General features: G+C 35.9%; 1 protein-coding gene and 1 pseudogene across 5 annotated transcripts; both read right to left on the reverse strand.

The window, feature by feature from the left end:
* Window positions 1-10,497: 10,497 nt before the first annotated feature.
* Window positions 10,498-202,160, reverse strand: NIPBL (NIPBL cohesin loading factor). Of its 5 annotated transcripts, none has more exons than XM_060009584.1 (47): window positions 201,840-202,160; window positions 127,238-127,380; window positions 125,100-125,265; window positions 123,221-123,321; window positions 117,449-117,548; window positions 116,781-116,932; window positions 111,555-111,742; window positions 110,581-110,677; window positions 107,229-107,855; window positions 99,699-101,324; window positions 84,203-84,385; window positions 79,635-79,829; window positions 79,327-79,398; window positions 79,141-79,230; window positions 77,468-77,571; window positions 73,806-73,892; window positions 71,314-71,545; window positions 70,356-70,507; window positions 69,715-69,795; window positions 69,153-69,253; window positions 67,578-67,716; window positions 65,932-66,014; window positions 65,208-65,340; window positions 64,013-64,156; window positions 61,775-61,864; window positions 60,464-60,678; window positions 60,250-60,352; window positions 59,533-59,631; window positions 59,285-59,431; window positions 56,892-57,026; window positions 56,036-56,134; window positions 55,157-55,210; window positions 41,852-41,960; window positions 40,213-40,349; window positions 35,660-35,800; window positions 35,444-35,537; window positions 34,849-35,003; window positions 34,297-34,387; window positions 32,161-32,334; window positions 31,591-31,781; window positions 29,567-29,674; window positions 28,882-29,082; window positions 25,723-25,869; window positions 23,215-23,489; window positions 20,876-21,050; window positions 12,880-13,068; window positions 10,498-12,317 (listed from the first exon to the last, which is right to left on the reverse strand). In XM_060009584.1, exons 2-47 carry the CDS (start codon window positions 127,299-127,301, stop codon window positions 11,952-11,954), a joined length of 8,412 nt encoding a protein of 2,803 aa, XP_059865567.1. In that variant the 5' UTR covers window positions 127,302-127,380; window positions 201,840-202,160; the 3' UTR covers window positions 10,498-11,951. The 5 variants fall into 5 exon arrangements, with proteins under 5 accessions (XP_059865567.1, XP_059865566.1, XP_059865564.1 ...); XM_060009583.1 differs by having other exon boundaries at window positions 111,582-111,742; window positions 123,194-123,321; XM_060009581.1 differs by having other exon boundaries at window positions 123,194-123,321.
* Window positions 202,161-273,731: 71,571 nt separating this feature from the next.
* LOC132422478 (zinc finger protein 410-like) lies at window positions 273,732-274,832 on the reverse strand (annotated as a pseudogene).
* Between the last annotated feature and the right edge of the window lie 13,526 nt (window positions 274,833-288,358).

A 288,358-nucleotide genomic window follows, 5' to 3' on the forward strand; every position in this document is an offset into this window, starting at 1 on the left:
ACAAATCAACACAAACGAAGAGAACTGGAGAGGAGATATCACTGGAGGAGAGAAGTCACAGGAGGTGTAAGAGGGTGAGGAGGCCATAATAGAATTTGTGCAGAGGAGGATAGTGACGAACAGTGAATTTAAGACTCAGAGCTGACAAGCACAGAAAGGGACCCAGGGAGACAATCACGGTGTAAGTCTTAGAACAGTTGCAACTCCTCATCTCTGTATCCCTTGTGCAAAGAGCTCCCAGTAGCTATGCCCGAGGCAGGAGTCCAACTTCCCACCTGATTACTTTAGAGCAGAGACCAGCAAATCTGGCCTGCTTTCTGTTCTTGTAAATAAAGTTTTACTGAAAGACAACCTGCCCATCCATTCACATGATATCTACGCTGCTTTTGCTTGTCAGTGGCAGAGTTGCATAGTTGCTACACAGACCATGTGACTTGCAAAGCCTGAAATATTTATTTTCTGACTCTTTAGAGAAAGTTTGCCAACCACTGCTCTAGAGTGGAGCTCACCAGATGAAATCCACCTCTAACCCTTCAGAGCTTCAATAAAGAGCTTCAATAAGCTTTCTAGTACCTTGCTCAAAAACCTGAATGGACAGTTAGGCATCACTTGACACAAAGAGAAAGCCCTTTTCATGAAAGGGAGAGTCAAAATTAAATGAGCAAAACAACAACAAAAAGATCATGCAAGAAATAGAACAAGTGGTTTTTTAAAGCTAACAAATTGGAAGGCTCAGGCAACGACAGAGGAAGCCCTATTCTCACATTTCCGTTAATAAAGAAGACATATTTCTTATTGGTGAGTGGCAAGAGTTCAACATCAATTGATTCCCATTTTAAAAACGAGTATACATGCATTCACCAAGTCCCTACTTCTGGCGTTTGACGAGTAAGGGGCAGCTACTTCAGGAAGCTAAGTAGATTAAATGTTTGCTTTGCAGAGCACTCCCCCAGCAGATGGATGGGTGTCTAGATTTGGGGCAAATGGCAGCCAGCTGGACTGCAAGTCCAGGCTACAATATGTTCTCTCCCCTGGCTCTACTGACAATAAAGCTGTTAGTTTTATCTGTATCTGACTGCAGTTTATAATTCTAATCAGAATTCCAAGGACTGAGGAATGTGATATATCAGCCTCCTTAACTCTGAACACGTGAAGCACTAAGGCTGTGGCTTGAGCTCAGGCCTCCAAATGGTGAGGATGCTACTTTTTAATCTGACAGATAGATAAATATGAGATGTTGCATTCATAAAATAAAACAAGTTACTGTATGAAAGGAGCAATCAGAGAACAAGAAGGAACTCTTTGAAATTTAAAATATAGCTGAAATAAAAATTTTAATAGCAGAGTTAGAAGATAAAGTCGAAAAACTCTCAAAGATAGACTCAAAAGAAAAAAAAAAAAAAAAAAAGCAAAAAACGTAACTGAGATCAGTCCAGGAAGAATAATATCTGACTAACAGAAATTATAGAGAGGGGCTTCCCTGGTGGTGCAGTGGTTAAGAATCCGCCTGCCAATTCAGGGGACACGGGTTCGATCCCTGGTCCGGGAAGATCCCACATGCCGCGGAGCAGCTAAGCACATGCACCACAACTACTGAGTCTATGCTCTAGAGCCTGCGAGCCACAACTACTGAGTCCATGTGCCACAACTACTGAAGCCCATCCACCTAGAGCCCATGCTCCACAACAAGAGAAACCACCGCAATGAGAAGCCCACGCACCACAATGAAGAGTAGCTCCTGCCCGCTGCAACTAGAGAAAGCCTGCACACAGCAACGAAGACCCAACACAGCCAATAAATTAAATAAATTAATTAATTTTAAAAAAAATTATAGAAGAAACTAAGGGGAAGAAATTATCAAAGAAAATTCTCCATAGCTAAGAACACAGATCAAAAGTCTATAACATGCTCTGTAGAATGAATTTCACAAAGAGATCCACTAAGAAACCCCATAGTGAAATTTTACAATATGAGAAATAGAGAAAATATTCTAAGTTTCTAGAGCGGGAAAGCACAAGTCATAAACAAAGGAATAATCATCAATGTGGTAGCAGCCCTCTTAACAGCAACAACACAGGCTAGATTATGGTGAAAATACTTTCAAAGGGAAAAATTTCCATTTAGAATTTTAGACCCAGCTATCAACCATGAGGTGAGAATAATGACATTTTCAGACATCTAATGATTCGAAAATTTTGTCCTTATGTGTCCATTCTTAGGAAACTACTACAGGATATGCTCAAGCAAACTGAACATTTTTAAGCAAAAAGGAGGAAGTTTTGGGTTCCAGACATGGGTTCTGGATCCTACCAGAAGAGGGATAGAAAAAGTCTGGTAGAACACCTTTGCAGCAGTCCTGAAAAATCGGTCCAGATGGGTGCAAAAGTAAGAACAGCTCCAGGAAGGAGTTTCTTGATGGAGGAATGCAAGAGGGGCAGGGAGGGAGAAGACTCAAACAAATGAATGATATGAAAGAAATCTGTAATTCTTTTGGAGCTCTATGTGGAAATTATGTAAGTGAAAAAGCAAAGCAATTTCACTAAAAGGAAAACAAGAATATACGATAAAGGAAATGTATTCATAGTAAACTTAGCTCTAACTGAACAATATTTACATAGTTTTATATTACATAAATTCCTATTAAATATACTGATATCCATACTGGGAGGAGAGGGAAAGACTATAAGATCCAAGTCTTTATCATAAAAAAGTCAATAGGGGACTTCCCTGGTGGTCCAGTGGTAAAGAATCCACCTTCCAATTCAGGGGACACGGGTTTGATCCCTGGTCGGGGAACTAAGATCCCACATGCCGCGGGGCAACTAAGCCCGCGTGCTCTAGAGCCTGCATGCCACAACTAGAGAGAAGCCTGCACGCTGCAACAAAAGATCCCACGTGCCTCAACAAAGATCCCGTGTGCCGCAAAAATAAACTAAGTCAATAGATGATAATATAATTCAATATCTAAGTTCCAGAGTTAATAAATTGCAACAGTACATTCTTTAGAAATATGCATGTTAGCTACCCAAGGAAATCAGAGTGGTTGCCTGTAATTATATTAAAAGCCTGTCTCATTAAAATCTATCTTGGAATTACTCTGAACTGTATAAAAAGGATTTTAAAGATTCAGTTGACAGTTTTAAGCTATCCAAGACTATTTTTCTCTTTTTTGGTTCCTTTCCTCACTTCAAATCATGATTATTCCTCATGGGCTGTCCTCCAGATGAATCAGGGGTAAGTCATGTTGTCTTTTGTGTGGATATCTACCCAGGAATACTTGTCTCACTCATCAAAACTTACTAAGGAAATTCACACCTGTTCTCTCCTCGTTACAATTTAATTTTTAATTGTTGGCCATTATTTTAGCCTACCAAAGCTATGTGACCAACTTAAACATCCTAACCACTTCTACAAATAAGGCTACTTCTCTCCTTCTACCACCACCACCCCAGCCAGAGTTATCATCATCACCTTCCACAGGGCGTTATTGGTCCCCCCATATCATTGTCAGTGCTCTTTAAAAAATGCAAATCTGGACTTCCCTGGTGGTGCAGTGGTTAAGAATCCGCCTGCCAGTGCAGGGGACACAGGTTCAATCCCTGGTCTGGGAAGATCCCACAGGCCACAGAGCGACTGAGCCCGTGCGCCACAACTACAGAGCCTGCGCTCTAGAGCCTGCGAGCCACACAACTGCTGAGCCCATGCACCACAACTACTGAAGCCCATGCACCCTAGAGCCTGCGCACCACAACTACTGAGTCTGCCTGCTGCAACCACTGAAGCCTGCGTGCCTAGAGCCTGGGTTCCGCAACAAGAGAAGCCACCGCAATGAGAAGCCCTCGTACAGCACCAAAGAGTAGCCCCCACTCTGCACAACTAGAGAAAGCCCCTGCACAGCAATGAAGACCCAATAAAGCCAAAATAAAATAAAATAAATTTAAAAATAAATAATTAAAAATGCAAATCTGACTTCACAAAAGCAAATCCCTGTTCTACTTCCCACCTATCTTAACTTCTTAATGGCTCCCCATTGCTCATAGGACATCCTTAACATGGCCTACAAAAGCGTGATTTGGCCCATCTATTTCATCAGCTTCATCATTACTTTTTTTTTCTCTGCCATTCACAGGAACTGCAAAGCTTTAAGCGATATGCGCTTTTCTTCAGGCCCTTTGCATATGCCTTGTCATCAATTTGGGATTGTTCTTGCATCCCCTTCTTTCATCTAATTTTTTTCCCTCAGACTTTATAGAGTTCAACTATCATGTCCCTAAGGAATGAACTGCTGGGAACCAAAAAAAAAAAAAAAAAAAGAGAAGTTCTCCCTTTTATCAGTGGTTCAACCAACATTATTTGGTATCTATTATATATATTACATGTCAGGCTTTATCCGAGGATTAGTTTCACTTGGAGAAGGAAGCCTTTCTTGTCTCCCCCAACCCTCCAGACTATTTTAGTGCTACATACTCTCATGATTTCTGTTACTTTTCCTTTTAAGCACTCATTTCAACTGTAACTTAATAACTATAATTGTGTACTTTGTGGTTCATTTCCTATCTCTTCCACTAGAAACACAAGCTTGTTGCCAATGGGTCCAGCACAGTTTGTTGCTGATAGTATGCACTCAGCAAATACTTGTAAAATAACTGAATTTGCAAAAACTAAAAGTAATGAACCAGTGTCAATACCAAGTGATCTCCAAGACAAACAGTATGACAGGAAAAAAAAGAGGTAGAATCCAATGCTTTAAGCTCAGGAAAGGAGTGCAGAATGTAGCCTGTGATTCCTTCATCTCTGCAGTACCAAACTCCACCTGTTCACTTGATTCATTCATTCTTACGGTCACATTCTCTACCCGGTTTCCAGAACCACTCTACCTCAGAAATCCCACACAGTCCTCTGACTTTATCACTCCACTACTCCACTTCCGCCACTCTCATTCTACTTGCTCTCCCACTTCATGGAGACCTCTGAACTTTGATCCTTCCATTTTCTCTCAGTCCAGCTCTTCAACTATACCCCCAACAAACTCCCGCCCCTGGCTCACTGATGAGTCACTCCTGCTGTGCAGCTGAGTGCTGCTGGGAAAAATAATGCCGTTTGGCATCTTCACAATCCTCCACATTGTAGCCAGTGAGTGCTTTTTCTGAACCACAACCCTGAGGATATTTACTGTTTAAAGCCCTTCCAAACTCTTAAATATGCTTTTTAGGCCCTTTATTATCTGCTTTTCTCTCTAGCTTCACTACTCAGCATTTCAGTACTCTGTTGTCTCTCTTCCCGCCCTTGCCACTCTCCCTGATTCTCATTTATTTCTCAACTCAACCACAATCTGGCTTTGCTCTCATCCTCCCTGAAACAACTCTCCCTAAAATTTACCATTTACATCCTGAATGGCGGGATCAAGCATTTTTCAGTCTCAGTCTTACTGTGGCATTTCACGTGCTGCTCTCTACCTTCCTGAAACTCTCTAATCCCTTAGTTCTGGATTCTTCCCAGGCTCTTCTAATCATTTCACCTGCCTCCATCACAAATGCATATTTTCTTGCTGCACCTTAAATGTTAGTAGCCTCCAAGGTTGTTCTTTGGCTCTGCACTGCTCGCTGTAACTACAACTTACGTGGCTGATGAGTCCCAAATGCAGCCCTTGACCAAACGTCCCCCCGAAAGTGTCATGTTCCCACCTTCTGCACATCACCTGAACATCCCATAGGCACTCACTTTCAACAGATTTAAAATTGAAACTAGTCATCTAAAGTAGAGAAACCCGATAGCTATTCTAGACAACGGCCTTCTTTTACCTTATCAGTCAACTGTCAAGTCTTGCTGTTTTTAGTTCCTAAATACATCTGCAATCTCTCCAATCTTCTTTATCCCTACTATTATCATTATCCTAGTTCAGGCTCTAACCATCCCTGAGACTATATTGCACTAATATCCTCTTCCTGACACCCTTAAATCTATCCTCTAGTAGCAGCCGGAGTGAGCTTTCAGTAATCCCTTGCTTAAGGTCCTTCCACTCCCTACACATTTAAATTCTCGTAATTCTATACTTACCTCTCCTTAGTTCTGTAACTTCATTTTTCGATACTTTACTACCCACACCCTGTGCTGCTCACACTTCAAGTTCCCACTTAGCATGGCTAAATGATTTTATTTACCAAACTTCATGTAACACTTATTTCTGAAACAATGGCTTCAGACTATGTCTTCTGACTTCTCATCAATCCAAGTTTTAGTCTTCTATATTAAGCCAGATAATGTAAAAGATAATTAAAAAGAGAACACATAAAATATTAAATTTTGGGCTTCCCTGGTGGCGCAGTGGTTAAGAATCCGCCTGCCAATGCAGGGGACACGGGTTTGAGCCCTGGTCCAGGAAGATCCCACATGCCGCGGAGCAACTAAGCCCATGCGCCACAACTACTGAGCCTGCGCTCTAGAGCCCACAAGCCACAACTACTGAAGCCTGTGCACCTAGAGCCCGTGCTCTGCAACAAGAGAAGCCACTGCAATGAGAAGCCTGTGCATAGCAACAAAGACTAGCCCCCACTCACCGCAACTAGAGAAAGCCCGGGCGCAGCAACGAAGACCCAACGCAGCCAAAAAATAAATTAAATATATATATATACATACTACATTTTACCATATCCATTTATCTAACAGGATGGTGGGCATCTCAAAAGTTACATTTAGCCATCAAGTAGCCTTCATTCAGATTTCAACGTGTGCCTGAAGAATGACCTGACGAAATCTTCCTTATTAAGCACATCTGGAGGGTTGCTCTTGGCTCACTCTTGGCTCTAAGTAAGTATGTAGCTTATAGGTAACAAGTCACCTCTTTGAGCTTCAACTTCACCTTAAAAAGAAGGGTTTGGATTAGAAAGGATCTCTTAACTTGTAATCCGTAGGTTTTCAAGTCAGGTCATTCATACATAGACCTGGGTGGGGTAACCATAAATCCCTTGAAATTGTATGCACAATTCTGGATATAAATTTGTTCAGTTTTCTAAGGAGAGAGAGTTCATGGTTTTCATTAGGTTCTCAAAGAAGTTCATGAATTACAAAGTGGTTAAGAACATCTGGATTAAAGGATTTCTCAGATTCCTCAGATTGTGTAATTCTGTATTTTTAAAACTATGGAATGTGCAGATCCACTGTTGGTTTAGCTTTTATGACAAACCTAGATTATAATTACTTTTCCCTTTCATTTCAGAATCTAAATCTAATAAGGGTAAGCCTAAATTATAATTCTAGGCAAGTTATGATCAAGCCAAACTTACAGGCATGTCTTAGCAGAAGAAAGGCTAATGTCAAAGGTGAAGACCCTAGAACTACTTGACAAAGTAACACAAAATAACTTTTCATTTCTAAGTGTCTAAGTGACTGAGATTAAACAATGACTGAAAAAAATAACAAATACAAACACAGAGGCAAAATTCCATTCAGCAAAAACTGTAATGCCTATGAACTATAGAGTAAAAAATAATCAGTTTGTAGTCCACTTATTTCAAACAATAATTAACACAAAAGTTTCTAACAGAGGGACTATAATCCTAGGGTATCCCCTGTTATCTATTTAAACCTCTGTTTCCTTACTTCAGTTCTTTATCTCCAATTGCTTGCTTGGCATTTGCCAAGTAGAATTCAAAGGATGTTTATCACCATCTGTCTGAAAACTAGACCTATCTCCTTACTTCATTATCTCTGTAATGGTACCTCTGTTCTAATTATCCACGCTCAAGAATACATGAGTTTGGATGAGAGACAACGACTCTTAAATGTACAATAAATTCAGGTAAGAAAAATGATTACAAACCAGAAAATAACTGTTATCCCTCTATTTAGAATTAACTATTTTCTTAAGAATCCAAAGACTTTATTCATGAAAAATTTGCAAATAAAAGGCAGATGAAGATCCATATAAAAACTAAAAAAGGACGTATTTTGAGGAAAGTGAAAATATGAACACTTACTGGATACTTGAGGTCAAGGAGTATTTAACATTTAAAGATATTTTTATAGATGAAATAATATGATGCCTCAGATTTGTTTCAGAAAAATGAGGGAGAGGAGTGTATAGGGTATAATGCAAACAAGCTTGATCAGAAATTCAGAATTGATTGAAACTGAGTGGTAACTACATGGTGGTTCCATAACAAAAAGTTAAAAGTTAAATTCTGATGAGAAAAAAAAATTGTGTGCATATGGCATCACTATGAGCAACGAAGCCATACACAACGGGAGTCTTAAAAAGGAAGGGTGGGTTGGTGGTTTTCTCTTGGTTGTCATGCAAAACGTATGAGGATTTTATGACCACTTGGTCAATATACTATACAAACTGCAATTTGGTCAGTGACCTTTCTATCATACCAAATTTACACACAAATGTTTCTCAGATGGGACCAATAGGACAAGTGAATTAAAAAAACCTTCACATAAATAAAAATAAAATCAATTTGTGTAATAAGTATCTCCTATGACAAAAATTAGCGAAGGGTTAAACTTCATAAATAGTTTTAAAATGAGCAAGGCAAAAGGTTCACACAAGCAGAACTTTTGTAGAGCAAACATTACTATCGAATGTTTCAAATTATTATTTTTAATGGGTAAACTGATGCATTTTATATTTGCAAAAGTAATCTTATTCCAGTTGATATCAATATTTCTAAAGATGCAGACTACATGGACATTAAGATAGGGACCAGGATGAGTGCTTTATGCAACTAAAAATGGTGTGTGGGAGAGGGAGAACCATACACCTTCTTGGTTAAATTCACTTTCTAAATGAAGGTATGATAAATTTGCTTGCTGGTCATGAAATCTATTGGGTTGGCCAAAAAGACTTACCTGTCTTCATGAAACAGACTACAGTTGTTACACATTGCCGTGTCCTTCAGTTTACCTGCTAACAATTCAAATACTCAACATATTAACAGAATAAGCCATATACTACTTTCCCCTAAAAGTTCAGAATTTCTTCTCCTAGAGATTACTAAATTCTATTTCCTGAATTTGTATCTTGGTACGGATTTTTTAAAAAATGACCCATTCGTCAAAACAACAAATAATTTAAATAAGAAAATATTAAATTTCATATTAATATAAAAAGTGAAGGCATACTTAGAAATGTTCATTTCAAATATAACCTCTTTTCAATACAAATCAATAAAACATGGTACAGCTTACTACTTATCAACAAACTATAGATTGAAATTTGTATATTCCCAATACACTTCAAAATTTTGATTTTGTACAATTGACTGCCAAGGCCTTAACTTATTTTAGTGTTAAGACCTAAAATCACATTTGAGAAATCTACTTTTTGAAAACCTTGGTTTGTATATTTAAGGGTTTCATCAATTATATCAATATTAATATATTAATAGCTAAAATATTGGAGCTTAGCATAGATGGAAAATTCCTGAAGACAGCAATTCATCTATGACCAACCAAGCTAACAGAAGCATTACTCTAAATAGGATCCCCAAGTATATATACTCCAAGGATCCTTTAAGAACTGTTTACTTTCAAGAGGGATCCTCTCCTTTAATGCTTGATGTTCAATTAACTTAAGAGTAGTGAGATGCAATTACTCCAACTCCAAATTTAAATCCCTATTATAACACTTAAAAGCAGATTACTAAATCCTGCTGAGCCTCAGTTTTCCTTATCTACAAAATGGGGAAAAAAGATTTAACTAGCAGAGTTTTTGTAAAAATTAAAAGACACCATGGGGACTTGCCCGGTGGTGAAGTGGTTAAGAATCCACCTGCCAATGCAGGAGACACAGGTTCGAGTCCTGGTCCAGGAAGATCCCACATGCCGCGGAGCAACTAAGCCCGTGTGCCACAACTACTGAGCCTCTGTTTCTAGACCCCGCGTGCCACAACTGAAGAGCACGTGCCTAGGGCCCATGCTCCGCAACGAGAAGCCACCTCGATGAGAAGTCCACGCACTGCAGAGTAGCCCCCACTCGCCGCAACTAGAGAAAGCCCGCATGCAGCAACGAAGACCCAACGCAGCCAAAAACAAACAAACAAATAAATAAATGTTCCTTTAAAAAAAAACAAACACCATGCATCACTGAATGTCAGCATTCAAAACTGGCTGTTTTTTTTTTACCCACATCTCTATTCTTTAAAATTCTAGAGGCTGGGTTTTACATTCTACTTTTCCTAACTGGTATTTTACTCTTATTGATATATCATTGTTGTTTTCAAAAGCCACCTCAAATCTTTTGCTGATAAAACTCCAGAGGCGAAAAAACCCAATCTATAATAGTTTTGTCCCACGTAGTTCATGGTAAAAAGGAAGAGGAAACATGCAATTAAGTGGAAGAAAAAGAAGAATGAGAAAACATTTCCTTCAAGAAAATGTTCTGAAATAATTCCACATAGGAAATGGATCCTGTAAAGGTATTTTCATAGTGGTTTAATAGGTGTTCACAAAAAGGTATTTTATGGCAATGTCACTCTTCCTCACAAATTGAGTATCTTCATTTATTGGCCAATTTCATAAAACTTAACATTCTAGAGGTCAGATTTAAAAAGCTGACTTAAAAATAGTACATATTTTTAAAAAGACTTAACTTTGAAACAGACCTCATCCCCTGTAAATTTTAGGCATTACTATTTCTGAGCATCAACTATGCAAATCAACTAATTAAATACCCACCTCCCCATCTGTAGTAACAGATAAATGACAACTGCTCCCAAAAGATGTATAAAACATTTAGAATAGAAAATGAGTAAACATCTCAACTAGTAAAATTATTCCTTTTTCAGCATTAAAAAATAACTTGTGAAAAATGTAATGTTATTATGAAGTGTCATAGTCATCTCAATTCTATTTTGAAAATAACACATGGCATAATTTTAACTAAGAGAAATGCTAGTTTTCCAAAATAGCATGACTGTTACCTTTCCCCAAGACTGTTATCTTTTCCCAAGGTTTAAAAAATAAATATTACCATCATGACATTACTAGAAAGAAATTGAAGCATACAAGGAATAAACTATAGTTTCTTTTTATATCAAAATGTACTCTTGAAAATGTGTTTGGCACAGTGCTAAATCATATATAGTTAATACTAAATATTGCAGGATACAATAAAACCCTGGAATTAACTGTTTACACCCTCTTATGGGAATGAAAATAATAGATACCAATTATTCAGAAGTCAGCCTATACAAACTGTATAAACAATATTTCATGTTTTGTTTTGAAAACCAGTGATATAATAAATTTTACATAAAAGACTGCAAAATAATATAAATGGATTTAAACAGATCTTTACAATAAGAAATTCAAATGGAAACAGACAAGTAACAAAGAGAAGTAAAAAAATTTATTGCAGTATTCGCTCCACCAGATTGCCTGGGGATCCCTTTTCTTGTATTGTTTTCAGGGTGACCTAATACATCAAAATCTACATTTACAAAAACTCCTTCTGCAGATAGGTCATAGATACTGCATGCTTTTTTTTTTTTTTTTTTTTCCAACAGAATAAATTATATATCCAGGAGATTCTGCCATTTTACAGCCTGGAAAAAACAATGCTTCCCTGGAAACTGGGCTAAGCTAAAGAAAGCCATCCGCTGCTAGGTTAAACTCCAAGAACACTTTATTAAGAACATTAACAGACTAATTTCCAACATTCACTTGTTTATTTTTTAAACAGAAAGTTTTTTTTCCAAGATATAAACAATTTTTGTTAAACTATAATACAGTGGGAGTAAAAATGAACTGAGAATCTGTTTCTGCTGCACAACAGCGAAGGGAGCTCCCACAAAAATGTTTTGCCCAACATTTCCTTCTTTTGTTCCTGCATCCCAGGTTCCATTCTTACTCTTCATAAAACTGATTTTTTTTTGCCAGAATGTTGATATTTCAAGTTTTTCTGCCTTTAAAAAAAAACTCCTGTAAATTTGGCTGCATGTACAAATTCATTAGCTGGAAGTCCCGTCCTTGGCGGCATACAGGGATCGTAAAGTCTGAACAACTTTATTAGTCAGCTTATTAGCACTCGTTAGAGCAATTTTTTTGTAAATAATGTCTGACTCTTTAATAGTGTCTACCCAAGGCACCAGTTTGCGGCCATCACGGCGCTTAGCCTCAGTCCAGGAGCCACTGTAGGAGCCTGCCATCCACTGAACACTGAAGCCATTGCTGGTTTTCTGTACTACTCTTGCAATTTGTGGTCGATCTTTGTACTTTGGACAGCAAATAGCGATGACATCCATGACGTCAACACTTTCATTCATCTGTGCTGCCAACTCCGTAGAGTCTGAATTTCGTTTTGACCTTCTCAATGACTAAAACATTGGGAGGGGGGAAAAAAGACCAAGTGTTACACAAAATAATTTTAGTGAAATTATTGTTTTTATTGCTTTTAATCCCTTGACGCCGGGAGTTGGGATTTCCCAGCACACTTCCATTGCCGGCAATGAGACGCACCGTGACCGCCAGCGCCAAGGGGTTAACATATACTTGTAAAACCATGTAACTCTTAATTTGTACCCGTGTCTTTACTCTTATTGATATATAAAATTATATATACATATGAACCATAAAGCTACATAAAACTTATCAACAATAAAAAAGGATAACACACATTAATACAATCCAAAGAAAAATTAATAACCCTTTATGCTGGATAAATCTCATTTCTGTTTTTTTCTTTTTTATTGTCTTTTATGTTAAACTTTCTACAAAAGGATGTATAAATGGATAAGTAGAGAATTTCTATCTACAAAATGTTTTCTCTCATAAGTATTACATTACTTGGTGTACATTTAATAGACTGACATATATAAGCACATAAAAATCATTTTACGTAATACGCTGCGAAATACGTTGACTCCTCCTCCGCCTCACCCCTGAAGTGCCTCCTCCTCTATCCTCCCCATCACTTTCATCATCTTCTGTCTCTGCTGCTGCATTATTTTTAGGGCTGCCTCCTCCAAGCAGCGAGGTAATTGCTTTGTTCCGAGCATTTGTGCTAGCTGACACCTCCCCTTCTTCTTCCTCTTCATCAGGGTCCAGATGTTCCATGAGAAGTTTGAACTACAAAAATTAGATATTAATTTAGAATTTTAAGTAAATTTTTTCAAACAAGACTGCCAAATTCCTAAATGTTTTCCTTTATTTAAAATTTTTTCCTAAATGTTTTCCATGGTAGTGGTTTGGTGTGGGTGAAACAGACTTTAGCTATTGTCCAAGTTGGGGGCTGGCAAACATTTTCTGTAAAGAGCCAGATAGTAAGTATTTTTGGCTTTGCAGGCCAAAATGCAATACAAAAATGAATGGGCATGGCTGTTTCAATAAAACTTTATTTTACACAAACAGGCAGTTGGTCAGATTTGGCCCATAAGCCAGATGTTGCGGACCCTGATCCAAGTTATCAAGCAGCCAAGTGATTACTAATTATTGACAGACTTTTAAACATTTCTGCCCCCATTTTCTGCTCTCCACCAAGACAAGAGGATACAACAGGAAACAAAAAATGTTGAAGAATTTTAAAGAACTAAAATAAATGTCAAATTTAGAGTACAAGGTTTGCAGTCTATGAATAATATGAAAACCACTGTGTACATTACATTCTTGGTCAAAAAAAGTCATTATTAGTTGTGTTCAACTACCAGCTTTAAGTAGATTAAAATTAAAGACTTTATTTTTACTTTTTAGGACAATCTCAAAAATTTTTTGAAAACATTAAAAAACTTTTATTCTGGTAAAATATACATAACATAAAATTTACCATTTAAAAGTGTTTAATTCATTGACAGTAAGTATATTCACACTGTTGTACAATCATCACCACAGTCACTTCAAAAACTTTTTCATCATCCCCCAAAGAAACTCAATCTGTACCCATTCAATACTCCCCCCCATTCCTGAGACAGTGGATGTAAGAAGAACTACAATCCTGCAGCCTGTGAAATGAAAACCACAACCACAGAGAGACAAAATGAAAAGGCAGAGAATTATGTCCCAGATGAAGGAACGAGATAAAACCGAGAAAAACAACTAAATAAAGTGGAGATAGGCAACCTTCCAGAAAAAGAATTCAGAATAATGACAGTGAAGATGATCCAGGACCTTGGAAAAAGAATGGAGGCAAGGATTGAGAAGATGAAAGCAATGTTTAACAAAGACCTAGAAGAATTAATGAACAAATTGAGATGAATACAATAACTGAAATGAAAAATATGCTAGACGTAATCAATAGCTGAATAAGAGGCAGAAGAACGGATAAGTGACCTGGAAGACAGAATGGTGGAAATCACTGCCACGGAACAGAATAAAGAAAAAAGAATGTAAAGAAATGAAGACAGCCTAAGAGATCTATGGGACAACATTAAATGCACCAACATTTGCATTATAGGGGTGCCAGAAGGAGAAGAGACAGAGAAAGGACCAGAGAAAATATTTGAAGAGATTATAGTTGAAAACTTCCCTAACATGGCAAAGGAAATAGCCACCCAAGTCCAGGAAGTGCAGAGTCGCAGGCAGGATAAACCCAAGGACAAATATTCCAAGATACACAGTAATCAAATTTACAAAAATTAAAGACAAAGAAAAATTATTAAAAGCAACAAGGGAAGAATGACAAATAACATACAAGGGAACTCCCATAAGGTTAACAGCTGATTTCTCAGCAGAAACGCTGCAAGCCAGAAGGCAGTGGCACGATATATTTAAAGTGATGAAAGGGAATAACCTACAACCAAGAATACTCTACCCAGCAAGGCTCTCATTCAGATTCCACAGAGAAATCAAAAGCTTTACAGACAAGCAAAAGCTAAGAGAATTCAGCAACACCAGACCAGCTTTGCAACAAATGCTAAAGGAACTCCTCTAGGTGGGAAAGAGACTAGCAACTTAAAACAATCTTGTACATATTCAGACTGCTATATCAAAACCTCATGGGAACAGCAAACCCCAAAGCTACAATAGATACAGAAAAAAGAAAAAGCAACCCAAACATAACACTAAAGATGGTCATCAAACCACAAAAGAAGAGAACAAAAGAGGAAAGAAAGAAGACCTACAGAAACAAACCGAAAACAATTAAGAAAATGGCAAAAGGAACACACATACCGATAATTACTTTAAATGTAAATGGATTAAATGTGCCAACCAAAAGACACAGGCTCACTGAATGGATACAAAAACAAGACCCATATATATGCTGTCTACAAGAGACCCACTTCAGACCTAGGGACACATACAGATTGAAAGTGAGGGGATGGAAGAAGGTATTCCATGCAAATGGAAATCAAAAGAAAGCTGCAGTAGCAATACACATATAGGACAAAATAGACTTTAAAATAAAGACTGTTACAAGAGACAAAGAAGGACACTACATAACAATCAAGGAATCAATCCAAGAAGAAGGTATAACAATTGTAAACATATATGCACCCAACTTAGGAGCACCACAATATATAAGGCAAATACTAACAGCCATAAAGGGAGAAATTTACAGTAACACAATAATAGTGGGGGACTTTTAACACTCCACTTTCATCAATGGACAGATCAGCCACACATAAAATCAGTAAGGAAACACAGTCCTTAAATGACACATTAGATCAGATGGACTTAACTGATATTTATAGAGCACTCCATCCAAAAGCAGAATACACATTTTTCTGAAGTGCACATGGAATATTCTCCAGGACTGACCACATCCTGGGCCATAAAGTGAGCCTTGGTAAATTTAAGAAAACTGAAATCATATCAAGCATCTTTTCTGACCACAACACTGTGAGATTAAAAATAAACTCCAATAAAAAGACTATAAAAACACAAATACGTGGAGGCTAAACAATATGCTACTAAACAACCAATGGATCACTGAAGAAATCAAAGAGGAAATAAAAAAAATATCTAGAGACAAATGAAAATGAGAGCATAACAATCCAAAACCTATGGGATACAGTAAAAGCAGTTCAAAGAGGAAAGTTTATAGCAATACAACCTTACTTTTGGGAAACAAGAAAAATCTCAAATAAACAACCTAACCATACACATAAAGCAACTAGAGAAAGAACAACAAACAAAACTGAAAGTTAGTAGAAGGAAAGAAATCATAAAGATCAGAGCAGAGACAAATGAAATAGAGACAAAGAAGACAAGAGCAAAGATCAATGAAACTAAAAGCTGGTTCTTTGAAAAGATAAACAAAACTGATAAACCTTTAGCCAGACTCATCAAGAAAAAAAGGGAGAGGACTCAAATCAATAAAATGAAAAAGGAGAAGTTACAGCTGACACCACAGAAATACAAAGGATCATAAGAGACTACTATATGCAACTGTATGCCAATAAAATAGACAACCTGGAAGAAATGGACAAATTCTTACAAAGGTACAGTCTCCCCAGACTGAACCAGGAATAATTAGAAAATATGAACCAATTACAAGCACTGAAATTGAAACTGTAATTTAAAAACTCCCGGGCTTCCCTGGTGGCTCAGTGGTTGAGAATCCGCCTGCCAATGCAGGTGACATGGGTTCCAGCCCTGGTCTGGGAAGATCCCACATGCCATGGAGTGGCTGGGCCCGTGAGCCACAACTGCTGAGCCTGCACTCTAGAGCCTGCGAGCTACAACTACTGAGCCCACGTGCCACAACTACTGAAGCCCGCATGCCTAGAGCCCATCCGTGCTCTGCAACAAGAGAGGCCACTGCAGTGAGAGGCCTGTGCACTGCAGCGAAGAGTAGCCCCCCTTGCTACTAAAAGCCCGCGTGCAGCAACAAAGACCCAACGCAGCCAAAAAACAAACAAACAAACAAAAACTCCCCAAAAACGGAAGTTCCGGCCCTGATGGCTTCACAGGCAAATTCTATCAAACATTTAGAGAAGAGCTAACACCTATCCTTCTGAAACTGTTCCCAAAAAGTGCAGAGGAAGGAAAACTCCCAAACTCATTCTGTGAGGTCACCATTACCCTGATACCAAAACCAGACAAAGATACCACTAAAAAAGAAAATTACAGGCCACTATCACTGATGAACGTACATGCAAAAATCCTCAACAAAATACTAGCAATTCGAATTCAACAATACATTAAAAGGATCATACATCATGATCAAGTGGGATTTATCCTAGGGATGCAAGGAGTTTTCAATATCCACATATCAATCAGTGTGATACACCACATCAACAAACTGACAAAAACCATATGATCAGGACTTCCCTGGTGGCGCAGTGGTTAAAAATCTGCCTGCCAATGCAGGGGACACAGGTTTGAGCCCTGGTCTGGGAAGATCCCACATGCCGTGGAGCAACTAAGCCCACGTGCCACAACTACTGGAGCCCCCGCGCCTAGAGCCCATGCTTCGCCACAAGAGAAGCCACAGCAATGAGAAGCCTGTGCACTGCAATGAAGAGCAGTTCCTGCTTGCTGCAACTAGAGAAAGCCCACACTCAGCAACAAAGACCCAATGCAGCCAAAAATAAATAAATCTATATATTAAGAAACCCCCAAATGATCATCTCAGTAGATGCAGAAAAAGCTTTTGACAAAATTCAACACCTATTTATGATAAAACTCTCCAGGAAGTGGGCACAGAGGGAACCTATCTCAACATAATAAAGGCCATATAAGACAAACCTACAGCTAGCATCATACTCAATGGTGAAAAGCTGAAAGCATTTTCTCTAAGATCAGGAACAAGACAAGGATGCCCACTCTCACCACTTTTATTCAACATAGTTTTGGAAATCCTAGCTACGGAAATCAGAGAAGAAAAAGAAATAAAAGGAATCCAAATTGGAAAAGAAGACGTTAAACTGTCACTGTTTGCAGATGACATGATACTATACATATAAAATCCTAAAGATGCTATCAGAAAATTACTAGAGCTCATCAATGAATTTGGTAAAGTTGCAGGATACAAAATTAATACACAGAAATGTGTTGCATTTCTACACACTAACAATGAAAGATCAGAAAGAGAAATTCAAGAAACAATCCCATTTACCACTGCATGAAAGAGAATAAAATACCTAGGAATAAACCTACCTAAGGAGGCAAAAGACCTGTACTCCGAAAACTATAACATGCTGATGAAAGAAACCAAAGAAGACACAGATGGAAAGATATATCATGTTCTTTGATTGAAAGAATAAATATTGTCAAAATGACTGTACTACCCAAGGCAATCTACAGATTCAAAGCAATCCCTATCAAATTACCAATGGCATTTTTCATAGAACTAGAACAAAATATCTTAAACTTTGTATGGAGACACAAAAGACCCCCAAATAGCCAAAGTAATCTTGAGAAAGAAAAATGGAGCTGGAGGAATCGGGGTCCCTGACTTCAGGCTATACTACAAAGCTTTAGTCATCAAAACAGTATGGTACTGGCACAAAAACAGAACTACAGATCAATGGAACAGGACAGAAAGCCCAGAAATAAACCTACCCACCTATGGTCTATTAATCTATGACAAAGAAGGTAAGACTATACAATGGTGGAAAGACAGTCTCTTCAACAAATGGTGCTGGGAAAACTGGACAGCTACATGTAAAAAAATGAAATTACATCATTCTTTAACACCATACACAAAAATACGCTCAAAATGGATTAAAGATCTACATGTGAGACTGGACATTATAAATCCTCCTAGAGGAAAACACAGGCAGAAACGGACACTCTCTGACATAAATCGCAACAATATCTTTTCTGATCCATCTCCCAGAGTAATAGAAAAAAAAACAAAAATAAACAAATGGGACCTAATTAAACTCAAAAGCTCTTGCACAGCAAAGGAGACCATAAACAAAATGAAAAGACAACCCACATATTGGGAGAAAATATTTGCAAATGATGTGATTGACAAGGGATAGTCTCCAAAATTTACAAACAGCTCATGTGGCTTAATATCATCAAAACAAATAACCCAATCAAAAAATGGGCAGAAGACCTAGACATTTTTCCAAGGAAGACATACGGATGGCCAAGAGGCACATGAAAGGGTGTTCAACACTGCTAATGATTAGAGAAATGCAAATCAAAACTACAATGAGGTATCACCTCACACCAGTCAAAACGGTTATCATCAAAAAATCTACAAACAATAAATGCTGGAGATGGTGTGGAGAGAAGGGAACCCTCCTACACTGTTGGTGGGAATGTAAATTGGTACAACCACTATGTAGAACAGTATGGAAGTTCCTTAAAAAACTAAAAATAGGGCTTCCTTGGTGGCGCAGTGGTTGAGAGTCCGCCTGCCGATGCAGAGGACACGGGTTCGTGCCCCGGTCCGGGAAGATCCCACATGCCGCGGAGCGGCTGGGCCCGTGAGCCATGGCCGCTGAGCCTGCGCGTCCGGAGCCTGTGCTCCGCAACAGCAGGGGCCACAACAGTGAGAGGCCCGCGTACCGCAAAAAAAAAAAAAAAAAAAAAAACTAAAAATAGAGCTACCATGTGACCCTGCAATCCCACTCCTGGGCATATACCCAGAAAAAAACATGGTCCGAAAGGATACATGCACCCCAATGTTCACTGCAGCACTGTTTACAATAGCCAAGACATGGAAGCAACCTAAATGTCCATCAACAGAGGAATGGATAAACAAGATGTGGTACATATATACAATGGAATATTACTCAGCCATAAGAAAGAATGAAATAATGCCATTTGCAGCAACATGGATGGACCTAGAGATTGTCATACTGAGTGAAGTCAGACAGAGAAAGAGAAATATCATATGATGTTGCTTTATGCGGAATCAAAAAAAATGGTACAAATGAGCTTTATTTACAAAACAGAAATGGACTCACAGACTTAGAGAATGAACTTATGGCTACTGTGGGGGAAGGGTAGAGGGAATGGATAGTTAGGGAGTTTGGCACTGACATGTACACACTGCTATATTTAAAAAGGATAACCAACGAGGACCTACTGTATAGCACAGGGAACTCTGCTCAATGGTATGTGGCAGCCTGGATGGGAGGGGAATCTGGGGGAGAATGGATACATGTATATGTATGGTTGAGTTGCTTGGCTGTGCACCTGAAACTATCACAACATTGTTAATTGGCTATACTCCAATACAAAATAAAAAGTTAAAAAAAAATCTAAAAAAACCCCACCCAACTCCCCATTCCTCCCCATTCCTGCCCCCCCACCCCGTAACTTCTGTTCTATTTTCTGACTCTCTGAATTTGCCTTTTTCTTTTTTTGGGCTACACTGCAGCTTGAGGGATCTTAGTTCCCTGACCTGGGATTGAACCTGGGCCCTCGGCAGTGAAAGCACGGAGTCCTAACCACTGGACTGCCAGGGAATTCCCTGAATTTGCCTATTCTTAAAGACACTTTAAAAGCACAATTTATACACTCACATACTCACATACTTCTTAGATGGGTCTATATGTAACAGATATACAAATACACACACACACACACACACACACTTGTACTGCTTCTGTAAGAATACATGAAAAAGTAGTAATACTGGTTGCCAGAAGGAAGAGGAATAGAATGGCTGAAGAGGGCAGGAGGATGACTTTTCATGGTTTTTCCTTTGATGAAATATAAACCATGTAATCCACTGAATTAAAAAAATACATATATAGTCACAGCTTTTCTCTAAAACTTGCCTAAAAACTTTGCTTTTCACTAAAATAAAGTTAGTGGTCAGCTGGTATTTCCTAGGAAAAAACAATTGTAGTGCAGTGGGTGAAGCGGGAAAGACAAGCTTAAACTAACTCATTAAAACTACATAGACAAAAATAAGGAGTGATGGGTCGCGAAGCATACCTTCAATGAAAGGAGGTAGCTATCTGTCTCAAAAGAATTTACTTTTTAAAAAAGTCATTATCAAAATTAAATATATTTTGGTTTCACTACTCACATCTAGATACTGTTTTACTATACTCCTCTTCACATCTTCAGTGATTCTGGAATTAGCCATATCACTCCGCAGGAAGTCCAGTGTTTGTTTGGGATGAAAATGAACTCCTGTTTTTCGGTTTATCGCTTTATCATACACTTTTGCAGATTCAGATGGAGAGTATTTCTGAATTTTACTGTTTTGGGAAAGCAAAACCATTAACTTAAAACAAATTTTTTAGGCATTTACATTTAAATTGATTCTAGTTAAATTTTATTTAGTTATAATTAAACTTTTTGTTATATAGATTTTAACCAGTGAAACTGTATACAAAATAAATATAATTTTAAAAAGGGAAGTAAAGACACAAAATCAAAGATTAAAAAGAATACTCTCTTGTTTCTGTCAGTATTTGTCTTGAATAGAGGTATCATTTAAATGAAAGTAGTTTCTCATGTCTATTTCTTAGCACCATGATTGTGACTGTAGGACACTTTTAATGTAACTACTCAATACTACCTAACTGGTTTACCTCCTTCTACTGTTTTGTGCCCCAACTATTCATTCTCTACACAGTGACCAGAATTATTGCTTACAAACCTGTTTCACATTATTAACAACTCTGTTTCAAAATTTTTCCAACACCTTAGCACTGCCCCAAGACTTTACAACGTTTTAAATTATTCTGAATTACAGGCGTATCTTGGAGACGTTGCGGGTTTGGTTCCAGACCATCGTGATAAAGCAAATATTGCAATAAAGCAAACCACATGAATTTTTTTGTTTCCCAATGTGTACAAAAGTTACGTTTACACTATATTATAGTCTATTAAGTGTGCGACAGCATTATGTCTAAAAACAACATACATATCTTAATTTAAAAATATTTTATTGCTAAAAAAATGCTAACTATCATCTGAGCCTTCAGTGAATCGTAATCTTTTTGTAATAGCAACATCAAAGGTCACTACAAAACATAATAATAAAAAAATTTAAATACTGTAAGAATTACCAAAATGTGACACAGAGACACAAAGTGAACAAATGCTGTTGGAAAAATGGAGCCGACAGACTTGCTTGATGCAGGGTTGCCACAAACCTTCAATTTGAAAAAAATGCAGTATCTGCGAAGTGCAATAAAATAAGGTATGCCTGTGGCTGCCAATATTTAACATCGAGATAGTTCTCATTAAAATCTGGATTATCTAGCTTCTCTTGAAAAGATGGAAGCTCTGGCCACATTGTTCGCACTCTCTTCCATGGCAACAAGCTGATGAACATCTGAGTAATATCTAAACCCTTTAGAAGAAACATGTTCTTTTCATTTTGCCACTGACCTACCAGGTCTACTTTACTCATTTCATTATCTGTCCCTACGAACATGTGACTTCATAGGGTTTCAATGAATGTGAAAAATGTCCAGAATTCCACGGGTACAGGCAGAAAAGAGATACCTATAGTGATTGACAATGGGTAAAATTATAGGGCACTCTAAGTTATTAGTACTTTTCTATCTCTTATTTGATAGTGTACATTAAAGGCTGCTAGACTGTTAGAACTTAGCCTAGTTGGTCTGCATCTATTCTTCATTCATAGCTCTTCTTTTTTAAATAAAATTTATTTATTTTTGGCTGTGTTAGGTATTCATTGCTGCGCACAGGCTTTCTCTAGCTGCGAGTGAGCGGGGGCTACTCTTCGTTGCAGTGCGCGTGCTTATCGTTGTGGTGGCTTCTTTTGTTGCAGAGCACAGGCTCCAGGCACGCCGGCTTCAGTAGTTGTGGCATGTGGGCTCAGCAGTGGTGGCTCGCGGGCTCTAGAGCGCAGGCTCAGTAGTTGTACTGCACGGACTTACTTGCTACGCGGCATGTGGGATCTTCCTAGACCAGGGCTCGAACCCATGTCCCCTGCATTGGCAGGCAGACTCTTAACCACTGCACCACCAGGGAAGTCCCCACAGCTCTTTAAAAACTTGAATTTGTTATCTATTTTTAAGGTTAGTCTAATTCTCTTTTAAGTATATTAATACTTATATATAAGAATATATTATATATATATAATATATATATATATAATAAAAGAATATATAATTCTCTTTTAAGTATATTAAGGATTTAAGTCCTCTAATTTATAATTTATAATGCATTATCTCCAATTAGAGGAATAGTTTTCCTCTCTTCAGTAACAGAATGGACAAATTATGGTAGATTATACAACAAAATAGTATACACCAGTTAAAAGGAACAAATTCCTTTTTTAAAAAGAGCATTTTAAATATTCAGCATGCAATCAAAACTGGGTTTCATATTTGTTCATTATTTGAACACAGCAAGTTTTTTCTCTCACTGCTTATGCAACCTTACCTATCAGAAAATCCACAGAGATTCTTCAAATGTTGTTTTAACATCAGAAGCAATAAAATACCCTGGGAGACATTTGCAAACTCAATTAAAGGAGCTGAATTTTCTGGCAAACATTTCATCACTGAATTTATATCATCTTCTGAATCTGAATCTGAATCTGAATCTACACGTTTCCGTGACTTCCGAGGCCTGGAGACTTCTTCTTCACTCTCGCTTGATTCATTTTCCTTAGCAGGAGATGATTTTCTCTCTTTCCTTTTGTCTTTTACCATAGACTGAAAAAAAAGAGGAAATTATTCTGTCTGAAAAATAATAAAACAAAAATACGACTACAACTATACATATGCGCCATTTAACAGCTTCAGAAGTATCCTTATATTAATATTTTATATACTGAAACCCTCTGATTTTCCATAAACAACTGGGGATGCAATCCTTGGGGGAAAAAATTATGTTCCAAGACTAAATAAAATCCACTCCTTCAACCACTGTTCCACCCTCCCTAAACCATTCTGAAATATCATTCAAAGGGAGAGAATTTTCTTATAGTAATGAAAGATAAATTAGTTATAGAAGTAACAATTTGATATACAGGTAAGCCATTATAGAGGAAAAGAAGTAATTATAATTTTTTTTTGTGTGTGTGTGGTACGCGGGCCTTTTACTGTTGTGGCCTCTCCCGTTGCGGAGCAGAGGCTCCGGACACGCAGGCTCAGCGGCCATGGCTCACGGGCCGAGCCGCTCTGCGGCATGTGGGATCTTCCCGGACCGGGGCACGAACCCGTGTTCCCTGCATTGGCAGGTGGACTTCTCAGCCACTACGCCACCAGGGAAGCCAGTAATTATAATTTAACTGGGGAAAATATAATAGGCTTGATTTCCCCAGCTTCTATCAAACTCTCCCTTTTAAGAACTTTTCAGCAAGATAATGTGCAACTTTCTTTAAATACTTAAATTCTGGTTTTTTGTACTTTACGAAACTGTTAGCTTTTAAAAAGAAACAAAGTCAGCTGGTTTCAAGGTGGAAAAGACCAGATTACAAAGCAATATTCAAAATGTAACTGCTAAAAAATAAAACAGGAGAATACAAGTATATGTACAACAGTAAGTGAAGTAAAATAAGATAACATGATGGATCAAGTTCCTGGGAAATTATTAACCTCTCAAACTTTAATGTGCATATTAAACAACTAGAGATTTTGTTAAAAATGCAAACTCTGTTTCAACAGGTCTAGGGTGGAGTCTGAGGTTCTGCAGGTCTAACAAGCTCTCAGGTGAGGCCAGTGCTACTGGTCTCGGTCCGCACTTCAAGTAGCAAGGGTTTAGATACTTCTGTAATTCCAACCCTTAGGTATTAAAAAGATCTCCCTGAGCTTCCCTGGTGGCGCAGTGGTTGAGAGTCCGCCTGCTGATGCAGGGGACACGGGTTCGTGCCCCGGTCTGGGAAGATCCCACATGCCGTGCAGCGGCTGGGCCCGTGAGCCATGGCCGCTAAGCCTGCGCGTCTGGAGCCCGTGCTCCACAATGGGAGAGGCCATAACAGTGAGAGGCCCGCATACAGCAAAAAACCCCCAAAAGAACAAAAAACCAAAACCAAAACCAAAAAAGGATCTCCCTGATTTACGAGTTTGACCAGGCTGAGTTTTGAGCACTACGATATTGTAAAATGAGATATATACTTATATCATCAGGTACATGAAAATACTCCAATTAATTTACAAAGAATGGAAATTACTGAGTGCACCTACTATGTACCCAGGGCTATACCAGGTGCTTTTACAATGAAACCAATTATATTTCCTTCTTAAAAACCATGAAAGAAAAGATACAAAGTTTACAACAAAAAAGTTAGTAAAGATTTTGGGCATACAATATGCCAACTCCATTATGATGCTGGTGTTCAGGGATAATAAGCAAATCAATAGTATAAATTTTCTGTGTTTACTTGTAAGTAAGCTACTTATATTTATTCTGTATTTCTTCAAGTATACTACTATTATCTACAGCATTACCAGATTTATAAAATAGCAAAGTGTTTTAAAATGGGGTTTAAACAAATATATGAATGAACACCAAACACTTAAGGTCAATGCTTGAAGTGAGATAAAGCGGGATGGCTTATCAAGAGAACAATCCACGTGTGTGTGTGTGTGTGTGTGTGTGTGTGTGTGTGTGTGTGTGTGTGTGTGTGTGTGTGTGTGTGTGTGTGTGTGTGTGTGTGTGTGTGCGCGCGCGCGCGCGTGCGCGCGCATGCACACGTGCACGTGTGTGTGTATAAATTCCACCTAAATGATCTGGAATGAAATGGTTTTAAGATCTTTCTTAACGGAAATGAAATGGCAACCCACTTCCTCTCCCCAATTCAAGCACTACCCAGATTTCAGTTAAGTTTATTTAGAAAGATTTTATATACCTATGAAAAGAATAAAAAGAACAATGAGAAACAAAACAGTGAAAATAGCATGCCTGTACTTTGAAAGATTAAGAATAGTAATGTGTGTAACTTACCTCCTTGAACGACTGCAGTAGGTTACTACCAGAAACTGAGAGTGTAATGTCTATATGATGCATTATAAACAACGGCTCTTCCTGTGTCTGGTATGGAAAACAGGCTAGATTGTCTGCTATATACAAGAGCATATTCACTTCTGTTTTCTGTAAATTTTAGAAAAAAAGGTACACATGTTTAGTGGATAATCTAGAAATCCATCACAAAAGCCTTTTTAGAGAAAATATTACAGGGCACTTTCACCTCAGTTAATGTTTCAGAACGAGAGAGAGAGTTGGGGAGCGGAAGAGGGAAGGAAGAAGGGAGGAGGTGGAACAGAAACGGATTTTACAGAATAATCTTAAACCCATTTTAAGAGATTGCATAATGACTTAAACCATGGTACCTTAAGAAGGGAAGGGGTGAACTTTTTTAGTGCACCCAAGTGGGAGTCCCTGAAGTTTTCTTACAGAGTATATAGAATCTTTAAGATAAATCCATACCACATCAGAAAGTATACATATGAATTCATAATTATTTGTCATTGTGCCTCTAAAAGTTTAACCCATATGGAGATCAGTTACACACAGTTACTATTCTGCCTTCAAAAGTAAGTGGTAATTATAGTACTAATATGTGGGTTAAAAAAAAAATCAAAGTTCATGTACTCATAAAACAATTGTCAGTTTCCTATGTGTACATAATTTAGAATATCAGAGTCATTCTGATGGTGTTACCAGTTTCACACCAAAAAACGAATGCTGGCAAATTATGGTTACTACTAGTTGTTTGCTTAAAAAGAAGTAACAAACTGAGATTTTCAGCATTTACATGATGATACAGAATATAAACAGAAAGACATGTTAATACTTAAATTCCTTTAAAACATTTATAGCTTAAAAAAAAAGAAAAAATAGGCAATTAAAAAACACTCCTTCCTACCATCTCCCTTATCCTGCTGTCCAAACAACATAAAATACAGTATCAGCAGTAGTAATAACAAAAATCCCATAGGACAGACGGAATGAACTTGCTGTTAGTACTCATGAAACCCCCACGTTTTTATTTTTAAATATGTAACAATACCTACATGTTAAAGTTGGAAAAATACAGACAAGCCTTTTCCTTCCTGAAACCTTCTTCCTTAGTTTTCTCTTCCTAGCTCTTTGACTATTCCTCTTCTATCTCCTCAAACCAACTCCTTTTCAAACTGCTTTTAGCAACATTCTGTTCTTTTAGGTGCTTAGGACAAAAATATTTCAGTTATCCTTTGACTATTCTCACAGACTCTCATTTAATTTATTCCTTCCTCACAACGTTTCTTCTTTTCTTTCCTACTGTCATTGTTTTCTTTCCAGCTTTCATCGTAACAGGTCAATCCCGTAATACCTTCAATGTGAACACAATGCTAAAAAATCTGTGTTCCTAAAATGCTCTCTGGCACCTGTCCTCATCACTGAATTTAACACTTTCAACAGTTTTCCACTGTCTACAAGATCCTCCATTAACCATGCCTCATTATGATCTTGCTGCTCCAGTTAAATAACATCTATTCATTATTTCCCACACATTCTTTTTTTAAAAAAAATATTTATTTATTTATTATTTATTTATTTTGGCTGCACCAGTCTTAGTTGTGGCATGCGGGATCTTCGCTGCGGCATGAGGGATCCTTAGTTGCAGCATGTGGGATCCTTAGTTGTGGCATGCATGCAGGATCCAGTTCCCCCACCAGGGATTGAACCCAGGCCCCCCACGTAGGGAGCATGGAGTCCCACCCACTGGACCACCAGGGAAGTCCCTCCCACACATTCTTATCTTTGTACCTTTATTCATGTTTTTACACCTGCCCTGCCTTAAGAGTAGATCCATCTTATCCCCTAGGCCTTCAGAGATTTGTTCCTCCTCTGACATCCACTGTATTATGACAGCTGGATTTCCAGTTTAGCATTTCACATGCTGAGGTGACAGAGCATCCAGCTAATGATATACAGCAGGCAATGAAACCACGTAGGAATTAAGCTCAGAAAGGAGATAAAGACTAGGGCAGTATCGATACAAACCACCGGGACTCAGATTATGCTAATCTTAACCGTTAGTTCCTTTACTTAGTGTCCTATCCCTCCGACTGGAGGTAAGATCCAATGAGGAAAAGAGCACTATATCATAGCATTTTGTACTCCTATCTAAATATCTTACACACAATGAAAGCTTAATACTGATGACAGCCCTGATGATGACTAAAATTACAGTCCAAGTAGTTCTAAAATAGAAGTTTGTTATATTTATTTGTTAGATAATATATCCAAAAATTTCATGTTGTACTTAAAAAGAAGAGGTCTAATAAGACATCTACATTCTGGTAATTTTAATTTTACTTTATTGAAAAAATCTGGTGTTGGAACAGCAACAAAGTTAAGCTATCAAGTGATTAAAATAGGAAAAAAATATTTTTTTTCTTTTTAAAGCTTTACACAATACACTAATTGGTAAGCTCTACATGGAAAGATACCACATCTGTCCCATTTACTATTTTATCTTCATCTCCTAGCACAATGCTACCATAACGCAAATAGATGCTGAATAAATATTGATATAAGATGAATGAAAAAATTGAGATAAGCTTAAAGAACAGGATGTTTTATTTTCTTGCCTTATGGTCGTGGCCAATACAACTTGTGCAATAGCCCCCTAAAGGGTCAAAATTGTAATTACACAAAAGTGGGCTCTTCATTAAAGGAGGTCAGGCTGAACAACCAGGGATCTCAGCAGCCAAAACCGTATTAGAATAGTTACTCTAACAGCATTCAAGTCTGACAGAAACAAGCGAAATTTCACTTCATCTATCCATCTATCTATCTATGTAATCTATCCCTGGAAGTGACAGTTTAGTAACGTAGCTTATTTAAAGGTATGCTTAAAGGAACTGCTATCAAAGTTTATAAGACACTCAGTATGGAAACACAATTATACTTTATCCCTCATTGTGTTTATTCTCATGCAAAATTTCCCCTTCAATTTTGACTGTATACCTTGCAATTAACATAGACCTAAATAAACACATTTAAGATAGCCTCTATTATTTACTAAAATGGTAATATTTTTAAAATGTTGGCTACTTTAGGCATAAAATTTATAGAACACTTATTTTCTTAAAATAATAAGTTTTTAATACTTACTGCTGTGTCGTCAAACAGGTTGAGTAAAGAAATTAGAAAGGCTCGTCTGTGTTGGCGGTTTCCACGGATCATGGAGTAAAGGTGTGAACACAAAGCACTAGAGGACTCATCTTGTCTGAAACCTCTTACAGGATCTTTTAGGCATGTATTGATTGCCTGTTGTACCTGGTAAGACATCTTCATACCAGCCACCGCTTTCATCTGAAATCAATAAAAGCCTTATTTTTGTCACAGAAATTAGAAGAGTCAAATTAAAAATATAATTTTGAGTATTATAGTTCAAGGCAAACTTCATTATTTGGTTTTCTTTAAAATAATAAAAATCATAGAATGCAAGTGCTGGAAGGAATACTGCAGATCATCTACTGCAATCTGCTCATTTTATAGAAGAAACAAATGGAGACTCAGAAGAGCCATCACTGCCAAGATACAAAGTAGGGACCAGAACCCATGCATCCTGATTTTTATCCTGTGTGCGTGCTGTACTGTTACCTCTAGCTCAATTTTAAGAGTTAATTTTAAACTAGAGTAAACACCCTGGGGGACAAACTTAGTTGCATGTTTAAAAGTAACTACTAAGCAAAATATTTTATTCTAATATGAATCTGAGCACAACATTTGCTAAAGAAATGGTTTACCAAAGAACGATGTTTAAATTTAGATTGCACAATTTAAAAATACATACATGAATAAATCCAGCATATTTTTTGTCTATTTCCACAAGCTGCTGATCAGCCTTGTTCCGCATAGCTGGTTCTGGGTCTGTGCCCATAGCAATTAAATATGGTACACACTGGAAATAAAAATAAAGAATTCATAAGACATCACCATAGTAAAAGCTCTATATGTATCTTGATATATGTTAAAACTTGCTACATATCTGGGACATATGAATTTAGCTTTATAGGCCTTCCTATAAATGCCATGGTTTAGTGTTTTTTTTTAAAAACTATTAACCTTCCCTTAAATCTTTCCCTTAAAGCAAAAAAGCACTGGAGTATCAGCAAGAAAATAATGTGGTGAAATTTAAGCAATTTCAGTGTGATTTTAAGGTTCTTTAAAACTAAAGGGCTCCCAGACTAAGAATATCCATTTAAGATTATGATATATACTACAAATGTATAATTCAATAATTTTTCAAGCCTGACTGAATTTTCTATGTAAAGATAATAGAGGGGAAAAAGTAATTTGTCTTCCATACTCAAAACTAGAAAAATATAAATTTTTTCTCACAAAGTTGATTTTAAATATGGCTTCAATGGTCAGACAGTTGGATAGCTAGCAATTTGGTAACAGCCATACTCACTGTACACTTCTAAAAGTCAGGAAACACCACTACTATGTTAAGTGAATCTGAATTAGATAGAGGTGAGGAGGTGAGAAAAACAACAACAAACAAACAAAAAACAACTTAAAAAAAGTAGACACAGCACTAACTGAAATGGGTCATCATGAATTAAATCCTGAATTGGGGTGGGGTGGGGGGGAGAAATCCACAAAGAATATTATTAGCTTAACTTACAAAATATGAAAATGAACTATATATTAGATAATATTGTATCAATCTTAAATTTCCTGAATTTGATGACTGCATTATGATTTTGTAAGAGAATGTCCTTGTTCTTAAAAAAATATACGCTGAAGTGTTTGGAGGTAAAGAATCATGATATCTGAAACTTACTATCAAATGATTTGGAAAAAAGTGTACGTATTAAGAGAGAGAGAGAAAGCAAATGTGGCAGAATGTTAACAAATGGTGAAATATAGGTGAAGAGTATAAAGAAGTTTATTGTACCACTCTTGCAATTTTTTTTATAATTGTAAAATTTAAAAGAAAAGCTTAAAAAGAGAAGATATAATAAAAGCACAACCACCTGAGACCATTTAGAATACCAGCAAAGAGCCCTAAGTATCTAAAAAATTCAGGAGTATCAACATAGTACTGTATACTTAATTAAGTAATCTTGCCCTGAATCATGAAGAACAGGCTAAATACGCATTACTGTGTTTTGTTTCAGGACACAGGGAAGAACACAGCATAACAACATAGAGCATATTTTAGAAAAGTTCCACAAAACATAGCCAAAATAAAAATCTTGAGGGTACAGGCTTTGGTTATCTAACAAATTTACTTCTGCCCCTCCTGAACATGTCAGATGGTGAATACTACAACATCAGAATTAGCTGCCAATTCCTTGTAGTACTAATATGTCTTGAGTACATCATCTAGTCTACACATCGGTGTTTTGAGGTGTTGGGTACTTGATATTACTTCCAATTAAAGATGAAGGAACTGAGTTCAGATTATATAGGTTATTTTTCTGTGGACTAAAATCCACCCTGTTTAAGACAGATTATACTCTTAACCCCAGTTACATTACATATTTGACATTACATACGGTTGGTTCTTAGAGATAAGAGTCAATATCAATTAAAACATATCTATCATTTCAGAAGAAATAATTCGGAGTACGTATTCTGCAAATATAAATTGGAAGTTTGTTTAATAGAGATGTTATGAATATATGGGTATTTTGCAGTAAAGACAACCTAAAAGATGGACTAAAACTTGGATTCTTAAGAGTTTGGGACAAAAAAAAATCAACAACTAAGAGGAATAACGAACTACTTATTTTCTAATCACCAAGTCGTCAAATGGCAACAAATCTGGCTCTTTTGCTAAGTGCCGCTGCTATAAAACATACTTACCTGAACTGGATGAATAAGACCTTGGTTTAGAGTCAATGCAATGACATTTAGGGCAAAGTGGCGTACACTTGATTGGGTGTGAAAAAACGCCTCGAGCACCTGTTTGAGGTAAAGCTGCATGATGGAACTACTCATCCCTGAGGAAACATCACCCATTTCTTTTAAATCTTCCTGTTTTGCAACCTTCTTCCCTACAAAAGGAAGTAAACATACTAAGAACATGTACATTAACTTTACTAAGTACTCTAAATTAGGCCACAACCAAAAGCACAAAATGTTATAGCTGTCCCAATGGTTCTCAATTTTTTTTTTTTTGGGGGGAGGAGGGTCTGTTAGAGACTCTTTGAGAACCTGATGAGAACTATAATCTCTCTCCCTCCATCAAAATGTTTTCGTCTGCACATATATTAAATTTTATAAACTACTTCAGGGAGTTTATGAAGGATTCTTCTTTAACGGAACTCCTTTACCTACAATTCCTTATCTATTAGATATCTGGATTAAAAAAGAGTCATAGGGTATGCTAACTGCAGCTACACTCTGCATTTTTGAAAGTATGTTTTTACTTACAGTCTCTATCTGCCTGCTGCATACGTGTATCTTCTTCTTGTAGGTAGGTCTGGAGGTTTTTTAACACCTGTATTTTTAAATTTACTGAGGAGTTTTTATCAGATAAAATATTATTGTATAGATTTTTCACCTCTTGCTCAAACATTAGACTTGGATGTTGAATAAAGGCAAATCCTAAAGAAGAGAGAAAACAAAAATTCTCTTGATATATTCACATTAAAATTAAATATAACATTTAATGTTGATAAAATTATATAAACAGCTCCTTATTTCAAAAATTAAAACTTAAAATGACTGGAAGAATATGCTGGTGGCCTTACCTAGAGAAGTATTACAGCAGGTACTTCTTTCCCCATGAATTAAAAACAAGAAATTGCATTTCAAAGGAGAATTTCACACAAGAGGAAACCTTGAGGAGGGAGCAGGGCCTAGTGGCTAGGGGAGTGGATTAGGAGTCAGGAGTCTTGGGTTCTATTCCTGGCTCCACCACTGACTTGTAGTGTGACCTTAGGTGAGTCACATAATATCTCTGTGCCTCAATTCTCCATCTGTAAAATGGGGACAATAATATTTACCACCCACCTACCTCAATGGGATATTTTCAGGATTTAAGAGGTAATGTCTGCAAACATTTTTTAGATTCCTAGCAGAAGGTACTACTACCTTGGAGCTATTAAAAATATATATATTGAAATATATTCATTTGATGAAATGGAATAATTCTAAAATAAAGCTTAAAATCTTCTATTTGTTTCTCATATGTCATTATAATTGAAGCCACAATGCTGAATTCTACAACCACAAGCTAATAAGCAGCAAAATAATATTGTCCATGTTTATTTGTACAAAATGCTTATTTATGTGAGATAAAATGAAGATCCTTGATGAAAGCAAGTATTATGGATGCCAAATAACAAACTAAATTCAAAGCATAGAGTGATCAGATAACTAGCCCAAGGTGACACAGGATAACTATGGCCCAGGCAAGATGTCTTTTATCAACTAGTCTAAAGGCACTATTTTCTGGATAGTGCTGCAAGTTAAAATTTACACTCTTTGTTCTCTGAATTAGATGTAACACTATTAGTTTTTGCCACTTTATAGAATGTATGTCCAGATTGAATATTCAAATGTATACATGTGACTTAAAAGATAATACTCTATCAATATAACTCTCTAGTAAGTGACATCTGAATTTTTACTATATTTGCTATATGTAATTTTCTGAAAGAGATGAAGAAGTAATAAGATATTAAGATTTAAATTTATTTAAAGAAATCAGTAAACATTTAATGAAGTTTGGGTGACTTAGAAATATTAGCAACTGTCCATGCATATTAAATTATAAACCTTGCTAATGCTGCCAAAATAAAATTTCTAAATAAGTTGTTAACCTTACTGAGTAGCTTTACACGTATTTGTAAAAAACAGAACAAACAACAACAACACAAAAACCTGGAGAGAGTGCTCTTCTAATTTTTTTTACAGTGCATTCATTTCAGGTACTTTAATTCTACCCTTCTCATATTTCTCCCATATACCAATATCTTTCCAGATAAGCCACAAAAACCTAATTTTCTGCAAAGACATGTATTTATTACATCAATGATCCCTGAACAATAATACAGGAAAAGTATACATCCAAATTGTTCCTGTGGGGTTGTTTACCCTGTGCTTCTATATAAATAAATGTTTGGGTAGACTGCCCATTGTTTTCACCTTAGAAGAGGCAGACACATATAATGACAAAACTTTGCAAAGAAAAAGAACAATTTAAAAAATATGCAACAGCACAAATTCTTCTATATCACCTTTCTTTATTAAAGTATTTTAATGAATGTTTTTATGAAACCCTATGAATTAGGGGTAGAAGAATGTATTGTCATCTCTATTTTACTACTGAGGAAACTGACAAATAGAAGTTACACGACTTGCTCAAAGTTACCCAGGAAGTCACTGGATGAACCAATAATGGAACCCAGTTGTTTTAATCCCCAGACTTATATTTGAGATACCAGATCCTACTTTAAACAAAAACATACTTAAATAACTCAACAATTTAAATTCACAACACTTTAAAATTTGCTCAACCTCTCAAACAACTAAAGAATATGCAGAAATTTAGACTTATCTTACCTAGACCAATGATAGCTTTTGTTTGTACTTCTTCATCTGAATGCTTTGTAAAATACATCAATAGTTCAAGTACCTTATCCTTTATGTTAACCTAAGGGGGAAAAAAACCATGTTGAAGTGTATAAGGAAGAGTTAACTTAGATCGGTTTTCAACTATAAAGGAAAAAAATACCTAAAAGCAAACAATGAGAACTTCCACATGTGAACTTTACTAAGGAATAATTCACCAATACATTTATAAATCCATGAATTTTAGAACAGTGACATTCATTGAGAATGTTAAAAAAATGAACTGCTGCTGACATAAGCAGTGTGCCTACTAACACAAAGCTGATATAACTTGCGTAAACTTATCTTATTATGGACCTGTAACAAACAGTTCATGGATCAGAAGCCAGTCTGAGGACCATGCTTTGAGTAGCACTGTTTCAGAACTAAACCAGACTACCCTCATGCCGCCTTCATCCTGAGTCATTATAGTCATTTTCAATGCCCAGGGTCACACAGTTCTGTTTTTAAAGCATACTAAATAATTAATATTAGGATCTTTACCTTACTGTTGCCTTTAAAATCTTCCAGATCAAAATCAAAATGCCGACATAGTGCTCCAACAGTGAAAAGGGATCTAAGAAGTGCCGGTTTGTTTGTTAGCAGTGAAGTGTTATTTGGGTCCTCTTGGTGCTGACTTTTTAATTTTGAAATGGCACCTAATAAAGTAAGTAATATTTATTTATAACAAACCCTCTATCCTTAAATTGTTATGTTCAAATAATTACTGCTAATAAATTAAAATTAAATTTTACTAACGGTTCTAAGTATTAAACGTCTAGAAATATAAGGGCATTCCATTGAGATTAAAAGAATTAATGTAAGAAAAAAATGATATTTAAATTTTATTTTACATGGTAGACAAAAAACTTACCAACATTTACTTATGAGGAGATAAATTTCTGAAGTAATCATACTGGGTTATTAAGGGAATATAAAAGACACCAGAAAATATTGCTTCTGAGAGTGGACCAGAGAGGACAATCATCACACCTCTTATAATTCCCTTGACACTACCTCTTATCAGATGTGTTAAAAAGGAACTGTATGCACTGCAGGATCTAGCAGAATGATTTTAAAGCCCAGGCACTGAACTTACCATAGTATCTATTGAAACAGGCCCACACAAATTTAAAATTTTGTGTCACTTTATTTACAACTGCCCCAAGACAGCTTACACAATGTTGCACTACCTAAAAGAGAGAAAATGTTACTGTTTAGACAAAAGTTAAAGACAAAGGTAAAAACACATGATTAAGTTATCATTTGTGAATTATATACTGATCAACACAGAGATGGTAAAGTGAATGCTTACAGTCATGCCATATTTGATGATAAGCTTCATTAGGTCTTCTTCAATAGTGGCAAGGAAAGTTTCACTTGGATGCTCCATCAGTGGTACAACCAGCTCTAGGATTTTTGCAACATTGCAGATAACCATGAAATCATTTTGTGTCTATAAGGATAAAATTAGTGCTTTATGAAAAACAAAATCTGAAAACAAACTATATACAGCTTTACGTAGTTGGGAGGTTTGGTATTTTATATATATATATATATATATATATATATATATATATATGTATATTTATATAAAGCTTTTTTTCAAAACAAAAACATTAGTAGAAAAGAACTTCTTTAAAGAATGAAGGGAAGAGCAGCAGATAGTGACAGGAACCTGGATTCTAGCTCTGTCACTAACTTACCATGTGATCTTTGGGTCACTTAATCACAATGCTACAATTACTCTTTTTCTTCCTAAAATGCACTAACAGTCAATTCTGAACAATGGGGTTTAACTAACAGAGTATTTTACCAAGACTGGTATCGTTTTCAAGATTAGTATTTTTCAAACTAGGGTATGTTAACTCAGTAGTTCTCAACTGAGGGTGACTTTGCCCCCCAATGGATATTTGGCAATATATGGAGACACTTTTGGTTGTCACAACAGGGGCACAGGGGTGCTACTGGCATCTGGTGGATACAGGCTAAGTATACTGCCAAAAATCCTACAATGCTCAGAATAGCTCTTGACAACAAAAAATAATCCGGCCCTAAATGTTAACAGTGCTGAGGTTGAAAAGCCCTGTGTTAACCCTTCTTATGATAGATGAAAATGTGGAATCCCAGAACTAGGTATAAGTCTCTTTTATTTTAAAATTTAATATATTCTATTAAAATGATTTTTTAATTTTAAAAGTTTTAAAGCTGATTAAAAACTAAGCGGTTTAAAAAATAGGTAGAACATTAAGAAACGAAAAAACCAAGAAACAAAGGGGACTTCCCTAGCGGTCCAGTGGTTAAGACTCTGCACTTCACTGCAGGGGGCGCGGGTTTGATCCCTAGTCGGGGAACTAAGATCCCACATGCCAGGCGGCAGGGCCAAATAAAACATCTTAAAAATAAATAAAGTAAAAGCTAGTGATTAAAAAAAAAAAGATATTAAAGGATTTACAGTAAAAAGTCTCTTTCCTACCCCTGTCCTCCAGTCAACCAGGGGTGTCCCTGCCCATAGGCAAATAAAGTTACTAGTTCTTTCTTTCCTTTCCTCTTCTCTCCCTTCCTTCCTTTCTCTTTCTTCCTTGACTAAGGTTTTAACATACGTTTTTTTATCTAGCCAAGTTATCATTCCTTATTCTTTTTTCTTTTTTAAAGATTTATTATTTATTTGTTTTATTTATTTATTTTTGGCTGTGTCAGGTCTTAGTTGTGACATGCGGGGTCTTCGTTGAGGCAGGCGGGATTTTTCATTGTGGTGCACAGGCTTCTCTCTAGTTGTAGTGTGCGGGTTTTCTCTTCTCTAGTTGTGGTGTGCAGATTCCAGGGTGCGTGGGCTCTGTAGTTGTGGCGTGTGGGCTCTATAGTTTGCAGCACGCAGGCTCAGTAGTTGTGACACATGGGCTTAGTTGCCCTGTGGCAACGTGGGATATTAGTTCCCTGACCAGGGATTGAACCCGCATCCCCTGCATTGTAAGGCAGATTCTTTACCACTGGACCACCAGGGAAGTCCCTCATTCCTTATTCTTAGCAACAGGTTTTTGACACTCATTTTGAACTCTTTGAGCTTATTATTACCGCACTGGTTAAAAACTTTCTGACCTTACATTCATCCTTCCTTTCAGGATACACAGAGGATTAAATAAAAAAACAGGCTAAGATGAATGTTTTTTTTCCAAGTAACATAGATATCCTATTGTTCCCTGCCATCTCCCACTCCCACCTCCTTTAAGCAACAGGGGATGAGTTAAAGTGGGTGTAGGGATAAATTAGTTTTTGTCAAGTAAGATAAATTCATTTGAGAATCACTGCCGAAATTTTACTTAAAAATATGTAGTAAAAAATTTTTGAAACATAACTGGCTTGAAAAATCAAGTAAATGAAGTATCTTAAATTCTAGAAGGAAAATTTAAATGAAGATGTAAATCATGAAGGAAAAGAGCTGTAGAACATAAGAAATATTTGAAATGAATATACATAAGATAGTTCAGTATCTCAAACATTTAAAGAGTTTTCAAAAAAAGGTCCACAATTCAAAGGTAAAATGGGCAAATGATAACAACAGTCAAATCACAGAAAATCAAGTCCAATTGGTTAATATAAAAAAGATGCTCAACCTTCTTAGAAATCAGGGAAAGGAAACTGAAGCAACAATGAACTATACTCTTTTACACCTGTTAGACTGGCAAAGAGTACAAAAATGACACAGATTGTCATTTACTGGTTTCCAAAGAGGCTATGAAACATGTCCACCAGCAATCTGGAAAGATCTATTCAAAACCAAAACCAAAACTAAAAAAAAAATTCCCTCAATCTGGGAAGTTAATTCTTCAGAATCTACCCCAAAAGAAAAAAAGCACCAGTATTTAGAAGTATATGAATAGGAATGATTATTAAGGAATCGTTTGTAGTGGCTATCAATAGGAAACAATGTAAATAAGTACCTGCCAAGATGGGAAATGGTTAAATAAATCACAGGACGTCCATAAAATGAATATTATGTAGCCATTCAAAAGGATGAATTAAACATACATCAGTTGTTTTGAGATTAGTAAAAATGCCTAACAGATATGTATATAACATGACCTGATATTTAAAAAATCTGGTCAACCATTTGTTTACATGTCTATGTGTGCCTACAATTATAGAAACATGGATAAAGTGGCAAGGATATTCCAGATTGCTTATCTTGAGAAGAGGAGGAATAAAGATGGGGGTAGGATATAAAAAACAAAAACAATTTTAAAATGTGTCTATTGTATTTATGAGATGGCCTTATTTATATAAAACTCTATATTGGTGTATATATAAAAATATGTATATATGCGTAACAAATTATACAAAATGTTTTCAAAGTAACCTTGTTTTAAAAAAATATTGACTGAAAAGAGGACAATTTATAAAGGTTCCATTATAGTTCAGATTCTAGAGGCAAGCCATGGTGTTGAATTCTAGTTTTGGGACTTGTTAGCTGTGTGACACTAGGCAAGTTAGTTATATTCTCTAAGCTTTCGTTCCTTATCTGTAAAACTGAGATAATAACGGTACCGACCTCACAATGTAAATGAGATAATGTATGTAAAATTCTTCACAGTGTTTGGCACTGTGCTCAATAAATATTATCTATTATTATTAGCCACAGATTACATATTAATCAATTTATTTCTGGATCTAACACCAAGATCTAAGTCCTAAAGATAGAATTAAATGTTGTCTTAAATGTTGTTTTCAGAAGTACTATATATTGTTTTTGTTTTTTTAAAATAAATTTATTTTATTTTTGACTGCATTGGATCTTCGCTGCTGCGCACGAGCTTTCTTTAGTTGTGGCTAGCAGGGGCTACTCTTCGTTGCGATGTGTGGGCTTCTCATTGTGGTGGCTTCTCTTGTTGCGAAGCACGGGCTCTAGGCACGCAGGGTCAGTAGTTGTGGCACACGGGCTTAGTTGCTCCGCGGCATGTGGGATCTTCCCGGACCAGGGCTCGAACCCATGTCCCCTGCACTGGCAGGTGGATTCTTAACCACTGCGCCACCAGGGAAGCCCTATATATTGTTTTATATATTGTTTTTAATGCATTTATCTTCTGGTACTTTCCTCTGTCTTTAAAATTTCTCAGGACATCCTGAAGATTTTCACCTAGAATTTGTTAATTTAGATCGCCAAAAAAACCTGACTGTGGCAACAAAACAAATTTAGTAAACAGTTCAAGTTAGCTCCTTAGGAACACTGGGAACATAGTAAGTAAAAAACTATTTACATTTATAGGTTTTTAGAGTATTTTAAAATTTAGTGTTATAATAAGCCACTTAACTCACCAAGCTGTCATGTTAAGTTGCTAGATTATCTTACTCAAGTAATATTTAATCTTCACATTTGATTTTAGGAAAATATAGTATGTGTAATATTAACTTAAAATAACAGCCTAGCATCTCTGATGATCCTAGGTCTTCCATATTCAATATACTGATACGTTATAAAAATAAATAAAATATATCAAAAATGACAAATGAAAAGCAAAATCAGAATCCGAAAGACAGTAAATTTCTCAGTGACAGGAACTCTGTCTCATTCACCTTTTAAGTCCTAACGATAATTACAACGTTTATTAAGCATTACTGAGGATTTATCTTGAGGAGTTCACAAAGAAATGGGACTTGAACTTTATTTATAATACATCAGAAAAAGGATGTTTGTAGATAACTTGCCACAAATATTAGAACAAACATTTGAGTACATAACCCAGTTGATCTGTCAGTGAAAATGACTGTCATCTGTCAGTGAAAATGTGGATGACACAATGTGAATTTTAAATTTAAAATATTTACTACATGGTTTATATAAGAGAAAAATAGGACAGCTCTAATACTTACACTACATTTAGTGGTAAGATATGGTTGCATAGTCATGGCATGTTTAACCATGAGCTGGGGTCTTATTTTGCTGAATAAGAACAAAGTGGTTATGCAAGCTACCAATCGTCCAGAATTCACACCTTTATTGTCAGAGTCTGGAAAAACAAACAGAGAAATAAGACACTAAAATATGACAAGGCAATGGAAATTATACAGAATATTATTTAAATTACTCAATACTATCCCCTGAATAGATTCAGTGCATGCCTGAATACAACAGATTAGCATTTCTTATGATGCTAGACTTCCTGCATTTCATTTTTTCTTTGTTATATTACATATGTAAAGGATAAAGGACAAGGAGGCTGCACTAGGGAAGGCAAGTTTTACACTGAGGGGAGTAGGACTGAAGTTAAAAAGTAGAATGAAAGTTGGGAAGTTTAGAGATGGAATTTTCAGAATAAACATGGTATTGATTATATCTAAAACTGGATGGAAATGAGTATGGGAAAGAAAATTAGCAAAGGAGGACAAAGACAATTTAGCTGAGGTGATACTGTGTTTAAGGGTACTGGGGAGAAAAAGAGATGCTGCTGTGGCAGAAGAATGTTAGAAGACAGGAATGATAAGAAGGTGGACCAGTGCTATATTAGAAAAGTAAACAAAATGCTGTTCAGGTGAGAGGAAAATGTTGCTAGTTAGGAGATAAAATGTTTCTTGGTTCTCAGGAGTTTTTAGAGGAGATTAGAAACTTTTTAACATTAAGTGACAACAGTATCACCCTTAAAATCTAGGATAGGGAAAAGTAGGGGAAACAACAAAATATACAAAGAAAAAGAGGTAAACATGGAAAATGAAAAAAAAATTAAAGAAAAAAAACTGCAATAAAAATATAAAGAATATCAACAATTTTACCATAAATGATACCTCTGTATAGAGGCAACTGGCCCCCAATTCTGAAAACTGACTGAGGCTGACTATTGTTCCTCATTAATGTACATTAGAGGATGGGAAATAATGTTAGTCTTGTGTGCTTTTAAGCAATAGATATCCATTATGACTTTTATAAGTTTTATATAATTATTTATATTTTCATTAACTTCAATTTTGTGACTGACAGTGTGATAAATAATATAAAATATTAAATATTTAAGGAATTTCTCAATTAAAAATATTAAGAGCTTTCTAGGTCAAGATTAAGCACATGTTATATAATAATTATAAATGATATTAGGTATATACTACAAATCTTTTAAAAACATTTTTATAATAATTAAAACAATTTCATTTTGATAGAAAATTTTATATAATTTAAAAGATATTGAACAGTTTTTGGATGAGTGCATTTAGCTAAATACATATTAGCCCCTGGACTTACTTTAATTCCTGTTCATTATGACATCTAAAATTATGTGCTATTGAAAGGTATGTGGAAGAGACAAGTCCTATGCTTTTATTGTACTGCTCTAGATAATATTACTCAACCATAACAATATAACCTAGGATTCAACACCAAACAAAAAACAGATTTCATTTAAAAGTGAAGTAGTTAATTATTAGGCTAAGCAGAGCTAAAGGCAAAAATGAGAAATGTGCCCAAAGTATTTTAAAATATCTTATAAAATCAACTTAACGACCAATATATAAAATGTCTTACCAGCTAGAGATTCCTCATATTTAAGAATGTGCTCAACTAGGTTATCAACAAGTTGAGTACAAGCTTTCTTCACAGGTTTATATGAGGAATCCTCTTCGGACTTCAACAACTATATATGTATATATATAAAAAAAAAAAAATCCCAGTATAATTATTCATTAGACAATAATAATATAAACGCATTAAATGTGTCCATAAGTAATAAGCTTTTCAATTGGTTATTAACAATTTAATACTGAAAATGCAAATTAATAAACAAAAATATGTAACAAATATTTAAAAATATCTTATAAACCAGTAATTTATAGATACTTTCAAACAATTTTAGTATGAAGTTATTTAAATTGCTATGTGTAGGACCTAAGGTAGAATATGAGAGAAATGAGAACGGTGACCTTCTTTTAAGAGTACCACTCAATGTTAGTTGAATGATTTTAAAGAATGAGAATTCCATTCCTTATTATTTCAAGTTCTTTGATGTCTCAAAAAAGTATATTATGGGTTAAGTACATTTTTAAAATAATTGTAACTACATCTGAATTGCACCTTATAATTCGCAATTATAAAACACAAGGCTGGATTTCTTCCCTGTGTTATCTTTTACCAAGTTATTAATAAACAATGTTAGAAAAGTGTTACGAATAATGATATGAGGAAAAGAGATCAGTTTAACTATAGCCAAAAAATAAAACCAATCCAATCTTTCATAATAATCAGAGGTCAATGGTAAAGTCATCTAAGGTATATCTGTTTTGTTAATAAAGAATAGCTAATACAATTCTGGAGCTATTAAAGAAACTGAAATGTTTAATTTCTGAAAAGAGTTTCAGTGCTGTCCAATGTAACTTTCTACAATGATGGATATGTTCTACATCTGTGCTGCCCATTATTGCTGCTACAAGCCACATGCAGCTACAAAACACTTCAAATGTGGATAGTATAACTGAGGAATTAAAAGTAAATAAAAATTCAAGTTAATTTAAATGAAAAAACATGTGTGGCTAGTATGGGACAGCACAAGTTTAAACTTTCACTACAATATGCGTGGATGATTAAAACTGATAGCAATCAGAATAACATATCACACACATTTCCCCTGCTCCCTCCAATTTAAAGAAATAAATGTAAGCAAGAGAACTTCAATTTACCCAGTTACAACTCTGAACAGCAAATTCTCCTTGTCCTGCTCTATAACTCAACCTTAAGCAGCTATTAAAATTATATGCTAGTCTGGTCTTTTTCAGGCAGGAGTAGAAAACAATCTCCTCGCCTGTTTTTTCTTTCTGCTCTCCAAGACATCAAGTTTACATAAAAGTATTAGTCATAAATTTTAGTTCATGACATTGCCAATACTGGTTATGTGCCCTTTTAATTTATTTACTTATAAATATAATGATGCACTATGAACCTAACTCAAGAATATTTCCAATAACTTATATTTCCCAATGTGCTCCTTCCTTTATCCCATCTTCCTCTTTAACTTTCAAGGTACCACTTATCAGGAATTTTACCATTTCTTTGCTTAAAAAAAATTGTCTAAGCTAAATACTGTTTATAGTTTTGCTGGATTTTCAACTTTCTGAAAGGTATCATACTGGATGTAGTCTTCTGAGATGTGCCTTTTTCACTTAACATGTCACTAACTGTAATCCAGGTTGTTGCATGAAACAACTTTATTCATTTTCACTGCTATACGACAGGCCGTTTTATGTCCATACTGCAATTCATTTATCCATTCTTCTGAAGATAGGTTAATTAAAATTTTAGTGGCATAATGAACATTCTTGTCTCCTGGTGCACATATGCAAGATTCTCTTGGGTATATACCTTGGCGTGGAACTACTGGGTCATAGGATATATGAAAGTTCAACTTTATGAAATAATACTAAATTTAAAAACTTTTGTTGTAATATTTTCTCAGCGCCAGTGTTTAAGAGATGCTATTTAATCCATCTTTTCTCCATCATTTGTTATCACCGAACTTCAACTTTCGCCAATCAAATGGGTGTAAAATGGGGTCTTGATTTGTATTTCCTATATTACTTATGAGGCTGAATACCTTATAGGCCATGTGTGCTATCTCCTCTATGAACTGCCTATTCATGACTTTCTCCTGTTTTCCTGCCAGGACTCCTGCCTTATACTGGTTTGCAGGACAGGAGTTCTTTACATACTTTTAACAATGATCCTTTGTTAGCTATATGTGTATCAAATATCTTTCCCAGTTTGTGACCTGTGTTTTCTTGATTCATAAATGTTCCTCATTTTAAGGCAGTGAAATTTATCAATCTTTCCAGGTTAATGGCTTTTGTGACTTAAGAAATTCTTCCCTAAGAAAGGTCAAAAATATATTCACACATATACTTTCTTCTGTAAGTTTTAAAGATTTCCTTTAATCTATATGGAATTGACTGCTGAGTTGAAGAATTAAAAAAAAAAAAAATCTTTATGGATAGCCACTTGACCCAGTCTCATTTACTGAAAAATCCATGCTACCTTAATTACTGTATCTCTAAAAATAAGTCCTGATATGTGTGTTAAGGCACATCAGTGTCCCTGCATTTTCAGAAGTGACAATTATTTTCAGCTCTTTACTCTTCCATATACATTTTTTAATCACTTTGACAGGTTGATGAATACTTTTTGTTCTTGATTTTGATGAGATCTTTTAATATCTTTCCATTTTGCACGATTTTCATTTTAGGTTTTATAGTTTATTCTCTGTCAGATTTTATTCCTAGTTTACTAGAAGTTATCATTCAAGGGTATTAAATTTTATCAACGATTTCTCCTGTATCCTGACATGATTATTTTTTGTTTAATGTTAAATCATACACACATGTGATGTTAAACCAGCCCCATGATATGCATGCATAGCTATATGTGTGCATATGTATATGTAAACATATACACATCTCTAACCATCTTTTTGATGCATTTCAAAGTAAGCTGCAGACATCAGTGTATTTCCTCTTTTTTCCTTTTTTTTTTTTTTTTTTTTTTGCGGTACGCGGGCCTCTCACTGTTGTGGCCTCTCCCGTTGCGGAGCACAGGCTCCGGACGCACAGGCTCAGTGGCCATGGCTCACAGGCCTAGTCGCTCTGCGGCATGTGGGATCTTCCCGGACCGGGGCACGAACCCGTGTCCCCTGCATCGGCAGGCGGACTCTCAACCACTGCGCCACCAGGGAAGCCCTCTTTTTTCCTTTTGAGATAAAATTTACATGAAATATGTACAAATCTTCAGTGTGTACTCGCCCGGTTTTGTTAAGTGTATTCACCTATATAAGTCAAACTCCCTATCAAGATAAAGGACAGTCTTTCTCCATCTTTAACTTATATCAGAATCATCTGGAGACTTTGTTTAGGTGGGCTCCTACTTCAGAGTTATGGATTAAGTCTGGGGTAAAGCCTTAGAACTTCACTTCTAACAAGTCACAGGTAATCTTGATAACTTTTAGAACCACTGATATAGATTATTACCATCACCCCTGAAAGTCCCCTCATGTTCCTCTCCAGTCAATCCCTGGCCCCCTGCAACCACTCTTCTGATTTTTTTCCAATATAGATTAGTTTAGCCTCTCCTAGAGCTTCATATAAGTGGAATCATAATATGTACTCTTCTGTGTAAGGTTTCTTTCATTCTGCATGTTTTTATTATTTACCTATGTTGCTGTATGTATCAATAGTTTGTTCCTTTATGATATGGTGTACTATTAAGTTGTATGGATACATCAGGTTTTTTTTAACCCATCACTGGTTGATGGAGACAGACACTATTTGATTGTAAACTCAGGCAGGAGAAATCAAGCTGCACCTTCAACACTTTGCTTAGAAATCTCCTCAGCTAAACATTCAGTTTCATTACTTGAAGGTCTACCTTTCACAAAACACTAGAACAGAAACACAATTTAGCCAAGTTCTTTGTCACATTATAACAAAGACTCACTTTTCTCTGTTGACTGAGAATGTCAACATGTTCCTCATTTGCATCTGAGACCTCATCAGAATGGCTTTTAACCATCCATATTTCTACCAACATTCTGTACATGATTATATATATGCTTTAAAGAGAAGGAAGCTTTCCCTATAGTTCTTCTCTTTTCTTTCTGAGCCCTCATCAGAATTGCCTTTAAATGTCTTCACAGCAATATCAGTTTTTCTCTAGTATGCACCTCAAAAATCTTCTGGTGTCTACCAACTACCCAATTCCAAAGTCACTTCCACATTTTTAGGTATTTATTTCAGCAGCACCTCACTTGTTGATACCAATTTCTTAGTATGGGCTGCTTTAACAAATACCATAGACTATGTGGATTAAACAATAGAATTTATTTCTCATAGTTCTGAAGGTTGGGAAGTGCAAGATCAACGTATGGTTGGTTTCTGGTGAAGATCCTCTTCCTAGCCTGAAGATGGCTGTCTTCTTGTTGTATCCTCACACAGCAGAGAGCAGACAGGTAATTTCTCTCATGTCTCTTCTTAGAAGGACACTAATCTGATTCATGAGGGCCCCACCCTCATGACCTAATTATCCTCCAAAGGCCCCATCTCCTAATACCATCACACCGGGTATTAAGCTTCAACATTATGTTGAAGATTCAACAAAGATTCAATCCACAGCATTCTTTGAAGAATCCTCTTGAGGAAGGAGTTCCATGCACTACTGAAAATTTATACTGTTAATCCTGTCTCCAACCTTCCCCAAAGGAACCTATAGTCTTTTACCAGGTTAACTGTGCATTGGGGGAAAAAAATTATTAGACCTTTTAGGGATTACCAGACACTGGCTCTGAACTGACACGAATTCTAGGAGACCCAAAACATCACTGTGGCCCACCAATCAGAGTAGGAGCTTATGGAGGTCAGATGATCAATGAAGGTATAGCTCAGGTCTGTTTCACAGTGAGTCCAGTGGGTCCCTAAACCCACCCTCTGGTTATTTCACCAGTTCCAGAATGCAAAATTAGAATAGATTTATTCACAGGCTGACAGAATCCCCACGTTGGTTCTTTGATCAATGGAGTGAGGGCTATTGTGGTGGGAAAGGCCAACTAGAAGCCACTAGGACTGCTTCTACCTAGGAAAATAGTAAATCAAAAACAATACTGTATCACTGGAGGGACTGCTGAGATTAGTGCTACCACCAAAGACTTGAAGGATGCAGGGGTTGTGATTCCGACCACATCCTTATTCAACTTGCCTATTTGGCCTGAGAAGACAGATGGATCCTGGAGAATGACAGTGAATCAGCATAAGCTTAACCAGGTCGGGACTCCATTGTAGCTGCTGCACCAGATGACGTATCAGTGCTTGAGCAAATTAACACATCCTCTGGGATCTGGTGTGCAGCTACTGATCTGGCAGATGCCTTTTTCTCATCCCTGTCAAAGGCCCACCAGAAGCAGTTTGCTTTTAGCTGGCAAGGCCGGCAATACACTGCACTGCCCTGTCTCAGAGGTATATTAACTCTCCAGCCATACATTATAATTTAGTTTGCATGTTCTTGATTATCTTTCCCTTCAACAAGATATCACACTGGCCCATTACATTGATGACATTATGTTGACTGTATGTAGTAAGCAAAAAGTAGCAACTACACTAGACTTACTGGTAAGATGCGCGTGTCAAAGTGTGGGAAATAAATCCAACAAAAATTTAGAGGTCTTTTACTTCAAAGAAATTCCTGGGGGCTTAGTGGTGTGGGGTATGTTGAGATATTCACTGTAAAGTAAAGAATAAGATGTTGCATCTGGTCCCTCCTATAACCAAAAAGGAGACTCAAAATCTAGTGGGTTTCTTTGAATTTTGGAGGCAACAAATTCCTCATTTGGGTATATTATTCTGGCCCATTTACTGAGTGACCTAAGAAGCTGCCAGTGTTGAGTGGGGCCCAGAACAGAAGAAAAGGCTCTGGAATAGGTCCAGGCTGCTGTGCAAGTTGCTTTGCCACTTGGGCCATATGATCTAGCAGATCCAGTGGTGCTTGAAGTGTTAATGGAAGACAGGGATGCTGTTTGGAGTCTTTGGCAAGCCCCCATAGGTGAACTGCAGTATAGGCCCTTAGGATTTCGGAGCAAAGGCTTGCCATCCTCCATAGAAATAGCTCTTGGCATGCTACTGGGCCTCAGTAGATACTGAATGCCTAGCCATGGGCCATCAAATTATCATGCATTCCGATCTGTCATGAACTGGGTGTTTTCTGACTCACCAAGCCATAAAGTTGGGTGTGAAAAGCAGTACTCTATTATCAAATGTACGTGGTATATACATGATTAGGTCAGAGCAGGCTAAGGGGCACTTGAAAAAATGGCCTAAATGCCTGTGGTTCCCACTTCTGCTACACTACCTTCTCTCTCCCAGCTTGCACCTATGGCCTCAGCTGACCATGGGGAAGACCCTAGGGTCAGATGACAGAGGAAGAGAAGACTTGGGCCTGGTTTATAGATGGGTCTGCACAATATGCAGGTACCACCCAAAAGTGGACAGTTGTAGCAATACAACTCCTTTCTGGGACATCCCTGAAGGACAGTGGTGAAGAGACATTTTCCCACTGGGCAGAACTTGAAGCTGTGCATCTGGTTGTTCACTTTGCTTGGAAGGAGAAATGACCAGATGTGTGATTATATACTGATCCATGGGTCATGGCCAATGGTTTGGCTGGATGGTCAGGGACTTGGAAGGAACATGATTGAAAAGTTGTTGATAAGGAAATCTGGGGAAGAGGCATGTGGAGACATCTCTGAATGGGCAAAATCCATGAAAATATTTATATCCCACATGAATGTTCACCAAAGGGTAACCTTAGCAGAAGAGGATTTTAAAAATCAAGTGGATAGGATGACCTGTTCTGCAGATACCTTCTCTGAGGATATCAGCCTCTTTCCCCAGCCACTCCTGTCATCACCCAATGGGCTCATGAACAAACTATCCATGGTGGCAGAGATAGAGGCCATGTATAGGCTCAGCAACATGGACTTCTACTCACCAAGGCCACACTGGCTATGGCTACCACTGAGTGCCCAACCTGCCAGCAGTAGAGACCAACACTGAGTCCCTCACATGGAATGATTTCCTGTGGTGATCAGCCAGCTACCTGGTGGCAGGTTGATTACACTGGACTGCCTCCATCATGGAAGAGGCAGCATTTTGTTCTTACTGGAATAGACACTCTGGATACAGATTTGCCTTTCCTGCAGGCAATGCTTCTACCAAAACTATCTCCTGCGGACTTACAGAATACCTTATCTACCATAATGGTACTCCCAACAGCATTGCTTTTGATTAAGAAACTCACTTCACAGCAAAAGAAGTGTAGCAACGAGCCCATGCTCATGTTCCCGACTATTCTGAAACAGCTGACTTGATAGAATGTGGAATGTCCCTTTAAAGATGCAGTTACAGCACCAGATAGGTGGCAATATCCTGCAATGGCTCAGGCAAGATTCTCCAGCAGGCTCTTATGCTCTGAGTCAGCACTGATACATGGTGCTGTTTAATCCATAGCCAGGATTAGTCCAGGAATCAAGAGGTGGAAATTTGAGGGGCATCACTCATTAGCAAAATTGACCCATTAGCAAAATTTTTGCTTCTCTTCCATCTACTTTATGCTCTGCTGGCTTAGAGAGAGGTTCTAGAGAGGGAATGTTTCTACCAGGAAACACAACCATAATCCCACTGAACTGAAAGTTAGTACTGTCACCCAACTACTGTGTGCTCCTCATGCTTCTGAATCAACAACAAAGAAGGGAGTTAGGGTTCTGGATGGAGTGATTGATCCTGACTACCAAGAAGAAACTGGAGTACTACTCTATAATGGAGGTACGGAAGAGTATGTCTGGAATACAAGAGATCCCTTAGGCCATCTCTTAGTATTATACCAGCTGTGATCACATTACCAGTTATAGAAATAAGGACTTCAATTGCCATGAGTATTTCCTACTTATTTTGTCATGAATACATTTGTGTGTGTGTGCGTGTGTGTGTGTGTTGTGTGTACAGAGGTGGGGGAGAGGGAAAGTGAGAAAATATCTTTCTTCCCCACCCCCCGCTTATTCCTTTATCACATAACATAAAGTGTACTGACTTCATATCACAGTATTTAAATGTTGTTAATCTGACATCACAGTACTTAAATTATGGGATATCAAGAAGAGTAAACATCACTCAAGGACTTCTTCTGGGGAAGGGGTTGGTGCATTTTTGGTTACATGCATGATAGTTGTATCATGTTAGGTAGAACCATGACCTTGTTATTGTCTTTATTTGGAGATTTAGTATGGTTTAAGTAGATGTATATGGGTACCAAGTTAACAAAGGGTAGAACTGTGATGGTTAATTCTAAGTGTTAACTTGACTGGGCCAAGGGATGCCCAGTTATCTGGTTACACATTATTACTGGATGTGTTGGTGAGTAAAGGTGGTTCTAAATGAGATTAGCATTTGAATTCGTGAACTCAGCAAAGGAGACTGCCCTCTCCAATGTGGGTGGGGCTGAATAGAACAGAAGGTAGAGGAAGGGAGAATCCAACCACTTTCTGAGTACTCGAGCTGGGACATTGGTCTCCTCCCACATTTGGACTGGGATTTACGCTATCAGCTTCCGTGGTTCGGGCCTTAGGACACAGACTAAACTACATACTAGGGGCTTTTCTGGGTCTCCAGTTTACAGACAGCAGACTGTGGGATTTAAGAACCTCCATAATCACATAAGCCAATTCCTTATAATAAATCTGTCTCCCTTTCTCAGTATCTTGTTGGTTCTGTTTCTCTGGAGAAACATGACTAATACATGTCCCTTCTGAGTCAATCCCTGACCCCTGCAATCACTCCTCTGATTTTTTCCAATACAGATTAGTTTTGCTTCTCCTCGAACTTCATATAAATGGAATCAGAGTATGTACTCCTCTGTGTAAGGCTTCCTTCATTCTGCAGTGTTTTCATTAACCGTCTATGTTGCTGTATGTATCAGCAGTCTGTTCCTTTATGATGTGGAGCACTATCAAATTGTATGGATATATCGGTTTCTCTATTCATTCACTGATTGATGGCAATAAGAGTATTTGATTGTAAACTTCAAGAAGGAGATCTTGTTTTGGACTACAAAGGCCAGGAACAGATGAAATATAGTTTATTCAAGTTTTTTCATTGCCTGCATTTTCTTGTAAACTAAAAAAAGGCTGTAGTCTTAGATCATAAACGATGACAATGAGTGGCTCTGTAAAATTAATTCTGTGTACCCACCATAGGCTATGACAGTGGTTTAAATTAATTGAACCACTTTTTAGAAATAAAAAAAATGTAAGGACTTTCATGATAGAACTTTTTCTTTCACATACTACTGGAAAAAAAATCACAAAAAAGCTATGAATTCATTAAGTTATAAGGGAATTGAATTTCCATACATTTACAAAATGTGTATATGTACTTAGTGGACAGAGTTTGATGCCTGTGTAAATATGAAGCTATTTCATGTAGTACTTCAAGTTTGCCTAGGAAATCATATTCCATGAATTGGGAATCACTGATCTATACGAACCCGACCCAACATAAAAATAATAATGAGAAATATCTGAAATTGGACAGAATGGAATGTGTGTGCATGAATCCATGTGGAAACAGTAAGAGTGCTAATTATTTTTGATTCAAGAATTTCAAACAATTCCAGTAGTCCCTTCTATGTATCCTTCCCAGCTTCTCTTAAAATTTATGCACAGTGCTGTTACAACTGCTAAGAGTGGTTATATCTCCATCAGATGTATTTATATAAATATTTTTTAGTTTTCTTTATTTCATTAAACTAAACTCTGCTAGTCTAATGACTGTATCAGAAAGTCACAATGTCATTTTGGTAAACTAAATTGTTGGCAGAAACTAAAGGAGGAAAGCAATGAATAGGGAGCAACAGAAAGCAATGAACTAAAAGAGGACTAGAGAGTAAAGATATAAAGAATATAAAACTACTAAGAGATTATAAATCTAGTGTTCTCTTTTCTACTTTCAACTTGCTAATAACACATAGGGATATTATCTTAGATTCTTTTTATTAATACTAACTAATGACATTTCTGATAGCTATACTTAATTCTTACTTTAACTTTTATTACAATTATCACATGAAACGTTGTTGTAGAGTTTTCTAGGAATTATGCCCCTTTGGAATGGCTGACATAAATATAACTAAGACAGTCATAAGGCTCTATAATATAGAGCTAATTATTTGACTTAGGAGGGAAAGGATGTCAAATATATCATGTAAAATTATAAAATGGAAGATGACTGATGAAGAGAGTCGAAGATATTACAGACTGGATAACAGAGGCAAACACCATGAGGATGCTTAAAAAAGGCATCTTAAAATTTTTTTAAAAGCAACATATTACTACATACTACCAGAGGGCTAAAGTTAAAAAGAATGACAATACCAAGTACTGGTGAGGATGTGGAGCAACTGGAACATTGCTGGTGGAAATGCAAAATGGTTCAGCCATTTTGGAAAAACAGCTTGGCAGTTTCTCACTCACCACATGACCCAACAACTACGATCACAGGAATTTACCCAAGAGAAATGAAATCACCTATCCCCACAAAAACTTGCACACCAATATTCATAGCAGGATTATTCATAATAGTCCAAACTGAAAACAACCCAAAAGTCCATAAATTTGTGAATAAAGAAATTATGATACATCCATACTATTGACACTACTCAGCAATAAAAAGGAATAAAACATTAATACACCAGCAACATTCTGCTAGTTAAAAGAAGTCAAACACAAAAGACTACATGTTGTATGATTCTACTGATATGAAATTCTACAAGAGGGACAACTGTAGTGACAAAAAGTGAATCAGTGTCTTCCAAGGACCAAGGGGAGAGGATCAACTACAAAGAGGCACAAGGAAGCTTTTAAGAGTGATATTCTTTACATCACTGTAAATAATTACTAAAGTTAATCAAAATGTACACCTAAAACTGGTGAATATTTTTGCATGTAAATTATGCCTCAATAAAATAATTTTGATTGATTGTTAAAAATATTGCTAAATACAGTTTTATTACTAAAAGTATTATTAAAAATAAAAAAGTAAACAGACTTAACAGATAGTAAATTGTTGACATAATTGAACAGAAAAAATTACTTCATGATAGATTTTTAATGGTATATGTTTAGTGAGCTACAGATAAAAAGAAATGCAAAAAAAAAAATCTTAAACTGTATCCAGTAATCTTACTGTCAATATAGTAGGGCAAAGCAAATAGGAAATTATGTCCATTTCCTTGGAAATAAGATTTTTAGTCTAAAGGAAATAATAAAATCAAAGAAGCAGAATCTCATAATCTTAAATTTGAATTAAAAATATCAATACAGGGCTTCCCTGGTGGCACAGTGGTCGTGAGTCCGCCTGCCGATGCAGGGGACACGGGTTCGTGCCCCGGTCCGGGAAGATCCCACATGCCGTGGAGCGGCTGGGCCCATGAGCCGTGGCCGCTGAGCCTGCGCGTCCGGAGCCTGTGCTCCGCAACGGGAGAGGCCACAACAGTGAGAGGCCTGCGTACCGCAAAAAAAAAAAACAAAAAAAAAAACAACAATATAAATTCTTGATTTATGTTTTTCTTTCTAAGAAATATATATCTTTTAGCTCTATCCTCTGAAAAGGCCCAAAGCTATGATAACCTGTTAGCAATGAACATCCACAGCACCCAGATTATTCCCACCAAAGGGATTCATGGCTCTTTGGAAAAATGGTTGATTTCAGGTTTGGGACAGAAAATGTATAAGTTGAGTCTGGGGCATCTTTTAGAGGCAGAAAGTAATCAGGCTACAAAAGAATAATGAGTTTATACCAAAAAGATACAAGATCCATTTGAAGGGACTACCACTGGGCAAACACGGGACAATTTGAGCTTCAAAAAGAATTATGATTGCAATAAATTAAAATACAGAGATACAAAAATCTTTTAGTTCACACTGATATTGACCGGAAAACTCATTATTCTGAAACTTGATTAAGTAATGGAAAAGAATAAAGTATTTCTCCTGCCCTTCCTGTACAAACTATATTTTACAGTAGCCAAATATTAGGACAAAATTCCTCTTTAAAGAAGAATCCTTGCTAATTAATATGGAATAAATAAAATAACTAGAAAAAAAATCGGTGTTTTGCAACTTCTACTGAAAATAATGAATCTAGGTAATGATCATTTAAAACCAGTCCTGAAAGACTGTATAACAGATGTACCAGGCAATCAAAATCACTGAAAATGTAACAACCAAACATTATGTGCCTCTTGATGTGAGGCAATAATATTTAGCATTGCCTGTGAAGTATTTCTGTCTATACTCCTAAAACTGAACTTCAGTATTAGTAAACCTCTAGATCTAACTTAAGAGTTTACAGAAAAAAACGGTGGACAGAGGAACAACTTAAATGACACCAGAAAGAAGAGGTCTATGAAATCCAGAATGTGGGACACTCTACAGGAAAACATGTAAGTGGCATGAAAAAAGGAGTGAAGGGTTGACTATTATAGACTAAGACTTAACAGCCATGTCAACCAAAGCAACTGCAAACCAACTATAAAAATACATTTTTGAGACAATCAGGGAAATGTGAACATCGACAAGGTATTAAATATTAGGAAATAATTTTATTAATATTTATTTTGATATAGATGATAAAGATATTCTGGTTATTTTTTAAAAAGTCATTTCTGTTAGAGATCAATACTAAAGTATTTATGGGTGAAATGATACAAAGTATGGGATTTTCTTTAAAGGTATTACAGCCAAAAAAAAAAAAATTAAAAAAAAAAGATGGGGGAGGGATAGAGATAAATAAGATATTAGGAAAGTGCTAACAATTTTTGAAGCTGGGTGATGGGTACTTCTATCTATTTGAAAATTCTTAAATAAAAAAAATTCATATTTCAATTTACAAAATTTTTAAAGAACACTAATTGTGGTTTAATCCTGCACTACTATAGGAAATTCTACATATTTTATAACATGTCAAATAATGTAAATATATATTTAATGTAATCTATATACCTATTTATAGATCTCATGTCTATCATCTAGATTAAAGGGATAAAAAAATTATCTAGAAGGATGGGAAGACAGAATATCAATATTAGTGATTTAGAAAACTTACTTGTAGCAAGCAATTGAACAATTCATTAAACAGGGATATTAACCAAAACATTCAGCTTAATATATTGAAATAAATTTTCCCTACCACAAAGTATATACTTAAAAAATAACTGAAAAACTTCTTTTAAATCATAAAGTCTACAAAAACTCACGTTTTGAAGAAGTTGCTCAAACCAGTCATAGCCAGTATCTCTGCATGCTGCAACCTAAGGGGAGAAATGGTGAAGCTATCAAAGTTAGAAATTTACTTTAAAATATACTTTTGCTATGCTGTAGCCTCAAGTATATAAATATCCAAAGTTCTAAATTAAAAAAATTATTTTTAGAGTAAACTATTTTTTCAGTGAGCCAATAATTCACCATGTTAAAGAACTTTATTCTAAAAATATCTTAGAAGACATTCAAGAAATTAATGTATTGAAATTTTAAAAATGGTATACATTCTGAACAGTATTATTGAATCACATACTATCAGAAAAATCTGTAAGGTCTAAAAACAATAAAAATGGAAATGTTTGCTTCTTATTTTCCTTCTAGATAGAAGATTTAAAGACATTAGTGAAACAGAGTTGATCATGTAATCCATAATATAAAATTTCTTATGTTCAAAACATGAACAGTATTCTGGGTCAAGAAAAATTGAGGCTTATGTGTATAATTAAACATAATGAAACTAATCTTAATTCATGTTTTCTGAAAAAGGTAGAAATTACTATGTCATTTCAGGTTGCCATCCATGGGTTATTGTTATCTTTTTACCCACTTCTCCTTTCCCTTTCAGTTTTCAATCATTGGAAGAATCTGGAGAATTTTAATATCAGCGCTTAACTCAGTGGATGCCAACAAGTGGGGCTAGGTGAAAACAACACTCTCATCTTATTTGCATCCCTTGAGTACATCCAGAAATATAAAGGAAGGGATGCAGTAGAGAATAACCAAATATCTTGTCATTGTCTCTCCCTTTGTAAGACAAGGCAGACCTCAATGAGGTTTGCATCCACAGGGACCACCCTTGTTCCAGTCCTTCTTACCACATCAGTGATATTTAAAATTTTCCTTGTCATTGCTTCTTTGTCATTGTGTGGAGTTGGAGTAAACCAGAGTTTTTGGAATGTTTCATTTACTAATTTCTAGAAGAAAGAAAAATTTCAAACTAAGTAACTACAATGAATGTGGCAAAATTCTTAACCCCCAATTCTCATTAAAGCCCAAAACAGAACTATTAAAAAAAAAAAAAACCTATAAATAACTAAACAAAACACAAATTACCAGAAACTACTGGTATGACATCCTCATTTTTTTTTTTAAATCAGCAATTAACTTACAAAAATTATAATATTTTTCAACTTGGCAATGATTTTAAATGGGTAATACGATGCCTAGTATAGAACTTCTGGAGAGTACACATTCAAATGCTTTTAATCAAACTAAAAACACATTTTTTCTACTTTTGGGGGAGAAGTTGTTAAAAAACAAAAGAAAAACCCCCAAAAGAAATATAGGGACAATCATATATACGTAAATTCACTAATGAACTCAGGATTAAACTTTCAACAAAGTATTCACTAATTTAGAAAACCAAGCATATACCATTTGAAAATCAAAATAAATTTAACTTGATAATAAACTACCTATATACAATGCAATCTCTACAATGATATTAAATATTATAATTGCTAAATTGGTTAAGATCAGATCTTATTAATTAATGCAAGATCTAGAAATAAAAATATATAAGTATGTCTTTTTCTTGAATTTATAATCTAAAATGATTCACTTTAAAGTATATATATGTAAACTAACAAAATTTATATAAAATAAACATTTAAATTATTTAAAACATTAATTAAAAAATGAAATTTAAAGTAGTCAACATTTTTATCTCACCTTAATACCCTCTTCATCATTCACTCTGCGAATCATTTTTACACACATTTCTGTAATTTTTGGAAATGTTGGTTGTTCAATACAGATGTCTCTTAGAATCTTTATTACCCTTTTTCTGACACTGATACCAGTATCCTAGGAATAGAAAGGTATTTTAAACATCAGAAAAATTGAGATGCTTAGGTGTGGGAAATTTGGTAAAATGAAATCAGAAAATACCAACAAGCAGTATATACACTATTTATTAACATGATAAACATGGTCTATATATTTCCTTTTTATATGCTCTTTTATTAATGTTACTATAAATTTAAGTTATTTTATTATGTTGTCTTTGCTTTTAAAATATATCTAATACATGGAAAAATACGAAATGGCACTGAACACAAGACTAGAGTATAAGCTTGCCAAAATTAAATGGGATAACAAACATGGAACTTTTAGGACAGTGTCTGGCGCTTAAACAGCATATGAAGTATATTTAACAAAAATGTTTAACCTAACTCTTTCAAACCATTGTCACTATATTATGATTTATAGTAAATATAAGAAACAAAGGAACAGATTAAATGAAAAAAACCATGAGGAAATAACAATACTGGCTTGGCCATTTTATTTTATTTTTATTTATTTATTTTTTAATGATATTTTCCTTTTTTTAAAAGATTTTTTGATGTGGAACATTTTTAAATTCCTTATTGAATTTGTTACAATATTGTTTCTGTTTTATCTTTTGGTTTTTTGGCCCCAAGGCATGTGGGATCTTAGCTCCCTGAACAGGGATGGAACTTGCACCCCTGCATCGGAAGGCAAAGTCATAACCACTGGACTGCCAGCGAAGTCTCTGGCTTGGCCTTTTTAAATTAGTCAATGTCATGGTGGATATGTGTAAAAAAGAGCTAGAGAATACTCTACATAAAATAGAGATGAGGGACTTCCCTTGTGGTGCACTGGTTAAGAATCCGCTTGCCAAAGCAAGGGACACAGGTTCAAGCCCTGGTCCAGTAAGATCCCACATGCTGTGGAGCAACTAAGCCCATGTGCCACAACTACTGAACCTGTGCTCTAGAGCCCGCGAGCCACAACTACCGAGCCTGCGTGCCGCAGCTACTAAAGCCCGTGTGCCTAGAGCCCATGCTCTGCAACAAGAGAAGCCACTGCAATGAGAAGCCCACGCACCGCAATGAAAAGTAGCCCACGCTTGCCACAACTAGAAAAAGCCTGTGTGTAGCAACGAAGACCCAACTCAGCCAAAAATAAATAAATAAATTTATATATTAAAAAAAATAGAGGTGAAATATTGTGGTGGATACTTGGCTGTTCATTGTAATATTTTTCTTTAACTTTACAAGTTTTCATAATTAAAGCATTTTTAAAATAAATAAAAAGCATTGAACAGTTATTCTGTAAAATTATTTCCATTATGCAATTTAGCAATTGTGAAAATATTTTAGGATACATTACTAAGGTAGACACTGTCAGAGTTCATTATATCTGAAAATCCTGAGGAGTTTGTCTTTCACTCTTGAAAAGAGTGAGGCACTAAAATGGAAAAAATTCTTCCACTCTTTCCTTAAAATTCTTTGTTTCCATCAAGATTTTATGCTAGTTGAAGATGAAATTATCTGTAACTCTCAGTCCCACTGTATTCTAATGCTGGGCTAAAGGTGATAAAATAAACTCTTATCATTTCAGAAATACCTAATCCTGTACCTAATGCATCTCTGTTGAGTTACAGAAGAAATCAATATGTCCGCAGTGGGTGGTATGAAAATTCTACAGATATTTTGTAATGCCAGTGTTTCATTTTTTCATTCTTTCATTTTCCAGGGAAATACTTCAGGGCCAGAGAATTCAATGACATAGAAGAAAAGAATATCTTAGAATAGTGTTTCTTAAGTTTGGTCTTAAGACTCAAATGACTTTCTTGTTTAACTTGCAGGTATCTGAGCTTGTCATAATTCAGCTTTCAGGAAACATGCGAATATACATAATGGCCAAAAATACTGTCAGACACCAAAGTTCTATACCTAGTTCTCACTGAAACAATTCTTCCTGTTTATATATGTACATATATAATTACTCTAGATTCCTGTCCAAAATATTTAACTATGCCATGTAGCTCCTATCATTTACTCATTGTAAACTGGCATAATCAAAGGCAAGAGTAACTGTAAAAAGGAATCCAATTTTTGCCAATGATTTGTTTTACAATATTGAGCAGCCCTCCTCTTGAAATATGTCCTTCTTTAGAAAGCTGCTATAGTTTACAGATTAGGTAATATAAATACATAATTGATATCTACATTTCTAGCTTAACATTTTTAAAAAGTGACATTAGGAAGGCAAAATTATACTCATAAATTACAATAAAAATGACATAACAAACATACCAATATTCTTTCAATCAGCATATCATAATACTGCTCAGCAAGCTGAGGTCGACAAAGGACAAATCGACCTAGTAATTCTACTGCTGCTTCTCTGACACTAGTGGAGTTATCCATCAATCGTCCATGAACTCCTCGCTGCATATCCAGCTAAAGAAAAATAAAGAAAACGTAATTTATACTAAGTAGAACGAATATTTTAATTTGAATAGAAAACTCAAATAAAAAGAATCATCTGTGCTCCTCTTTACCCTTGCTAGAATACTGGGGTCTACAGCAACAACCTCAGATAAACACTTCATGGCTTTTGTTCGAACGGCAATTGCATTTTCACCAAGAACTCGAAGGATCTGCCAAGCAAATATTGACATTTTCATCAATTTTAGAACACATAACATTTAACAAAATATAGAAAGAAAACATGCAAAAAAATTAAAATAAATATCATACTCACTTTCCTTTAATTTTTATATAAGTGAGTAAAAGATCTGTTATCTTACTGATCCAAAGCTTTAACTTAAAACATGGTATGGCATTCTATGCTTTAGGGACTTTCCTTTATCCTGGCATTCTCAATTAAACCTGTTTTTTATTGCTATGCTTCATCTGCAAGAACCTGTAGCCCCACTGAAACCTTCCTATCTGTAACTTTAATCAAGGATATTTAGTATCATTTAAATAATAACTTGGAATTGAATATTTTTATAACATCAATCACTCTACCTATATACCATCACTCTACCTGTACCATACAGATACATATCCATTTATCTGTAAAACAAGAATCAATAGGTAAAAGGCATGCAGAACAAAGATATTTTAACAAATATGGAACACAGAAACAAATGTTACTTTCATGATTTTTTAAAATATCTGTTCTCAACAATGAATAGACATCATACTCAAACGCAAGTAACCAGAATTAGAAAAATCAATTTCATTGTATAAGGAATTCTGGTCCAGTTTACCTGTGTCAAATAAATATCAAAGCTCTGGGCAAACGGCCTCATAGAGGCCAAGTATCGAACAATCAAACAAGCATCATCATAGTCCACAGTATCAGAGTTCATCCTGCAACAAAAAGTCATTAAATTTTAATTTATTTAATTTTTTTGTAAAGTAGGTAAATAGATATCAAAGAGATAACTGAAAAAGTAAAGATGTTTTCTCTTTGGATCTTACTTTAATGTGCTGAACTGAGAAGGTGTGGTTTTGATAATGCTCCTAAGAAACTTTTTCCGATTTTCAGCTCGATGCATAATTTGACCAGTTGTCTCAACTTCCTTTGCGTGATGTGTTCCTTCAGATGATTCTTCATCTTTTTGTGATTTCATCGCCTTTTCTGTTTCCAGAGTTGTATCACGGAACCACTGGGCTATATAGAATTTACGAGAAAACTGGAAAGAAATTTGGTGAGATTTGAGTTTGATGAAATTAGTAACAAAATTTCCAACCTACTGATAAAGTGTTCACAATCAGGAATACAAATATCAAGGTTTACTTTAAAAAAACTTCCATCAGATAAAGACAGATTTTAAGAAAGCTAGAACTTTTAGAATATCTAAATGATATAAAACTTATTATTTTACTTTGTCCTAACTGTTATATCAATGACATCAAAAGATAATTTTATAAACACAACTGTATTAAGTCTACAATACTACTATAACTACTTAACTAAGGACGGTATCACACAACGAGTTAGTAAAATTAGAGATGATGGGTCAACTAGAAAAGTTTAGAACACATGGATAAAATGCTGAAGGTAGAAGACTCTATAGTTATTTTCAAAATTTCACCTTACTTCTTCAAGAAATACATAGCCAATTATTATTGAAATATATTAACACTAAGGTACACCTATAATCTGTTCCTTTTAATCTGTTCCTGTTTATTTTTTCACTTTTATTGAGAAATAATGGACGTACATCACTGTATAATCTGTTCCTTTCCACGAAGACTGAAAACCTGCAGTAGTTGGCTGAACAGCTTAGTTATCTCCAACCACTTTAGATGCATATCCCATCAATTAAAAAAAAAATTAAAAAGTGCCCCAATATAGTATATAAATTTTACATATAAACTTCTTTTACTAATATTCTGGATACCTAATATATAAAAAAACAGAATTAAGGATTATAGTTAAAAATAAATATAGATATAAAATTCTAATATTCTTTTTATATGCTAACAGATCATCTCATGCACCACCTGGACAAATGATCTCACTTGGTCTCAAAGATAACCTATGGAAAGATTTCTAAATATTTCCCATGTCACACAATTTTAGTACACTACAATATCTGTACCAGAATTCCATTTAAGACAAATCATTCCATAATCACTCTTTTTCGTTTAGACTATCATGTACCCGTTTTATAAATCAAGATTCCAATACAACTTTCCTCTTTACAACACTTCTCAATTTTCTTACAGACCAAGTTTGAAACAAACATGTAAACTCTCCAATAAAAAGGGAGAATAGAATCCTACCACTAGTGAAGGATCAGTCTCAGTGTTTTCATCCAAGTAATCAAGCAATGCTTTTTGCAACTGTTGGATTTCATCTTCTCCTCCTGAAACCTACAAAATAAACCAAGTAGTAACGAAAAAGATATTACTAATGTTTTTTAACAAATCATCCAGTTGCACATACAAATCTGAGGGAAAAATCTGATAAATGATAAAAATATAAGTATAGGAAGAAACAGAAGAATACTATTTTTGAAAAACGTTATATATCGATAGCTGAAGTGTACTAAGAGCTGAGGTTAACCTTTATTTTTATGAACTACATGTTAACTTTCTTTAAAGAAGCTCGTAAGTAGCTGACATAATAATTATTAGAACAACATGTATGTAAATCTTCAGAGGTAGGAAGGTCTAGCACTGGTTTTCTGTTTGGTAAGAGAGAATTCCAAACTTTTAATCTAGTAAATGGAAACTAATTATTGCCTGAATTATTATGTGTTACAGGTGTCTTTGGGATATTATTTTAAAAAAACATTCTGAAAGGGAAATATTTTTATTTGCAATTAACATAAAATAGTACTTTATTTCATGTAGGATATTAAATATACAGTAGGTATATTTGAGCTGTGCATTTGATCTAGAATCAGAAAGGGACTGAGTCTTTGGTTCTGTCAAGAACAATACAGAAGGAGAAATTAACTCTGAGTTGACATTAATGTCTATAGCTTATTTTCTGGTTTACCATGTGAAATGCCAAATATATGGTTAAGAATATATCTAAGTAGAAAACAAAGATTAGAATAACCTATGTTCTTGGAGTATAGTGAAATGGATACATTCAGAAATTAGTCATAGAACTGTAAACTAGTACACTGTAAAGTTCCAAAAGCTTTTCGGAAGTCTGTCAAGAGTCATAAAAATATTTACCAAGGATCACTCCCCTCAAGTTTTACAGTGTACAGTACATGGTCGTATGTGGCAAATAAGAGGTCCTAGGTCTACTCTCAGAAATACTGAAAATCACCTAGTTACCATTCTTCAATGAAAGGAATCAGCAATACTTGGAGAAATGGCTGATTCCAGGGCTGGCACAAGGAAAGTAAAAGATGAGTCTGAAACATCTTGGGCCACAAAGTCCTCAAGGAAAGATGGGAAGATATCAAAAAGATACAAAAGGCAGTTTAAAGGGGCTCCCACTGGTCAAATCTAGTTCAATTTGAGTGCTACAATAATGACAGCAACAAATGATAATCTATCAAATACAACAGGAATGGTAATATTCCATTAAATGGTAGTATTATATTAATGGTAATTTCTTGCTTTTCATAGCTGTACTGTGGATATTTAAGTGAGAGTTCTTGTTCGTAGAAAACATACACAAAGCAGTGGTTCTCAAACTTCAGCATTCAACAGAATCACCTGGAGGGTCTGTTAAACCAGACTGCTTGTCCCCACCACCAGAGCTTCTGATTCAGTAGTTCCAGAGAGAGTCCTGAGAATTTGCATTTCTAACAAGTTCCTAGGTGATGTAAAAGTTGGTGCTGCTTGTCCAGGGAATCACACTTTGAAATTCAGGGGTCATGGGGGCATCCTGTCTGCTCAAAATGGTTCAGAAGAAAATAAAAATGCATATACAGATACATATGCGTGTGTATTTTGAAAAAGAATGATAAAGCAAATGTCAACCAGTAAGGGATCTGGGTGAAAGATTAATGGGAACTTTTTGTACTAGTCTTAAAACTTTTCTGTAAGTTTAAAATTATTTCAAAATACAAACTATAGTAACAAGAAAAAAAAATTAGAGGCGTTTGTCATGGCCAGCAATGGATATGGTTATGGACATTAAAAAAAGAAAAAAGAGTAGAAAGAAAATGAAAACATTGTGCATGGTATGATTAGAGATTATTTACCTATCAATTTTCTTAAGTAACTTTTAGTATTACTACCATCTCGTCCATAGTTTAAAAAAAAAAAAAAAGGTATTGTTAAACCAAATAGAAAAATAGCATCATACATTCATAACAGTAGTTCACAAAAAGAAAGTAAATTAAGGATTATATAAATCATCTGAAAGTTCCTATTACACATAATTCACCCTACGGTATAAATTTTCTCAGTGGAGCTTTTGAAAAAGCCCATTTTTAGGAGTAACATTTTATTCTGAATCTACAAAATAAAATGCAACACTAACAGAAGAATATCTAAAAAAAGTACTTAACTATTACTTATCCCCCAAATTCAAATTCTTTATCTCAATACCTGTTTTAAAATTCGTTCTATAGACCCTTGATCCATTTTGCTTGTAACAGCATCTTTCCTCAGTCGTGCAGCAACAGTTCCAAGGTAATCAAGAGATGCCACTCTTAAAGCCATCTCTGTTGACTTGTTACTGAATTGATGAACCTACACATGAAAAATAATTTTCTTTTAATTTAACCGATTTATACTATTTTTAATAGCAACTTATAAGTACCAAATCTATGTTGTATTATTTGAAAGTTAAACACTTTTTTCCCCTGTGATATTGTTCCACAAAGTAATTTTTTTTAAAAATATTATTCTATTTTATTTTTTTGGTTTCACCCCAGAGCGTATGGGATCTTAGTTCCCAGACCAGGGACTGAACCCAGGCCACGGCAGTGAAAGCCCAGGATCCTAACCACTAGGCCACCAGGAAACTCCCAGTAATTGCCTTTTGAGTTTCTGGAATTTTTAACATTTTCATTAAAAAAAAAAAAAAATATATATATATATATATATATATATATAAAATTAAACCTTCCTAAGAACACAGTCACTTTCTTTAAATGTAGGCTAAACTCTATAAAATGGGATTATTACTGAGTAAGAATTTGTTAGGCTGGAATTCTGATGCCTATGAAAAATTATCTTGGTTTCAGAATAGTATTAAGTTTTCCAGCTGACAAAAAGTAAGGTCCCAAAAACTTTGTAACAATTGCACAAGTCCAAATGTAGTCTAAAGATAAAAAGAAAAATCACAATAGTATTTCTTTGCATTTCCCTAATACAATATTCCATTAGGACTAAAACGTGTCATGTTTTTAGAAATACTCTTAAAGATGACAGAGTTCACATTAATCAGTTTCATGCTTTGAAATGAATTAACTACAATAACTTATGACTCAGTGTTGAGATGCTTTTAACTAACAATACCTCCAAACAAAACAAAACAAAACAAAAAACAACAACAAAAAAAAGTTTTTTAAAGCACTGTTATCTTATGTAATGAAATGAAAGCACCGAAAGTCACAACATTTCAAAGTTTCTACGAGGTACTGACAGTATTGTGTACAGTTATGCACATGCAAAAATAGAGATGCAATGGTCATATTTCCTTACACATTTTTAAAGAATTCATCATCTGTGAATCAGAGTACATCCTCATTATGTTGTCTTCTAGTAATCTAATAATCTTTAAATGCTATACTCTTACCAACAGTCTCCCTAACAAACTAAGGAGTAGTTCAGCAGCTGGCCATTCAGGCTTATTGACTGTTGAAAGAAGGTCTTGAACAAAATTTTCAAATAGTGGTCTGTAATCTTCTTCACCTTGCTTACTACCACATCTGTTCAAAGATAAATAATGGAAAGGCTGTGAATTTAGGTGACATGTTCACCAATATGACTAAAACTTTGTTAACTAAGTTTTCCTCTTCTCTCACATCTAAACATGGTATAAGAGAGTACATTAAATAAAATATGGTTTAAAATGAATCTGTTTCTCAATCTTCATTTTTTCCCCCTACTACAGGGAATTCATTTATTGACATTAACATAATTTTCTGGTAAGTGTAACACATTTTAAATAATGACCACTGTTTTTCTATGAGATTACTATAAATTCTTATGAAAGCTAAGGAAACCTCTCTCCCCAAACTTTCCTATTCAATTAGAAACTTCCAAAATTCACAGAAAAAAAATTATAGAATTTCAATCTAGAACTTTAACTTTGGAAGTTCAACATATGAGCGAGTTTATAAAATTTTAGATTTTTAATATTCTAATTTCCTCATTTTAAAGATAAGGAAATCAGGGGTCAGGGAGATATAGTCAAGGTTCAGATTATGGCAGGAAGTTGGATTAATCTTTTACATAAAATAAATGAACTATTCTCTATATGGCGAAAATAAAAATCAGATTATGTTAATTTTACTCACTTTTTAAGGAAGATGGAAAGGAAGTTTTGGGCTGTTCGCATGGCTGTTTCATAAGAATTGGTAATGACAACATCTTGGTCAACCTAGATTGAGAAAAATGAATTTATACAGATATAAGAAATAACCTACAAGTTATTTCAGTTGCTATTGCCATGTTATTACTGAATATAGGGGCAATACATTTAAATACTAAAAATCTTAACTATTAGATATAAAAAGAGAAGCTACAATTAGCATACTAAATATATTTCAATACTTCATAAAAACTAAATTAAAATATTGATAAGAGTTCATTTTTATTTATTAAAATATGTTAAGAGTGACAAATGTGTTTAACAAATGAAATATCAACAGTTGTTTATCATGATCAGAACAGTTCTGATTGAAAATATCAACACAAAAAGAATTTCAAAAAAAATTCCAAGCTCAAAGTTTATGGAATGCTAGAATACTAAAAAAATTCAACTCCTTCATTATAAATTTAAAGACCAGGATATAAATAGTTAATTCAAAGTTGTGGAAACCCGAAAAGTGAATAAATATATGAAAAAGTTCACTAGTAACCAGAAAAATGCAAAATAAAACATGGTATCATTTCATACTAACCAGACTAGGCAAAATCAAAATGTAAGAATGTAAACTAGAACACCACTTTAGTGAGAAAACTGACAAGTTCCAGTGAAGTTAAAAGTGCATGTACACTATGATTTAATATTCTATTTCTAAGTATATCTAGAGAAACTTTTGCTTCAAGTTGTTGTATGTCATATATGATGTGTTTAACCTAAATCAAAAAGAATCTAGCATTAGTTACATGTATTAAAAACAATGGTGAGTGAAAAAATTAGCTGTAAATATGTCACTATATCATTTATGTAAATTAAAAAATTCTGCATCAAATTTATACAGATAAATAAATAAATAAATGGACGAAGATAAACATTCACCAATGGTAAGGAAAAAACTAAAAAGAGAACAGTGAGATTAGGAGAAGGGGAGAACAACAGGGACCTCAACATTTTTGATATTCATTTTATACCTTATTAACCAGTCACTTTATTATTTATTACTATACACACAGCCACGACTATAACAGAATTAGGAAATAAAATTATCCCTCTTTCTTTTGAACTTCTTTGAGGTAAAACTATAAAACTTGGAAAAATTTTAAGTGTTGATGGGTAAGAGCTACAAAACCAAAAGCAAATCTTAGCTATGAGTTATTCAATAGTGAGGGCATAAACTCATTTTCTGCATAAATTTAACATTAATTATATTAACGATTATTTACTGTATGTGATTATAGATACTACATATTATAATTATAATATTATTCACTTTCACATTCAATATCTCACTTGAGTCTTACAACTTGTAATAGTAGGCTTGTTAGGTATTATCATCCCCATTTTATAGCTGAAGAAACAAACTCAGAGTAAAATGATTTGTATGTTTCATGACTGGTGGATATAATAGTCAGGACAAGAACGCAAGTCTCCTAAAACTTAGTTTAATGCTCTACAAGGATCTGCAAGCCCAGTCATGAAGCCCTAATTAAGAACTTCAGTTTTATAAGAATGGCAGAGAATATAGTTGCTTCCTCCTACAAAAATACACAGTTATAAAACTTACAAATGACTCCTTACTTTTTTATTTGAGTCCTCTTCTGAATTAGAGTCCTTCTCTGATGATGGTAAGTGTACCACACACTGAATTAGTTGTAAAACCAGTGCTGTAACCATCTGAATATACATAGGCTCTCCATCCATATCACTACTGTTTAACCTTTAATGGAGAAGAAAATATTTAAATCTTACAGAGTATGAAGAGAATTTCATTTTACATGTCATCTATGATCTGAAAGTTTCAGGATGCTTTCTTTACCAATATTTCTAGGCATTGTCTTTACTGCTTATAATAGTATCCTTAAGTCTAATTATTTCTAACTTCTCAAAAAACCAACTAAATGCGTATGCATAGATAATTAAAATAGTCAAAGGAAAAATGCAGTATTTAATATAAAATTCTATACTTTATATACGTACTGCAGATTGAACAATTATAACAAAAAATATCAATATTTTTCAAAATGATTTTTAAAATGAGAAGTCTTCAGGATTTCCCAATGCCCAGGCATTCTGGTATTCATTTTCTTATTAAAATCTGCTACATAGTCAGCTCCTGATCATATGTTAGAGTATGAGTGACATAGAATATAAAATAATCTATGTTATAGAATATTTTATGACATAGAATATAAAAAATCAAATTTTAAATCTTTTTGTTTAAAAAATAGTTAAAAACGTAAGAATTCCTTTAGATGTTGATAGCTTTTCTTCAGGTTTTAATGGACAATAGATGTTTATCAATACACAGTCTAAAAAATTAATATAAAAACAATTATTTTACAGAAGACAGCCTTCAAAGCAATCTAAATATAACCCTATATGCTAGGTCAACACATTTAATCAGCCAGGAATATTATAATGATAGTTATGAAAATCATGATGATTACCTATGCCAACAAAGGCAATAATGCTGACCACAGCAGTGGATAACATTCCTTAGTTACTCTGTGCTTAGTGATTAAGAGCGTTTAATTGTCATGTCTATTTTCTATACTTCTGTTAGAGTAATTTTTCAGCTCTCTTTTAAAAATATTATGTAATGACTTACTACTGTATAAAGGATTAAGTTCAAGTTCCTTCGTAAGGCTTATAAAATCCTTGAACTGCCTCTGACTCTGGAGCCGTATTTCCTATTGCTCTTCTCACAGGCCAATAGTTCTTAACCAGGGATGATTTTGCCCTTCAGAGAACATTTGCCAGTGTCTAGTGAAAATTCTGGTAATTGTAATTTGAAAAGGTGCATTTCTTTTGGTATCTATTAGGTAGAGGTCAAGGATGCTGCTAAGCATCTTACTATGTACAGGACAGCACTGCAAAAAAGTATTATCTGGCCCCAAATGTCAATAACGCCAAGACTGAAAATCCTTGCCACAGATCTTTACACTTGAGAATCACTGAACTTTTAAGTCTCTAAAATGTGCATTGTTATTTCTCACACCTACGGTATTCTTCACGCTGTTCTGAGACTGAATTGCCTCTCTTTTATTTGATCATCAAAATAAAAATCAGACAGAAATGATAAAGAATTAAAATATGATGGCTACAGTACAATGGAGTTCTTCATTATACTCAGACTTTGCTATAGTTAGTTACCTGAAGTTCCTTAAGCTCCTCTTGCTGGTAGGTAATCTTGCAAGTGAAGTAAAAATTTCTTCCAAAATTAACTGCCTATGTTTTTCATATCTTGAGAATACCTATTTAGTAATTATAAGATTCCAAATTTAGTTTGTTATAATTATTTGAAAATAAACAAAAATGATACTATACCATGTGATAAAAAATATTATCTGCCATTCAGAATGAAAATGTTTTCATCATCTTCGATGGCAATGACTTAATTTGCTCAACTTTTCTATCATTAATTATGACATTCTTGTAGAAGTCATAGTATGCTAGTTTCATCTAGAGGAATATGATATCTTGGGTTTGAAACGTAAGCCAAGATTTAAATGATTTAAAATAATTGATTTTATAGTAAATATTAAGGAATTAACTGAAATATTTTTAAATATTTAGAAGTGTTTGAAATCTAAGGCATACTAAAATAGTCCTCACAGAAAACTCAAATCTGCATTAGTTTTTGCACATTTGGATTGAAGGATACCACTGTTATTTTTCTGAGAGATAACTAAAAATGTGAAGTGATTATACTTACTGCAGTGACTAACTTAATGGCACACAATTGTAATTCACTGACATTTTCCACAAAAAATGGTGTTATTCCCATTGATGATACCTGCACAGACACAGACAGTAATCAGTACACATCTGTAAGAGATTTCAGTAACATTCTGCCTTACTAAATCCCAAAGCATTCATAAACTTCTGGAAAACAACGAGAGCATTTTCTTTTCCCTCATCAATCAGCACCTAGTTTTTCCTTTTGTTCCCTTTCACCCTCAAGCAAATTAGCACAGACCTTCCTTCATAGCTGCCATTCCTCTGATTTCTAACTTCTGGATTGATAAATGTCACAGGAATGTAAAAAACAAAAAAAGTTCACTGTTCTGGAAGAAGTATCCTCACACATTTTAAAGGAAATGATCATTTATCTTTCAAATAATTTACAGTTTAGAATTTATACTACATTCACCTGTCTTCTGCCCCAAACGTTTCTTTTTAAAACTTCCCTAGGCTCTTATTTCTTCCATTTAGATATAAAATACTCTGAATGGAAAAAATTAACATAGTGCTGGTATTATTGAGTGAGCGAGGTTATACTGAACTCAATTAGGTCCCTTATTCTCCTTTATTTTTTTGGTCTAGAAATATGGAAAATGCTTGAAAAAAACTTACCTGAAGAATTGTTGTGTCTGTAAGAAGCTGTATTTCTAGTAGTTCTGATAAGCTGCTAACAATGTCACAAACTTTATTATAAAGCATTACTATTACTCTTTGCTTATGGGTAGAACATTTAGCCCGTTTTGCCTTTGAACTTAACAAGCCTCCTAAAATGAAAAAAAAATCAAAACAAGGAATATATCAACTTTTAATAATGTTTATTAAAAAATAATAAAACCGCTTTCTGAATTAAAAGAACACACCTTTTTTCCCCCCCTATATAAAAATACAACCTGGCAAATAAAGCTGTCTATTTATTAAAAGAGAAAATTATTCTTTAGGGAATATTCAGTTAGAAAGTCAACATTCTTATAACAGATAATTCATGGTACATTTCAGTGGCTATTAAATTCTTGTATCTTAAGGATTACTTTATTTCTATTTTTTTCCACTGACTGGAGCAGGATATTAAGATTATATTTCCCTTGAAATCAACTTGCAATAATTAAACAACAGGTAATTAATGGTAGGTATTCGTGATCCAAGTTTGCCCTCCTCTTAAAATGTATACATGTTAACATACATGACTCATTTATAAAGATTATAAATAAGAGAAAGAATTATATATCTTTAATCAATCCATTTTGTAGATAGTATTTTGGGTAAAATTTGGGGGAAGTGATAAATGGAACCAGAAGCTACTATTACCTAGGAAAATCTCAGACCAGTAGAAATTACTTCTTATTATATGTAAATAGTTGCTAAAGAAATTATTACTGAACAAGTACTGGATTAAAACAAGTTCTATATTCTAGTCAAATGTAAGCCAGTGTTTATTACAATTTATATAATCAAACAATTTCGGTGCCATTTTAAGTCACTGCATTCTGACCCATCCGACGTGGTAAAATTATATAACAGGTAATTTTGATATTATACTAAAAAAACTATCAGTATAAAAGGGCAAACTAACCTCCATGAGGATCTAATCTGTAAACAGGATCATACTGAGGATAAAGTGTATTCTGCAAATGAAATTTAGTGTACTGTATAACTCTTTCGATTACATCCTCAATATATACAGCTTTTGGCATGTTAGGGGATGTCATAATGTTGATAGTTGTAAGACAGGCATCTGCTGATTTTGTCACTCTCTCCATAATAAGGTCTCTCCATAACCTTTCTTCTTCTTCAGTATCATTATTCTATAAAACAGTACATTGTTAATGAAATGGAAATAAACACATTTATAGGTTAAATATTTTTAAAAAATTATAATATATTTGATTTTCACGGTTGAAAACTTGGTGAGAGTTATGGTGTGTGTATGTATATTTAAAGAAATCAGGAATGAAGTACAAATACTTATATTACATTAAGTATGATTTGTTTCAATGTTTTCAAACATAATGTACTCTTATCTCCTAATTTCACCACTAAATGACATTCCAATCACAAACTTATAGTTATGTTTATCTTTTGTGTAATTTATTCAAATCTACGATTTTAGTTAAAGATCATAATTATACATAAATCATTTTGTGTTTGGGGTTAAAAACATTATGATAATATTAAAGCTTTTTAGTTCTGCTTGCTCTTGTGAGAGCAAATAAAAATTAACAACAAAGGATAGACCCTTATTTAAAAGTAGTAAAATGTTATCGACTCAAATCACTCCTAATAACTGTTTTTCAACAATACTGTATTTTTGAAACTGAGACTAAAAAGTGGTGATTATGTAGACTACTGAAAACATAATTTATTTTCTAAAATAGATTATTCAACAACTGACAGACTATATTTTAATTTACACATCAGCAACCTGCATTACAATTGGGAAAAAGTGCTTTAAATCTTACTTTTAAAGTGAAAATTCTTCTATCACATCCTTAGTTATGAAATATCAACTTTATGTTCTAGGAATACTTGTGTATGCATGCTATTCAAAGCTTATAACATTGGGAAAAGGAATAAATAAAATATAATATTTGTAAAACACAGAAGGGCTTTCTAAATCACTCATGCCTAAAAACTCTCTTTCATTTTACTACTTACATACCTACTTAAAAAAATAAAGTAACTTTTCTTTGATATTGAAATTGCTGTTTCGAAGAGTCAGTTTAGGAGGCTCATCACTCATATCAAACATTAAGGCTTAAATGCAACACACTAAATAGTGCTAAGGTTTTCAGGAATGAAAATAATTTCATTAAAACTGACTCAGCCAGTTCTCCAGAACTGTAGATTCTTGATATTTACCACAATTTCTTGCCAAAGTGTTTTAAATAAAACGTGTAGACTAAAAATGTAGTATATTGCCACTATAGGTCCTCTAATCCCTTAGTTTCTATGATTCAAAAACTAATTTAATAAGGGCATTGGAAAAATATGGATATATTTAATAAAGCATAGAAATACCACCTGACATTATTTCTCTACATTTTTAAATTCCATGTAGATCACTTAGCACTCCTGTGGCTTCTGCAAACATATCAAGAACATTTCCCTCACGAGATATAATCCAATGCACGTGCTAAATACATATAGTATATATGTACATATGAGAATGGAAGTATTATCTACCAAAACTGTTAACAGTGGTTGCTCCTGGATGAAAATGGAACCTTTCTGTTTTTTGTGTTTTGAAAATTTTCTATAATACACTACTTTTGTAATCAGTCATTTAAAAATAAAGAAATTTCATTAACTCAAAACATTCCCAGATCCTTATCTCTTACATTAAATTCCAATAAGAATTAGTGTTTGAATTCATTAATGTTAGACACCAAGATCAATTCAAATGCACATATGATTTTGAAAGTCTGCTATAATGCTAGGAAGGTAGATCCCAGTTCATAAATCATTATACCACATTGCCACTGCTTTTGATAAAACACACTAAAATGTAACGACAGTTGCAGTTAACATTTATTGAGAACTTATAATGTGCCAGACATTGTTAAGCAGGTTACATGAATTAATTTATTTAATATCCTTTCAACAACCATTTGAGCTACATATAAAAACAATACATAAGGATTAACATTTTAGGATACATTAGGAAATCACCATAAGGTTTCCAACTATTTATTTCTCCAGGGAAGTTCAAGGAAAAGAATTACTACCTACTAACATTTTATAAATGAAAAGACATTTTAAACACTCATCCACTTACAAAAGGAAGAGCATAATGTAAGATTAAAGAATGGTCTTTTGAATTGAATGAATTTACATCTGTTACTATTCTTATTTATATCAAATCTGTGAATTGATAATGTGTAACATTAATTTTAAACAGCTAAAAATCCAATTCTAACTGCAAGGCTAAATGTGAACTAGTAAATGTGGTAACAAGCTCAAATTAATGAAATTTGGAATTTTCTCTATAAATCAAAGTTCCATATGAAAAATGTTACATCTTAACAATAGAAAGGGTAAAATTAACAACATGGATCTTAAACTTACATGATTTAACAAAGTGGAGAGCTTTGACCCATCTTGAATATTCTTCTCCAAGATATTTAGGACTTTCACAGTTTTGTCAGTGGAAAGCTAAAATTGAAGCATACATTCTTTCATCAATCATTGGTAAATGTAATAAATTATTCAAGAACTATTCTGTACAATTATTCCCTTTGGCCAATGGAATATACAGCATTAACACCCTCTTAAAGAGTGGAAACATAAAACTTTCCTACTTAGATCCTCTACTAAAATCTGATTATGTAGAGAACTTAATTACTTGTTTTTGAAAGACAGATAGCAAACACAGAATGGGCACATATGTATGTTACTAACTCAAATCTTACCACATAGCTACTTAAGACTGAATTTGTTCTGATGTCTGGCCCCTTGCTCTCAAGAAACTGACACTGAACATGCATATGAACACACAGGCACAAACACACACTCTCTAAACATTTCATCTGTTGAATTAATTATAACATGGTTTCCCCACTACAATGTTATTTAGCGGGTGTCTTAAAATCCCAGGTAATATTTTGAATAACAGAAGCCTGAATCTGAGAATGATAAAAGTTACAAATGTGATAACACTGCTTTATTTGGTAGAAATTTTTCTTATTTTTAAAATATGTTTCATTTCTTACAAATAATGTTTCCTATATTTAAAAACTTAATAGTTGATTTAGAGGTTCTGCGAGGAAGCAACTGTTACTCATTCCCTTGACTGAATAGGTCTCCTTTTAGACTCTTATCATGCAGCTAGGACACTTACTGGAATCAGCCAGAAGAGTCAAATGGGAGCATCAACAAAATAACCTGACATTAAGTACATTTTGATTATTCGTATGCTGGCTTACAGAAAAAATTTCCTCCAAATATTGCTTTAGATAATTTCACAACAGATTAAACTACTGAGACTTTTGGTAAACTGTCCATGCTTTGAAAATATTCAGCAAATTCACCTTTTGAAATAGAAATATTAGCTACATGTAACTATAGAACTTATGAAATAAAACCTAAGATTGGCATTGGCACTTCAGAAAACTGAAGCCATATTCCTGTATACAAAAGAAATCAACATATTCCTCATTGCACACAGTAATAGCAATGTGAACTAATAGTACATTAATTCTTGGTTAATTATGTGATATGTCTGTATAGCTTTAAAAACCAAACTCAAGGAACCTTTGTGCACTGTTGGTAGGAATGTAAATTGGTGCTGCCACTATGGAAAACCGGTATGGAGGCTCCGCAAAAAAATAAAAATAGAACTACCATATAATCAAACAATTCCACTTCTGGGTACATATCTGAAGAAAACAAAAACACTAATTCATAAGCTATATGCACCCCCATGTTCAGTAGAGCATTATTTACAATAGCTAAGACATGGAAGCAACCAAAGTGTCCACTCCACTGGTAGATGAATGGATAAAGAAAATGTGGTGTGTGTGTGTCTGTGTGTGTGTGTGTGTCTGTGTGTGTGTGTATTCAGCCATGAAAAAGAAGGAAATCTTGCCATTTGCAACAACATGGATGGAACTTGATGGCATTATGCTAAGAGAAGTCAGACAGAGAAAGATAAATGCCATTATGATCTCACCTATATGTGGAATCTAAAAAAAAAGAATTCATAGATATAAAGAACACATTGGTGGTTGCTAAAGGTGGGAAGTGGGGGTGGGTGAAGTTGGTGAAGGTGGTCAAAAGGTACAAATTTCCAGTTATGAGATAAGTACGTCCTGGGAATATGATGTACAGCACAGTGACTATAGGTAATAATACTGCAGTTTATATTTGCAAGTTGCTAAGAGAATACAACTTAAAGGTCTCATCATAAGAAAAAATCTGTAACTATGTGTGGTGACGATGTTAACTAGATTTACCGTTGTATCATTTTGCAATACATACAAATATTGAATTGTTACCTTGTACACCTGAAACTAATATAAATGAATACAAAATGAGTAAGTGATTATATCTTAACTTTGGAAAAAAACATTAAAATATTTCCCAGTCTACTTTAAAACTCAATAAATAAGTTTAATTTGTTGAGAGGATAAATTCTTCAGGTAAATATAGTCTTCTATTAATTCTTTTACTATTCCTGGAGAACAAATCATTATCTCTACATTATAGACTAAGAAACTTAAGACTTAAGAGTAGATAATTGTGTATAAGAGGAGACTGATTAGAAGATGAGGAGAGAGGATTTGTCTTGAAATTATATTTGCATAGCAATCATGCAGTGGTTTAGGGGGTGACTGGTAGCTCATAAAGATTATGGGAAGCTAGCCCTTGATGCTGTCACTATTGTTTAAAGTTATTATTAATGAAAAAATATTCTGCTATTCCATTAGTGTAATGAGACTACTCAGCAACAGAGAGCTCAGAGGAAAGACAACTCACGAAAGTCATTATAAAGCCTACAGCAATGAGGTTCTGTACTTATTAACAATTAATGTGTTAACAGACATAGAGAACAGACTTGTGGTTGCCAAGGGGGTGGGGGAGTGGGGAAGGGAAGGACTGGGAGTTTGGGATTAGCAGATGCAAACTATTATATATAGGATGGATAAACAACAAGGTATATAGCACACGGAACTATATTCAATATCCTGTGATAAACTATAATGGAAAAGAATCTGAAAAAGAATATATATAGATGTATAACTGAATCACTTTGCTGTACAGCAGAAATTAACACATTGTAAATCAACTATACTTCAATAAATAAACTAAAAAAAATCCCAACAATTAATGTGTTAAAACCGTGGCTTTACTCTTTCACCAATGTAAATGGCTAAAGGAAATGTCAAAGAAAAATTTAGTGTATTTCTGCATTTAAATAATCTAAATATGTGAGACAATGAAAAAACAAACAGTGACAAAAATCCAGGACTGTGCCTCTTTCAATGCAAAAATGATTTTCTTTAGAATGATTGCAGAATATTTCTTGGATTCAAGCTTTGTTGTTTTTTTTTTTTTTTTTTTTTTTTGTGGTACGCGGGCCTCTCACTGTTGTGGCCTCTCCTGTTGCGGAGCACAGGCTCCGGACACACAGGCTCAGCAGCCATGGGTCACGGACCCAGCTGCTCCACGGCATGTGGGATCTTCCCGGACCCGGGGCATGAACCCGTGTCCCCTGCATCGGCAGGCGGATTCTCAACCACTGCGCCACCAGGGAAGCCCTGTTTTTTTTTTTTTTTTTTCTTTTTTCTATGAAATAATTCTGGGAACTTCCCTGGTGGCACAGTGGTTAAGAATCTGCCTGCCAATGCAGGGGACACAGGTTTGATCTCTGGTCTGGGAAGATCCCACATGCTGTGGAGCAACTAAGCTGTGTGCCACAACTACTGAGCCTGCGCTCTAGAGCTCGAGAGCCACAACTACTGAAGCCCACGCGCCTAGAGCCCGCGCTCCTCAACAAGAGAAGCCAGTGCAATGAGAAGCCTGTGCACCACAAGGAAGACCCAATGCAGCCAAAAATAAATAAATACAATAAATAAATATATTTTAAAAAAATAAATAATAATTCTGTTACACTCTCAGAAGGCAACCGTGAATTTTCTTTTCATCATTACTTTATGTAAACTTTGCAATTTACCTTTAAAACTTTAATTTCAATTAAGTAAAGTTATAAATTTTACTTTAGTAGATACCTTATCCATTATACCCATTGCTTTAATTTTAGCAGATTCACTGCCAAGTTCGTTAAGTTGATGTTTTCCTAACAGCAGTTCCTGAGGAATTTCATCATCATCACCTGAAAAACCAATCCAAACATACACAGTTTAGGTAAAAGAAACAGCTCAAAATAGTAAGCTTTATTTCTTAATAATTTCTGGATATACAAACAGATATAAACAAACTAAAATAACATCCTAGGACGCCTCTGTAAACCTCAAGCAAACCCTGAATGAAAGGGGACAGAGGTTAAAATTAGAGCTCTGACTAAGATGGGAAGATGAGATATCTTATCTTTACTACTTTATGACCCTTCTCAACCAAACTCTCTGCCCCAGGAGGCTGACCTGTATGGACTACATCAACAGTCTCCCATGCCCTCTGGCTTCTGTTTGGGTTCAGCCAGTGGGTTGCCCTGTCAGAAGATCAAAGAGGAGGAGAGTGAGGTCAGGGTATTTATATCCCTGACTCCTTCCTTGCAAGGTCTGCTCAAGCTGCTTATGTCCTCTGACCAAAAGATTACTTCTTTTTTCACGGCAACCTATTCTACAACTTTTTTTCCTTTTCCTATTGACTGAGTTCTGTTGATTTCACTTTACCCTTGTTCCTTTGGGTGTAAGGATGGTAAAAGTTCGAAGTCTGGGTTTTGGCTGTATTCTGCCCCAATCTTTGTAATCAGTCTCTTTGTAAATAACTCCTTCTCAAATTATCCTAATTTGAGAGTGCCATATGACTTCCTGTTGGGATCTTAAATGACATGGAAGACAGTTTCCCAGCACAGAATTGTAAAGTTTTAGAAATGATGAGATAGATACTTCAAATAATGGGGAAATGCATTAATGATACTTAGGCAAGTAACTGTCACAAAAACAAATACTTTTAAAATAAAGGGTAATATACCTTTTAATGCATTTTCAAATAGATGTACTAATATCAGAATTATTGTACGCCATCTAGCTGTTGTATAAATTAGTGTTTGTATCTACTGAAAGTGGCATAAAATTGTTGAGAGTAGCTCTAAACACTGTAAGCAGTGTTTTTTTATAAGCCTAACACCTTTAGATCTATAGATATGACCTTTACATATTACCGTAAATGTAATATTACATTAATCCTACTGTATTGATTGCTTTTCTATTTTGTTTTCCATATTAGATTCTGTATTACTTAAAGCCAGAGGTTGGGGTATTTATCTCTGCACCTCTTGCACTTAACATACTACTGACAAACAGCAATTATTTAATAAATACTGGCTTTTAGAATAAATTAAATATGTTCCTATTTCTACATCTTTACTCATATTAGTACCCGTCTTATCTAGGGCCCATTCAAGTTTCATCTGCATAAAGGCTTTACTAATTACTCTAACCTACTGCGGTAGCTGCACTCTCAGGACTCTTAAAAAAACACTATCAACACTTAACTAATTTAATACTTGATTTTTATACCAAAGTTTTCAGTTACTTGATAACACAGACTAGACTTGACTCCACAGCTAGGTTTCAAGTTTCTTAAGAGCACAGACCATGCCTCTGTACTCTGTATCCACTAGAGTAACTGGCAGAAAGCTTAACACATAGGTAAATAAATATATCTTAAATTCAGTTTATATTTAGAGGTAAACAAATATATTTTAAAATGATTTTACCAAATGCAGTAAAATCCATATCTTCTAAATTATCCAAAATATTCTCTATTGAGGCTGTGAATCTCTTAAAAGTTGAAGAATCCATCATTTCTGGAACAGAGGGAAAAAAATCCAAAACTTATTATCCACATTCCAAGTAGAAAACTGAAGTCGAAGACTATGAATAAAGACAAACTAAAATGTTACCTTCAGGTGTTAATTTTGGTTCATAAGCTTTCCGCTTCTTCTGTTTTTCTTTTTTCTTCATTTTTCTAGCAACTGAAATGAACAAAAAGAAATACTGAAATGCAGTAATTACAACTTAAAATATATGTATTTGTTTCACTTTCTTCCTGAACATTAAATACTTTAACAATAATCATTGCCAATCCAAACTTTTGTCTTGATTAAAAATTAGTTATTAGTCCATAAAAAAGGTATAAAAATTCTTCAAAGTTAAAGCCCTAAATTTAAAATCAGCTTATGTAAGAAATCCGTTGACACTGATGAATTACCCTCACTAAGGCTGGGAGGAGGAGAATAATCTTCCATGTCAGAATCTGACGGGCTTCGGTTTCGATAACGACCACCTGAACTCCTTCTTCCTTCATGAGAATGGCCACTTCTCCTATGATCCCCAGAGCTTCTTCTGTCACGCTCTTCATATTCCCAAGCTTTATCATCATCTTTTTTATGTCGTTTCCTAGAGGCTAGAAGCAAATCCCCATGACAAATAATTTACCTCATTTAAAAGACTATTAAAACTTGTACTTTAAAATGAATTACATGGAAGAAAAAATCTTCATTGTGGGGGTCTAGGAAATTCTGAATCATTCTGTTTAAGCAGAAATATAAATTGTGGTACAGAAATGGTATCACTTATTTTAGCATTTATCTAGATTTAGAAAATTTTACATGAAATGGGTTTGCTAATAAATGTAGATAGGAATGTTCTGGGAATTAAACCACAGTGCTCATTTCAAAGAGGTATTCAGTGAGTCAGTAAAGATAATATCTAAACTTCAGGGTTAATTAAGACATATAAAACAAACTTTATCTAGAGTTTGGATAAAAACCAGAAACACCTTTAAGCATTTGGATTGTTAATGGGGAGTGGGGTTTGGAGGAAAAGTAAACTTTTGAGAAAGTGTTACAGAATGTGGGTAACCACGCATACTGTCAATTAACAGCCAAGTTAAGCCCACAACTCAGCTATAAATTCAACAAACTCTGATAACCTAACATTGCAAACTACAAAGACAGAATAAACCTGTATAGTTGTAAATACTCACATACTGAATTCAGTTCTCCAACAATATACTTGCTTAAACCCAAGGAGACAACTTGTGAGCTTATGCATGCTAGGTAAGCATATTTATGTATGTTACCTTCAATCCCTTCCCCATTCTTCCAGAGGTATAAGCATTCTGCTAAAATCATCAGTACTGACAGGAGCCTCTAGGCAGAACTGGCAAACAGATCTCATCTGACACATCAACTCTGATCAACTGGTAGTAGCTGCCTAAAGCATAATGTTGAGAATAATTCTGAGCCCTGAGACAAAGCACTCTATTTCAGCAAGAAAGACTGATTAGAAATGCCTGTCCAGTGAGAACTGGAGGGAATACAAGTGAAAAATATTTACTATACCTGCTCTAGAGTATAAGCACTACCACGTTAAAACCAGGATAGAGAACTGATATGTTCTACATCTTGGGATCATACACTGGTTGTTGGAGTGACCACTTGTTGCTGACAGTGAATTACTTTCTAGTCTGTTAATCTGAATCTGACTCCCTTGCTTTCTTGTGACTCGCTTCTATTCTGAATCCTTAACTATGACAAATACCCAAGTATTTAAGACAAAACTCTTGTTTGAGTCCCTAGTCCCCTACTTGGCTTAAGATTTAAGGATGCCAACCTTTGGCCCATGCACTCTATGCTTATGCCGATGTCCTTCTGTGTGGGTAATCAATGTCTATACCTTGGCTAATCTTACCTTTATATGCTGCCCTAGTTATTCCTATTCAAGAATCTACTGACAGCATGGCAAAGATAATTTTGTTTCCTCTTCTTTGTGGTCATAGGTTTGGCATAGCAAGAGGACGAATGTAAACGGATGTATTTAAATCTTCAGTGATTTTCTTCATAATTAGGCAAAAATTTGACTATGAAATATATGAAGGAGAGGGAGGATTTCCCCCCTTTTATGATTAGTGCGCCCTGGAACATTCTCTTAGTGAGGGGTTGTCTCATATACTAATAAAAGTAGGTGTGTATGCATATGTCAGAGAAACAGGTCGTTTATGTATAGCATTCACTAAACGTTTTTTCAACAAGTACCGAAATACCTACTTTGAGGAATAACAACTAACAAGCAAACTTGTTCAGAAAGTAGTATTCTATGACCTCAAATATGACCTAGTTAGTCTTTTTGAATTTTAATTAATTTCATAAGAAATTTATTTCAATCCTTTAATTCTATGAGTAGAAAATGCTTGAAAAACCTTATGGTTAGCAAGTACATACAATATGCTGTATCGGTGGTAATTTTTATAGGTCTTGGAGATTTTTTTTTCACATTCATTAAACTAAGCAATTTGAAAAAAAAGGAATGGCAAATTAAGGAAAAAAAGAAACACAACTTCTATGATACACTGTATGCTGCAATAAGGTTCTATCAGGATCCCAATTCATTATGACTCGTCTGTTCATTCTCTATATGTCTTGTTACCCTGGAAGAAGCAGGGGAAGAATTCAACAGAGAGGTATGTAAAATATGACTTAGGTGTTTTCCACCCTAACCCTTTCCAAATTTCACCTGTATGTCTCTTTAGCTTCTTCTATCTCCCCTCCTCCTTCCCCAGCAACCCAGAGACTTTGTAATTGTGCTATGACTATCCAAATCTTTGTGGCCGAACTTTCAAAGTTAACCCTCAATAGTTCCCCCTATCTTTCAACAAAACTATTTCCGTAGTTTTAGATTTTTAGGAAACCAGTTTGATTAAATTGCAATAAAATTTTGTTTCAAAAAGGTCTCTCTCTCTCAAATCAGGATAATGCTTGCTACTATGTTCTCATAATATTTTTACATTTTGTATTGTACTCTATTTTTATTACATTATTTTTGGTGTGGTATAATGGTTATTTGGTTGTTTATGTCAGCTTCTTTCATCACTCATTTCAGTGGCCTCAGAGTCAACTTTTCTATAGTTACTTGTACAGAAATAAACCCCCCCAAACCAGGGAACTATATTCTAAGGTCTCTTGAAAAACCCAGAGAAACTTCCCTTTTTCCTAGCAGGGGCTGAAGCTAAGGTTCCTTAACTAATATTAGCTTTCAATATTTTGGGGCATAGATCCATGGCTTTTAAGATGTAATTATGTGCTCCCGTAAGATGAGACAATATCTCTCATCATAGAAAGCAAAGAACAGAGGTTGCAATGAGGACAAACATGAGGCATGTGTGGCTCTCTCCTCTATTTTACATTTGGTGGGCTTTTCTGATTATGCTACCCTTTTTACTTAACTGTGAGGTAGCTACAAAATTCTCATCAGCTTAGCAATGCAGGCAGCCACTCTCAATTAACTGGAGTTGAAGTGTGATTTGAAATCAGTCTGCAATTAAGGAACTCCTTTTTAGTTATTCCTTTTAGAAATGGGTGAGGTATCAGGGGAAAGGAAGGAAAGTGAAGCAGAGGCATGTATACAAAGGGGAGTGAGTTTCTAGGACACCAGATCTCCTTACTCTTCTCTCTTTCCAGATCATATGTTCCCGTATGAACAAAATGTTTGATTATAATAAAAATATTAGCTTTAGCCATTGAAATATACTGCATGTAAATACATCTCATGATAATACAAATTATAACACTTATACATATAATTAAATGTCAGATTAATTTTGCCATATTTTATTTCAATTTTAAAACTTTGTTCAGACTTGTTCAGTATTCATAATCTACTGCTCATAGCTCAAGAGCTCACAATTTTGAGAAGATCAGAGTAAACGAACATAGATTAAAAACTCTGGAGGTGAAGGGCTTCCATCAGCGATATACATTTTAAAATGGCAGCATGCATCTGTCCTTCCTGCCCTTGCTTGTCACACCTCAATCTACGGACACTAGGTGGAAAAGGTAGAACACACTGGTAGTCTTCCCACTTCTTTTGGTCATAATGACTAAGTCAGTTGGCACACAAGTGAAGATCTCCCATAGTCTGTTTCCACTGAATGCCGTTTAAGTCAAACAAGGTTGCTGACCCCTCTTGGCTAGGCTCAATTCTCTTGCTCCAGTAGAAGGAAGATAGGGATAAAAGAGAAGAACTTTTTCAGTGGACCAGTAGGAAGACAGGCGAGGTATAGCAAGTCTAGTGCAAAGACAGGTGATCACAGTGTTGTAGAGAGGTAGCTGTGTAGTGAAGAAGCCAGCTCTGGAAAACAGTGAAACAAGGGAGGAATTCCAGGACACAGCTGGGCAAAAAGGAGAAGCCAGGTCCAAACCACACAGATAATTGGCAATGTGGCTAATCCATTCATAATTTAGTGATAGTATGGTTTAAAATATTTCTTCATCTGGCTATCTCCTACGTGTCCTTCAAGACTCAACTCAAGTGTCACCTCTTCCAGTAAGCGTTCTCTGAACCCCAGTATAATTTTGATGCCAATCCAATGTGCTCCCACAGCACCCTGGATTTACTATTATCATTGCACTCTTCTCACTGTACTACAATTGTTTACATATTTCCCCCATTAGACTGAAGGCTCTTCAAAGATAGGGGCCACATCCTATTTGTTATATTTTTATTCTCACTGCCTAGCAGATAGTAGGAGCTCAATAAATGTTTGCTAAATGCATATAGAGGCATACTTGTGTTATCTGACACTAATTATAACTCATTAAAAATTTTTTTCTTGGTGCCAACTGATCTCATCTTTCACACATTTTTAAGTACAAAGAAAAAAACTTGCTATACTATATTATGATCACGGTACTCTTGCTAACCCCCCAAAATTATAAATGAAACAAACATATCAATCTGCTTTTTAATTCTAAAGTAATAATAAAGTTATATACTTACATTCAAAAGCTTCTTCACTATCATTATCTTCATCTGAACTGATTTCAGCATATTTTGGTTTTTCATTAACTGTGCTACGCTTGCGTTTATTCATTTTCACACGTTCACAAAGTGGCATGGTGGATTCAATTTCTGCCAGGAGTTCGGGGGGTAATTCTTTTAACACTGATTGATCTATACTACCTATTAATAAAAGGTAAGAAAAAATATAAATCTGAAGATAAAAGGGAAATTTTAACTAAATTAAGCACAATGAAATATTAATATTTATGTAAGTTTTCTAAGTCACTTTTGTATTTTAATAAGACACGTTCATATTTACAACTGTAACAGTCTTAATCCTAAACTGATAATGCAGCTTTTAATACATATATCATCATATAGCAACTTTTAAAATACATACTTATTATCATAGCAACGGAGGGTAGTTATATCATCAATTTTTACTACAATTAGTGCCTTCATTTGTCTGCATTGACTAAAAACTTTCTGAAACTAGAGATCCACTTGCATTATCAGGTGTATTTGTAGTCGGGGGTACATCTCACATTCTTGGTAGCACCCAAATTTGTTTTATAGAGGTCTGGAGCAGTTAGTTTGAAAGCAATGCTATCCATCAGTACAGATGAGAAGAGTTGGAAGACACTTATCACCTCATTCTCTTCTACTTAACACTTGCTTCTCATCCGCTATCATCCTGGTGGCCCTGTGCCGTGGCTGTGACAAGAGCTTTATATGCTTTTACCCATCACTGTCTATTTGAGAGGCACGGTAATGCCTTTACTGTTACGGAAAATTTCCTCAAACAGATAAACCAAAATATGCATTTAACTGAACATAACAGGAACATGAAAGGCAAGATAAATGGAAAACAATACTTTAATATATAAATGTCAATAACTGAAAAGAGTAAATTCAAGCCTGTTATGAAATAAATTCATATTTTTCCATGAAAGAGTAAAGACAGGATAAACATATATCAACAAAATATAATTAGAACTACTAACATAATATTAACTATTTAATCCTACACACATATACACAAACACACAAACAGCTGCTATGAAGAAATAAATCCATAACATCCTGTTGAGAGCTTAAAAATAAAGCAGAACTAGAAAAAGTTATTTATTCAGGATAATTTGTCCTTGATGCCTAAAGATGACGATTTAAACTTAACCATGCAAATCTTTGAGTGGAAGTATAAAAATGATGTCTTACCTGCTAAATTTTAAGAACTGGGAGCAAAGAGTACCTTAGTGGTTTACAGCAGGAAGTATTAGTAACTATAATCAACATTAAGACTATAACATTCAAATGATAATAAAGAATAAAAATAAATAATTCCAAAAATAAATGGGTACTGATTAAGACAATTTAAAAGCCTCAAGAATATACAATACTAATAATATAAGAATATGAAACATAAATTATTAATCTCAAATGAAGAATAATCCTTTTTTTATTCATCATGAAACTTTTATTCAACATCATGGAGTTATTTCAGTAACTGTTAACCTCTATTCTTCTAAGGACACCCACAGCAACAATTTTACCCAACAAAGACGTAACATTCGTGACTAGTAATATTCCAAAGACTTCATTGCTTGGAATTGTGACATATTCATGTTGAGTTTAACTTATCTGTGTCATTTTCAAATCATGTTACATTTCTTTGTTCTGTCTTTCTTAATTTAACTGTATCTTATCAGTGAGCTCCACTTTTTAGAATATTATTAGAGGTAAAAAATCAACTTTAGCTTTGGATCTTCAACCCCCCAAGGTAAACACACTCTTCATCTCATTTAGAAGTCCTTAATGCTCTGAGCACCTCTAACTAACTAAATATGTGGTTTTTTGATGGAAGGATCATATCTTCTAGTATGTATCTTCCCCTTTCCACATGACCTACAATATTAAGTATGTATATATAGATGGTCAATAAATGATTTCTGACTCTTTGGTTCACAATTACTTATGTTCACTTACAGATGTACTTCCTGTATAATTTCAGAATTGCTATATTTTATACAAATGAAGACAGTTCCAAATTTTTTTTAATGGAAATTCTTTTTTGTACTACATGAAACATAACCTTTTGGAGTCTATAAATATGGATAACCCAAAGTATTTGGCTTTTAGTTCACCATGAGATTTTTTTTTTAAGAAGCAGATTTACCTAATTGTTATGTTCTGCTTAAATTTCCATTCACAAAGATATGCTGACTTGATAAAATATCAAGACCTGAAGAGGAGGTCTTAATTTAAGGAAAGAGGGGATCAGGTAGACTACACCCTCTAGAAGAAAAGGATCAAGAAATAACTGAAAGGTATGTTTTTTTGTGATGGTTCAGGATAAAAAGAAATGATGTATAATGAGATAATCATGTTTAAAGTTGTCATAATTTTGGTAAAGAGGCAGAAATCCTAAGCATTAGCTAGAAGCTTGTTCAGGATTATTTTTTTTTTTTTAATTTAAAAAGAAAGACTAGTTATTCATTTGTGGCTATGGAGCAGTCATCAGGGTCAAATTTGAAGCTATTCTCTTCCTGACGGTCTTTGAGAAATACTCCTGAAACTAATGTAAATCATCATTATATAATCACTATATAAAGAATGCTGTAACCTAAGAACTGGCAAGTCTCCCTTTAAGTTTTAGCCAGCAATTTTTCAAGTTGCAGATTGTGACCCATAAGCAAGTTGTGGAATCAGTTTTGTAGGTGTTGACTAGCAATATGTTTAAAATGAAAGAGAAGATGTTAGTGTTATGCCTGTAGTAAAGGTAGGTGTTGTTATTATGTGTTTGTATGTGCATATTAGGTCACAACATGCATCTTATTTGTCTTAGGTCACAATCAAACTTTATGGTTGCCATGTTTCTCAAAACAGGAATCAATTCAAATTGAAAAGGTCCTTCTAACTTAATCTACCCAATGTTTCTTTTTTTCTTTTTTTTTTGGCCATGCCAGGCAGCTTGGGGGATTTTAGTTCCCTGACCAGGGATTGAACCCATGCCCCCTGCAACGGAAGCGTGGAGCCCTAACCACAGGACCGCCAGGGAATTCCCAGCCCATTGTTTCTTAAACTACAGGTTCAGTGAAAAATAAACTATAATTTAAATAATATACTCAAATCAAAGTGATTCTACTCATTATAAGCTGACAGAATATTCACTACCTTAAGTTGATAGAATATTCACTACCTTATGTTGATAGAATATTCACTACCTTGTATCAGAGAACTTAATTATCTACATTTTTAAGTCTGATATAAAAGTTGCCAATACTACACTTTTGAAGCCCTGTTACAATAAAACCTTGGATACTCAGAAATTACTCTTTTAATTATTTTTTATGTAAACCTTTCTAAAAAAGCACTTTATGCATCTTTTTTTAACAAGACAGGTTTCTTGACTCATGATCATCATTGAAAAGATCAAGTTTTCCACTTTGCTTTACATGGCAATGCCTTTAGGAGTTAACTGCTATGCATAAGACTGTGTGAAATGATATAAAATGATCTATGCTTTCCTTCTGAGTTCTGTAGGTCTGCTTGCAATTTGCTGAAATGTGTACACTCAGATTCTGCTAACAGTGTAGATAGAATATATAACACACAGCAAATGGTGTTCAAATCCTTCAACCCATTTATACCATCCTTGGAAATTTATTCCAAGGAAATTGTATAACAAAAGGTTCTATGAAGAAAGATGTTTAGATCAGTTTCATCTATTGTAATATCAAAATGTCCAACAACAGGGGAACACAGTGGAAGAGTAAATCATATTAAGTATAATTATGAACAATGTTAGTACAGAGATAGTAAATGTAAAGAAAACAGAATGCAAAATGATAGGTATACTACATTGCACCTTTGTAAAAGATATTTGTAACAGGAGTTGAAGGAAATGAATGCTAATATTATACCAACTTGAGATGAATTTTCCTAAAGAAATAAAAGTTATATTTTATGGAAACAAGAAAAAGGTCAATGATTATTTGTGAGGGATTAGGAGGTATTTCATGAACACAGTGGGTTTTCAACAGAGATGAGGTGGACTGAGGTAGAGGATGGAGAACAGGGGACAAGCACTAGGAACTGGTAGCCCTTTTACAGCATTCCAGCTCTGTCTGCTCTGGACAGAGCATGATATTCAATAGGGAGAAAAAGTAGGTAAGCCCATGAAAGTAGGTAGGGTTTAGATGTTACAGTCTTTTTGAGGAGGGACAGAATCAGAATGTACTTTAGAAATGTTACTCTAGCAGTAATTTGTGGGATGGACTGGAAGGGGAAAGACATTAGAAAGGAAATCTTCTAAAAGATATTCAATATGTCTCGGGAAAAAAGTAAGTAGATGCCATGAATTTAACCATTTTTGAAAAGTGGTAATGTTACTATTATATACTTATCATGCCAAACTTTAGAAAGGAATATTTAGCTCAAAATAATATTAACTATTTAACATGTTTAAGATCACGAAGAAACCAGAAAATATGAAATCAAGGACAACAAAATTCACTGTTGACATCTGTTATTTAAATATTTTAATCAATTTGATCAAGTATTAAACTATGTTTATTAGCTATTCAATTAACTACTATTAAATTAGGTTGAATACGTAGGGAATTTTAGCAACATTTATTTTATAATATGCTAGAAAAACATTTTCTAACAACACTAGGAATGGCATATTTCCTGATTATGTTTTTACTACTAATGGCTGTAAAACAATGTTTAATTTTAACTAATCTACTCTTACCTTACTTCTGCCACATTGTACTCTAAATTAGCCAAATGTTTAACTTCTCTAAACTTGTAGTGCTTTTTCCTTCTGCCCTTGTGCTAAAAACACATGTGATTCCTTATTCCTCTGGATTCATATACACCTTTTTCTTAAGAATATTACACTGTCACTGTATCTTTAGTTACCCATATTCTCCATGAGATCATAAGCTTGATAAAGTCACAGACTTGTGTTCCAGTTTGCATCATCTAGCAGAACGCATGGGATGTTGAAGATGGCCATAAATATTTATTGAATGATTAGTGTAATCATTAGAATAAATTTATGAGATTTTTCAAGAAATTTTTCCAATTGAAAATTCTTTTTTAAACCCTGAAAGCAGTTCTTAGTTGTTCTACATTGACAATTACAGAGAAGTTATCCACAAAATGAAAAGATGGGAGAGAAGATTTCATAATTGACATGCAACAAGTATAAAATATTTAAAGGTAATTTCAGCCTGTATACACTTGTTATATGTTTATATTTAATATATCAATTATATATTAATATACGAATAACATATATAATTCTACTACATAAAACTAAGTGCTCACAAATATTAAATATCCTGGCAAAAATATTATATTTGGCTAATTTCATACTACATTTATAAATATTGGATAAAAAATAGGAAAATAATTCAAAACTCTATCTAGATCAGTCTTTTTAATACTCAAATGATAGTGTGAAATACAAATTTTGAGTCTCATTTGCTACAGAATAAGGAATCTAGTTATCAGATGCACCTATATAAAATTTCAATTTTATATTTATATTATGTTCAGCAAACTAAAGCCTGTGAGTCAAATTTGCCCCATCACCTGTTTTTGTATATAAAGTTTCATTAGAATACACTGACACACAATCATTTACATATTGTCTATCCCTGCTTTCGTACTACAATGTTAGAGATAAGTGGCCTACAAAGCCTAACATATTTTACTATCTGGGCCTTTACACAAGAAGTTTGCCTACCCCCAATTTATATCCTGTTATACTTTATTCAATATGAAACAAAGTGCCACCCAGCCTGCAAGTGCAGTCACTATATAGGTATATTCTGCACAGTTTAGGCCACTGCAAATTGGTTTATTTAATGAAGACAAAATACCAAGGAGTTGGTTTAAAGCAACTGAAAGAACACTGTTACAAATGAAGAATGCACAAGAAAAGATTTTAAGAAAACTCTTGTTTTAAGCATCATGGTTTTGATATTGTGCAGTTGTCAAATTACCATGAGGAAGAACTACAAAAGGAAACATTTTATTTTAGAAGTTTTTTATGTAAATGACAATTTACTACTACCTAATATAGAAACTAGGAGCAGGGATCATAAGATCCTTTCCTTAATATATATACACAGTGAGAAAAAGAAATGACAGAAGCACAACCTAACTTGCTTCAAGGAACTAGAAAAAGAAGAATAAAGTAGAAGAAGAAGAATAAAGTAGAAAAAGAAGAATAAACTAAGCCCAAAGTTAGTAGAAGAAGGAAGGAAATAACAAACACCATGGCAGAAATAAACAAAAATGAGACTAAAAAGAGAATAGCAAAGATCAATGAAAGTAAGACTTGGATTTTTGAAAAGATAAACAAAGTAGACAAGCTTTTAGCTATGCTTACCAAGAAAAAAAAAAAAGACTCAAATAAAATTAAAAATGAAAGGGGAGACATTACAACTGATACCACACAAATACAAAGGACTGTAAGAGACTACTACGAACAATTATACACCAACAAATTGGACAACCTAGAAGAATGAATAAATTCCTACAAACATATAATCTACCAAGATTAAATCATGAAGATATAGAAAATCTGAACAGACCAATTACTAGGTGACTGGTCCCAAAAACCTCCCAACAAAGAAAACCCCAGGACATATGACTTCCCTGGTGAATTCTACCACACATTTAAAGAAGAATTAATAACCAATTCTTCTCAAACTCTTCTAAAAATAGAAGAGGAGGAAACAGCTCCAAGCTCATTTTACAAAGCCAGCATTCCCCTATACCAAAATCAGACAAGGGCACTACAAGAAAAGAAAAATTACAGGGCAATATCCCTGATGAACAGAGATCCAGAAGTCCTCAACAAAATATTAGCAATAAAAAGATCACATACCATGATCAAATGTGATTTATTGCAGGGATGCAAGGAAGGTTCAACAACCACAAATCAATCAATGATACACCACGTTAACAAAGTGAGGATAAAAATCATGATTATCTCAATAGATGCATAAAAAAAAACATTTGACAAAATTCAACATCCATTCACAATAAAAACTCTCAACAAAATGGGTACAGAGGGAATGTACATCAACATTATAAAGGCCACATATGACAAGCCCACAGCTAACATTACACTCAATGGTGAAAAGATGAAAGTTTTCATTCTAAGATCAGGAACAAGATAAGGATGGCCACTCTTGCCACTTTTATTCAACATAGTACTGAAAGTCCTAGACAGAGCAACTAGGCAAGAAAAAGAAATAAAAGGCATCCAAATCAGAAAGGAAGAAGTAAAACTGTCACTATTTGCAGATGACATGTTATTATACACAGAAAACCCTAAAGACTATACCACAACTGATAGAACTAATAAACAAATTCAGTAAATTTGCAGGATACAAATTCAATATACAAAATTCAGTTCTTTTTTGATACACTAACAAACTTCCAGAAAGAGAAATTAAGATAATTTCATTTATAACTTCATCAAAAAGAATAAAACATCTAGGAATAAACTTAACCAAGGAGGTGAAAGATCTGTATACTGAAAACTGTAAGGCATAGTTGATGAAAGAAACTGAAGAAGATACAAATAAATGGAAAAATATTCCATCCTCATGGACTGGAAGAATTAATATTGTTAAAAAGTCCATACCACCCAAAGCAATCTACAGATTCAATGCAATGCAATCCCTATCAAAATTCCAATGGCATTTTTCAGAGAAATAGAACAAACAATCCTAAAATTTGTGTAGAACCACAAAACAGACAAAGAGTAAAGCAATCTTGAGAAAGAAGAACAAAGCTGGGGGCACCACACTTACTGATTTCAAACTATATTACAAAGATACAGCAATTTCAGTGGTATGGTGTTGGCATAAAAACAGAGACATAGATCAATGGAAGAGAACAGAGAGTCCAGAAATAAACTCATGCACATATGGTCAATTAATTTACCAAAAAGGCACCAAGAATATTCAATGGGAAAATGATAGTCACTTCATTAAATCGTGTTGGAAAAACTGGACAGCCACATGCAAAAAAATGAAACTGGACAGCTATCTTACACCATACACAAAAATCAACTCAAAATTGATTAAAGACTTGAATGTAAGACCCAAAACAATGAAATTCCTAGAAGAAAACAGGCGGTAAGCTCCTTGACATTGGTCCTGGCAATGATTTTTACCAAAAGCAAGACAACAAAAGCAAAAATAAACAAATGGGACTACATCAAACTAAAAAGCTTTTGCATAGCAAAGGAAACCATCAACAAAACAAGGCAACCTACTGAATAGGAGAAAACATTTGCAAATCCAATGTCTGATAAGGGGCTAATATCTAAAACATATGAAGAACTCATACAACTCAATACGTAAAGTAACCAAACAATCCAATTAAAAAATGGGCAGAGGATCTGAACAGACATTTTTCCAAAGAAGACATACAGATGGCCAACAAGTATATGAAAAGGTGCTCAATATCACTAATCATGAGGGAAATGAAAATCAAAACCATGAGATATCACCTCACACCTGTTAGAATGGTTATTATGAAAATGACAACAGATAAGTGTTGATGAGAATGTGGACAAAAGGGAACCCTTATGTACTGCTGGTGGGAATGTAAATGGGTACAGCTATTATGGAAAACAGTATGGAGGTTCCTTAAAAAATTAAAAATAGAACTACCATATGATTGGGCAATTCTACTTTTGGTTATATATCTGAAGGAAATGGAACCATTATCTCAAAGATATCTGCACTTCCATTTTCACTGTAGCAGTATTTGTAATAGCCAAGACATGGGAAAAAAACCTAAGTTGTTTAGCTCATTGATGGGTGAATAAAGAAAATGTGGCATATAGACACAATGGGATATTACTCAACCAAAAAAAGAAGTTAATCCTGCCATTTGCAACAACATGGGTGGACTCTGATGGCATTATGCTAAGACAGATAAATAAGTTAGAGAGAGAAAGACAAATACTGTATGATCTCACTTATACGTAGAATCTAACAAAAACAGAATTCACAGAAGCAAAGAACAGATTGATCTTTGCAATCTGTAGGAGGTGGATGAAATGGGTAAAGGCAGTCAAAAGGTAAAAACTTCCAGTTATAAGATAAATAAGTTCTGGGAATACAATGTACAGCATGAGATGATGGATGTTAACTAAACTTACTGTGGTAATCATTTCACAATAAATACGTATAGTCAGCCCTTCATATCTGCGGATGGGGAACCTGCGGATACAAAGAGTTGACTGTATGATACCATTTTATATAGGGACCTGAAAGCATCTGTGAGGGGTCCTGGAACCAACTCCCTGTGGATACCGAGAGATGACTGTATATCAAATCATTATTTTATATACCTTAAACTAAAACAACGTTTTTATATATTTTATATACCTTCAACTAAAACAACGTTTATTATATATTTTATATACCTTAAACTAAAACAATGTTATATATAACGTTGTTAAAATTAACAACGTTAATTTTATCTCAATAAAACTGGAATGAAATAAATGATGGCAGCAATGTTTTCAGATATACACTGAATATAAAGTATGTATACACAAGTGAGACTTATCTTAAAAAATTACTTCATTAGATAAATTCAATTAAAAATGGGATAACTGGGGCTTCCCTGGTGGTGCAGTGTTTGAGAGTCCGCCTGCCGATGCAGGGGACATGGGTTCGTGCCCCGGTCCAGGAAGATCCCACATGCCGCGGAGCGGCTGGGCCCGTGAGCCATGGCCGCTGAGCCTGTGCGTCCAGAGCCTGTGCTCCGCAACGAGAGAGGCCACAACAGTGAGAGCACCGTGTAATGCAAAAAAAAAAAAAAGGGATGACTACATTTCTTTATATAAAAAAACTAGACAAATTTTAGCTCTGACTATAAGATTCACTTTGGTCTTCATAACTGCACAAAGTAGGAAAAAAACTGGTTCCTCTATTTTAAAAGTGAATGAACTCTGAATCAGAGCTTTGAAAGGCTATGATTTGTTGAAGGCTCTGATTCCAGTGCTCTTTGAACTACAATGTATAATGGGCTTAACGGAATTGTCAAAAGTTAGCATGTCAGTAGTCAAAGAATGCTATTTTTTTGTAGGTGCAGAAGAGGATCCATATTTAAAAATTCATATTATATTGTATCATATTATATCATAGTATAGTACAGCATATACTGTTAACTCTAATATATATTACTCTAACATACTGAATTTTTAAAAAAACTACTGAAAACCTCCCCATACGAGAACTTGATACAGATATTAAGATAATGAATACCTACTTGATATACTATAATACATTATAATATGTATTATAACATACTGTATTATACTATATACAATAATATTAAAATATATTAACTATTTAATATAATACTATGATATACATACAATGTTACAGTTATCAAGTAGCTATTCATTATCTTAATATCTGTACCACGCTCTTGTAGGGGTGGGTTTCAAAAACATTTTTTAGAATGAGAGAATTCAGTATGTTGGAGTAATGTGTATTTCTTCATAAACAGTAGAGGGTTCTCTTAGAATTAATCATTTGTTTTCTCTCACCCTTCAACCATATATCTATTTCTACAGATAAGAAAACCTTATAGAAGCTATGACCTTAGCTGGCCTGAGATAATGAATGGGAAGGAAAGAGAACACTGCTAGCAAACTTCAATACATTTAATTTTTATGAAAAAATTCTACTTAATGAATCTCTTTAAATCAATAGTTATATCAATTATCTACTGAGTAATATCTGAACCAGAGAAATTCTATAAATAGAAATCATGGACAAAATTTTTCAAAGTATTGCTCTAAAATCACAAGTCAAGTGTGTATTATGCCAACTTCTGTAATAAATACTCTCCAAAAACTTCCTAAAGATATAACTAATGATAAAGTCTTTACGGAAACTAAAAGTTTTATTTTTTTAGAAAAGTATTTTATATATTGTTCAAATGAGCCAAAGTAAATTTCTACTGTAGCATAATTAAGGATTTTGAATATTATAATCATAACTACTTTACTGAGGATTTCTCAATTTAGGAATTCATAAACTATGCCAAAAATTCACTCTCAGAAACAGTACTTTCTCTCAGACTTACGAAGCCTAGAGTCCTAAACACAATCCAATACTACATAAAATATGAATGCTACATAAAAGGCAAAAACTAATTTTAGTGACCAACATTTTACTACAATAGTAACTGAGGTGAAATAACTGCCTCTAATAATGACTGCAATCATTAACTAATCAAATGAGCACTATATTTTAAACACTATTGACTATTAGAGCTGTTAGATAACTTTTTAGTTTAAAGGCCATGATCTCAAATAACAGATGGTATGTTATATTCTTGAAAGCAGTAAGTGCAAATGATGGAAAACAATACACTATTAAGAAGGAAGTAAGGGGAGGAAGAAGAAAAAGTGATTTCCTTGGATATAAAGCTTAGGTATTTTGAGACACTCAGGAATTGTAAAAAACCAAAACCAAATTGTTATGGTGTGTAATTACAAATAATACACTGTTAGCAACACATACTGCAAATTAGTTAATGATCATGCCCAGACTTAAAGATGGTATAAGTTTATATTTTAATTTGGAGACATACTGTACATTAGGGTATATTAGGATAATATTTTAAGTAAAAATATTTTAACCATAAAGACATTATTTTTGCATTTAGTATACTGCTTGAAGTATATTGTAATAGATAGAAGATATTTTTTTTAATTTAACGTTTTTACAAAGGTTATGTTGGTTCTCCACTCCCATCTCCCCTTGGCAAGGAAGAAACAAGGTGATGGTAAAAAGACTGGGAAGATAACAGCCCCAGGAAATCAGAACAGAATGGATTCTGAGCCAATCTTGTAACAGCTATAGAGCAAAATAAAGGTAAAGAATAAATTAAACAGACATGAATATGAGTAGGTCTCCTTTGGAGCTTAACAAAAACTAGTAGTTGACAGGGTGGAAAGAGGTATTACAAAGTTCAGGGAACAGCTGAAAATTATGTAGCTTTTGAGCTAGGATCTACAGGTGGGAACATAAAAGATACATATACAATTTTAATCTGCACACAAAAGCCTTTTCTAACATGGTAGCAATACTGTCTATTCATTAAACAGGCATTTAATATGCTCTTTTTTTTTTTTTGCGGTATGCGGGCCTCTCACTGTTGTGGCCTCTCCCGTTGCGGAGCACAGGCTCCGGACGCGCAGGCTCAGCGGCCATGGCTCACGGGCCCAGCCGCTCCGCGGCATGTGGGATCTTCCCGGACTGGGGAACTAACCCATGTCCCCTGCATCAGCAGGCAGACTCTCAACCACTGTGCCACCAGGGAAGCGCAATATGCTCTTTTTACGTACTAGGTATTATGCTAGGTACTAGGGCATACACAGATCCCCAAAGAAATAAAATTAAATGTAACAATGTCACTTTACATTTAATAAGTTCACACAACAGACAAAAGTAAGTAACCTATACTGGGAGTCATAAACCTATACCCCTACCATTCAAAATTTACCAGCTTAAAGCATATTCAAGGAATTTAAAATTACCCTAAAGGATGGCTATTTTAAATATGGGTATCAGATGAAATTTTATGGCTCTTCCAAGAAAGGAAAACCTACCAAGAATTCTGGCCCTAAGGATCAACAAAAAAGTATCCCAGCAATATTCAATTTTTACTTAGAAAACACCAATATGTCAGAATATGTGATTTTCTGTGACTCTCTGAAGAAAATACCAAGTAATGTGTACTACAAGGCGTCAGTAATCCACAACTGGCCTTCCTATGCATGTAATTTAAAAAGTCCACAATTATATACCTCTGCTATTGTTAACTTAGTAGCAGAGATCTAAAATAAAAGCAAAATTAGTACATTGCTGAAAAGCAGATATTAATTCTATGGTATAAACAAAGCCAAAAAGATATCTACATGGGATCCCGAAATGAATCTAAGCATTGATGAAAAGGTTCACTTAATATAGTTGCATATATATTGATATATGTGTGTGTATATACATACATGCACATGCATACACACAAACACCATACTCTAACAGGCAGACACACCCAGATTAGTTACTCACTAACATCAACATATCAAGTATATACATTTGTGTTAAAAGGTATATTTAGGAAAAACACTGGATTAGTACTAAAAACTTTGTATTCACAAGCAATGAAATCACATGTGGAAAAAACCAGGAGAAATAATACAGCAGTTACTAATTAGGAGCTATATTCATTTCTTGATATTCAGCTATAAGGATTCTTTGTTAGAACAGAGTTTAGAAAAGCAAGGCTGGCATAAATAAGCTGACAGAGGGCAGGGGAGAAAAAGATGGTCTAGATCAAGGGGACAAGAGGGTACCACTTTCCATCTTTCCATCTGACTCTTCTAAAGTTGTATAACTTACACTCTTTAGTTTATATATATAAGCCACTTCCAAACTTTCAGTGAAAATTAATAAAGACAATCTTTATCTAAAAGACAACAATTCTAGTGCAAGCTACTACATTCTAACAAGCTCTTTTACCTAAACGATTCTGAAAAGATGCATTCAAGTTAAATACTAAAGACTATTAATTAAAGCTAAAATCTTAATTAATTTTTATAGATCTGACAGCCAAATTTAAAATCTGAAAGCTTCACTAAAATAGTACAAATATTAGTGATTCAGAGGCAATCTTTTTTCATTTTTGAAAGACAAAACCAAATAAATTAACAGTGAGAAAGTAAACGTTTGAGAAGACAAGAATAAAAACAGATTAGTCGTGACACGTTATTTATTCGAATACAGTTCTTAGTAGTAATACTGTTTTCAACGAACTTTTTTTGATAGAGAAGGTACAATGGCATTTTACAAAACTAATAACCAATACACCTTCTGTATCTCCTAATACATTAAGTGCAGTTACACAACTTTCTGTGATGATGCAAATGTTCTCTCTCTGTGTTAATAAGGTAAACACGTCACATGTTGCTACTGAAAATATAAATTTTAAATTGTATATAGTTTAAACTTAATAGCCTAAAGAGGCTAGTGACTGTCATATTGGACATCACAACTCTAGAGTTTCATGTATTTGTTTTTTTTTTTGGGGGGTTTTTTTTTTTTTGTTTTTTGTTTTTTTGCGGTACGCTGGCCTCTCACTGTTGTGGCCTCTCCCGTTGCGGAGCACAGGCGCCGGACGCACAGGCTCAGCGGCCATGGCTTACGGGCCCAACCGCTCCGCGGCATGTGGGATCTTCCCGGACCGGGGCACGAACCCGTGTCCCCTGCATCGGCAGGCGGACTCTCAACCACTGCGCCACCAGGGAAGCCCCTCATGTATTTGTTAATAAGTATAAATCTAAGTTCTTAATGAACTTCTTTCATAGAATATGAATTTAAAAATCAAATAAACTATCACCTCTGTTGCCTTAAAAACTATATCCCAATCTATTTATATTGCATGGGCTAAATAGGTCTTACCACACAGCATCATTAAATTTTATATATACATATATAAAAAAATAGTATACAAAAGAACACAAAATAATATTTTCTATACAAACTGCCACTGTATTCTCAGCACTTAAGACTTTTTTTTCCTCCTGGAAACAATACTATTTATGTAACCAGAGAATTTAACTCAGAACCATGAGAAAAAAACCCACAAAAAACCCCAAAAACAAAACAAAACAAAAAAAACCCAAACAAATAAAAATACCAAAAAACCTTTAAAACTGATGATTTAACCCAATTTAAGAGGTAACTACCATTCCCTATTACTCTTCCACAGAAAAGGGTAAAACTACATATTTTAAAAAATGATACATTCATAACTAATCACCTCCTCCACAAAAAGATGAAATAACCTTTTATATAACTTTCTAAACTATATACATTCAAACTATTCATCAGTAATTAACTCAGAGACAGATCTGTGAGAAAACAATATTAAGAGACACTTAATATTCTTAAAAGAATTTATAATGTTGAGTTTTTTATACCACATAGCTTTACTGAGACTTTAGAAATTAAAACTCAGTCAATTTATTACCTAATTATAGAGAATGGATTCTCTCTACAGTCAAAATAACTTTTTAAAAAGTTGTTAAATACATCTATTTCAGTCATCCATTCAAATCATTCACTTGATTAGCAAGCAACTTTCAAAAATACTGAAATAATTAAACAGCAAAAGGAACTCTTCTCTGTGAACCAACAGTAAAAATCACGACTACGGTGAGTAGTAGGGGTGGGAGAAAAAGAATTTTCAATGAGAACTTTTTATCTATTATTACGGCAAATAATTTCACTGTTGTTTTATATTGTTCTTTCCATGCAGTAGTGTTTCAATTTTTGTAAATTTCCATTTTTTTTATCCATAGTAACCCTAAAACTTAAAAGAAAACTCACTAGAACACAGATGACATCAGAGTAAGTATTCTTACCTTTATTTGACTTTGATGGTTTATTCTTGATAGGTTTAAGGGAACTTCTTGATTTATCCTCTCTATCTTTAATAAGTTTCTGAACATCATCCAAAGACAGTTTTTGCAGGACTACTACAGGCTTAGCTCCTTTATTTAGATCTTCAACTAATCCCATTTTTTCTACTTTGTCTTTCTGCTCTCCTTTCATTTCCATTTTCTTTGTCTCCTGAGTAATATTGCCATCTTTATCCCTCTTGATTTTTGGAATGACAAAATTTTTCAATGCACCAGACCTGCCCCCCAACAAATAACTTGGAAATTCTGCCTTATTGTCAGGGTGTGTTTTATTACTGTCTACTTTACTCTTGTTACCCTCTGTCCTTTTGTCATCTTTACTATTTGGTGATTTGAAACCAGGCTTATCAGGTCTTGATTTATTAGAATCTCCTTGTTTAACACGAGGACTGTCAGGTCTTGCTTTCTGCTCCCCAGAAGATGGTCTTTCCCGTGAGTCCCCTGATTCATGTCTGTGTTTTCTTTCTATTTTATCAGGTTTTGAACCATCAGATTTAATGCCATGTTCATTTCTACTAGAGGATCTCAATGTTTCTGGTCTTCGAACCCTAGATTGATCCCCCCGATGTCGTTCAGATTCACTCCTGTCATCTGACTTTTGTTTACTATCATGGTCACGTCTTAGTGACTCAGAAATAGATCGCCCATCAGGTCTCTGCTTTAAGGCTTCAGCTCTTTCTGATTTTAACCGAGGTGAATCAGATTTAATGTCCTGTTTATGTTTAGACACTTCAGGTTTTTTCTCTGTTGATGGCTTTCCAGAATCCCTCCTATTTTCATGCCTATGTTTTGGTGTTTCAGGCCGACCTTCAGTTTTTTGCTTTGGAGTTTCAGGTCGGCCCTCACCTTTCTGCTTTGGAGTTTCAGGCCGTCCATCACCCTTTTGTTTTGGGGTTTCAGGATGCCCATCACTCTTTTGTTTTGGAGTTTCAGGTCGGTTTTCACCCTTTTGCTTTGGGGTTTCGGGTCTTGACTTTGTTGTTTCTGATCTGCCATTATTTTGTTTGTTGTCATTTAACTTTGTGTCAGACACTCTGTTTTCATTCTGTTTAGGCTCGGCTGTGGTGCTCTCATTTTGTCTGGATTCGATCATTCTGTTCTCATTCTGTTTAGGTTCTTCTGTTTGTACCTCAATTTTAGTTTCTATCTTACTTTCACTAGATTTTGTCTCTACCAATCTGTTTTCATTTGGTTTAGACTCTGCCAATCTACTTTCGTTTTGTTTCGCTTCACTCTTTAAAAGCTCAGGATCAGACTTTTTTTTAGGAGTCTCAGGATGGTTTTCTGGTGTAGATTTAAGATTTCCAATAATATCTTCCTGAAGAACAGAAATAGGTGCATCATTACATTGTTTGATTTCTTCAGGCTTTTTTATGGAGTCTGAATCCTGAGTTACAGAGGCCTGAGAGTCCACTCTTCCTGCCTGATGAAGATCAATGCTAACCATTAATGCTGGCCTTGACCCATTTCCCGTAGAACCCGTCTCCTGAGAAGCTGGTCTATTACCTCCTGTAGCACCCCCAGCCTCCTGTGGGTAAGAATCTTGTTTTCTTTTTTTCAAAGGCTTATCTGAAATTCAAAGATAAATATTCAGTATCAGTAATAGACATATATTCTTATCTTATTAAAAACCATATGGACTTTGACTATTTTTTAAAGTCACATTTTTAAAAAATGTGGTGAATGCAAATGTCAATACACATATATAAAATAGTAGGCACGAATGGCATAATACTTTTAAACCAATGTTTGAGGAAATATTCATGCTTGCTGTACCTCAATAAATATTAACAAGTATAGTATAAAGATCATTTAAACTGCTAACTGAATAAAAACTACAAAGAGCCCCAAATTTGCCAACATACAAAACAGGGTGCTTTTGTCACATGTAAGAGAAGTATGGAAAAGAATAAAACTCAAAAGAAAATAGAAATCATGCCACTGGAAAATAGGTAAATGAGGAGAGTAAGAAAAAAAAAAGAATTTAATAGTTTGTTATTAACCTTTGATCCAGGATTCAAATTCTTCAAGGTGTCAACAGCACAAATGGAATTTAAAAGCTAACACACAGTTAGAAGTATCTTTAGACAAGGAAACATAATTATAAAAATGAGAAGCATTATAATAAGAACTTTTTAGATAAATGCTATCTTTCTTAAGCAACTTCAACTGAAGAAAAATGCTTCAGCTCTTCAACATAAAGTTCTAGGGGTCTATATACTGGCTTAAGAAGAAATTATTTACAGTATTTATGTGCAATTTAAAGACAAAAATACACACAAACACAAATCTACCACTATAATAAAATGTCATGGTATTTTTAACAGCTATGTATTTCTGTGCATGATTCCACTTGACTCAAGAGGCTCCTAGGTCATTTTCTATAAACTGAATTTCCAATTCTATAAATTGAATTTCCAATTAGGTCTTGGGAATCATAACATGATATATAACTATAACACTATAGCACCCTGAGACTTTGCCTGCTTTAATGATACTTGCTGAATTGCCTGGCTGTTTTAAAAGTTATTTTTAATCTTTTTTATTATTCAGGAGAATCTTTAGATTCTCTTATACTATTCATTAATGTGATACAGTATCACTTAAGGAAAAGATCACAAGGTGAAAAGTCAAAATGACCACTAAAAACAGCCCCTTAATATTAGGGAACCAAGTTCTGAAAAAAATGTTTTTAATAGTAATGATGCTTTTATACACCAAAGTTTCATCATTTTGTTTTGAAAGTGAGAAGTAGCAGTCCCTTACAGCTTACAATCTAATCAAATATTACTAAAATTTACTTCAGATATTTGCCAGTAATTTTTTGAAGAACTAAGCCATTCTGCTTTTTCAGTAATTCAGAAGTCAAATCTATCATCACATATACTCCACTTGCGAAATAACTACACGATGATAATAATAAAGTATATTATCATTAAACTGTTTTCCCTAGTTAAAACTAACCTGGTAAGAACTTATATGAAGCTTTCTGCATCAATACCTAAGAAAAAAGCACTTAGAATACTAATTTATAGAATTTTGCTTTTGAATGTTCTGCCACACAAAATCATCTTTATATCTTGCCAATGGGCACACCAAATAATTATTACCTCAAAATCAGGATGCTTGTAACCTTATACTTATCCCTTAAACTTCTATGATAAGCATTTAGAAAAAAATTTTAAGGATCTAGAAATTTAAATAGTATAATCTAATCTAAGATTTTTATATTTTTCAATGAAATATGCTTCATGAAAGTCATTAAAATGGTAACCTAAGCATACTTAAGAACTATTAATAACATAGATCTCAGGCATCTGAAGATCTCTCTTAAGAGATCTGTGGCTCATCCTATAAATATGAACAATCTGTCTTTCAGAAGAACATTAAAATAACTTGAAGGCTAAATTTTAAAAGATTACAAAATACTTAATAATTAATAGATCATTAACCTCATTCTAATTTATCTTTCATTATTAAAATGGAAATTTAGCAAAGTGTTTAATTTCAAAGAAATTATCATGTTCGATTTAGTTATCTTTATAGATACTATGATTATTTATAATAAAAACATGAAAAGCATTTGCACATGAGTGGTGTATGAAGATTGGGGAAGATCTTATAATTTTCTCTACTATGCATAAAATATTGCTAAATACAAAGTTCAAATTTTTCAACTATTGAAAGGTACTACACCTGTTCTGTAAAACCTGGAAAAATTACATTACTGCTGCAAGAACTCCTGGATACGTTAAGAGCATGCAGGTTCTGATTCACTTCATCTGATTCAGTTCCACCACGAACTTATTCCTGTAAAGTGGCTCTGAATCAGCACAGGCCACTTTTGTCTATTCACTTTTGTTATCAGTCTTCATTATATAATAATCTTCACTTAATGATGGAAAGCCATCTCTATGAAGAATAATTTTAATATTTGGGACACTATTACCTGTAAGCCCTCTAAAGCACTGGGAGCCATAAAATTAGCTATCAAAATACAGGTGTTCCTGAAGAAAATGCATACAAAAAGATATAATTTTAAGACCAACAACACTTGTCATCTTGATACTGGTATTTTGAAAATAATATCTGGCCCTTAAAGAAATTGTGAACTCAATTGTGCTTGTACGAAACAAACTATATCACTTGCCTAAATCTACAAGTGATAAATGAAAACACTTAAAGCAAAAAGCAGAACAACTGTACACACAATAGCCAATTTTAAAAAATGAAAAAGTCCCATACCTAAACCACAGTACAGGCTAAGTGACTAATTGTCCTATTCCTGTCCCAAATCCCAGTCTCTTATTCCAAATGACAATAGATAATAATTTACTTCTAATCAGGGTTACAGTGCAAGAATATTTTAACATCATAAAAAACATTAGTGAAGCTAGACCATTCCTTATACTTGCTAACATGGAAAGTGGACCTTGGGAAAAGATGAAACAGGCAAAGATGAACAAAGAAACCCCCTCTTAAACAAGAGAAAGCAGGAATTTTCAGCACATGGAGATATTAATGTCTATGACAGCTCATCCCAGAAGCAAAGAAAAAGAGCCTTTTGAAATTAATTTATGTAATTACAGATGTTAAAAGTTTGAGCAAAAGACTGAGAAGAAGGTCCTTCAGGAATATTATAAAATATTAGGTTGCACAGAATTAACCTATCAGTGTATATAAATCTCTCCAAAGAAGAGAGAACAGGCCAAAGGAACATAAATATCTAGCAGCCAGAAAAGTGTCTTCTGTGTGTGCAACAGAGGTGTATTAGGTTATACCACAGCCTGTGTAAAATATTTCTAAGAGTATTCTATCTCTTTTCCTGAATTCCATAGTTATCAAACAACCATGTTTGCCAAACTTTCTAATCTATTTACAAGGTACAGGTTTTTGATTTATGGTCTATTGAGGGGAACGCTTCATTCATTCGTAACAAATGAATATAATGGGAAACAAGCTCAGAAACTAGAGCAGAGCACTCAGTAAAACCATGTATACCACACAAGTAGTCTTGTTTGCTCCTTGCTACCAGCAATAAAATAGTTATAAAAAAGTACTCAGTGTCAAACTTTAGAATACAGTAAATATCAATTTTACAATATACAGTAGTTCTAAAATGTAGTGGTAACTAGTGATAAATTCATTTCAAAGAAGTATTTCGTCTCTCAAGGGCCGACTGTAAGACTACCACTTCAGAAAACTTTACTTTTATTTATGACCTCACCTACAAACTTAGAGCAACATACCAACCCTTTAATCTTTCCAAAATCTCAAGATAACTGCTTATATATAAAACACTATCTCATCATACAATGCAGAAGTTGAATATAAAATGACAAGATACAAATGTTAGCTGGTACCTAAAATTCCAAAGGCTTTCAAATAAAGCTGTCAGAAGGCAATTTAGAGATGACAGCACTAATATGAGGTCGGCCAAATCAGCATAACCAATTTGGAAAAACCATCTAAATCAAACTGAAAATCAGATAGTTCATCTTTTCCCTTAAATCTTCATAGAACCAGATACCTCTGTAAGTCAAATTACATTGTTTCAAAATTGTAAGTCAACTTTGCTCACTCAACTTTTCAATTATCTTTGTTATAGTCACACCATCAGAGATTACAGAGAAAACTGGTAATTAAAATTAAAATATACATAACAAGTGTCAGGAAGAACAGTATGATGCTGTTTGTCGATTTTGTTTTAATCTCCCAAAGAAAAGTTAGTAGTCTAAAATAAGTTTGCTAACATGCAATTAGCATTATTTACTATCCTTATTTCCATTCAGTTTTTATAAGTAAAATCTTTGGTTTTAACAAATATGACAGAGTAAAAGTTCAAAAAAGTAAGAAAAAATGTTCACCATTTCCTCTGCTTTCATTCCTACCAACAATCAGGTCATTAAAAAAAGATTATACTCCTTTTAAAGAATATAATTTTCCAAAACACAGATTAAAACGTCATGCAAAAGTTCAGTTCTCAAGGCAACTAATATTTCTTGGTCAAGAAATTACAATTGTGTATGTTTTCTGCAAAACTGTCACAGGACTCAGGAATTTTGGAAAGGTTAATATTATTGAGAGCAGCTGAATAATATTGCTCTCTTCATTTGACATGCGTATACTTTTATAAGAGGTTAGAGGAAGAGATATATATTGGAACACATAGAGTTATTTCCTAAATCCCACACTACTAAGCAAAGAGAAAAAGGGCAAGCAACACTTTATTTCATCTTTAATGTCCATGATTTGCTAGTTAAAAACAAAACAAAAAAACACCACCAGTTCCCTAGTCAATAAAATGAAGATTTCTAGCAATCTCTTTATTTGCATCTACCCGTGATTTACGCACTTAGCAAACACTGTAATACAACAATTACCAAATACAGTCTGTTTTTCCAGTAACATTAAAAAGAGACAAATGATAGACAGGAAACATAGTATGAATCTTCAGCATGTTTCTCAGCAGAGGAACACAATTATCTAGAAATGATCCTGTCACATAATGAACAAGATCATAGATAAAAATAAGCTCTAGTCAACATCAAGAAGTTTTGTTTTATAATGACCAAATAGAAACTCTAAGAACTATAAATTAATCTAGAATAGTTAACTATAAAATTAAATATTAAAGTATTCTTTGGTTTGAATGTTCAAATATGTATATGCGTCTACTGTAGAGACATCAAATTCATAAATTACTAATTTCAACCACTGATTCATTAGTCTCTCTAAAAATTTAAGAGATTTTATACATAATGTTCACCAAATAATCAAGAAATTAACAAAACTTACTTTGATTATAATTTTTATAAAGCACAAAAAGAAAGCCCATAAACTCATAGAACAGGTGTCTTGAAAACCCATCCTAATACACTAGTCAGACAAAAGAGAACACTTAACCATAATCACCAACAAAAGATCCCTGATTCTTAAAGTTTGCTATTTCATATTAAAATTCTTTCCTAATTTTTTTACTTAAAAAAACCTCACATTTATTAAGAGATGACAGAATTAGAAACTAAGTGAAAAATCTAATCGCATAATAAACATACAAACTTTTCGTAAATGTAATGATTCAAAATAATTCTATAGTGGTTAACCTTGTTTTGGTAGAAAAAAGATAAAGATGCAAAATTCTATTAACATAACTTGTGGAAAACACATGTAATATAGAAATGCTTATGTTCATTTTAGTAGACAAACACAGATAAAATCACTTGGTATATAATAGGTGACAGATGTGTTATATAGAATTACCATATCTCAGATAGTGGTTTTAGATAAAAAATGAAATTAAGCTTTAACTTCTGAGGGACGAGCATTTTAGTAATAAAACCATAATTGAGGAGAAACATTAAAAATTATAAAATATAATGAGAAAAAGAAGAGTTACTTTAAAAAACTTTTTTGACATTATAATTAAATATTTGCCAAGAGCATGAAGTGGTAGTAATGAGACTATTTTACCTTTATCTTGAACTTCTTTTGAAAAGCGCTCCCTTTCAATAGCCGATTCTCTCTCTATTCGCTCAATTTCAGCCAATGCATCCAATTCCACTTCATCATATATAGGTCCCTGTTGTGATACCTGTTGCTGATTCTGTACCACAGAAGTCTGGGGCTGTTTTGTAGCAACTGAAGTGTTCTGCTGTAAAACAGGCACTTGATTTGCTGGAAGGAATGCTGTTTGTTCTTGCTGCGACAAACACTGAGCAGCATTTAGTGGGCGGTTTACATCCTGTGGAGTAATGGGTGTTTTTGAAGTCTGTCCTGGGTACTGCACATTAAAAGGAATATCATTTTCTGAAACATTGCTATTTTCCATACCAGAAAGCATATCCTCTTGCTGGTCCATGTCTGAAGACCTTACTCGAGAAAGTCTTAATGTAAGTTTAGTAGAGTCCTTGGATGGAGAGCTAATGATATCATACATTGCAGCTTTCTCACTCTGGTCTTTTTCATCCTTGCCTAATTTCATCTTCTTTTGCTTCTTTTGTTTTCTTTCTGGAGAATCTAACAAGATGTCTGGTGGAACATCTCGAGGTGATGAGCAAGGTAGAGACTGAGACTGTAGGATTAAAGGTGGTCTTGATCCTAGAAAAACAATTCAACAGGAACGAACAGTTGTGCTAGTTTTACATTTTCAGACAATGTGATAGACACATTAAATAAGTGACAATACAGTACCACTAGAAAAAATGTTAAATTATCTCATCCAAGCTACTTATTTACAGAATATGAAAAGAAAGCCTAAAGATGTGTCCCCCATGGTCTTTTTGCTTGCTGGCAGATGATCCAGGTTTGAATTAAAATATGAGTATTCCATCTTCCAGACCAGTATTATTTCTATTTTTTCACGTAAAAAATATAAATACTTAGCTTGAAAATGGCAAAGACTTCACTATTTCTAAAGATGCAACACAAATATTTTGGGTATGATAATCTCTATTCTCTCACTTATTATCTAAGAAAACTGATGTGTATAAAGTAAAAATAAGTCTGTCAAATTACAAAAAAATAAAAAAAATAATCCTAGGGTGTACACTCACAGGAATACTTAATGGTATAAGAAAAAGGAAGTGGGAAAAATTACAATGATCAGTCTTCACTTACTTAAAAAATTGGTGGTAAAGTATTAATTTATACCTTTATGTGGTCTTCTCTTTCTCCCTCCACTTAACATCATTCACATACTCTCTTCAGCTTGCTAATCCTCCTTTTATTAGAAAAATATGCAGGGCCAGCAAATAAAATATCTTCAGCCCAGATCCCATTAAATTAAACACTATACGATATAAGGAAGTGTTAAAAGTAAGCTAATCGAATGGGAAAATTTTTCCTAGTTAACAAGTTGTCAATGAGGAAGAACTACATCAATATGCTTCAGAAATAAAAGTATAATTGTATCTGAATAATATATACATTTCTTTGAATTAATTATAAAAATTTAAAAAACCCATAGGAAATTATAAAAATCAGTCAAGCTAAAAGTGCTTTATATATGGTTGGCCAAAAAATGTTCGTTCGGGTTTTCCATAACATCTTACACATTATAACACGTCATATTGCCTTTTTATTTAAAGTTTACATGTCACATTATATATATTTTAGAACAAACTTTAAATTCCAACAATTTATCTAAAAATTAAACTAGGCTAATTGAAGATGCATTCAACCTTCAAAACTAGTTGGAAAAACCCCTCACGAACAGAAATAAGAGGCTTCTGATGACTAATGTGTTCGTGAGGTTAACTGTCCTAAAGTTTTCTTCTCTTTCTATCTAAAGTTATCTATCCACCTAACAATCCATTCATCCATTCACTCATCTATCCATCCTCAACAGTTAGAGGAAAAATGGTCTGGTTATCTAGAGCAACCAGCTATCCCACTGTTATTCCTCCCTGGCACTCTGATTATTTCTTACTCTGAAAATACTTGTGAGATATGTACCTAACTTTGACACCTAAAGTACAAATAGAGTTACTCTGGAAGTTGTTCTCTCTTTCAGAAGCTGGGTTACTTCTATGTCTGGAAATTCACAGAATTATAGAATTAGAATGGCTCATAGTTCTAATTATTGAATTAGAATGGCTCATAAAAGTTCAACTTTCACCTCATGAAGAATATCCCTGATCAAAGAGTTGGAACATAATCTCTGAAAAAAAAATCTTTACAATGAGGCAGACCAGTCCATGTTTTAGACGGCTATAATTAGAATTTGTCACAGATAGATAAAATTTATTATCAGCTATATTGCAATTAATTAAAAGCTACTTCTTTAAAGTGGATACAATATTCTCTTCCAACAAACTTGGATGACTCCAATTATTAGACCTTAGTTTTAAGTATTTTAAAAAATAGTTCAAACATGGACTCAGAATTTTGTGACTCTATTATACACAGAAGACCACGCAAGGTTCTTTGGGAATTTGAAGATAAAATAAAATTCACGTCCATAAGATAGTACAGGATAAGTTATTAGAAAAAACAGAAACTAACGGCTTGGGGAAACCAGGGAAGGGTCAATAGAAGATCACCCATTTAACTTAGAATTTGAAGAATTAATACGATTTTAATAAGCAGAGATGAAAGTAGGTGTAAGAGATCTAGTGAAGTAATTAACATAGAACAGGCCAGATTCTGATAAATGACTACCTAAGAAGTAAGAGAAGACTTTAAAGATAATTCAGGATTTGGAATAGCATTAAGAGAAACAGGAATGGCAGAAAGAACAGTGAGTACAATTTTGAACATGAATTTGAAATACCAGCTAGATATGAGGAGGTTTTGTCCGGAAATGAAAAATTACAACTTGGGAGACAGGACTGGAAGCAAAAGACATTGATTTGGGGGCCCTGTTCATAAAAGTAACAAACGCTATTACCAAAACTGAGTAAAATAGCCAAGGAAAAAAGTACAATGGAAGATTAAAAATCTAATGACAGAAATCTTGAGAAACGATAGAGCAGAGAAAAGAGCTAATGAAGAAAAAAAAAATCAATGAAAAAAGGATGAGGAAAATAGGTGGATTCAATATAAAATAAGTTTGGGGGGGAGGGTGAAGATTAGGGAAAGCTGATCAATAATTTCAAATATTTAAGAAAGATGAAAAAGACTGTGGTTTGAAAAGACCACTGGATTATTAGTAAGAATGATACTGTATATATCTGAAAACAGTATGAGTAAGTACAGGTTCATTTTTTTCTACAATAAGTGAAAAACAATAGAGAATAATTTTTGGTAACTGCATTAAGAAGTCTGAATTCTTTACTCAACTTGAAATGTGAAAAATTTAAGGAAATTTTAGTTACAATGATACCTTTTGGAGTTCCATCACTTCCAGCAGGGGAACATACTGGCTGTGGAGACCTCAAGGGAAAAGATGCAGCATTCCTCATTGTTGAAGAATCTCCATCCTAGGAATAGAGTATAACATTTATATCTTGAATGATAGAAGAGGCTTTATAGAAATCTTAAAGAGAACCAATAAAAGACATAAATTACTGACAGGTAAAGTGTTGGTATTCAAAAGCATTATTCTTCTGCACTTTCCTGTTTTCTTCGTGGTATATCTTAGAAGAATTGAAATTGTATCCAAAAGAATCAACAGCCTAAGCATAGCAATGAATAAGAAAACTGGTATTACTAGTATGCTCCATTTTTGTTTGCTATTTTCTACCAAAGGAGCTCTGAACATCCCACCAGGCTGTAAATGTAAATGTCTTGAGGGCAGAGTCCAATGTCATCTTTGTTAAACTTAAATACATGTAACTTATGCGATAATACCACCAAACCAATGACAAGACAGATTTCCAGTATGTGGAATATTTCAGTAACATTAAAGCAACATTAAATTTCAGGGAAAAAATTTCTGTACAAGTCTTAGAGGGAAAAAGAGCTAAGCACTAATAAATAAAGGCTCATTATTTAAGAGGACATCTGTGTGAGCAAACATTTAAAAATGAAGTATATTTCATTAAGGACCTCAACCTCTAGACCAGAGGTTGGCAAACTTTTTCTGTAATGGGACAGATAGTATATATTTCAGGCTTTATGGATCATATACAGTTTGTCACATAACATTCTTTGTTGTTGTTCTTTTAAACTCTTCATTATAACTGTGAAAATCAGTCTTAGTTTATGGGTCAGACTATTGGCCAGTTTATCAACCCTGCTCTACAGGTACAGCTAGATTCTCAGACCCAGTATAATCCTCAATAAAAGGTAGATATCCTTCAAATTACAGAACTGAAATACTAGGTTATAAGACAAATATTAGAACTATTTTATTACCTTAATGACAACTAATATATTACATACGTCACTACTTAGCCTGTGCACCATGTGTAGGTAGTCGTCACTTGAGCCATGTCTAGGATTATCAGCATGATGATTAGCAGAATTGCCAGACAACGAACCAGAAACTTTATTATCATGTAGGTTTCTCAAACCACCTGCAACAATGGGACTTGATACCGATGCTGAAATTAATAAGAATTTTAAAAAAGCTTTATAAAAATAAACTGTTAAAATTCTTACAGGACAATAATAATTGCTCACAAGTAATATTTTAGCATACATAAATTACAAAGACTAATATAATGAGCTGGCTGACTATCCAGAGCTTGATCAAATCTTAACACTTTGCCACAAGTCATTCAGATTGATTTTTGAAAAGAAATAAGACATTAGATATGGCTGAAGCTCTCCATATATCTGCATATTCCTCTCCTCTATTTCTTTCCCCTTATTCCCTAAAAGTAATCACTATACTGAATTCAGAGTTCACTCTACCTATGAATACCTTTTTACCTTTGCTATAAATGAATATATTCTTAAATAACACATAGCACTGTTTTGCACATTATAACTTTGTATAAATGGTATATGTATTGTATATATCCTTCTATAACTTGCTTTTTAAATTCAATATTGTGTTGAAATGTATCCATTTTTATATATGTAGTTTTAAATTCATTTACTTTGAATAAATACATATATTCTGCTGCATAATGTACATACTTTATCCATCCTTGTGTTACTAGTTTATTTTTTTATTTTTAAAAAATATTTATTTGTTTGTTTGTGCCAGGTCTTAGTTGCGGCAGGCGGGATTCTTAGTTGAGGCTTGCTGGCTCCTTAGTTGTGGCAATGCAAACTCTTAGTTGTAGCACTCAAACTCTTAGTTGTGGCATGCATGTAGGATCTAGTTCCTGGACCAGGGATTGAACCTGGGCCCCCGGCATTGGAAGCGTGTAGTCCTAACCACTGTACCACCAGGGAAGTCCCCTGTTAGTAGTTTCGATCGCTTTAGTATTTTTGTCATCATAAACAATGCTGTAATGTGTATTCTTGTATATGACTTTTTTACAAATGTTTCTTAGGAGTGAAATTGCTGGATATTCCTGTTTTTAAACCTTACTAAATATTAACGAATAGCTTTCCAAATTATTTATGTCCACTCTACTGGTAGTAGATAAGTGTTCATACTGCTCTATATCCTTGCCAATGATTTTCATCAATTTGAAGATGGGAAATGTCTCTGATAGCCACTTTAATTAGCATTTCCTTCCTTAATTAACAGTGAAGCCAAGCATCTTTCATGTGTATTGGACATTCAGATTCCCTACTGAACACAAAATCATAAAAATTACTCTCTGATATTTTCTTTCAAAAGTTTCATAGTTTTGTTTCTTCACACTTAGTCTTTAATCCATGTAAGAATAGAATATCTTTTCCATGAATGCTTGCTAGAACTTGAGATAAAACTGCCTGAGCATTTTTAGCCCCACTCCTACTTGTAAGGGAGATAGATTTTTTTTGCGGTACGCAGGCCTCTCATTGTTGTGGCCTCTCCCATTGCGGAGCACAGGCTCAGCGCCCATGGCTCACGGGCCCAGCCGTTCGGCGGCATGTGGGATCTTCCCGGACCGGGGCACAAATCCGCGTCCCCTGCATTGGCAGGCAGACTCTCAACCACTGTGCCACCAGGGAAGCCCAGGGAGATAGATTTTTAACAACTGAAGGAGGTATGTATTTTAAACGGGAACAGATATTGTCAAACTGCTCTCTAAAATGGTTTTATCAATTTATGTCCCTATGAAGACTGTATGAAGTTCAAATTTCCCTGCACACTATAAAATGTTACTAATCTGACAGATATAAAATTTTATTTCAATTTAATTTTGATTTGCATCTCTTTAATTGTGAGCCAGGTTGACCGTACTTTCGTATATGTATTAAATCTTTCCGTATCCACTTTGTTTTTCTTTTTCAGTAAATTGTTTAATTCTTTAGTCTATTTTTGTCTTATTCTTATCAACCTGCATAAGATCTTGCTGTATTTAAAATTAATACTTTGTAATAAATATTGAAAAAGTTTTTTCCCTAAATTTACTTGTTCTTATTTGTTCTCTCCTATTACACAGAAATTTAGAATTAATCTGGGTTTTTTTTTCCATTTCTAGAATCCAGTCCTGCTTAGAAACAAGGCCTTCTTGACCCTAAGGTATCCAAAATTCACCCCATGTTTTCTTCTTATAATTTCTTTTTAAATTAATTAATTTATTTTTGGCTGTATTGGGTCTTCCTTGCTGTGTGAGGGCTTTCTCTAGCTGCGGAGAGTGGGGGCTACTCTTCGTTGTGGTGTGCGGGCTTCTCATTGCGGTGGCTTCTCTTGTTGCAGAGCGTGGGCTCTAGAGCGCAGGCTCAGTAGCTGTGGCACACGGGCTCAGTAGTTGTGGCTCGCGGGCTCTAGAGTGCAGGCTCAGTAGTTGTGGCACTCAGGCTTAGTTGCTCCGCAGCATGTGGGATCTTCCCGGACCAGGGCTCAAACCCGTGTCCCCTGCATTGGCAGGCAGATTCTTAACCACTGCGCCGCCAGGGAAGCCCCTTCTTCTTATAATTTTATGACTTAAAATACAAACGTAAATAGTTCATCCGTCTAGAACACTTTTGCTCTAGATGATCTAGGAATCCAAATAAAATTTCAAAATGCCTAGCCAACCAATCCAACATGATTTATTAAACAATCCATTATTACACACTGATTCAAAATACCATCTTTAGAATGACAAAATTGGAAAATCACCATTTTCCAATGACCAGTGTAAAAATTGATGAAAAGAGAATCATTGGATGGTAAACCCTTTAGGATAAAGATTAATAGGAAATAGGACAGTTACATGATCTCAAAATATCACCTGACAGATTGCTCACTGATTGCAAAGAAATATTATGTTCCTTATAAAAGAAGACATGGAGTAGTCATCACCTAAATGTCACTAATAATGAAGCCACTTGCCATTATATGCCCTCTGATGTGATGCAATATCAAGTGTACAACATTACTTATTTAGTACCCTTGCCAAAAATATACAACTAGAAACTAACAGAGCCTTTAAAGATAACTTCCAGTTGGTAGGAAATATAGGAAGTATATAAGCAAATTAAACAACACAATGAGGAAACAGTGAAGTCTAGAATATGGGATATTCTACAACAAAAGTAGCACAGACTCCTCAAAAAACCAAAAATTACTGTCATGGGGAAAGGGTATGGGACTGTTTAGATTAAAAGAGTCAAGAGATGTAAAAACCAAATGCAATGTGTGAGAAACTAGATTAGATCCTATGTGGGGAAAAAAAGGTTATAAAAGACATATTTGAGGTCAACTGGTGAAAACAATGTAGATGGCATCAGATGATACTACAGAAATGTTCTTAATTTTTTTAGGGGTAAATTATTACACTTGGTGTTTATAAAGGAGAACTGACTTCCTAGCAGATGTATTTAAGGACAGAGAGGCAGAATGCCTGTTGGTGAAATGTTTCACTGTGCTATTCTTTCAACTTTTCTGCATGGTTAAAATTTTTATAATATAAAGTGTTTTTTTTGTTTTTTTTATAAAGTGTTTCTTAAATATTACCTTTCACAAACTCTATATTCCCACAGACATCTGCCTTATTTCTGGACCCATTACTGTCCCATTTACCAATCTATTTGTTCCTTACCACATTAAATTTTCTTATTTACAGTAATTTTGGTATCTGTGTGGGGCTAATCCCTTGTATTATTTTTGGTCTCTCAAGTATCTGAGAATTTCTAAGAAATGACTCATTACTGAATAGGCCCTCAAACTACATTTTTCTTTTGATTTTGTGATTTCAATGTATTCTTTTGAAAAAGCTGGGTTTATCTTGTTATAAAACAACAACAGTGTTTAGAGTAAAAATTTGTTTTTTTTCTACACATATTTATGTGGATATTTCCGTATGAAGCAAATATGTCCTTTCAATATTTTCCCTCTTTATTAATTACATTTAAAATGTTTCACATAACTTTGGCATACCAGAGTAATATTTCACAAGTATCAAGAGCCCATATACACGCATACTTCTGTTCAGTACTCACACTAAATTCTAAAATTTTGGAGGTGTCTATTCCAAAGGTGTGATTGGTCTCCAAGTTTTTCCTTGACTTACTGTATCAAATAGGCTCAACCTACCATTTCATTATCTAGCTTTGGAAAACCAGAAGTTGGCTGTTTTAATAGATGACACTAAGTTAAAAGTTTGTAAGATAAAAGTTTATAAATGAAGCATGTTTTGATCCATGCATAATAAAAAACCAAGAATATAAACAGGTACTAATGACTGACTGCGAATGTTAAAAATCTGCTGTTAATTATGAGGGATAAAAACACAGATATCTGTTATATTATCTTTTGTACTTTTCAAAATTTCTTTAAAAAAGTACAATATACTAGTAAATACATTATTTAATAGCCATGACATAGAGCCCAACACAGTATGATCTTAAAAAGACATCATAGGGCTTCCCTGGTGGCGCAGTGGTTGAGAGTCTGCCTGCTGATGCAGGGGATACGGGTTCGTGCCCTGGTTCGGGAAGATCCCACATGCCGCGGAGCGGCTGGGCCCATGAGCCATGGCCGCTGAGCCTGCGCGTCCGGAGCCTGTGCTCCGCAACGGGAGATGCCATAACAGTGAGAGGCCCACGTGCCGCAAAAAAAAAAAAAAAAAAAAAAAAGACATCATATCATCAACAATTGACTTCAAATGAGAACTAATAATCTAATCCCAGAAAATTTTGAATCCAAGATTATTAATTTTCCTCTACCAGTACTGTATCTACTTGATATTATAATTTTCACACAACATATACTTTACTAATTAAAACGTAATTCTTCTTTGACTTAGTGCTACTGTAAGAAGCCCAATTAAATAAAGCAGTTCCTAATTTCATAACCAGATATACTCAGTTGTATAATATAATAAGGTAATCCAAAGAGTCAAATTACACTGATCTTTTTATCTCCCAGATGACTTCCCAAGTAATAAATGTAACATTTTTAATAATATAAGCCACAGCTTAAAAGAAACGTTCACTGACAAAAAAGTATACAGTTTAGTATTTGTGTTTTAAAATTTATAGAAAGAAAAAAATGAATTTGCTGGGAACTAGAGGCATTCCCTTTAAATAAACAAGCAACTTTCTTACCTTGCTGCATTTGTGGATGTGTTGTATAACTTGAAGGATGGGAATATGGCATGTATCCTGCAGGGCTTTGTGGGGCATATGGACTAGGCACTGGGCTGTTTTGTTGTGGCATAAATCTGTTCCCAGAGCTTGTCTGTGGTGGCACAAACCGGCTAAAACCCAAAATCCAAATAAACAATATCAGGAAATGAAATAAATATGATATTCCTTGATATTTCACTGTCATAAAATTCTCCAAACTCTAATTTGTATAAAATATATGTACACAGAAAAATTCTGAAAAATAAATAACATACAAAAGTCATTCACAATTCATAATCTAAGAGTTATATTAAGCAGTTTGTAAAAACTGGAGTAATTCATTTATTTTACATGCTCCCTAAATTCTACTCAATGAATTTTCTTATTTATCTCAAACACGCTGGTTATTTTAACACATTCTTTTGTTTGTATGAAAATAAGTTACTATTTATTTAAATTAGTATATTAGAGCATTTCCACATATAACATTTTAAGGCAAATATTCATGTGGGTTACTATTTAAGGCTAAGCATCTAAACTTTTTAACTACACGTAATTCACCATTACCTAAATGTATGTATACACTATATATTCCTAAGCATATTTACTACAGAAAACAGTACTTAATAAAATGATATATACATTACCTGGAGGGGCTATGTGAGATAGTGGTTTGTTGATAATTGGAAGATGCAGGACTACTGTGCATGGAATTCTGAGAAAGTTTATACTGAGACATCATCATTCCTACACAACATACAAAAATGGTAAAACATGTTATTTTCTTCCAATGGTAAAGCATTCTTTAAGTGATTTAAATCAATCATTCTTTCACAAACATTCAAAAGTTCTTTCTGTTCTTTTCTTTTTGACCAACATGTTAAGTTTGTAGAGCAAAATATAGAAACTATAAATTTCAAGTACAACCAATTTTACCAAAACATCCTTTTAGCATATAACTAATCCAGGGACAGAGACAGAGATATAATTTTTTGTTTTTAAATTTACTTGCTTACTTATTGTCCTATCATTTAGCCTTAGAATTGAAAAGAACTTTCAGAAGTTGCTCTATCTAACCTCTTTCCAAATACTACACACTTCTGTCTACAACAGGCTTTTGGATGGTTTTTCTATTACATGGAATACTTTATTACATACATCTCCCACCTTAGGAGCTTAATTTTACAACTCTATTTCATTGTGATTCGGACCTAAGTTTTTTTTTTTTTTTTTTTTTTTTTGGCAGTACGCGGGCCTCTCACTGTTATGGCCTCTCCCGTTGCGGAGCACAAGCTCCGGACACGCAGGCTCAGCGGCCATGGCTCACGGGCCCAGCCGCTCCACGGCATGTGGGATCTTCCCGGACTGGGGCAGGAACCCGTGTCCCCTGCATCGGCAGGCGGACTCTCAACCACTGCGTCACCAGGGAAGCCTGGGACCTAAGTTTTAAAAAGTACTTTACTTAAGGGTCCAAAGTCTGAAGTACTGAAATTACCATCTGAAAGTCTGTTAACAAACAACAGAATGCTCCTGTTCTTTCTTCCACAGTAATTCTTGCCATAAAATAGGATTAAGTGAATATTTGTTTAATGAATGAAAGTGTGAAAAGAGCTTTCAGATTCTCACATTTCTTTTCAAGTTAGACACTGTTCCTTCAATTGTTGCATAAGTGGCATTTTGTTATATAGGAGATGCAGAAAAATTCAGCTATTTAGACACTCTAAAATCAAAGATAAAAATCTATGATTAACTCTGACCTTTCTTATGGTATGTATAGCCAATCTTTCTGGGAGTTTCAAGTATCACATTATTTCCCCAAATTTCATTTCCTGCTGCTGCTGTGAAAAGTGCCTTTCACCAGAAACATTCAAACAGAAGTTACATGTTCATTTGCCAGGAACTACAGAAAGGATTCTAGCTCTACCACAGTGGCTGAATGAGATGAGAGCACCTCAAAGTCTAACACTAATAGCGTGTTTTCTATGTAGTCTAAATTTCAATTTATGAATTTTCTCTTCCAACTCAAATTCAGTACTAAATCATACATTCCATGGCTTAATAATTTAATTACTATAACTACTGTTGCTGAATTTTTTTTTTTTTTTTTGAGAGAAAGGGGGCAAGACTCCATGAGATGGGAATTAAAAAGTATTTTCTCCTGAATTAACAGTCATCACTGTGACAAGCTGGAATTACTAGTTTGGAGGCAGTGGCTTTATAAATAAAAGGGGCAAATGAAATACTAGTAGTCCTTTCTGATTCTCTCAGAGATCCAAAGAACTATGAACGAAGTGATTTGCACATTATTAAATTTTTTCTAAATGTGTGACTCACATTTATATTTAACAACCAAAAAATCACCTTTTAAAATTTTAAAGCCAGATGGAAAATGCTTAGGAAAAAAAAATCACAACATGCAATGAATCAGTTTTTAAATGCTAGTTTGTTTTTACAAAGTAGGATATGGAGAAATGAAACAATGTTTCAGACTAAAAAATAAGCATATATAGTAAAAACCACAGAATATGTGACTGAAAGGTGAATACTCGAAGTTTCTTATTAAAGATATAAGTTATAAAAATGTAGTATAAATAGCCTCGGAAGACTTCCTTTATTCAACCTTACATTTATTTACGTCATCCTATACTCAATGCCCTTATCCTATTTCCTATTACAGGCATACCTCGGAGATATTGCAGATACGGTTCCAGACCACCGCAATAAAGCAAATATCGCAATAAAGGGAGTTACATGAATTTCCTGTGGTTTCCCAGTGCATATAAAAGTTATGTTTACACTATACTGTAGTCCATTAAATGTACAATAGCATTATGTCTAAAAAAACAATGTACATACCTTAATTTTAAAATACTTTATTGCTAAAAAATGCTAACCATTGTTTGAGCCCTCAGTGAGGTTGTAATCTTTTTCCTGGTGGAGGGTCTTGCTCAATGTTGGTGGCTGATGACTGATCAGAATGGTGGTTGCTGAAGGTTGAGGTGGCTCTGGCACTTTCTTAAAATAACACAACAATGAAGTTTGCTGCATTGATTGACTCTTTCCTTTCATGAATGACATCTCTGTGGGACGCAATGCCATTTGACACCATTTTACTCACAGTAAAACTTCTTTCAAAATTGGGAGTCAATTCTCACAAACTCTGCTGCTACTTTGTCAGCTAAAGCTTATGTAATATTCTAAATCCTTTGTGGTCATTTTAACAATCTTCATAGCATCTCAGCCACAAGTAGATTCCACTTCAAGAAACCACTTTCTTTGCTCATCCACAAGAAGCAACTCCTCATCCATTAAACTTTAATCATGAGATTTCAGCAATTAAGTCACATCTTCAGGCTTTACTTCTAATTCTAGCTCTCTTGCTATTTCTACCACATCTGCAGTTACTTCCTCCACTGGAGTCTCGTACCCCTCACAAGTCATCCATGAGAACTGGAATCAACTTCTTCCAACTTTTGTGAATGTTGATATTTTGACCTCTTCCCATGAATCATGAATGTTCTTAATGGCATCTAGAATGGTGAAACATTTCAGAAAGTTTTCAATTTGCTTTGTCCAGATCCATCAGAGGAGTTACTATCTATGGAAGCTAGAGTCTCATGAAATGTATTTCTTAAATTAGTAAGACTCGAATGCTGAGATGACTCCTTGATCCATGGGCTGCAGAATGGATGTTGTGCTAGCAGGCATGAAAATAACATTAGTTTTGTTGTACATCTCCATCAGAGCTCCTGGATGACCAGATGTGCTGTCAATGAGCAGTAATATTTTGAAAGGAATCTTTTTCTGAGAAGCAGATCTCAACAGTGGGCTTAAAGTATTCAATAAACCATGTTATAAACAAACATGTTTGTCATCCAGGTTTGTTATTCCATTTATAGAGCACAGGCAGAGTTGATTTTGCATAACTCTTAAAGGCCCTAGGATTTTCAGAATGGTCAATGAGCACTGGCTTCAACCTAAATTCACCACCTGTATTAGTTCCTAGCAAGACAGCCAGCCTGTCCTTTGAAGCTCTGAAGCCAGGCATTGACTCTCCTCTCCAGCCATGAAAGTCCTAGGTGGCATCTTCTTCCAATACAAGACTGTTTTGTCTACACTGAACATCTTTTGTTTAGCACAGCCACCTTCATTTTTTATTTTAGTTAGATCTTCTGGATAACTTGCTGCAGTTTCTACATCAGCACTTGCAGCTTTGCCTTGTACTTTTATGTTATGGAGATAGCTTCTTTCCTTAAATCTCATAAACCAATCTCTGCTAGCTTCAAATTTTTCTTGTGCAGCTTTCTCACCTCTCTCAGCCTTCGGAGAATTGAAGAGTGTTAGGGCCTTGCTCTGGATTAGGCTTTGGCTTAAGGGAATGCTCTGACTGGTTTGATCCTCTACCCAGACCATTAAAACTTTCTCCATCTCAGCAATAAGGTTATTTAGCTTTCTTAACATTCAAGTGTTCACTGGGGTATAGCACTTTTCATTTCCTTCAAGAACTTTTCCTTTGCTAGGTGGCTATATGGGACAAGAAGCCTAGCTTTTGGCCTATCCTGGCTTTTGACATGGCTTCCTCACTAAGCTTAAGCATTTCTAGCTTTTTTTTTTTCTTTTTTGCGGTACGTGGGCCTCTCACTGCTGTGGCCTCTCCCGTTGTGGAGCACAGGCTCCGGACGCGCAGGCTCAGCGGCCATGGCTCACGGGCCTAGCCGCTCCGCGGCATGTGGGATCTTCCCGGACCAGGGCACGAACCCATGTCCCCCTGCATCGGCAGGCAGACTCTCAACCACTGCGCCATCAAGGAAGCCCGCATTTCTAGCTTTTGATTAAAGTGAAAGACATGTGACTGTTCTTTTCACTTGAACACTTAAGAGGCCACTGTAGAGTTATTAACTGGCCTCATTTCAATGTTGTTGTGTCTCAGAAAATAGGGAGGCCCAAGGAGAGGGGAACTGCCAGTCCTGCCAAAACATACATTTATTGATTACACTGTCTTACACGGGCGCGGTTCCTAGTGCCCTCAAACAATTACAATAGTAACTTCAAAAATCACCAATCAGAGATCACCAGAACACATACAATAATAATAAAAAAGTTTCAAATATTGTGATAATTAACAAAATGTGACAGAGACACAAAGTAAAATGCTGCTGGAAAAATGGCACTGACAGACTTGTTCAGTGTGTGGTTGCCACACATTCAATTTGTAAAACAGGCAATATCTGAGAAGCGCAATAAAGCGAGGTGCAATAAAACGAGGTATGCCTATAGCCTTTCTTCCAATCAACAATCTCTCCATATTTTCTTTCATTCCAACACTCTTCCAGAGTATGTGTAATTCTAGCTTTCCTTTCACCATTCCTATCTGTCTCCTACGACTGCCATCTAGCTTATTAGTTCTGATGAAGATATAGTCTTGCCCTGCATACCTACCTTTGATTTCCTGAAAGGAAATTTCCCTGGATTCACTTTGGGAAATGGATAGTAACTATGCAATTGCTTTAAAAACACAACTTACACACAAATATAAAGAATCAACAAAGTAATACTATTAAAAAATAAAACTAAGAAATGGAATGGCAAGCTTCATGGAGGTACTGTCAATAAATGTGGCAATATTCTTGAATACAAGTAACCAATTAAATAAACTAGACCTTCCTGGGTTCTCTAAACTATTCCCTTCTGACTGTTTTAATCTTGAGAGGGAAGCAAGTACTTGGGCTTGCCTGATTCAGTAAGCTTCAGACCAGAACAATGCTCCTAACTTAAAGGTTCTTCTTGACTACAGAAAAATCATATCTGTGTTGGACATCACATTTTTATGGGTTTTCTAATGCTTACTATAAATAGAATTTTCCTTAATAGTAATACTTATTATAAACCTTTTTCTATTGCTAAGGCAACAGAAGTGTTAAACCAATTACTACATAACCATGAATATAGTCACCATCGATTCTAAAATTAATACCTGGTATAATTATTTATACATGTACTACATGTTGAGAAGCTCTGCAGATATTTTTATTTATTATTTGATTAATGAAGACTCCTTTCATATCTATTCTATGATTTTTTTAAATAAAAAAATTCCTAAAGCTCTTTCATTGAATGAACTAATAAAGTCTGAAATATCTAGCAAACCACATATTAAGCTTTGCCTAATTCCCAAGGAATTTAGTTACATATTAAACTGCAAGAATGTTAACATCCGTTTAGTTTCCTTTTCGTTCTTGGCTTCATTCAAGGTATCAACACGGCATTAACAGATGACAAGCTAGCTTGTTAAAGGACACACCTGACTTTAATTACATGTGAAACAAGTTCTAATATGGGACACATTAAAAATATATATATATACTATGAAATTCAATTATTAAAAACCTCACCACTTTGTACATATCTGTTCTGCATACTTTTCTCCCTGAAAACGTTAGGACTCCTCGCCAGGATGGCCTGCAACAAGACTGGTATGTCGCCTTCTGGATCATCACTGCCAAGGTTATCTTTCAACTCTCTGGCATTGAAAAAATAAATACAAAACATTAAAACAGTGATGGATGATTAAGAATTCACCAGTGAAATTCAGAAAATGCTGAGGCAGAAAATCAAGAAGACATGGTATAAAAATAAATTACACAAGCATGTCTAACAGTTTCGTGGATTTTTGAAGACGCTAATCCTAGAAGAAAGAGAATTATCAAAAAAATGATAGAGGGGAGTTCTTCTACGGACTTCTTCCTCCCCCCATTTTATTTTAAACAGAAAAAAAAAAAAAGAACCCCAAACATTATTTTATGGAATTTTAAGTTTATTTAAGAATGTTCATATTAGTTTCAAAGGAGAAAATAGTGTCTATTCTAAACTATTCAAAATAATGGAAGGGTAGAAGTGATAATTATGCACAGAAGTTGATATTTGGGCTTGGAATATATTTTCTCCCTTACATCTGAATGTGAGTGGATCTGTCTTTTTGAGCATGTCCTCTGAATGAAATAATGTTGGCACATTGGTTAAGACAAGACCCAAGGTTACATAATTTTCCCCTCTTTATTCTCTTCTCAAATAAAGCCATCAGGGGAAAAAACCCAAGCAAGTGGTTAAGAATAGCTGCAATTAGGAAGTAGCAAATTAAGTTCACAACTATGGAAGGTAAATGATAAAAAAATTAAATATAGGCAGTATTTTAAATCTTATATTCTACACGTCACTGTTCCACTCATTAAATCTAGTACGATTCATAAAGATGGTATCCACTGATAAAATTAATTTCTGGGGGCAATGTTAAAGCAGCTCTCCATACAGTAAATCATAACTATACATGTGCTATTTCCCTTATCTCTTTAAATATGTGGTGAAAACTTTTGATTAAGGATGTACATGTATAAGAAGTGATATAATATTTAGACACTGTTGAATTTCTGGAGTGACATAACCAATCATTTCTCAGTTTCTCCATCAGAAAATTCACATTTAGTATTTCACCTAAATTCATCAGCTTTAAAAATGGCCCTGAAGTATGTGCTACAGCTAATGGCAGAGACCTCTCCATTATAATGTGCTTTATCCTCATTCCCCTAAATAATGAACTTTAAGTTAACCAACAGTAAAAGAATGGAAGGACACATGAGTACCGCTGAGTAGTGGCTTCTGAACTTTTTTACATTTTTGTGTTGAGATATTACAAGTATTTACTGCTTTTGTAGTAAAAAGTAAATTTTAAAAAGTCTACTCGTGCAAAAGTCCTGTAAATAAGCTACGTAATTTAAGTGCATATTATTTGAAAAGTCTATTGTGTGAAAATACACACCTATGTTCAGATTGTATGATAAATTCTAGAAAAAAATTAGTCCCAAATTCTGTAGTAGCCTTGAAGTTAATCTTTGAGTTCCTGTTATACTTTACATGAAAAGCATGTAAGCCTACTCCAAATAAAGCCAGCATTAAAGTCCCTAGTGCCTGGGAATTCTAACTACTCCAGCAATTCCAGGAAAAAGAGAGCTAACTTCGTGAGCAACATTAGACCTCTGCACACATCCGTCTTGATGAATCCCATGATTATTATAAGAATCGAAAAGATCCTCATAGAATCACATGGTCAGAACTACTGTCTCAAAATAACTATGGCCTATTTAAATCTCATTAATATCTCATCACAGGCTATATTCTCACTTGGATATTCAAATAATTTAAAATAAACTATGTATTAAAATTTTTTGAAATGAAAGTAAAACCAGGAATACTGATTCTCTTAGTAAGACCAAAACTTTTCATTTTATTTCAGATTGTACTTACATGTGATCTGTTGATACCTGGTTGAGGCTATGGACAAGCTGTGAAACCAAATTATCATCCCTACAGGCCAAAAGGCAGTTCACCTCTTCTGCTATTCGTGCATTAAAGAGAAGGCTCTTTGTAGTTGTAGCAGGTAAAGGGGATGGAAGAGGCAGCTGGTTCAGGACTATTGGGAATAAAATCATATTATTAGAAACTGAGTGACAGAAAGAAATCTCTTTAGTGTTTAAATGTATTTGGGGATTAAAAATAAGTTATAAATATAAATGTGACAAATTTATTAAAAGGCATTCCGTCTCTCCCCCAATAAACCCCAAACAACTCTATTAAAACTCCCCAAACGTCCCTTGGACCATAATAGATTATACTACTCTCTAAGAATAAAACTCTGTGCTAACTTTTCATGTCTTAAATCTTTATTAATTTAATAAGTGAGTAAAAAAAGTAGGGTTAAAAACTAAGTAATTTCCAAGAACTGAGACTGTATTATTTCTGTTATAAGATTTATCAGAATCAAATAAATAAACCAAGTAACAATACCTGACTCTTCACCAGATAGACAAGTAATGTGTGTTTTTAAAAGCTTAAATAAATACAAAAATAAAGAGTTCACTTTGGTAGCAGAATAATGTCCACAGAATAGGATTCTGAAGGAAGAAAAATATCTAAGGAATTTTGCTTTAAGTTATAAATTACTAAATAGTCTCTCTTCATTTTATTCTGACAGCAAACAAAAGGGCATAAACGTTTTACAGTAGTTTAAATTCAGTTATTTAATGTCTTCATATAAATGAAATTTGTTCATTTGTCTAAACTAATAGTTAAAGTTAACTACAGTGTCTTTGTTTTTGGTTTAATTTCTAATCACCTATATAGTATAACTATCATGCCACTCAGCCACAATGGGTAATAACACGGTTTCTATTAATAAAAACACTGGAAACAAATTATTACTTAATAAGTAGGGCTTATTGGGCAAATTTTTAAAATGAGGTACAGCTGAGATAATGGGCAGACACCGCACCCCCCCCCAGCAAAGAAATTCCTGGTAGTATATTTGATTCTGTACTCCTACATATTATATGAATTTATGCCTTACCTATAACAAAGTGATAACCAAAACTAAAGACTGTTTCAAAAGCTTTCTTACCTGAGTTATTCTAACCCTACTGGCTACTTTCTTGTTATGTCAGATTTTATAAACTAGCCCTGCTGCAAAGCTGTAGGCTGTTATCTATTTTACCCCCACTTAAACTAGCTGGAAATTAATAACAGAAAAAAATAGTATTTTGGGGAAAACAGATGAAAACATTTCTTGAAGTTATTTTCTTATAGCTCCTTTTATGAAGCCCCATATCTTGCATAATGCTTGCTATACAAAGAAAAGTATGTCATCTCCTCACAGTCTACCCTCCCCTCTCATATCTCTTTTTCCCTTTATTCAGGTAGGATAAAGACTAACATTGTGAGGAGCTTTTTGCACTATTACCCAGGGACTGAGAATCAGAGTTGCCTACCAAAAGAATGAGTCCCTAAAATATTATGCTACACTAATTAAATCTCAAGAGAATGAAGATGTTCTTAAACTTAAGTGTTCAGGGTAAAATAGGCTCTTGACATCTATGACAAACTCCAAAAGATTACTAAACATGACATCCAAAATAAACGTCACTAAGAAATCAGATTATGTTGGGCTATCAAATTTTCTTCTTTGAAGGGCAGTTTCACTTACCATTTCCATAAACGCTTTTTTAAAAGTCTGTAATAGTTCCTATATGCAAACCCATGCTTCTCTGGTTTTGATTTTTCTTAATGCTTTGTTTCATCTTCTTTGATCCTTACTTTTGCATTTATCCCTTTATCATATAAGACCTTTAAACAAACACACACTACCATTTCTTAATGGGTCCTTAGCATGAAACAGAAATTAAGGTCTTATCTATTATTAGTTGACTACACTAATTCTGTTACTTTCACATTTATGCCAATAAACCAAAGAAAATAATGTTGTGTGTCATTCAAAATCTAAAATCTTTACACATTTTGTTATTTATGATGCTGCAAATAATTAATGTTACAGTCTCTTTAAAAATCAATGTCAAAGTAGAACATAAATTAGATAAAATAACCAAACTTACGGTCTGTGAGACTAGCAATCCCCGCAAGAGTAGTGATGGGGACATGGGGCATATCCCCATTCATCCTGAAGTTCTGGAATGGTGTTGCCTATGAAAGTACTTAGTTCAGGTGCCAGCTGTCATTACTTCCCATTTCCCAAACACTGCAACAAAAAACAGACAATTATTTGTAACAATATGTCGAATATATTACTACTAGGGAAGTGCTTAAAAAATAAAATTTTCTGCTTTTCTTGTTTGCTCAAGCTATATAACAATAATAGCCATCATGCATACACCACTTACTGTATGTTACACACTGCAAAGTGCTTTGTATACAATAACTCATTTAGTCCTCACAACAACCAACTAAAGTAGGTACTATTATTTTCTGCATTTTACTGATGAGGAAATTAATTTACATGAAGTTTCAAGTAATTTGTGGAGCAAAGATTAGAACCCAAGCAATCTGGCTCAAGAGTCCGTGTAACTAGTAGGCTATATTTCCAGACAGGGATACTCAATTTTGACAAGCACTATTTTCTTTTCCACATCATAAATACATAAAAATTTAGCTTCAACTTGCCTTTCTAGTAAATAATGTGCACATTATTAAAAGATTTGTCTTACTAAATAGCTTCATAAAATAAATGGCAAACAAAAGAAGTCTGCTCTACATCAATTATCTAAGACATAGTGCTAAAATAGAAAACTGAATTGTAATTTTTAGTTTAAACAGTTTAAATGTTTTTGTTTTTTGAGGTTATACCTGCTAGTCATTAACTTTTAAGAGAACCTCTAAGTTTTTTGAATTAAAAACTTCAAAACAGTGTAATGATATAATAATAACTCCCCTTACTCCTATATCTTAATGCAACTTTACAATTTAAGTTGTTTTCATTAAAAAAGTAGAAGTATATAAGTAGTTAAAATTAAGAACTTTCTTTTTCCTCACTTTTATGATAAATGAGATATACTGAGAAACTTCCTAAAACATATATGTATGGTTTAACAGTTAAAAAGCATCCATGGAACCACTCTAGCAATCTAGCTCCTTCTAAAGATAACAACTATCCTGTCTTTTTATCAACAGTAATCATTTCCTTTTCTTTTTATTCCTTTAATGACTTTTATATGTACATTCTTTTTTAGTAGCTGGCTAAGGAAAAAACACTGTTTTCCTTTGATGAATGACTGACACAAAACTTGCTAGTAGAAGCCCACTATAGGGAAAAGGCACAGGAAATAGTATAGGAAAGATACAATTACTACTGGCTATCCTCTATTTTTCCTTTTGCTACACGATGGACTTTACACTTTGAAGTAATTAATTTGATTATTTAATAATCACTAAAGAAGTTTAAAGAAGCACTGCATATTTAACAGTTGCATCAAGCACTTTAAAAAAATCAGTCAGAATTTAAAAGCTGACAGAGTCATCAAAACACAGTACAGTTTTTCTAAGTTTAGGTTAATAAGAAAGTTCCATTTTATGATTAGTAATTGATGGGGGAAAAAAAATCACTGAATGCAAATTATGTATGGAACAGCACAAAACCTCCTGTTATTCATACATGACTCACTATTGAACATGTAAATTGCCATATTCATTCAAGCAGATTAAGTAACAAGTGACCATGTTTAAGTATTTAATTCAGAGGATAGGAACCCATAAAGAACAATATGCTAGGGGATTCTATTGTGGGCTATTTGACTTTATTCTATTTTCCTGAATTTCAGAAGAGTAACATGTAAAGTAGACCCAACCCTAGGCTGGAGGTTTTTTTAGCCTAAAAAGATTTACATATTAAGTTATCATGTGTGAATTGGAAGATTAATAAATCTAACCATAATATTTTTCTCAGTTGATATAATAAAGGCATCTAAACACTCTGATGTCAACTCAAAACTGGGAGTAAGCGGGGGAAAAAGCAGGGAGCAACAGTGCTTGCCTGGTGCTTTAACTATGAATTAAGTATTTGGCTACTGACAAATATTTACACCATACTGCTGAACTGTGACAACTTCATGTAATCGAAGATTTTGAAGAACAGAAGACTTCGGTAGAAACAGACTTACAATTGTAGCTAAGGTCATAGATCTTAATGAATATGAGTAATCTATAGAAATGTTGCTGCCTTATGCTAGAAGGTGACCAAAGACCATCAAGAAACAACATTCCTAGAACTCTAAAAGTGAATATACACACTCCTAATTAGACATGGCATTTCTGGCTCTGGATTGGGTAGTGTTTGGTTCACCTGCCTCTGTGAAAGTACACTGTCTTTCATGAAACTACCAAAACTGAAGCTGAAAGTCATTATCTCTGGGGAAGAATGTGTCCAGAATGAAATGGTAACCAAATGGTAAAGGTTATAATGAGTGATTTAGAACTGTCGCTTAAGGCAGTGCTTTATTTAAAATCTGTGAATGGTGACTGATAGTAGATTGTAAGATAAATTTAGTGGGTTGAGAGCAATACTGAGAGAGATGGAGAGAATAGAACTGTAAGGCTACACTGCACATTGCTTTGAGAGTCTAGGTAACATGTCTTTCTAATGATGGGTCACCAAATCAAAGCAGTTTGAAAGTTGCTGATTTAAAGAAATGGAAGAGTAAAGAAAGTAGCCCACTGCGTAAGTGGTAATGAGAATGAAATAAAATAATGCATGTAAATCACTTGACATATTACCTGGCACATAGTAAGTGATCCAGAAAGTTAACAATGTTACTGCTAACTGGAAAAACACTTCCGGAGGAGCAGAGGGGAAACACAGGTGCATAAGGGGAAAGGGGTCTTTCAATACAAGACACCTACAATTACTAATCGTTAATTAGTGGAAGATATTTTGGTAAATTTCTATTTCAGCCCATTATAATGAGTCTGAAGGGAACTTCTAAGCACTTGCCAAGATTTTTAAAGACCCTAGTCCTTCACTCATTTAATTTCACTTCAAAATTTATGATTTCCTAATGTAAATGATAGAAATGAAAATAAAACAGTATTGGTAAAAGTTATAATAATAATATTCAAATTGAAATGGATTTGGAATAAAAGGCAATCTCATAATCTGATGGTAGATAAACTTTCCTGGACGGCCACTTTGTACCCCACAGCCCCAAAATGTGTATAATCTGTCTCAACAATTGCACTTTTTTAGTAGTGAAAAACTGGTAGAAATGATAACTAACATTTATTGAGGACCTACTATATAATAAAAACTGGTAATAAACACATCAAATGTACTCTCATTCAATTCTTATATAAACCTGAGGTACTAATATTCCAGTTTTATTTAATGAGGAAACTTCTTGATTTGTCACATTATCTCAGAAATCTTTCATAAATGCAGATATGTCTCCTTCTTTTTCTAATATTATTTTATAGCTCGACTGAAATATCAAATTTAAATGAATATTATTCAGTAAACTATATCATGTAAATATAAAGTAAGGCAACTATGGCTTTATGGAATCAGATTCCTTACTTGATAATTTATAACCATGTCTATTTTGAACTTGGTTCACATTTTATGGTACTTCAAGTACTCTTACTTTCTTCTTGATCGGACTATAGAGCAGTAAGGAAAACTCACGTTGAAGAAAATCAGTCTTTGATAAAAGATTATAAAGAATAAGTTAACACCCTCATACTTTTTATGCTGAGTTAATAACTTCTAAAAATTGGCATAATATAATAACATTTTATTAAATATTGTCAAGCACAAACCCCTTATTTCCTCCATTTCTGAGCATATCATCGATGAGATAAATGTATGCTAAATATAAGATATCAATTTGGTAACTTTTCCCATAATAGCCATTCAGTCTGCCTTAAATTAATAAGTGAAATTCCATTAAATTGTACTTTGTATTGTTCTCCAGAAAATATGTGTCACCTTTTTTTGGACCTAACTAAAGCATTTTCCTTTTACCTGATAGTTAAAATAGTCTCAAAATGTCATACTAGGTTAGATCAATAGCTCATCCAAACCCACACAGCTAGCTACTCCTTGAGTTATAAATGGTAGCCAAAAGAACACACTGTGCTTTTATAGTATTGAGCCCTTCATGACGATGCATCCAAAATACGTATTCTGTGTCACTGTGTCAGACACTATGCTAGCCAAGCAAAGTACAATGGTTAACAAGATGGCAACAGTCTCTATCGTTCGAAATTTGAGTCTGGCTATGGGAATGTTATAAAGGGAGTGTATCTTCCAGGAGGAGAAAAGGAAAAACAATAATTGAATTAAAACCTGAACCATTTGTGACAACATGGACCTTGAAGGCATTATGGTAAGTGAAATCAGTCAGAGAAAGACAAATACTGTATGATCTCACTTATATGTGGAATCTAAACACACACACGCATGCGTGCGCACGCAAACACACAACAAAACTCAGAAAAAGAGATAAGAGTTGTAGTAAACAGACACGGGGGTGGGGGAGTGGCTCGTGAGATTGGAGGAAGGTGGTCAAAAGGTTCACATTTACAGTTATAATTAGCAGGGATGTAATGTACAACATGATGACTATAGCTAATACTGTTGTATGATATATAGGAAAGTTGTTAAGAGAATAAATCTAAATCCTAAGAGGTACAAGGAGAAAAAAATTTTTTCCCTTTTTTCTTCCTGTTTTTAAATTGTATCTACATGAGAAGACGGATGTTAGCTTCTCATATAGATACTGCAAACTGAAAATAATATCAATGTGTACAGTTCAAGCCCATTTTTGCTTAAAATACATGTTTACACAAATGATAGGCATGAAAAAAGGTTCTTTAAGAATATATTTTTTAACCATTAGCAATGGTTAGGATGTATTCTGGTATTTTGGGGAATTCCTATTTTTGTAATATTTATATCTGTGTTGCTTGGATTTAAAAAAAAACTATTAGACAATTATTTTATAAATCAGAACAACAATGATATAGAATATGTATTGAAATGAAAAACATTAAATGAGCCTTCTAATAGGTGCTGCTATATGTACACAGATTTCTGTGGTATATTTGTATAATTATCTATGAAACCTATGTTAAGAATCTACTGTATGAAGACCCGGTGCTAGGTGTTAAAGACTAATATAATATGCAGGGTACATTAATAAGCACTTTGGCCAGAGCATAAGGCCAGAAAGATGAATTAGACCCTGCAAAAGTATTTGTTATGAAATGTTGATTTCTTTTTTTTTTTTTTTGGTGGTACGCGGGCCTCTCACTGCTGTGGCCTCTCCCGTTGCGGAGCACAGGCTCCGGACGCGCAGGCTCAGCGGCCATGGCTCACAGGCCCAGCCGCTCCGCGGCATGTGGGATCCTCCCGGACCGGGGCACAAACCCGTGTCCCCCGCATCGGCAGGCGGACTCTCAACCACTGCGCCACCAGGGAAGCCCTGATTTTTTTTTTTAATACCCTTGATATAAATGAACTTAGTAAGACTAAAATAAGAGTGATAAGGAAGATGGGGTGGTAGAGAATGAAAATAGAGGCAGTAAGTTGTTGGAAGAATACTGCAATATTGAAATATAATGATGGTCTGATTTTGGATTCATTCAGATTAAAATGCCAAAGTAACATCCAGTTGTAGGAGATGTCTAAAGTAGGAACTTGGAAATTCTGGAATCGACAAAAGAGGTCAGAAATACAGTTATAAATATGGAAGTGATCCATAGAAGACTGGTAACAGTTAAATTATAATAACAGATGAGACAGGCAAGAGACCAGGTAACTTTTGTAGTAGAAATTTTTTTAGCACTTCTTACATGCCAGACATTAACACATACATTTCCTCAATTACCAAAGTCAGAGGATTGTGAAGATGATCTCTAGCTCAGAGATGCAAAAATAAGGCTAAAAGCCTAAATGTTTTGCCTGTGGCTACACAGCACACAGCAGAGATGATATGTGAACTCAGGTGTTTCTAACCAAACCTTACATTCTCAAGCATATCTGAAGGGCATAAAACTGGGAAATATCTACATTGCTAGGACAGAAAAGACAAACCAATAAAAGGTAAAGGAAATGTTCCTCAGTGAAGCTAAATGTTTGTTGAAGGTCTCACAGCTTGTAAGTGACCTAGTCAAGACTACAAATGTTTGGATTTCTAGTTCAGTATTCTTTATACTACATTGTCTTACATGATTATAACATTATTTTGAATAAACCAACATTTTATATGTGTGGACTATTTAGCTAATTAGCACTTTTCTTCCTTAGTAATGTTAATTTCTTTTTTTCCTTCTTTTTTCTTTGGTGAGGAAGGAGGCTCCCTCCCGAGAGGGCTTAAAACTGGTACAGTTTTATTGTCTCAGTTTATATTACATTTAATAGAATAAGCTATCTCAAATTCTTTTGGGAAATAGGTGGCATGTAAATCCTACGTAGCTAGATAAGTAAATAAATACATGTTGTACTATTTACTATTTTAAATAGGTAACAGCGACCCCCTAGAGTGGCACCTCTCCAGCAGAATCCTTTCACTTTATCAAGTTACCTCCAGATTCCTTTTTGCTGCCTACTATTTAAGAATGAATTTTTCATTCTGTTTAAAGACACTTCCAAAAGACCTTCTTCAAATCCTAGCTCAAAAACAGTTCCCAATCAGCTGTCTGTAAAAATTTTCACTTCTTTAAAACATTTCTCCCTTTCTATAGTTCTAAATTATTTCCATTAAATAAGAAAAATGCAAAATAAAACAAAGCTCTAAAGCTCTCTCTAAACACATGCTTTGCTTTTGGAATCCTGAGCTCTCTGCAGCCACCATGCTGGATACCAATAACGCGTATTCAGCAATGTTGTTATATCTTAATATATTTAGTATGTAATAGGAAGATATATTTACATTACTGAGTACTATTATGAAGAGAAAGAGGGCTTCCCTGGTGGCGCAGTGGTTGAGAGTCCGCCTGCCGATGCAGGGGACACGATTTCGTGCCCCGGTCCGGGAAGATCCCACGTGCCGCGGAGCAGCTGGGCCCGTGAGCCATGGCCGCTGAGCCTGCGCGTCCGGAGCCTGTGCTCCGCAACGGTAGAGGCCGCAACAGTGAGAGGCCCGCGTACCGCAAAAAAAAAAAAAAAAAAGAGAGAGAAAGAGAAGTCACTAAGAAGTAAATCTGGTTGAGATTTAGGGTGTCTCAAAAGCACTTTATAGAATATGTGTATGTTCACTGAGAAGTAAAACAATTAGTATAACTTTATATATTTCTCTAATCAGTCTTGTTCTTATCAATTTATTTCACATGCATTTTTATTTGAACTGACTTTAACAAAAGTTCATATTACCTTAAAAGGTCCCCCTTGATTATGACAGTTAAACTGACTTACAGAGGTGCAGAGTAGTTACATGATGTCTAATGATAACAAAATACACAAAACTGCAAGCTTCATCAGGAGAAAAATAGTCCTGAGCCCTGGAATTTGTTTTGTTTTTTTTTTTAAAAACATAGAGGCCATGGAGGAAATTTCCAAGTGCTACTACGAGTTATTTGGGTTACTAGTACACCTTCACATCGAAAATTTTATTTCTCATTCTTTTCCACTGCAAAAGAAAGAGCCTATCTCAATATAGTTTAAGACTGATTCTTATAACACAAGATGATTTCCTATACAATGGTATTAGAAATACAAAAATCAAACAATGGTCATTTTATTTCTTTCTAAATGAGGCTGAGGTCTTAAAGAACTATAACATTTGGATGTAGGTCTAACCTACAACTTTTGACCATTACACACTTGATGATACACAATTAATTTAATCTAAATTATGAGAGAAAATGCTTTTATGTAAAATTACTGAAGAGTCCACAAGAGGGCACACTTTCAACTACTGTAAAAATTTTTAATTCACTTTTTTTTCTAGTGCATCAAATATATTGGCCAGATTCTTCTGAATTGATCATTCAACACCACTAGAAAGCAAGAGATCCTGAAGTCTGTAATTCTTTTTGTTTAAACACACACAAGCAAATTTTTTGGATGCATATAAAATATAAGAAAAGCCTGAATACATGAAGACTTCTACATTAATATTAAATGATAAAAGTATGTAATAGTCTTATTAGCCATCTTGGTCCTGTTAGCTACTTGGAATTTGGCTGCCCTAAGAATCTTTTCAAAAAAACTCTGGCTACTTGGAAATTTTTTTTTTTTATTACCGCAATAAGTGTAGTGAACATCTATCATCTCATACAGATACAAAGAAAAAAAAAATTTTCCCTGTGATGAAAACTCTTAGGATCTACTCCCTTAACAACTTTCATATATAACATACAGCAGTGTTAATCATGTTTATTGTGTTGCACGTTACATCTTTAGTACTTATTTATCTTGCAACTGGAAGTTTGCACCTTTTGACCACCTTCATTCAGTTTCCTACCTCCCAACCCCCGCCTCTGATAACCACAAATCTGATCTCTTTCTCTACGAGTTTGTTTTTGAAGTATAATTGACCCATAACACTATGTTATTAGTTCCTGGTACACAACATAATGATTTGATATTTCTATACATTTCAAATGACCACCACAGGAAATCTAGTTACCATCTGTCACCATACAAAGATCTTACATTATTATTCACTATATCCCCCACACTGTACATTTCATCACTGTGACTCATCTATTTGGTAACTGGAAGTTTGTACTTCTTAATCTTCCTCATCTATTTCACTCATCCCCTCACCTCTCTCCCCTCTGGCAACTACCTGTTTGTTCTCTGTATCTGTATCTCTGTTTTTGTTTTCTTATGTTTGTTCATATGTTTTATTTTTTAGATTCCACATATAAATGAAATCATATGGTATCTGTCTGACTTGTTTCACTTAGCATAATACCCTCTAGGTCCATCCATGTTGTCGCAAATGACATCAGCCATAAAAAATGTGTGTGTGTGTGTATATACACACACACACACATAACCACATCTTCTTTATCCATTCACTTATCGATGGGCACTTAGGTTGCTTCCATACACTGTAAATAATGTTATGAACATAGGGTGCATGTATCTTTTCAAATTAGTATTTTTGTTTTCTTCAGAAAAATACCTAGAAGTGGAATTGTTGAATTGTATGGTACTTCTATTTTTAATTTTTTGAGGAACCTCTGTACTGTTTTCCACAGTGGCTGCACATTCCCACCAATAGTGCATGAGAGTTCCCTTATTTGTTGACTTTTTGATAAGTAGCCATTTTGACAGGTGTGAGGGGCTATCTCACTGTGGCTTTGATTTGCATTTCCCTGATGATTAGTGATGTCAAACATCTTTTCACATGCCTCTTGGCCATCTATAAGTCTTCATTGGGAAAATGCCTATCCAGGTCCTCTGTCTGGTTATTTTGATCCTCATTATGTGACATATTCCCTAGGAACAATAAATTCTTTAAGACACTCAGTAGGAGAATAAATGGATATGTTTCAAGTACTTTAGGAAATTCTTCCAATTCAAGAGTTAAAGATCATTACTTAAAGTACCTAAAAGAACAATTGAGAAAGGGTATACACAGAAGATATGCAAAAAAATCATGATCATTCATGCATAATGTGCATTAATGATCCCTATTCTGCCCTAACCCATTCAAAGATGTCACTTCCAGCAACTTTCTTCTCTCTCCTGTATCAATTTTCCCTCTTATTGGATCACTCCAATCAGCATATGAACATCTATATGTTGATAACTCCTACTACTCCCCCCCCCAAAAAACACAAAACCCTTGACTCCTATACCCTCCATCAAACAACTACTTAATTTTCTGTTTCCTTTCACAGCAAAATTCCTTCAGTTGTCCATATTCATCTCTAATTCTCCTTTCTCTTGAAACCACACTGTATGTGTTTTTATTCTTATCATTCCACCAGAAGTCTTGCCACGGTTAGTAATGGCATGCATCTACATTGCTAAGCGTGATGGACAAACCTCATATCTCATCTGATTTCACTTAGCATTCAACAGAGTTGATCAATCTTCTGTTTTCCAGAACAACATATTCTTCTGGTTTTTCCTCATAGGACACAGGCCACTCCTGAATCCTATTTTGGTTCCTTCTCATCTTCCTGTCCTACCTCTGCTGTTGATCTCATCTGATCTCATGATTTTTTTCATTCATTTTAAAAAGTTTTATTTATTTATTTTTGGCTGCATTGGGTCTCTGTTGCTGCCTGCAGGCTTTCTCTAGTTGCAGTGAGCGGAGACTACTCTTCATTGCGGTGCGCAGGCTCCTCATTGCGGCGGCTTCTCTTGTTGCAAAGCATGGGCTCTAGGCGCGCAGGCTTCAGTAGTTGTGGCAGGTGGGCTCATTAGTTTTGGCGCACGGGCTTGGTTCCTCCACGGCATGTGGGATCTTCCCGGCCCAGGGATCAAACCCATGTCCCCTGCATTGGCAGGTGGATTCTTAACCACTGCACCACGAGGGAAGTCCCTGATCTCATGATTTTAAAATAGCACCTGTATGCTGATGGCTCTAAAATTTATGTCTCCTACTTTGACTTCTCCCCCGTACACTATATTCATATATCCAACTACCTACTCAACATCTCTGCTTTGATGTCCAGTAAGTACAGGTCTAGAGTAGAGGTTGGCAATCTTATTGCTGACTTCTGAGAGCATGATTTATATGCTTTAGATAAAAGTTTTATTAGATACTATTTAAAAATATTTTATCATCATCTTTTGCTTTGCCTTTTCATCCTCTTAATATCTTTTGGAATTCTGATGAAGTCCAACTTATAAATATATGCTTTTATGATGGTGGTGGTGGGATTTGATTACAAAGAGACATATAGAATCTTTCTGGTGTGATCAAAATGTTCTATATCATGGAGAGATATTGGTTACATGAGTATATCCAAGATTTCTATTTTTCAATATATCTAAATATTACCAAATTCCAAAATACTGCAAAAGTAATAATGATAATAATTTAGCAATGGTTAGAGAATGGATGATGGTATAGATGAAATTAAAATGATAGCATGTTGATTACTATGGAAGCTGAGTGATAGACACTGGGCATTCATTAAACTCTTCTGTTTACCTTGCACATACAAAGTTTTCCATAATAAACAGCTTTTTTTTCATATGTATCTTGCTTTTTCTTTTTTTTTCTTTAATTTTTACTGGAATATAGTTGATTTAAAATGTGTTAAGTTTCAAAATTTTTTTTTAATTAAGGGAAATTTTTTGTTGGGTACAAAATATCATTGTCTCATATTTAAGTCAGAATTAAGTAAAGCCTTTTCTTTATCAGACCTATTACTGCTAAACCATGTGCCATGAAGTAAATGTCTGTGTCGCCCCCCCCCTGCCAATTCGTATATTGAACCCTAATCCCCAGTGTGATGGTATTTGGAAGTGGGGCCCATGGGAGGTGATTAGGTCATGAGGGTCAAATTCTCACAAATGGGATTAATGCCATCATGAAAGAGACTTCAGAGAGCTCCTCTGTCCCTTCCGCCATATGAGGACACAGCAAGAACACGGCCATCTATGAACCAGGAAGTGGGTTCTCTCACAAGACAATGAATCTGCTGGGAACTTGACCTTGGACTGCCCAGCCTCCAGAATGGTAAGAAATAAATTTCTGTTGTTTATAAGCCGCCCAGTCTATGGTATTCTGTTATAACAGCCTAAATGGACTAAGATACCATGTTTCCCTCAGACTCTATTTCTGTAATTGGTATTTTTAAAAAAACAGTAAAAGAATTCAAGAGACCCAAATATAATTATTATATAACTAATGAATGTGGAAAAGATATTGGGGTACCTTTTCAGGGAAGATAACCTTGTAAAAAGTCAGTTAAAACCAATAACAAACAACTCCTTATTAAGAAGCTCAATATCAAAATTATTTTAAATAGTTCAATTTATAGGAAAAGAAACAATAAATGGAAAAAGCAATTTCTCATCCACATACCTACAGGAAACTTTTAAATAATTTCCACTAGGTCCCTCCCACTATGTCACTTTATAGGACATAAGTATATAAATTAAGGATGTATATTTTTGAAAAATGAACTAATCATAAAATGCAGATGTTTATAACATCAAATGCCATATCCTTTCTGTATATAAAATTAAAACAATTTTTGGTTATTTAAATTCTCTCATTATCAGTCTGACTAATGTTTCATTAGGAAAAATGGATTTTTAAATTTTAAGTGGAGTTTCTGATTTATATAATGATGAGTTACACAAAAGTGAACTTTCTATGAAAGTTTACTTAAAAAGAAAATGTAACATCAACTATATTCTAAGGTAGAAGGTTAACGGAAATACAGAATAAAATGACTTTGTGTGTTATAGAGGACTTTTATAGTTGTTTAAGAAATCTAGGTAAAATTGGTGGGGAGGAGGAAGGTGTGCAGAAAAGAGGGATGTAAAAAGATAGGTTTGGGGACTTCCCTAGTGGTCCAGTGGGTAAGACTCCATGCTCCCAATGCAGGGGGCCTGGGTTCGATCCCTGGTCGGGGAACTAGATCCTGCATGCATGCCACAACTAAGAAGTCCGCATACATGCCACAACTCAGCCAAAATAAATAAATAAATAAATTTTTAAAAAAGTTTTTTAAAAAAATAAAAAGGTTGGTTTCTCAAATAATATTTTGACACAAGTCACTATTACACATAAACACGAAAGCAAACTAAACTTAAAATGGAAATAAACACTTTCAATTTCAATCAGAATACTGAATTGCCTGGACTTGAGGAAGTAGTTTAGCTTCTCTTTACCAGTACCTGATAATATTAAGTATGCCTATCAGTTGATGATGAAATGTGTAAGTGACTCATTTCCTTTTTCTTGATGACCTGATTTCCTGATTTTTAAAACATTAAGTCTTTATGTATTCACTGTTATGCACTTAGCACCTAACACCTAGAATAGGATCTGACAGATGGTGGGTATTGAGTATAATGTGGTAAAAAAAAAAAAAAACCAGACCTGGTTAATACCCTCATAGAGCTTAGAGAGTCCAGTAGAAGTGATATTATGAATAATCACCATGTAACATATAACTACATATTGTGATACATTTCACAACAATAATGGGTGACACTTAGCATCTAATATATGCCTGGAATTGTTCTAAGGGATTTACATATTTAATTTCATATTAATTTATATTTAGTTCATTCATATTTACATATTTTAATTCAGCTAATCCTTATCCTATCAAACAGGTACTACTATTAATTTCATTTAAGATAATAAGACCTGAGGCATATAAAGGTAAGTGACTTGCCCAAGGTCTGATTCCAGAGTGCCTGATCTTAACATTCTGGAGTCCTTGCTCTTTTCCTAAATGAAAAGAATTGGACACTTTGAGAGAAGAAAAGACTGTAACAAGTTTATATTGGAGGGTGGGCAGTAACCATGACTCATTAAGGAAGTCTCATGAATAAGAGTTAGATAGGCAAAAGGGGAAGAAGAAATGGGGACAGGGTGGGGGGTGGGTGAATAGCAAGTTAAAGTCCCTACAGAAGGCCAGAACCTAGTACAAAGGAAAAGAAGATTATGTGGCTGTACATAATGATGGACTGATACAAGATTAAGGAGAAAAGGTACATACAAATTAGATCATACCTAGCCTGATGGGCCAGTTTGAGGGGCTTTTGATTTCGATTCATGCCACTTTAAAAAAAAAAAGTAATCTACTGGCCATTTACATATCTTAGTTACTGAACACATCAACTGCAGTTGCTTAATTTTTTAATCCATTTCTCCGTTTTCACACAGACTCTACTTAGTCTTTATTAACTTGAATTCAAATCACTGTAGATAGGGAAATCTGTAGATTTGGGATTCAAGTGATGCGTTTTTGGTAGGTATACCAAAGGTTCTTAGTGCATTATATCAGGAAGCACCTGATACCAGTCTGTTTTGCTAATTTGGTGATGTTAACTTTGGTCACTTTAATGTGGTGTGGGACATGTTCTCCACTATAAAGTTACCCCTTGCAGTTAGTTAATAAGTAATTTGCAGAGAGAGACTTTGAGAGAGGCTATTAAATATCTGATTCCCATTGAACTTTTACTCCTGAATTTTAACACCATTAATGATTTTATATTTATTTGTTGACATTCTACTGTAATGGAACATCCTTTCCTCCCTATTCATTCATTCATTCATATCAGTATGGACTGGGAACTTCTTTTTTATTGAATGGGTTACAATCTATTATTATTCATTTATTTTGATGCTCAAATTGTCCCAGATTTGGACAGTGGCAGCTCCTTCAAGCTGACTTCCTTATCCTTCTGTTATGCTCTATCATTCTTTAAGAGATTCCTTACTTTCCAGTGCAAGAAGATGTTCCAACTTCATCTCGTACTTTCCCTATCCCGGTAGTGGAAACCAGCCTTTTCTTGAGGGAGGCGCTCTGATTCTATTTAGTGGAGAATAATATTTAGATACAGTGCTAGTTGTGCTCTCTGCTACTGGTGTATCGTTTGTAAGTCAAGCACATTAAATGAAAAACAGAGAATCAAGAGAAAACAAATATGTAAAAGCAGGGGTCCCAAAATAATATAAACGTGAAAAAGCAATTCATAAATTCCAGAATCATACAATTTCATAGGCAAAAAATATCTCAGGGATAACCAACTCTTTTATTTTACAGGCAAGAAAACCAAGACCTAGTGATGTCAGGTATCCTGAATATGGTCACAGAATAAATTATTAGCCAAAGTCAGCAAATTCTCAATTCAATGCTCATCAAGTTCTGCTCTTACACTGTTTATTCAGCAAATATTTATTGAATGCCTACAATGTGCAATGCACTGTTGTGGCTAGGGATACAGCAGTGAACAAAACAGACAACAATCCCTGTATGCCCTCACAGAGCTTAGATCATAATACGGAAAACTGGATCAATTTTCCATATGAAAAGGTGCTTTACTTTATTAGTCTTCAGGAAAATGCAAATTACAACCATAATGAGATTCACTTAAAATTAAAAAGACTAATCAACTGTTGGAATGGCAGCACAGTAAACAACAGGAATGCTCATACAATGCTGGTGGGAGCATATAAAATGGGTACAACCACTTTGGATAAGGGACATTATCTGCTAGGTGATTACCCTAGGCCCTGCAATTTCACTCCTAGGTATATACGCAACAGAAACTCAGTGGCTTAAAACAATAGTCTCTCAATCTCCTCCTAGAACCAGTGGGCCAGGCTGGACATGTTGGTTTTCAGACATGGCAGAGGCACAAAAAGTGCAAGCCCAATCCTGCAAACGTTTTTACAAGCCTTTGGTCATGTCACACCCACTAATTCCAATGGTCAAAGCATGTCCTGTGACCAAATACAAAGTCAAGGGGCAGGGAAATATTCTCTGCTTCTTTAAGAGTGGGAGGAACTACACAGTCACTTGGGAAAGGGCTTGGTGCAGGGAGGGGTGAAGAACTGGGGCTATTAATACAATGCATCACACCCACCCAACCCAAGACTTTTCAGAAATGGAATCTGATATTTTAACAAGCCCCCACCCCCCACCCCCAGTGATTCTGATGCATGCTAAAATCTGAAAACCAATGGGCACCACAGATTGCTGGGCCTTATGCCCAGAGTTTCTAATTCAGTAAGCCTTGAGCAATACCCAAGGATTTAGCATTTCTAATAAATTTTCCAGGATGATGCAAATGCTACTGATCCAGGGACCACACTGGTAACTACTGGGCTGGGAGACAGGGAAAACCTTTTGAGGAAGATGTCACCTGTAATGAATTTTGAAAGCTTGGTAGGAACTGATGAAGAGTGGGAAGGGTGTTCTGGGCAGAGGGAAAAGCAAGTGCAAAGGCAGATAGGCGTGAAACTGCATGACAAGTATGTGGACTGAGGAAAGGTTAAACAGAAGTCAGATCATTAAAAAGCCTTATGTGCTAGATTAAAGAGTCCAAATATGACTGGACTGATACAGGCAGTCGTAGAAGATTTTTGTATTAAGAAAATGATATGAACAGGTTCTGATATTAGAACATGCTCTATAGCAGCACTGTGGAAAAGGAAAAGGTGCCAGACTTGTAGGAAGGTGCCAGAAGGTAGGCAGAACAATAAGGTAGGAAATAAAGTAATGAAGCAATGAGACCTGAACCAAGACACAGCAAGGTAACAGCAAGGAAGGGATAGATATACAGAGATAAAAGAGAGAAATCTGGTGACAACTTGGATGTGGAGAGTAAGTGAGAGGGAATCTAGGACAACTTACAGCTTCTAGCTTGGGCAACTGAAGGTGTAATATGCACATACCCATTCATTCATAAACATAAGACACCACATCCTGCGTTGTTTCACGAGGATTTGAGGCAGTTTACCAGAAGAATACATAGGATGAAAAATAAATAGGTGAAGGATTCAAGGCAAAGGATACACTGGGATAAAGAAAATAAATAGAGAAAGAAAATAAGTAAAAATAGCACAGAGTAAAGCACAGTATATTGCTCTCCAAAACTCCGAGAGTTGGCCTTCAAATGTGGCTTAAGCCTCCTAGTTAGCAAGGCAAAGAAGAAAATACACAGTGCCTGTTAAAAGTGAATCAGTTGCTCAGGAGAAGTACCAGCTTTTCTAAGATACTGTAATCTGAGAGAAATTTCACCAGTGAGTCCTCATAAAGAAGATTCTGGATGATATAATGGAGAAAGTCTTTGAAAGCATCCCTAAAAAAACCAAAAATCTGTTTTGAGTTAATTTTTTTAATGTCTTAAAAAAAATCACATCCTAAATGCACAATTCAGTAAAAGCAAATCTACAAGGGGCCAAAATAATGCAATCTATCCAAGTACACGGATCTCTAATGGTATGGTTTAATCTAAGAGTAAAATTTTAAATATTCAGAGGAATGGACAGAATATCGCCATTAAGCAGTCCTCCATTAATACATTTTCTCAGAACTGGGCTTTTGAAAAATTGAGATGGTCCAGAGTACATGGTGGAATACAAACATGCAATATTACTAAGGGCAGCAATATATGTTTTACCAAACAATCAATCAAGGCAAGGAAAATGAAGAGAAGATAACATTACGAAGTTTAAGAAGTTTACCCAAAACATGTCCCACTTCTACATAGAAACCTCAGGCAGGTTAGAATCTTCTTCTTCAAAAAGAAACTCTGATGCTGCTCTAATACATGGATGAATGAGCAGATCATGGTGCCAAATTTCTACTAACTATAAATTATGCAAAATGTTATTGCAATTTTCAGAATCTGAAAGCCAGAAAGTTAATAAAACATCTTACTCTAGGCAATATTGCCTATAGTATTTAACACATCACAAATCTCCATTATAGAAAAGTCCCCCCGCCCCATACACTTACTAGACTGCTTAATTGTAGGCAGTATATGGCCTATATTCTGCAGCATAGAAGGAGAGAAAAAAATTTGTATCTACCACTTGCTAGTATGAGCTAGGCACTGTGCCAGTTGCTTTTCTTCTCCTTTTATTTTTCATTTGATCTTCATAATAACCCAATGAATATGTCTCATTATCTTCATTTTAAAGATGAGAACAAATTTAAATGACTAGCCCAAAATATAATAATTAGTTAAAATGTGGTATCAGTATTCAAAATCAATTTGTCATCATTTCGATAGAAAAGTTATAAAATGTCTCTTAAACACAAAAAAAGATGTTCAGCCTTACTCTTAATATATGAGAAATGTGAATTAAAACTACACTGAGAAAGCAAGTTTTTGAATTCTAGCCAACCTGATAAATGAGAAATGTTAAGACACTATTGTGGAGGCTGTGGAGAAACAGGCACTCTCATACATTGCTGGTACGAATGCAAAATGTAGTTGAATTTAGCATATCTAACAGAAGTACATATGCGTTTACAAAAACTTTTGCCTCAGTAACCTCACTTCTAGAAATTGACCCTCCACAAATATGTACAACATATATGCACAATGTTATTCATTACAGCACTGTTTGCAGTATAAATATTTGGAATCATTCTAAGGTCCAAGCATGGGAAACTGACTGAATAAACCATAGTACATCCGCATCGTGGAATATTATATAGCAGTTAAAAGGAATGAGCAATAACTATGAACCAAGACAGAGTAATTCCCAGGATAAACTAAGTGGAAAAAGCAAGGTACCAAATAAGTATATACAGAGTACAATCTTTTCTCTAATGAAGAAGAAGAAATGAAACTATATATAGGTATTGTTTAATCATAAAAAGAAATCAGGAAAGATAAACTTGAAAGTAATGAAATCATTATCCATAGGGAAGGTGGAAATGGAATTGTAGCAAGACTTCTGAGTATACCTTCCAAATACAGTGTTGACTTTTGAACCATGTAAATGTTACATTCAAAAATCAATATTAAATCAAACTGAATAAAAAAGCAAACCCTAAAATCAAACACAAGCAGCATAACTATACTATCAAATAATAACATCATCACACACACAAAAATTTAATCCAAGTAATTCTCACCACAGTGCTCTTACTGTAAACCATTACTGGGTGTGGTGGGTTGAATTGCGGCCTCCTCCAAAATATGTCCACCTGGAACCAATGAATGTGACCTTATTTGGGAAAAGTGTCTTTCAAATGTAAGAATGTAAGACTCTCAAGATAAGACCATTCTGAATTTAGGGTGGGCCCTAAATCAGGGCCGATAAGGACACGAACGTTCTGATGAACGTGTCCTTATGAAAGACAGAATTGGGAGACACACTGACACACAGTAAAGAAGGCCACCTGAAGATGAAGGCAGAGATTGGAGTTACGCAGTCACAAACCAAGCAATGGCTGGAGCCACCAGAAGCTGGAAGAGAGGCAAGGAAGAATTCTTCCCCAGAGCCTTTGGAGGGAGAATGAGACTGCTACCACCCTGATTTTAGACTTCTGGCCTCTAGAACTGTCAGAGAATAAATTCCTGTTGTTTCAAGCCACCAAATTTGTGGTAATTTATTATAGCAGCCCTGGTAAACGAATGCACTGGGATATATTCTAAGGACAGAAAAGATTGAAGAGAAATCCTGAAACTTGCCTAGTGTGTTTTATTTTGGCAGTGGTGTTAATAAAGCAATTCAAATACAATATGGTCTTGGAAGTCAAGTGAAGAACATCTTCCACTGTGTCACTTACTACTGAAGTCTGAGAAATGACCACTGGACTTGGCAGCATGGAAATTACTGGTAACACTGAGAAGACCAATTTAGAAAGTAAAGGAATGTAACAGCAACAACTTGTTTAGGATAGGCTTAAGAAAAAATGGGAGGAGAGGAATAAGAGTGAATTACAGACAAACCTTCTATAAAGGGGAGATGAGATTTTGAGCAGTAGCAGGAGGGTCAAGAGAAGAGGAAGTTTTTGTTTAAAATGAGAGATATAACATTATGTTTGTATGCTCATGAAAATGAATGATCAAGAGGGAAAAAAATGACACAGGAAAGAGGGGAGAATACAGGAGTGTGGTATCTTTGAGTACGCGAGGGAGTGAGACCCCAGTGGAAGGGTTGGATTTAGGAACCTGGACAGCTCACCTATAGTGACAGAAGAGAAAATAGAGTATACATGTATTCTATAGCATATATAGTATAGAGAGTGGTAAGTAGATAAATAAATGTGATGCCAGGTACTTATAAAAACTCTCTTATGATTGCTTCAATATTCTCACTGTTACAGAAAGTAAGTTCATCAGCTAAAATTAAAGTGAGGGAGAAAATGCTGAAGGTTTTAAGGACGGGGAGAAATTATGAAATAGTCACCTAGGAAAGTGAAAGGATCAAATAAGTGTGGTACAAATGCTGAGAGCATTAAGAGTATACTGTTGTTGTTATTATTTTAGAGTAAGACCAGTCATCATGGTTTTACTATTTTTCTCCAGTTCTATTCAACTGTTAAGAGTGAAATTTAACCATAGTTGTAGTTTTGCCAAGACAGAGAAGGCCAAAGGAACTGAAAATGTATGCAAGGGAGCGAGTATGACTGACTTTTTTATTTATTTATTTTTAATTTATTTTTTAATTTTTTTTCACATCTCATTGGAGTACAACTGCTCCACAATGGTGTGCTAGCCCCCACTCTACAACAAAGTGGATCAGCTATACACACACACATCTCCTCCCTCCTGCATCTCCCCCACCAGCCTCCCATCCCACCCCTCCAGGTGGTCACAAAGCACGAAGCCCATCTCCCTGCGCTACGCGGCTGCCCTCCACTCTACAGTTGGTAGTGTACACATGTCCATGCCACCCCCTCACCTCGTCCCAGCTTACCTTTCCCCCTGCCCGTGTCCTCAAGTCCATTCTCTACATCTGCATCTTTATTCCTGTCCTTCCCCTAGGTGCTTCAGAATGATTTTCTCTCTTTTTTTTAGATTCCATATATACGCATTAGCATACAGTATTTGTTTTTCTTTCTGACTTACTTCACTCCGTGTGACAGACTCTAGGTCCATCCACCTCACTACAAATAACTCCATTTCATTTCATTCTGTGGCTGAGTAATATTCCATTGTATATACGTGCCACATCTTCTTTATCCATTCATCTGTCGATGTACAGGTTGCTTCCATGTCCTGGCTACTGTAAACAGAGCTGCAATGAACACTGTGGTACATGACTCTTTTTGAGTTATGTTTTTCTCAGGGTATATGCCCAGTAGTGGGATTGCTGGGTCGTATAGTAGTTCTATTTTTAGCTTTTTTTTTTTTTTTTTTAATAATTAATTTATTTATTTTTGGCTGTGTCGGGTCTTTGTTTCTGTGCGAGGGCTTTCTCTAGTTGTGCAAGCGGGGGCCACTCTTCATCGCGGTGTGCGGGCCTCTCACTGTCGCAGCCTCTCTCGTTGTGGAGCACAGGCTCCAGACACGCAGGCTCAGTAGTTGTGGCGCACGGGCCTAGTCGCTCCGCGGCATGTGGGATCCTCCCAGACCGGGGCTCAAACCCATGTCTCTTGCATTGGCAGGCAGACTCTCAACCACTGCGCCACCAGGGAAGCCCTATTTTTAGTTTTTTAAGGAACCTCCATACTGTTCTCCATAGTGGCTGATTCAATTTACATTCCCACTAACAGTGCAAGAGGGTTCCTATGACTGACCTTTGAATTTAAGGTATAAGATGAGAAATAGGTGTATCAGGGTAAAGAAAAACAGTACTAAAACATTCAGTACAGTTGACCCTTGAACAACACTGGTTTGAACCGTGGGGGCACACTCACAGAGTGGATTTTTTTTTTTCAAAAGTGAATACAGTACTACACAATCTGCAGTTGGTTGAATCCACAGATGCAAATCTGTGGACTCAGAGGGCCTACTATGGGACTTGAGTATCCATGGTGGGTCCTGGAACTAATCTACCCTGTGGATACCAAGGGATGACTTTGCTTGTGAATAAGTCTTTCCATCCTGCAATAATTTAATCCTTTGATTTCTGTAACCCTATCTTCTCTCTTGTACCTTATTGATTAACTCTTCACTGATTCCACTTTCTCCAATGGTTTACTACCTTTCATCATTTCTCAAGTCTAGCTACTCGACTCTATGTATACTTCCTCCAAAATTCATTTACTTTCATGGGCTTCTCAAAGACCTGTATGGCTTCATTATATGAGAATTCATTCATGATTCTTCATTGGCACTTCAAACTCTTACAGTACCAATGTGTCAATACGTCTGACATTCAACAATCATCTCCCTCAAAGTGTCAGAACCTCAAATAACACTTCTAAAATGAAAATCAATTCCTGTATCTTATGATTTCTACCACTGTTCCCATTCATAGTAATCCAAACTCTTGGGTTATAAGCATCAAAACAAAACAGAAAACAAACAAACAAAAAAATCCACCCAAACTCTAACCTGCATTTTTAAAAAATCTCATTCTCAGGCACCTGGATTATTCTGATTACCAACGAGCTAGTCTTTTTTTTAAACTTCCGTACTTTTCTACTTTTGGCTGTCCTTCATATAGGTATGCAATGAATTGCCTTTAAACAATTGTTTTTATTATTTATTTCCATAATTAACTACAATAAAAACATCTACAAACTTAATTCCAAAGCCTTTATCCTCACATTTAATCTTTTCCATAATTTAGTTTTTTCTTCAAGTATATTTTCCTTTATTCCAATATAAACTGTCAATTCTTGCCAGACTGGTCTTTTCACTATTTCCAAAACATGCTTATCCTCAAATCTTGCACCAATACATTTCCTTATACTGTTCTTTTTCCTTTCTATATCCAACCATTTCTACCCATTCTTCAAGCTCCTCTTCCTTGAAATCTTCTTCCACTACCGTACTTCATTATCTTTTCCTTTAATTAACTCCTGTGTTACATGCATACAACTCAGGATCTGGCCATGTATAGCTATACTCTCTCTAATCATTTCATTGGCTCCTTAAGGGCAAAATCTTGTCTCATTAATTTTTTTCCGTTTTCCCATAATACCTAACAAAATGATGGTCACATGGTTAGTAGGTTAAATAGAAATGAAAACAGTGGGAAACTGCTAGAAGATGAATTAGACAAATAACTCAAGGCCTTACAGAATCAAACACAAGGTAAAAAGAACTTGAAATGTGGATGCTAAGCAAGTCCATATATAAGGTGATGACAGCAGGGAGTCATAATTGAACATAATCAGATGACCTTAAAACAATGATCTTCACGTTAAGCTTATATTAGCAGCCTCATATCTGTTTTTATTGGAAAGGGAAACACATTTTAAGAGAAACCTATCAGTTAAACTCTAAAATTCTCCTCCCCCCTTTCAATAACCTTATTAAGGAGATTAGAAAAGTTAGAGTTGAACTTTTACACAAACTGATAATTTAAAATCCTTGGGAAAATCTAGGATAAAGCCCCAAACAGCTCCATAAGAAGCTAGTAATATTACTAACTTCTTACTTATCAAACATAAATGCTGTACAGCTGATGAGGGAACAGGAGAGGTAAAAAATCAGATCCACTTGATATCTGTGCTGAATTAAATGGACTCTGGTAATTTTCGCTATTGACTTCTGAAACCACAACTAAAATCTGCTCAGTCTTAGATTTAATTACTATATTAAAAAATTAAATCCTTAAAAAAAATTAAATTCTTTATCAAAAATTACTACTAAGTTGATATTAAAAACAAACTTCTACTTTCGGCATGTGATGGCTCCTAAATTTACAAGCCTCTTTTTTCTTCTTGAAATTAAGAGATGAAGTTCTCTAAAACCAAAGCCCAGAAATGTCTCTACTGCTATCGGATCAGATATCAGCCAAAAAATGGGTAAGTTTTAAATAACCACTATGCAAATGTTTCAAATTAAATATTATAATTTCCACAGATCTTTTGACTAAATAGAATCAGAAAATTTTCAAGGTAGAAGAAAAATTAAGGATTACTAGTCCAACTTGCTTATTTTACATAAGAAACAGGAATGCTGCATATTTACAAAACTTTTGGGGAGCAACAGTGTGGAGAAATGTCATTACTACAGCTGTTGTAACAGGGAAACTGGTAATTTATTTTAACTGTGAAACTCACATAATAACAGAACTCAATATAGCTTCTGATACCACCTTTAACTAGATATAAATTCTATTAAATACTGACACATGGGATTTCCCTGGTGGTCAGTGGTTAAGACTTTGTGCTCCCAATGCAGGGGGCCCAGGTTTGATCCCTGGTCAGGGAACGAGATCCCGTATGCTGCAACTAAGACCCCACGTGCCACAACTAAGACCCAGCGCAGCCAAAAAAAAAAAAAAAAAAAATACTGAAATGCATAGTTAACTACCATGGAAAACACACTAGAACAATATCATAGCTTAGAAATATAAAATAAACAAAATACGGAGAAGACCTGAATAAACATTTTTCCAAAGAAGACATACAGATGACCAACAGGCATGTGAAAAGATGCTCAAAATCACTAATCATCAGAGAAATGTGAATCAAAACCACAATGAGATATCACCTCACACCTGTTAGAATGGCTATCGGCAAAAAGACCATAAGTAGGGGACTTCCCTGGTGGCACAATGGTTAAGAATCCACCTGCCAATGCAGGGGACATGGGTTTGAGCCCCGGTCTGGGAAGATCCCACATGCCGCGGAGCAACTAAGCCCATGCACCACAACTACTGAGCCTGTGCTCTAGAGCCCACATGCCACAACTACTGAAGCCTGCGTGCCTAGAGCCTATGCTCTGCAACAAGAAAAGCCACCATAATGAGAAGCCCATGCACCGCAAAGAAGAGTAGCCCCCGCTCGCCACAACTAGAGGAAGCCCGCGCACAGCAACGAAGATGCAATGCAGCCAAAAAAAAAAAAAGACCATAAGTAACAAACACTGGCAAGGATGTGGAGAAAAGAGAATTCTTGTTTATAGTTGGTGGACATGCAAATTGGTGGAGCCACTGTGGAAAACAGTATGGAGCGTCCTCAAAAAACTAAAACTAGAACTACCATATGATGAAGCAATTCCACTTCTGGGTATGTATCCAAAGCAAACAAACATTAATTCGAAAAGATATAGGCACCCCAATGTACACAGCAGCATTATTTACAACAGCCAAGATATGGAAGCAACCTAAGTGTCCATCAAAAGATGAATGGATATTTTGCCATTTGCAACAACATGCATGGACTTGGAGGGTATTATGCTTAGTGAAATGAGGAAGACAAATACTATAATGATATCACTTATATGTGGAATCTAAAACATAAACTTGTGAATATAACAAAAAAGAAGCAGATTCACAGATATAGAGAACAAACTAGTGGTTACCAGTAGGGAGAGGGAAGGGGGGGAGAGTCAAGATACAGGTGGGGATTAAGAAGTACAAAGTACTATGTATAAAATAAATAAGTTATAAGGATATATTGTACAGCACAGGGAATATAGCCAATATTTTATAATAACTATAAATGGAGTATAACCTTTAAAAATTGTGAATCACTATGTTGTGCACCTGAAACTTAAACTATGCCTCAATTAAAACAAACAAAAACACAAAACAAATAAAAAACACAATAAAACAAAAAAAGAAATATAAACAGAATCATCATTGTATTAAAAAATGTATGATTATTCAGAAAATACTTTACGACTACCATTCTAGACAAATCTAGTTTTAACTTTCCTTTTCCACTACTCTATTGGGATAAAAATTCAACTATAAAGGTAGACTGTGATAAGTTGAGATGCATATTGTAATCCCTACAGCAACCTCTAAAAAAACAACTCGTAAAAGTGGCCAAAAAAAAAAAAAGGAAGAACTTAAACGGTACCCTAGAATAATATTTAACACAAAAGAAGGCAGTAAGATAAGAATGGCAGGCATAAATCCAATCATATCAATAATTACATTAAATGGGAATAGACTGAACATGTCATTCAAAAGCCAAGACGTTAAAATAATGGATAAACTACCCAGACCAACTGACATTACTTCCACAAAAGACACATTTTAGATTTAAAGATACAAACTGGTTGGAAGTAAAAGAATGGAAAATTTATTCCATATCAACAGTAACAATAAGAAAGCTCAAGTGGCTATTATTAATAGCAAATGAGATAGACTTTGAGATAAACAGTACTAAAGACAAAGAGGGAGTATTTCATAATGATAAAAGAGTTAATAAATACATCAGGAAGATATCACATTTACAAATGTATTCACTCATACCTAACAACAGAGCTGCCAACACGTGAGGCAAAAAGTGACATAATGAAATTGAATGAACAAACAGAACTAGAGAGAAAATCAGCGAGGATGCCAAAGACTTGAGTAACACTATCAACCAGTTTAACCTAACTTACATTCATAAAACACTCCACCCAAAGACTGTTCAGAATACACATTCTTTTTTTTTTTTTTTAGAATACACATTCTTTTTAAGCACACATAGAACATTCTCCAAAACTGACCACATGCTGGGCCACAAACAAATCTAAACAAATTTAGAATCACAAAAAGGATGTTTCCTGATAATAACAGAATAAAATTAAAAATCTGTAACAGAAATAAATCTGGGAAAACTCCTGGGTCAAAGAAGATAGCAGAAGGGAAATTAAATATTTTGAACTGAATAAAAATGAAAATACAATACATCAAACTTTATAGGATACAACTAAAGCAGTATTTATTGGAATATTTATAGATTCAAATGCCTATATCAGAAAAGAACAGTCTCAAATCAGTAATGTAAGTTTCTATATCTTAAGAAACCAGAAAAAAGCAAATTAAATCCAAAGCATGAAGAAATAGTAGTACTTCCCTGGTGGCGCAGTGGTTAAGAATCTGACTGCCAATGCAGGGGACACGGGTTAGAGCCCTGGTCCAGGAAGATCCCACGTGCTGTGGAGCAACTAAGCCCGTGGGCCACAACTACTGAGCCTGTGCTCTAGAGCCTGCGAGCCACAACTACTGAGCCCATGTGCCACAACTACTGAAGCCTGCATGCCTAGAGCCTGTGCTCCGCAAGAGAAGCCACCGCAATGAGAAGCCCATGCACCACAATTAAGAGTAGCCCCCACTCACCCCAACTAGAGAAAGCCTGCTCACAGCAACAAAGACCCAACGCAGCCATAAATAAATAAATTTATTTTTTTAAAAATAGTAAAGATTACAGTAAAAATGAATGAAACAAAACCCAGAAAAACAAAAGAGAAACATCAATGAATTCAAAAGTTGGTTCTTTAAAAAAAAAAAAAAATCAAGAAAATTGACAAACCCTCAGAATGATTAAAAAAAAATAAAATAAGAGAACAGCAGATACAAATGACCAAAATCAGAAATGGAAAAGAAGAAACCACTACCGACCCTACAGAAATGAAAAGGATCACAATGGAATATGATACACAACTTTAAACCAACAAATCATAGCACTTACATTAAAAAGTCAAAAATCCTAGAAAGACACAACTACCAGAACTGACTACAAGAAACAGAAAATCTGAATAGATCTATAACAGTTAAGGACACTGAACTACACATTAAAAATCTTCGCACGAAGAAAAGCCTAGGAATAGATGGTTTAACTAATGAAGCTTTTGAGATATTTAAGAAATAACTCGTTCTATGAGGTCATTATTACCTTATACCAAAGCCAGACATAAACACAAGAAAACTATAGATCAATATCCCTCATTAACATAGATACAAAAATCCTTCTTAAAAAATTAGCAAATTGAATTCAACAACATATTAAAATGGATTATATATTATCACCCAGTGAGATTTATCCTAAGAATGCAAGGTACGTTTAATGATCTGAAAATCTATTAATGTAAAACATCATATTCATAAAGAAAAAAACCACATGATCATTTTCATAAGATGCAGAAAAAGCATATGACAAATTCCAATATCAATTCATTATAAAAAATGCTCAAAAAACTAGAAATAGAAGAGAACTTCTTCAATTTATTAAAGGATACCTATGAAAAGTCCACAGCTAACATCATACTTAATGATGAAGGCTTTCCCCCGAATAACAGAAGGATGTCTGTTCTTACAACTTCTACTGAATGTTGTACCGTAGGTTATAGCCAGCGCAGTGTTGTCAAAAAATAAGAAACTTTAAAAATTAAATTTAAAAAATTAAAAGAGAATAAACTGTTATTACCAGATGACATTATCCTGCATATGGAAAATCCTAAGAAACCATTAAAAAACTACTAGAACCAATAAACAAGCTTAGCAAGGTCACAAGATATAAGATCACAGTACAAAAATCATCTGCATTTCTATATTTTAGCAAATATGTGAAAATGAAATTAAGAAAACAATTCCATTCAAAATAGCACCACAAAGAATATTTAGGAAAAAAACCTTTAAAAGAAGTATCAGGGTTGGAGAAGGGAGAAGTGGGAGTTAGGTAAGGGCAATAAAAGGGATCCTTGTGATGACAGAAATATTCTGTACCTTGACTGTTTTAATCTCAACATCTTGACTGTGATACTTACTGTACTATAGTTTTGCAAGTTGTTACCACTGGGGGAAACTGTAAAGGGTACAAGGGGTCTCCCTGTAGTATTTCTTAAAACTGCATGTGACTCTACAATTATCACAAAATTAAAAGTTCAATTTTTAAAATGTGAAAAAAAGGAAGTATAAGATTTATACAATGTTACAAAATACTGCTCAAAGAAAAAGATCTAAATAAACAGAAACATTTCATGCTTATGGACCAACAGACTCAATATTGTTAATATGGCAATTTTCCTCAAATTGATCTATAGATTCAACACAATCCTTTTCAAAATCCCATCTGGCCTTTTTAAAAAATAGAAGGGGCTTCCCTGGTGGCGCAGTGATTGAGAGTCCACCTGCCGATGCAGGGGACACGGGTTCATGCCCCGGTCCGGGAGGATCCCACGTGCCACAGAGCGGCTGGGCCCGTGAGCCATGGCCGCTGAGCCTGTGTGTCCGGAGCCTGTGCTCCGCAACAGGAGAGGCCACAACAGTGAGAGGCCCGCGTACCGCAAAAAAAAAAAAAAAAAAATAGAAGTAAGCTGATCCTAATTTTATAGGGAAATCAAAGGACTGAGAATAGCCAAAACAATTTGAAAAAGAACAAGGAAGTTGGAGGACTTTTACTACCCAATTTCAAAACATAGTATGAAGCTACAGTAATCAAGACAGTGTAATATTGGTATAAGGATAATTCAATGAAGAGAATGTGAGTCCAGAAAAACAACCTTATATTTATGTTTGATTGAATTTTCACAAAATTGCCAAGATAATGCAATGAGAGAAAGAATAGTCTTTCAACAAATGGTTTTGGGATAACTGGATAGCACTTGCAAAAAAAAAAAAAAAAAAAAAAAAACGAGAACCCTTACCTCACACCATTCACAAAAATTAATTCAGATGGATCAAAGACCTAAATGTATGAGCTACAACAATAAAACCATTTAAGAAAACTACAGGAGAAAATCTTTGAGTCTTGGTTTAGGCAAAGAGTTCTTAGATAACAAAAGTATGATGAATAAAAGATAAAATTGATAAACTGGACTTCCTTAAAGTTAAAAACTTTTGCACTTTAAAAGACACCAAAAAGACAAGAAAAAGACAAGCTACAGACTAGGAGAAAATAATAAGCAAATAATATTTCTGGCAATACTCTTGTATCAGAATACAGATAAACTCTCACAACTGAATAAGACAACAATCTAAAAAGAGAAAAGACTTGCTTGAATAGACATTTCACCAAAGAAGACATATAAATGACTTATAAGCACAAAAATATGCTCAACATTATTAGTCACCGGGAATTATGCTAATTAAAACCACAATGAGATACTACAACACACCCACTAAATTGGTTATAATCAAAAAGACCGGGCTTCCCTGGTGGCGCAGTGGTTGAGAGTCCACCTGCTGATGCAGGGGACACGGGTTCGTGCCCCGGTCCGGGAAGATCCCACATGCCGCAGAGAGGCTGGGCCTGTGAGCCATGGCCGTTGAGCCTGCGTGTCTGGAGCCTGTGCTCCGCAATGGGAGAGGCCACAACAGAGAGAGGCCCATGTACCGCAAAAAAAAAAAAAAAAGACCAAGTGTTTGGAGAATGTGGAGAAATTAAAACCCTATACATTGCTGGTAGGAAGGTACAGCCACACAGTTTGGCAGTTTCTTAAAAAGCTAATTTATTATACGACCCAGCAATTCCATTCTTGGGAACCTAAGAGAAGTGAAAACATATGCCCACAAAAAGACTTGTCCATGAATGTTCAAAAACACATTATTCATAATAGTCAAAAACTGGAAATGATCCACATGTCTATCAACTAATGAAAGAATAAAATATGGTATATTAATACAATGAAATATCATTCAGAAATTAAAAAGGAACAAAATACTGATAAACACTATGCCATGGATGAACCTCAAAAACATTTTATGCTAAATGAAAGAAGCCAGGTGCAAGAGATTACATGGATAGTATGAGTCCCTTTAGATGAAATGTCCAGAAAAATTTATAAAAACAGAAAGCAGATCAGTAGTTGCCAGAAGCTGGGGAAGGGGTATAGGAGTGAGAACTGAGCACAGATCAGCTTGTGGGGTGTTTTGGTGGTGATGGACAAGTCCTAAAACTGTATTGTGTTGATAGCTGCACAACTCTAAATGTTTACTAAAAACACTGTAAATTGTATACTTGCAACAGGTGAATTTTATATCATGTAAACTATACCTCAATAAAGTAATAAAAATGCAACTGGAGAAATTACTCTCCCTGAGCTGGCTATATATATGTTTTTCCATAGTTCAATATTTTTTTTCTTTAAAAAGATAATGAGGGCTTCCCTGGTGGCGCAGTGTTGAGAGTCCGCCTGCCGATACAGGGGACACGGGTTCGTGCCCCGGTCTGGGAGGATCCCATATGCCGCGGAGCGGCTGGGCCCGTGAGCCATGGCCGCTGAGCCTGCACGTCCGGAGCCTGTGCTCCGCAACGGGAGAGGCCACAACAGTGAGAGGCCCGCGTACCGCAAAAAAAAAAAAAAAAAAAAAAAGACTGGTTAAAAAGATAATGATACATAATTTTTTAAAAAACATTGTACATATTAGTCATATACTAACAACTTCTGGGAATTCAAATACAGACACTGATTTGGTGGCATTAACTAGCTCTAACCTGCACTTGACTAAAACTTCTAGTGAGGAATAAGGAAAGCAATCATGTTTATTTAAGAAAGTTCACTGTCACGAGCATGTAAAGACTATTTCACTTACCCTATGATGGCAGTTACATTCAATACAATTACCTTACTTTGAATAGAATCACTGACACTTAAGAGAAGGAAGGCATCTTTATAAATAACTTAGTCCAATCCCTTTGTTTTACATATGAGCAAAGAGATAAAATGACACATTCAAGAGCACACTTCTGAAAGTTAATTGTAAAGCTTCCCAATCTTTTCCGGTCTTCCTAACTTTCTCCTAACTTTCCTGCTCTTTCTGTGCACTGACTATGGTTTTACTGAAAGAAGAAAATGGTAGAAGATTATAAAAAATAATCACAGGGAAAATATCTAGGCAACAGCTAAGCAAATGATTAATTTTTCACCCTATGAACAAATCTCTTGTAACCCCAATTGTTGGTTCCTTTTGTATTCTACAAACAAGGAAGGGAAATTTTAGAGAGCCTTCTACATATTTATTATCTCATTTAGTACTCAAAACATCCTCATGAAGAGAATCACCTTTTTTTTTTTTTTTTTGGTGGTACACGGGCCTCTCACCACTGTGGCCTCTCCCACTGAGGAGCACAGGCTCCGGACGCGCAGGCCCAGCGGCCATGGCCCACGGGCCCAGCCGCTCCGCGGTACGCGGGATCCTCCCGGACCGGGGCACGAACCTGCGTCCCTGCATCAGCAGGCGGACTCCCAACCACTGCGCCACCAGGGAAGCCCGAGAATTACCTTATTTAATAACTGGAGAAACTGAAATTCAAAATAGGGACTTCCCTGGTGGTCCGACCAGTGGTTAAGACTCGTGGCACTCCCAATGCAGGGGACCCAGGTTCGATCCCTGGTCAGGGAACTAGATCCTGCATGTTGCAACTAAAGATCCCGCACACCACAGTGAAGATCCCACACACCTCAACGATGATCCCGTGTGCTGCAACTAAGACCTGGTGCACCCAAATTAAAAAAAGAAAAAAAAAAAAAACCCTAACATTTAAAAAAATAATAATAATTAAATTGCCATAGTTACTAGAAATCTTATAAATAATAAAGCCAAAATTTAAAAGAACTAAATTTATCTGATTTTAAAGCCCATGCCCATTTTTCCACACTTCTTTCAGATACTTCACAGCAGTGATCTCCAAACAATTCCTTTCAATAAATATTGTTTGTGCTTACATCTCCAATATACAAAAATTATGCTTATTAGAAAAGCCACAATATAGACATTTTAAAAGGAGAAGATTTTTTAAATGTCTACAGGTTCTAATTTCCTTTGCACAATAAGCTTAAATTATTTTGCATATCCCTAGTCCCACCATACTACACCTTTTCCTGTACACATTCACCACTTTGGAAACCACTATTCTAGATATTATTGTGTTATTCCAGAACTGAATACCATCCTCCTTTGAAATTTTCTTCTATTCTTGAAACCTTACCCTCATTTAAAAGCTTTAATTCCTGTACTTCTAATTCAATTAATTCCTCTATTAAACTTGTGTTTTTCTATTCTTATTTTTTGCCTAGGCTCTTGAATTGGGATTATATCCACTTAAAAGCTCAAACAGCTCCATCAATAAAGCTGGATATTCTTACTTAAAAATCAAAGTTTTTAAACGAATGTGAAGAAACTGTACAAATAATTGAAAATTATAATGTTTCTGATAGACTGAAAGTTTTCTGTCAAAAGGTTTACAGTGTTTAGGTAGGGAAAAAAAATTTAGGTAACAAACAACAACAACAAAAATATATTTCCATAATACTAACATTGGCTTTTAAGTAAAAGCAGCAAGTAATCTGTTAACCTTACAAATAATAACGTTTGTTTTTTGAGCTACAGAAAAATCACTGAAACAATTGTTGACAATGTTATATGAAACCAGGAAGGTGGCAATCAGGTTGCAGTATATGCTTCATTAGAATTCAATGACTCTACAATACGCTTCATTAGAAGTATGCTGTAAGACTTTTTTTTTTTTTTTTTTTTTTTTTTTGCGGTACGCGGGCCTCTCACTGTTGCGGCCTCTCCCGTTGCGGAGCACAGGCTCCGGACGCGCAGGCTAAGTGGCCATGGCTCACGGGCCCAGCCGCTCCGCGGCATGTGGGATCTTCCTGGACCCGGGCACGAATCCGCGTCCCCTGCATCGGCAGGCGGACTCTCAACCACTGCGCCACCAGGGAAGCCCCTTGTTATTATTCTTGACTTCTATCTTTCTCACCCCACTTTTGGATCATGAGCCTCTACCTTCAAAATATATCTGGAATTCAACCATTTCCAAGCCGCCTTCCTCCCTCATAGGCTTCTAATTGGTCTTTTCTAACCCAGCCACTCCTTGTCAAGTTGAGCAGCCAGATATTATGTTAAAATATAGGTCAGATCATGTCACTCCTCTCTGATCAAAATCCTTCAATAACTTCCTTTCTCAGTCAGGATAAAAACCAGAATCTTTAAAATGATATACAAGTTTTGAATAGGAATTATAATATTTCTTAACCAGAAATGTGCTTTAATACTCTTTTCTTCACTCAGTAAAATACTAGCCTGCATCTTATTTTAGGAAACATTATTTATAATATTTAAGTGTTATATAAATTGGTTAAAAAGATATAATGTTGGCTCAGAAGCTAAGAAATGGAGCAGGGGATTCTTTGTCTTTCATCACATCCCATACAGCTAACTTCTTGAACTCAAGACATGTGAGATAAAAGTATATGGCTTTATACTGTTAATTATAAAACAAATATTACAGGGAGAATACACACATTTATAGGGAAAAGGATTTATAGTTCTAATGTTAAAAAATCATCTCCTTTCAAATCAAACCAATAAATATTTTTCTTGAGTTCCAGGAAAAGATCTTCAGTTACAGCTGCTCTAACAATAATTGTTTAAATCTGTTCATGGTAGAAAATACATGAAATCATTTGCCCTCTCTACCACCAATTCATTTTTCACTTGAATTTGCACAATCTCAGATAACTGGTGTGATTCACTGTAGCAGATTAAAAATGGCCATAGATTCTTTGCTAGACCTCATATTGAGGTGAAGTCTAATATCCCTCCCTTTAAACCTGGCCTGACCTTAGTGACTTTCATGACAAATAAAATATGGCAAAAAATGACCTGGGACTCCCAAGGCTAAGTTATAGGAAACCTTACAGCTTCCACACAAGCATTTTATTATACTCCCTGGGAGCTCTGATCCACTATGTCAAATGTCAGACTACCATGAATCAGTCATGCTGGTGATTCTATGTCTGTGATTCTGTACTCTGGTTGATGTCCCAGCTGAGTTTAGCTTTCTGGCCATCTCCACTAAAGTAGCACTCATTGGGTGAGCCCATCTTGGACCATACAAACCAGTCAGTTGAACATCTCTCAAGTAATCTCCATCAACACCACATGAACAATGCTGAGCCCTACCTGAATTCTTGACCCACAAAATCTTGAGACATAAGAAAATGATTGTTAATTTAAGCCACATTTAATTCTAGGGTATTTTGTTACACAGCAAGAGATAACTCAAATAGTAACATTTTTATTAAATCAGCAACAAAGAAATTTAATAAACCTATATTTTCTTTTCCTTTTTTCTGGAAACCAAATATATGTACTATTTCTAACTTATTTCCCACTTTACTCCTTAAAACTTAAATGACAACATATAACTACTTTAACTTTCTGCGATTATGACAGCAAATTTCAGTATGTAATAAAATATTCTAAGGTTTTTGTAAACAGCAAAAGAACCATGATCTCTCTCTCTTTTTTTTTTTTTTGCGGTGCGCGGGCCTCTCACTGTTGTGGCCTCTCCTGTTGCGGAGCACAGGCTCCGGACGCGCAGGCTCAGTGGCCATGGCTCATGGGCCTAGCTGCTCTGCGGCATGTGGGATCTTCCCGGACCGGGGCACGAACCCGTGTCCCTGCCCTTAACACAATTTTTAAAAAACTTCTATAATGCTGACCAACTATGAAACTATATGAACTTATATAAAACTTCCTTAAGAAACATAAAAAGCAATCACATTATTCAAATGTTTTATTAATAATTTATAATAAAATAATTTTATTTAATTTTAATTCAATAATATTCTGTGCTAACTTGTTTTAACACTTAAAAGATTAAAAATTCAGATATTAGTTCAGGAGAAAAATAGCTGTTATCCAAAGTTAACAGCTATATTCATAGAATTTTGTATTATCTGATCTAGTTTGATTAATCACTTAAGCAAACATTAATAAATCAGAAAGTCCTAAAGATGAAAATAAGGGATCTTTGTGGAAAGCAAAGGCATGAGCAAACAAATTATAACAATGCCATCTATAGGACAATTATTAGAATGCAGACAACTAACTTGGAACTTGCAAACAAAATTCTTAACCACCTTCATTAGGAACTTCTAGAATGGAAATTAGTCATCAATAAAACACTCTCGAAATTGGATCTCACCTTACACCTTATAAGACTAAACACTGAAAAGACTCTATTTGTAATTCTCATATACTACTATATTTCAAGTTTCTACAAATAGTAGTGAACACTTTGACACCTACCAGTGTTAGCTGGGTTTTATCACTTATTAATAAATATCCCCTTAGTCTCATATTCAAGCCAAACAGCTGGTATATAACACAGACTTTACACAGAAAGCCAAAAGAGGTTAAAAGACTGAGCTAAGTTATAAGTAACTTCTGTGCCTGCAGAAAAGGATTTCTCCTGGATATGAGTTTTCACAAGATGAGTATTTATAAGAATACACCTAAGTTGTAAAGTAATATAACCAAATACTCTATGTTTCAGGTCACAGAAAAAAGAACTATACAAGAGAGATACGGTCAATTTCTGCAGATGACCCTGATAAGTAGTTTTTAATAAAAACTTTTTTAAAAATGTAAAAATAACCCAGTTACCAAATTAAGAGATATCAATAAAGATAATACCCTCAACTTAGAGAACAGCATCACTGGCCCACAGAAGCCAACTTTAATCAGTTCAGTTATAACAAATATTTTATTTCAAATGTATTTTTCTTTAACTCTGTCTACAGAAATATTATTGGGAAGTACCTAAAAGTACTGAAAGGTGGTGGAAAGAAAGCGGTAGTTCAAATCTACAAACATACTGCCTACCCTGTCACCACTCACATTCTTTAAAATCCCCTTTATCAAAGGAAGGGTAAAGAAGATAAACCAATTTACAAGGGTCTGCGTTTTGACATTTCATTTATCTTGTCAACAAAATTGCCATGATACATAAAATTATCAACTCTAGGCATAACAACGCTTTCAGATAAATTAGGTGATATATTAGAAAAGCAAAAAAAAAAAATTAATCTCAGAGAGACTGTTACTTGCCCAACTTCATAAAATGAGTAAGCAGGAAAGTCAAATCCAGGACTTTCTAGAATAAAACCTAATATAAGTTTTATTTCACTGTGTAGTAGTCCCAAATACCACAGAAAGAAAGCCAGAGTGAGCCCAGAGAAATTAGAAGTGTGCTTGATACTTCCCACAGCTCATCCTAGTTTAAAAGTGTAACACTCGCTAACGGCCAAAGGAAAATTGAACTCCAGTTTTCACATGTAGCTCTTAATAGACTCAAAAATTTCTTTCTAAGAATATACTCCCAAATTGGGTAACCTCAAAATGAGATTTAACCTATACTATGAATAGCATGATTTTCCTTATTCAAAAATCAAACTAACAGGCATATTTACAGTAAAAGTACAGAAATTACAATAAAGAAATTACAATTTTTAAGAAATGGGTCAAAACCCAAGGTCATATGTAAAAAACAAGAGAGTAGGCAATGGGCAGCAATAGAAATTTTACCTGACCCATGGTAAAATGTAATTTACATAGGCCCACAATGACAAAATCAAAAGATAACTTTGCAGTAGTTAAAACAAAGAACTGGAATGGAGAGTAAAGTGCCTATGGCACATGTAGAGAAGAGGCTGGGGAATACAGATCTCTATTTCTGAGTCTAGGCATGACTTAAACATCTTCAAAGTTTGATTTAAACATTATGGTTAAACCTTATGATTTAAGCTTTTTCAAAAGTTGCTAAAACTAGTCAACAAAGTACTTGAAGATGAGAGAAAAGGCTCAGGTGGTCTTTGAAGAAAACAGGAAACTAACAAAAAGATATGCAAGACCCCAGACACAGGTTAAAGATGCCATTGAAAATATATAAGGTAGCTTGGGACTTCCCTGGTGGCGCAGTGCTTAAGAATCCGCCTGCCAATGCTGGGGACACGGGTTCAAGCCCTGGTCTGGGAAGATCGCACATGCTGCAGAGCAACTAAGCCTGTGCACAATAACTACTGAGCCTGCACTCTAGCACCTGCGAGACACAACTACTGAGCCCGCATGCCACAACTATTGAAGCCCGCGCGCCTAGAGCCCGTGCTCCACAGTAAGAGAAGCCACTGCAATGAGAAACCCGCACACCGCATCGAAGAGTAGCCCCTGCTCACCACAACTAGAGAAAGCCTGCGCACAGCAACAAAGACCCAACGCAGCCAAAAATAAATAAATAAATAAATAGATAAATAGATAGATAAAAATTAGGGGGGGGGGAGAAAGAAAATATATAAGGTAGCCAAGCCATTGAGGTGAGGAATGCAATGGTGGTGGTGGCCATGGCAACAAGCAAAGTTATTCTTTGCTGGAAAACAATTATAAAATGAGTCTATTTTAATAGCCAAAGAACATAATGTGCTGTGTCCATGCTTCAACATAGATATGAAAGTCTTGTAATTACCATTTGAGAACACTGTTTCTTATTCTACATTAATGTGTTCTTTGTTATCCAAAGAATATCAGTCAATAAATCCCAAATTCACCCTACTAAAAAATTAAAGTATCAACTCTAAACTTGCATAGTCAAATATCAAAAGTTGAGAGTCACATACATCCTAAAACTTTCACTTCTAATGCAAGGTTTACCTGTACGACTTCACCATATCTGAGTATCACCTGTGTACCATTATTTACCTAATGTTTTTCTTTAAAATGGCTATTTGTTGAAATGCTCGCAGCACAAATCGATAAGATGCTTGCAACAAGTGCTTCTCAAGTGACACAGACCTAAATGCCTTTCAAGTTCTGCCATCATCTATTTATGTCTTCCTAGTCTTTGAAAATGTTTGCATTTGTGTCATTTGTGAAGCTTTTTCTTTTTTTAACTACTCCTTTTTACCTATGAAATCAGGGACATAATGTGCAATATTTATATTTTTCTGATATTTGCATCCCCTATCCCTTCCAAAAAGGCTACCTAATGTAACAGCTAAAAATGATGAGAGCCTATATCCTGAAAATGGCAAAAGAATATTAACATCAAATGTGCAAGAGAAATTTTAGTGAGTTTCAAATATAACAATCCATTTTATCCAAAGTTTCATAATTAGTAAGTGGCAGAGCTGGGATTCAAACCCAGGAAACCTGGCTTCAGGGTCCAAGTCATTAAAGACTACACTATATGGACTCCCTGTCACAATCCATTTTAGAATTAATAAGATAAACTAGAATATCTGACAACAAGTTTTAAAGGATAATTTTAGAAGATAACCAAGATAGTTCTGTTAAAGTCTGTACTTGGCTTAATGAGTATTCAGCCCAGTATTGATGGCTACCAAACACCTGGTTTGTGTGGTACTTAAAAAAATTCTATCCCTGTGAACACTGCAATTAATGAGAATCTGTATGTCAATGTCATCAGAGGATTTTTTCATCATGCATATGGATCAATTTGCTGTGTTAGGAAAAAAGTAGTGAATTCTCTGCTTATGCAAACAAATTTACTTCAAATGAAAATATTTTGTTTTACTAGTCATGTACTTGCCACATACTTTCCCTACAAAATCAAAAGCTCCTTTTCTATTGCAATAAGCACTGTAAAGTTCATCACAAGATAACGTTCAAAATCATGCTTTTCAAATAAGGGTGAAAATAAAGTTCACAGAAGCACATGGTGAAAAGAGAATTAAAGATAAATGCAAGACATAAATATATCAATGTGATACTGTCAACTAATATATGGAAGGACTGTCTTTGATTCTGCAGTTTTATCTTTCCTACTTTACCCTTTTTGTGTTAAATGTGTCCCCTCCTGGGGGGAAGGGAGGTTAACAATTCTGTCCCACAATTTCATCTAGTGAAACACTTAAACACCTTGGCAGGGGCTTCCCTGGTGGCTCAGTGGTTAAGAATCTGCCTGCCAATGCAGGGGACACGGGTTCGAGCGCTGGTCTGGGAAAATCCCATGTGCTGCGGAGCAACTAAGCCGTGTGCCACAACTACTGAGCCTGTGCTCTAGAGCCTGTGAGCCACAACTACTGAGCCCACATGCCACAACTACTGAAGCCCGTGCACCTAGAGCCCATGCTCCGCAACAAGAGAAGCCACCGCAATGAGAAGCCCATGCACCGCAACGAAAAGTAGCTCCCACTCACCGCAACTAGAGAAAGCCCATGGGCAGCAATGAGCACCCAGCGCAGCCAAAAATAAATTAAATAAATAAAATTCTTTTAAAACTTAACAAAAAAAACCCCTTGGCATGTCCAATACAAAAATAAAGAGATGGCTTTACTTTGGCGAGGTGCTTACTTGTATTTTTGAAAGTTTCAGAGAAAGCTGTCGGTTTCTTCTCAATTAAAGCAATACTTTAGTAAATAACTTCGAAAACAGGGGTCATCCGTCTAACTTACCAGAAAAACAAATTCAAACATCAAAATGAACTTGTACCTTCCAGAAGGCAATTATCTAGTTTTATTAGGAAACTTCAAACTTGGATAAAGTATTCTGAGAGAAGAAATTTCACTAATTTTCCTTTTCTTCAGGAAATAGATGGTTTGGGGGAAAAAGAAAGGAAAACTGCCACAAATAAAATGACAATGACAATTCATTTGCAGCTGAGTGCAGTCATTTCACATATATTTTCCACTGAAGATAATGCTCTGGGTAAAGAAATGGATACCAGCTGCATTTCTTTTTAGTCTGTGTCCTACCAATGATAATAAATGATGAAATATGATTTCACTGACTTATAAGCTAACAGTTGGATCCTTAGGGAGTCTGATACAAATGCAAGGAATTTCTGATGTGTTCAGTTAGCATCACTTCCACAAAAGATGAAGGCGTGCCATGGAGAGCCTTAGGCATGTGTGACCGCATACTACCATGCAATAAGATTTATACCATCTTTCTATGTCAAAAGAAAGGTCAGAAACTACTTAAATGAGAATGATGAATAGGAGTGGCTATTTTTTAAAAATCCTCTTTTGACTATGAATGAACAAAAGGTAAAGAAAGTTACTGTTTCAAGCATATAAACCTTAATACATTCTTAATATTAAAATAATTATCTCCTTTTGATTCTACAGTTATGATACAGCTCCAATGTGTTTTCATAAGGGTATTGTTTTGAGAACAAAACTCCCATCAAGAATTACTGGGGCAAGGCTTCCCTCGTGGCACCGTGGCTAAGAATCTGCCTGCCAATGCAGGGGACATGGGTTCGAGCCCTGGTCCAGGAAGATCCCACATGCCATGGAGCAACTAAGTCCGTGCACAACTACTGAGCCTGTGCCCTAGAGCCCGCGAGCCACAACTACTGAGCCCGTGTGCCACAACTACTGAAGCCCACGCGCCTTGTTGTGCTCCGCAACAAGAGAAACCACCACAATGAGAAACCCGTGCACCGGAATGAAGAGTAGTCCCCGCTCGCTGCAAAGCCCGCGCACAGCAACGAAGGCTCAACACAGCCAAAAATAAATAAATTAAAAAAAAAAAAAAAAGAATTACTGAGGCAAAAAGGCTGTACTGAACCCATACTGACCTCAGAACTTCACTTAACAAGAGCTTTGGCCTATAATTTACCCAATTTGGTCAACCAAGGAGTCTGGCTAACTGATTTTGTTTGTAATAGATTTAGAACAAACATCCTAAGGTTAGATATTCGAAATGAAGTTTTCTATTATTTGTAGTTCTACCCAAAATTTTAATATTAGAAATTAATTTTGAACCATACCTCGGAAATATGTTACTAAAGTTTATATAGGTTTAATTAATCTATGTAGCTTTTTCAAATGCATTTAAGATAAACATTTTGGATATTTGTTCAGAAATACATTAGAATGTTTACCTCTGAGAAATGTCAAGTTAAATGCCTAAGAATAAAGGAATGATTATATACAGGGTTATATACAAGTGGTTGATAGACGACACTGAAAAAACAGTACCTAATGCTAGTTTAAATGTAAATAATGCAAATTTTTAAATAAAAAATAAAACCTGAGGAAACCCCCTTTTTAAAAATCTCAAGAAAAGTCTGATGTTAAAGTAGTATTTAAAAGTAGCTATCATTAAAATTAAAATGGCAGGGACTTCCCTGGTGGCACAGTGGTTAAGAATCTGCCTGCCAATGTAGGAGACGTGGGTTCGAGCCCTGATCCGGGAAGATCATGCCGAGGAGCAACTAGCCCGTGCACCACAACTACTGAGTCTGCGCTCTAGAGCCCACGAGCCACAACTACTGAGCCCGCGTGCCACAACTACTGAAGTCTGCGCGCCTAGAGCCTGTGCTCCGCAACAAGAGAAGCCACCGCAATGAGAAGCCCACGCACCACAGCAAAGCGTAGTGCCCGCTCTCCGCAACTAGAGAAAGCCCGTGCACAGCAACGAAGACCCAACACAGCCATAAATAAATTAATTAATTAATTAAAAAAAATAATAAAATGGCAAAGCAAAATCTCAAAACACAAGTTCTCCAAATGATATACTCTGTAACTGGGCAAATTACTAAACTTCCCTCAAATTCAGTTTACATTTACTATACAGTTTTGAAGGTAATAAATAAAAATGGGTTATGTGAGAAATAGTTAATATAAAAGTAATAAGCTACTTCCTGACACTAAAAGTAATAAAAACTTTTCCTACAGTTTAATAAGCAGAGTTATGGCAACAATGGCCATTATCCATAGGTTTTAAAGACTATCGATGCTAAAAATTTCTTGAGGTGAACTACAAAATTTGAGACATTTATTGCTCACCAAGTATCCATGTGCTGTCCACATGTCCCAGACCCTTACCAATAGGGTAGGGCCATGCAACTGGTTCTGGTTAATGGGCTACAAGTAGAAACGACCTGTTTATCATTTCATGGCTGAAATATTTAAAAGCCAATGGAAAATTGGAAAACTAGACAATTTTATGAAAATACACTTTCACATAAGTAAAAAAACTCTTACAATACAAACCCAATTTGTTTTACACCTTTCTCTTTACCTATACACTCTCTTTTTTTGGATGCTGAACCACTTGATTTAGTTTCACTATGACACTTCACCCTAAGAAAAAGGACATTCTCCTGCACAATAATAAATTATCACACTTAAATTTAATGTTGATAAAATTATCTGCTATATAGTCCGTATTCAAATTTCCCCAATTACCTCAATAATGTCCCCTAAAGGGGCAATCCAGGATCATTCAATCAATTAACCAAGGATGACATTATATTTGGTCATTGTCTCTTTTAGTCTTCTTTAACCCAGAAACATTTCCCGACCTGTGTTTTTAATCTTTCTTTCTTTCTTTTTTTTTGGGGGGTGGGGTGCCGTGCCACGTGGTTTACAGGATCTTAATTCCCTGAGCAGGGATCAAGGATCAAACCTGGGGCCCTGGCAGTGAGAGCACCTAGTCCTAACCACCGGATTGCCAGGGAATTCCCATTTTTAATCTTTCAAGACACTGGTATTTTGAAGAGTTAATGTCAATTGTTTCATAGAGTTTTCCTTAATTTCAATTGCTTTGCTTTTTTCCCTCATGATTAGAGTCAAGTTAAAAGAGATTGTGTTTTTATAATAAAAAATATATAGAAAGTAAACCATAACAAATCTTGGCTAGTGGGGTCATCACAGAAAGCACTGAAGAAGAAATGAGTTTTTAAACTCTAGAATACATACTCTCCAGGAAAACATTAACCACTCTTACTTTGAAACTGCATGCCGATGACGCTCCCTAAGCCTGAGGCTTATATAACCAACTGACTGTTGGGTATTTTCAACTGGCTGTCCTACAGACAATTCAAATTTACAGTAGCATGTTCAAAACAACTCAGCCACAAAACTTAATGCTACTCTCTCCTTCCTCCTATATTCCTTCTCTAACTCAAATATCAGCACTTCATCTAATCTCTAAAGCCCAGTCAAGACACTTCTCTCTGCCTTAACCCACATCAACTAAGACACCAAGATGACCTATCAATTTAATCTATTTCTTTTTTTAATTATTAATTAATTTATTTATTTTTGTTGTGTTGGGTCTTCATTTCTGTGCGTGGGCTTTCTCTAGTTGTGGCAAGCGGGGTGCACTCTTCATCACGGTGCGTGGGCCTCTCACTATCGCGGCCTCTCTTGTTGCGGAGCAGAAGCTCCAGACGCACAGGCTCAGTAGTTGTGGCTCACGGGCCTAGTTGCTCCGCGGCATGTGGGATCCTCCCAGACCAGGGCTTGAACCCGTGTCCCCTGCACTGGCAGGCAGATTCTCAACCACTGCGCCACCAGGGAAGCCCTAATCTGTATTTCTTAAATCCATTCTCTTCTATCAAACTATACTGCCTTTGTTCTAGAATTTTAGGATTTTTTCTTTACTAGACCTCTTACAATAGCCTAACTGGGTCCCAGCTACCATCTTAAGATATACCTTCCTCACTGTAACAGTTTAATGTATTCAAAACACAAATCTGATCAAATGACTCACCTCTTAAAACCTTTCGATGGTTCCTCTTTGAGGAACATAACAGAGTTCAAACTCAACATCACCTACACAGATTTACAAAGTTGATTGCCTATCTACATTTCTAGACACTTCTTAACTTGCACTGGTACTTTTTTCAGTTACATCACTCTCTTCACTTTAGTCACTGGATATCAGCTTTATAATTTTTGCCATAAGTTTCCTCTGGGGCAAAAGGCATTTCACGGAGATAGAAGAACAATGACATTTGAAGTTCATGAACTTTATTCTATGTAAATTTCACAACAAATACTTTGATCAGGAAATATTTGCTTAGCCTCTACAGTATGTGCAAGGTATTGTATTAAGTACTGTGAGAAATACAAAAGTTAGACATCTACCCTGTTCTAGCAAGAGTTTCCAGTACAGAACATAGATTTTTTAAAAAGGTACACATACAATTACAGGTAGGCGGAAAACTACCAGGGTCATAAATAAGATCCAAGTAAGTTCAGAGGAGGGAGAAATTATTTCTGAGTGGGAAAGGCTGGAAAGAAGTCAGGGAAGATTTCCTAGAAGAGGTGGCAGTTGGCAGCCTTGAAGAATATGAAAGGTTTGGGCATGAGTGTGAAGAAAATAATCATAATTATTGCCAACTCACTTTCTCTAAGGCAACTATTCTAAATCAGTTTTCTGCCCCTACACGCATGAGGAATATGACATATTATTTTAGTAATAATGGCTCATTAAAACCGATTCTCAAAGGGAGAATGGTAATAAATGGGATGCCATCTCAGAATCTGCTAAGTGTCATTTGGGGAAAAGCTCTTGAGGTTCTTTTGCCCTCTAAATAAGAATCTGCTCTCAAAAGGACATCTGACCACTTCTAAGCAAGTTTCTCCAGATTTCTACAGTCTTCATACAATGCTAGTCAAGACACAGATCACAATAACAAAATCCTTTTTTCCTCTTAGTTTGGCTAAGAATTTCTCAAAGGGAAGATGAATGACATCAAAAGAATAAAGCAAACCAAGACTTTAAAAGATATGAAAAGAGCAGACATGCTTATTCACTATAGCATTTCTATCCTAAAACACAATTCACCATGCAAGCTCTTCCCATAAATAAAACTACTTTAAATCTTGGTTATAATAACATCCTTTCCTCCTGGAAGAGCTGAATTAGTGTATAAGCTTATGTAATAATTATTTAGGGATAGAACACTGGTACTGAAACACAGTAGTAACAGCTTCTATATCTCCCTTTTCTTTTACCTTTTCTCCCCACTACTAAAAGAGGTGAGATAAAAGTTTGTTTCTTTACAGAGGAAAGAGGTACAAATTGCAAAAGCAACATTTTTTATTGGGGTATCCTGTGCACAGCTGAAAATACACAACACAAGACTGCTTCTGCAAGCGCATTTAAGATAACAGTACTAACCCTGACTATCATATGCTCAGAAATCACTGCTTAGCAAGGAAATGGAATGGGCTGAAGCTGAAAGGAAACCAATTTCATAGGTTACTATAATAGTCCAAACAAAGTAATGAGAATATGAACTAGGGTAAAAGCAATAAGAACAAAGGTACATATGAGAACAATGTTTTGCAGGTTGGACCCAACAACTGAAGTGAAGAAGAGGTACAAGGAAAGAGAGAAATAGTCAAAAAATAATTTTGAGCCTAGGGTGCCCATGAAGAAAGTGCTGACCCATTAGCTACTAGATCTTTTTCAAGCCTTTTGATGTAGAGATTCAAGAAGCAAGCTTTTCTGTTGAATGTAATTGGGTTCTCTAAAGGAGAAAAAGGATGAAATGAAGGTTAAATGATAGGGGAACTAACTGTATGCTAGAACAAAGAAAGTATTACACTGTCGCTTTCTCAACCTTTGAAAGTCTTGGTTCTACTTTTTTTTTTAATACCTTTATTGGAGTATAACTGCTTTACAATGGTGTGTTAGTTTCTGCTGTATAACAAAGTGAATCAGCTATATGTATACACATATCCCCATATCCCCTTCCCTCTTGCATCTCCCTCCCTATCCCACCCCTCTAGGTGGTCAAAAAGCACCGAGCTGATCTCCCTGTGCTATGCGCTGCTTCCCACTAGCTATCTGTTTTACAATTGGTTGGTTCTACTTTTTAATTTATTCATTTAAACAGTATCAAAAATCACCTTCCAGGCCTCACATATACTTGAATGCACACACAATTTTATTGCAAAACTGGAACTGCAATAATCATACTGTTCGAACTTGTTTTTTTTCCTTTAATGGTATATTGTTTGTTAACAATTTATCCAGTATATAGAGTCCTACTTCCTTTAAAAAAAAAAAAAAGTAGATGTACAGAATATACTATCAACTATTTAACTGCTATTTATAGCCACTTAGTTGGGTGGGGTTTTTTGTTGTTGGTTAATTGTTTGTTTTTTTCAACTTCTGTGTATTTGTACTGCACTATTACCAATACTGCAAATGCACATCCTAAAATATGAATTTTTATGCCCTCCAAGATTTCTATTGGCCAGATTCCTCAAAGTGGTGTTAGTGAGTAATGGACATTTAAAATTTAGACTGACACAGTAGTGCAAAATCACCCTCCAAAAAGATTGTAACAAGTCCTCTCCTGCATTTCTAAACCATCAATTGTTGGAATGAAAAAAGAAGACCCAAATCCCTCCCAATACACTGAACTCTAATCTTTTTCACTCATGTCCAATGTGAAGTTTCAATCTAAACTCTACAACATTAAGTTAATCTATTTTTAAAAGAGTTAACTGGCATTCTTCTAGAGACTAGACTGATAAATTCTCAACGGAAGGTGGTACTCACTGATCAACCGACAGAAAACTATGAGAGCATTTTTGGTATTCATAATACCTGAGGGATGCATCTGACAACAGTGAGTGAGACACTGGACCACAGAGCAGTCCAGCACAATGAATGTCTTGCCCAAAATGCCAACAGAACTCACCCAACCTGTGTTTGGGAAATATACAGTTGGGGTATGCTGCTCAATTTCAGGTTTAAGAAGCCTGGAAAGACAGTCAAAGAGGTTCAAGTGGGGACACAGTAACAATTTGAGCTTTGTGAACTATCTGCAATATTATAAGTTTCTTTTCCTTTACCTAGTTCCTTTGGTAAGGCTTCAAGTTTCTAAAGAAACTGCATTTGACTTATTACTTCTGAAATTCCCTGCTTCAACTTTTGACTGTTGTGGCTTACTGGCATAGATTATTTCTCTCTTTGCTCTCCAAGATTTAAGGTATATGTTTGTCAGTGGCTGCACTATTTTGGATGCAACCTTGGATACTGGAAAGAAGAAACTGAAACCAGAACTTAGAGATTATTTTTTAAAGATGCCCAAAGTCCTTCAGTCATTTCTGAAGCAACATCTTTAATACCTTTTTATTTCTTAAAATCTTAATTTCTTTGTGGTCCTAATTCTGTGTTCCCTACACAGTACCTGTACGACATACAAAGTCAGCTCAAAAAACCTTCACTAGGGGATTCCCTGGAGGCGCAGTGGTTGTGAGTCCGCCTGCCAATGCAGGGGACAGGGGTTCGGGCCCTGGTCCAGGAAGATCCCACATGCCACAGAGCAGCTGGGCCCGTGCGCCACACTACTAGAGCCTGCAAGGCACAACTGCTGAAGCCTGCGCGCCTAGAGCCCGTGCTCCACAACAAGAGAAGCCACTGCAATGAGAAGCCCACGCACCACAACCAGGAGTAGCCCCTGCTCGCCGCAACTAGAGAGAGCCCTCACGCAGCAACGAAGACCCAGTGCAGCCATAAATAAATAAATAAATACATACATACATACATACACAAAACCTTCGATAAAAGGTTGGCTCTTTAATATTAGGAAATTTACAAACAAATCTCGATGAAAATTGGTTTATTATTTAGGAAACTTCTATAGGACATAGACTGAAGAGGGCCAAAAACATAAAAACAAATAAAACCTAAGCATCCATAATATATAAAATGTGGTTTGTTCACCCTATAGTCAGAAGACTATCATATGTAAAATTAACTTAGGCTTGATTTTTTTAAGTTGAAGAGACAGTTTGCAAGATTAAATAATTTTTTTGGTAAATATTAAAGCATTTTGCAGTCTCATCTCTTTACACTCAAATCAGGGATTTTACTTCAAAAAATTGTCTTTCGGCATGTAAACATTCTGCATAGTGGCAGCTGGAGTGTGTACAGTACTTTTGTATTTTATTGCCATTATATTAAATATAATCTTTCTTTGCATTAACCATATTGCCTTTCAAAAGGCTGCAGAGTGCCACCAGAAATTAATGAATATATTAGTTTTACTGTACCTTGTCAGCACTGGAAATCAGCTCTAAAGCACTTCTTTTAGGAGAAAGTATGTACCTATTCTTTGCTCATCTATTGAAATCTTGGTGATTTTCATATGAATTGTCAATTATTTAGTCAAGCCTGTTCTTCAGAGGCATTTTTGAGAAGTCTAAGGTTCTTTTCTTTTTATTGTGAAGGTAATATATGCACGTTATAAATATTTTAGACTGAAGGTAAAAGGAGAAAGTACCTATAATTCTGTCACCCTAATGTATTGTAACTGCATTATATTTTGGCATATTTGTTTCTGGTCTTTTATGAGCAAATGCATTTCAGTTTTAGCCATATTGCTCCCACAGTATTTTGTTTCCTTTACCTAAGGGGACAACATAATGAAACGCTTCTTAAAGTTCTTTTACCTGGAGTCTTAGACAAAGCTATAAAAAAGTATGATTTTAATTTCTGGTAGCTACCTAATTTTATTATTCTTCTCATCACTTATCTGAATTTTTCATAATGAACATGTACTACACTCTTGCAGGTGTGTTGTGAAGTTTAAAATAGAAAAAGCATATGGGACTCACTTAACAAAATATCTTGCAATTATGAGACCAAGAACAGAATGAAGTATTTTTTGAATAAAGACATCAAAACAACTAAAGTCTATCTAGGCAATTTAGTACTCTGGAACCTTGCTACTCTACGTGTGGAATACAGACCAGAAGTATCATACCAGCTGGTAGTTTGTTAGAAACGCAGACTCTCGGACCCTACTCCAGATTTACTGAATCATAATCTGCATTTTAAAAGATGCTCAGTAGGGGTTCCCTGGTGGCGCAGTGGTTGAGAGTCCGCCTGCTTATGCAGGGGACACGGGTTCGCGCCCCGGTCCGGGAAGGTCCCACATGCCGCGGAGCGGCTGGGCCCGTGAGCCATGGCTGCTGAGCCTGTGCTCCGCAACGGGAGAGGCCACAACAGTAAGAGGCCCGCGTACCGCAAAAACAAAAAAAAGATGCTCAGTGAGCATCTCTTAAGAGTGTTTCTTAAACTTGGCTGCATACTTGAGTCACTTGGAAAACTCTAAACAGGTACTTATGCCTTGGTTACCACCCCTGTATATACTGATTTCACTGTTAGGAGTATGGGCTGGGAAAACCAGGATTTTAAGTCACCCTCCTGGTGACTGTAATATGTAGCAAAGTTTGAAAACCACTGTTTCAGAATGCAGACACCTGAAATGGCTCACCAAGACAGGTGGAATCCATAGTTTACCACAGTCATTACCTGTGCAAAGAAACACACCACAGCATTTTAGCACTACTCTGAAACTCATTTGTATTCCTTGTGGATCAGTTTTCCCATAGCAATACAGTGTTTAATAAGCTATCATTCCCTCAAAGAACAAAAAGGTTAAAGTTCTAGAAAATATTCAAAATCTAGCACTCTTCAATTTTGTGCCCTTTTCTCCAATACTCAGAAATCACTAAGTATTAACTATACTTTCTATTTAAGACTTAGTGAGAAAGATAACTACATACTGACAAAATAAAAAGTCAGGTTGCAACAAAGTCAATTAATTTTTTTTTTATCAATGTACGTAGTTAATTTAAGGAAAATTATTAGGGAGAGAGGAAAAGTCCATATATTGTAATCAAATTTTCACCTCACTTCCTTCTGCAGAGAACAATTTTAAGCTAACAATAAATAAAACAAAATCTGTTCAGTTACAGTGGTATGTTTCATATAAACAAACAAATAAATAAATAAAGGAAAGGAGAAAACCTTGAGTCTGAGGCTACAGTAAAAGAAAGATTACCTAAGAGGACTACTGGCTTCCACTTCTAAAATCATTTTAAGACCACTGATGAAGCTATACAGGCTTATAATGTATACTGGGCATCTTTCTGTGCTGTAAGCTGGGGGGTGGGACTTTGAGAACGTGAATCATTTTAACATTATAAATCTATTTCCCACTGGAGCAAGACCTGGAGCTGAATGGAACAGCATCAGGTAGATCCTTGGTTCCTGGACATCTCACTTTGCCAAAGAAGTTATTTACTGAATAACTTTTAAAGTGGTTAGTGGAGATGGAATCAGAGTAGACAGCACTGAAGACTCGGAGCCACCAAGACTGTTATTTTCATTGATACATTCAATGAACACAGAATAAATTTTAAAAAGCCACTGTATTAGTAGTTTGCTAGAAAAAAAAGTCATTCTTAATAGAAAGACTAATAAAGACAACACAATGATTTTAACGGGAAAAATTACGTAAACAGCTCCCAAGATTATGTTTAACATAAATTATTCTTTTTAAAACTAGTCTTAAAACAGTCCCAAGATATCATAATATTATTAGTATCACTATCACTATTTAAAATTGTTCTAGGAGAGCTAAAAATACACAATTCATTTACATATTTTATGTATATTTATTATATACTATATATTACATATTATACTGATTATATATTTAATTTGCAGACATAAGTTGATAGCAGGATTTATTTTATGGTTGCTCTGTTTCACTGACTTACCTATTATGATTTATTGTATAGTGATGTTTTAGCTATTGTCACTTGATAATATGCTTTAACATATGGTAAAGCATGTCTGTTTTCCCCTCCCTATTAACTCATAGTTTTCAAATTTTTCTTATTTATTTTTAGATAAATTACATAAATGTTATTTCAAGTTTCCACAACACCTCACTGAATTTTGATTGAAAATATATTAAACCAAAAAATGATTCAGAAATAGGTATCTTCAAAATATTTTCTCTATTTGCCTTTCTCAAAGTTTTAGTTTTCTTTATATGTCACATACATTCCTCATTAAGACTAATTTAGGAAAGAGAAAAAAAAGCACAAGGGAAACTGCCCTTTTCGTACATGAAAAACTAAATTTAAGAAAGTATTCCATAGTCAAGTCTAACCCTGATCTTATAAGCGAACTGTAGGCTTTTCTGCTCAATCACCCACTATTAAGTCTCATATCTTCAAATAAGAATCCTCCATTAGTGGATCTCCTTCAACCAGGAAAAGACTTCTATATCAGAATCAACACAGAAACGAGAAATGTATACCAAGAGAGGACCCTATTCCACGAAGGCACACTTTGTAGTAATACTATCTTTAAAGTTAGATTACTCAAATTCACTCCTTATTACCTCTTCCAACTGATTCCTGACAAACTACATATTTTTTATCTTGACTAATAATTTTAGGCAATTTATCCTTTATGCATTAAAAGTATGTTTAAAAAACTCAACTTGTTCCTTTTTTTTTTTTTCTTGGCCACACCATGTGTCTTGCAGGATCTTAGTTCCCCAACCAGGGACTGAACCCAGGCCCCAGCAGTGAAAGCCCCGAGTCCTAACCACTTGGACCACCAGGGAATTCCCGACCTGTTCTTATTTTTGTTGCATTTTTGAACTTTTGCAATACTTAAATCCTTACTCTAATCCCATAGGGCACTGCGGTAGGAAGTCTCCAAGATGGCCCCCAATGATGCCATCGTCCCAGTACTTATGCCCTTGTGTAACCCCCCCTTGTCTTGAGTGTGGGCTAAACCTAGTGATTTGCTTCTAACAAATCAATAACAGAAAAAGTGACAACATGTCCTTCTGAGGTTACATTATAAACAGACTACTGCTTCTGCTAGGAGAACCCTCTCTTACTCTAAGGGAGGTCAGCTGCTGTATTGTGAGCTGCTCTACAGAGAGGTCCATACGACAAGGAACAGAAGTCTCCAGCCCATAACCAGTGAGGAACTTGAGTCCACCAAGAGCCAAGTGAGTAAGCTCGGAAGCAGATCCTCTGCTAGTCGAGTCTTGTGATGACGGCAGCCCCCAATGATGCCTTGACTGTAGGAGGAGTGTAGCTTTGGGAGACACCCAGAGTTTACATGGCACCCAGCTAAACCAGGAATTGGGAGATAATAAGTGTTTACTGTTTTAAGTTGTGCAATTTTGGAGTGACTTGTTATATAGCAATAGGTAACTAACATGGTTTTTGACAAAATTCCTAAGAATCATTTAATTTACAGTGTCCTAATAGTTTAATAAAATTCCTTTTGCAGAAACTAACATATAGCACTATCCTATTTATAAGCACTTCTATTCTTATTATCTCTACTGAACCTCATAAACAATTCCATGTGCAATGTGGTATGTGTAAGAACAAATGTAATTCTGACTTATGTCCTGTATTTAAGGATCCTAAAATTTAATCTAATATTAATCAAATTGTTAAATAACTTGTTCATTCCTAGATATTTGGCTTATCTATGAGCACATCTTTTATGAAGTTTTTTCCTCCTTTCTTAAATCTTTTTCCCCAAAGGGTAAGGATGTCAAAGAACTTCTTAGAAAGCCCTAGTAACAATCCTGAGATACTACAGTATCTCCTCAATTATTATTTCTGAAAGAAAGCAGTTTAGACGAATGATTTTTCTTAATCTAAAGTCACAAAGCAAATGACAGTAATTCAGACAGGACAGCATTGAAATAAAGTCCCTCAACATTCACCCACAAGTCTACTTTTAGCTTGTTTGTATGAAATCATTCAGCCCCAAACATTTAGTGAGCACCTAAAGTGCCCGAAACTATACTCATTGTTGAATTTAATTGTGATGAATAAGACACAGTCTACCACCACCCTTCTCCTGACCTATACGGATTCCCAGGATAGGGGAAGAAGATAATTACAATATGATATAATAGGTATTATAATAAAGGCTAAAGGGAAAAAAATGGGCAGATAAAGAATGGAACAACAAATCTTGCCTAAAAGAGACAAGAAGGGGTAACAGAAAAGATGGAATTAGTTGGAACTTGAAAAATGAACAGAAATGTGCCAGGTACACTGCCAGATACAGGGAAAATCGTAGTCTAAAGAAAAAGAACAAGTATGCAATGCAAATGAGATTCGTATGGATTCCATCCAGAAGACTCATGGCTAAGGCTAATGAACCATCCTCTCACAACCTCATTTATTCATTTTAAAAAACTAAGTATATACCATGCACCTGGTACTTGTGCAAAACTCAAATCCCGTCAGGTAATACAAACAAAGCAATAAACATGATATTAAGTTCTCGACCTCAGGGAACTTAGAGTCTAATTCAACTTAGGAGAGCATATTTTCATTTTAATTATGCCAACTCCGAATTGCTCATGAGATTTCCTTCCCTCTCTTATCCTTTGGGCAAGTCACATTCTTTGTAAGCATCAGTTTCCTAATATGTAAACTGGGGATAATATTATATGTATACTTCAAAGGATTGTAGTGAGAATTAAATAATGCAAGTAAAATATTCAAAACAGCGAGCTCAATAAATATTAGCCATTATTGCTTTTACTGTTATTATCCTCATTGCTAAGAATAAGGCAATTAAAGGTTTTAGTAAAGAATTCTTCTGTTTTCTAAATCCTTAAGGAACTGAAAAGGACACTTTTCTGTTTCACTCCTTCTAGGTTCTACAAAGTATAGGAAGCAATAATGTCATCAACCAAGGCACTAAGTACCCCTAGTCTGTCACAATGTCCCCCCAAAAGAGTACTAAAAATAACACTTAATCTATCCACAGACATAGTCTCTGATGATACAATCTGGGATTGATTCTATTAGTAGCAGGACTTTCAACTCTGTGTATAAGTGTACTTAAGAAGTAATACTGGACTTCCCTCGTGATGCAGTGGTTAAGAATCTACCTGCTAATGCAGGGGACACGGGTTTGAGCTCTGGTCTGGGAAGATCCCACATGCCGCGGAGCAACTAAGCCCATGCACCACAACTACTGAAGCCCGCGTGCCTAAAGCCCGTGCTGTGCAAAAAGAGAAGCCACTGCCATGAGAAGCCCATGCACCACAACCAAGAGTAGCCCCTGCTCACCACAACCAAGAGTAGCCCCTGCTCGCCGCAACTAGAGAAAGCCTGTGTGCAGCAACGAAGACCCAACATAGCCTAAATAAATAAATTTATTTTAAAAAAAAAAAGATTTCCTTAAAGAAAAAAATATTGAAACACTGTAAAGCAACTATACTCCAATAAAAAAAAAATTTTTTTAGGGCTTCCCTGGTGGCGCAGTGGTTGAGAGTCTGCCTGCCGATGCAGCGGACACGGGTTCATGCCCCGGTCCGGGAAGACCCCACATGCCGCGGAGAGGCTGGGCCTGTGAGCCATGGCCGCTGAGCCTACGCGTCCGGAACCTGTGCTCCGCAACGGAAGAGGCCACAACGGTGAGAGGCCCGCGTACCGCAAAAAAAAAAAAAAAAAATTTTTTTTTTAAAAGAAGTAATATTGAATAACAGACAGAAAACCTTAATAAATTCACTATGGGCCTAAAATCTAAAAAACTAAGAATTAAAAATAAGAAACTGATATACATTGGAAGGGATGTTCTGAACAGCATAAGAGACCTGCAGTAATTGATGAAAAAAGAGGAAAGGAAAAAAATAAACAAACTGAGGATTAAAATTGAAAAAGTTCACAAAATCAGGAGCCAAACATGTCTCTGACCCAAGATTTAGAAAGCAATCCTTTGGAAGGATTATCAGTTATTTTAAACCTATTTAAAAAGTCATTTTTAAAAGGGCACAACACCATCCAAAGTTTTGGATGATTTCTTTAAACTAAATTTCATTCTACAAAGTCCTATTGTTCAAAGCTCAACAAAACCAAACTCAAAACAAAGATGTGCACTGAATGTGGAATTCTGCAAGAAAGGTATAACAAAAAAGCAAATGATATAAAACTTCCACAGAGGCTCAATCAAAAAGAAATATAATACATATTAATTTTTAAGTACTTATAAGGTAACCACATTACACTTATTTTTTTTTACTCTGGTTAAGATCTAAGATAAAACAGAAGTTTTCAAAACAGAGAAAACTCAGAATTCTTTTACTCTTAACTTTGACCCATCATCTCTTTAAGCTAAACTTATCATCCTAAAATTATTCAAGGAACTCTCCCAGGACTTCCTCTTTTACTGAGTCTATTAGCTTCTGGACTCAAAGCCTGACTCCGTGAGTTTTAAGAGCCAACTTTCCAAAGTGAGGACACGAAAGAAATTTTTGAAACCACAAAAACTGAGTGATACAGCAACATTAAAAGAATGGGCAAACACTATATTTGATTTCCAAAAGCAAAGACCTGAGATTTTTCTGAAGTAAAATTAAAATCCAACTTTAAAATTCTGCTTTAAATCTTACTTAATAGTTATTTATAGTTTAAGGATCCAAGGAGTATTATGTATAACATTATCAACCTCAGTGTAGGCTCCTCAAAGGAACTGGAGAAGCAGTACTTGTATAGTAGTTAAGATTTCAAAACTAGGCTTTAGAATCAGAAAAACTTGTGTTCAAATTCTCCTTCCTCCTGTGTAAGCTGTATAACCTTGACTTCCTAAGCTTCAATTTCCTTACCTGGAAATGCAAATAATATCTACTCCAGAAGGTTTTTTCTAAGAGTGTTAAATATGACAATGAGTAATATATAGAAATTTTTTGATAAATGTTTGTTTAAAGAGGGGGAGGGAGAGCAGGAAGAACTACCCTACCCATCTTTATATGTATTACAACACTGAAAGGTTAGTGATAAGAACAGTATTAATGTTAATGGAAGCTAAAATTTATCTAATAAGAACAATTTTAAGGTACTTTTGCATTTGATTAATCCTTGTTGATCAACAGAACACATCATAAGCTAACTAGAGTATACCTCTTCATTTCTCTAATTGCCACTGATGATGAACATCTTTTTATATACGTACTTGCCACTTTAGGTTGACTTCTGACTCAGGTTAAAAAAACAGAAGTTTGGGGCTTCCCTGGTGGCGCAGTGGTTGAGAGTCTGCCTGCGGATGCAGGGGACATGGGTTCGTGCCCTGGTCCAGGAAAATCCCACATGCCGCGGAGCAGCTGGGCCCGTGAGCCATGGCCGCTGAGCCTGCAATGTCCAGAGCCTGTGCTCCGCAACAGGAGAGGCCATAACAGTGAGAGGCCCACGTACCGCAAAATAAATAAATAAATAAATTTAAAAAGAAAACAGAAGTTTGAATTTGAGGAATAATAATGCACTATCACTGTTTCTCTTCTTTTGTTTCTAATCAGCAGATATATTTTTTATATCATTATACTGCTTGTATTAACAAAAGTCAACTTATTAATCTTGCCTCCTTGCCTCTCTTCTCTCTTACCTTCTTTTCCTCTTCCCTAATACTCTTACCCTCTTTGCCTAGTCATTCTTTTTATCCCCCCACCCCACATCCCGTATGGTTCAAGCTCTCCAGATGCACTAATGAAAATCACTTACTGACGAGTGGAAGACAAAGACTTTAGAAATTACTAACCAACAGAATTTATTCTGCATCCATATGTACACATCGTTATCATAAGCACTTATTTATTCCCGCAACAAACATTTGAGATAGCCCTTACTACAGGTAAAGCACACTGCTTTAAGTTCTAGATCACAATTCCTCAATTTTTAATCTTATGCTATAGCCAGATAGCACTAAATGAAAATTTTGACATAATGTGACCATAATTTTTCTTCTGAGCTATCTAATCTTACTTTCCATATATGTACAAGTTTGTCTGGTTTTTTTCCAGCCCACAAAGCAGCAGAATTGGACAACAGGAAAAATTCTGTCTTGTAACTACTGTTGGCATGTAGTGTCTGGAAGAACGGAGAACAGAATGAACCATACTGAACAAACGTAAATTGTCCCTAGAGAAAGGAGTATAAGTTAGAGCTAATAAAGGAGTTCAGCAAGGTTGCAAGATACAAGATCAATATATAAAAATCAATTGTACTTCCATACACTAGCAATGAACAATCTGAAAAATGAAGTTAAGAAAATAATACCATTTACAGTATCATCAAAAAGAATAAAATGCTTAGGAACACATTTAACAAAAGAAGTGCAACACTTGTACACTGTCCACAATACTAAAACAATCTGGAAGAAGAACAAAGTTGGAGGACTCATACTTCTCATTTTCAAACCTTACTACAAAGCTACAGTAATCAAAATAGCATGATATTGGCAAAAGGCGAGACACACAGATTGATGGATTAAATTGAGAGTCCAGAAATAAACTCTTATATTTACATTAATTTTTGGCAAGGGTGCCAAGACCATTCAATGGGAAAAGAACAGTCTTTTCAACATATTGTAATGGCACAACTGGATAGTCACATGTAGAAGAATGAAGTTGGATCCCTACCTCATACCATATGCAAAAAATTAACTCAAAATGGATCAGACTTAAAGAGCTCAAACTAAATATAGGTGTAAATCTTCATGATCTTGGATTAGGCAATGGTTTCTTAAACATGGTATCAAAAGCACAAGCAACCAAAGGAATAAAACAGATAAATCAGACATCAACAAAATGAAAAGCTTTTGCACTTCAAAGGATACTATCAAGAAAGTAAAGTGAAAAGATAATCCACAGAATCGGAGAAAATATTTGCAAATCATACATCTGATAAGGGACACATATCCGGAATATATTAAAATTTTAATAATTTAAGAATAAAAAGATAGATAATACAACTTAAAAATGGGCAAACGATTAGAATAAACATTTCTCCAGAGATAAATGACCAATAAGCACATGAAAAGATGCCCAAAATAAAATCATAGCCACAGTGAGATACCACTGCACACCCACTAGGATGGCTATACTCAAACAGACAATAGCAAGTATTAGAGATGATGCTGAGAAAGTGTAAACCTCAGTGTTAATGGAAATGTAAAAACCCTGTAGCTTCTTTGGAAAACAGTCTAGCAGTTCCTCAAAGAGTTAAACATACAGTTAGCATATGACCAAGAAATTCCATTCCTATGTATCTGCTCAGGGGAACTGAAAACACAGAAGAGGCTTTATTCATAATAGCCAAAAGGTGAAAACAACCCGAATGTCCATCAACTGACAAAAGGTTAAGTAAAATGTGGTATACCCACACAATAGAATATTATTTGGCCATAAAAAGCAGTTAACTACTCATGCATGCTACAATATGGATGACCAAGTGAAAGCAGCCAGGTACAAAAAAGCCACATTGTATGATTTCACTTATATGAATAAGGAAATCCATAGCAACAGAAGGTAGATAGTGGTTGCCGCGGGCTGCGGGAAGAATGGAGTGTGACTGCTAATGGGTATGGGGTTTCTTTTCAGGGGAATGAAAATGTTCTGGAACTAGACAGTGATGATGGTTGTACAACTTTGTGAATATACTAAAAACCACTGAACTTTTACCACTGTACACTTTAAAAGAGTGAATTTTATGGTTTTTAAGAATGTGAAATAGTTTCCAAACCTTTTCAAACTAGTTCAGATGAGCCACTTAATCAGCGAACGCTTGCTAAAAGCCTGCTCCAGGCAAGACACTTTATAAGGTACCACAGGCAGATCCTGCCCTCAAAGAGTTTATAATCTGACTGATAATATAAATAACGTGAAAATGAAACAAAATAAGCCATAGCTTGATATACAATATGAAAATGTGATGAGTCAGCATATAACTTAAATTACTAACTCCTACACTCAGGTATGTATTAGAAAAGGAAGAGATCACATGAATTGGGGCAAGAGCAAAGAGAGAAAATGTAAGCTTGGGGGAAAAAAAAAAAAAAACCCACAAAAACCCCAGGTGACTCTAATATGCTACCTACCTCCATTACTACCCAAAACCCCTAAGATCTTCATAGAAAGAAGGTAGGATTTGGATAGATGGAGAGAAAAGGAGGTAAATGTTTTGACTAAAAGGTGTGAAGCTGGAAAATACAAAATGAGCTAACAAAATATAGTGGATATATTTGTATATATATGTATATTGCCATACACAGCAGTATAGTACAATACCTTTAGAGGCATAATTAACTTTAGATAACAGAATGAGTTAAATGAAGTTCCTTGTATAAGTAGAGTTATTATTTGGGATACTTCACTTGATTTGGGGTATATAGCCAAGTTGTGTTGTGAAGGAGTACTTATCACATTTCAATACCAGATGAACTTGAGTTGATTTGATAACTTTCTGTTTCTTATCCAATACCTTCCTAATAATAATTTATTATGTCAAAAACTAGCAGACTTTTATTTAAAAATATACTTGACAAGTATGTTTTTCATCAAATCACCAATTAGAAAGGTAGCTGTCAACAAATAAAAAGAATAAATATGGGCTTCCCTGGTGGTGCAGTGGTTGAGAGTCCGCCTGCCGATGCGGGGGACACGGGTTTGGGAAGAATAAATATTTGCTGAGGACTTATTGTAAGTGCACAGCACGGTTCCAAGCATTTTACACATCACTTTGTAAAAGTGTATATCCAACATATATAAAATAAGGCACTTTGACTTTTAAGTAAACTTTCTAAACATAAGCCACCCTTACGAAGAGATCAGTCAGTTCATCATTTTTTATTTTATTCTAAGTACTGTTGCTAACTTGTATTTGAGGGTTTTTTTTGCATTACGCGGGCCTCTCACTGCCGTGGCCTCTCCCGTTGCGGAGCACAGGCTCCGGACGCGCAGGCTCAGCGGCCATGGCTCACGGGCCCAGCTGCTCCGCGGAATGTGGGATCCTCCCGGACCGGGGCACGAACCCATGTCCCCTGCATCGGCAGGCGGACTCCCAACCACTGCGTCACCAGGGAAGCCCTGTATTTGAGTTTTTAACTTCAATTTTTCTCACTAATTCTTTTGCCAAATTCATTTGTAGTATCTGCTACTCTTCTTTCCTTGATTCTACTACAATCTCTCTCGTATCCAGAAACTCCACTCCATTCTACCTCTATTTTTAATTTTAAGGCATTAATAACTCTGCTCACCATGGTTCTTTGCTCCTTTATGCCTCGCAGATGATATTTTTATAGAATAGAAAAAATAAAATAGAAATAGAAAAAATAAATAAAATAGAGGCATCTCTTAGGCACCCATGTAAACTTTGAGAGGGAGGCTGAAAAAAATTCCTAGCATCAAATGCCTAGAATTCATTGCTGAGAGCACAATAGTTATTCAATTAATTCTTGTGGAATGATTACTAAGGAACTAGCTAATAGAGAAACTTATAAAATTTACCTTACATCTCCATAAAAGGGTTATAATTTGAAAAAGTTCCCTAGGTGATTCTGACACGCCAACTCTCTAATCCAAAAAAAAAACAAAAAACAAGAAGTACATTTACTTAAATGTACTTAAATACTAGGAAAGCACTCATTTTCATTTTGATATTGACCTGGTAAATTATTTTTGACAAATCAGTTTGATTCCTTCATAATTATTCCTGCATATAATACTTTTGAAAAGCTACTGCTTTTCATTTTTTATTTAATTATTCTAAAAGCAGGCCTTAAATTATATCTGTAAAGACAATCCCCTCATGAGCAAAGCAACATAGTTCTCACTAAAGATCTCATAATATGTATGCATTTAGTATAAAACCAACTAAAGAAGCAGTCTTCAGATTATGTTGGATAGACAAATACACCAGGAAGGCCCTAAGAACAGCCTTATACAATAGAAAATAGTCATACAAGAACATTCATTTTGTTATCCTAAGTTCATAGTAATAGTCAGTACACTGGAAAACAAAGCCATAAGAAGAAATGGTATTATTATCTTCTGGTAATTTAAACCAAGTAAGATTTGTTTTTTAAATACTACTTTTAACCCTGATTTAAGACTGTTTGGAGAGATCTTCTAGGTCAGCCTTGAAAGAAATTTTCAAATGACTATTAGTATCTACAACAATTTGACCAAGTCACTAAATTTTTTAATATCCATTCCATCCAAAATGTGAAAAGTGATACAGTGTTTGGTAGACTGTATTCCTACTAACCAGCCAAAAGTTATTCATTTTATGTTGGCTTCAAAAGCTATATGCTAGTGGGCTTCCCTGGTGACGCAGCGGTTGAGAGTCCGCCTGCTGATGCAGGGGACACGGGTTCATGCCCCGGTCCGGGAAGATCCCACATGCCGCGGAGCGGCTGGGGCTGTGAGCCATGGCTGCTGAGCCTGCGTGTCCGGAGCCTGTGCTCCGCAACGGGAGAGGCCACAACAGAGACAGGCCCGCGTACCACAAAAAAAAAAAAAAAAAAAGCTATATGCTAGTAAGTCAGAAAGAGAAAAACAAATACCGTATGCTAACACACATATATGGAATCTAAAAAAAAAAAAAGGTCATGAAGAACCTTGGGGCAGGATGGGAATAAAGATGCAGACCTACTAGACAATGGACTTAAGGGCATGGGGAGGGGGAAGGGTAAGCTGGGATGAAGTGAGAGAGTGGCATGGACATGTATACACTACCAAATGTAAAACCGATAGCTAGTGGGATGCAGGCGCATAGCACAGGGAGATCAGCTTGGTGCTTTGTGACCACCTAGAGGGGTGGGAGGGAGGGAGACGCAAGAGGGAAGAGATATGGGGATATATGTATATGTATAGCTGATTCACTTTGTTATAAAGCAGAAACTAACACACCATTGTAAAGCAATTATACTCCAATAAAGATGTTAAAAAATAAATTAAATAAATAAATAAAAGCTATATGCTAATTCTAATTTGTATATCTATACGAGAACTATAATAATAAATTGAATATTGCCTTGGATAGTCTCAGTTAAGGTAATAAAAGAAATTCTAGGATATCAACATGGTTTTAAACTTAAATTTTACATATCCTTTTTAAAAGTCTACATAGATTTAGAAATGTCCTCATAAAAATAATTCTCTAATAGACTAATTCATAATTATGACTTTGCCAAAGAAAAGCCTAATGTCTTCTCAGCTCTGAAGTATTGAGACTCTCATATCTACCACAAACCTGAATGTCCCACTGACATGCCTAAAACTGTAATATCATCTCCTTCCCTTCCTCTACAACCCCATCTTCCAACTCTTATAAACTTCTCCTCTTATATTCCTGATCTTTAGTGAATGGAACTTTCATACTTCAAGGCCCAGAAACAAGGAACTTGAGAATCAATCCTCAACTCAGAAGCCAATGCAGAATTCTTAAAGGCATATACATTCCTTCATAATCTGGACCCTGCCCCTCTCTGTAGCTTCAAATCTTTCTGGCACGCTCCTTTTCCAGCCCTATGCTCCAATAATCAAAGCATCTGCAGTTTCCAAAATCAAACTGTTGCCCCAGACTCCCAAGTCTAATTAATGGCCTTCTAAACTTAGTTTATACATCATCTCTAGCCTAAATTAGGTGATCCCCCTCAGTGTTCCTACTGTATCCTCTTTGTTAATCTTGATATTGTAACAAAATCTTTATCTATTATTAGACTGTAAGATCCTTGAAGGCAAGAGTGAAATATTTTATTTCACCACTTGTAATGCCTTATAGTTCCTGAGATAGAGGAAACACTTGATGTTTGATGAACAAAAGAATGAATATGAGATCAAAGCCAAGTCCACATCACACTAGATGTTTCATATCTCAAAAATTAAGTCTAAGTAATAGGACCTACCAAAAAACTGATTTTTCTTTTTCATACGTTCCAATCTAAAATCTACCTACTACTTTTCTGCAGATAAAAGACTGATGATCCCTTAACTATAACTGTATCTCTAGGACCTACCTACTCTCTTCTTTCATTTATCTAAATTCCTTTTTTCCCCCTTTGCTTTGTGTTTTTATTAGTCCACAAAAATCCTAAAAGCTGAGAACTCCTTCAGTTTACAGCTGAAGAAATGGGCTTAATGACCGGTCTAAATGTCACTTGGCTAGTAGCTAGTTCAGACAAGATTCTATGCTAATTTCACTATATAATACCTCCAAATGATATACCCAGTTTGAAAAACCCATTATTTTTATTATGAAGTTCAAAAATATATTGAAAAGAGACCACAGCCACAACAGTGGAGGAGATGAGCATTTAAATGACCTAACAATAATCTTAATAGGAAAGGTGCATCATATGAAAGAAATGAATTCACTGAATGAATTAAGACGTGAATGAAAATAAAGATTATGGAAGGGTAAAACTATTTTTGGAAATACATATTAGGCGCCACAGAAAGGTTCAAACCTTTTGGCCTAACTACCACTAACGGAATTCTACTCTAAATGAATAAAGTCCCCAAAGGGGGAAAAAAACTGTACATATAAAGATGTTCCACTGCCTCATTTTCGTACAGAAAGAAGTGACAGCAAGTAAAATGTCCAAAGTAGAATACTAAGAAAATTACGGTTCATCCACTGACAGAATGTTGGGTAACATTTTAAATATTTATGAACACTATATAAAAAATTAGGAATATCTTTATGATAAAACCTTAAGAGAAAACAGGACTAGGTACATATATTTATACCGTAAATACATATTTAACCATAATTATATTCTACAAATATTTTTATTAAAAACATAGTAGGGAAAAACATAAAATATGAGATTATATTTTTTTTCCTATTTTCCAAATAGCATGTAGTTTTTTTCCATACTGCTTCTATAATTAAAGGAAAAAAGAGAGGGAAAAGCTTTCGCTTTGAGATTCTTAAAATTTTTTAAGCTCTAAATCCCACAATTTAGCCTTACCTATCATACCAGCACACTATAAGTAGTTTTGGTTCCCAAGAAAACTAAGGGAATGGAGAATGGCTGAAGTATGAAATTTTTATAAAGAACATTAAAATTTTGGTGGCTGTCGTCTAGTTGAAAACAGAATCACTAAAACCATATGATAATTAGCATAGGTGGCAACATGGCTCAAGATCGAGGTAGCATAGTAACAAGCATGTTGTAATCTCTAAGTCGTTTTAAATTCTAGTGTTTAGGCCCCCTCATCTCAATACTGAGGACAATGGCACTTTGACATAAGCTAAAAACCATGAATAATTGGAAACGACTGAAGAACTATAATATCTCTCCCTTTCCCACCAACACCTCCCATGTCCTAATATGCATATCTGGATTATGCAGGTCATTTTATCCCTGAGCCTATTACATCGTCCCTTACCACTGAAGATGGAAGTCCAGAGCTAATACTTGAAATCAGAAGCAGAACTGGAGTGGGAATAAAAGAATAGAAAGAATTCAAAAACACTTCTGTACATAGATCTTCCTCTTATCCAGCTAAACAAACCTAATTATCCAAATACAAGTAGTTAAATTACACAATTCTTTGCTTTAAAGGCTGTCCTACCTTTTACGGGCTCAGTGTTCTCTTTCCTCTATCAAATTTGCTTAATATTTAGCAAGCCCCACCTATCTGCTGTCACTCCAATCAGTCCTATATCTCAAAACTAAAATATAATTCAAATTCATGTATTCAACAATTGTTCGTTGAATGCTTACTATGTGCAAGCCACCACAACTCAATAACTAGGCAAGGTTCTTGGTCAGTCTTTGTAAACAGCCTTTGGATTGATCCCATTTTCTCAAAAACATGGCAATTAGCACTAGAACAAAATACAGCACCTATTATTTCTTTAGTTATAAATTCTAGATACAGTGAGGAAAATGTTTACTTCATTATTCAAGGTAGCATCACATTTTAAGATGCCCTTCACAAGAGATACTTAGGGTTATTTAAATCAGTGACTCTAAGCATACCCTTCTGTTCAAACTGGGGAATAAGGAGATAACTTCTTATTCTAAGGAAGAAACATTGCAAGGTTATACAAAACCATGAGCAACAACCTCCTAACTCACAAACATGTAATACAGCTACAGTATATGTGACTCTTGCCATTAAAAATGTTTGCATGCCTAGCAACTGAACAGTATCATATCCCCACTGCATTTGCTTCTTTAGTTTTGTTACCTGCAATAAAAATGAAAATGTTATACAAGTAAACTTGCTTCCACAGTACAGGAAAGTCAATTAAAAGCCTTCCTTTGCTCCTACATTCTCATTTTCTTCTCAATTCAGACTCTGCCCCTGAACACATAAACATGCAGCATTTAAATGAACGTACACATCCATGAAATGTAGTGCTCTAAAAGTAAGGTATGGAAAGAAGACTGAGTTCAAACTGTTCTACTTGATACACTGGGTTCTAACGTAAGAAGTTCTGGATTTTAGATATGGAAATGGGTACAGAAAACATTGACATTTAAGCTATAAAACATGAAAGGTACTGAAAGTTACACCGTAATTTTAAATTATCAGAGCCCAAGCATATGAGCAAAAAGTATCCTAACACTAAATACATCTTTCACAATTACCTCTAAATCTTTCCTAAAATGCTACAAATTATTCCATCCAACAAGCTGCACGTACACGCCCACTCTCAGAATCAAACTGTAAAGGAGGGATGGATTCAAGTGATATTCAGGGACGTGCTATGAATGGGTGAACAACTGGGTAAACAACTTGTTTGGAGATACACTAAAGAAGAAGGGTCAAGCATTATCACCAAGTTTCTAGTTTAGGCAACTTGAGTTAATGATGGGAACATTAACCTACTTCACATAGTTCTAAGAATACTTTTTCTTTTTGAGTGGGAGGGGATAAGGTTAGGGAAGAACTGACACATGAGTTCAGACTTCTACACTACTTTTGAATTTATAGTATTTATGGGACATCAGGAGGTGCCTGGTAAGACAGCTGGATATGTCTCAGAAGAAAATTATATTCTGGAGAGAGATATGTGAGTCATCAGCATGTAAAATAAGTCAAATGAATAGATTAAATCAATAGGAAGAGAGAACAGAATGAAGGTTGAAGAACCACCTTGGGAATACCAATATTTAAGGAGTGCGCAGAGATGGAAGAGCTAGCAAAGAGTCTACAAATAAGACTGATATCCTTGCACCCAAGAGAGAAAGTGGTTTCAAAAAGGGAGGAGGGAGGGGGAACAAAATAGGTGGTCAAACAAAATAACTCTTTTTCATCATTATCTGCCCCAACTTTCAGGAAATAGCACTACTTCTCTAACTTTAAGGATTAGAGGAGAAGCGATGACTGTTCTTCACTATAACCTATGCTCTATTTTTAGTATAAACAGCAGTTTTATACTAAAGTGTAAACTCAATTTCTGGATAAGTTATCACTGCACCATTGTTCCAGTTTCTATGTGCTGTATGTTCAAAATACACGATGCTACCTATTTTAATTATGATGAAAAAGAGGGCAATGTCTATTTTACCTACTTGGTAGAGCAGCTAACCTAACAGAATTGACTAGTATAAATGCACGCCACTCAACAGTAATGTAAATTACAAGATTTTTGGAGTTGAGGGGTAAACATGGGCAAGTAAAATTATGTCCAATAATAAAGCAGCTGCAAAATCTGAGACAAATATCTAAAACTATTCAAAGTATTTTTTGACAGGGTAGTACCAAAGTTAAAGAGTATATCAAATTCAATTTCAAAATTCAGATACCAACAAACTACTAATACAGGCAACAACATGGATGGATCTCAAAAGCCTTATGCTAAGTGAAAGAAACCAGACCCAGAAGCCTATATAAGTATGATTCCATTTACGTGACATTCTAGAAAATACACAACTACAGGGACAGAAATTAGATCTGGCTGCCAGGGGCTAGACTAGGGGTAGGAAACTGATTACAAAAGGATATAAGGGAACTTTGGGGGGTGATGGAAATATTATATGTCTTGATTAAGGCAGCAGTTGCAAGATAATGTTTGTCAAAACTCATCAAACTGTACAACGGCAATAGTGAATTTTATAGTGTAAATTATACCTCAATAAGTCTTACTTAAAAAAAATTCAGTCACCATATCACTATTATATTTAAACAGCATTTTTAATGTGCTGTAATATATTTCTAATTATCTAAATTGTTATTATATATAATACTTAAATTAGCAAAGAAAACAAAAACTACAATAAACCAATCTTAAGCTTAAAACAAAGTATTTAGATACTTTCCCTCTTACAATAAATCCCAGTATCTTACTCTCAATTCTACTGCCCAAGGGAGCAAAACAAAAGCTCCTTCCTATGCTTTACAATCTTAACAGCTAAAAAAATAACTGTTTTAAGTTTTTCTTTGATTCTTTTAATACATAAGTTATGTGATGTATGTACTGATTGGGATATATGTAAATACTATCATATAGTTTAATTCTAATTAATCAGTTCAACAAAAATGTAGTGAATACCTCTAGCACAGGACAAGCACTGCGATGGTGTTACAGACATAAACATGAAAATGTCTCCTTGCTCTCATAGAGCTGGTGGTTTAGTATGTCTGAAAAACATAGGAACAAATTATTTTATCAAGAGGTATAAGCAATAAACTGACAAATGCTATGAAATTAAATGGCCAGGGAAACTTAAACAAAAAAGGCCATGCCTTCTCTTTCTCCTTAAAAAAAAATTTCTGGTCCTTGAGCTGACGTTTTGAGAAGTAACACACCTCCAGAACAAAGTAAGAATGCTACCCTAGTATATATTTTCACAGTTAGTGTCAATGCTTTTTCACCAGCAATATTTTGAACTTATGAAGATCTCAGAATCTGAGGCCTTTTAAACTGCTCTAGGTTTCATTAACATTAAAAATATCACCTATATTCACCAAGCTGTGTAAAAATTTGCTTAGGGGGGGAGATAAAGATTGCACACTGACAGAGAGAGAAAGAGATACATAAGAAAAGGGAAACAGAATATTAGTAGAGTTAAATAAAAAGCATACTGCATATATGTCTTTCAGGATAACCTGGAGTAGGTTACAGCATGAATACTGGATTCTTAATTCTTTTCTCAAAGGGAAAAAAATGATAGCAGTAGCTTTTAGGCCATTACATTTCAACTTTCAACCTTAAGAGTTTTCTGAGACATAGGCAGAACCCTGGGAAAAAGATTATGTTATGTGCAACAATTTTTTAAGAACAGTACTTTTTTTTAATGGGAGTTAGGGCCAATATATACCCATGTAAAATTTCAATTTGGTCATTACCAAAGAAAAACTAAATTATGTATAGCCTATACTCAGATCATCAATTTCTTTACGTAGAAACTGGCAATCCTATCAGACAAAGAGAACTAAAAGCAGATTTTAAAATCCTGAAAGGGTTAAAATAGATAAGCAACAAGGATATACAGGATAGCACAGGGAATTATACCCATTATCTTATAATAACCTATAATGGAATATAATCTGCAAAAATACTGAATCAATATGGTGTACACCTAAAACTAATACAATATTGTAAATCAACTATACTTCAATTAAAAAAAAAACCAAATAAAATAAAACATAGCAAATATAGGAAAAAACCAAGCAAAACAACAAATAAAATAAAATCCCAAACGGGTTGCCAAGTAGCAGTGTTGAGAAAACTGAATGTTGAAAAAACTCCTATTTCCTTACTAGGACTAATTTCAAGGACTTGTTTGTTTGTAAATAAAGAAATTAAATATACCATCATAAATATTAATATTTTTACAGTAAACTATAGTTTGAATTTTAATAATTCATTAGTGTTTCAAGCACTGTTAGTTTTTAACGTATCTAGAATCAATGACTATTTTTAAAAAACAGTACTTATGAAGTACACATGCATTTTATTGGCACAAGACTAAAGAATTGAGAGTATAAGTGACCCAAATGTGTTCATTCTAACGAAAAGGAATCCAGTATTTCAAAATTATGTCACAGCTTCTGAATTTCTCAGGAGAGGTAAAAGTATACAAAATTATTTAAATAAATAAATTAATCAATGTTGCTAATTCCATGTTTTTCCATCCTGTTAAAGTTTTTCCTTTCTGCCAAAAGGCAAATACATACAAAAGAAAATTTTTAAGAGTTTTGCTATATCATGTTAAATGTTACACAAACGTAAGATGGCAAAAAAATTTACCTACATTAATTATGTTAAAAATTTAGTGTATTCTTGAGAATATTTTTTAATGCTTAATGTTTTTATAAAAAATAATTCAAGAATCACAATATTATGAAAATAAAGTGGCTTTTCCACACTTTCAAAAAATACAGCATGCATTATATTTAACATCAATATTCTATTTAAATGCACATCTGTACATAGGAACATTTTGTATAGTGTAAAGTTAACAAGGTGTATTTTAAAAGACTGTAATCAGATAATGTATCAGCTATAACTGACCAAAAAACTTTAGAATTCCTCTTTTTAAGCCATAGGATAGCTTTATAAGCCACACAAGAAAAACAAGTCTCACTACTTTATAATCAAGCCTACTCTTTTTATCAAAAAAAAAAAAAAACAAACAAAAGTATTATAAATCTTGAAGAGACAGAGTGGCAGAATGGAAAGAATAGAAGTTTTAGAATTAGACATATTTGAGTTGGGATCCTATCTCTAACACCTGCTAGAATTGCCACCTTGGACAGGTTATTAAACATGATGAGCTTCAACTTCCTTGTCTGTAAAACAAAAACATTATCACTAACCTCATTGGATAGTTGGGAGGTAATCACGATAAACAGTGTAGTGGTTAAGGGTGGTGGGTGAAGCATCAACTCCAGAGTCCTTTCTCCACTTTCTTCCACTTGTTAGCTGTATGACCTTAGTCACTTAATCATTCTATATCTCAGTTTTCTCTAATATCTTAGAGTAATAAATATAACCAAACTCATACTATACCTTGAAGAATTGAGAAAATACATATAAAGCTCCTGGCACAGTTTTTGGCACATGGGAATCACTCAATAATATTACATATTACAAATGTAAGGCACTCAACACAATGCCTGACACAAAAAAGATCTTAAATCTTAGCTTTCCTAAGTTCTAAATTACTTTTTTACTGTCTCTAAAATTTAAATTCACCCCTGAAGATAAACGTATGCCATTAAGAATGAGAAAAAAATACTAGCTCGAGGTCTATAAAGGTATTCACTAAAAGAATCCCCATAAGAGTGTATGTAATGGCAACAGCTCTGGAATAAGTGCACAACTTCCCAAGCTGAGAACGTCAAAACAATCCACATTCTTTGGCTATATAAATACTGGAATTTTTAAAAAGTACCAGTCATACTAATTTATAGATTCATCTACTACAATACAAATTGGTCATATACATTTCTATGAATAAAATCACTCTAAAGCTCAATTTTCCCTTTCTAAAAAGATGCTCTGACAGTTTCAACTCAATATAAAAAACTTAAAAGAAGTAAAAAATTCAGATTAACAAACTCAAAATTACAATGTAAGACAGTAAAGATGTGCTGACTTCAAAATTATTGAAATTATTATTAATATATATAGCATATATAGTCTAGATTCTATTTTAGTTCTTTGCCTAAAGTACATAATTTCCTTGACTACATGACTTTTAAGTATTGATTCAACTGAGCAACTAAAGGATAATAATTAAGAATTTACTAAAACCAGAAATGTGGAATCCTAAGTCCTTAAAAACAAATATAAGTCAGACTGATCATACTAATAAGACAATAGACAGTTTTCTGACATTTTCAGCCTCAGTTTCTTCACCTGTAAATTGTGGATGATAATTGTTTCTATTTCAGGAGCCTGTTAGAAGAATTAAATGAGGTAATATTGGGGGGGCATACACACGTTAACACAATTCCTGGCAAATAATAACCCCTCAAAATCTTACCTAGCTGGCAATGCTGTATCAAGAAATGATCTCTCCTAGTAATATCACTTTGGGAATAGAAAGAAACCTGCCTTAAAACATAATGCAATCTGACAAAACTCAATTCATTAAAACTGACTGCAGACTTGGTGTTTAAAATCGCATTTAAATCAATTAGAAACACTAAAATTCCACTCTAGTAGTTAAAAAACAGAATAAGAATAAAACTTTAAGGAGTCATTATTTACTACACATACAGTTAATTCACTTACACTCCTGAAGAGGGACATATGTAAATAAACTTAATCACCTGAACACCAAATATATACACACAAGGTCAAGATTTCTAATGTAAAAGTACTATTTTCATACCAGGAAAATACAACCAAAAGACAAGTATCATATCTCTCTATGGAGATGAGAAAAGCACCTTGGACTCAGATAATTGAAAAAAATCACAAATGGTATCAGTGTCAGCACTGAGCAATACCTAGCTTCATGACCAAAGCTCACAGGTTTCTTACAGCAACATAATCTAATAAGAAACTACTAAGAGTCAGAGAATACCTAATCTCCCACTGAGTCACTACATGAATCTCTACAAATCATGTGGCCTCTGAGTTTTTCATCAAAAAATGGAAATCACGCTGGTCATTTACCTTGCAGGGAAATGAGAATATTTATGAATGAACTCAGGTCACCCTGAAAAAGGACTGACTTAAAAATACAGAGAATAATTATTGACATCTGCTAAAAATAGAAAAAAACTTTGTTCAAAAAGTATATTTTTAAATGATTTGTAAAAGCTACATAAGACCATACATTACCACCAAAGCCAACCTAGTATGCTCAGGATATTAAAGATGTCAACTAAACACTTAATTACCAGGCTTCTATAAAGTTCCTAGTCAGTAATTTCCTACTCGTTTTATGGCAAATAAATGTGATAAACGGAATTGAAGTTACATTTCTATGAAAAGAATTTTTATTTACCTCAGTCTTCCCAGTCACTTTATATAAAACTGAAATCTTACATTATTTAAAAAATTTCAGAATTACTTACAAATTATGCTTTTCCTAATAAGCAACAGAGTGCGGAAAGTTAAATGAAACTGTGTAAAACACAAACTCTTTAGTTTTTATTTACTCTTTATTATTAATTTTTACACCTTATTTTGGGAGAGTAAAAATACCATAGAAGAGTATGTCAAAATATAACACAGATGGGTTCAAATGTTTCTATAGCAGTCTGATGATGAATTGGTACCAAAAAATTAAATATGAAATTAGTTTAGGAAGCCATAGAAAATACATGTTTGAGTTGGGTAGCCTGGCTCCAAATAAAGAAAACTTCATGTTTGAATTGGTACAGCTTTGCTCATAATATTTTTGAAATTTAATAATGATCATTATGCAGAAAACCAAAACTAGGCTTACTACCATACTGAAAACTTTCACTTTTCATCCCCAAAGAGAATCTGAAATAGTCTTTCTTCGAAGATAACTCTTTTCTTCTTAAAGGTGGACGGTATTAATAATGATCCATAGCACAGGTTCAAAAGGCTTTCGAATAACTTTAGTAAACAAATTTGTTGAATGGCTTTCAAAAGGAAGCATCCAATATACTCATCTCAAAACACTAGAGTAATTATTTACTATTCAACTTTAATTTGATTTACTAGACTTTCATGATATACTTTAAAACTACTTTCTTTTCAAGTAATTATTATAAGTTACTGGTAACTCTGCAGACTCAAAAGAAACAATAAACCATACTGTTGAAATTTCTTCTAAGTATATTATGAAATATTTATCCTATAATATAACCAGCATTATAAGATTTCTGGAACACTTATAGTTGTTTCCTTTCGCTGAATTAAAAAAAAAAAAATGGAAATACAAGATTAGCCACTGGTGACTATCCCGACCAATACAGGGGAGGTAGAGCAGACTATTCCTAATCTCTAGGGAAACACAAATTATTCCTTCCAACTAAGTTATCAAAAATGTAAAGTTCAAGTTTAGGTTTTACTCAAGTTTCACAATGTCTCCTTTAAAAATAATCTATTTAATCGGTTTGGACTAAACAAAAAATATTTTCAATGTAATTTAAAGAAATATTTATGGTATCTGAACGAAAGCTATCACACAACCTATATTATTTACAGATTACTAAATATGTAGAATTAGGAAAATAGGGTCTGATAAGAACTAATTCACTTTAATTCCAAGTCACAATAAAAAATCAGTCACATAAATAGATATCTAATATACTGATTTAAACATCTGTGTAAGAAAGCTCCCTTTAACTATATAAAACGCTAAAGATAAGTTGTTCCTGCTGATGAAAACTAAGCAAGCAGAACTCCTCTTTCCATTACCTTTAGTAGAAGTATGTTCATCCCTTGACATAGGTCTCAGTATTTTAAGTTGTAAAGACAATCGCAGGTTCATATAAGGGCCTTTTAAACATTTACATTGAAGCCCTTACCCCGCCTCCCACCCCCAAATCCTCCGCTTAAGAAGTGAACTGTTCCTACCTTCTGTATTCTCCCCCCCCTTCCCCAGCCCCCATTAGCGTGCCCCCCACCCAGTGTAGGCCTGAGGCCCTGTAGCAAACAGTGTCTAACAGGAGCAGGCAGCACAAAGACAGGAATGGGAGATTAGTGGGAGGGAGGGAGGCCGGGATTGGGGCTCAGCAGGAGCTTCAGGCTTTTTAAAATTCAAACTGCTCCCTGACCAATACAAATCACGGACACGCTACTGACTACTACACGGATTTATAGCATTAAAAACATGCCTCGTACGTGACAGCTATATTAACTTCACTCTTTTTAACATTTATCCATACGTTTGCAGGAAATGTGGAACAATTTATTTTAAGCAGAGGGCCAAACTCAAGAACAACCTTCAGAAAAGTTACTTCTACAATGACAATAATAATTCAATGAGACACAAAAAATTCGAACCAATGTTAACACCCACTAATAAAACAAGGGACTTTTTTGATCAGTGTTGCTTCATTTTAAGCAATGAAAGGTTTCCTTCAGTGACTATGAGACAAAGTATCAAAACAGTCTAACCCAGGTACATTTATTTTTCTGTGCAACTTGTATGGCTGAGGACTTTTAAACTGGTTTTTCCTTTATGCCAACCTACATTACCAACGCCTCCATAAGCAAGACCTAAACACTTAACTTATTTGTGAACTAGAATTTAAGATAGAACTGACCTTTTTCTCCAGCATTTACAGATACATTTGACCTATTAAAATGACACCTCTCTCATTACACAGTCAAACATCATGGGCACAAACAGCCAATGACAATCCTGGGACCTCAAGAAGATCTGCCCTGACATGAAAGGATGGCACCTTCTACATTTTTTTTTTAACCTCCCAGGGATTTTAAGCATAACTTAATTTCCATCCTTCTAAAGAAAATTGGTTGTACCTGTATCTCAGCACAATTCTCAGAACATTTAAAAAATCTTTTTTAAGCTTCTACACGTTTAGATCAGGAAGTACCTAAGTGTGTTATGTATAATCGTTTAAAACTGTCCTTATACAACGCACACAAATATAAAGTGGCAGGGTAAACCTGTCAAGTACTTTATACTTGTCTTTGAATAAAAAGTCCATGTGCAACACACTGTCAAACAGCAACATAAAAGCTCTTTGCGTGGGTGGGGGTCATATGCAGTTGTCTACCACACTACGGGTTCCTATATGAAATATTCATGTGGACGACTTAATTCTTTTTAAAAAGAAAATGAGTCTTTATTAACTTTCCAACGTCCAAACAAGTTTTACACAGGAAAAGAATTACCACTGGATCCGTGTCTGAGTATTTACATTTGTCTCACTAACTGAAACTACTTCCTCCCTTCATGGGGTCACAGGGGGAAGAAGGGGGGTTGTTTGTTTCACTGGGACGTTCCCCACTCCCGGACCAGGAAAGTTGTAAATATGGGGACGGTCAAGGCACATTTGCTGTTAGTTGTATTGTTTCCGCCTCCTCACTAGCTACGGCTCTTCTCCCGGGCAAGGCCTGTCACCGACCAGCAGTAGCTCCGCTCAGCCCGAAGCTCTCCTAATCCCCGAGCTCAAGTAGATTCCGCTGGCCCGCGGCCTGCACTCTCCGCCGGGCCTACGCCTCCCCGGCCGCCCGGCAGGAGCCCAGTCCCCGCCACCGGAGCCGGCCGGGAGAGGGTACCAAACCACCGCCACCCAGGGCGACTGCCACCAGAGAGGAGCGAACTCTAGACTCGCCCGTGGAGGAGACCTGGGGCCGCTAAGGAAACGGCGGGGAGGGGAGCGAGGAGGAGAGACGCTGAGGACCTGGCGCCGCCGCCGCCGCCGCCGAAATAAAGAGCAGGAATTTACCTGGGCGAATCGGCGTCTGAATCCAAGGGGAGGCCGAGGCCGCTGTGGCGAGAGACTATAATCCGGGCCGGGAGGGGGGGTGGCTACGGCTCCTCTTCCGTCTCCTCAGTGCGGGGAACATGTAGAGCCGGGGGGAGACCAGCCGAGAAGACAAATCGCTGCTTCTTCTTCCTCCTCCTCCTCCTTCTCCCACATAGAAACACTCACAAACACCCGACCGGGGGCCCGAGCTACCGGGGGGGCATCGCCGCCGGCCCGGGAACCAATCCTCCAGTCGGCGGGGGCGTCCCTCCCTGCGGCTTGGTGGTGTCGGGTGAGTCGGTACCGACGGAGGGAGGGGGGGGAGGGCGGGGGGGGAAGGAGCCCTGTGTGTGTGTCTCTCTCGTTTCGTCTCTCCCTCTCAGAACAAAATGCCGACCGGAAGTGCAGCTGCAGGAATGACTCCCTCCGCCGGCGCCAAACACTAACAACCACCCCCTCTTCCCCACTCCACTTCCGCCACCGCCGCGCCGCCGCCGCCACTTCGGTTCGCGTCTTCGGCTGCGCTGCACCGCACTGCCCGCTCCGCACCGCACCCGGGGCCGGGCGGCGGCCGGCAGCAAGGCGGCGGCGGCTCTCCTCTGCGCCTTTCTCCTCAGGGCGGCTGTGGATGTTGCCTTTTAGTGTCGATCCTGCGGAGCGGCGTTCTCGCTGCGGCACGGGCGGGCCGGGTCTTCCCGGTCTTTATTTTCCTGGAGGCCGACCGGAGCGGGGCCCGAGTTCGGTGGTGGTAGCGTGCGTGGGGGGCGCTCAGGCCCGGACCGTCTCGCAGCCCGCGCACGCCGCCCCAACTGTTCGTCTTTAGCTCTCGGGAGCCGAGCTCGGGGCGGCCACGTAGAGGACGCCCGCGATCCGACGGCGACCGAGCATTTTTTAAATGGTGTCCCTGCAGCCGGGTGGATGGATGTATCGTATTGTACACCTTTCCTTTTGAGAGGCCAGACTTTACGCCAGTCTCTGCATTATTTCTGAGGAGTGGGAACGCAACGCGTGGAGGAGACGAAGATTCTCAGCTGGATTGAAATGGAACCATGTTTGTGATGCATATATTTCTGGAAATATGTGGTCTTTTCTGGTCTTGCATTTTGTTGCCTGTGGTTTTGGCTCTTGCCTAGCAGTCGGGAGAAGGGCCTATAGGCGACGCTGTTCGAGCGAGGAGCCAGTCCGCGCCCCCCTCTAGTTGTGGGTGGAGCCGAGCACGCGGGGAGAGCCGGCGGAGTGCGGGCCGCGGGGGGGCCTGGGGCCAGACGATTTCAGACTTCGTTTTCCTTTACGTTCGAAACAGTGAGGTACTGGCCAAGGCTGGAGTACAAATGTGATTGTGTGTACAGTTCCAAGCCTCCTGTAGTCTCTGACTGAAACACGTGAAAAAACTTTACCGTACAGGTCACTATTAAGTTTACTTCTGTACATTAAAAGGGGGCTATTCTTCAGGTAAAAAGTGCATAGGTAAGCTAATTTTACTCAAACGGGACGAAATCTGTGTTATATTTTCATGAGTTTACTTAAATGGTATGTTAATTATATATGCATATGTACCGGTACGCTTAAATAGGAAAATTTTCCCCACAGGTTATTCCTTTTGCCTCACATCACTCGAAGGACTAAATCAGATCTTGTCACTCCTTGACTCTAGACCCTGCCATTATTTAGCTGGGAGTAAAAGCCAAAGCCTTGACCGCGGCCTAAAGGCGGTGCGCGCGGTGGGGCCGGGGGAGGCTTCCTCGGCCGCCTTGCAGGCAGGACGTCTGTCCTGGCTTTTCCTTCGGCCAGGCTCTTTCCCCAAGGACCACAGAGTTTGCTGCCTCACCTTCAGGATTTTGCGCAACTGTGTCCTCGGGGCTCCGTGGCCACTCTTTAAACTGCTAGTTCCCGGTACCTTTTCCCCATTTTTATCCTTCAGGCGTTCTACATATCTTACATGTTTATCTCGTTATCTGTTTTAACCAATAGAATAACGTAAGCTCTAGGAGGGCGAGGTTTTTTTTTTTCCTCCACTGTTGTTTTGTGGAGAAAATAATTCCTGACACACAGCAGATGCTTAATATTTGGTTAATGAATGAATGACGATTGTAAGGGCCCTGACCCCACCCACACAATACACCAGTTTCTGAACTCTGTCCCTTACATATGTATATACTTACACACTACAGAGAACTTTATGAAAGATTTATGGGGGAAAAAAAAAACCTAGGGGAAAAAAATGCAAGTTTATTACAAAGTTCTAGGAAACGGTACTACTTGTAGACATTGAAAGTCGTCCACAACAACACCAGAAGCCCACAAACTGTGATAATTATTTGTTTTGGGGTTTCTGTAAATGGGCTTGCTAGAGGACAGTGCATTATTGGATTATATAATCGTATGCATATTGGGGCAGTTAGCTTTGCTCTCTTCCTGAATGACAACCTGCGTTCTTCATCCAGTCTGTCCTCTTTCTTGCGAAATCGTTTAATCATTTAATCACTAAATTAAAGTCTGAAAATTTGGTTGGTTTAGCACAAACCCAGCACTACTGTAAAAGTTCATTCAGCAAGTATCTATCGGGCACAAAATGTGTGCCCAGCACAAAGATTCAAAAGGTGCTGTGTTTCTGAGGCTTAAAGGACCACATATGGCTACTTTGGTTACTACTCAATTATGCTGTCAAGCAAAGCCAACGCTAGTGAGATTTATTTTTACAGTTTCCTTCTGAAGAAAAGGTTCAGTGAATGCTGAGGTCAGGCTTAGTGTGGATATTTTAATCCACCTCTTAGTTTGCTGTTCATTTACATTTACTTACTTTATGATAAGCACCAGGTATACCAATAAATTAATTGATAAATGATTTTTGAAAACTGAAATAAATTGAGAATTTTTATTTTCTAGTGGTTGGATAAACAGGGCTTTTAAATTAAAATACAAATGCCAGGAAACTAACAACTATGCTATAAGCCTTTGGCAGTGATATTACAAATAATCATATTTCATGTATGGAATTTTTGGACAAGAAAAGGTATTTTATAACCATTAATACAATTAATTAGACACTGATTAGTAAATCCGCTTGTTCATTATAAGTGTACCTTTTAATCTTAAAGAATAGCTTTAATATATAGATGGTTTAGAATATGTTTTTTGTTCATTTTCAAAATACTAATATTTCAGTTTGCTTAGAGAAGCACCATTATCTTCTTATATACTTCCTTAAATGTTACTGGTAAGCTGATAATTTTGCATGTCCAGGTAACGAAATTCTTGGCATTATTGTAGCATTTAATTTAAAATTTTAGATATTTTTTAGTTTCTTCTCTCATTTATTAAGGACTTAACTAGGTGCTATAATTAGCTTTACAATAGGCACCTCCTAAACATTAGTGAATTAAAAATAGAGAGGGTCCCTGCCTTTAAGTGTTTTAACTTGTATATAGTTTATACCAATTTTTTTCCAAATCATAGAATTAATGAAATTGTTTCAGTGCATATCAGGATATTTCTCCATTAAATCAAGTGTTTTGCTTGCCTAAATTTAAGTATCCAAGTTGAGATCTTGTGTAGACTATTAATATAATCTTAGTGTTTTCTCTATTTCATTGTTTCTTGGTGTTTGTTTTTTGGGGGTCTTTTTGCTTAATAATTATTTTCCTCACCACCATCTATTTATTTCGCTCTTACATTTTAAAACCTTTATGTCCAAAATCAGTTGATTTATGGTGGGCTTATGTTTCATTGTTAGATCATTGATGTATCAATTCTTAGTTTGTAGGGTAGCCCAGTAAACCTTTAATCTGACCTAATATTGCCTCCTTGCTTTAAGAACTGGGTTGCACTACTCATTTTATTTGCCAAGGAGATTCCTGGATATTCCTGTATGTATTCTTGATCAATAAATGGCAAAAGATTTAATAAAATATTTTAAAATGGATTTTAAGTATTAACTACTGAATGTCATCAACAGGAATTGGTACAATTGGCAAATTATGAATTATTTTTATTGAAAATATTTTTCTTTAAGATAAATACAATTTGCCATAAAATGATAGGAATAAAAAATTTTAGAAAATAATTTTCTTCTCATTTTTTCTACCAGTTTTATCATTTGTTAGTGATAAAATTAACTTACAGGAACAGATTTTGAAAAAATAGACATGTAGTGTATATACGTTTCATAGATTATTTCAAACTACCAAAATTATTTCACATATCGGATAATTAAGGTTACTTTTAGGAATGTTTTTATCTTAAACTTTGACAAAGAATTATAGATGTTGATTTGAGGGTGAGCTACAAAAATATCAAATAGTCTGTAAATGTTTCTATTTCAAGTTCTCAAAGTAAATACCTTTATCAAATTTGTGATAGTGTTTATGAAGGTTATTCAGCATATCTTATCGATTTTTGTTAAGATGATAGAAATGAATTGTTTTTCCCCTGAATGACTTAGTTCATGTTGGCCTTGGAGAACAGGCTTTGTCTTTTCATGAATCCTTCTCGCCTCTAATTAAGGATTTTCTCTAAATTCATAGATTTTATTATTCATGCTATCCATTTATAATCCTGTGACTTTCCTATATTGTTATTTATATTTTTGTGTATCTATGCCTTATGTTCCTGGATCAAAGTGACTAGTTCTGTGTTATACTACATTGCAAGTTTCACTGTGCATTGCATTACTGTAGGGCCCTCAAAAAGTGCACTTCTGAAATATAAATTCAATATAAAATTATTTAGGGTCATTAAATCATCATGAAAGCCTCATCTTAATGGAACCTATGCATATGCTGAATGTGAACCAGAGAATTAAACTCTACACGCATTTTAATACTAAACTAATCTGGAACAACACTGTTTAAAAAAAGATTTTATCAATGAAGGAAAAATACAAAATCCATTAAAAACTTAACATCTAAAATAGGTATGAAGGGAGTGCTTATGATGCACATTTCAAAGCACCTCCTCTAGACCAGTGTTTTAAAACTGGGTCATGTACCATTATGGGTCATGAAATAAATTCAGTGGGTTGAGACTAGCGTTTTTTATTTGAAATAGAGGAAAGAATAGAAAATCTAAGAGTATATCACACATGGTAAAGTCTGTATTTATAAACATTCATTCCATTTATGTGTGTGCATGTGCCGGGTTACCTTGTAAAATATATTTTTTATTCTGGGTATAGGCCAGAAAAAGTAGCGTTTTATCTACCGTTCAGATTTTCCTTTACTTCCCCCCTTAGAAAATGAAAAAGAAAAATGCTAGAAAGTTCTGTTTGCCTATGAAATAGTGAGGAATTTTAGAGGAGGCACTAGGATATTTTAGAGAAGTTTGATATTGGTTACAGAAAGGTGATCTTAAGGTAAGAGGTAGGTAATAAACTATGTATCAATGGAAACATCAAATTTGGTTGAAGTTGTGAGAAGGAATTATTTTCCTAGTGGAGCTAAATTTGGTGTGTTTAGGTCCATAACTATTTTCTTACTGATTTGTTGTAGCGCATTTTCTAATCTCAGATGCCCAATACAGCAGAATAATAAATAAAACGCAAAAAATGTTTTTCTGCTTCTTCCTACCTTCCCTTCAATCTCAAAACAGATATTAACTAGTCATAGGAGTGCAAAGCAAACTGCTACCTTCACAAAGTGATTATCATACAAACAAGTTATTCCCTGAAAATGAAACTCCTGAAAAATAACAAACTTTCAATAAGGTTTTTCTCTCTGGCCAAAGTAAATAATAATTTCTTAACTTTAAGTAAATAGTTAACTTTCATTTGCCATCTAGCTCATCTGTGTATTTAAATAAATGTACTTAAAACTGTCTGCAGAATTTAAAAGGGAAATTTTAAAATGAGAGAATTGTGTATAGAATTAAAGGGAGGCAATATAGTGTGATCAGTGGGATGAAAACTACCTACCAAACAGAAAATGAGAATTATGTTATACTGAAATGTTTTAATAAAATTTAGACATTTTGAAAAAGTTAAACATTTCATTACCATTTCACCTTATTTCAGTATAGATTTCAGTATTGTAATGTTGGTGAGCGTTAATGAAAGGTTTTTTTTCAGACATATGATACCAGCTCCCTTTTGATTATAGATGTTTAAGGCCTAGTTTGATTAAAACCTCAGCTAAACACAAAATTTTCTAGAGAACTGACATGAGAATCTCAAACTCAATTATTGAACCAAAGCTTATTCACCCCAAATACTTCACCAATACAAATATGTACCCTATTGAACTAAGAAAGGAATTATATTACTAACCAGCAGAGGGAGCCAAGTCAGTCCTGAAAGATAGGAGTGTAAAGAAAGACCACATGACTTCCTGTTGTGAGTTTGTTGTGGCAGCTGTTCAGTTTAGTCTACCAAAAAGCCAAGTAGAAGGCTAAGAAGGCTACCAATGTATCAGATGTGGATAGGGTGACAATTCTGTCAAAATTACGTTGCAGGAAGCGATCTGAAAGGAAACACGCTTAAGTTAAGGGCAGCCTTGCGAAGAACGTGTAGCATAAAAGAGAATTCTTTAAAAACATGTTAAAAACTAAATGAGTAAAATACGCAAACTAACATTGGTTTTCTTTCTACTATAGGTGGTGAAACTTAGGTGGATCAGAACAAAGCAAAGCTTATTAACCATTAAGCAGAAGCAATTCAAGTAGAAATATAAAAGTGGAAATGTCTCGGTATTATAACCTAAGATGGAAAACCAAAGAAAATAGTACCTAGGGCCATGATGAATTACTCACTAGATGTAACAGTAAACCATTTCTTAATAATTCCATTTTTATTGAAAGCTGAAATTAGTCTCTAATAGGCACATTATAAAATGATCAAGTTGGCAGAAATAGATTGATCTTACATTAAAATTGTATGTACTTTGATAATCTAAAAAACAAAGGATAAATTTTAATAAAGAATGATTACAGTGAATTAATATGAGGTGATTTTTCACTTTAAAAATAAAAAATAGAATTGTTTCCATTACCCTTTATAAACAAAACAAAAAGTAATACCTTGATTTGTGACATGTTTGGAGGAATATAGTAGCTAAATGACAGTTGTACTGTCAGCTTATTTAATATATTCTAAGTACCTCAAAATCTCCGATAGAATGATTATTCGAAGTAAAATTGTAAGAGCTGGGTGTTAGCTAACTGTATTAAAATTAAAAAATTTAAAGGCCCAAACAATTTTAGTTTAATAAACTAAATAATGGTAGTCTAGCCGCTTACTCATTGTAAGGTTTGTGGAAACATACTGTCCAAAGCATAGAAGGACAATGGATTCAGGGAGATTTTAGCTATAGGTATATTTACTTATGTGTTTGTTCATTCTAAAAATATACTTCTTGAACACATACTATCTCCACAGGACATGGAGCATGTATTCATTCTTACATCTTGTTGAAAGATTTAATTTCATTAATATTATGTGAATAGTCATAGAAATTCAATATGCAGCCCATTGAATCCAAGGAGATGGCACTTAGAAGCAAATCATTTAATATTGAGTACTAGAAGGTAGACTGTAAACCTCTGTAAGTTAGTTCTTTTATAATACTACATTATACTGACATTATATATTGTCATCTGGTGTCAAATCAGTTAATCACAGCAATAATATCCAATACGTAAAATTCATCTAATAGCAGCTGTAGAGACATTTTAGTGCCAAAAAAGAATTCAACCAGTATTACTACGAATTATGTGCTTCTTTTACACATAAGTTGCTATAAATATGGACTATTAGAATTGCATAAACTGACTTCCCTGGTGGAGCAGTGGTTAAGAATCCAACTGCCAATGCAGGGGATACGGGTTCTATCCCTGGTCTGGGAAGATCACACATGCTGCGGAGCAACTAAGCCCGTGAGCCACAACTAGTGAAGCCCGTGCTCCGCAACAAGAGAAGCCACTGCAATGAGAAGCCCGCGCACTGCAATGAAGAGTAGCCCCCACTCGCCACAACTAGAGAAAGCCTGCACGCAGCAATGAAGACCCAACACAGCCAAAAATTAATTAATTAATTAATTTTTAAAAAGTGCATAAACAGCCTGACCTTTTAATTATATTTTAAATTTTGTTAGTGTTTTCACCCATGGAAAATGCTATACTGATCTTTTAAAAATTTCATTAATAAAGTGGCAATAGCTTTGCCATGAACCATTTTTTTATTGATAAGCATAATAATGGGTTAATTCATCAAAATTCAATAGAAACTATTAACTTTGTCACCAAAGTCAACATTTCAGAGTCTAAAATACGTAGTATGTTTTTCTGCTTTATCTAGTTTTTATTTAACATCTAAAGCTCTGTAAAGATAAAACCAGAGGAAGGAAAGAAAATAGCTCATACCTTATCTTATTCCAGAGTAGGGAATGGTGACAGATTAAGAAAAGCACCCAAACACTGACTTCCAGTGAACAAAATGAGGTCTGAGTAAAGAATTTTGCTTTCCCTAAAACAAATTAAATACAACATTTTAGTCAGGAATTTATACCCACACATGAATACTGTTTTTAACACTGCACTTGAGACATTTGAAATATTTTATTTTCTCTTTGAAAAAACACCACCAAAATCCAAATTGCTTTAGTAGTCATGTTTCTAGTTTATCATCTTCTTTCGGTCTTACACTGTTGAATTCTGCATCTCTTCTAAAGCACCTCTCTGGTGTAGCCTTCTCGCTATTGCCTTCTTCCTAATTCAGTCATCAACATTCATTAGCTTTCTCCAATATATTCAGCTGATCTCTCAAGATCATATCCAGACAAACTATGTAACTTTTGCTTTATGTAAGGAGAAATAGCTTATTATGAATTTAGAAGAGCTATAGTAGTACTTGACAATACTTTATATATGCAAATGTATTTTTAATTTGAAGAACTTACTGCACATCTTGTAGGCGTTATGTAAAAAATTTTAATGTCTATTTTGTTTTAGTTTAGAATTAATAATGATTTAATGTTTAATCTTGTGTTTACATTAAATATTTTGGGCTTAATTCTCCCTATAATATTCCTGTAAAAACATCATGGTTGTGAAATCTCGGTTTAAGAAATGCTCATCGGAAAACTGGTTTGAAATTATTCTGATTACAATGTAACTATTATATTCAGTATGGCAAGAGTTAAGTGTGACCTCTGAATAAATGTGTTTTTAATTCTGAGTATCAGAAGACAAGGTCTTCTTAAAGAAATTTTGAATTTGTATATCCAAAGTTAAGAGAGAAGTGTTTTTTACTTACATTTACAACATTTTTACTGTAGAGCCTTCATTTGACAAGCATGTACCCAGCACCTATCTACTGGAAACAGTAAATCCAAATGAATAGCCTTGTCTCTTTCTTCATACAACTCACAGCCAAGAGGAAGACTAGATCAAATACCCTTAAAACAGTGAAATAAATGACTATGAGTTGTATCAAAAGTGCTATGAAAGTACTAAAGATACCTGGAGGTTTTGAGAAAAGCTTCACAGGAGAGGTAAAATTTGAACATTAGTAGAGGAGAAGTAATTTTCCAGGCAAAGAAAGACAGGAAGAAAGGAAATCAACCATTCTAAAGAGGGAGAGGAACATATAAAAAGGTATAAAATTGGGAGATTGGGATTGACACATACACACTACTATATATAAAATAGGTAACTAATAAGGACCTACTGTATAGCACAGGGAACTCTACTCAATACTCTGTAATGACCTATATGGGAAAAGAATCTTAAAAAGAGTTGATATATGTATATGTATAACTGATTCACTTTGCTGTACAGCAGAAAGTAACGCAACATTGTAAATTAACTATACTCCAATAAAAATTTTTTAAAAAATAAAAAGGTATAGATGCATAAGAAAGTTCCTTGTATTTCATAATCTGAAAATTGGTTTGGTTAGAATGCAGGTTAGGTAAGGAGTCTGGGATCTGCTTACTCCAGTATAAAGTGTTTGGATTTTATCCCACACTCAACAGGTAAACATTAAAAAATTTTACACCCAAGATTATATGATAAAATTTGCATTTCAGAATCACTCTGCAAATTAACGTTAAAAAGTACCTATTGCATTAGAAAAAAAATAAAAGTATGAACCTGCAAGTTTCATACTATTTAGAAATATATTCTGAGTATTCATACTCTTTGTACTCATGCTCTTTGACACAGAACTTTCTCACTTGGACTCTTGATGTGGCTTTTTAAATTTCAATTAAAGCAGAAAGAAGCTTAGGAAACTGAATGAAGGAAAGATGCTATGTGAGGGAGCCTGGAGAAACGTGAATAAGAGAGCTAATGTAATTGTTCAAGTGAGACAATGAAGGCTGGGTTATGGGAGCATGGCTAGACAGATGGAGGTAGATTTGGAAGATAAACTAGAATTGAGGACTCCTTGAACCAATGAATGTGTAAAGTAAGATAAAGTGAGGAAGGGAGGACTCAAAGATCACTGACAATTCAGATTTAGTTCTTTAAAAGGGCTCTGGTGTCAATAAATGAGATAATACATACAAGAGAAAGTGCAGGCTGAGAGCAGAGAGGAGTAAGAATAAATTTGGGTTAAATTAAATCCGAGTTGCCTATTAGACTCCCAGTAAGAAATATCCAATAGGCAGCTGAAAATATGTGTGGATATTTGGGAGCTAGGGATAAAGACGTGAGAGTCATCTTCATATAGATGATAGTTGAAGCCACAGAGTTGAACCCAGGGAGAGTTTATAAAATGAGAAAGAGCCAAAGAATTATAAGGACTACGAAGGAAAAAGCAAGCTACCAAAGTCTGCTATGGTTTAATAATCCACCACTTTCCCCTAAAATATTTGAAAAGAACCCTTTTTATTTATAACACATTTAGTTAAATATTATAACAGATGCTTGGCTCTAAAATCAATAACCTATAAAATATTACCTAATCTTGGAAGTATTCAATTACTGTCTCTTTCTCTTACATTTTACTTGGAAATGGGAGAGTAAGAGAACAGAGGTTGCTTTCTTAAAAGAGAATAATAGAAAAGGTTAATGACATTTTATTTCTAAGAAGCAAATTCTTCTTAACATTATATAATATTTACAACCCAGATCTAGAAAGTTTAGCAACAGCGTCCAAACTTTCCAAGTAGTTTCTGCTATACTAGCCCCAAGTTGCCACTCCAGTCCAATCTGCAAGCCTATCTACCTGACTATTCTTGCTGTTTTCACTTAGATCATTCCTTCTTAACCCCTGTTTCTCTTACGACTAACCCTCTCATAATATCTATCTAGTCATCATCGGTTTCCACTGTCTCCATACATTTTGATTCTTCTAGTCAAGGGTAATATCACAGTCTTCGTTGTTCCTGCCACCTAATTTAGTAAGACAGAAAACTAGCATAACAGGGTTGAAATGAAGATTATGCAAACATAGCATAGTCTAGAGATATCCATTTTTTCAGTAGTGAAACACAACAATCAGAAATCCATAAGGCTTCCCTGGTGGCACAGTTGTTAAGAATCCGCCTACCAATGCAGGGGCCACAGGTTCGAGCCCCGGTCCGGGAAGATCCCACATGCTGCGGAGCACCTAAGTCCGTGTGCCACAACTACTGAGCCTGCACTCTAGAGCCCATGAGCCACAACTACTGAGCCCGGCTCCACAACTACTGAAGCCCGTGCGCCTAGAGCCTGTGCTCCGCAATAAGAGAAGCCACCGCAATGAGAAGCAAGGGCACCACAACGAAGAGTGGCCCCCGCTTGCCGCAACTAGAGAAAACCCGCGCACAGCAACGAAGACCCAACGCAGCCAAAAATAAATAATGATAAATAAAATATTTTTTTAATCTTAAAAAAGAAGAAATCCATATATCTCTGGGCCACATACATTTTAAATCATAACAATAATGGAATTATAATCTATTAACTTTTCAAAAGTATTTAGCTTTATAGTGTCCAAATAGTTTACTCAGCTTTCTTCATATAATAGTCCAATTATGGGCCAATTACTAGTCTTCAATCAATTTTTAAAAGTAAGTGAGAATATTATTATACATCAGATCAAACTGTGCTCTCAAGAACAAAGGGCTGTTCAAGAAATTGTACTGGGACACTGAGATAGCCACATGCAAAAGAATGGAGTTGGACCCTTACTTCATACCGTATGCAAAAGTTAACTCAAAATGCATCAGCGACCTAAATGTAAGAGCAAAACGTATAAAACTCTTAGAAGAAAACACAGAGGGCAACCTTTATGACCTTGGATTTGGCAAAGGATTCTTAGATAAGAGAAAAAAGCACAAGCAACCCCTCCCCCCCAAAAAAGATAACTTGGATTTCAAAATTAAAAACTCTTGTGCTTCAAAAGACACAATCAAGAAAGAAGATGGGGAAAAAAACCCCATAGAATGGGAAAAAGTACTTGCAAATCATATATCTGATAATGGATCTGTATCTAGAATATATAAAGAACCCTTACAACTCAATAATAAAATAACGAATAACTTGCTTTTAAAATGGGTAAAAGATCTGAGTAGATATTTCTCCAAAGAAGAAAAACAAATGGCCACTTAGCACATAAAAAGATGCTCAACATCATTAGTCACCAGAGAAATGCAAATCAAAACCACAATGAGATACTACTTCAAACCCACTAGGATTGCTAGAATAAAAAAGTCAGATAATCGGACTTCCCTGGTGGTCCAGTGGTTAAGACTACACCTTCCTTCCAATGCAGGGGTTGCAGGTTCGATCCCTGGTCGGGGAGATAAAATCCCACTTGCCTTATGGCCAAAAAAACCAAAACATAAAACAGAAGCAATATTGTAACAAATTCAATAAAGACTTTAAAAATGGTCCACATCAAAAAAAAAAATCTTAAAAAAAAAAGTCAGATAACAAGCATTGGCAAAGATGTGGAAATACTGGAACGCTTATACACTGCTGGTGGGAATGTAAAATAGTGCCGCTGCTTTGGGAAACAGTCTGGCAATTCCTGAAATGATTAGGCCTCTAGTTACCATATAACCTAGCAATTCTACTCTTAGGTATACCCAGGAGAAATGAAAACATATGTCCGCCCAGAAATTTGCACACAAATGTTTATAGTAGCATTATTCAGAATCACCAAATGGTGGAAACAACCTAAATGTCCACCAACTGGCAAAGGTGTAAACAAGATGTACTATATCCATACAATGGTGTATTACAGGGAAATCTATAGGGGCATAAAGTAAATTAGTAGTTGCTTAAGAGCTGTGGGTGTCAGGAATGAGTGAATGGGAAGGGTGATAGTTAAAGGGCATAGGGTTTCTTTCTTGTGGAGAAGAAAATATTCTAAAATTAACTGTGGAAATGATTGAACATATCTGTGAATATACTAAAAACCATTTAATTGAACACTTCAAGTGCGTGAATTTTATGGCATATGAATTCTATCTCAATAAAGATCTAAAAATTATAAAAAAAAAACAAGGACTCTATACAGAGAGGACACATCTCAGTTTTCACTCCAGGTTTATATTACTGAAAGGGGCCCTCAGATTTGATTTCCATGGTTTCAGGAAAGGGAATATAATACACATTAACAGAGGTGGAAGACTCGTATATTGCAAGAATTTGGCCACAGAGCCAGAAATTTCATAAGAGTTACTTACGATGTATATATTCATCCTCAATATCCTAGAGATTCTAAGGGTTCTTCGTGGACATAGTTTGCTTTCAGCGTAATCAGTACTTCTTTAAGTACAGCGATGTTACAAGGCAGAGGCTTAAAACATTCAAATACATCACTCTAAAGTCAGCTGCAGAAACAACGCATAATTCATGCTAATGAAAATTTGTGAATTTCTTTAGAAATCTTGATTTTATTTCTACTAAATAGCTCAGCAGTTCTACAAATTTTGTGATTCCATTTAGCACAAGGCAGTTCTGATATGGGACATGAATGCACACTCCAAGTAACATCTACCCACTCCCCATGTTCTGGTTTGAATATTAATAAGTATAGTTCTTTCACCAACTCATCAGTTCTTTTATTTTTTTTCTCTGCAGTCTCAAGTTCAGTATATTCAGTTACCCTGCTTGCAATACCAAACAAAATATAATCATGTTAGCTATTTGGGCTCTATTATGCCCTGAATGTTTGTGTCCTTCACCAAAATGCATATGTTGTAGCCCTGACTCTCAATATGATGTTATTAGGAGATAGGGCTTTTAGGATTAGATGAGGGCGTGAGGATACAGCCCCTCTTATGAGATTAGTGCCCATAACACCCCTCCCTTTCATCTCCCAGGCACCCCACCAATTCAGTCAACCACCAAATCTTCACTTTGTCTTCAAAGTACCTGCTGAAGCTGTCACTTCTCTGTCTCCAGTCTTAGTCACTAGTTATCATTGGTAGCCAGAAGTGATTGCCATCATTTCTCACCTGTTACTGCAATAGCTTACTTTCTGGGCTTCTGGCACCCACAATGACCCCCCTCCAACTCTTTCTCCTGCCGCCACAGCAATCCTTTGAAAACATAAATTTGATCATGTAAGCCTCCTGCTTAAAAATCTTTAAATGGTTCTCATTACTCTTAAGATAAAGATTAAAATTCTTAATGTGGAGCAAGGCTCTGCATAGTGTGCGCTTGCCTACCTTTCCAGCCTCATCTCACATTAATCTCTACCTTGCAATCTGTGCTTTAGGCACCCTGGCTCTCTTCCCAGTGCTTTGAACGATACCGTGCTCCCTGCTGCCAAGGACCCCACAATTCCTTTCCTTTAGGGCACTAATATCAGTTTGCATTTATACATTTACTGGTATGATTATTTGATTTATGTCTGCCTTTACCACCTAAACTGTGAATTCCACTACAGCAGGGACCATGGCTGGTTTACCAGCACCTAACAGAATATATACTTGATAAACATTCACTGAATGAATAACTGAAAAATAAATGAATGAAAAAAAAAACTAGATGATCACATTCACTAAAATAAGTTACAGATAAAATTCTAAATTTTAAATGTAAAAACAGAACAGATCCACTTAAAAATTATACATTACTTGGGTAAATTAACAGAACTCAGGATGTGAACAGACTTTTTAAACAAGTATTTTGGGGCTTCCCTGGTGGTGCAGTGGTTGAGAGTCCGCCTGCCGATGCAGGGGACACGGGTTCGTGCCCCGGTCCGGGAAGATCCCACATGCCGTGGAACAGCTGGACCCGTGAGCCATGGCCGCTGAGCCTGCGCATCCAGAGCCTGTGCTCCGCAACGGGAAAGGCCACAACAGTGAGAGGCCCGCGTACAAAAAAAAAAAAATATATATATATATGTATATGTGTATATATATATATATATAAAAACAAGTATTTTGGAGGAAATCATAAAAAAACAAAGCACTGCTTATAATATCAAAGATGTAAAAACTTAAATGTCTACCAATTGAATGTTATAAAAAGTATATATATTTTTTAAAAAATTAGATTCTAAGAGAATAAGCACATAATAGAGTATAAAAATCAGAGTATATATATGCATAAATATTATAATTCCAACTTTATAAGTTAAAAATTGATTAAGAGAAATATACCAAATGTTATCTCTGAAAGGTAGGCTTAAAAGTAATTTTCTTTCCCATACTTTTTTTTTTAAATACAAACTTTTTATCATTGACCAAGAACAACCAACCAAAGACACATACTTTTAATGTTATTTAAAAATTATCCTGAAATATTACTGAGTCTTGACAGATCATCTAAACTTTTATGGAATGAAGGATTTCTATGTTTATAATTAATTCAGAACTTAAAAGTGATTTAAATTACCCTGTTTACTTTTCTTAGACTAATAGAATTCTGAGACTAAAATATGACCAAAATTTTTTAAAATGGAGACTAAAGAAAATCCTCAATTAAATACTAAAAATCTCAATTCAATAGTTATTTAAAGAATTCACCATAGTAATTATGCTCATAACAGAATTGCAAAGATGTGAACTTATTAATATAAAATATAATACATCATATCAAGCAATTAAATCAGAAAATATACAGGATCATCTCAACATGCCCAAATTGGTATTCATCATCCATCACATGTACAATCACTTGGAAAGCAAGACAGCAGGGATGAGAAATTATTCAATAAATGGTGCTATGAAAACCGACTGGACATCTGAAAAAATCTATTCAGTGTCTCACTCATTTCCACATACCAAATTCTACCGATTTCAAACAGGTAGAGTTGAAAATCAAGCAGTACAATATGGATTAATGGAACAGAATAGAGAACCCAGAAATACAGTCCACACACCTACAGTCAATTAATCTTTGACAAAGGATGCAAGAATATCCAATAGAGAAAAGAAAAGAAAGTATCTTCAGCAAGTGGTATTGGTAAAGCTAGACAGCCACATCAATGAAGTTAGAACACTCCCTCATACCATACACAAAAATAAACTCCAAATGGCTTACAGACTTAAATATAAGGACACCATAAAACTCCTAGAAGAGAACATAGGTAAAACATTCTCTGACATAAATCGTACCGATGTTTTCTTAGATCAGTCTCCCACAGCAATATAAACAAAAGCAAAAATAAACAAATGGGACGTAATCAAGCTTATAAGCTTTTGCACAGCAAAGGAAACCATAAACAAAACAAAAAGACAACCTACGGACTGGGAGAAAATACTTGCAAATGATGTGACTGATGAGGGCTTAACTTCCAAAATATACAAACAGTTCATACAAATCAATAACAAAAAAAACAAACAACCCAACTGAAAAATGGGCAGAAGACATTTAGACAACTAGACATTTCTCCAAAGAAGACTTACAGATGGCCAATAGGCACATGAAAAGATGCTCATCATTGCTAATCATTATAGAAATGCAGATCAAAACTACAATGAGATACCACTTCACACCAGTCAGAATGGCCATCATTCAAAAGTCTACAAATAACATATGCTGGAGAAGGTGTGGAGAAAATGGAACCCTCTTACACTGTTGGTGGGAATGTAAATTGGTGCAGCCACTATGGAAAACAGTATGGAGGTTCCTCAAAAAAACAAAAATAGAACTACCATATAATCCAGCAATCCCACTCCTGGGCATATACCTGACAAAACTATTATTCAAAAAGATACATGCACCCCTATGTTCACAGTAGCACTATTTACAATAACCAAGACATGGAAACCTAAATGTCCATTGACAGATGAATGGATAAAGAAGATGTGGTACATATACACAATGGAATACTACTCAGCCATAAAAAAGAATGAAATAATGCCATTTGCAGGAACATGGATAGACCTAGAGATTATCCTACTAGTTGAAGTAAGTCAGACAAAGACAAATATCATACGATATCATTTATGTGGAATCTAAAATATGATACAAATGAACTTATTTACAAAACAGAAAAAGACTAACAAACATAGAAAACAAACTTATGGTTACCAAAATGGAAAGGGGGTGGGAGAGGGGAAAATTAGGAGTTTGAATTAGCAGATACAAACTACTATATATAAATAAATGAACAACAAGGTCTTACTGTATAGCACCGAGAACTATATTCAATGTCCCATAATAAACCATAAGGGAAAATAATATGAAAAAGAATATATATATTTACGTATAACTGAATCACTTTGCTGTACACCAGAAACTAACACAACATTGTAAATCAAGCATACTTCAATAAAAAAAAAAAACAAGCAGTACGAATCTTGAAGAAAATATAAAGGTTTTATTCCAAATATTTTAATGAGGAAGAATTTCAAAACTAAAAAAAAAGTATGAAATATTTTTAAAAGAGAAAATATGGATAAATTAAATTATAATATTCATAATCATAGGCCAAAGAATCCAACATTTTTGGGATTAATGATCAAATATAATCTAAATTCTAAGTAGAAAATTTGTCCTTGTGGTATAAGCTAAGCAGACTTTTACAGTAAGTGATAAATCAGAGACTTTCTTCATTTGTTCCTTGGTAGTTTGTGCAGGACTTAATACATACATATCAATATGTTCTTAATATACCTACTCTTCTAAAAAAATATATCTTTTCCCTCAGCTACTCTTGTAGTTTCAGTAGCAACACAGTGCTTGGCTAGGCACTCAATAAATGTGTGTTGAATGAATGACCCCCAAATAACCACATTTCAATAAAAAATTAAGAGTTTCTGGTTTTTTCCCCCTTCTCATATACTATCAGGGCAAAAAAATATTCCATAGCTTGGCATCAAAACTAGGGAGAAAAATCAAGGACTGTAAATTGGGATAAGGCTTACTAAATTACACATTTTGGCAAATCACTAACTTTTTTTGTGGACAGGTTGACAATATGATATTGCCTGTGCCTAATCAATTTTAACATGAATTAACTAGACTGAGTCTCTATACCACTATTTCCCAAATTAATTCACAGAACATTAGTCCTGCAAAATGATCCAGAAATAAAGGATTCTTAGGACTTCCCTGGTGGTCCAGTGGTTAAGATGCCATGCTTCCGATGCAGGGCGTGTGGGTTCAAACCTTAGTCGGGGAGCTAAGATCCCACATGTGGCAGGCCCCCCAAAAAAACAGGCTTTTTAGCCATATTTCCATCTTGAAGATTTATCATGCATATCAACATATTGAATGTTCTGAAAAGTTCCTTGGTAAAGAAGCCTGTTGTTAAATTTTGTTTGACACAACATTTTTGGTCATGAAACGTTTTTGTCATATAACTGCTCTTAATATCTTTAACATTAAAGTACTTTTCTGTGGAAAACCACATGGAGTGAATAAACATTGTTCAAAATGTGTTTTTTAAAATAAACCAAATAGGCCCACATTGTTAAAACAGAATTGTTAACTACATATTGTTAGAGCATATGGAGTTTTGCTATATAAATAAGCTGTTATTTAAAGTCAACGCATATTAACATTTACTGTTATTTTTTCAATACTTTTAACAAATTAAACCTTCAGTTTTAAAAGTAAGTTGTGGACTTCCTTGGTGGAGCAGTGGTTAAGTGTCCACGTGCCAATGCAGGTGACACAGATTCGAGACCTGGTCTGGGAAGATTCCACATGCCGCAGAGCAACTAAGCCCGTGCGCCACAACTACTGAGCCTGTGCTCTACAGCCCACAAGCCACAACTACTGAGCCCGTGTGCCACAACTACTGAAGCCTGCGTGCCTAGAACCCATGATCCGCAACAAGAGAAGCCACTGCAATGAGAAGCCCACACACTGCAACAAAGAGCGGCCCCCTCTCGCCACAACTAGAGAAAGCCCGCGTGCAGCAACAAAGACCCAATGCAGCCAAAAATAATAAATAAATTAATTAATTTTTAAAAAGTAAGCTGTGCAAATGTAAGTAATTTATTCGGGTAAAATCAATAAGATATTTTTAAAACTCTGAGGTGGCAGGATTTATATGGAAGGAGAAATACAATATTGCAAGAATGGGTCAATTTTTAGCCTATTTTAATAAAATAGAAGCAAATGTTATATTTTAGTCTAATCTTTATTATTGAAATTTCATTTCTAATAGAGAATTTCATCAAGCACACACCGTAAAACTTTAGATTTAAATAAGTAATTGATAGGACTTGGGATAATCACTTAACTCTTATCGATAAGTCATTTAACTCTAAACCTTTGTTTCCTCATCTATAAATTAGAAATTATAGTTGTGGCTAACTCATACGGCTAAGGGTACAAATGAAAGGACATAATACTTGTAAAGTTTTAGCACAATGCCTGGCACATAATTCTAAATAAATGTGATTATTGGACTATCTCAAGTTTTAATTCTAACTCTGATATTAGGCAAATTACCCAAAATAAACCAGTGTTCATATTTGTTTTGATGTGGACCATTTTTTAAAGTCTTTATTGATTTGTTACAATATTGCTTCTTTTTTTTTTATGTTTTGTTTTTTTGGCTGAGAGGCATGTGGGATCTTACTCCCTAACCAGGGATGGAACCTGCAGCCCCTGCATTGGAAGGTTTAGTCTTAACCACTGGACTGCCAGGGAAGTCCCCTCAGTGTTTATATTTTATAATACTATCTAGCTCATAGGACTGATGTAAATATTTTGCAATGAAAAAACAATATTTAAAAAATTATTAGATACCACTTGAGAATTTAAAAACTGCTTTCCTTCTTTGATTTCTCCCCTCCTCCAAAAATAAAGATTAGCAATTAACTTTGCACAGATTTTTCTGAATCATTCCACGTTCCTGAAATTATAAACCAAGAAACATCCTTGTCTTTACTAAGAAATGAAAATGCAAAAAAAAAAAAAAAAAGAATATGCTGTGACTAAACTACGTAAGATCGTACCAATTTCACTGATGAATAAACTATTTGAAAATGATCGGCCCAAGTCACAGAGAATTTAAGGAAAACGCAAAAAGAAGCTGTGGAAGTCCTGATACTCAACTCGTCATCACATGAAATAAAAGCCCAGGCTATATACAACTACTTATATCCAAGTTCTCATAGAAATAGTATATGTACTACAGCATTCTTGGTTATTGCTTATTATATGGTCTAGAGAAAAAAAAAAGATTACTAATATTCTTGACTTAGTTGGTTCAAAGGAAAGGATTTAAAAATGCTTTTCACGTCTTCAATTCTGCTTTGGTTAAAAGCAAATGACAAAATGGTATAATTAGTATATGCTGTGATGGGAAAGCATCCTGAATCTCAACGTCTATATTTCATTTTGGTTGTACGATCAACTAGTAATCCGACCATTTAAAATTGGTCTTTCTGGTTAAATTGTTTCAACTTAAAGCCAGGTAGATAACCTAAGTAACTGCTGCAGTCCTTTACTTAGAGGCAGCAGATATTGTGGAAAAAGCATGGATTTAGGAGTCCGATCTGGGCTCCCATCCTTATGCTATAATTTCTACTAGTTTTGTATCTTCCAGCAAATTAACTTCCCCAAATGAAATTTTTCAGTGAACAGTAAATGAGATAAAGCATGTAAAGTCCCAGGTAGGTGCCCAGGTAGCTACTTGAATAAAACTTAGTATCTCCCTGTCAAACCTCCATTTCTGTCTTTCCTTGTAGAAACCGCAAATTTGGGGGTGGTGCGGGGTCTGGCTTCAGCTAATAACCAAAAGTCTGGGCACGTGGATATTTTTCTGTTTATTTTCGACATTAAAAGACATAAAAATCAAATTACATTACATTTATTTACACATTTAACAGGTAACCTTCGTTGAAAATAATACATTTACGTGAAACCAGGTCTATCCTGATAAATCCAAGACGTATGGTTTTCCCCCTCCCATAGTACACAGCCACCTCGTCAGGAGTCTAAAACATTTCAAGTGTAAAGTTTAAATTCAGGTTCTATTTACAGTATGGGAGCACATCCCACGTGCCCTCCCAGCCCTGACCTGCACACCTGAGGGACGAGGTCCAGAACTCAGCATTTCTGTTAGCTGTTGATTGTTTGGGGCAAATTCATGAAGAGGGTCACAGAAGTGCTTGTATTTCTGGAAGCTGACACACTAGCAGGACCTTGGTGTTATTAGAGAATTATCTAATTAGTAATAAGGAGGAAAAAACTGTGAAGTCGCTTACCTGAGTGGGACGCTTCGGATTAAACCATTCTTCCTAGCGAGTTCCTGTATTAGAGGAGAACACCAACTTCAATTTTTTACCTCAGATTTACTTATTTTATTGCACAGCTTAGTTTGGTGCAATTTATTCTATTGATTTCGTTGTTGCTAGTGAAGTTATTTTATGAAATATGGGGATAAGTAAGTTATATTTCTAAGAAAATCTCCCCCCACCGCTCGGGGAAAATGGAAGCGTCCACGAGCTGCGCTCGCAGGTCCACGCTGCGCTGGGCGAGTAGTCCCACGTGTGGCTCGCTGGCTGTAAATTGGCCTGTATTTGGCTACGTGTGAGGTGGTGCGGGTGGCTCTGTGTGTGAACTGGGGAGCAGGAGGGCAAGAGGCTGTAAATTATGCTAAAGCAAAGACAGTTTTCTTATTTAAAGAGTTAGCTCATTCTAATAGAGATTTTTTTAAAACGTAAATAATGAAAAAAAAGGAGGAAAATATTAAAAAAAGAATTCATACCGGCATTACGCTACTCAAACTACAATGACCTAGTTTAATTTTTACTTTTTTACATAATTGACAATAATATGAATTAAGTGGATTTTCATGAATAGTTTTCTAAATATAAAGCATTTCTAACTATATACTGTGTATATAACTGTGTATATTTTATATTAGTTTTTTAAAATCAGTAAATTTCATACTATGAAGCATATAGAGTTTAAAGTTTGTGAAAAATAAAACGTGAAGTATATTTTTTCAAATGAGAATGGCTTTATATTTTTCTGACTATAATTATAATACATGATCATAGTTTAAAAAAATCAAAACACAAAAGCATAAGAGAAGAAAGTAAAATCACCTGAAATCTCACCACCCAGTGATAAGCACTGCTAAAACTTTGTTAAACAATTTTCTAGTCATCTTATAATACACACACACACACACACACACACACACACACACAAACACGTATAATTTTACATAACTGGACATTCTATATGCATACTGCTTTGTACACAGCTTTCTAATGAAATAGTATGTTGTGTGTATCTTCTTACACCATTATTTTTCATAACTGGGTAGTATGGTTGAACAATAAGTTGTTTAATCAACGCTTGTTAAAGGATAATTAGATTGTTCCCAATTTTTTTATAGTAGATAATACTGTAGAGAATATCCTTATGTATAATCTTTGAGTACTTGTTGGGTTATCTCCTTAGGATAAATTTCTAGAAGTGAAATTGCTGGGAGCAAAACATTATATCCATTTAAAAATTTGGGGGGCTTCCCTGGTGGCGCTGTGGTTGAGAATCTGCCTGCTAATGCAGGGGACACGGATTCGAGCCCTGGTCTGGGAGGATCCCACTTGCCGCGGAGCAACTAGGCCCGTGAGCCACAACTACTGAGCCTGCGCGTCTGGAGCCTGTGCTCCACAACAAGAGAGGCTGCGATAGTGGGAGGCCTGTGCACCGTGATGAAGAGTGGCCCCCGCTTGCCACAACTAGAGAAAGCCCTCACACAGAAACGAAGACTCAACACAGCAAAAATTAATTAATTAATTAATAAACTCCTACCCCTAACATCTTCTTTAAAAAAAAAAAAAAAATTTGGTACATATTTTCAATCATTCCTCCAGAAATATATCAGTTTACAATCCCACCAAGCACAAGAGAATATCCATTTCTCAACACTCTCAATGTCGCTGAGTATTATAAATCCTCTTAAACTTTAACAATCCATCAAGTCTGTCTGTCTTTCTTTCCTTCCATTTCTTTTATTATTAATTAAGCTGAATATCTTTTCTTATATTTATTGTCCATTTGCGTTTCAATGGACATTTTTCATGTCATTTACATATTTTTCTATTATAGCAGCCATCTATCTCAATTATTTATAAGAACTCTTTGTATATTATGAACTTTAAACTTTTGTTTATATTAACAAATATAAACATGCTTTTCTAAGTTATTATACTTTTGCCTATGATGTACTTTTGACATATATTTATTTAAAGTGATCAAATCTGCATATTTTTACTACCCTTACTACTTGATTATAGAGTTGTATTTTAAAGTATGAGAATACATGGATTATGAAGTAGATACCTTTCCTTGGGTTGCCAGCACCACCATTTTCTGAGGTATGTCATGGTGATTCGTTTGATTGATTTATCCTTTGCCCTCCTAAAAGTATTTTTACAAAAGTCTTCCCATTAAAATTTCATTACAATGTACAACCTAACAATAATATAACCATAAAGTAACCCTAATTTGAGGGATGGCTTACATACAATAAGAGACAATTCATTTTCACATTATTTCATCTTTTCCAGATACTCAGTACCTTCACAAGGACTCTAGTCTGGCCAAGGAAAGTATCCTACCCTGAAGCCTCCAGCCCCAGAAAAGCATACCAAGCTGTAGAACCTCTCAACCTTTTATATCCTGAAAAACATCACCAGGTCTGTGCCTCATTGCCTTAGGACATTAATAGTCACTATCAACTGCCACCTGAACATTGTTTTATGAAAAACTTTTTCCTTCTTTTAAGTTGTCTTTGGAAAAAATCACAAAGGTGGGATTTTTGGATCCAAGGATATAAACATTTTTTTAGCTCTTGTTATCTAGTACTATATTTTTCTCCAAATGGACAATACTACTAAAATTGTTTGTGTTTTCATCTCATTTCAACTTTAATAGTTTTGAGTATTATTAATAATTATTTTAGTTTACTAAGTGTAAAAGAAGTGATTATAGTTTTACATTCATATTACTTTGATTTTCCCACATGCCTTAGCTTTCTATTTTCTTCTGTGTATATTTTATATTAGTTTTTTAAAATCATGATAAAATTTGCTCTGCATCTCTAGAGATTTAAACTAGGCAGGAAAAAACTGGAATAATCCCATTTTAAAAAATAAAGAAAATGTGCCTTTTGAGCAGAAAAATAATAAAAATACAAAACAATACATTCTAGTCTCAATCCCTGGATTCATTTTCCATTAATCTTTGCAGGCATTTTACATGTGTAATCAAATTTAGAATTGGGCCTAAAATTTTCCACAAATTTCCACAGTGCAGCTAGAATGATCTTTTAGAAATATTAGCTTAAGACCATTAAATAAAAGCCTCAAATCCTAAGCATTGCTTTTTAGCCTCACCATGATCCGACCTCTGTCTGCTCTTCCAGTTTCACTGTCAATCCTGGCCTTCTGTTATGTTAGTTCAGGAAATCTCTTGTCGTTAGTACCCCATACACTATTCCTTCTGCTTGAAAGATTTTCCCACATCCTTTTCACCAAACAGATCCTCATTCTTCAGAGGGCTCTTGGAATATTGTTTAGTTTGGTGAAGATGGTCAAGGAAGGATCTCTAAAAAACATGGAGATCACATTAAGAAAAATAATACAGAAACATATACCGTGCACCTCTCCCAAGAAACCTCATGCAAATAAAGGGTCCTGAAATTTAATCGTCACAGTAAATCCACCTCTGGGTATTAATACCTGCTTTACCTTTATTACAGGGTCATGGGGATCAAAAAGATAGCATATCTGGGTACAAAATGAAATTTAAATTATTCAGTTTAAAGCAGTTATCACTTTTCTTAACATTTTTCTTTTTATATGGACAACACAATAACGAACATTTAATCTCAATAAATGGACAGATTTTACCTATGTTGACAAACAAAGCTAATTATCATTTGTTCATTTAGTTTATGGACCACTCTAGTCTTTAGGAGATGTTGACCTGTCTGTACTGTGCACAAGTCAGCCACAAGAAGAAACAAGAGGAAAGATGAGTAAGAACTTGGCATGTTTCAGCAACAGTAAAAAAGCCATTTTGTTTCTGAAAGAGTGGTGTTTCTGAAAGAGTGAACCAAATGACAAATCCCTGTTCTCCTGGAACTTACACCATACCAGGGGAAGAAAGACAAATAAAATGAACAAACCATCACATAAGTATATGTTAGGTGGTGGTAAGTGCTATGAAAGAAAGAGCAGATCAGGTGAAGGAGGAGGAGAAGAAAATGAGTGCTGTCTTAGATAGGGTGGGGAGAGAAGGCTCCTTAGAGGAGATAACAGAAGCTTCAATGAAGAGGGGAAGCGAACCACGCAGATATCTAGGGAAGAGTGAAACAGGCAGGAGACCAGTGAGTGCAAAGGCCCTGAGATGCTTAGAGAAAAGCAAGGAGTGTGAAGGAGAGTTTGCAAGGAATGAAATGGTAGGAGATGAGGTTGGATTCGTAGCCATGGTCAGAATTGTTTGGTGCTTGTTGGTCGTTGGGTTCATTCTCAGTGAGATGGGGTGCCAGTGAATAGTTATAAGCAGAGGAGTAACATGATATGACGTATTTTAAAAGGATCACGCTGTCTGCTGTGTTTAGGGGATAAGGGTGGAAGCAGGGAGACCAGTCAGGAAGTCACTTGGGTACTCTAGATGGGAGGCAAAGGTGATTGGATTATTGGAAGTGGAGGAAAGGCGTCAGAGTCTGGATATATTTTGAAGATAGAGCTGACAGGATTGAAGAATGGATTAGCTGTGGAGTGTAAGAAAATAAGTACCAGCTGGAAGTCACTTGAAAAAATCCAGGTAGAATTATGTATTTATAAATGTAATTCAGTTTGAAATGGTTACATTTTAATTATTCAAAGATGTTGTTAATAACACAAATATAGATTTGACGAATCCATTCATCTAAGTTCCTCTAAATGTGAAGGTCTGATTAAAATGTGAAAAACAGTTCTCTGGTTTTGGCTTTTATTTAGCATCTGTCCATAGGAGTAACACTGAAAGTTAAACCACTTGGTGACAAATTCACCAAATACTTGTTGAGCTTGGTTGACGCTGTACCGAGAACTAAGGACACATGATCCATAAGGTACCAATCTGGATTCATATTTGATCTTCAGAATTACTATTTTTTTAGGTAGATACTCTGACATTAATATCCATGCTAGTGTCTGCGACATAGTATTATATAACACCACAGTATACTTTTAAAAAATAAAAATGTTTCCTGTTATAATGCTGATGAGAAATAGGACTACCTCATAGGCTGACTTAGTTATTCTGGCCTTTATTTGTAAGTTGCTTTAATTTCCTTGGTATAGAGTTTGATTTAAAATCCATGCAAGGGGACTTCGCTGGTGGCACAGCAGATTGCCTGCAAATGCAGGAGACACGGGTTTGAGCCCTGGTCTGGGAAGATCCCACAGGCCGCGGAGCAACTAAGCCCATGCGCCACAACTACTGAGCCTGTGCTCTAGAGCACACAAGCCACAACTACTGAGCCCTCGTGCCACAACTACTGAAGCCCACGCGCCTAGAGCCCACGCACCACAACTAGAGAAAGCCCGCGCGCAGCAACAAAGGCCCAATGCAGCCAAAAAATAAATAAATTTATTTTTAAAAATCCATATAAGGTAATAATGAACCATATGGCAAAGAAGTTTTTGTGTACATTTGATTCAAGTTAATTATGCCTGATTTAGGTTTCTTCTACAGTGACCAGATAGGAATCCTATTTGAAAGTAATCCATTACTATATAACTTTTAATACTTAGCCAAAATTGCTATCTAATTATTTTGGTAACATTCTTAATTCATCCTGTGAATATCGCGCTACCTTTTAGAACCACATCTCTTTAACACCACAGTATTTTTAAAGAAATATTTCCTCACTTTTTAAAAAAAAATAGTGTCTATAGTATCATTGCAGGCTCTCTTTTTCTAACAATGGTATGCTATCTCAGTGAATGCTTCTGTTAAGCTTCTGTTAAGCATAACTAATTGTTATGGTAAACTTAAGTCCAATTTTAACTTATTTTACCAAATTAAAAATATAAGGTAGCATATATTTTTAATAGATAGATTTCTTTAAAAAATTAATCGGCCCTTTATTTTTGTTGTCGGTCTGTACTAATCAATGAAGAATTGTTTTTTGATGAATGATTTAGAGAGAAAAAGATGGGTTTAGGCTTATAATGTATGCCTGTCATGCTTCTAATTGATACTTTGTGCGTTGTTTTTATACATATTTTAGGGCCAATTAATATTTGGGAAAGTGTTCAAATCATTAAGTTTTTCTTTAGCACTTGTGCAGTTCTTTTTTTAGCATAATAATTTATCTGGAACTGGTTTGTTATTCTGATATAGTTACTGTAAATCCTTGCCTATCCAACATCCATCCTTCAACAACTCTGAATCTTCAGGTACAACTCTTAGCCCATAATTAAAGTAAACATTGCAGAGAAAGTGTCAAATCAGAGCTTATGTTTATGCCTTCTGCATCATGATGGTTGGATTGACCACACCAACCAGCAAACAAACAAAACAAAAAACCACCAGAGTACTCTGATTGATTAATCCTGCCCATAAAAGCAATTTTGCTAACTTTTGCTTGTTAAATCCATGAAGCAGGGGATTAGTGGAGGGAGTTAGAGAAGAAAGAAGATGGGAGAGTAAAGGTAGTAACTGCAGAAGTGGCAGAGGTTAGAAAGGGCAGAAATGATGAGAAGAAGCTGTGGGCATGGGTGGCAACAGAGAGCCCTTAATGAGTGAACAGAGATTAGTCAACTCTGCAGGCCACCTTCTCTGGAGCTCTTGAAAGCATACGCTATTTCCTTCATGGACTGTTCGCAGGAGAGAAGAATTGCCATGTAGGCATAACCTTTCTTTGTTTTTTTTAAAATTGAAGTATAGTTGACTAACAATATTATATTAGTTTCAGGTGTACAGCATAGAGATTCAGTTTTTTTACAGATAATGCTCCATTGAAAGTTATTACAAGATAATGGCTATGATTCCGTGTGCTATACAGTATATCCTTGCTGCTTATCTATTTTATACATAGTAGTTCTTAATCCCATTCCCCTAATTTTCCCCTCCCCCCTTCCTTCTCCCCTTTGGTTATCATTGTGTAGTTTGTAAACTATATAGTTTGTTTTCTGTATCTGCAAGTCTGTTTCTGTTTTGCATATACATTCATTTGTATTATTTTTTTAGATTCCATATGTAAGTGATATCATGCAGTAGAGGCATAACCTTTCTAAAGGCACATATTGTATATCTGTAAGATGTAGTAAATTTCTTTCAAGCTAATATGAATGAGAGCCATGCTTTTTTCTGTTGTTGTTCAGTTGATGAGAAATATCAAGTAATACACAGTTTAATATTTCACAAATAATTATATATGCCATGCATTTTTGGTGAAAGAAAGCACCTGTAAATGTCTTCCTTTTTTGTAGAAATACTAACCATAAATAAAACAATTTTCTCTCCTATTGGCTAAATGCAGTGTGCATAAATGGCAAACTTTTAAAGCCTATCTGCCTTAAATAGTATTTGTAGAATAAGACAGGGTATAAATAAATACAAATAAATAAAATCATGCTAAATGTAATTTGTATCCTTTGTAACTAGCTTCATAACTTTTGTAATTAGCCAGCCAAAATAAATTTTTTTTAAATTTATTTATTTATTTATTTATTTTTGGCTGTGTTGGGTCTTCGTTTCTGTGCGAGGGCTTTCTCTAGTTGTGGCAAGCGGGGCCACTCTTCATCGTTGTGCAGGGGCCCCTCTTCATCGCGGTGTGCGGGCCTCTCACTGTCGTGGCCTCTCTTGTTGGGAGCACAGGCTTCAGGCGCGCAGGCTCAGTAGTTGTGGCTCACGGGCCCAGTTGCTCCGCGGCATGTGGGATCTTCCCAAATCAGGGCTCGAACCCGTGTCCCCTGCATTGGTAGGCAGATTCTCAACCACTGCGCCACCAGGGAAGCCCAAAATAAATATTTTTGTACTTAGCTTAAAACCTGGACTGTACTGCCTTCCTTTTCCCCCCCATTTTACTATGTGACATCTTTTAAAAATATATATTAATGTGAAAAAATCAGTTTGTGTATGATTCACTTTTCTGTAATCCACTAAAACGTCATCAACCCTCAGTAACTAGAAAAAAAGTTAGTAATGTTTACCCTAATACTGTGGCTTTCAAAATGCTGTGTTCTGTGGAGCTGTGGTAGGCAGAATACTGCCCCTAGCCTACCAAAGATGTTCATGCCCTAATCCCACACTTTGCAGATGTGATCAAATCTATAAACTTTAAGATGAGAAGATGATCCTGGGTTATCCCAGTAGGCCCAATGTAATCATGTGAATCCTTAAAATTGGAGAGAAAGTTCACAACAGGAGGAGGGTCAGAGAGACGTGATGTGAGAAGAACTCCACCCCCTGTTGCTGGCTTTGACAATGGAAGAAGTGAGCCATGAACCAAGGAATGCAGACAGCCACTAGAATTTGGAAGAAGAAAGGAAACAGATTCTCCCCTAGAGCCTCCAAAAAGGAATGCAGTTCTTCTGACATCTTGATTTTGACCCGTGCCAGACTTCTGACCTACAGAACTTTAAGATGATAAGTTTGTGTTGCTTTAAGTCACTAAATTTGTGGTGATTTGTTATGGCAGCAATAGAAAACTAATGCTGTTTCTCAAACCCAGCCTGGAGAAGGGACTTCTGATCATGATGGAAAGGCCTGGGGAAGGCCACAGACCCACCCATGATCTTCCCACTTTCTGCTTGCATCTACTTGTCCCTTCAACCACACCTTATCTGCTTCATAATGTTATTGGAATTCAACGTGAAATTTATTTTGGGGGAAAAAAACCTACTGTTTAAAATTAACACAATATAAATACATATACTGGGTTGGCCAGAAGGTTCCTTCGGTTTTTAGGTAAAAGTAAAAGACACATTTTTCATTTTCACCAAGAACTTTATTAAACAACGTATTCACCATTTTGTTCCACTACCTCCTGCCATTTTCAGGCAACTTCATAATTCCATCTTCCCAAAACTTTTTATCTTTTTGAGCAAAGAACTGTTCCAGGTGCCATTTACAGTCTTCCAGGGAATTGAAATTGTTTCCATTTAAGAGTATTTTGTAAAGACTGAAATAAATGGAAATCCAAAGGTACAATGTCTGGTGATACAGAGGATGATTCAGAACTTCCCAGCCAAGCTGTAACAGTTTTTGCCTGGTCATCAAAGAAACATGTGGTCTTGCGTTATCCTGATGGAAGATCATGCGTTTTCTGTTGACTAATTCTGGACACTTTTCGTCAAGTGCTGCCTTTAGTTGGTCTAATTGGGAGCAGTACTTCTTGGAATTAATTGTTTGGTTTAACGGAAGGAGCTCATAATAGAGGACTCCCTTCCAATCCCACCATATACACAATATCACCTTCTTTGGATGAAGACTGGGCTTTGGTGTGGTTGGTGGTGGTTGATTTTGCTTGCCCCACGATCTCTTCTGTTCCACATTTTGGTACAGTAACCACTTTTCATTGCCCGTCACAATTTGTTTTAAAAATGGAACGTTTTCCTTATGTTTAAGTAGAGAATCGCTTGCTGAAATATGGTCAAGAAGGTTTTTTTCACTTAACATATGTGAAACCCTCACATCAAAGCGATTAACATAACTAAGGTGGTGCAAATGATTTTCAACACTTGATTTGGATATTTTGAGTATGAGGCTATCTCCAGCATGGTATAACATTGATTGTTCTCAATTATTATCTCAATTTGATTGCTATCAACTTCAACTGTTCTACCGGACTGTGGAGCATTGTCCAGTGAGAAATCTCCAGCACAAAACTTCGCAAACCATTTGTGACACGTTCGATCAGTCATAGCACCTTCCCCATACACTACACAAATCTTTTTTTGCATTTCAGTTGCGTTTTTACCTTTCTTGAAATAATAAAGCATAATATGCTGAAAATGTTGCTTTTTTCCTTCCATCTTCAATATTCAAATGGCTACACAAAAATTCACCAATTCTGATAAGTTTTTTTTTTAATGCACGCTGATATGACAGCTGTCACAATACAATCTAACAAAATTGTTTCGAATGAAGTTAAAGACACCTAAGCACTGTAGAGCCATCTTACGTAAAAAACTGAATGAATGTTTTTGCCAACCCAATATATGTATATACAATATCTATTCATACATGTATTTATTTATAAACATTTTATTTGAACAAACTATACAATTTAAAATAATAAGTACATATTTTGTTTCCCTGAAAAAGTGGTTATGATTAGTAACAGGGGCTTAGCCTTTAGCACTGTACTGACTTGGATTCAAATCACAGCTCTGACACTTACCAGATATATAATTCTGAATCTCAATTTGTTCATATGCAAATTGTAAGTAATAGCACAACCTATCATTCATTGAGCGTTCTATGCACTCAGCACTGTCCTAAGCATGTTTCCTGAATTAATCATTTAACCCTCCCAAACTAAAACTAGTAGTAAGATGGTAGGTACTCTTATTATCACCATTTTACAGATGAGGAAACTGAAGAACAGAGGTTAAGTAAGTGGCAGAACCAAGCAATCTGGCTGTGAATCCTGAGCTCTTAAACAACTATACTTTCCCTGGACTTTGCCTCCTCCTATGACATAACTAAACAGAAAAGAAGCAGCAACTGAGGCACTCAGGCCAACCACAAGGGTAAAATTTTCTTCACCTCACACATCTGAGCTGGAACCAGCGCTGGAAGGGCAATGGCCTTGACTCAGGAGATGGCAGAGCACTAAAATTGGCTGTCATCACCAGAAAGAGAAACTAGTCAGGGCTGAACACAATGAGGAATTAATGAGATGATCATAATGACTAACATGAATCTAATACTTACAATATGTCATGTACTGAACTAAATGCTATACATATATTATCTCATTTACTCCTTAAAAGCTATGAGATAATTACTACTGTTTTCTCCTTTATACAGAGAAGGAAATTAAGCCTCAGAGAGATTAAGTACCTGGACTAAGGGTCAACCAGCTAGGAAGAAACAGAACAGAGAATTTAATTGAGATTGCCTTACTCCAAAGACTGGGCTCTTGGCCAGTTCTTTACATTTACATAGACTGGCAGAGTAGAAGCTTGCAAATCTATGAGCTCCCCATCCTCCCAGCCCCACCCTGTGATTTAGGCAAATATGAATAAATGTGATGACTGAGCAAGGCCTGTGGAGTCTGAATCCCAGGAATCCTTATATCTCCTACTTGCTTGCTAGTGCATGAACATAATGTAGGTAACTATTTAATCTGGTTTGATGGGCTCCTTTAAAATGCCTGAACTTAGCTAAGCAAAGTGCACCAAGATTTTTCCAAGCAGCATCACTCTGGAAACTTAACAATTGTCACCTTAGTACTGAACCACAAGCTTCTCTTGCTTGAATCTTGTGAGGAACCATTGTGAAGCTGAGGCTCGTCTCTGTTACTTACTTGCTGTGTGACCTAGTGCAAATCATTTGTATTTCTGAGAAAGTTACTTGCCCCATCTGAAAATGGGTGTATAAATACCTTATATAGAGTAGTATAAGGGTTAAAGTAAGATCATAAATTTGAAAATGGCTGGCATGTAGTAAGTTCTCAGTAAGATGAATTAAATGAAATAAAATGGCCTTCTTATTTCCAGCCTCGAACTGTTTCTCCAGCCTCTCTCTGCTTAAGTTCAGTCTGACCTGCAGTGATTGCTCCATCTCCCAACCTTTTTTCCCCCTCTGGCAAACTCTGCAACCACATTCATAGGCAACAAAGGGGAAGGCCTGGACTCAGGAATAGAACCTCCTGACTCCTGAGCGGGACTTAAGTCTTTAAAACCTAGTTCTGACATGTTTAATTATGGTATTGCCTTTAAAAAACATAATGTACTTCCATTATTTTTCCAACTGAAAATTTTTCTAAACTCAATGAGAAAAGTTGGAAAATTTCAGAAAGAAAAAAACCCACCATAATCCAGTGACCTCTAAATAAACATTATTAACAGTTGGAGGCATATATTTAAGTGTTTTTATTGATATATCTCGAGAAAGGGAGCCTGGTCTCTTTTAAAGATTTTATTCTGAATCAGAAATTCAGCCATAAAAAAGTTAAATCAGCTCAAGTTAGCATTTGATATGGAGGACCTACTGTGTGTGAGACATTTGACTAATAGTCTACAGAAGTTAAAGTGAAATAATCAGTGTGTTACCTCAACAAAATATATAAAGGCAGACTGGAGCACACTATGAAAAGTTAGATGAAAAAACAAAGGGCTAGATGGTAATATATACAAAAGTAGGAGAAATTTCACATGGCAACTCACGAAAAAATTCCCAAATGAGTGATATCAATAGTGAGTACTATGAGTTCAAACTTGCCAGGATCTTTCAGCTAACAAGAGCAATTATGAAAAGATGAAGTTTCTGATAATAAAATGAGAATAACATAGGTCCTGTGTCAGGTTGGGGGTAATGTCTGAAGGCTTTTCCAAACTAGAATAAACAGGTTCAGACTTAGAATTTAGATGCCAGGGAATTCGTTGATTTGAAAAAGACTTGGAAAGAATTTTCTAGGCTAGAAATCATCTTTTTCTATATTAATATTTCAATTTTATCCTTCTGGGTCACAAATAAACAGAGGGAGCTGAAGGAATTGTAGGGGATCTTGAAGGATAAAGTCAACTTTTCATTCACTTTATTGGATGTTTATTGAACACCTACTGTGTGCCAGGCACCTAGAGAGCAAGGTGCCATGTATGTACACACATAGACTATGACCTGATTGTGCAGTACACGATCTATACAACTGTTTGTGATAACCCTGCAATAAAGATACAGCAGTGAACAGGTTCCTGCTTTTGTGGAGGTTACAGTTGAGGGAAGAGTGGGGAAACTAACAATAAATATGTCAAAAGTAAGGGCATTTCAGACAGTGATAATTGTTTTGAAGAAAGTAAAATAGGGTAATGAGATAGAGAGTGATGAGAGCAATATCACAAGAAAAGCCTCTTTAAAGAGGTAACATTTGAGTCGAAACCTGAATGACAAGGAGTTAACCACACAAAGATTTGAGAGATGACTATTCCAGGTAGAGGAAAAAGGAAGGGCAAAGTTTCTGGATGGGAATGATTTTGCCATTTATTCCAGTATGTCAGTGACATAGTGAATGAGGGGTGGACAGCAAGGCTGTAGCTGTAGGCAGGGACTAAATTATGTAACTATGGTAAGAGGTCTAGATTTTATTTTAAAAGAAATATTAAATCTTTAATAATATATGATAAGAAAGAGTCAGGTGCTCCATATTGGGGTGAAGATTTTGGTGAACAAAAATTCTAGCAGAAGGATGGATATAATAGTTTTGGGGGTTTTGTTTGTTTTGTTTTGTTTTGATTTTTGGCATTGAGCCAGCCTGGCTAGAGATCTTGGAACCAAGAACAAGCTATGGACCAACTGTTATTCCCAGGTCACCCCATGAAAGCCTCAGGTTTGGTTACATTGACTAGTGATGTAGTAGTCTAAAAGATTGGTGACAAAGGTATCTATACAACAAAGAGATAATACTACACACCCATTAGAATAGTCAACATTAAAGTAAAGTCAAGTCCTGGCAAGATGTGGAGCAATAGGAACTCTCATTCATTGCTCTGGATCTATGACTCTGTTTCTATATTGTTATGTTTGTTCATTTGTTTTGTCTTTTGATTCCACATATAAGTGAAGCTGTACAGTATTTGTCTTTCTCTGCCTGACTTATTTCACTTAGCATAATACTTTCTAGGTCCACCTGTGTTGTTGTAAATGGCAAACTTTCATTCTTTCTCATGGCTGAATATTATTCCATTGTAAACAAATATACCACACCTTCTTCATTTATTCAACAAATGAGAGTTCATTCAATGGGGATGATAAATGGTACAGCCACTTTGCAAGACAGTTTGGTGGTTGCTTACAAAACTAAACATACACTTATATGATCCAGCAATCATGCTCCTTGGTATTTACCCAAAGGAGTTGAAAATTTATGTCCACACAAAAACTCGCACATGGAGTTTAGAAAAGATTTATTCATAATGGCCAACACTTGGAAGCAACCAAGATGTCCTTCAGTAGATAAATGGATAAGTTAACTGTGGTACGTCCAAACAATAGAATATTACTCAGCACTAAAAACAAAGGAGCTCTCAAACCCTGAGAAGACATAGAGGAAACTTAAATACATATTGCTAAGTGAAAGAAGTCAGCCTGAAAAGGCTATACACTGTATGATCCCAACTATATGACATTCTGGGAAAGGTAAAACTATAAAGACAGTAAAAAGATCAGTGGCTGGCAAAGGTTGGTGGGGAAGGAAGGAATGAATAGGCAGAGCACAGAGGATCTGGGGGGCAGTGAAACTACTCTGTATGATACTATAGTGGTGGATGCATGCCATTATAAATTTGTCCAATCCACAGAATGTACAACATCAAGAGTGAACCCTAATATAAACTATGGAAGTTGGAGGATTATGATGTGTCAATGTAGGCACATCATTTGTAACAAATGTACCCCTCTGGTGTGGGATGTTGATAATGAGGGAGGCTATGCATGTGTGCAGGCAGGGTGTATATGGGAAATTTCTGTACCTTCTGTTCCATATTGCTGTGAATCTAAAACTGCTCTAAAAAATAAAGCCTATCAAATACTAATAAATATATCTTATACTTCAGTGTTTATATTTCTTTTAATTTTGCTTTAAATTTTCTTTTTTAAATTTTATAAACCTTTCTTATTATCTCAGCTCTTCTATCATTCTAGTAACCATAATCAGGTATACTTTTCACTAGCGTTCTCTATTTCTCTAACTTCCCTTTCTGTGTGTGAAGAACTAAAGTGGCCCTCCAGCTTTGCCACAGGGCAAAGCCTCCTTCCATACTTCATCAGGAAGTGTAGAAGAGTGTGGACTGCATGCTTGCCAGCAGGGTGACTCTGGGGTTCTGACTTTTGGACTAACAGAAATACAATATGAGATACATATGTTACTTTAAATTTTTCTAGTAGACACACTAAAAAAGTAAAAAAACTAAAACAAAAAACTCAAAACCCCAAAACAGGTGCAATGAGTTTTAACTATATTTTATTTAACCCAATATACCTAAAATATTCAATACTATCATTTCAACAAGTAATTAAAATAAAAAAATTATTAATGAGACATTTTACATTCTCTTTCATAACACCTTCTAACTCCAGTGTATGTTTTAGGTTTATAGCCCATTTCAATTCAGACCAGACACATTTAAATGCTCACTAGCCACATGTGGCTAGAGGCTACCATGTTGGATAGGGCAGTTCTAGATCTTACTTCCATTGACTTTTGAGGCTTGGTGATTCCAATCTACTTTGTCCTGTGGTGACTGGGCCTCTTGTCTTGGCTCTGACGTGACTTCCTGTTTCTAGATTTCTGTTCACCTTGAACCTTAAACTCCTGAATTGCTGATACCAGAAATGGCTCCTTCACCTGACTCTCTTACTACCTGCTCCCTGGGACTAACATTGCCCTGCTGCTACCTACCAGATGCAACATAAGTAATTACCTAGACTTTTCTGCATTAGAAGAGAGTTCTATTTTATAGAAGTATCATTGAATGGAAAATCATGCTGAATTCTCTGTGGCTCACTTAAATTAATCTGTGGGGAGATTAACTACTTAGAACATAAAACTATTATCTGGTTATCACATCCACCTGTGGCTGCTTACTGCTTGCTGGCATTGCAGACAGAGGAAAACCATTTTTGAATATCAGAAGCTGAATATTACCTTGGTCTTTCTCTTTGAATTTTTTCTGTGAAAATTCCTAATCTTTACCTCAGGCCAATGGATGATTCAAACTTTCAGGTAAATTAGGGCCAATGTCATGTGCTCAGAGAGGCAGAAAAAAACAAAAACAAAAACAACACAATAATTTCCAAAATATACCTAACTCGACCCTTCCCGGTTAAGTTGGAAATCTCAATAGTCTTCTACTCTGCTATTTTACCTTTGAAGGCAAAACCCTGTGGTTGCAACTGTATGCTCATAGGTGAAATTCAACCCTGAAAATGTGTTTTGTTGGCACACACAGTGTTTAAAATTCTTTTGAGCCACTGTTTAGAAATGAGGAGCTTTCACATAAACATTCAGTTTTCTAGCTTCCCTTAAAAATTTTGAAGACTCATCCACATTGAGCCATCTTCTCGCATGGTGCCTTTTGGCTGGGCTAGATTTGAGAGGCTCTATGCTCTTTCTATTTTGATATGGTCAATTACCTCTGGCTCATTTCTTCTATATAATAGATAGATTTGTCCTCATCTGAGCCCTTGAGTTGGCAACCTCCATAACTCATCACATCTGTCTGCCCTTTGTCTTCCACTATTCTCTAGGGTCCAGGCTGTCTTCTGTTTTTTTTAAAAAAGTTAATTAATTAATTTATGGCTGCGCTGGGTCTTCGTTGCTGTGCGCAGGCTTTCTCTAGTTGCAGCAAGCTGGGGCTACTCTTCGTTGCAGTGCTCGGGCTTCTCATTATGGGGGCTTCTCTTGTTGTGGAGCTCAGGCGCTAGGCGCACGGGCTTCAGTAGTTGTGGCACACGGGCTCAGTAGTTGTGGCTCGCAGGCTCTAGAGCGCAGGCTCAGTAGTTGTGGCACACGGGCTTGGTTGCTCCACAGCATGTGAGATCTTCCCAGACCAGGGATCGAACCCATGTCCCCTGCATTGGCAGGTGGATTCTTTTTTTTTTTTTTTTTACATCTTTATTGGAGTATAATTGCTTTACAATGGTGTGTTAGTTTCTGCTTTATAACAAAGTGAATCAGTTATACGTATACATATGTTCCCATATCTCTTCCCTCTTGCGTCTCCCTCCCTCCCACCCCTCCAGGCGATCACAAAGCACCGAGCTGATCTCCCTGTGCTATGCGGCTGCTTACCACTAGCGATCTACCTTACATTTGGTAGTGTATATATGTCCGTGCCTCTCTCTCGCTTTGTCACAGCTTACCCTTCCCCCTCCCCATATCCTTAAGTCCATTCACTAGTAGGTCTGTGTCTTTATTCCTGTCTTACCCCTAGGTTCTTCATTACATTTTTTTTTCTTAAATTCCATATACATGTGTTAGTATATGGTATTTGTCTTTCTATTCTGACTTACTTCACTCTGTATGACTGACTCTAGGTCTATCCACCTCATTACAAATAGCTTAATTTCGTTTCTTTTTATGGCTGAGTAATATTCCATTGTATATATGTGCCACATCTTCTTTATCCATTCATCTGATGATGGACACTTAGGTTGTTTCCATCTCCGGGCTATTGTAAAAAGAGCTGCAATGAATATTTTGGTACATGACTCTTTTTGAATTATGGTTTTCTCAGGGTATATGCCCAGTAGTGGGATTGCTGGGTCATATGGTAGTTCTATTTGTAGTTTTTCAAGGAACCTCCATACTGTTCTCCACAGTGGCTGTATCAATTTACATTCCCACCAGCAGTGCAAGAGGGTTCCCTTTTCTCCACACCCTCTCCAGCATTTATTGTTTGTAGATATTTTGATGATGGCCATTCTGACTGGTGTGAGATGATATCTCATTGTAGTTTTGATTCGCATTTCTCTAATGATTAATGATGTTGAGCATTCTTTCATGTGTTTGTTGGCAGTCTGTATATCTTCTTTGGAGAAATGTCTATTTAGGTCTTCTGCTCATTTTTGGATTGGGTTGTTTGGTTTTTGTTATTGAGCTGCATGAGCTGCTTATAAATTTTAGAAATTAATCCTTTGTCAGTTGCTTTCATTTGCAAATATTTTCTCCCATTCTGAGGGCTGTCTTTTGGTCTTGTTTATGGTTTTCTTTGCTGTGCAAAAGCTTTGAAGTTTCATTAGGTCCCATTTGTTTATATTTCTTTTTATTTCCATTTCTTTAGGAGGTGGGTCAAAAAGGATCTTGCTGTGATTTATGTCATAGAGTGTTCTGCCTATGTTTTCCTCTAAGAGTTTGATAGTTTCTGGCCTTACATTTAGGTCTTTAATCCATTTTGAGCTTATTTTTGTGTACAGCATTAGGGAGTGATCTAATCTCATACATTTACATGTACCTGTCCAGTTTTCCCAGCACCACTTATTGAAGAGGCTATCCTTTCTCCACTGTACATTCCTGCCTCCTTTATCAAAGATAAGGTGACCATATGTGCGTGGATTTATCTCTGGGCTTTCTATCCTGTTCCACTGATCTTTCTGTTTTTGTGCCAGTACCACACTGTCTTGATTACTGTAGCTTTGTAGTATAGTCTGAAGTCAGGGAGCCTGATTCCTCCAGCTCTGTTTTTCGTTCTCAAGATTGCTTTGGCTATTTGGGGTCTTTTGTGTTTCCATACAAATTGTGAAAGTTTTTGTTCTAGTTCTGTGAAAAATGCCATTGGTAGTTTGATAGGGATTGCACTGAAGTCTATTTTGTCTGATATGAGAATTGCTACTCCAGCTTTCTTTTGGTTTCCATTTGCATGAAATATCTTATTCCATCACCTCACTTTCAGTCTGTATGTGTCTCTAGGTCTGAAGTGGGTCTCTTGTAGACAGCAAATATATGAGTCTTGTTTTTGTATCCATTCAGCCAATCTGTGTCTTTTGGTGGGAGCATTTAGTCCATTTACATTTAAGGTAATTATCGATATGTATGTTCCTATTCCCATTTTCTTAATTGTTTTGGGTTTGTTATTGTAGGTCTTTTCCTTCTCTTGTGTTTCTTGCCTAGAGAAGTTCCTTTAGCATTTGTTGTAAAGCTGGTTTGGTGGTGCTGGACCCTCTCAGCTTTTGCTTGTCTGTAAAGGTTTTAATTTTTCCATCAAATCTGAATGAGATCCTTGCTGGGTAGAGTAGTCTTGGTTGCAGGTTTTTCTCCTTCATCACTTTAAATATATCCTGTCAGTCCCTTCTGGCTTGCAGAGTTTCCGCTGAGAGATCAGCTGTTAACCTTATAGGGATTTCCTTGTGTGTTATTTGTTGTTTTTCCCTTGCTGCTTTTAATATGTTTTCTTTGTATTTAATTTTTGACAGTTTGATTAATATGTGTCTTGGCGTATTTCTCCTTGGATTTATCCTGTATGGGACTCTCTGTGGTTCCTGGACTTGATTAACTATTTCTTTTCCCATATTAGGGAAGTTTTCAACTATAATCTCCTCAAATATTTTCTCAGTCCCTTTCTTTTTCTCTTCTTCTGGAACCCCTATAATTCGAATGTTGGTGCATTTGATGTTGTCCCAGAGGTCTCTGAGACTGTCCTCAGTTCTTTTCATTCTTTTTTCTTTATTCTGCTCTGCAGTAGTTATTTCCACTATTTTATCTTCCAGGTCACTTATCTGTTCTTCTGCCTCAGTTATTCTGCTATTGATCCCATCTAGAGTATTTTTAATTTAATTTATTGTGTTGTTCATCGTTGTTTGTTTCATCTTTAGTTCTTCTAGGTCCTTGTTAAATGTTTCTTGCATTTTGTCTATTCTATTTCCAAGATTTTGGATCATCTTTACTATCATTACTCTGAATTCTTTTTCAGGTAGACTGCCTATTTCCTCTTCATTTGTTAGGGCTGGTGGGTTTTTATCTTGCTCCTTCATCTGCAGTGTGTTTTTCTGTCTTCCCATTTTGCTTATCTTACTGTGTTTGGGGTCTCCTTTTTGCAGGCTGCAGGTTCGTAGTTCCCGTTGTTTTTGGTGTCTGTCCCCAGTGGCTAAGGTTGGTTCAGTGTGTTGTGTAAGCTTCCTGGTGGAGGGGACTGGTGCCTGTGTTCTGGTGGATGAGGCTGGATCTTGTCTTTCTGGTGGGCAGGTCCACGTCTGGTGGTGTGTTTTGGGGTGTCTGTGGACTTATTATGATTTTAGGCAGCCTCTCTGCTAATGGGTGGGGTTGTGTTCCTGTCTTGCTAGTTGTTTGGCATAGGATGTCCAGGACTGTAGCTTGCTGGTCGTTGAGTGAAGCTGGGTGCTGGTGTTGAGATGGAGATGTCTGTGAGATTTTCACCGTTTGATATTATGTGGAGCTGGGAGGTCTCTTGTGGACCAGTGTCCTGAAGTTGGCTCTCCCACCTCAGAGGCACAGCACTGACTCCTGGCTGCTGCACCAAGAGCCTTTCATTCACACAGCTCAGAATAAAAGGGAGAAAAAGTAGAAAGAAAGAATTAGTAGAAGTAGAAAGAGAGAGAGAAAGAAAGAAAGAAAGAAAGGAGGGAGGGAGGGAGGAAGAAAGGAAGGAGGGAAGGAAGGAAAAAAAGAAAGGAGATAAAGTAAGATAAAATATAATAAAGTTATTAAAATAAAAAAATAATTATTAAGAGAAAAAAATTAAAAAAGCAAAAATAAAATGGACGGATAAAACCCTAGGACAAATGGTGGAAGCAAAGCTATACAGACAAAATCTCACACAGAAGCATACACATACACACTCACAAAAAGAGGAAAAGGGGAAAAAAATCATAAATCTTGCTCTCAAAGTCCACCTCCTCAATTTGGGATGATTCGTTGTCTAAAGGAGGGAAGGAAGGAAGGAATGAAAGAAGATAAAGTAAAAATAAAGTTATTAAAATAAAAAATAATTATTAAGAAAAAAATTTTAAAAAAAAGGACAGATAGAACCCTAGGACAGATGGTGGAAGCAAAGCTATACAGACAAAATCTCACACAGAAGCATACACATACACACTCACAAAAAGAGGAAAAGGGGAAAAAATAATAAATCTTGCTCTCAAAGTCCACCTCCTTAATTGGGGATGATTGGTTGTCTGTTCATGTATTCCACAGATGCAGGGTACATCAAGTTGATTGTGGAGCTTTAATCTGCTGCTTCTGAGGCTGCTGGGAGAGATTTCCCTTTCTCTTCTTTGTTCTCACAGCTCCCAGGGGCTCAGCTTTGGATTTGGCCCCGCCTCTGCGTGTAGGTCGCCTGAGGGTCTCTGTTCTTCGCTCAGACAGGATGGGGTTAAAGGAGCCGCTGATTCGGGGGCTCTGGCTCACTCAGGCCGGGGGCGGGGGGAGGGCGGGGCACGGAGGTTGGGGCGAGCCTGCGGCGGCAGAGGCCGGCATGACGTTGCACCAGCCTGAGGCGCGCCGTGCGTTCTCCCGTGGGAAGTTGTCCCTGGATCCCGGGACCCTGGCAGTGGCGGGCTGCACAGGCTCCCCGGAAAGGGGGTGTGGATAGTGACCTGTGCTCGCACACAGGCTTCTTGGTGGCGGCAGCAGCAGCCTTAGCGTCTCATGCCCGTCTCTGGGGTCTGCGCTTTTAGCCGCGGCTCGCGCCCGTCTCTGGAGCTCCTTTAAGCAGCGTTCTTAATCCCCTCTCCTCGAGCACCAGGAAACAAAGAGGTAAGAAAAAGTCTCTTGCCTCTTCGGCAGGTCCAGACTTTTCCCTGCACTCCCTCCCGGCTGGCCGTGGCGCACTAACCACCTGCAGGCTGTGTTCACGCCACCAACCCCAGTCCTCTCCCGGCGCTCCGACCGAAGCCGAGCCTCAACTCCCAGCCCCGCCCGCCCCGGCGGGTGAGCAGACAAGCCTCTCGAGCTGGTGAGTGCCGGTCGGCCCTGATGCTCTGTGCAGGAATCTGTCCGCTTTGCCCTCCGCACCCCTGTGGCTGCGCTCTCCTTCGCGGCTCCAAAGCTTTCCCCCTCCGCCACTCGCAGTCTCCGCCCGAGAAGGGGCTTCCTCCTGTGTGGAAACATTTCCTCCTTCACAGCTCCCTCCCACTGGTGCAGGTCCCGTCCCTATCCTTTTGTCTCTGTTTATTCTTTTTTCTTTTGCCCTACCCAGGTACGTGGGGGGTTTCTTGCCTTTTGGGAGGTCTGAGGTCTTCTGCCAGCCTTCAGTAGGTGTTCTGTAGGAGTTGTTACATGTGTAGATGTATTTCTGGTGTATCTGTGGGGAGGAAGGTGACCTCCGCGTCTTACTCTTCCGCCATCTTCCCGGAAGCCTGGCAGGTGGATTCTTAACCACTACGCCACCAGGGAAGTCCCTATCTTCCGTTTTTGAGAGGCCTTCTTTTTAGCTCCTGAGTCTTCTGAAGATCCAGAGGGTGCAGAACAATGGAGATAAACTGGTGAAGTTATTCGGGTATCTACGTCTCAGGTGCAACTCAACCAAATTCCTTGATTGCCATGTGTTTTAGGGGACTTTTTGGCCAATGATATGGGGAAATTCCTTTTCCTTGCTAGATCCCTGGAAATAATTGGTCATTTTGTAAGCTAGTGAGTGAAAGTTTCAGATGTCAGTCATAATTATTTTTAAGCAAAGTCTCTTTATTGTCTGCTCAATGTAATATTAATGAATATGCAATATTACTCATACTAGTTACTGAACCCTCTGGTGATGAAGTCTCTTTTCTTAAGGGTTGAACTATTTTAAAACGCCAGAAATTAGAGATCCCCTGCTCTCTATCCCACCCCGACCACTTATCTTAGGGGAGGCATAAAGAAAAGAGATTTGTCTAGGTACAAAGCCATATCCACAAACTGGTTGTTGCTTCCTTCCTAACAATCGTTGATTAATAGTTTTACTTTCTCATGTGGAGCACTGAAAGGCAGTTTCTATCAGAGGTGACCCAATGTAAGTTAAAAGAAAAATTAGTGTTCCATGAACTATGTTATTTCCTTGTTATCATTTATATAAATAACTTCATCAGAAGGGGGAAGACTTACTGTGCTGTACTTTCCTGATGAAAGTTTAGAAGTTCGTATGTTCACGGGCAAGGAACTTGGCAAATGGCCAAGAAAACCCCCAGCTGGCCCACTTCAGGATTATTTAAGGATCTCAGGCATCGCATCTCAAAGTCTCCTTTACCTCTAACCTAACTCTATTCAAAATAAGTCACCTTAAGCCTGTGGTTCTCAACCTTTAATGGGGGAACTTGTTAATATACATATTCCTGGGTCCCACCTTTAAAGACTTCAGTTTCACCAGTTCTAGGATGGGACTGAGTACTCTGTTTTAACGAGCCCTGCAGGTGCTGCTGGTGCAGATGATCTGTGTATACACGTTGAAAAATCACTGCATACGGGAATCCAGCATCTTATTTTAAGATCATACTAAGGTTATAACTATCTAATATTCCTTTCTGAAAACACATTCTAATGTTGGTGGTGGGGTTTGGGAGGAGACTGAATACTTTAAAACTTGGCGTATCACAATGGTAGGGGAAGGGTACTTACAATGGGGACTTTGCATGTACTTAATTCTTTATAATTTCATAAAGCTTCCTTTCAAGTAACAAAATCTTGCTAGAAACAAGAATAGGTGTACAGCATAAGAGAGGAAAAAGAATGGGAGATGAAAACATTTCTCCTCAAAGGGGGTGTCATTAAAAGGCTTTAGATAATGCTTGAAGTTAGGAGGAACAGGCAAGGTGTCATCTTTTAATTTTCAAAAAATCAGTTAAGAAGATTTCTGCTGCAAGTAACAGATTACCCAGCCATTAAATCTATAATCCATAATCCATAAAAACATTCAATTATCTCAGAAAACAAGGAACCTGCCAATAGGGTGTTCCAGATGTGGAACTCAATGATCCAGGCTCACTCCTCTCTGTCATCCTCAGAATGTTGGCCTATTATTCCAGACTTATCACCTCATGGTCGCAAGATGGCTTCATCTTCAAACTTTCAAGGAAGAAAAATAGGTTCATCTTTCTTTGAGCAAAATTCTTCCCCAAAGTGCACCCAACAGATTTCCCCTCATCTCATTGTTCAGAACTAGCCAGAACTGACTTATACCAAACGTTAACAAAGGAGAATGAGTTTACACCCTTGGCTTATGCCAATTATGGTCCATGTCCTGGCCTGGAAGGAGAGTCCACCTTCTATGAAAATGCTGCTGCTGGAAAAAACTCAAGGTCTCTTATATTGATATATAAACTATAAAGAATTGGTGAAATAACAATAGATAGGCAACTAATCATATCTGCCTTGATTTTTAATTAGCCTTAGGATTTTAGTGGTTGCAGAATCCTAGGAATGCATTGAGAATGGGTTGGTAGAGTGGGAGGGAGAGATTATGGTCAGAATTGCTTCTGAGGATGGTGAGAGGGTGGAGTTGGGATGGGAGTGGGAGAAACAGTTGGCTTTCTTTTTTGATATTTTGATCAGTCACGCCTTGGTTGAGGACGCCTTGGTAAGAACTGAAGTGTTTGTAAAGCTTGTATTGTCATAAAGAATAATAAAATAAAAGTGACAGCAAACTTGTAGCTCTTCTGTAAGCTAATAATCTTTGGTTATGTTCAAACCCTATCTGTAAGATTGCTTATTGCAATAATTTAGTATCTTACCACCTTCTACTTGAATATAAAACAAAGTATTGTTTCAGCTTCTTACAACTCCCATGAAAGACTGTGGTAAATAAAACTGTGTAGTGTTTGCTTTTATCTTCAGCTCTTGAGATCTCACGGGGCATTTAGACATGTTGGAGAAAAAATGTCAGCCATATATGTAATGCATTTGTTTATTTTATGCTTTGCCTTGTTCCGAAAATACTTGAAGTGGCTTAAAAGAATGTACCTAATACGGATAATAATAAGTAGAAATGTCAGCCTATCACCAAAGTAGGAGAAGGTTACTATTTTTAAATTATATATAATGTAAAATGATAAAAAATGCATTTAATCTTTAAAAAATGAATTTAGTCTAACTAATGTTAGACTTTCAAGGATATTATTTCAAAATTAAAATGTAAATTGTAATTGGGAAGTCTGCTTTCAACTTTGTTCTCATTAGAGTTGTTTTAAACAAAGGACTTTATTTCTTTTGTAACAATTTTAGAATAATAAACATGAACATTAATGTTCGTGTCAATACACTTAATGGTTATTGGAATTTTTACTTCATAAAAATTTAATTTCTATTTCAGAAATAGTATATTTAATAACTGTTGACATTTAAAATACTTAAAGTCTCTATTGATATGAACAATATTGAAAAAATAGGTATTGGTTTATCTGACATTGTAATATCTTAATAGATATATTTTAACATTTTACGAGGAAGTTAAATTTCACTTAAGTAAACTGGAAATTACTGTTGCATCAAAGTGGTGCAATGCAATATGCTTTAACTTTAATAACTGTTTTAACAATATCTTGAAATATATTGAAACAATATTCTTGAAATATGAAAGAAACAGACAACAGTGTGTAATATAGTCATTTTAAGCTAAAACCTTGCCTTTGGAAAATAAATCTGGGAAAATGGCCCAATAATAGGGATTCTCTTGAAATTTCTTTCAATTAAACAGCAGTAAAGATTTTAATCTCATTTCCCTCAGGAATGGAAAACATGCCATCTGTGTTAATGGTTTTAAAATTTTAACGTTAAGCATTTTGAAATGGTTAGACTATCAAATTCTTAATACTGGACTTTAGAATGAAAAACAAGTTAAATCTAAATTGCAGTGTTTTAATGTGTGTATGTGTATGAGTCTGTGTGTATGTGTGTGTGTGTGTGAGAGAGAGAGAGAGAGAGAGAGAGAGAGATCTGAGAAACTTTTCATAATCATTTGAAATATGATTTTGAAGAACTGAAAAGTGAATTAATTGAAATAACCATTTGATTAATTCTCACTTATTCAAGAGCTTTTAAAATTATTTAGGCTAATGACTGACAAAACCAAAGCACATAAATCAAATAGCATAAAAAGTTAACCTATGGAGGTTGAGTTAAAAGAAGAACATTCTAATAAAGTGTGGGCAAATGGTTAGATTAAGCACTGACTCTTGAGAGTTAAATGTTAATGAGAAATGCACTAAAGTGTCTATATACTTTTTTCTTCAAAATTTACTGTGCATGATATTTATCATTTCACTTAGTAATGCTATTGAAATATAACTATTTTATAAGAAGTTATATTTTGGAAAAGGGTAAAAAGGGATTGGAAAATTCACTATCTAACATGGTTTTGGGTAAATATACCTAGGGTAAAAATATCATGTGACTGACACATAGTAGGCGCTCAATAAATACTTATTGGAAATGAATGAATATGATGAGTTAATTGGGGCAGCAGAGCTATATGCAGATTCAGTTCTTCTTATTTATGAATAAACTCCTTGAACATTATTAATGATAGTAATATCACTATTACCACAGGGCAGCCACTTTATTACAGTTATTTGACAATGCCATACTTTAAGGAAGTGAAGAGAAACACTTGGGAAACAGAAAGAGATACTATATAATTGTTGAAGAGGGATTTGCCCAGAATGTCAGAAGTAGTAGTTTTTATTCTTCTATCTAATAATGTTTGGCACGGTTGAATCATGTGTATTCAAAGGCTAGTAATACTAAAAGTATTGTAATCATGTTAATCTTATTTCAAAGTTCATCTGGTATATATGTGATGATAGTCATAATTGTACTATGCTACCTGATCTTTAGGCAACAGTAGTGACATAGGGATCACAAAAATGGATATATGAATTATTATCCATCTTACAAGATTGGGCTAGGGTTAGCAGAGGTGGATCAAGGGAATGGGAGGTGGTGGAGAGGAAGGAGGGTGGGGCAGTGACGGGAGACTGAATGCTTCAGGAAGTTACTTAATATCTAACTTTCTCAAGAAAAGGAAGTGGGAAGTCACAAAACTTCCCCTCCTCCTCACCTAGGGTGGTGTTTACTTAAAGGAGAAATCTGTTTGATAAATTTAAACGTCATTCAGCTGCTCTCAAATTTCCAATTCCAAGAGGGAGAGAGAAGGAAATCCCATGGGTGTTAAGGACCGAGGAGTAGCTTTGGGAAATGCACTGAAATATCTGCAGGTGTAAACATGCTAACACCTCTGAGAGATCGAAAAGGAAGTTTTCATTCATTCATGTTTCATTCATTCCTTCAGCGAGCATTTATTGAGCACCTAGTATTTTCTCCAAGCCACTGTATAGATATAATGCAATTCCAAGGAATCTAATCTCTGTTGTCAGAGGCCAAGAGGGCACTCTTTGTGTTTGCCGTAAGACTGTCCCTTCCTAGATGTCTTCGCTTTCATCTGACGGAAAAGAGGAAGCCCTAAAAACATTACTTCCTAATCACAGCTTTGCCACCAATATCTGCTGTGAACCCACAAAAATTAATTTCATATTAAAACTGCAAGTAGTCCCAGACTCCCCTTCCTAATCATTTCCTACTTGAATTCATACACTGCTCACACCCTCTATTTAATTCCTTTCTCCCACTTCTCCCTAACTTCTGAAACCTCTAACACTATGTCCCTTGGAACTTATGGATCCATCATCAACAAATTGTTCTATATCCTCAACCTTCTCTGAAGGTTCCCCTCACTTCCTTGCTCTAATCGAAACCTGACTCCCTCCTGAGTCTACTTCTACACTATCAAGTGATAAGATGTTTTTTCTCCCATAGGATTGGGGTTAGGGTGGGGGGAGTATGTGGTCTATTCTTTATCACCACTTTTAGAGCATTCTCACTCTCCCTCTTCCCTAAAAAATACTCAGATGTGAGTCTCATGTCATCAGACTATCCCTACTACCTCCCTTATTACTTCCGTCTTCTGGCCCCCGGGTCACAGTTCATCATTTCTTAGTTTTATCTCCTGACCCACTGTACACTACTCCTATCTTAATTCTTGGTAATGCCAATAAACATGTGGGTGATCCTTCCAACACTCTGGTCACTTAGTTCCTTCACATCTCTCTTCTAATAATCTTGACCCTACCTTAGCTCCTCATCCCATAATTATAACCTAGACTTTCTCGTTACCAATAATTGCAATGGCTTCATAATCTCAATTTGCTGCATGCTATTCTCTGACAACCTCTTTTCTTTTTGGTACGCTGGCCTCTCACTGCTGTGGCCTCTCCCGTTGCGGAGCACAGGCTCCAGACGCACAGGCCCAGCGGCCATGGCCCACAGGCCCAGCCACTCCGCGGCCTGTGGGATCCTCCCGGACCGGGGCACGAACCCGCGTCCCCTGCATTGGCAGGCGGACTGCCAACCACTGCGCCACCAGGGAAGCCCTGACAACCTCTTTTCTAACTCATTTCTCTGTAGAGTAACTTTAACAAGCTTTGGATCTAACCAGAACCTCAGTCCATTGATCCTATATAATCACTATGTAAATCACTATATAAGCACTATAATCACTTACTTTCATTCATCCTCAAATCCCTTGCCCTTCTCTCTTACCTCATCACTGCCATAGCAAAACCACAACCCTGATTAATCTAGCCATTGCTGCTGAGTGCCTGCAACCCCACAACTGAACAGAGCTAGGAAACAACACACAACTGTGCTTTTGGTCTCAATGGAAATTCATGATCATTAACCTCATTGGGCCCTTAATGATTTTTGAGAATCGTCCTGTGTTCTCCTAGTCCATTCACTTTACCACTCTCTTAGGTGACAAATTCATACCTTCTCTTTTCTCCTCAAACCTCCAACATCTCTTTTCATATCTTCATGCAAGTGAAGTGTAATTTTTCAATGAACAAATAGCCTCCTTTTAAAGGCCAATCTCATCTTCTCTTCTATTAAAGTACATCTCCATCAACTCTTCTCTCGCCTACATTATCATTTTTTCCCTCTTCATGGTCATTCCCATTAGCATGCAAACATTCTATTTGTTCTTGCATTTTTACTTTAATGGAAACATTTATTGAGCATCTACTTGTGCTGGAGGTATGAAAAAGAAAAAGAAAAAGAATCATTGCCTGTTACCTCTACAAGTCAGAGGTAGCGCTTACCTGAGAAAGATTTTAGGATTAAAGACTGTAGATATAACGAGTTAGCTTACTTTAATATCACCTGTGAATTTCCATAATACCAGCTTCCTATTGACCAGGTAATATCTATAATAGAGGTCATTTTACTCAGAGTAGAAGATTTTTGTGAGGCTTTGCACACTTTCTGTCACTAGAGATGATAATTCAACTTAATTGTGAATTCTCATGCCTAGTACCTGGCTATTTTCCTTGCAAACAACAAAGATGACTCTGCTCCTTAAATTAAGGTTAGGGTAATAATAATTGCCACAATTTATTAAATGTCAATAAATTTACTGAATGCCAGACTCTTGGCCCCAAGTTTTTGTACATCTGTTCATTTAATCCTCACTGCAATCTTGTGAGGCAAAGGGTGATCCCTTAATTCAAAGGTGGATAACTGAAAAACAAATAATTTTTTACAGCTAATAAAGATCCTCCCCATGGGTTTTATAAAATTTTTATTCTAATTGGAATAACATACAAATTCTGGTTTGAATAGTCAAAGACAAAAAAAAGCATGCACGCAGATGGTCTGAACTAAATAAATCATGTGCACTTGAGAATGAATGCCGCCTTATGAAAGAGAACACGTCAATAGCTACAGTGGACTTATTGTGTGAGTGGTTTCTGCATGACACCAGAAACCCTGGGCAATGACAGGACAATTTAGCCAACAGACAACTGGTACCATGAGGGGACATGCGGGCAGGAGGGCATGGGTGAGAAAGGAGGAGGGAACACCCAGTTATTGTCAGATAAGGTATACTTTTAAAATTAGGTGGTTTAGCTTTTTTACTCTCAACTTTATACTTTGAAAAATTTCAAACCTATAGAAAAGTTGAACGACTAGTACAATGAACAACCATATATTATTTATATACGTTCAAAAATTAACATTTTGCCGTATTTGCTTCTCTATATATATTTATATTTTTTCTCTTTTTTTGGCCGCGCAGCTTGGAGGGATCTTAGTTCCCCGACCAGGGATTGAACCCACACCCTCGGCAGTGAAAGCCAAGTCCTAATCCCTGGACCACCAGGGAATTCCCTTACTTATTTTAAAAGTTAGTTGCAGGTGTCCTGATGCTTCAGCATGTATCTCTCAAGAACAAGGACATTCTACATAATAACAAGCCTTTTTATCACACTTACCAAATTTGACATGAATCCATTATTATTCTCTAATATGCAGTCTATTTCCAAATCATTCCTACTGTCCCACTGTCCTAATAATATCCAATATAGATCAGGTTTAACTCTGCTTTAGAACCTGATCATAGATCCTACATTGCATTTGGTTGTCAAGTCTCTTTAATCTCCCTTAGTCTAGAACACTCCCCCAATATTTTGGTCCTTCGTGACATTGATCTCATAGAAGAGTCCAGGCCAATTGTTTGGTAGACTGTTCCTCAGTTTCGATTAATATGATTTTTTTCTCTTCTGATAAGATTCACGTAAAACATTTTTGGTGGGAGTACCACATAGATGATGTTAAGATTAATTTGAACACATTTTCTTAATAAATGTATTGCCATAAACTGTGTTTCATTTCAGTAATTTATATGCACATTAAAATTGTTTTTGGCTTATAATGCAATTTTACGCAAAGCTGTTAAACATGAGATGAGGGGCTTCCCTGGTGGTCCAGTGGTTAAGACTTCGCCTTCCGATGCAGGGGGTGTGGGTTCGATCCCTGGTCAGGGAGCTAAGATCCCACATGCCTTGGGGCCAAAAAAACAAAACATAAAACAGAATATTGTAACAAATTCAATAAAGGCTTTAAAAAAAATGGTTCACATCAAAAAATCTTTTAAAAAAAATGAGATGAAATGTGGTCTGTACTAATTGTCATGAATAAGAAATCCTTTGCAGATTAGCAGATTATATATTTTCATAGAAAATTTTAAAAATTAAGAATGATGCAAGCTAAAATGTGTGGATGTAATTGGTTTAAAATATTTATATATTTACCGTGTACAAGACTAACAAGTGCACTATGTTATTTTTGTCTCGGTGATAATGAAGTAATGTGAACCCTTTTTAGCAAGTCTTAATAAGTCTTTGCTGCAATGTGGAATAAAACTAGCAAGGTGTTTGGTGAGAAATGCTAAAATTGTGAATTATAGAAACAGGAAATAGAGAAAATCTCCTGAAATAGCCTAATGCTTATTTACAATATTTATTTACAAACTGTTAATGCATGGTTTACAATAACAATGGCTGCTGTTTACTGAGTATGTGCCAGATCTGTAACAAGTATCTCCTGTAATTAGCACAACAATCATAGGAGAAAGATATAAATATTAGCATTTTATAGGTTGGAAACAAAGCAGCTTTTAGCCATTATTCTAAATCCCTTTGGTTTTATCAGTCTACAAAAATGCTATATTTTATTGCCATTATTGATGCTGTAATGTATTCTAAACTTCAGGGTTTGTGTGTGTGTCTCTCTCATAAAAAAAAGAGAAGAACAAGCTTAAACTTATATCTTTCTAAAATTCATTTTTACTGTTTTCCCCGACAGAGTCTTATATTCTGGATAGAACTCTGAGGATAGTATTATTTTTCTTGTTTATCACTTTATTTTTTCAATAAAAAATACTAATTTGGTACAATATAAACAGTTATATCAACAGCCAAGATGGCTAAGAAAGAAAGCTGCTGTTTATATTCTCTTTCTTAATAAGTGTTATGTTTGCTTTGGCTAAATTGTCATTTTTACAAATTATCAGTTTGTTATTTTTCCATGTAAAAAGTGATGTGAAGGCTTAATTTTAACTTCTAAATTTTGAATCGAATTCTTAAATGAACATTATAATGATTAACTACAATATTTCTTTATTTTATTATATAAATATCTTAAAAATAACTTGCGGTAAATTCATAATATTAAAGTAAACATGGAAGGCAGGGACTCCATACAGTAAACTCTCTTATTTTTAGTGCTTAGTTGTCAAAATGCCTTTATAGTAGGAGTAATTTTTAGTTCAAATCTTCACCCAGCATCTGATTTTAATTTCTGCATGATCTTCTACACCTAACTGGATATATAGAATGAAAAAATGGAGTGTGTAAACAATTGTGCTCCAATATTACTCCTAAAAGAAGATTTCCCCAAATGTCTGGCTAAGCAATCCGATGAAGGCAGATCTGGGGGAAAAAAGACTTTTGGACACATGTACATGCCTGAGGGATCAAAGAAAACCAGGGTCTAACATGTAATGCAAGTGCTATGATTCGACACACTTATTTAATTTGATGATTTAAAACTGCGATAAGAGGCATGCGAAATGTGGTGTCAAATTCAAAAAGTGTGGTGATCTGCCTTGTTTTCAACTTGTTGCTATCTGATGAAAACACTTTTCCACAAGCAAGACTGATGAGCAGATGGTGCTAATAAGGCCAATTAAGTGCTAAGCTTCTGGAAATGTTTTTGTTGAGTGACATCTTCAGACTGGTTTCTGCTAACATGCATCTTAAGCCATGTGTTTCTAAGGTGCAATAGCATTAATGCTAACCGTCACTGGAATTTTCATTTTCAAGAACATGCAGTCAGTCAAGACAAATACAAGCCCTTTGCCCCAGTTCCAAAGACAGTATGTGAAGTTGAATGATGAGATTCTAACCCTTTTGGGATTCTGGGGGGCTCAGTCTAGGTCACTGGTTTCTAGTAATTGGGGCATGAAGAAGTTTTCTCTAGTCTGCAATGAAAAGAAGAGTATATAAAAAAAAACCCTCAAAAAAAGTAATAGATATTTGGGGGTGCTTTTCCCTTTTCCCTCTTAACTTTTACTTTCTTTTTTTTTTAATTCTTGTAGTTTGGAAGTAATTGACCCTATTCTTATATCGATTTCTATCTGCATACTATGTTTTATTTAGATCACAGGTAAACAGAATTGAATTAACGATAATACATTGCCATCACTGATCCATGAACAATCCTTCTTTAACTTTTTATTTTATTTTTAAAAATTTTACTTCCCATCCCCCCAAAAGATATGACTAATACTCACCCAAGCCAATAACTACCAATAATTTACCTCCACCTATATATTCTTCTATTATCTGTCTACCTACATATATCTCCCTGCCTGTCTCCCTCCCCCATGTATACATTGCCTTCTCCATGTATTGGGTTGGCCAAAAAGTTCGTTCAGGTTTTCCTGTAACATGTTATGGAAAAACCCGAATGAACTTTTTGGCCAACCCAATATGTGTGCATCTCCAAATTTCTCCTTTTTTATAAGGACACCGGTTAGAATGGATTAGGGCCTACCATAATACCTCGTTTTAACTTGATTACCTCTGTAAAGACTCTGTCTCTAACTGTTACATTCTAAGGTACTGGAGGTTAGGATTTCAACATACAAATTTTGGGGGAATACAATTCAACCATAACAATAGAGAACTTGCTTTTTTGTTTATTACTATCAAGTTAACAGTGAGTCTCTTGAAAAAGTTCAAAGAGGACTTGGTTCAAGTCCTTTCCTGGAAAGGAAAGTGGGGGAAGAGAAAAAATGGAGTAATAGGAAAAAAAATTTTTTCTCCTTCCTTTGGTAGCATCACCCTGATTTTGCTCCAAACAGGGTTCAACCAGGGGCTGAATTGGAGCGTACCATTCCATCTTCCTATGCTGAGTTATTGGAGTAGGGATGGCTACTTGACCTAACATGGGCCAATCTTAACATCTGAGAGTGTTATTTGGGACTTTCATTGGAGCCCTTGACCTGTGGTATGATCTGTCTCCTGGAGTTGCCGGTGGCCAACTTTGACACTTCTTCGAGAGAACCTAAGTCAGCACAGGAGAAAGTATAACTGAATGATGAGGGAAAGCAGAATTATAATGACATCATCTCGAGTTCTTAGATTCAGCCATGCCTGAAGTTCACCCTTTAAACTTCCAAGTTACATGAGCTGGTAAATTTCCTATTTGGTTTAGGTTGGGCTCCTGTTATTCGTAACCAAGAGTCTTAACAGATGCTCAGTCAGTTTTTGAGGAAAGATAATAAGAAGTAGGCAATGACAGAAGTGGCATAATTTGTCACATGCTTCAAGTGAGTGCACAAATAACAGGACAGCTCTACATCTTTCTAAAATGAACTAATATATTGTCTCCTCCTTTTTCTCTTTCATTGATTGCTTCCTCTTTCAAAATAATCAAGTGAGAAGAAAAACACTCACATTGTCTATAAGTGGCTGGATATGAGCATCACTGATGAGCTTTAACTCATGTGTACTTATTAAATATTTTGTTATTAAAACATATTTCTAATAAAGTTGCCATTCTATTATTGGTAAGGCCTTGAGCATATATGCTCTGAAATTCCATATTCCAGATGGAAGTGTATTAATCTGTGGGTAGTTACCAATTTATGAACAGGTTGTATTCTAATAGAAATTTGTAAAAAAGACTGGAGATCAGAATACATCTTCCCACAGAAATAATGTTATATAAAGTTGTTGCATACCCAAGCTAGCAACTATGGAGAGAAGCAGTATAATACGTACTAGATAAGAACTTTTCTTCCGGACCCAGGCTACCTGGGTTCAAATCCTAGCTCTGCCACTCACAAGTTTGTCCTTGTAAAATTTATGCCCACTAGAATATCTAAAATTAAAAAGACTGAACATACTAACTCTTGGTGAGGAGGTGGAGCAATAGGAACTCTGATACACTGATGGTGGGGATGTAAAATGGTACAACCACTTTGGAAACTGCTGGTAGATTCTTAAAAAGTTAAATTTATACCTACCGTATAATGCATCCATTCTACTCCCAAGAGAGATGAAAGCGTATTTCCATATAAATATTGATATATATATATATTCATGACAGTTTTATTTGTAATAGCCCCAAACTGTAAACAATCCAGAATTCTATCAGTAAAAAAGTTGTTTTCTATCCGTACAGTGGAATCCTACTCAGCAATAGAAAGGAACAAACTACTGATACATGTGACAACATGGATGAGTCTCGAAGTAATTATACTGAGTGAAAGAAGCCAAACAAGAAGAGTACTTATTGTAGCATTTCATTTGTATGAAATTCTAGAAAATAAAAAACTAGTTTACAATGATAAAAGCAGATCAGGGTTGCTTGGGGATAGGGATGAAGAATAGAGAGGATAGGATTACAAAGGGGGATGAGGAACTTTGGGGGTTGATTTCATGGGTGTAGTTATACGTCAAAATTCATCAATAAACTCATCAATAAACAGCACTTTAAATATGTGCTGTTTATTATATGTTAATTATACCTCAATAAAGTTGTAAAATATATTTTTTAAAGATTCTCTTGTTGCTTCCTAATTCCTGGAAAGTCTGAAAAGCAAAGTGTTATATTTGTATTCCCTTCCCCCATCTTTTATTAAAACAATAATAACAAAAACCTCACCTTTGAACAAAAAAACAAGAAAACAAACAATTCATTCTATTTTTAAAATAAAAATTTAAAAAATACAAAGGCAAGCAATAGTCATTTATTTTATAAATCATATCAGCTTATGCCAACATTACTATAAGTGCAACACAAGCTATCAGGCACTGCTATTCTGTACTTCACCACACTTTTATGTGTTTATATAGCAAATGATAAATTTTGTACTATTAAAATTTTTCAGCTTTTCATGACACATTTTAGGAATACTAAGGTGTCATTAAGACAGAGCCCTTCTACACTAATCTAAGAGTGAACACTCTGCTGACACATTAGTTGCTGGTAGTTGGTTAATCAAAAAAGTGGTTAATGCAATGAATAGTAAATAAAGTAAAATCAAAAGAAAAGATAGAATTATCACAGAAAAAGAACAAAGGATGGCAGTAATTTTAAGGTAAAATTGAGCAGAATAAAATGACAAAGCAAGATGCTAAAAAGAGTGATTTATCTGAGTTATAATTGTGAAAGAAGTAAGTATTATCTTCGTGAAATATTAACTACATTAACATATTAAAATGGTTTATATGATCTCAGGGGAAATAATCATCAATATTCCATACCCTAGATGGCTAATTCTAAATGTAGAAGCAATTACCTTTATGTATTGCAAAAGCAATGTTTGTGTCACTGTGAATATTTCAGTTAAGTAATAAAAACAAAAACATGTTTTTTTTGTTATACTGTTTATCAGTTCTTCCACACATCCTCTGCACCAGTTTATGAGTGCATTTGCATATTTTCTACTATTGCAGGTTATGTGGCAGAGTTTTATCTTTGAAATTTCTTGTGAAATTACACAAAAGAAAAATAACTGATCTTGCATCAACAGCAAATTTATCATTTTTGTCAACCTCTGAGGGGATTCCCAAGGAATACGTTGATGCACTTAGACGAAGAAATTACTATACTGCATACGAATACAGAAGGGAACTAACTACTCATGGAAATTTTTTGAAAGACTGCCTATGCCCTAAAAGGTGCAAAACTGGTAAAATTCATATTTATCTGGCATGTATAATTTCCATAGCTGGATTAGTGAGTAATGAAATACATACTGGTTCAGTGAATAATTTTGCTATCACTTTCAACTGAATTGTACAATGACTTATTCTTATAGTATGTAGTGTGTTCACACGTAGAGGTAAAGCAAAGTAAGTGGGAATCTTTTTATCCACATTCTAACTGGTATTCCGGAAGGCTATGCCATTCACAAATGGAACAAAAATGTAAAACTCCAGTAAATTGTCTTTGCTTTGTCTAATTTTCTATCTAATTGTATCCTTGATAACAAGTAGGTAAAGCATCAGTATCATGGAATTTTTATCTAGATGTACTATTTTTAACCTTTTTTGAATTTTTTACTGTGGTAAAATATACATAACATACATAAAATATACATAACATAAAAGTCATTATTTTAACTGTTTTGAAGTGAACAATTCAGTGGCATTAAGTATATTCACAATATTGCACAACCATCAATAGTATCCATTTCCAGAACTATTTATCTATCTATCTATCTATCTATCTATCTATCTATTTATTTAATTTATTTACTTTTGGCTGTGTTGGGTCTTCATTGCTGCGCGGGGGGCTTTCTCTAGTTGCGGTGAGTGGGGGTTACTCTTTGTGTGTTGTGTGGGCTTCTTGTTGTGGTGGCTTCTCTTGTTGCGGATCATGGGCTCTAGGCGCGTGGGCTTCAGTAGTTGTGGCACACGGGCTAGGTAGTTGTGGCACGTGGGCTCAGTAGTTGTGGCTCGTGGGCTTTGTTGCTCCACGGCATGTGGGATCTTCCCCGACCAGGGCTCGAACCCATGTCCACTGCATTGGCAGGCGGATTCTTAACCACTGCACCACCAGGGAAGCCCTCCAGAACTATTTCATCATCCCAAACAGAAACTTTATATCCACTTAAATAACTTTCCATGTCCCTCTTCCCTTAGCCTCTGGTAACCTCTATTATACTTCTGATCTCTATGACCTTGCCTGTTCTAAGTACCTCATGTAAGTGGAATCATACAATATTTGCCCTATTGTGTCTGGCTTATTTCACTTAGCATAATGCTTTCTATATTAAAGCAGGTATCAGAACTTCATTCCTTATTAAGGCTGACTAATATTCCATTATATATACACAAATACACACACACACAGACACAATTTTGTTTATCCATTCATATGTTGATGAACACTTGGGTTGTTTCCACCTTCTAGCTATTAAGAATAATGCTGCTGTGAACATTGATGCACAAGTATCTGAGTCCTTGCTTTCAATTTTCTTGTTTATATACATGGGAATGGAATTGCTGGATCATATGGTAGTTCCATGTTTAATTTTTTGAGGAACCACCATACTGTTTTCCACAGTGGCTGCACCATTGTGCATTCCCACCAGCAATGCACAGGGTTCAATTTCTCTACATCCTCCCCAACACTTGTTATTTTCCATTTTAAAATAATAACCATTCTAATGGAAGTGAGTTGTATTTCGTTGTAGCTTTGATTTGAATCTCCCTAACGATTAACGCTGTTTAATGCATTTGCTTACCATTTATATATCTTCAGCTAGTCCAGGTTGCTTGACTGCGTTGGGGGATGAAAGTGACTCTGAGGGGTCTGAGCAGTGATCAGGCCATGGTGGACTATGGCTGCTGCAATTACCTATTCACAACTTAAGTAGGCACGGAAGCGCCAAGAGATGCCCCCATGAATCCTTTGAGTTACAAAAATCCTGCCTAGCTTCTCATGATAATCAGAGTCTGTTTTTCTCTAACAGTAGAGTAACCTCTGCCTTTGCTGGTCCACTGGCACAAGGAGCCCAAAGAGACCAGATGGTATTAATAGTTGCAAGTTCAGTGAAATTCTTATTTCATTCTCTAGTACAAGTGTTCCCTTGAGAATGAGAAGTTAATCTGACAAAGCCCAAAATTTCAGAAAAGAGAAGCACAAAATCTGAAAATATGTCACTGGTAATGATGATGAGAGGGACTAATCTCTCTTCTACCTCTTGTTTTCTGGATCTATGTACGCCAACCATTGGGAATTAGCGCCACGTATAGGTCACTGATTCAAAGCTTTCCCCACATTTCTGGGACTGTGCTCTCTCCCACCTTCTCAGAACATTGTCCTTGAAATGGAGAATTGCCCGAACCTACTGAACGTCATTTAACCATCTAATAAGCTAGACACTTTGTGCTAAAGAAGTATGTGACAAAGCCAGTGTGTCTCGTGCTCATGTACGCACTGACACACCACTTTTGCCACAAAATGGGTCCCCTCATTAAAGGTAATGTTGTGCTGATAGACCAGGCATTCTGTAAACCTCTGAAACTGTCCTTCCAGCCCTCAGCCAAGACTGAATCAGAAGTAATACCTAATCCAGAGAAAAATGCAGTGACTGGTGCCTCCGTCAATATTTAAAGAATCCAGGATACGTCTAAAGCCCAGGTCCCCGACCCCCGGGGCCTGTTAGGAACCAGGTTGCACAGCAGGAGGTGAGCAGCGGGAGAGCAAGAGAAGCTTCATCTGCCGCTCCCCATCGCTCGCATTACCGCCTGAATCATCCACCCCACCCCGCCCCCGTCCGTGGAAAAATTGTCTTCCACGGAATCAGTCCCTCGTGCCAAAAAGTTGGGGACCTCTGAAGACCAGCCGTCATTATATCCCTGCGCAATCCACTTGTTTAGTCTTTACAAAACCTTTCAAATCAAAAATATTTGGGGCCACCTTGACAATCGTTATCATTAACATGACCACCACTAAGTACCACTGCTACTGCATGTCCCAGCACTTCGCCTTCCACCTGCACTTCATCTCGACCTCTGGCAACCGAGAGTCTCAGGAATTGCAGTGGGGTCTTATTGCTGTGAGTGATGCAGTTCCCAAGTCCCATCCCAAGGGCCTGTTTTCTAGGTCTACTACTGGTACCAATTGTCTTGGTTTAGTATCTTAGATCATGTTTCCTAGGAAACGTACTCTGGGGTGGATATTTACATGCAGGAGGTACACTGAGGAGTGTTCTCTACAGCAACACCTGTAAGGGAGTGAGGAAAGCAGGAGTGAGCGAGGGAGAGGATGAACTGTGACACAGTTGCAACAGAGGGTTTGGGGGTTCCATGGAAATCTCTGGAGCTGAGCTTGCCTTTCGAAGATGTCTCAAATTGAGGCAAGGCTACTTTACCCCCAACTCTACCAGTCATTGGGTTGGGCTGGGGGGATGGGCTGTCAGCTTGGGGGAAGCAGCTCTTTTTGGCCAGGGCCACACCTGAAAGGTACTCAGCTGTGAACCATCAGCCGGCAACAGTCCCAGTGACAGAAGGGGCTGAAGGCGAGATCTGGGGTGGGGGTGGGGGGTGCACCCCTGCATTTACTACTTTTAAAGAGAAAGTAGGGTCAAGACAAATGCTTTGCTGCAGATACTCTATTTGGGAAGTGATGTCAGGGGGCAAGAGTGAGGCACAGGAGAGTGAAAAATAAGGAAGAAAAGCCAGTGCAAAGACGTGCTATATGGTTGTTTGCTGCTTTAGAAGACTGCTGCTCAATGCGCGAGATCTCAGGAGCCTTAGGAAGTTCAGCCCAGAAGTTTCTGCCTAGGGCAATAACAGAGAAGAACTTATCAATTGGCTCCCACCGGTCAAGGTTGGCACCATGGGTATTAAACTTCCCTGCGCTTCTGGGTTCCCATGTGTGAGCGCCGAGAGTGCCAAGAAAAAGTGTTGTAGAAGCCAGCATGGCTTCCCTAGGAGTAGAGTGAAATTGAAGGGTATCTAGTACTTCTGAAAATATCTGGCAGAATTTAAAATGTAAACACTCTATGATCCACAAATTTCACTTACAGGAGTTTATACTAGAGATATTTGTGTTTAGAGGTGCAAATATCTATGTGAATTTGATAGGCTTTGGGCCTCACTGCCTGGGTTGGAGGCCAGGCTCTACCACTGTAAATGCGACACCTGTAAATTATGTCATATCTCACATAGGGTTGTTAAGAGTGTGAACTGAGTTAAAACATACAGTAGGCTTTGAACAGTGCCTTGCACATAGTAAAGTCTCAATGTATGTCAGTTATTGTTAATATTACTCTTTCAATGATATTTATTACAGCTACTATTTGTAGTGATAAAAGATGAGAACCTAAATATCTATTAATTAAATACTAGATAAAGAAATTATAGTATGACCACACATAGAGAAGTATCACACACACCATATGTGGAAAAAAAAAAGTGGAGAAAAGTGTGCCTAGTATGCTCCCATTTGTGTCAAATACGTGTGTAAGTACATATACAATACAGATTTATTAGTGTTTACCGCTAGCCGATTCTCCTCTGCTTCCTGGGTACACAGAAGTTTGATGCCACAAAGGAGATGAAAAAAATGAAAACACTGGTTGCTCCTGGGGAAGAGAACTGGGGGAACAAAGGGTCAGGGGTTGGAGGGAGACTTATTTTGCCCACTATACCCTTTTGTATAACTTGAAATTTTAGATTACAAGTGCATAAAATTGAAAAATTAAGGGGACTTCCCTGGCGGTCCAGTGGTTAAGACTTTGCCTTCCAATGCAGGGGGTGCACGTTCAATCCCTGGTCAGGCAGTTAAGATCCCATGTGCCTCGTGGCCAAAAACCCAAAAACATAAAACAGAAGCAATATTGTAACAAATTCAATAAAGACTTTAAAAAATGGTCCACATCAAAGGAATCTTAAAAAAAAATTAAGTATAGTTTGGGTCTGACGAAACCATCAACCTTCCCTAAAATTTAGGAGAACCTGAAGCCCTCATCCCCCTGAAAACAAGAACAGAAACAAAAGACAAAAACCCTCCACCCTCCCCTCCCTGAAAGACAAAAACCACAGATTGTTTAGCCTGATTACATTGTTTTCTCCAAGAATGTTCAGCAGCTTGAATAAAGATGCAGAAAAGGACCTTTTGGGCAAAGAAGGCAGTAAAGGTAGGAGGGAGTGGAGGAGTAGATTGCGAGGAAGTGGGGGGTCATTTCACTGGAGGTCTCCAAGGGCTGGAGTTTATGCAGTGGTGCCAGAGGAAGTAATGAGGAAGAATAATTGCTGGTGATCAGGAGTTAGACACTTGAGGAAAAGATGTACTAGTCATGAAGGGGTCCAGGAACTGGCAGCTGAGATAGGCTAAAGTAAAAGGTAGCGTGATTTTGATATTTTAATACAAGTACTCTAAATGTTGGTCTTCTTTCATATTTCATTATGCTTATAATATTCTGACTGATTGCAAAATACATGGCATATTTCATGACATAGAGGGTAATGAGGAAAGAAATCTTTATCATTTTTCCCTCAGGAGCTTTTGCAAAGAAATTTCTGATTTTTCTATAAATTTTATATGCAAAGGATGGCATGACATGTTGCTGATCAATAGTGACCAAGCCAGATATTTGCAGAACAGTTATGACAAAAGGGGATGAATAATGAAGAAGATAAAAGATAACCTTGACAGATAACTCAGTTAAGAGGGAAACTGGAAAGTGTTTAAAGATCCTGATTCATACCAATAGGCCATTCTATGGAATTACATCTAAAATAATAAACAATATTTATATAGATGATCCCCTTGAGTCAAAGAAATTTTTTTTTTGGTGACTAGAGAACTATGGCATTTTGCAAAATAAATGAAGGATTTTATTAACATGAAATAATAGAACCCTCCTCAATAATACTGTAGCAAATATTGTGGGAGAAAATTAATTAATCAAAGTAGTTATTCAGCAACTAGACAAAAGGATGGGGCTGTTTGATCCCAGATCTTAAGGTACTTTCAGTTCATTTGGAGAGATGTGTAATAATGAGATATTCCTCATGAATGATGGAAAGAAAATGAGATAGTACTCATTGATGAATTTCAAGATAAAGAATAAAACTGGTATGGAAACTCAGAGAACGGTGAGCTCAGGGTAGATGAAATATGTAGTGAAGACTCAGTGGAAGTTATCATCAACTGGATTTGGAATTAGAAGACCTGGGTTAGAATCTGGTGCTGTCATTTACTAGCTTGAACAAGTTTACTTAATTTGCCCCTGCTTCTTAATTTGTAAAGTAAGAGTGATAATATTTACCTTGCCGTATTGTGAAGTACTTGTCCTATTGTCCTCAGATCTATTTCTTGCTCTTTCTGTATCACAGTTGAGTGGAGGTGACAAGCGGCTGCATGTTCTGGGTGCTATGGATTAAACTGTGTCCTGTCAAATTGATATATTGAAGCATGTATTGAATATGACTGTATCTGGAGATAGGGTCTTCAGGGGGTAATTAAGGTTAAATGAGGTCATAAGAGTGGGGCCCTAATCCAATAGGACTGTGGCCTTATGAGAAGGGGAGAGAGCAATCTCTACCCACCTGCTCCCACTGGCCATGTGAAAACACAAAGAAAGCAGCATTCTACAAGCCAGGGAGAGAATCCTCACCAAAAAATGATCATGCTGGCACCTTGATTTGGGGCTTTCCAGCCTTAAGAACTGTGAGAAATACATGTCTGTTCTTTAAGTCACCCAATCTATGGTATTTTGTTATGGCAGCCTGAGCTAAGACACCAGGTTCCCATGTCAGGAGCATCAGGTGAATGGCAGTTACAGGAGGAGACTGAAAAGTGGGATGAAGGGAAAAGCTAGAGTATTTCTCTTCTCTCTGCCTCAGCAGCATCTCCAGCCTCTGTCATGACTCAGCTCTCTGCATTTAAGCAGACTGTGCTTCTAGCTTTTGCTGGGGAAGTATGGCCCTGGGTTCCAGTAATGCCACCTCCTCCTCCTTTTGTCTCTCAAGCCCAACAGCTCTCTGCTTTTACTCATCTCTGAGTTGCCTCAACTGTCTCCCATTTCCCTTTCACCTTTTCCATCACCTGTATTATCAATTTCCTGTATTAAAGTGCCTCTGTCGTTAACATGTAACTACGTTTTCTATTCTCTGGTTGAATTTTGACTGAGACAAAGAGTAAATTTTAAAATGTAATATTGTGAAGCTGTATGTAATGTACCATACAAGTAATAATTATACAGGCACACAGATGTCATACTACACATATCTGTTTTTGCTTGTCCTGCCCGTTATGGCTGTGGAACCATATTTGTGATGTCTTCTTTGATCTAACTGATAATTCCAGAGAACCCAAAGAGGGCCCATCACAGGGCACGAGGTTGATCTAATCACAGTCCCTTTCTTAGTAATTGGAACTAAGAAACATAAAGGAACATTCTAGCTGGTGGTTGTCACTGGAGCTGAGAAGCCAAGCTATGAAGTCATGTCTGACGACCATGTTCCGATAAGTAGAAGAATCTAGTTAAGAGAGAGAGGACCAAGTGGTAGGTCACATGGCTCCTGGGAAGTAGAGAGTGTAGCCTTGGTTCCAGATAACTTTCCATTCCCCAGTTCCAGTTTTATACAGGCTTGGTACATTCCTACCACTATATTTTATGAGATTCTTTTATATGCTTTGTGTATCTGCATTGGGGTTAGCTTATTTGGATATCTGGGTTTTTGAGTCCTAACTAGGACATCCCTGTACACACACACACACACGCACACACATACACTTCTTCAGATGTTGAGTTGCCTTTAAATATATTTAGCTTGTGATAGGGCAAGGAGACAGTTTTATGGAATTCTGTTTAGAATGAAGAACAGGAGCAAAAGTTTGTAGATAAGACATTAGACTCTAGAATACCTTGTTGACTGCTCTGCTTGTTTTCACTAACCGAGAATTTATCAAGATGTCTTAAAGGTTTGGGTGAAGTTGTTTTTAAGCTAACTTTAGTAGGAATTTTATCATCTTTATTCTATAGTTACCTAATAATGTTGGTGTTCCCTGATGCTTGCTTTAAAATAACGTTAAGTATATCATTCAAAACAAAGAATCAATGATCATAACATTAAAATGTATTAAAAACTATATTTATAAACAGCATGTTTCCTCCATGCCCTGAAGGTCATGCCACCAGGTTTCTGCAAAATCAGATCAGGAAGAGAATACAGTAAAAAAGGGCTCTCTGGAAACTATCTTATTTGTCATTTCCTGAAGATAAATTTTTGAAACTCACTCAGACCACTTAATGGATCTTAATGACCAGACAGCACAGTTTTCGTGTGTTGGTTTGTCTTGCTATGAGGTATTTTGCAGTCATTCATTCCCTGCCCAGAAGCATCTTGCTACTGAGATGAACAACACTCCTGTGTTGATCAACGGCTACACTCTAAAACAGGCTGCAATGCTTTTTGGTTTCAATGTAAAATATAACCAAGAAGTGACTTGGATGGAAACATGAAATGTGCTGTCAGAGGAAAGTCTCGGTTACAAAGTTTTAAAAGACATTGGTCAACTTCACCAATATCTGGAAATTGTTTCTTTTAAAACAAAGAATATTTTCTGGACACAGTATTTGTGTGTACTATAGTGAGTTTTAGCTGATTACACAAATCCATTTGTTGTCAAAGGGCAACATATATTTTAATGAACTTTATGATTAGAGATAGTCATGTATTTTTTATTATCTTCAACTATATAATTTGAGCTGGCATTAAAGATCACATAGCCCATGTAAGAAAGCATAAGAGTTTCTCCCCACTCCAAGTATTAGATCATATTAATGATACCAATAATCATTTATATGTTATGTATATTTGGCTGCTATTGTAAAATGGTCAAATATTCAAATTAAGATATAGAGTGTTGTCTTTCATGTTATCAGAAAAATTCAGTAGGATGAGAGAGGGTTAGATTAGGAGTTTGGGATTAGCAGATGCAAACTGGTATGTATAGAATGGATAAACAGCAAGGTCCTACTGTATAGCACAGGGAACTCTATTCAATATCCTGTGGTAAACCATAATGGAAAAGAATATGAAAAAGAATGTATATATATATGTATGTATGTATAACTGAGTCACTTTGCTGTAAAGCAGTAATTAACACAACATTGTAATTCAACTATACTTTAATTTTAAAATAAATTTAAAAAAAGAAAAAAAGAAACGATCAGTAGTCATTATTAGAAACAAGACTCATTCTAGGTTTCTAAACCTGTTTGTCTCTTACAGAATCATACTGCTATGAAAAGGTCATAGGGCAGACTTTCTGAAACCTAATTTTGATGAATTAATTTATTAATAATTTAGCTTTCTACTGAATGCTTCAATAATATAACGTAAAATTAGTATCAGAAAGCATTTCTTTTTTTAATAATTAAAAATATTTATTTATTTATTTATTTATCTTATTTATTTATTTTTGGCTGCATTGGGTCTTGTTTGCGGCATGCAGGTTCTTTGTTGAGGCATGCTGGATCTTTCGTTGTGGCGCTCAGGCTTCTCTCTAGTTGTGGCATGCGGGTTTTCTCTCTCTAGTTGTGGCATGCAGGTTCCAGGGCACGTGGGCTCTGTAGTTTGCAGCATGTGGGCTCTCTTGTTGAGGTGTGCGAGCTCAGTAGTTGTGGTCCGTGGGCTTAGCTGCCTTGTGGCATGTGGGATCTTAGTTCCCTGACCAGGGATCGAGCCCACGTCCCCTGTATTGGAAGGTTGATTGTTTACCACTGGACCACCAGGAAAGTCTCGGTACCAGAAAATACTTCTTTAAAAGGCAGGTGTTACTAGAGAATGGACTTGAGGATATGGGGAGGGGGAAGGGTAAGCTGTGGCAAAGTGAGAGAGAGGCATGGACATATATACACTACCAAATGTAAAGTAGATAGCGAGTGGGAAGCTGCTGCAAAGCACAGGGAGATCAGCTCGGTGCTTTGAGATGACCTAGAATGGTGGGATAGGGAGTGTGGAAGGGAGGCTCAAGAGGGAGGTGATATGGGGATATATGTATACATAGAGTGGATTCACTTTGTTGTACAGCAGAAACTAATACAACATTGTAAAGCAATTATACTCCAATAAAGATGTATTAAAAAATAAAAAAATAAAAGGCAGGTGTCTTATGCATTTTAAAATTAAATGTTTTAAAATAAGAAAATTTTGTTTAAAAATTGGTCCTACTGGACCCTTTAACCATAACAGGTGCTGTACTAATATTTACTGTTTTGCATTTCATTGCTGTCAAGATCTGTCTTTTAAGTTCTGCCACTTTTCTTTTTTACACATCTGATGTCGCTTCTGACATCACCATGAGATGAACCTGCTCCATAAGCCCAGTGGCCCCAGAAGGTAGATGAGAGACATATGGAGCAGAGCTGCCTCATTTGAGCTGCCCAACCACAAGCCCAGCCAAGATCAGCCAACCACAAGCTCATGAGCTATAAATACCTCTTGATGTAAGTAAGGCTAATGAAGATTTGTGGTCATGTTAAGTGTTGTTGTTGTAGTCATAGTTAATTGGTATGACAGTAATGGTAGATTATTATTGAACTCAGTAGTTCCAATAACATTTTGGTTCCCTCTTTTGTAATTGTGACAAATGTAATAGCTTCCCTAGTGGATCAGTTTATGGTGTTCTGGGAATCATTCTGGAAGCTCAGTATAGAGTTTGCTGCTTCAGTACTTCAAACAATTTTTATCTAATTCCCTTTCTGCTTGAAATAACTATACAACCTCACATCCATTAGCATGGCTACTATAGAAAAACAAAACAGAAATAACAAGTGTTGGTAAGGATATGGAGATACTATAACATTTTCACGCTGTTTTGGGGAATGTAAAATGGTACAGCTGCTATGGAAAACAGTATGGTAGGTCCTCAAATAATTAAAAATAGAATTATCATGTTAGCCAGCAATTCCACTTCTGCATATGTACCCAAAAGAATTGAAAGCAGGGACTTGAAGAGAGACTTGTATACCCATATTTATAGCATTATGCACAATAGCCAAGGGGTGGAAGCAATCGAAGTGTCCATCAACAGACAAATGGATAAACAAACTGTGGTATATACAGACACTGGAATATTATTCAGACTTAAAAAGGAAGAAAATTCTGACACATGCTACAACATGGATGAACCTCGAGGATATTACATTGAGTGAAATACTACATGATTCAATTTATGTGAGGTACCTAAGGTAATCAAATTCAAAGAGATAAAAAATAGAATGGTGATTCCCAGGAACTGGAAAGAGGGAGTTTGGGGTATTATTGCTTAATGGGTACAGAGTGTCAGTTTTGCAAAATGAAAAGAGTTCTGGAGATGGATGGTGATGGTGGTTATACGACAATGTAAATGTACTTAATACCACTGAACTGTACACTTAAAAATGGTTAAAGACATAGAAAACAAACTATGGTTACCAAAGAGGAAAGGGGTAGGGAGGGATCAATTAGGAGCTTGGGATGAATAGATACACATTACTTTATATAAAATAGTTAAACAACAAGGTCCTACTACATAGCACAGAGAGCTGTATTCACTATCTTGTAATAACCTGTAATGGAAAAGAATCTGAAAAAGAATATATATTTATACATACATATATATATGACTGAATCACTTTGTTATACACCAGAAACTAACACAACGTCGTAAATCAACTCTACTTACATTTTTAAAATTTATTTATTTATTTTTGGCTGTGTTGGGTCTTCGCTGCTGCGCACAGGCTTTTCTTTAGTTGCGGTGAGCGGGGGTCACTCCTCGTTCTGGTGTGCGGACCTCTCACTGCGCTGGCCTCTCTTGTTGTGGAGCACAGGCTCTAGACACGCGGGCTTCAGTAGTTGTGGCTCATGGGCTCTAGAGTGCAGGCTCGGTAGTTGTGGCACACAGGCTCAGTTCCTCCGTGACATGTGGGATCTTCCCGGACCAGGGCTTGAACCTGTGTCCCTTGCATTGGCAGGTGGATTGCTAACCACTGCACCACCAGGGAAGTCCCAACTCTACTTAATCTTTTAAAAAAATGGTTAAGACGGTAAATTTTACGTTGTATGTCTCTTACCACAATTAAAAATAGTTTTAAAATGAAAAAAATAACTAGAGAGATTTCCTTGTCTGTACTAAAACCTGAATGATTCACCAGATGAGAGCAGAGACCTCTGGGAAGGACCATACGAATCATTCACAATAATTCCCAAACTGGGCCTCTGCATTTGATGTCATTCATGACATTCCACATGCCCCCACCCAGTAGAGGGAGCCTAATTAAGGTTGAGGAGGGGACCCTCTTTCTGATCATGAAGGGGTGTTTCTTCCTAATCTGAGTGAAGAATAGAAAGTAGAGAATTCAGTCTTACAGTGTCTCATATCTGCAGAGTTGTTTTCCTTATTAGGATCCTCTTTGGTGGCTGATACAGACGGATTATCCCACCTAGTAGCTCACTGGGATGACTGTCCACTCAGATGAGGGCATTATAAGTACCACATAATGAGACCCGGCAACTCATGGAGCCTTCCTGGTGGGGCTCCATGTTCTATGTGAGGCCACGCATACCTGCCTCGACTCTTCTGAGGAGAAGAGCAATGCCATCTCTTCAGCTTTCCTCCAAATCACTGAGATGTGGGATTTGAGTTGCAGAGATGCATTATGAAGCCTGATAATGGACCAGGCTTCAGTCCCAGTGATTTCCAGTGGAAAAAAATCAGGAAGTCCTAGTGTGATAAACTGAGATGGGCGTGTGGCAGGTTGTGGGAGCAAAGAACAAATTCAGGAAAAGCAAAGTGAAAGGGTGGAAGACAGTTGCTAGAAGAGGAAGCATGGGACCTAGCTTTCAATTTTACTGAGTGCTAGTGCTGGTTACACAATGTGTGATGAGTCAGCCTGGGTTAAAGGCACAGTTGGAGATAAACCTTAGATTACCTTGATTTTTGTACAAGAAAATTATCTTACTAAAATTGGTAAATATTTTGGCCCTGAACCTTACGCCTTTAACCTTCTGCATTAAAACTGAACAGATTAAAAGGAAAAAGTCACTGCAGGTGAAGGTTGGCGTGAGGAGTTACTCTGGACTGTGCCTCCCACTCTCCCTATCAAACTTTGTTCTCCCTGGCTCCTGTTTTGTGATTCCACACCCACATTATCCTTGCATCACCCAGAGGACTGACCACTCTGGCCCTAACCTTGAAGAACTCAATTTAGTTGAGGAGACAGCCATATAAACAGATTCAAATAGTAGATAGCAAGTGCTGAAACAGGGACATAACTCAAGCGCTATGGAAACAGAAGACAAAGCAGCTAATTCCACCTGGGGCTATTGGAGATGCAAGAACACAAAGGCTCTGAAAGATGAAGAGGGGATATCCAAGCCAAGAGGTTAGGCAAGGACATTTCAGGAAGAAGGACCACAGGTCTTCTCTATCTAGTTGTGATTCTTGGGATCTTCATTTTTAGGCAAGTAAAGAGTCTGGGCTGGTTGTGAACTTGGAGACTCACCATGTGTTCCTTGACAGCTACTGGGGAAAGAGAGTCCATTTGGAAAGTTAGTGCTTTGGAAAAAATTTTTTTAAAAAGTTAACTCCTCTTTGAGAAACCATCTCTGATATATAACTTCTAAAAAGATAGGCATTTGCTTCTTGTGAGTTGAGAACTTTAATGGATGACGTACATCATCTGAAAGTAATAGCCACAGGAAATATTAGGATCAGATCACAGGTACAAAGTCAACTTGATGTATATATTGCTTTTCCTTTTTTTGGACTGGCTGTTTCGTTTTGTTTTTTTTTTTAAAGGAAAAACAATTGAACCTCTGAATCATGTGATTTTTAACTTAAAAAAAAAAACCCAAAAAGCAAAATCAAACAACCTCTAAACATGCTACTGTATGTTCCATAAACAAAGAAAGCAAAGTGGCCAAGTAGAGGTGTTTAGGACAAGATAGTACCTCAGCCTGGAGCAAGCAGGAATTGAAGTAATTAATGTTTTTGCAGACCAGTGACAGAGAGTCTCTTACTCAGGTTGCTAAAGGGAGAATGTCACAACAGAACTGACATCACTCCTTTCTACAAAGCAACAAGGCATCTTGAAAGCTCAACTTCTTGGTGAAGTTTTATGGTTGGTGGCAGGATTTAGTTCACGCATGTGAAAAGACAGCTCAGTCTGCGATGAAAACTCTTCAAAGGAAAACCTTCCCTCAACAGTCTTACTGAGAAACTTCAGCCAACACATAATCAGATTCACTTTTGGGATAAGCCTATCCCAAAATTTTGCAGTGGGAAGAGAGGTAGGTACAGTGACCCAGCCCACATTCACTGCTTCTTCCTTGACTGAATTAGATGGTAGTCGAAGAGAAGCTCTCCTACATTCATCTTCTAGGCCAGGAAAGATGAACAGAGGCAAAAGTGGGGTCTTGTCCTTCACAGATTAATTTTGGTTCTGGCAGACTGTGAGCCATAAGCGTCCTGTTCCCACTACATGCGCTCTGGGATCAGAGAAGTCAGTGCCCATGCTCATGTCTGTCAGTTAGATCTCCTTGGTTTAGTGACTCCTGTGGATCTATGGCAGTTGAGACAGAAACCTCACATGGGTGCCTCCATGACTGCATGGTCACCAAATGATGTGTCACATCAGGCACTGAAGACAGAGGACATGGGGATCCTTCAGTGAGCACCTCATCATCAACTCCTAGGATAGAATCAGTATTCGGTAGTTTCAAGGACTCTCCACCAAGGCTGGGCTGAGAATTCAGACACCAGGTTTTTACTGGTTACTGAAGGCTCTTCGAGCAAAGTACTGCCCATTAGTGGCTCATCAGTTTGTTCCTGCTCTTGACTCCCAGCTGCTCCCATCTGCAAGTGATGCTTTCTCACATGCACATTCCTGCTCCCACTCTGAGAGAAGGTCTTCCCACGGACTTAACACTGATGTGGCTTCTCTCCTGACTGAAACACCAAATGTTTTGGAAGACTAGAATACTCACCAAAGGAACTGCCGCATCCTTCGGCTTCACAAAGGAAAGGTTTCTCTCCTGTGTGGACGCTCAGGTGGTTCTTCAGGTTTCCAGCTGTAGTGAACTTTACCACAGTTAGACTCAGGACACATAAAGGGCTTCTCCCCATTGTGGGTCCTCATGTGCCCCTTCAGTCTCTGCAGCACATAGAAGCTTTTCCCACAACCTGCTGCAGGGCAGATAAAGGAGCGTCATTTCGATCAGTTGTTTTTTTTTTTTTTTTTTTGCGGTACGCGGGCCTCTCACTGTTGTGGCCTCTCCTGTTGCGGAGCACAGGCTCCGGACACGAGGCTCAGCGGCCATGGCTCACGGGCCCAGCCACTCCGCGGCATGTGGGATCTTCCCGGACCGGGGCACGAACCCGTGTCTCCTGCATCAGCAGGCGGACTCTCAACCACTGCGCCACCACGGAAGCCCTCAATCAGTTTTGAGGTGGTACTTAAAGTGAGCTGGCCACACAAATGTCTGGTCACAGCCTTCAACTGTACACTTAGCTTCTTCTCCATTTGAGGAAGGGGCCCAGAATCTTGGGGTTGCCCATCATCAGAAGCAAGGAGGACATTTCTCCATTGTTGCTGGTTTGCGCATTCTTTGCCGGTTGTGCACGAGTAGCAGCAATCAAACTGTCATGGGCCAACTCCTGAACCCGGAGGATCCATGGAATGCTACTGTCTGTGCTCTCACTGGAGAAGAAATCATTCCCTGAATCCTTTGCCTCATCTTGTACAAACACGAAGTGTTCAGCTGAAGAGCCCAGACTCTTGGTAGGTTAAGAAGAATAAAAGAAGTGCTATCACTTGGCTATAGATCTTGCAACAAGCTAAGAGACTCTGGAGTGGACAAAGACTCCGGAGGCTTCTGTACAATCTGAGCCCTCGTCTCTTCTCTGTCTGGACCCACATTCACCTGAAGTCTTCTCAACACAGCTCAGTAAGGAACCTCCTTGGAGGAGTTAGTATATTTAGAGTATTATCTGGAAACATTAGCCGACTTCATTCTGAGGCCTCAGTCACTGGAAGGAGGGACAAGCAAGTAATGTCTTTAGCTTCTGATTCTACTAGTCCCTGTCCCAGTGGGATGGATGTATTCTGAACAAACTGTAACAGGAGGTCTGGTTTGAATCCTAACTCATCTGATAACATTGATTCAGCTTCCAAATCCTGTAGCTGTTCAGGGGACAGGTTAAAATTTTAATTCAGAGTCAATGAAACCTTCCTGTTATGCTCATATTCCTCTAGGAAGTGCTATTCTTTTCCTGTAAGATGCTGTGCTGGGTGGGTAATCAATTTAGCCTTTCTGTCCCGGGCAGCCGTCCGTCCATCAGTCGGTCTATTGCTTTCTTTTTTTAAATCGTTCCAATAAAATTTTTTTTATAAATTCAGGCAAGGGGCCTACCAGCCTAGTTTGCCAATTCTTAGTCTTAGGGAGCCCTGCACTATCTTTTTTTTTTTTTAAACATCTTTTTTGAAGTATAATTGCTTTACAATATTGTGTTAGTTTCTGCTGTATAACAAAGTGAATCAGCTATATGTACACATATATCTCCATATCCCCTCCCTCTTGCGTCTCCCTCCCACCCTCCCTAACCCACCCCTCTAAGTGGTCACAAAGCACCGAGCTGATCTCCCTGTGCTATGCAGCTGCTTCCCAATAGCTATCTATTTTACATTTGGTAGTGTATATATGTCCATGCCACTCTCCCACTTCGTCCCAGCTTACCCCTCCCCCTCCATGTCTCCTCAAGTCCATTCTCTATGGCTGCGTCTTTATTCCTGTCCTGCCCCTAGGTTCATCAGAACCTTTTTTTTAGATTCCATATATATGTCTTAGCATACGTTATTTATTTTTCGCTTTCTGACTTACTTCACTTTGTATGACAGACTCTAGGTCCATCCACCTCACTACAAATAACTCAATTTCGTTTCTTTTTATGGTTGAGTAATATTCCGTTGTATATATGTGCCACATCTTCTTTATCCATTCATCTGTCAATGGATAGTTAGGTTGCTTCCATGTCCTGGCTACTGTAAATAGTGATGCAATGGACATTGTGGTACATGACTCTTTGAATTATGGTTGTCTCAGGGTATATGCCCAATAGTGGGATTGCTGGGTCATATGGTAGTTCTATTTTTAGTTTTTTAAGGAACCTCCATACAGTTCTCCATAGTGGCTGTATCAATTTACATTCCCACCAACAGTGCAAGAGGGTTCCCTTTTCTCCAAACGCTTCCCAGCATTTATTGTTTATAGATTTTTTGATGATGGCCATTCTGACCAGTGTGAGGTGATACCTCATTGTAGTTTTGACATGCATTTCTCTAATGATTAGTGTTGTTGAGCATCCTTTCATGTGTTTGTTGGCAATCTGTATATCTTCTTTGGGGAAATGTCTATTTAGGTCTTCTGCCCAGTTTTGGATTGGGTTGTTTGTTTTTGTGATTGAGCTACATGAGTTGCTTGTAAATTTTGGAGATTAATCCTTTGTCAGTTGCTTCGTTTGCAAATATTTTCTCCCATTCTGAGGGTTATCTTTTCGTCTTGCTCACAGTTTACTTTGCTGTGCAAAAGCTTTTAAATTTCATTGGGGGCTTCCTTGGTGACGCAGTGGTTGAGAGACTGCCTGCCAATGCAGGGGACACGGGTTCGTGCCCTGGTCCGGGAAGATCCCACATGCCGTGGAGGGGCAGGACCCGTGAGCCATGGCCGCTGAGCCTGCTCGTCCAGAGCCTGTGCTCCACAACGGGAGAGGCCACAACAGTGAGAGGCCCACGTACCACAAAAAAAAAAAAAAAAAAAATTCATTAGGTAACATTTGTTTATTTTTGTTTTTATTTCCATTTCTCTAGGAGGTGGGTCAAAAAGGATCTTGCTGTGATTTATATCATAGAGTGTTCTGCTTATGTTTTCCTCTAAGAGTTTGATAGTGTCTGGCCTTACATTTAGGTCTTTAGTCCATTTTTAGTTTATTTTTGTGTATGGTGTTACAGAGATTTCTAATTTCATTCTTTTACATGTAGCTGTCCAGTTTTCACACCACCACTTATTGAAGATGCTGTCTTTTCTCCATTGTATAGTCTTGCCTCCTTTATCAAAGATAAGGTGACCATATGTGTGTGGGTCTATCTCTGGGCTTTCTATCCTGTTCCATTGATCTTTCTTTCTGTTTTTGTGCCAGTACCATACTGTCTTGATTACTGTAGCTTTGTAGTATAGTCAGAAGTCTGGGAGCCTGATTCCTCCAGCTCTGTTTTTCTTTCTCAAGATTGCTTTGACTATTCGGGGTATTTTGTGTTTCCATACAAATTGTGAAATTTGTTGTTCTAGTTCTGTGAAAAATGCCATTGGTAGTTTGATAGGGATTGCACTGAATCTGTAGATTGCTTTGGATAGTCATTTTCACAATGTTGATTCTTCCAATCCAAGAACATGGTATATCTCTCCATCTGTTTTTATCATCTTTCATTTCTTTCATCAGTGTCTTACAGTCTTCTGCATACACGTCTTTTGTCTCCTTAGGTATGTTTATTCCTAGGTATTTTATACTTTTTGTTGCAATGGTAAATGGGAATGTTTCCTTAATTTTTCTTTCAGATTTTTCATCATTGGTGTATATGAATGCAAGAGATTTCTGTGCATTAATTTTGTATCCTGCTACTTTACCAAATTCATTGATTAGCTCTAGTAGTTTTCTGGTAGCATCTTTAGGATTCTCTAGATTTGGTATCATGTCATCTGCAAACAGTGACAGCGTTACTTCTTCTTTTCCGATTTGTATTCCTTTTATTTCTTTTTCTTCTCTGATTGCTATGGCTAAAACTTCCAAAACTATGTTGAATAATAGTGGTGAGAGTGGACAACCTTGTCTTTTTCCTGATCTTAGAAGAAATGGTTTCAGTTTTTCACCATTGAGAACGATGTTGGTTGTGGGTTTGTCATATATAGCCTTTATTATGTTGAGGTAAGTTCCCTCTATGCCTACTTTCTGGAGGGTTTTTATCATAAATGGGTGTTGAATTTTGTCAAAAGCTTTTTCTGCATCTACTGAGATGATCATCTGGTTTTTCTCCTTCAATTTGTTAATATGGTTTATCACATTGATTGATTTGCATATATTGAAGAATCCTTACATTCCTGGGATAAACGGCACTTGATCATTGTGTATGATCCTTTTAATGTGCTGTTGGATTCTGTTTGCTAGTATTTTGTTGAGGATTTTTGCATCTATGTTCATCAGTGATATTGGCCTGTAGTTTTCTTTTTTTGTGACATCTTTGTCTGGTTTTGGTATCAGGGTGATGGTGGCCTCGTAGAATGAGTTTGGGAGTGTTCCTCCCTCTGCTATATTTTGGAAGCGTTTGAGAAGGGTAGGTGTTAGCTCTTCTCTAAATGTTTTTTAGAGAAGAATTCGCCTATGAAGCCATCTGGTCCTGGGCTTTTGTTTGTTGGAAGATTTTTAATCACACTTTCAATTTCAGTGCTTGTGATTGGTCTGTTTATATTTTCTATTTCTTCCTGGTTGAGTCTCGGAATGTTGTGCTTTTCTAAGAATTTGTCCATTTCTTCCAGGTTGTCCATTTTATTGGCATATAGTTGCTTGTAGTAATCTCTCATGATCCTTTGTATTTCTGCAGTGTCAGTTGTTACCTCTCCTTTTTCATTTCAAATTCTGTTGATTTGAGTCTTCTCCCTTTCTTTCTTGATGAGTCTGGCTAGTGCTTTATCAACGTTGTTTATCTTCTGAAAGAACCAGCCTTTAGTTTTATTGATCTTAGCTATTGTTTCCTTCATTTCTTTTTCATTTATTTCTGATCTGATCTTTATGATTTCTTTCCTTCTGCTAACTTTGGGGTTTTATTGTTCTTCTTTGCCTAATTGCTTTAGGTGTAAGGTTCGGTTGTTTATTTGAGATTTTCCTTCTTTCTTGAGGTAAGATTGTATTGTTACAAACTTCCCTCTTAGAACTGCTTTTGCTGCATCCCATAGGTTTTGGGTCGTCGTGTTTTCATCGTCATTTGTTTCTAGGTATTTTTTGATTTCCTCTTTTATTTCTTCAGTGATATCTTGGTTATTTAGTAACGTATTGTTTAGCCTCCATGTGTTTGTATTTTTTACAGCTTTTTTCCCTGTAATTGATATCTAGTCTTATAGTGTTGTGGTCAGAAAAGATAATTAATACTTGATTTCAATTTTCTTAAATTTACCAAGGCTTGATTTGTGACCCAAGATATAATCTATCCTGGAGAATGTTCCATGAGCACTTGAGAAAAATGTGTATTCTGTTGTTTTGGGATGGAATGTCCTATAAATATCAATTAAGTCCATCTTGTTTAATGTGTCATTTAAAGCTTGCATTTCCTTATTTATTTTCATTTTGGATGATCTGTCCATTGGTGAAAGTGGGGTATTAAAGTCCCCTACTATGATTGTGTTACTGTCAATTTCCCCTTTTAGCTAACAGCCATAAGGCAAATGACTGTTAGCATTTGCCTTAGGTATTGAGGTGCTCCTATGTTGGGTGTAGATATATTTACCATTGTTATATCTTCTTCTTGGATTGATCCCTTGATCATTATGTAGTGTCCTTCTTTGTGTCTTGTAATAGTCTTTATTTTAAAGTCTATTTATCTGATATGAGAACTGCTACTCCAGCTTTCTTTTGTTTTTCATTTGCATGGAATATCTTTTTCCATTCCCTCACTTTCAGTCTGTGTGTGTCCCTAGGTCTGAAGTGGGTCTTTTGTAGACAGCATATATACAGGTCTTGTTTTTGTATCCATTCACCCACACTATGTCTTTTGGTTGGAGTATTTAATCCATTTACATTTAAAGTAATTGTTGATATGTCTGTTCCTATTACCATTTTCTTAATTGTTTTGGATTTGTTTTTGTAGGTCTTTTCCTTCTCTTGTGTTTCCTGCCTAGAGAAGTTCCATTAGCATTTGTTGTAAAGCTGGTTTGGTGTTGCTGAATTCTCTTAATTTTTGCTTGTTTGTAAATGTTTTAATTTCTCTGTTGAATTTAAATGAGATCCTTGCTGGGTAGAGTAGTCTTGGTTGTAAGTTTTTCCCTTTCATCACTTTAAACATGTCCTGCCACTCCCTTCTGGCTTGCAGAGTTTCTGCTGAAAGATCAGCTGTTAACCTTATGGGGATTCCCTTTTATGTTATTTGTTGCTTTTCCCTTGCTGCTTTTAATGTTTTTTCTCTGTATTTAATTTTTGATAGTTTGATTAATATGTGTCTTGGCATGTTTCTTCTTGGGTTTATCCTGTATGGGACTCTCTGTGGTTCCTGGACTTGATTATTTCCTTTCCCATGTTAGGGAAGTTTTCCACTATAATCTCTTCAAATATTTTCTCAGACCCTTTCTTTTTCTCTTCTTCTTCTGGGACCCCTGTAATTCAAATGTTGGTGCGTTTACTGTTGTCCCAGAGGTCTCTGAGACTGTCCTCAATTCTTTTCATTCCTTTTTCTTTATTCTGCTCTGAGGTATTTATTTCCACTATTTTATCTTCCAGGTCACTTATCCTTTCTTCTGCCTCAGTTGTTCTGCTATTGATTCCTTCTAGACAATTTTAAATTTCATTTATTGTGTTGTTTATCATTGTTTGTTTGCTCTTTAGTTCTTCTAAGTCCTTGTGAAATGTTTCTTATATTTTGTCCATTCTATTTCCAAGATTTTGGATCATCTTTACTATCATTACTCTGAATTCTTTTTCATGTAGACTGCCTATTTCGTCTTCATTTGTTTTGTCTGGTGGGTTTTTACCTTGCTCCTTCATCTGCTGTGTATTTCTGCATCTTCTCATTTTGCTTAACTTACTCTGTTTGGGATCTCCTTTTCGCAGGCTGCAGGTTCATAGTTCCCGTTGTTTTTGGTGTCTGCCCCCAGTTGATATGGTTGGTTCAGTGGCTTGTGTAGGCTTCCTGGTGGAGGGGACTGGTGCCTGTGTTCTGGTGGGTGGGGCTGAATCTAGTCTTTCTGGTGGGCAGGCTGCATCCAGTGGTGTGTTTTGGGGTGTCTGTGAACTTAGTATGATTGTAGGCAGCCTCTCTGCTAAGGTGGGGTTGTGTTCCTGTCTTGGTAGTTGTTTGGCCTGGGGCATCCAGCACTGGAGCTTGATGGCCATTGGGTGGAGCTGGGTCTTAACTTGAGACGGAGATCTCTGGAAGAGCTCTCGCCGACTGATATTATGTGGAACTGGGAGGTCTCTGGTGGTCCAATGTCCTGAACTCGGCTCTCCTACCTCAGAGGCTCAGACCTGACACCAGTCCAGAGCACCAAGACCCTGTCAGCCACACGGCTTGTAGCTTTCAAGCCTTTTCTTCAAGGCTCTGTCCTGAGGGTGCCAGGTGGGGATGGTCCAGGCCTCCCCATTTTCCCATGGATGCTCTTAGAGGTGATGTATGGCTGCCCTAGAATCCTTGAGCTTTATTTTCTTCTCTGACGTGGTTAAATTACTGAACCCACTTCACGGTATCCACAGCAGGAGCACCACCTGGGAAGTGGGTGTGCTCAGACTACCAGTTGTTTCATCACTTCTGGTCTGATTGCTTTTAGATTAAAGGAACAAAATACCCAGAGTTCAAATTTCCAAAGCAATTATCAAACAACTTTGGGCAAGGTATAAATTCATGCCAGGATTTTTCATCCAAAAATCCACTGATTTTTTAATGAAATCTTTCATCTTTTAAAGTGTCATAAAATGAAGATTTTGGAGAGTTTTGAGTAAGGAATGATGATGTTACTTTTGTTGCAGGGCTGAACAAATATTGGAGACGCTTTTCATTTTTTGATGGAAAAGTATTAAAAATTTAGGTATATTTTTCATTGCAATTATGGGGTTAATGTGAAAAAATTTTTCACTTGAATATTTGTATTTGTAACAGATTCGATATTTGAGGGAGATTAGATACTGTGAAGGAAAATGCTAATAATGAGTATGTAAATCTCCCCAGTTCTACCATTTACTAGGAGTCAGTGGGTTAAATTCTGGGTTACCATAAATGGTAAGGTCCTTTTTGGCCTCAAACTCTGCTCTCTTCTCCTTCTTCATCCATCTTTCTATTGCCAGTGGTGGGAAATTATTTTATCTCTTGGGAGTTATATTGAAAAAGTAATATATTAGTTAGGGAACAGATTAGGTTGCTGTAAAAAGAGGACCCCAAATATAGTAGCTTAAGCAAGACAGACTGTGTCTTTCTCGCATGGAATTCTGGGGAGGCATTCTAGTGACAGCATGACTGCTCCATAGTGTCAGGAGCCCTATCTTGTTATTCGGACAAGATCAACTCTCAGGTTCTATCTCTCATTTGAAAATGCTGTTTCAGCTACAACCAGTGATCAATTTGTTGTAACACTAATGAAGATTCAACTTCAGGATCCTTTACTTGCATGGGTCTTTTCTACACGTCATGTAATGTTAGAGGAGCAGCAGGCTTTTCTGAGATACGACTGTAGGGGTACTTTTAGTGCCATAGACCCTTTTGGCCCTTTGGTGAAGTCTATAGACCCCTTCTCAGAATAATATATTTTTTAAAATATTTATTTATTTATTTGGCTGCACCAGGTCTTAGTTGCAGCACGCGGGATCTTCTTTGCAACCTGCAGGACCTTTAGTTGCGGCATACGGGATCTAGCTCCCTGACCAGGGAGCTATTTGCTCCCATATAATGCAAGAGATTTCTTGACTCTCTTTCAGCTCTGAGACCACGTTTTCCCTCTGAATTTTCATGTGGAGCTGGGGGGTTTTGTTCTCCATTTTCTCTTCTTTAACTTGAGGAAATGTGGCCTGTAGTGTGACTGTGTGTGGGAGGAGGTGGTGTCTGTGTTATAGCACCTAGGTTTTGCTGAGAACCAAGTTTCACTCCACCTCTTTTGGATATGTGTACCGTTCCAATGGAGCAGACTATGTACAGCACTGAAGGCTTCATTTGTTAACTGGCTAAAGAAAACCAGCCTCGCTATTCACTTTCCTTGTTTTATCCTCTTCTTTTCCAGTTTCCATAGCTCCTTACTAAAAAGAATGATTATAAAAAAAGAAGAGGAAGACAAGGGTGGTTGCTCAGTTTGCTTTCCTCTGGACTTGAGATAAGTGAGAATTCTCAGGATTCATTAAAATGTCTGGATAGTGGAGGTGGTGTTAGGGGTGATCCAGTTGCTCCTTTGCTCAGCTCCTGAATCTCCTGTTTCTTTCTTTGGACACCTGTTACTGAGGTCTGTAGCATTAGCTTAAACACCTTTTCTAGTTTGGTGGTTGCTAGTAAGTTTTTTGATCATTCTATTAGGTGAAGTAAGATAGAATTTCTTTGAAGAAGTTTCAGTCTCCCATCTTATCCCAGGAGTCTGAGCCTCAGTTTTCTGAGTAATAAAATGGACCTATGTATATCTAATTCAAAGAGTTGCTATGATGATAAGATGGATTGATGTTTGTCAAATGTCTAGTACAGTATTTAGCCTGAAGAATGTAGGTGGTAGTAGATGGAATGCATTTAATTTAAATAAAATGAATTATTTGTCAAGTATACCCATAAAGCTGGAAAAAATAAATAAAAGGAATAACTATAGTAGTATCTTTATATATATTATAAAATATATACATTATTTACAAATCTCCTCCTCAAGATATGTTCAAATTTCTAATACTTAAAAATACTACTTTTTAATACTATTTTAAAAGTAATACTTTTATTACTAACAAAGAACACATCATCAATTCAAACATTCAAAGTAAGTGTCATGCTTAGGCCATTAATTTAAGATTGGCCTCTAATTTATTTCCTAAATTGTCATCTTTTTAAGTGAGTTGGGAGAATCAGGAGAAATCACAGTCATCTAGGAAACATGTCAATACATTTGCAACCAATTCTTGATTATCCACATGGGGATTTTCTGCATGTTCAATTATCAGTTCCTTCCAGATGATGTCTAGAAAACAAGAAAAGATCATGCTTTAGTATTATGCAGATTAATGGGTTTTTCTTCATATTAGTGAAATTTAGGCCAGATGGTGATTCCCAAGCAAACCCTCCTACTTAGGAGAGTCTCAAACAGACGATCTCTTTCCATACTAACCCCATGTTAGAAATCTGTGCTGTCTCTTCCACGCACCTTTTGGAAGAATGATACATTTGTGTTTATTAAATGGAAAGTTAAAGGAGATAGGGAAAGCCTTATAGAACTACTTGGTCAAAGAATCAAATACATGTGTTTGATAAAAATAAAAAATATAAATTTAAAGAGTCACAGGTGAACTTTTCCCTCCATGCTTTCTCTCTCCCTTGTTTTTCCCTTGTATGATTGTAAATTCCTTTGGAGGGAGGAATTCAGTCTTATGCATCTTTTTATTCTTCTTTCTGCTCCATCACCTAGCACAGTGACTAACATTTAGTAGATGTGTAAATATTTTTTGAAGAAATCGACATGTGTATTTAATGTGTGAGCTGAATAAACACTCCAATCTGAATCACAGACATCCTTTATTGAGCTTGTCAGATCCAAAAACATATTTTTTTATTTTTCTGAGGAGCTATACATGTAATTAGAGGACTGTACTATGAGCCATTGTCTAGTACTACCAGAGAAATTGCTGTCACAACTGTTCTTGGAGACTAGACTATGTCTAACCTTCCTTACAATTAGGGTCAAGGGTATCATTTTGCCACATCCTACCAGGAAGACTAGATTCTGGAAGCCATTTGGAGAGGACATTGTGGAGGCAGTCGCCATATCTTCCCCAGGTATTGATAGTATCCATAGTATGATTATTAGAGATTCCTCATATTTCATAGCTATGCCCTGACGATAGCCTTTTGTCAAAAAGTAAATGACTCTTTTTGTTATTGGGGTGTATGTGGGTGTATATTAAACAATACATTTGACCAATAACGTTACAGCTAAATAGTCAAGAAAATGTTATGACTCATGCTTCCTTGGGCGTTCCCTGTTTTGGTTGATGGGTGGCTTACCTAAGTCAAGGCTATTGCATTCTCCAAAATTAACAGGTGTGTACCTACATACAGGTGTGTTTTAATATACCTCCTTTCACAATTGGTAGCATTATTTACTTAGAATCAAAGGGTATCTAAGTGCTGAAAAGGTTTTGACTTCCCAGTCTCCATACCTTTGCTTATCCTCATCCTTCTACAGTGAATACCATCTGTTGTCTCCCTGTATCTGTTGAGGTCACTTCTATCCTTTAAACCCCATGTCAAATGCACTCATATCTCACAGAGTGCTTTTCATTATAGCACCATTTAGCTTAGCTTTTTTTTTTTTTTTTTGCGATACGCGGGCCTCTCACTGTTGTAGCCTCTCCTGTTGCGGAGCACAGGCTCCGGACGCGCAGGTTCAGCGGCCATGGCTCACGGGCCCAGCCGCTCCGCGGCATGTGGGATCTTCGCGGACCGGGGCATAAACCCGTGTCCCCTGCATCGGCAGGCGGACTCGCAACCACTGCGCCACCAGAGAAGCCCCTTTATCTTAGCTTTTAACATGAAAACTACATATATGCATCTCAAGCAAAGAAGATTCAAGAACAGCGATAGGAAGCCAACCAGGTACAGGGAGACCAGCAAGAAGTACTTTGAAAAGACAAATCAGTAATAAGAATGTAATGATACCTGTGCTGGGAATATATCTTTAGAATTCAGCATCCCTACTTCATTTGTTATTATCTTTCATGTTCTAGTATTTTCCATTTATTAGGTAGGTTGGGGTGGGGATGTGGGCTGTATCTTGTGGTACCTTGCACATGAATCTTGAAAATTGTTATGGGCTCACACACTTAGGACATAAAAGAAAACCCGTCAGGTCAAGTGAAATGAGCTGGAAGATTTTTAATTAACTTTGAAATGATTGCCAGCCAGGCTGATACTATTTTTCTTCAGGTGACAGATCTCCCTCTCATTAGCTACATTAATTCATTAATTAATACAAGGAAATTTAGTGGGCACTTATTCTACACCAATAACTATGCTTGTTTCTGGACACTGTGTGAAGTGCTATATTACCTTTACTGACATGGGGACCTGTGGAAAGAATTATGGAACATACATAGCATTTAAATTTTTAAAAATTTTAAAGTCATGGTTTGGGACATTAAAACAAATATGAATACTTAATGCAGTCTCTCCATTTTTGTGACATAACTATAGTTTCATTAGGAACTTTTCTTTTGCTTTGTCAAAATAATTCTGAAATATCTTGCCAAGTTTACTGTTGCATGAGGGTGGTCTCTGTTCATAAAAGGGAGGGCATGCTTTTTTTCAGGGAACCCCTTTAAAAATAATTTTACTGCTTCTTTAAAAATTATGTAATAAATTGAAATTATTCTTATTTGTTCTGATTCACTTCTTCAATGAATTCAGTAAGATAATTCAAGCCCTTTTTACTCCCTTACCCTGACACTTTTAAAGTGACCTACCTATATTTTAATAACTTGTGGGGATTCCTGTCATGAAACAATTGTAGAATTTTATTTTTCACTCATAAAAAAGGTAGGTCTGTTGTCACTGGTAATAGTGACTATGGGGACAAATCTTATCTTTACATTAGCTTGAGTAAGGAGAGGCAAATTGACCTTCATGAAAACTTGCCTTTGAAGGAGAAAAATTAGGATGATAAAAGAAAGAATAAATAAATGTGACCAGTTGCCAAAAGGGAAGAGATAATCTTATTTGGGGTTATTGGAATTGTTACTAATGATGAGAAGTATTTTGCAAGTGTTACATATTATATGCAAACTGCATAAAATTTATACAAAATAATACACTTTCACATCTGTAGAAGATTATGTGGCAGCTTAAAATATGTCCACAAATTCTTTGACACTCCTCCCTTCAAAGAGTGGAGCCTAAATTCCCTCTCCTTGAGTGTGGGCTGTACTTAAAGATTCACTTCTAACAAATAGAATAAAGCAGAAGTGATAGCCCACAACTTAGGAGACAAAGTCATAAAAGGCACTGCAGCTTCCTCTTTGGTTTCTCCCTTGGACTGCTTTCTTTGGGGGGATTTGCTGGTTGCTAAATCTTTAGGACACCCATGCAGCCCTATGAAGAGACCCATGCAGTGAGGAAGTGAAGCCTCCTGCTAAGAGTAAGTGGAAACTGAGGATTCCTGTCAGCAGCTTGTCAGTGAGCCACCTTGGAAGTGGATCCTCCCACCCCAGATGATTGCAGTCCTGTCTGATATCTTAATTGCAACCACAGAAGAGGCTTTGAGCCAGAAACACTAAGTGAATCTGCTCCTAAAGTCCTGCCCCACAGAAACTGTGAGATAATAAATATTTATTATTATAAGCCACTTAATTTGGGGGAAGGGGCAATTTGTTACACAGCAATTGATAACTAATGCAAATTCCTATAGGAGGATTCTTTTTCAAGACACGGAACTAATTCCAGCTGTTTTAAGCTAAAAGAGGTATAATATAAGTTGTTGAGAGGACTAGAGGAATGATATTTAGGCCATATTTGCAGAATAATACCACTATTTTCACCTATAAGGGGAGCTGCTACCATTGCCACTATTAGGAAAGTGAAAAATTGAGAAGCTCCCCCTGAAACTGCTGACTTCAGTGAGCTCTGCTAAATGAATCAGGAAGCCTCTGCCACTATTGCCACTGCTACAATACCCACAAAGTTTCCTACATGGATAGGGGAATGTGACTGCAGAAAGATGAACAAACAAACAAACATTATGTATATCCATAGCTTCAACCAAAGTATCAAAAAAAAAACCCAACAAGTCTCTGCTACGCTTTTGCCTTCCAAGTCACATGAAAATATATCTGGTTGGCAAAAATATAACACAAAACAAGAACCAAAGAAAAACTCGTCTTCAGGATCCCAGCTGTTAGGGAATCTGAGAAATGTTGTTCATAGGTTTCTAGCCTCTGCAGTACAGGAAGGCATACTTATTGGGTGCCGGATTGTTTGTATTTCTAGAAATATTCCTGAGCTTTGTTCTTCAACATAGGTAAGTTACTTAACACATTTAGATTCTTTAGAGTCTTGCTTTTAGGATTTGTTAAGCTAGGGTCAGTCTAGGGCTAATTATTTCCCACTATTGAGGCAAGAACCTTCACAGTATTCTACCCAATGCCCTGTGGATTA

This window comes from Delphinus delphis, chromosome 3 (assembly GCF_949987515.2).
Source record: "Delphinus delphis chromosome 3, mDelDel1.2, whole genome shotgun sequence".
Taxonomy (NCBI): domain Eukaryota; kingdom Metazoa; phylum Chordata; class Mammalia; order Artiodactyla; family Delphinidae; genus Delphinus; species Delphinus delphis.

Coding starts and splice junctions, on each gene's coding strand:
- NIPBL (XM_060009581.1), bottom strand. CDS start 127,301: ATGAATGGGGATATGCCCCATGTCCCCATCACTACTCTTGCGGGGATT. Junction 65,341..65,931: donor CTTTCCATCTTCCTTAAAAA/GTGAGTAAAATT, acceptor ATCTTTGAACAG/ATGTGGTAGTAAGCAAGGTG. Junction 60,353..60,463: donor TCTCAGTTCAGCACATTAAA/GTAAGATCCAAA, acceptor TTTTTGTTGCAG/GATGAACTCTGATACTGTGG.